Here is a 288,358-nt window from a genome sequence, read left to right as displayed (position 1 = left end):
TCGGATAGAGTCACACTTGACGTTCGAAAATAATGTTGAGGCAAGGCCTTTGAATAATGATAATATTGAAACAAATCTGGCCTTAAGGGATGATGATTTTAATGACCTCAATGATATTACTCATTTGGAGGTTGAAGATTTTTTTAAGGATCTTAATTGATGTGTAATTTCATGTTTTTCAATATGTTATCATGTACTTCGAATTATTGTGTTTTTACGTTTATGTATTTGAAGAAAAAAAATAATAATCAAGGTCACATTGTTATGATAATTGTATATTGTTTATTACATTGTGCTATTTTACAATGTTGTAATTAATTACTATTAGTGTGCTATTATTTAATCTTAATATCATATTGTTACTAAAAATAATATTCGCCTTATTTAATGTCATTATACTAACTGTTTATTCTTGTTAATGTTTTAGACATTAATAATATATAATGATTGTATTATTTTTGTCAATAAACAAATTATCTATACATGATGAATAATATTATATTAATGTTTTATAATATTTTATATTTGTTTTTAATACTTGTGTATAATATTTATTTAAGGTTAATAAGTATATAATTCCATAAACTAAATTATTGTAACATTCATCATAATTGAATCATATAATTTTTTAAATTGTAAATTACCATAATTTAACTTTTAAAAAAAAAGGACTTATGTTTTTCTAGCAAAATTGTTACTTATTTTATTTCTTACAATGCATTTTTATTTTATGAAGATAAATAAATTTATCAGTCTTCAATTGGATTCAAGATGAATAATGGAGATATGTGCATTTTGGATAGTGCCACAACTCATACGATATTAAAAAAAAAGAAATATTTTTGTCATTTGATTATGAAAAAGGCCTATGTCAATACAATATCTGGTAGTACAAAATTAATTGAAGGCTCTGGAAAAGCAGTCTTATTACTACCTGGAGGAACGATATTGGTAATTGATAATGCATTATATTGTAGTAAGTCTCAAAGAAACTTGTTAAGTTTCAAGGTTATTCGCCAAAATGGCTATCATATTGAGACTGCAAATGAAGGAAAGGTTGAATACCTTTATATTACTACAATAAATATGGAGAAAAAAATTGTGCACGAAAAATCACCTGCACTTTCTTCTGGGTTGTATCATACAAATATTGGTACTGTTGAATCACATGCCATTGTAAACAAAAGGTTTACTGATTCTAATGATTTTATCATTTGGCATGACCGGTTGGGCCATCCCGGTTATAATATGATGCGCAGAATTATTGAGAATTCACATGGACACACTTTGAAGAATCAGAAAATTCTTCAATCTAAGGAATTCTCTTGTGTTGCTTGTTCCCAAGGAAAACTGATTATCAAACCATCAGCAACTAAGGTTGGGATTGAATCCCCTGCGTTTCTGGAACGTATACAGGGTGATATATGTGGGCCAATTCACCCTTCATGTGGACCATTTAAATATTATATGGTCTTGATAGATGCATCTACAAGATGGTCACATGTGTGCTTATTATCAACTCGCAACATGGCTTTTGCGAGATTGTTAGCTCAAATTATAAGGTTAAGAGCACAATTTCCAGATTATGCAATAAAGATAATTCGTCTTGATAATGCTGGTGAATTCACATCTCAATCATTTAATGATTATTGTATGTCGATTGGAATAAAAGTTGAGCATCCGGTCGCTCATGTACATACTCAAAATGGTCTAGCAGAATCATTGATTAAACGCCTCCAATGGATAGCTAGACCATTGCTAATGAGGACAAAACTTCCTATTTCAGTATGGGGGCATGCTATTTTGCATGCAGCAGCACTTGTGCGCGTAAGGCCAACAAATTATCATGAATTTTCCCCATTACAGTTGGCGTTTGGAAGGGAGCCAAATATATCCCATCTTAGAATATTTGGGTGTGCGGTATATGTCCCAATTACTCCACCGCACCGCACAAAGATGGGTCCCCAAAGAAGGTTGGGAATATATGTTGGGTATGAATCTCCTTCTATTATAAAATATCTGGAACCTATGACTGGAGATTTATTTACGGCAAGATTCGCTGATTGTCATTTTGATGAATCAGTATACCCAACATTAGGGGGAGAACATAAGCAATTGAAAAATGAGATAGATTGGAATTCATTGTCACTATCTCATTTAGATCCTCGAACAAATCAATGTGAGCAAGAAGTTCAAAAGATGATTTATTTGCAGAATATTGCAAATCAACTGCCGGATGCATTTACTAACCTTCCACGGGTTACTAAATCGCATATCCCAGCTGCTAATGCTCAAGTTCGAGTTGATGTCCCGGTAGGACAACTTATTCAGGCAAATGAGTCTAGACCACGCTTAAAACGTGGAAGACCATTTGGTTCCAAAGATAAAAATCCTCGAAAAAGGAAAGGAATAAATGATCAAGATGATCATAATTTGGAGGCGAGTGCTCAAGAAGAGCCCAGAGACACAACAAATGGTGATACCACCGAGGAGGTCCAAGTACCTGAAAATAATGAGAATGAAGAAATCTCAATAAGTTATGTCTCGACAGGAAAACGGTGGAACCGAAATGATATTGTGGTCGATAATATTTTTGCTTATAATGTTGCCATTGAAATAATGCAACAAGATAAGGATCTTGAACCAAAATCTGTCGATGAATGCAGACAGAGAAATGATTGGCCAAGATGGAAGGATGCAATTCAAGCAGAGTTAACTTCACTTGAAAAACGTGAGGTTTTCGGATCAATAGTTCGAACACCTGAAGGTGTCAAGCCAGTAGGGCACAAATGGGTTTTTGTGCGTAAACGAAATGAAAAGGGTGAAGTCGTAAGATATAAAGCACGACTTGTAGCCCAAGGTTTTTCGCAAAGACCTGGCATTGACTATATGGAAACATATTCCCCTATGGTGGATGCAATTACTTTCAGGTATCTAATGAATTTGGCAGTTCATGAAAAGCTTGAAATACCCTTAATGGACGTGGTCACTGCCTATTTATATGGCTCATTAGACCACGACATTTTTATGAAAATTCCCGAAGGGTTCAAAGTGCCTGAAGCATACAAGGATTCTCGAGAAAATTATTCAATAAAGCTTCAAAAATCCTTGTACGGGTTGAAACAATCAGGGCGAATGTGGTACAATCGTCTTAGCGAATATTTGCTAAAAGAAGGATATAAAAATGATCCAATTTGCCCTTGTGTCTTTATGAGAAGGTCTGAATCTGAGTTTGTCATAATAGCAGTATATGTTGATGATTTGAATATTATTGGAACTCCGGAAGAACTTTCAAAGGCAGTAAAATGCCTGAAAAAGGAGTTTGAAATGAAAGACCTTGGAAAGACAAAATTTTGTCTTGGTCTACAAATTGAACATTTTACAAATGAGATATTTGTCCATCAGTCAATATATACTGAAAATATTTTAAAGAGATTTTATATGGATAAAGCACACCCATTGAGTACTCCAATGGTTGTGAGATCTCTTGATATTAATACAGATCCGTTTCGGCCTTATGAAAATGATGAAGAACTTATTGGTGCTGAAATACCATACCTTAGTGCAATTGGTGCATTAATGTGTCTTGCCAACAATTCTAGACCGGATATAGCTTTCTCAGTAAACTTGTTAGCAAGATTTAGTTCTTCACCAACACGCAGACACTGGAATGGAATTAAGCATATATTCAGATACCTTCGAGGTACCATTGATATGGGATTATTTTACTCAAATGATTCCATGTCACAATTGATCGGTTATGCAGATGCGGGATATTTATCTGATCCCCATAAAGGTCAATCGCAAACAGGCTATTTATTTACATGTGGTGGTACAGCTATATCATGACGTTAAACAAAGCAAACTATGGTTGCCACTTCCTCAAATCATGCAGAGATAATAGCCATTCATGAAGCAAGTCGAGAATGTGTTTGGTTAAGATCAATAACTGAACACATTCAAGAAACATGTGGTCTTTCTTTGACAAAAGACGCTCCAACAATATTGTATGAAGACAATGCTGCATGTATAGCTCAACTGAAGGGAGGATACATCAAAGGAGACAGAACAAAACATATTTCACCAAAATTCTTTTTCACTCATGATCTTCAAAAGAAGGGTGAAATAGATGTCCAACAAATTCGTTCAAGTGACAATTTGGCGGATATGTTCACCAAAGCATTGCCAACTTCAACCTTTGAGAAAATGAGATACAAAATTGGAATGCGTCGTCTTCTCAAATTTGTATCTCAATGCGTCGTCTTCTCCCCCTGACAATTTGGCGGACAAAACTTTGACTAAGGGAAAAAGAGTACAGCGCGTCTTCGAGATATTAAGTGATGTTTTCATCAGGGGGAGAAAAATACGCGCTGTACTCTTTTTCCCTTAGTCAAAGTTTTGTCCCATTGGGTTTTCCTGATAAGGTTTTTAATGAGGCAACACTCAAGGCGTATTATCAGATATGTGTACTCTTTTTCCTTCATTAGGCTTTTTCCCACTGGGTTTTTCCTAATAAGGCTTTAACGAGGCACATTTCTCATGGACATCCAAGGGGGAGTATTATGAAGTGGATTGTCCACTTAATCTTATTGGATTGTCCACATAATCTTATTATATACACGTGGGGCCCACTGAAAGTGGGCAACCCACTTGTTTTCTTCTTCCTTTAGCCATCTATATGTGTATAAATATCCTTAGCATCGAAAGGATGAATACACACAGATATATAAAAACTTTCTCTCATCTGTTTTGTTTTCCTTTCAATTACTCTCTCCTCCTTACATTGTTAAATTAGTGTATTTTACAACAAATATGCCCTTCCCATTGAGCTATTCTCTTGAACAGCCAAACAGTACCCCACTTCCGGTTTATTGGAGGAATTTACTAGCTATTCTTTTGGTTTTCTCTAAAGCCAGAAAATTACGCCCTTCCCCATTTATAGAAAGCTACTCCCTCCGCACTTTTATTTGTCCATTTAATTAGCACTCCCTCTGTCCCATTTTAGTTGTCATAATTTCTTTTTTAGAGTTAAATTATATGAACTTGACTAACATTTTACGATATATTTTTTTATCATTTTAATATGAAAAAAATTGTAACTTATAGTACTTTTCGTATAGTTTTTGAATATCTAATTTTTTACTTTATATTATTGAGTTAAAGTTATATAATTTAACTTTAAAAAGTAGTTAAATTGACTTTCGAAAAACGCAACATGACAACTAAAATGAGACAGATAGAGTATTAAATCTTGAAAAATATGTAATCAATGCTATAGGAAAAACATACATAAAAATATTTTTTCAAAATAGGCGACAAGGAAAAGTGACGGGTTTCAAAAATATGCCTGCGCATTTGGAGAAATAACTTGTCCACTTAATTAATACTCTCTTTATTTCATATTAGTCGAATTTCTAAGATAATACACACATATTAAGAAAAGCATTTAAGGACAAAATTGAAATTATATTTTCCTCTATTATCCTTTGTTTAATCATCATCATAAAGATGATTTAATGTGAAATCATAAATACAAGTAGTCCTTTATTGGAGTATAACTTTGTAAGTAGGGTAGTTTACTCTAAAAAAATTACAAAGCTTCATTAATGGAAAGGGTAAACATGAAAAAAGTTTCAAACATTTCTCTTGAACTTTAAAGAAAAAAGATCTAAAAATTCAGTTAATATGGAATAAAGGGAGTATTAAATCTTGTAAATTATGTAATTAATGCTATAGGAAAAACATAAACAAAAATATCTTTTTAAAATAGGGGGCAAGTAAAAGTATGCCTGCTCATTTGGAGAAATAACAAGTTGTTCTGGCGTAGAAAGAATCTTGAAGGTACACATTATGTCGCCCCATTTCGTGCAAAGGGGGAACACTGACTTCTTGAGAAAGTGCATTCTCTTCAACACTTGGCTGACAATGCACTGAAAAAAAGGAGTCTGTGTTACAGTTCGAATGGTTACACTTTGCATCTCTTCACAAATTATTCACCAAGGAGAGTATTCGCACTCGTAGTCATTTGAGAGTAGAAACATACTTTCCTTTTATTAGCTTTCAGGAAGTATAGTACAAGGACTAGCTGGCCATGAGAAGCGTAAACAGTGATATTAAACAGGAACACAAGGCAGCATCAACTCAAGCCAAAAGTATATTAAGGAGTTACGAATTAGGAGACTTGATATAACTGCTGCAATGGAAAAGGAGATGTTTACCAAGAAAACATTTCCTTGATAGAACAATCTATATGATCTTTCCTGAGAAAACTAAAATATCTTTCACTAGATTTAAAAAAAAAAAAAGGAGAAGAAAGTGAAACACTCTTTTCGCTCTTTTGGTATTCACAATAATCGCCAAAAACCTCTCCATACTCGCTACTACTATTCACATGCACATCATTTTTGAACATAAATGTAAAAAGTACCCTCACAAAACCATCAACAGAATCAACACTTTCAGCAAAAAGATACTCCAACTCCTCTCCCTGCTGGGATGGTGCAGGCTTAGGTGGTAGACGGAGATTATTACACTTTATTCCATCTAAAAACAACATTTACAACACTTGATATACTCTACTAGTCAATACAACAACATATCTGATCCTCAGCTTTAGATAGAACAGATAGGTTCTGCTTTAGAAAGAACAGATATGGCTTTATGAAGGAAAAACTGTCTATCTAGATATAGACATAATAACCTTTCAGTCATAGCGTATTAAATGCTTCGATCAGTAATGCAAAAGGTAACCAAATACCATACTAATAAAGGCTACAGTAACCACATAGAGGAGAGGAAATCCGACCCGGACTTTTCTTCCGCCTTTCTTACTTGTCAACATGACCTGCAAAAGCACATCACCACAAAAAGAACACCGAAAAACAGAAAGGGTTAATTAGGGACACTTTTTATTGAGCACAAGATTATGCCACAGGAGCGTCGTGACTGAAATAGAGACTTTTTTTATCAGGTAAAATTTAGGGTGAGAGACTGAAACACAATTTCTCCCTCACTCACTTCCACGGGTGCACATTTTGTAAGATTTAATGGATCTGACCAACCAAGGTAAGAACACAATTTGCTTGAGGTAAAGCTAGACTAACATGGACTCAGAACAGACGCATCATTCTGGCTATCATTAACCCAATAGAGATTTAGTTGATAGCATCCTAAACTTTTGAGGACTTATTCTAATGTCATGATCTTAAATTAATAATATTAACAAAATCTTGTTTCAATCATATAGGAACAAACGAAAATACCAATTCTCTTTGTAGGCTCTCTCTTTCTTGAGCAGTAAATTTCTTCTCCTCTGTTAGCCTTGAGATGGTGTCTTTGGCCTGCAAGAGGGTAAGAAAGAGTGAGAAACAGCATTTATCCAAGTCAAAGGGGCACTTAAGCCCCGAAATGAGGCTCAAAACATGTTGAGCGCTTCGCCACTTCATCTCATTTAATGTGCGCCTTCAGTCTTGTCATCAAGGTTCTAAGGCATACTTTTCCTTGCCAATGAGCCTAAGAGGCGACACACCAAACAATTGATATTTCACTTCATTGTAATCTTCTTTCAATTTCTTAGTTCGCATATTAGTCATTCATGCTTATAATTATGAGTCTTGGACTAAACATACATATATATTTGTATTTATTCTGCTTTACCCTTTTTCTTAAAGCCCACTCTTTATTTGCGCTTAAAGCCCCAACGTACCTTAGAGCTTTTTTGCATTTGATAACACTGCTCTGCTATCACAATTACGTTTAACTAGCTCAGGGCTCTAATCCTAATAGACAATTCTGAGCAGAGGGCATTAGTCAATAATATTGCTGACTGCTAATCTCATGTGTCCAGGTCTGACAATTCCCAGCTGCTAAACTGCTAAAGAACATATTTGAAAAAGCAGGGACAAAACCTCACTAAGAGATAAAATGTCTAAGGTGCCTTGTAATACATAGCATGATAGCTCAAAAGCAAAGAATTCCCAGGCATATTGTCATTCATTACTTGGTCAGCTTATAGACTCATAATAATAAAGGGACTGAATGCTCGAAGAATGTCCAAGATGATCGTCTGGTTTTTGTCACAAGATTTCACTGGTCCACTCTTGTCGAATGGAATGAAGTTCTGGGCCATTGGGATCCTCTAGAAAGTGATGAACATTGACAAAAAATTAAGAAAAAAACAGAAGCTACTAGGGAACTGTGACAAAGTTAAAGTGTTTGTTAACTGCTTTTGCTGCTATCTATTTTGTGCAGATCACAAGGAATTAGACAATATCCTGACATGAAGAAGTGAGTGTGACCCCGAATATTTTGTACAATCCTTTCATCCCTAGCTTGATTGATGGAAGGTACGCCTTCCAATTTCTACATGGGTTGGTTTTTACCCCTAGATTGCACAAAATTGATTCTTATCATCAACAACGAGTGGCATCTTTTCAAGAAGTAAAAGAATATTACTTAAAAAATAAAACCAGGCAACTCCTCAGCAAAGTTATATCCAGGTAAAAACTGATAACCACAAAGGACACTGACTACATATGTTTTTTGCAAATGTCATAACAAAAGTTGTTCCAGACTCGATTGAAATAAAAAAATAAAATGAGAAGGGAAGGTAAAAAATTCTAACCTCACTTAATTTTCGTTCAAGTTCACTTATTTTGGACTTCATGCTCGCAACATCCTCGACTAATTCCACCTCTTCATCATGCTTCCTCGTCTCCAACTGCGCATACTTTCCCTCCATTTGCATGTTGGCATTTTCCTTTCTAAGCTCCTTTACATTCTCATCCAGCTGGAGAATTTTATTAACAGATAGATAAAATACATTACCAAAGAGCTAACTCAATGTTGATAATAGTGTAAAACACTGGAAACTCAATCACTATCAACTTATCAAGCTACTGTTGAAATAACTGAAAATTTATTTAGTCATATGCTAGTATAGTATGTTCTAGATTTTTTTCTGTGTGGTTAGGTTAATAATACAGAATACTCTTCATAGTTCCGTCATTTTTTTTTATGACAATGGAAATCCGCAGCCGCTACCTTTTGGGTGCGCACAAGGTAAAACCCCGCTCCTATGCACTAGCTCGCAAACCACAGGTAACCCACACTAGGCAAGCCTGGTGTGACGAGCTCGACCCAGAAGGTAAACCCCTTGCTATCGCTGGCAAGGGGTTTCGAACTTGACACCTCCAACATGGAAGTCCCAAGCCCAAAGCACTGGGCCACCCCGAAGGGTAGTTCTGTCATAATTAGAAATATCAAGATTTAGAAAAAAAATCCTTATTTGATAACCTCCCTTATTTTTTGTAGTTGAACTCGTTTTGAACTCCTATGTAAGGAGCCTTTTTATATTGCTGAACAACTAATTCAAGACCAATTCTCTATCTTTATTTTCCATATCTTTCATATGCTTCAGAGCCTCTACAATCATGATACTTGGTTGCATTTTTACAACCAAACCACATTGCCATCTCCTGAACATACTTAACATTACTCCATGTTTTTTTTCATTTATGCCAGTTTCTAAATTCTGGTTCAGAAGAACAACTTACTTCTTTCGGTGTATTTTGATCGAGGGGGTTTACTTGATCTCTAGTCAACGATTCTTCGTATCTTCCATTGTGGTCATGTACACCATTGACATCTCCCTGGAGAATATTACCATTATTTAGATTGTTGGCATAACCATATCAAACCACATGGTCAACAAATTCTGGTTTCCGAAGAATATTACTTACTTCTAGCTGTGAACTGATATTTTCATAACCATTTACTTGATCTTCTCGTGGTGAATCTTTGTAACTTGGAAGATCACTGTGTACTACATTGATTGGTGATAAAACAGGTGAACTGGGTGGACTGACAAGGATCACTCTCATCTTATTTTCTTGAACATATTTGCCATCATCTTTCGAAAACTGCAGTTAAAGCAGTCAGAAATTGTGTCAGAGGAGTTCCCTTTGAGAAATCATATAATCCACTGAGAATATACCATGGCTGATGTAATATCCTCCTCAACAGTCTCCTCTGCCACGACTGTGCATTGAACTAAGAACTTATCCTTGCATGCCATATCAGGAGGAGGTGCCTTTTGTGCCTGCATGGTCACTGCATAAACAAATGTTAAAAACCCTATATATTGCCTACGATAAATTGATCATTATTGCTAACAGAAACAGTATATTTAGTCGGAGGATTATTTGTAATAAAATTTTCTCCACTAGGGAGAATTGTTGCGTCACAATATCTGTAATCTATATTGTATATCAGCTCTTAAACAGGAATTTTTTTTGCAGCACCACAGTCTGTATTAAAGACGGACAATCGAAGCAGGTACAACATGAGTTAGAGGTCCAATTAAAATTGAACAGAGAGGCTATTCCATTCCAGATATTATGTTCATTCATCATTAAATTAACACACAACATGAGATACAAAGGAAGGGAATGTCCCAAATACTAGCATGGTGTTACATAACCCATACCGTCATTGGAAGTGTTAAAACAAGAAACTTAATAGTGTCTCAAAGACATACAATCAATCAAAATCCATGCTGAGAAGAAAGTAAAAACACCTTGGATTTTCAAAGCAAGAAGAGAGAAGTGCATGCTTCTTTGAACTAAAGCGCATATTCTTTTAATCAGTAAGAAAAAGCATATCAATATACCAACAGAAGGAAGCAACAGTAGCAGAAGTCAGAGACAACCAAGGATGGAATCTAACTTTTAGGAGAATGTTGAATGACTGGGAAATAGACAAATTATCAGATTTCTACAAATCTTTGGAGTGGGCGGGCAAACAACCTTAACACAAATGAGGACAGTTAACAATGGTTGAGGGTCAACAATGGGAAGTTCACAGTAAAATCAGCTTATAGACATCTTGACAGGCCAGCTGAAATGCTTCTACCATGGCCTTGGAAGATGATTCGGAAAATTAATGTACCTTACAAGGTGGCTTGTTTCACCTGGTTGGTAGCCAGGGAAGCAATACTAACTCAAGACAATCTAATGAAAAGGGGGAAGGCAGTTATGCTCCAGGTGCTTTTTTGTGAAATAGAAACAGAGACAACAAACCATCTCTTCCTCCATTGCAGAGTGACAGAGAAATTGTGGCAGGTCTTTTTGAATTTGAGGGGCATCAGCTGGTCCATGCCGAAACACACCTCAGATTTTCTAGCATGCTGGAATAGAGAGGGGAATATGTCAGGTCACAAGGAGAGATGGAAGGTTGTCCCTGCTTGCATCTAGTGGACAATTTGGAAGGGAAGGAACCAGAGATACTTTGAAAACAAGAGCATCCCTTTCCAGAGTTTGAAGTTGAACTGCCTTATAACCCTTTATTTTTGGTGTAACCATGTCCTCCCGAAAGAGGTGGAGGCTATTACTCACTTTTTAGATAGTTTAGGAGGGGTATAGATGATAGATCTTTTGGTTTTGCTTACTGTTTACTCCTGATGTAATTACTACTGAAATACACCATTGGTGTATTGCAGTCTATTAAATGTTAACTTTCTCAAATGAAGCATATCAATGTGGCTTATAACATCGGAATTATAATTAACAATACTAACAATAAAAAAGAATTTAATCCCAAAAAACCACAGAAAAATAGAAGAAGAGCAGCAGCAGCAAAGGGAAGAAGAATAAAGAGAACTGAAGCATCTCCGGAGAAAAATTCTAATACTCCGATAACCTAGTTAAATCCTCATTTGTTTTTTTTTCCATCTGTTAATGTCAAATTCAAATAAGCACGTTGCTTATGACTCAATTTTCTTTGCATTTTAAAATAAAGTAAGTGTGTTAAGTTGGCTGGGTTTTGTTGAGGAATACGACTTAGCCTTGGTACTTGCACTGAAGCTACCTAAGCAATGCAAAACGCCAAGCTTCACAGCAGTGCCTATTTCAGCGCTTAAGCATGCCTTTACCCATACAAAACATTGGTTTTTCTAATAACTAAGAATCCTCAAGGACCACTGGCGCACGGTTCAAAAATCAATAGACAATTGGTCTGTCCATGTCTACCCTTCCTCGCTTAAATACCAAGCTTTTGTCCGAGGAAGGGTTTCAACCCACGATGTACACCTCACCCACATATGTCAAATGTTGCACTCTTGCCACTAGAACAAAGCCCAAGCGCTGAGACCAGAACACTGGATGATTTGAACCCGTGATGTGCACCTAGCCCACACATCACAACATTGGTTGGTTATTCTTCTTGATTATATTTCTCATGTTCAGTCTATCTAGCAATTTCTTTCTATGTAGTGCATGAGCTTTCTCTAGTAAAGAAAAGGAAGCCCCCCCGTCAAAATTAATTCCGTGTAAATTCCCAAAGCTTATTTAGTTTAGGATGACATTAGCATCCATCCTTACCATCCTCCTCACTATTGACCCTAATTCATAACACTGAACATCCAATTCTAGCAGCTAAATCCCTCTCTTTCATATGAAAGAAACACTAGGATTCTCTATCCATTTGATTGCATAACGACAATAATTCAAAAATGCATTATGAATTGACTCTTGCAATACATAATTTATTCCAGACCATCATGCAGACAAGTGATCATATTGAAAAGGTTCAGCTATGCTGAAATGCTGGCTCATCTTCATTACAAGTAAAATCATACACCAGAACTACTACTTACACCAAGAATAATGCGACTTAAATAAGTTGCATTTACTACTACAAGAAGTTTAATGATTTGTCATAGATCAAATCCAAAACATAGATATGGATATGCATTTACCTGTAAAATCACAGGATGTTCTGGGCTTAATAATTCCTGTATTTGGTCTAACACAATATTTCTTTGGACTAGTAGTCTTGACCTATTAAAATAATTCCAACAACTGATCAACCTCTTATGAGTAAATATAATTCCAAAAAAACACTTGAATGAAACAACAAATACCTATACCTTAAAAGCAACATGATTTTGGGACTTATTAATTAGTCGAATAGTGCATGAGCTTTGTTTCTTCGGTTCAACTGCAAGGAAAAAGCAAATATAACTAAATACCAATTCAGTTATTACATCCTTCCCAGAATTTATATAACAAAACTTCAACATAAACATGTCCCCTCAAACACCCACCCCACCCATGCCAAAAAAATAACTAAAATGAAAAGAATAAAAGTGGATGCACATGAGAACCAGACCATCATGGATGGAGCCACCTTAGGTGAAGGTTGGTCTGGTGCACACACCCTACACCAGAAATTATATGGTGTAAGAGGTCAAATGTTAGCTATTATGAGTATATATTTAATTTTGCACACCCTTAACGCAACTAAGAAGAAAATGTGCACACCCTTGGCCAAATTCCTGACTCCGAGTCTCCAACACAATAGACCATAACAATAATAACAAATGTAAATCGAACCAAAAGTCTCCACCTCATTTATCAAAAGCTCTTGTTAGAATAATTAGATCTGTCTCTTATCCATACGAAGGTTTCAGTCTGATTAAGTTTTAGAATGGTTGCACAGCTCATAGTCACAGTTTTATAGTCATTTTTAAAAACTAACTTTCATGCATCTGGACACAAGTAAGCAGCAGATACTCGAATATAGAAAAGCTTACATATGAACTTGAGTTCCCTTGGTGCAATTTCCACCAGGTCGGAATACATGGCTATTTTGTTATCTTAAAATTCAATCCGAAATAACAGATATCACTTCCTGCAAGCACGAGAAAAAAAATAGCTAAAAAAAAACATCAATATTTAAATCCACAAAATGAACACTTCTTTATTCATCTAAAAGTAACATAGAACAAAAAGATACCCAATACAACTACTCTGTGTCCGTATAAAATCTCATAAAAATATATGCATGCCAGTAAGGAAAAGGAAATTTTAAGCTTGACTGAAGGTAAACGCATCAAATCCAAAAAAAAAAAACCTTAGATTGATCGGACGATTTGATCTGGGAAAGTGAAAGCATGATATTCGGTTACATCAGGCTGATGAGTCAGCGTCAATTAGAACAAACGACATCGTATAGAATCGGAATTGATATAGAGAGAGAACTCACCGGAGCTTCCAATGGCGAAGGAAATGAATGGTGAGAAGAAGAAGGAAGATAATGAAATTAAAATCTTGGAATTGAATATTAGCGTAAATATAACGTTACTTTCGGCCCTCCTCTGTTCGTTCCTGTGATCAATGGTGTCACCTCTCTCTCTCTCTATTAAAGATAAACAAAGGATGCAGAGAGAGAGAAAGCAACGTGCATTGTGTGCATAGATAAATCGATGAACCCTAGATTATGAAGAGGAGAGAGAGACGAAATTTTTGGTTTGTTCGGTGATCAGAAGCAGAGAGAGAGAGAGAGAGAGAGAGTATTGGGTTGGGGGGGAGTGTGAAACGAGTTGGGGGGTTCACGGAAAGGGTCCTAAGAGGGCCTAGGCTGCCGTGTAATTTTATAAGTAAGATTTGAAGAAAATGAAAAAATATTTTTGATATATTCGATTTAAGTAAAGCATATCAAATATAGGCGAGTATAAGGTAATTACAATAGCAAAAAATAATGAGAATATAAAAAGTAACAATAATAAATAATATGATAACTAAAACAAAAATAAGAAAAGATAACACTAACATCGAAGAATAAGCTAGTGTTATTTTTTTCAAAAAAAAGAAGAAGAAAAAACAAGCTAATGAGAGCTAGACAATGACCAACTAGCTACTAACATTTAATCTTAATCCTTATTCACTATATTTATTATATAAGGTCATATCTTTGATAAATTACAAATGAATCATGTCTAATTTAATAATCTCTCTTCAAGCGTACTTCGATTTACATTATCAGAATTTCTTATTTATTTATTTTTATAATTAATTTATGAATAACCTAAATAACATTAATAAAATTAGCTCATAAAAATGTGATCTCTCATACACTCTTTATTTTGTATAAGTCAATTATCTATTTATTTATTAACTCAATTTATTTCGACTTACCTAATTTAACATATCTAAAACTTAGAGCTAATATGTAATTGAAAGTGACCCTATCAAAAAATTTATCAAATTATCTTATTTTTTTTATCAAATATATATTATATACATTCATAATAGAAATTTCTGCTAAGTAATTAAATAAATTATAAGAAACAGACTAAAATATTAAATTGACAATAGTTGGGAGATGAATTATGGCCCATCACAGTCCAACATATTTTAGTCTAAATATTTTTAAATGATTAACAATTCGTCTATTTATTAATATATTTTAATCGATCTAAATTCAATTTAACCTACCATTTGACATCCTTAAACTTGATTATCACAAGGAAACACCTTGGTTTACTAACAAATATTTTTTTTCTCTCAAAATAAATATTTTTGTCCTTCTAACAACAATACCAACAAATTCTTAGTAATTAAATGATCTAAAGCAGCAGAATTATCAGTAGTGAAATTAATAATGGACAATTGAAGTCATATAGTACCTTATTTTAAATGTAAATGAGTGATATTCAATAAATATATCAGGTTAGATATTATTTTAAAAAAACTTTGTGGATGCATAAAGTTAGATACAAAATTTTTTAATGTAATTGACGAGTTTGATTTCAAGATTCTTACATTAAATTTTATGCGTCGCTTTAAAAATATAAAAAAAGTAGTCCGATGCACTTAAGCTCCCGCTATGCGCAGAGTCCGGGAAAGGGCCCAACCACAAAGGTCTGTTATATGCAGCCTTAACTTGCATTTCTGTAGGCTTTGAATTTGAATTAATCAAATATCAAAATATCAGACCCGTCCCCAGTCATACGTGCTTTCAGCTTAAAGGACCTTTTTGATACATAGGCGCATACCAATAACGACATAAAAGAAAAATAAAGCAAGAGTCTTTTCTTTTCTCACTATTTGATGACTTTATATTTAAATGTTGTGTCCCACTTTAATTTGTAGCATTCTAATAGTTCCTTCTTGATGAATGTCCTTTCAATATTTGTTTCTTTGACCATCTTTTTAAGTTGAGAAATCTTTTAAAAATAAACAAATATTAACAAAAGGTTGCCTTTGATTGAGAACGTTTTGTGTCATGGTGCTTCTATCAACCAAAAATTCCAAATGTTCCCACCAAAAAATATTCCAACTTTTCACCAAAAGAGAGGACAAAAGAAAAAGATTATAAAGCCTAATTATATGACCTTTTCCTAAGTTTGAAGTTTGCCTAAAAATTAAAGTACTTACTAAAAGTGATCACATATTTAATTCATTTAGTTCAAGGTGAAAAATGTAGATTAAGTGCATGAAAAAAGAAATTTCTATACTAATTTACTAATAACAACTCGAAATAAGTGAACTTTTTTTCTTATTTAAAAGAACTCGATGGTAAAGCAGATATAATTTCAATAAGTTTCAGTAGCAACCCAATAAATCAAGTAGACAAGATGAAAAAAAGAATTGATTTAATTTGCTCGTGAATTAATCAACCAAAGAAGTTATCGAAAAAAATCCTATTTACCCTATATGAAAATCAAGAGTATAAAAATTGAAGCACTTTTTCAATTTTATCTAGTTGATTTGCTTAATAATTTATTTTTAACCACTCATTCGACTCCTAAATATAAAAGGAGCAATTAAATAAAAACGTACGTAATTAAATGTTCCATACTTTTGAAACACACTTACAACAACAACAGCCCATTGAAATTCCACAACTTGGGGTCTGAGGAGGGTAAAGTGTACGCAGACCTTACTCCTACCAAGGTAGGACGACTGTTTTCGAGAGATCCTTGGCTCAAAAGAAGCATAAAAAGAGGTCAGATAAGGCTAAAAAGTTCAAAGCGATATGGGAAAGCAAATAACGAATAACGCAAATAACGAAAGCGACACAGATAAAATAGAGTAATCAAAGTACAAAAAGTAATAGAGAGATACTAACATAAGTTAGAGCACAAAAAATTATAGTGCGCTGATGCGCCTACTAATACTGAAGAATAACGAGAGAATACGGAAGAATAACGAGACTATGTACGAGCCTTCTACCCTAATATGGGTCCTCCACACCGTCCTATCTAAGGTCATGTCCTTGTTAAACTGTAACTGCGCCATGTCCTGTCTAATCACTTCTTCACAATATTTCTTCGGCCTATCTCTACCTCTTCTGAAACCATCCATGGCCAACCTCTCACACCTCCGCACTGGGGCATCTGTGTCTCTCCTCTTCACATGCCCAAACCATATCAGTCGCATTTCTCACATCTTGTCTTCCACCGAGGTTACTCCTACCTTGTCTCGAATAGCCTCATTTCTAATTCGGTCACTCCTGATATGCCCACACATCCATCTCAATATTCTCATCTCGATTACTTTTATCTTTTGAACGTGAGAGACTTTAACTGGTCAACACTCCTACCCATATAACATAGCCGGTCTAACCACCACTTTGTAGAATTTTTCCTTAAGTTGTGGTGGCACCTTCTTGTCACATAGCACACCGGAAGCGAGCCTCCATTTCATCCACCCTGCCCCAATACGATGTGTGACATCCTTGTTAATCTCCCCGCTGCCTTGCATGATAGACCCAAGGTACTTGAAACTACTTTTCTTTTGGATGACCTGGTCACCAAGCCTAACTTCCGCGCCAACCTCCTGAGGTGTCTCACTGAACTTGCACTCTAAGTACTTTGTCTTGGTCTTACTCAGCTTAAACCCTTTAGACTTCAAGGTATGTCTCCAATCCTCCAGCTTAGCGTTAACTCCGCTACGACTCTCATCGATCAGGATTATGTCATCCGCAAAAAGCATACACTATGGCATCTCACCTTGATTTTATCGCGTCAATCCATCCATCACCTAGGCAAATAAAAATAGACTAAGTGTTGATCCTTGATGCAACCCCATCACAACTAGGAAGTGCTCTAAGTCCCCTTTTACTGTCTTACCCTAGTTTTGGCACCCTCATACATGTCCTTGATCACCCTAATGTACGCCACAGGTATACCTTTAGCCTCCAAACATCTCCATAGTATCTCTCGTGGGACTTTATCGTAAGCCTTTTCTAGATCGATGAATACCATATGCAAGTCCTTTTTATTCTCCCTATACTACTCCACCAGTCTTCTCATAAGATGGATGACTTCTGTAGTTGAGCATTCCGGCATAAATCACAAATGATTCTCTGAAATAGACACACCTCTCCTAACCCTCATCTCCACTACTCTTTTCCATACTTTCATAGTATGACTTAGAAGCTTGATACCTCTATAAGTGCTACAGCTCTGGATATCCCCCTTGTTTTTGTATAGAGGGATCATTACGCTCGACCTTCATTTTTTGGGCATCGTTGCCGTTTTAAAGATGACATTAAATAACCTAGTCAGCCACTTCAAACCTACCGAGCTCGCGCTCTTCCAAAATTCCCAGGAATCTCGTCAGGTCCGATCGCTCTTTCCCAGCACATCCTACGCACAACACCCTTAACCTCTTCAATCGTAATACTCCTACAACATCCAAAATCGTGAAGCCTCCCTATATGTTCCAAATCTCCCAACACAATCTTTCTGTCCCCTTCTTTATTCAAGAGTTTATGGAAGTACGACTGTCATCTCTGTTTAATGAGGGTCTTCTCTACCAATACTTTTTCATGCTCGTCCTTAATGCACTTCACTTGATCCACATCGCATTCCCTTTTCTCCCGTGCCTTGGCTAGCTTAAACAATTTCCTATTCCTGTATTTCTCTTCTAGTTCAGCATAAAGTCGTTCAAAAACTGTCGTTTTTATCGTCGAAACCGCCGACTTCGCCTCCTTCCTCGCTATCTTATAAAATTCCCTATTCGTCCACTTCTCCACCTCATTCTTGCTTTCTATCAGCTTCGCATACGCTATCTTCTTTACTTCCACCTTCCCTCGCACTTCTCTATTCTACCACCAGTCCCCTCGATACCGGCCACGGCTACCTGTCGAGACTCTCAACATTTCCCTTGCTACAACCCTAATACAACTAGCTGTCTTATCCCACATAGTGTTTGCATCCCCACTACTATCCCAGGGCCCCATATCCTTCAATTTCTCTCTCATCTCGAGGGCACTAGCCATGGTCAAACTCCCCTATCTGATCCTAGGTCGGTTATCCCCGACCCTCTTCTCCCTCGTCATCTTGATCCCTAAATCCATCACCAAAAGCTTATGTCGGATCGTAAGATTGTCGATTGAAATGACCTTACAGTCTTTGTACAGGCCTTTATCATCCTTTCTAAGGAGTAAAAAAATATATCTGAGTCTTAGCCACCGCACTTCGGAAGGTTACCAAGTGGTCTTCCTTTTTGGAAAACTCGAATTGGCTATCACCAACCCGAAAGCTCTTGCAAAATCCAAAAGTGAAACTTCTCCTTCATTTCTGTCCCTGAAGCCAAAGCCTCCATGCACATCATCATACCCTCCCGAACTAGACCCAATGTGCCAATTGAAATCCCCTCCCACGAAAAGCTTCTCAGTAGGCGGTATGCCTCCCACTAACTCGTCCAAATCCTCCCAAAAGCGCCTCTTATCCTCTTCACTTAAGCCCGTTTGCGGCGCGTAAGCACTAATAATGTTCAACGTGATTTCTACATTGATAAACAAATTTATAAGGTATGTGTGTTGTGTCTATATTATGATGTTGATCTATGCAATGATCTTATCTATTAGAAATTAACTTACAAATTATACTGAGAGGAATATTTAAATTTTTTATTAGTCTAATATAAAAACAAAGGGAAAACATAATAGAGTGCACTTAAGAATATAACCTAATGATTAATGAAGTACGTAGAAAATTTTGAGATTTTGAAATCAAAAGTTTATGTAATTTTTTTTGTTATCCAAATTTTGATAAATAGAGTTAATTAGTATTTGTATCCCATAAAATTAATTTAGGGCGGAGAAAACAAAAGTCATGATCCAGAGGATGATTGCGTGGCCCTTGCTGAACCATTGATTAAGTATGAAAAATAAATGGACATCATTACTTCTTTAGTGTCTTATTCTTCATTTCTTTGGCAATCAAAGATTGGATTAATATTGATTAGGATTAATTTAAGAGACTCGCTATTTTTGTGGTTTACGATATTACGCATGTCTTCGTTTTGTAATTATTTTTTAAATCTATTTAAAATAAATATAAATTAATTATGTTTTAACAAATTTACGCTTCTTTATATTAATTTCTTCATATTAATACATATTATTAAAAAAATAACTTATTTAATAAATACTTTAAAAATGAATCAATATAAATTAAATATTACTATCATCCTTAAGAATGGAAAGTCCTCTTCACTCCAAATTAATTGATTGTTTTTTTTTCTCCTTCTTTTTCCTTAAGGTAGGCATTATTCATCTAAAATGATTCAATCATTTGATTGAACAATTAAGAAAGAAAAAAGAATTCAACAAGATGCAGAAGTATATTGATAATATAGGTTTAATGAAATTAGAACAATATTGAAATTATTCACTCCAAATAAATTAAAGATTCAGAAACAAATACTTTCTCTCTCCCTATGATTCACTAATAAAATAAAAAAATTAACGTACGAAAAAGAAAAGGAGCCAATGCATGATCACAATAATCACCAACTACTTTGTGGCGGTGTAGCAAATAAGTTTGTTCCTTAATTAAATGTCTTGAGTTTGAGTTTTGAGTATGATTTTTTTTTAATAGAAAGCGTTTCACCCTAACGGACCTTATGCAATGGATTAATCAAGCTTTAATACGCGTAGAATGAAAAAACAAAACAAAAAAGAAAGATCACCAACTACTTTGATGCAAATTAAATTATCCATTTGTTATATTTGTTTTTGATTGCTTTTGCATAAAAAGATGTTTTGACAAGAAAAGCAAAGATGCAAAAGTATATATTAATAATATATGTTTAATAAAATTAATGCAATGTTAAATTATTCACTCCAAATAAATTAAAGATTAAGAAATAATATTTTAATTTCTCTCCATATGATTCACTAATCAAAATAAAACCCTTTGAAAAGTAAAAAAAAGGCAATGTGTGATCATAATGATCACCAACTACTTTGATGCAAATTAAATTACTCTTTGTAAGTAATAAGTATTTGTTTTTTATTGCATTTGTATAAACACATGCAGTAAATGTAGGTGGGACGACTTTACTTTAATAATGAAAGTGAAATATCACCAGTGGAGTCGGTTGGAATTTATAAGAAGCAAAGGAAATTAAAAAAAACTTTTGCACACATAATACAAACAGAATTGATTCTTGAAGTTTCCTCCATCTCTTATCTTTTCAAGAGTATGCGCCACCAAACCTTGAGATGCTGCATTTTGTTTTGTCTTTTAATCGATTCGATATTAAAATTTACTGATTAATTTGAATTAAGGTTATTAAAAAATATATTATGAGGTATTCTACTGTTGATATGAACTTCATCCTTACACGATTAAAAATTAAAAAATCTTTAATCATTCCACCACATATATAGCTGACAGTTTTTATTTTGTTACAATTTGTAAATTCATGCTCAGGGAGGAATATGAAACCAATAAATTGAGAATATATATTGGAGATGCATATAAATTAATTCGAACGTCATCTTTTTTATTTTTTGTATGCTTCATGTCTTGGGGCTTTTTTTAGACATAGCTATAAATTTAGTAAACAAATGAAACGTTGGAGTACAGAAGTAATATTTCCTTTTGGGAGAAGTAGACTTTGGTGATTTCTTGTAAAGATGGTGATAAATGATTACTCGTAGCAGACTCCCTTATTGAGAAATTAATTCACAAGGAATATTAACAAAATTGGTTAAATGGATAATAACGAGGCCGGTTGTTGAAAAGGTTTATTTGTCTCCAAGTTATATAAAGAGGCAGTTGAGAAATATTTGAATAAAATGCAGACAATCGTTTCTTTTTTCAATTAACCCTTTAGAGTTGGCTTTTGATTGAAAATGACTAATAACATGTTGACATCATTTAATTTTTTTTTGTAATAAAGATATATATATTGCTGCAACTGCAGATACTAATAAAATTTTTCAGGGTATTAGTTCCTTAAAATACCGAAATAAACAATGAATACCATTCTACATATGTGTTAGTATCATTAGTTTAGGAACTTATTCCACATAAGCATAAAGTATGTTTTTGCATCAAATAGTGGTAAAGTTGTTGAGAAGTTATATATAACTAGAAGGGAAACTAATTTTTCATTTTCTGAATTCTCTAAACATGTTAATACATATTTACACATTTACAGCATCAAATTCACCTTTCATTATTTAGAAGCGCCTGGTGAATTACTCCCAATCGACATCAAAGAAGCCAGCATCTTTCATTTCTGAGTAGTATACATTCTCCAGATGCAAGTCATCCTCCTGCACACATGATTTAGAACAGAGCAGGCAAGCTTTTACAGATATCTTACAGTTCAAATATGTAAAGATTTTGGATAAATATGTTTAGGAGTTCTGTCTACGCTTTGCAGGTCAAGGATATACATGGGAGGGACATAAGCGAGAATGAATGATAAATTGATGATACCTGCAAAAAGTCCGCAAGGAAAGTAATATACAGAAGGGGAAGGTACATGGCATGGTAACAGATGACCGTGATATTGTACAACCTGTAACGAAAACGAGGATCTCTTAGTAAAACTAAAAGTAGCTGAAGCATACATAGGTTTATGTCAATTGGATACAACTGTTTGGATGTGATAGCAATGAATTTCTCCATTTACACTTCCTTTTCTGCTCTAAATCACAACTTTTGTCATACCCTTCCGGAAAGAGAGAAAAAAATCTATTGTTTTTGTGTGAAGAGATACATTAAGCTTAAAGATGCAGAGAAGTACCGTAAAAGCCACATCAGGTTTTTTAATCCACCCTCACCCCCCCCCCCCCAGTTTACTTGTCAAAATTGCATGTCATATCCCAGTTTCTGAATTCATACTATCATTAGTTCCAATATTAAAATATAAATGCCCTTAATAATCACACTAGAGAAGAAAGAACATCAAATGACAAAGACTATCATCTAAATTCACTGAAGACAGCATACCATAGTCCAAATCCAGTCCCATGTGCTGCAAGTGCACATGCAAGCAAGGCAGTTGCATTTACGTAAAACATGATGGAAATATAGTTCTGGAATGCAGGTCTTGCTGTAATGAGAGAAATATATCAATAGTAAGGATACAATAGTATAAGTTCATAAAAGACCCAACATAAATTCATAAGATGAAACTCACCTGGCAACCTTTCTCTCCATCTAGATCGATACATAAAAAAGATGAGGCCATATACTCCAGTCAACAGCAACTTGTGAAAAACCCATAAGGCCCATTGCGAGCCATTGTTGCTAACATCAAACAACTGAATACCAAATCCAAATAGGTAGATCCCCTGGGAGAATGAATAGCACACATCAATACCTAGTATAATAATATAATTCACAAAAATAAGGCGTACTACTCTTAATAAGGATGAGGCACATAAGAAGCATCACAGAGGTGCTGAATACTGACATGAGTCCCTGATCATCATGGGACATAAAATAACTCAAAAGCAACTGAAATAATTGGGAACTAGATCATTCATCTAAAAGTTCAATGAGGGATATAACCAGCAACATGACCTGCCACAGAAACTTCCAACTTTCAACCTCATTTTGTGCCAGATACCTCCTCTCTTTTTTTTAAGAGCTGTTACCAAAAAATTAATAATAATAATAATGCCTCCCCTCTATCAAATTAGGCTTTTGTATGAGGTGATCACAAACATGGTACCAAAGCATATAAAAATTCTGGTTTCAGATCTCACCGGCACCAAATGTAAAAAAGAAACAAAGGTGTTTCCATGGCTTTACCAAATAAAATAAAATTAAGGCCCACATGTGACTGAGCGTGTTAAGACATAATTACATAAATAAAATTTTCTCCTCTCAGACAACTAAACTATTAAATGAGGTGATCCAGAGAAATCTATCAAGCCCACAGCAGTAAAAGCTACACAGATTTGTTCAGAGAAGGAACAAGGTTTTACTTGAGCACATTATGATGCACGACATTGCATCTGCTGACAAATATAGGTGCAGATAACAAAGCATATTTTTATGCAAATAATAAGAAAGCATGAATATACGTTATTTAATTATGTTTCTGCTTGTTCTCATTAATATATACACCATCTTCAATTGAATATCTAGTTTTTAAGTTTCATGACATTTCCCAACAAATGCATAAAGAACATGAAGATAAAAATATGACTGTGTTTTTTCTTATAGATTTTTCGCCTGTCACTTATTGCCTCCATATACACATCCTCCTCAAGTTAAATCTCGCTCATGATTGAGTGTTTCTTTATCCTTGTTCGATTATCTTTGAATCCAAATTGCAACCTGAACTCCTTCTACTCAGACTGCAAATGTACATTCAACTCTGGCACACCACGACATTGCAAGTTGATCTTCCATCTTGACTAGGGGAATGGGAGATCTACAAGTTACTTACTTTTACGATTAAAGAAGAGAATAAGTTGTATTGATAAGATAAGTGACTATTAAATCAACATAATCTTTTCTATTATATGAAGTTCCACGACTTTCCTTCAGTGAAGTACACATTTCCTGACACAATCTAATATAGATAGTTTGAATTTCACTATTGAGCCACATGATATTTTATTATTTTATTTTTAGAATATTTTTATAATCGTGTTGTCCTGGCCAACTTGTGCGTAATTAGCTTCCAACAAAGGGGCATGCTTAATTAAAGTAACTTGTAGAAGAGAGGTTTTGACCTATGTAATAAATGATTCTACCTGTGCCGAGAAGATCAGGAAACAATTGAGCACCTATTTCTCCATGGCAGATTCTAGAGAATGTTTGAAGTTATTCCTAAACCTTTGTGGTATTACATGGGTGACGCTTCAGATTTTCCAGTTAAAGTAGCATGTTTGGAATGGGTTGCAACATTGGAGGGGGGGTGGGGGGCATGCTTTACTCAAAAAAATAACTTGCAGAAGAGAGGTTTTTCCTATGTAGTAGATGCTACCTGTGTCAAGAAGATCATTAAACAATTGAGCACCTATTTCTCCATCGCAGATTTTCTAGAGAATGTTGGGGTTATTCCTAAACCTTTGTGGTATTACATGGATGATGCCACAGAATGTGAAAGGTTTACTGGAAGGTTGGCAGCAACAGGTGATACCAAAAGAGATAAAGCAGATATAGAGAACTATTCTATTGTGCATCTTATGGATAATAGGGCTGGAGCAGAACAAGACTTGCTTTGAAGGGCAGAGAACTCACATTTCTATCATTAAGATAGATGTTTCCGAAATCTGTACTTCTGGTGTAAAAGTGGCTCACTAGATAGTTTGAACCAGTATATGGATTCCCAGATGAGTATATTCTCCTTCGTAGTGTTTACCTTTTCCCTCTTCCCTTTCCATTCAATATTCCTATATCATCAACACTGGACACATCGCTTTCCGCATCCCCTCTTCCCTTTCCCTAGCAACTTTTCTAGTTTCGCACACTGGACACATCCCTTCTCCTCATAACATAATAAGAGAATGAACATTTTAATTCTCTTTTTCTTAACCTTTTTACATTATCCTAGCATAAAAAACCATATAAGTGCCTCTAAGACGTATGAACTTGACCTTAAGCTATTGGACATGGTAACTGCAGCGTTAAGCAACAAAGAAGTGAAAGTTCAGTGGTTAAACAGAACAAGATCGCACCTTTAGAGATATATCTAAACCTACTACAATTGCTGAGATTAGGAATGTCTGTGTTAGCGCCTCACGTCCACTTGCATAGTTCCCTTGAAGTAGAAAGGCTATCAAACTTACTTCGAGAAATAGCATGCCAGATGTTGTGAACAAGGAGATGACACTCCACATGAATTGTTTCCCTGGAGCACACTCCCATGCCTGTGCGAAAAGTGGGTTAAAGAAGATAATCATAGACAGAAAAATCAATTTAGCTAAATGCATCCATACAATATCGAAATGATACATATTGTATTTAACTGGAGATATCCTCTTCGTGAGAACCAAAAGAACCATATTTTTAGAACATAAAATAGAAGCTTTAGAAAGCAAGAAAGAAGCTCTTTTACATGGCCAAGCCCATAAAGTGAAGCATATAATGCATTAGGCACCAAATACAACTCAAAAATTGTTGACACCATATATAATAGGACATCATATATGGCACCAGCATCCAATGAGTTTGGCATCATAATGTGTAGAAATTCTTTCGAAACAATTTGCAGCTCATACTGGAAACACGGTTGGACGATAATAGCCATCAATGTGAAGTCTTTTGCGGTAAAATAATTCTACAAGACCATGCCATAAGCAGGATTTACTAGCTTTTCTTTTCTTTCTTCATTTTTGTTTATTATTCCACAGGAAACACCACTATAAGGGTTGTGTTTTTCCAAGTTGAAGGAAGCATGAACAGACGTATCGACAAAGGAGGTTGCCATAAATAAGTCCAGCAAAAGCTGTAATATCCTTCTCCGACAGTTAGCAAGCAAGGATGATCATTAGCACATTTCAAAAAGGATCAATCACATGTTTGTGGACAATCACTAACAAATCATAGCTAGAAACAATTCACTAACCCCTAATTATAGCTAGAAACAAAAGTTCCATTTTGAGTAATGGTAAATGGCAATTGTAATTACTTTTCAAAGGAACATTGCTTTGCTGCAAATTTATCTGGGAAAAGTAAGAGCAATACCTTGGCGTACATAGGACCCTAGAAAGTTTTATATTTTCTTTTCCATTATAATCATTTGTGCTAATTTTCTAGTCTCGGGCCTAATTTAAAGATGTACGAACATTAATCCAGGAGGTAAAAATCCCAGAACCAAAAATTACAAAAAGTTAGTAATACTTAACAGATTAAAATGAGCATAGGAACCAACAAATAGGTACCTGAAGAGAGCACCAGGCCAAATTGAAGATGCTAACAAGCCAGAGAATGGCATAGAGAGCAGCTACTACATGCGATCTGCCATTATAAACCTTCGAGAAACTTCTCTTGGCTTGGGAAGCCAAGTATAGAACAAATAGTACTGAAGGCACTATCATCAACACATTATGCCATAAACCATGGCACTCCACGAACCAACCGTACAACCAACCACCGCCGCCTCTATCTCCTCCTGCTCCGACCACTGCTGTTGCGGAGGAAGACGGTGGTAGCTCCGACACTATGGATTCAACAGATCTCATTTTCCAGTCAATCATCAAAATCCCTAACTTTTAGCAAATTCCTGTAATTATCAGATGATAACTGATCGGGAGTTGGGACCGGGTTAGGTAGAAAATAGGATGGATTCTTTTTTGCTATTTTTTTTAATGAAAAAAAAAAATCTTTTTTTAATAAAAAAAAAGTAAAACTATTTATGTATTAATTTTTATATTATGCAATATATGCTTGGTATTTAATTAATAAATAAACTATTCATATAAAAAATTTAATATGAAGTTTGGTTTATATTTAGAAATTTGTATAATTAATATATGCATAAATTATGCTGGCAAAATATTGAAATAATGAATACCCACATAATTAATATTTGTATTACTAATAATACATGAATAAGTCGGTTGTTTACTAGCTGCCAAACGATCCCTTATTGCATCGCACGCGTCAAACACATTTCTAAAAAATGAGTTAAATTGTTATCGTTCCTATTTTCGTAATATATTATCTGTATAATTTTTAAAAATAATTGTCTAAAATATTATTTTATAAATCCAAAATAAAGTTACATATTTTTTCTAATTGTATCATTATTATAATTATTCTTCAAGTAGAAACACTTTTATAATAACTTATAAGGTGATCACACATAAATAAAGTAAATATTCAATAAAAAGAATTATGTTATGATATAAATAAGAGTAAAACAATCAAAATTATTTTTCATAAAAATAAATAAAAAAAGAAAATTGTAAAAAAGAAATCCAACAGATAATTTAAAAGGGAGTATTATCATTGAAAATGTCAATTTTGCAATCTCGTAAATATTCAGCCAACTACTTTACTACTTTAGCATAGATGGACTTCCTAAAGAACCAGTGATTGAATGTTGCCAAAACAAAATTGCACGTAAAAAAAACAAAAAAAAATTGGAAATCTTTTTTTGTTGTCCATCATTCGTTTGAAACATATCAAGATTCTTTCCAAATTCTAAAGCTCTTAAATCAAATAATTAACTATTAGTATACGATACTTAAATAACTAATACATATTTAAGTTGATACTTGTATATATTCAATTAATTGCGATTTGTGAGTAGCTTTTAACAAGTCTAATAATCCAATCAAAGTGACCACTCATCGTGAAATGCGAAGTAAGAGTCCAACCAAACTAATATTGACAAAACAAAATAATTTTAAAGTAGAAAAATTTACCTCAAATTCTAATTAAAGAAAAAAAATTCTTAAATTATTTTCTTCGTAAAATAGGTCTGGAAATTAATTTTTGTGAGTATTGTTTAGGTCCACAAATTTTAATTATACATTGAAAGTAACTGTAAGTGAGGGAGGAAAAGAAAAAGCAAAAAAATTTATGCGTTCGTGCTTCACATCCGTGAAGCACTTCACTCGCTCAAGAAGACACATAAAATTACTAGCTTTTCGGTGTTGAAGGAAAGAGGCTTTAAACCTTCATCGATGCCAACACACTAGCAGGGGGAGCAGCATGGAAAGAGAGGCTCCATACCCTTTTCCGTGGACTTTAGGAATCGAAATCGGACCAAGCTCGCACACAAGTCTGTTACCAAGCAGGAGCAAACAAAGGAAAGAAAAAACAAAAAGTTTTATGCATTCGTGCTCCACATCTGTGAAGCACTTTACTCGCTCAAGAAGACACATTAAATTACTAGCTTTCCGGTGTTAAAGGAAAGAGGCTTTAAACCTTCATCGACACCAACACACTAGCAGGGGGAGAAGCATGGAAAGCGAGGCTCCACACCCTTCTCCGTGGGCTTTAGGAATCGAAATCGGACCAACCTCGCACACAAGCCTATTACCAAGCAGGAGCAAAAAAAAGAATATGTTGAATTGGGATAGAAAACCATCATAAGCCAGCCAACAAGCAAAACGAGTTCTCTTTCACAAATAACTAAGCTTTGACAAGGGAGAGGGGGACCCTTTCATACCCGCCTTTACAGGAGACTAACGGTGAAAAGTCTATGCCCAATAGGGGAAGACTGCGGTAAAAGGATGTCCGTCTATTGATGGGTAGCTCGTAGACGCAAATATCGGACCTATTGTCCCAAGTAACTTTATGCTTTTCACTTATCGAACGTTGTTTAATTTGGTCATTCCACCATCACTCGATTATAGAGGGTTGGAGTCCTCTCTCTGAAAGCAGATGCTAATTAATTTAAATATAAAAAATAATTCTTAAACATAAACACAAAATGATAATAAAATAAATGTAAAAAGAAGTGGTAATCTTCCCATTTCAAAATGATAAGAGAATTTATTTTAAAAGATAGTCAAAGATTACCTTCATTTTCACTCTTAAAAAGCAAATATAGTTAACCATTTTGCGAGCAGAATTTTAAAATCATTAAACAAATATTCTGTCCTTTTAAAAGAAAAGGATGAAGAAAAAAAATTCCCACCCGCCAAGGGGGAAAAATAATTGTTTACCCCTAAACAGGCAATTTACTAACAGGGATGAGTGTGTATCTACTAGGGTACCCATATCTACTATTATTTGCAATTTTCATATTTTTTACACATAAATTTACATTCTACGCGTCGAAAGTTCTGAGTTCAGATGAATTTGATATTAATAATCAGTACCTTGCATTCGCCCCATAAATGTAAAAATTATTTAGACTAAAATTGTATACTATGGAAACTTGAAATTAGTATTAGTTAAGCAATGAGATACTATATATATTTAACTTTGTATTAACATATTTGGTAATTAAAACACACCTCAATTATTTGTTTAACAAGACTAATTATAAATAAAAGGTGTACATGTATAGTGTGATATTATTAATTACTTTATAGTGAATGAAACATGTGATTAGTAAAAGCAAGTGGATTATGGCTCTCTTCCTCCTCCTCCTCCTCGTCTTGGAGTTGATGAACTATTGGGTCAAAACTTGGAGAGTTATTAGCATTACAGGTAACTGATCCATGCAGTGGATGATGGTTAAAAACATTAGTTGTAGTAGTGGAGTTATTGAAATTGTTGATGAGGTTAATGTTGTTTGAAATAGAAGAATTGTTTGAGTAACTTGGCTGTACCATTCCAATGTGGTGTTGTTCTTCTTCTTGTGAAAATTGAAAGGCATTTGCCAATGCATATCTGCTGTTCATTACCTGTGTCTGCACTAATGCTAGCTCTGATTGTAAGGATGCCACCTACAAAATTTAGCATTTATAATATAATATCGGAAATGTTTTAAAAGCAGAGTCGCATTCATAATTTGAAATATAACAAATCGTTGAAAATGTCCATCAATTGAAACTCCATTCATATTTTATTATAATATGAATTAATAGTTTAAAATATTACTATTCCGATTAATATTCACCGTGGCAAAGCCAGAATTTAACTGAGGGTAAAGGTATTTAAGAATCAATATCATTTATGTATAAAAAAGATATACGTATATAATTTTTCAATGAAGAATATTTAATTTGACATTTTTTCACCTGTTGTTGCAAAGCAAGAATGGTTGAGATACAACCATAAACAGGATCCGAGAGCCTAGCCTGAGCCTCATAAGTTATCGTAACCACCGCGTCTTGCCGCCGGTTAGAGGGAATGTGCAACAATAGCTTAGACACATTGCTGGCTCCAAACACCTTGTGCACGGCTGCGAACCTAGCCGCGCCTTGGTCGGAGCCAAAGTAGGGAGCGAAAACGCACCCATTGATGCATTTCCTTCTCAAGAACTTGCATGCACCACAAGGGGCCGTGGAAGCCGGAAGAGCGCCAGAGGCTTGCATCGTCTCCACGGCCCCTGCAACACGCTTTCCAGGGCCCTTACGCCGGTCGCCATCACTTGGTGTCTCATCCATGTGGTAAAAGGAGAGTGAGAATTTACTAAATTAGTTAATTAGTAGAAGTAGTAATTAAATTAAAGGGAAAGGGTGTTTAAAATAGTTGTTTATAAGAAAAGGAATGATGAAAGGCACGTAACTCTCGTGAAGGGTTGGCAAAGGTAGAGACGTTAAGGTTGGTGAGAGTTGAGAACGCGGGGAGGGAAAAGGAGGAATAATGTACTTCTTGGGTATGAGGGGCACGTGCAAAGAGAGTGTTGTGCATGTTATTTTTACCATAAAAGGGTTTAAAATGTTCTTTAAAAATATATTTCGTTAATAGTTTGATCCAAAATACCTCTTAAGTTAATATTTAAGTCTAAAAATACCTCTCCGATCCATTAATTGTCGTGTTCACCTCGACGTGAAATCTATTATCTCTTATCCACCATCAAAACGTACTAGATCATGACTCCGTCCATCAAGATTTAATACTTGGAAAGTAAATAATCACCACTAGCTAATATTTTTACCTTTGTTGGAATTTGAATCTGAAATTAAACTTGATAATTCTCATCTCACTTCATTGATCACTAGATCATATTGCGCGTCATTGTTACGGTTGTTGTTAAGGAAAAAATAGCATGGGGGTGGTCTCTGTGGGAGGTTGGGGGGAGTTTTAAGTTTGTTATGATTGGAGGTGCTGTCTATGAAGGGAGGACACAAGATTTATGCTGCCCGTAGCCTGTGGGAATTTGGAAACCAGACGTATTTAGTTGTAATCATGGAAACAATACTTATACTAGTCTAACTATATCATGCTTTCGTTGCACTTCCTTCAAAGCTTTGCATAAAAAACTTGTATAATAAACTCCATGTTTTTTTCTTAAAGATTTCTTTCTATGGAAGTGTGTTTGGTCTGAAGGAAAATGTTTTTAAGAAAATAAATGAGTATGTATTTTTTTTCTTGAGTTTAATATGGAAAGTAAAAAATATTATCCTAATTTTTTTATATATAATTAATCTTAGACAAATAATATGAAAGGTGGGAGTAATTAGCTGGTGGTGGTTGGGCGGTGCGGTGAGAGAGATGGCGGCGGCTACGAGAGTGTGTTGAAATCCGGAAGATAGGGAGGATACAATCATTACAAAATGTCACTCGTAGAACTTATTTTCGCTATTTTTATTAGGAAAGTCATTTCATCATTTTAAGAAACTTATTTTCTTAGAAAAAATATTTTTCAAAACAATTTCTCCTCCATAATAATTGTCAAACACACCCTTAGAGTTTCAATTGTTTTTTAAGAATATGGTACAAATTCAAAAAAAAAAAAACTCTATAATTTCGTTTCAAATTTCATATATATGTTTGAGAAATATAAACATATTATACTATATAAACTATGAACCTAATATCATAAATAAGTTGCGAGTTAATTAAATGGCAAGCGATAAAATTATTAAAGATATATAAACTTTAAACTTTGAATAATCACAAAATCATTTATATATAATTGAATCATAGTGTTGTCCAAGTCCCATAATAGCTTATACCAACCCAAGGTGTTTAATCATTTTCTATAATCCTTACATTATCATTGGAATGTGGATAACTCTTATATTTTAATTGAATTTCAAAATTTGAAAAACACTTTTTTTCCACTTCAAATCACTTAAAAAATATAATTTTAATTTTATATTTTGATCTAAACACAATTTCAATTTATATATATATATTTTTTTATTCAATAATAATTTTTTTCAAATTTCACAATATTTATGATCAAACTAGCCTTATTTTATTTAACAAAAGGAAAGAGAATCTAAGTCGAAGGAAAAATCAAACTAGTAAAAATTGGGGTTTATCGTGCGGCCCAAACAAGTCCTCTAACATTAGGGCAGGAACGGAAGAAAGTGTCTATACAGACCTTCGTTTCCTTCTTCACCCGAAGAAGAAAATTTGTTCATTAAATCAGCAAAAAGGCTCCAAATGACCAGCAGAAAGATTGTGCGAGACTTGTTTATCTCCAAACAACCTGTTTTCCGCCGAATATTAGCACCACAACAGGTTCTTGTTATTTGCCTTCTCTATTGTGAAGCTATTGAATTTGTGCTTAAATAGGTTTTATAGCTCCTTCTGTATAATTCGTTAATTTTTAATGTTTGCATTAGGTGGTTTCTGGTAGAGTTGCAACAAATTTGAGGTTGATTGGAGCAGACAGGTATTTGGGTATTCGTCATTTCGGTGTATTCAATGAGTTCTCCGAGAAGGTTAAAGGCGAAGTAGACAGGTATTTTCTATTTGGTGTTGCTTTTCAATGCCGAACCTTTTTACTTAGTTATTTGCTTCCTTAAATAATGGTAGTAAAGAAGAAAAAGGAATTTTTTGTGAGCTGGGAAATTTTGTTTCTGAGAATTACAAGTTCCTTTTTTCTGATCAGATGTGGGCTTGCTATAAATCGGATAGATTATCATTTTTTAATTCGCTAAGATGCGTCATGAATATGTTTTCAGCCTGGGTATGTAGGCTACTTTTGATCTCCCTTAAAGTGTAAACAACTATTGATACAAAGGAAGTCTTTATGCCAAATTATATGTGAAATAAAAACGAGATATTTATGTATCTTAAGTATTTTCTCAGTGCTTTGAAAAATCCTTCAGTTCCAAATATTCTAGAAAAGAACATAGCAGGCACATGGTTGCAAGCTTCTTTAACCTTTATCTTTCCATTGCCTCTTAACACTATCTTTGGGATGCTCAATCAATGTCACATTGAGAGAATTCCACTATGAAGCTACTCTAAAGTGTAACAGCAAGTGATCAACATATGCCCGCGCCCTCTGCACTTAAATCTCCCACTTAATGTAATGCGTTTATTCTTTATCGGATTGTCTTGTAAGGGTTTCATTTAGAAACTTTCTTTGGTGCTTTAGTATTAGAATCTCCTTTTACAATGTCTTCTTTTCTCCTGAATTAATTAGACCGAATGAATAAGATTTTAATGAAAATATACACACACTGACCCTCTTTATACCATCCTATCCTTCCCACGTTCCGCCTCAACGTAATGGTAAAACTTTTACTGGGCACTTCCATTTCTCAGATACTCAATTTGAATAGCTCCTCAAGAGCTAAATTCTCATGATATTCCCTTGAACGATTTCTAACATAATGTCAGCCACAAGCCCATAATTGCATCTTCATGCCACATACCAGTCCCAACGACTATGGATGGCAACAGGGCGATTGCAGGGCAAACCCGCAAAGACTCCCAAGTCTCCAACCCACCCCGCCCCCGCCCACATAGTATTTTTTTTCGTTTTCAACCCCCCGCGGCCCCACATTTTTGTTATTACATAAAATGATATTGTTTATTGTTATGTAACAATGAATTCAACAATTTAATATCATTAAATTAAAATAACAATCTAAACAAACCTCATTATTAAGATGTCAATAGCATACAATACAATAACTAAAGTCTCTACAGTGGATGACTGAAGGATATAATGTTATGAGAATTCTAGCTATAGCACTTAAGAATAGTATAGCTACAGTAGTTTTGAAAATCTTTAAACTTAAATTCAAAGTTTCCACTTTTGAGTAATAACTGTGCGTTAATTACCACTATCTCCAAAAAAAATAAAATCGAACCCGCCCCATTCCCATTCCTATCAACGACTAAGCCAATGAATCTTGTTAAGTTGTCTTTTCGTTATAATACCTTTTCGCAGGCGTGCTCAGCAAATAGCTAGTCACTTTATCTGAAAATCATCCATTCATATCCCATATTTAGCAACTATCACCTACTTCATTATTCATCTCTTTTTGTGTTTATCTCTACCACCATTCCATTACATGGTCATATTAAATAAATTAGTCTCCTGAACCTGAAACCTCCCTCTCTAAAACGGATATTATTTCCTTTTGCTCCACGAAATGATATTTCTTGTGGCAATGTTTTTCTCTATGCAGAAGATTCCTAATCACTTTATCCAATGTCTGCACTATTGTCATACAAAACAAGGACACACATGCATTATGTGGAAATGCTAGACAATGTAGTTTTTTCAAATACGTTATTTTCCCTCTTAGGTGGGTTATGTATCCACTCAATTTAACTTGCATTCAAGATTTTTTATCATTGATTACTGCATCTTTATCTTTAAAATTCCCAACAGAAATGGCTACCTTACATTCATTAGTTGACAAGATCTGTCGAAATGCAGTATGGACAACCTGATTCTGAGCATTTCTTTTTTTTCCTTGGGGGTGGGTGGTATGGGGACATGTTGGTATCCTTTGAAGTGAGAAGGTAGAGAATGCACTAATTCTCAACTTTATGACGATCAAGTTTCTGGCTGTTTGTGTTGCCCTCTCCATCTATTTGTTTCTAAGGCTTTGTTGGGGGGGTCATTGGGTTTATTCCTCAACTCTTATGGCTGCAGAAATCAAGAATTCAAACAGTCAGTCAAGGTGCTGAAGGAGAAAGCAGAGGAGTTGAAAGGGGTGAAAGAAGATCTTAAAACAAGGTGACTTTTAGATTTCCTTCAAATGTACTTTTAAAGTGGTTTTAGCCTTTTCTTAAGGGGCTGAGACATACTGTTGTATGTCAAGGCTGGCAGAACTACCAATGGGGACCCTGAAATGGTGAACTGGCAAATGCAGAACGAAGCAGACAACTGAGCAGCTTTACAAGCATGTCGATGGTGTTTGGACTGAAGCTGAAGCTACAGCAAAAAAGGTTAAGCCATTAGAGATAGCTTGTTTTTGTTTAATTAATAGACGTGTGGGTTTGATTCTTTTTCATGGACTAAGCACGTGAAAATCCTTTTCGATATTGGATGGTGGTGAGACCCAAACCCACCTTTGCCTACTCTAATATCATTTTGAAGTGTGTGATCATCTCATCTAAAAGCTTAAGTTGTTAGAGAGAGCACACTCTTATTTGATTAATTATGTTTTCGACACCTATCACTTTTAATTAGCAAACTCCCTGTAGGCTAGATGTTTATTTTTGTTTTTTTGTATCTTTGGTTAGAACAACTTTCCTATGTAAATAATGTTGATGCATTTCTAGCCTTTGTTAGTTCCCTACTTCCCTAACCTTGACTCAGCCACATGTTTGTATGCCCCCCAAATATTCTGGGTTCTTTTGGTTAGCTTCCTGGCTCTTCATAACATCATGTAATGGAGCTAACATATGTATTCTTGTACTGAATAGTTTTCCTTGAATTCAGTAATAAAACACCTTCATAAAAAAATATTGATATTTCAATCTCCAAATTCTGGAAGTTCCTTGAAATGTTAAGTTTTGTCACTGCTTTTTGAGTTCATATAATTTGTCTTGTAGGTTTATGCCAATGTGGAGGAAAAAATATCTGCTACTAAAGAGGAGGTTGGTAATTTTTTACTGAGCTCTTTTTAGAACATAAACGGATTATGGTGAATTCTTTAAGGAAGTGACAGTCTACCTTGATTCGTATTTAGGTCAGAGGAAGTTTTCGGATGGGGAAGGAAGAAACTCCAGGATCAAGTGGTCATTCAGATACCTCTGGTTCAAATACCAATGAGAGTAGTGAGTCTGCATCAGCAAAAACTCAACAGGAGCAGCAGCAGCAGCAATCTTCTTCCAGTGATAATGCAGAAACAGTTTTTAGCAAGGTTAAGTATGCTGCCTCATCCTTATCATCGAAAGTCTCACCAGCCTTCCAGAAAATAAAAGAAGCAAAGCCTGTTGACTTAGCCAAGAAGGGATATGGCATCATATTGGATGAATTGAAAGGTACTCCAGGTAAGAGAAAGCGCCTCGAACATTCTGCTTCCACACAAGAAACTTCATCAAACTTTGAGAGGAGCACAAGGACTGATGTTGCTGTCTTGCCGTCAAAGCAATCAAAATGGAATAAGAAATGGGAGACATTCAAGGAAAAAGTAATTTTCTTTCTTATTAGTCCCTGTTGAGATGAGTGAACTTGTCTTTTTCCTCTCATAATCCTAAATCTTAATGCCCTGAGTTTTATTATTTCCAGATGCAAGGTCACCCTGTTTTTAAGCGCTTTACTGGCATGAGTGAACCTGTTGTAACAAAAAGCCAGGAGGTACTTACTGATTTTCAGTAGAATTTTAACTTTTGTGCTGGTAATATATTTTCTTTTCAAACTTTGTCATCTGCAATATTTAATCCAATGAGGATATACATTCCTTGATCCAGAAAGCATTCATAGGTGATGATTTTTAGCATACAATCGTTTAGCTGATAGCAGCAGCAGTGAATTTGGATTGAATTTGATATGAAGTTATCTGAAATATTTTTGTGGTAGGACAGATTGCAGAAGATATTCGTGAGAGATGGGAAACAAGTGATCATCCCGTTGTTCATAAAATCCAAGAGTATGGCTATACATTTCAATTTTAATGCTGTGTCCCGGATAGCGTTCAATTTAAAATGAACTTATAATTTCCATCTTAATGTTACAGTATAAATGAAACTGTGTTTGGAGAATCAACAGCTGCTTTGTCATTTAAAGAGATCCGCCGCAGAGATCCGTATGATTACAGCCTTCTTTTGCTTGATTCTTCATTATCATTTTTGGCTTGTTTAAGAAATTTGAAGTATGTCTTGTGAAGGTCATTTTCTTTACCTGAATTTGTTGCTGAGGTTCAAGAAGTGATTCGACCAGTTCTTGGAGCATTCTTCAAAGTAAGTATGCAGAAGTTCACTAAAGCTTATGAACACATGCACACTATTTCTCGTGTGGGGTGAAAATGGGAGAGGCAGAAGGAAGGGTATGGGTTTGTCATTTGCTTCGTTCACAATTAGGAGCGGGTGGTGCAACCTCTTTATGTCTAGTTTTCAACCCTTTCAAAGTTGGACAGAGAGGAGAATGTATGTGTCTTTACCTTTAACCCAAAGGGATGGATAAATACTTCAGAAGTCGATGAGTAGGTCCACCTTTACCTTACCCTTCCTTTTCCTGCCTTGAACCGTGCTTTAGTTTGTCTTTCACTGCTTATTGAATCTTCTCATGTTGATATACTTAAATATGTTATTTTTTTCATTGTCTTTCAATGACATTTTCCTTTTTGGGTCATAAGGGAGATTCAGAGGTGTTGAAGAAATATTGCAGCAAAGAGGTAATTGAGCGATGTAAAGCAGAGCATCAAGCTTTTGATAGCCAGGGTATCATTTTTGATAACAAGGTAAGAAAAATACAAGTTATGGCATTGCCTTCCAGTTTGAATATTTATTTACACTGTAGGGGAATAACAATAAATGAAGAGTGCTGCTTTGCTCAAACTTTCACTGTTACAATCTGTTCTTAATGATTTCTACTAGCATGTCAGACAAGGTCAAAGTAAAAATTGATCGAACTAAAATTGTTTCGTAATTTGAAATAGCCAAGACACTGTTCATACTACTGTAGATGATTACATTTTTATGCTGATCCATGGACTTATTCTGTTAATGTGAATACAATTTACGAGTTCTGTGCTTGTCAAGTCAAGGTCATTAATCCCTGAAACTTTGTGTTTAGATGCTGTTGTGGTGATAGAGATTTAGGACTGTTGTCCCTGACTAGAACTATCTGACTTCTGTCATGGAACCTGTTCAACAAATCTAATACCTTGTAGAGTGGTATTGTTTTTGTTCTTTTAAATGTTCTAGTTTTGTTTCTTTCGGAGTTGTAGGGCGTCAATAGTTAATGTTTTTGTTTCTCATTTGCCTTGATCGAAACATTGGATGCTGCATTTGCTATAGTTGTGGCCTTGATTTGAAATCATCCCAGATTTCCCACTTCTCTCTGTAGGAAAGACGCTCAAACTGAAAATTCGGCATGAAACTTGTGATCTCTCATTTTGCATAACACGGTATACTACATTAAAGGGATTGATTAGCTTGAGTTCAGTACTAATTGGTTTCTCTAGCATCAAACCTCCCTTTCCCTCTCCTGTGGTTTCTCCCCATTAAAGAGATTCATCGTTTCTGACCCTGCTTCACCTTAATTGTTATTTCCTTCCTCTCCTACCATTGGCCCAAAAGGGAAGAAAGTCACGATCAATTTCTTTTTCAAATCCTGCTGCAGCTGTACGAGGTATATGAAAGAGTGGAAAAATTGCTTTTGTTGTCTTGGAATAAGGAGCCTGCATATCTTAATGCACGCATTTAATTTATTCAGGGTTATTAAAGCGGAATCCACTTTTGGGGGAATATGAGTCGAAGCAATAACAAGAATATTTCTAGTAGAACATCTTTCACAATCCCTAGAGAGATGGTTCATCCCAGATTTCCCACTTCTCACTCTAGGAAAGTCGCTCAAACTGAAAATTCTGAATGAAACTTGTGATCTCTAATTTTGCATCACGTGGTAAACTACATTAAAGGGAACGATTAGTTGTGAGTTCAGGACTAATTGGTTTCTCTCACATCAAAGTTTCCTTTTCCTTTTCCTCTAATGTGGTTTCTCCCCATTGCTACTAGGAATCAAATAAGCCTACTGAAAATGTGTTCACCCCCCCCCCCCCGCCCCCCCGCCCCAAATCCCCAAAAAAGGGGTGCTGGCGGACAGATCCAACCTTTTAATTTCTGTGCACTTCTATATGCACGAATAAATGTCTAGACAATCTATATCGTTAACTACTCTCTCTCTCTCATTCTGCAGATTTTACATATTTCGGACGTCGAAGTACGGGAAACAAAAATGATGGGAGACAGTCCCATTATCATTTTGGCGGTAAGCATCTTTCCTCATTTTTTTGATGTCTGGACCAATGCACCTCTTGAAAGGGCTCTCTGTCTAACAAATACTTAAAAAATATTTGTATATAAATTACGGAGAAATCCTGATAGTAAACTTTCTTTGGTAATTTTTTAAAAACATATTGTATGTAAATGATGGAGAAAACCTGATAGTAATCTTTCTTTGGTAATTTTCACAGTTCCAGACGCAACAGGTTTACTGCATACGTGATAAACTTGGTTCAATTAAAGAAGGGGGACAGGTAAGTTTTATCCTCTGTTTTTATCTTTTATATCCTTCAATTGTCAAAAAAAATAAAATAGTTTTGTCCTCTGTTTTAGGTTGACGTTACTTAAAATGTCCTCCATTGTATATTCTATTTGTTGACCCTTCTGGTAAATTTGGTATTTTATATCGAATTTCATCTTGTACAAACTTCATCGTATCATCTGTAGTCAAATTGTCATTTTTCTATGTTACTAGCGTGATCGTCATACATAAAAGCGTGTTAACGAGCATCCGTTAAAAATTTCCGAATTCAATTGACTTTTAAAGCTCCTTAGAAAAAGCTTCTTTGTTGAGACGTCTTTGTTGTTCTATCGAATGATCTCAATCTACAGTAGCTCATCATCAAAGCTAAGACTTCTGAATTTGAATATGGCTAAATGTGGTTGCTGTATTTAGGATACGATACACACTGTATACTATGCTTGGGCTATGCAACTAGTAGAAGCAGAAGAACTCGGAGAAGGAGCGATCCACCCTATATGGAGGCTTAAAGAGATGCAGCAACTTGGTGTTGCAGCCCTTATCTAAATCAACTCATCATGGGGAGCGGATAATGTTGCTGCCCACGGATAATGTGTGCAGAAAAATTTTTGCAATAAATTTTTGCCTTTTCCTCCGTTGTAACGGGGGCATCATGTATTCAAATTATTGAGAGCAGTTAGGATATTTTTTCACTATTCTTGTGAATGTACTTGAGCAACCCTAGCACAATGCACGAAGATCCAACCATGAACACTGCATAAATAGAATATTCATGTTAGTTATGCAGAAGAACTATAGTGAATTACTTGCCATTTTCACGATGGGACAATTAATAGGTACCATATAGATGTATCCGTATATCCAGGAAGTTGAGATTAGTGCTAGGAGGTCAAATTACACCAAATTTCCGTTAGAAAGGAGTAGATCAAAGGGAAAATGGGATCCTTATTCATTCGATTTTTAATTACGAGATAAAATACTATGTCCAGATACTTGGTTATTGTTTGTTGTTTCTGCAAATAATACAACTTTAGAGGCCCTTTTGGTAAATTAACTTTTGCCTAGAAAGGTGAACTGTGTCAGTTTTCAGATTTTACTGCTGCCTTTATAGCTACTATAGCTGTCATTTTGCTTCTACTTGTGGTGGAAATCTAGCAATTTCACAGGCACTATCTTGAAGCTTTTGCAATTTTTTTATTTTTTTTCATAATATATAAATTGGCCTTAAATAGATTTTTTTATTTTTTATTTTTTATTTATAATGCATAAATAGATTTTTTTTAATTATTTATTTTTTAAATAAAAAAATATGCGAATTCAACCTGACATAGCGTGTGATCGGAACGCAATTCATACGTGTCAGGTGTAATTTTTGAGGTTCACAACAATTAAAAAAAAGCAAAAATAACAACTCTACTCTTAATGAATACCTTTATATATATATATATATATGTCTTAGGTGGTTATTTTGTTCTTTTTTGGGAGGAGGTGGGGTTGGGGCAGGGGTGGGTGGTGCAAAACATAAAAAAAAAAAAAATTAAAACTTTATTTTTTCAAAACAAAATTAATTTTGATGGGGGAGAGGGTGAGTGGGGTGGTCCAAAAAATTTTTTAAAAAAATCAAAACAAAATTAATTTTTTTGGAAGGCAGGTGAGGTGATGCAATAAAAACATATTCAATTTTTTTTTTTCAAAATAAGTTTTTTTCGGGGTGGGGGAGTGGGGGGCAGAGTGTGTGGGCTGAGCTGGGCTAGTGGTGAGGAAGTGGGGGCAAGATTTTCTTTTGTTTTCTTTATTTTTTTTATTTTATTTAATTATAAAATATGTTTAAAGGTTGTAATTACGTGACAGCTATTGAGTGACTAAAAGATCCATTTAAGAGCTTTTGTACATCACGTACTAAGTCTGTTGGTTTTGCGTGTTTTTTTGTTTAAGAAATAAATAGTTAAAATGTCTATTTATGCACTATAAAAGTTGGAGGTTATATTTAAAATTTAAAGTCAAATTTAAGGGTTAATTTATGTATTATGCCATATTTTTTGGGTGCTCTTAATTTTTTATTCTTAAATATTAATATTTTTAATTTGCTTTTATTATTTATATAACGAAAGTAATGGTTTAAAGTATATTTTTTATGATCTAAATTGTATCGTATTTAATTTACTTGGCATAAGCTTAGAATTTTTTTGTCTCACTCAACATAAACTTTGTCTTGATCAGTATTAGTTTTAGAGTAAGCACAAAAGCAGATCTATAAGTCCAACTGAGGGTACACGTGCACCCGTTATTAAACATTGTCTTGATTAGTATTAGTTTTAGAGTAAGCACAAAAGTGGATCTACGTGTTCATGTGCACTCGTTAATTTCGAAAAAAATAATGTATATATATTGAGATATGACATATATATTTTGTTTGGCATTCAAAAATATTGGATGAAAGGCTGGCTAATTTTGAACTTGTAACTTCATAGTGCAAAGTGAAATTCAAAATTATTATTCCACATAGTAAATTTTATCAAATTTATCTTTTAATTTATATTTATACGTTAGTACATAAATTTTATATTTCTATGTTTAATAAAATCATCACACGGCTCAATATTAGGTACCATGCTTTAATGAACGCACATTAGTCATTGATGATATATCTATCATTTTCAAATTTTGAATTCGCCTCTATTAAAGCGGCATAATTTGTTATGTTTATGCTTTTAAGTTATATTAGTTTATGACACAAAAATATGAATTTATGTTTAAAAAAAATTAATTGTTATTTTGATGTCGTGATATTTTCAGCCACTTATCCTTTATTTATAAATTGCTACACAATAATTACTAAAAATCATCAAATTTGAGGAAAAGTTGAAGACTATCCCAAAATAAGGGGTATTTGTGTGAACCACCCTTCAATTTATCTCAAAAATATGTATTTTATTTTATTTCAAATTAATAGTACATTTTATTGTGATAAAGTTGAAAATATATATTACATAATTAATTAATAAAACATATGTGAAATATGAATATTATATTGTTTTAATTTAATACTATAAATACTGAATCGTCCTACTAGGTGCGCAAGAGAATAAGAAGAAAAATCCTTCTGTCAGTGACGGAATGACAGTAAGGTGACATAAGAACTTAGAGACAACTGATAGATTGATAGCCATTGCGCATTTTAGAAGAAAAAAGACGGCGGACCCATGACTAGTCTCAAAAATTGACATCAACTTTTATTTAGATATTTTAACTAGGTTTTATTTATTTTAGAAACTTCAAGTAAAGTTTTGATGTGTCATTTTGACACTTTACACTGATTTAGCACATTGCGTGTGTTGCATCCATTTTGAGCGCGTGAAGAATGTTTTTTTTAAAAAAATATATTTTTAATTTTTTTTTCTTATTCATCTTCTTCTCCATTTTCTAGCTATCATTTTTCATCTATGGCGAAATAGATTTAATGATGTCAAATATAAAATGAATTCGAATGCCACGAGATTTCCTCTTTCTTATTTTGTTGCCTTTTTCCTCCTGGAAATAATTTGAAAAATATGGACAAAAAATTTTAATTTTTTTCAAATCATTTTAAAACCATCTTCATATAATAATTTCTTTTAGTAGATTTAGTAACTTATAGATCCATAAATCATTCTTCACGTATTCTGATTCCTTTGCACATACGAGAATTGATTTTTTTCTTCCACTATTTATTAATAACTATTTTTTAGAAGTAGAGAAGAAAAACTTGTGCTTTTATAAAATAAAATTTTCAAAATAGTTAAATTCTTTTTAAAGTATTTTTGAAGATAATATGGGTAGGATTGGGGTGGGTGGAGGTGGAAATGGAGATCTGGTGGGGTGGGGGATGGGTTGGGGTTGGGGTGGGTGGGGTTGGAGAAGGCGACGGGAGGGGTGAGTGGGGCTGGAGAGAAGGGAGGGTGGGTAAGTTAATAGAAGTTGTTAATTTTTATTTTTTTTAATTATTATTTAAATTAAAAAATATCACATGTCATCAAGTTATTGATCATTTTTTTCGACTCAAAAGTTATTATTTGAGAATTATTTTTGATATATATATGCCACGTGTATTCGTTTAATTCGCCACTTTGACACATCATCAGCGAGTGCATTACACATACTTTATATATTTGGGTGATTGTCAAAAAAAATGTCAAAATGATACATCGAGACCTTACTTGAGGTCTCTAAAATGAGCAAAACCTAGTTATGATGTCTAAGTGAAAATTGGTGCCAACTTTATGGGGTCACCGATGGATTCTGCTAAAAAAGAAACATATTTAAACGGTACACGAAATTATTTTTTCAGAAAATAAAAAAGAAATTGGAATATAAATCAAGCATAAGACACTTCTAATTATCTCATTAATAAAAATATTTTTTAATTAATTAGTTAAACATAAATTATTATTCTTTAAGAATATTTTCAAAACTTTTTAATTAACAACAACATATTCAATATAATTCTATATGTAGAGAATGATAGAGTGTATGCAGATTTTACATCTACCTCGTAAAAATAGAAAGATTGTTTTCGATAATTTTTTGGTTTGAAATAAAGCATTTTCAAATAGCTTGGAAAAAAATACAAAATTGAGAGCAGTAACACCAACAAAATAATGTGAAATGGGAGCAATATATACTCGCTCCGTCTCATTTTATGTGGTATTATTTGACTTGACACAATGTTTTTAAAAAAAGACTTTTGAAGTTGTGATCTAAAACAATTATTAGATAATTGTATGATTGAAAATCATTTCATTAACGAGAGAAATTTTAAAGTTAAATTGTTTCTCATTATAATAAGACGATATTCTTTTTGGGTGCCACATAAAATGGGACAAAAGAAATGGCATACAATTAAAAAAATAGTTATGTCAACAAAATAACGTGAAAATCGAAGCACACAAGCAGGTCATAATCGAAATTGAAGAACAAAAAACTACAAGAATAATGCTAATACCACTAGTAAGAAAGAAGCTCCAAGTACTACCACTAATCATATCGTGCATGAAATTGAGAGAACACTCGACTGTCAACCAACTTTCTACTTTAATTCACAATTTTCAGATCCTCCTATTTAAGGTCATATTTTCGATAAGCTCAATAAGTATTATATCTTGTCTAATTACCTCCATCCACTCATACTTTCTCACCGTAGCATCTACATTTTTCCACTAAAAAAAATTCAAACCATTTCATTCTCGCTTCTCGCTTCTCATCCACCATGTATGGAGGTCAATTCTATCTTGTTCCGGATATTTTTTATTCCTAATCTCATATTTCCTAGCTAGTGAATTGAAACACATGTCTCAACATGATTACTACGGGAAGGTTTCTCCAGCATACACATTTGTTAAAGGTAAAAAAAACTCTCATGTAGAAGAATTTTCAATTGAATGGATTTAATTGCAGTGCTAATCTAAGTCTTTATGTAAATGCATGTGGATGCTTTGATGATTATCTCAAGTCTGTAAAAATCATATGGAACAGTTCCGACTTATCTGGACGAACCAAAATAAGCTTCATAATATTATAAACTAAAGTATATCTAAGTAATTAGCTCCTAAACTATTGATATTTACGTAAGTTTCCCTATTTCTAATGCCTGTGTTTATTGTGACTAAAATATATAATATAGTTGAAGCAGGGACGAAGAATATGTTTGCAACTGAGAATGTCTTTAGATCATATAAATTATTTTTTTGTATAAACAAGTCACAACGAAAAATGAATAGAGCATAAAATTAACTTGTCCATGAGTACATTACATGTTGTCAAGGTTGAGATGGAATAATAAAATTTTCTGAGATATTATGTTTTCGATTATCAAGTGATGGAATCGTTGAGGGATGAGAGTATATGACTAGATACAATTATCAAGTGTTCATTTATTTTATTAAGTTTAAATACTTATTAAAATTGTACTTCTAATGCGGAAAACACATTAGATCATATGATGTAGTTTCTGAATTCTTTGGACTCTTTCTATGGACTCTTAAGAGTCAATGTCTATAAATGTTGCTCATAGTATATTTCATATCATCTTAAGTCTTGGTATTGCCAACAACAATATCATTATTTTATTAAGAAAAAGTATAAAACCAACCAATCTCTAATGCTTAACTATATTGGCACCATATGCTTTGTATCTCTTTGCTATCCTATCTTTATTAGTGTTTAAATGCCTTTATTTAGTCACCAACTTTTATTACTTAATTTTTTTTTGTGTGAGGTAAGAAGTAAAACATTTTAAAATAAAGAGGGAGAGAAAGTAAAAAGAGGAGGTATAATGGTATAGTTTCACCTGTACATGTTGCAATATAAAATGGTTCAACTATCTCCACAGGACAAAATAAGTGAATATAAAATTAAGATCCATCATAAATTAAAACATAAAACCTGTTATTAAATTTAGGGATAAAAATCTTTTCACAAGAATTAGCTTTTCATTATTTTAAAATGGATTATTAGTAAATTTAAAAATTCAATAATTATTGTGCGAAGCATGAACAATTTATCTAGTTTATCTATATATGAATAGTTGAATAATAAATCAGTCTTTTCCTCTAATATTTACTCTATAGTCTTTAATCTTTATTTTATAACAACATCCAATAAAAATGAAAGAAGATATGTTTTAAACGTTTTACTTTGGTAATATAAATATATGACGAAGTGATTGTTAAATTAACTTTTCTAATGTGGATGAAGATATAGGATGTGTTCACTACGGAATATTTCCAAATTTTCTTGTTTTAGTTAAAAATTGTAAAAAATATTAATTTTTAAATTTTAAATTTTTTTAAGAATGAAAAAAATATTTTTTTTATGAAATAAAAAAAATAACATTTTATATTATTTGTGTACTCGAATTCTCCAATACCTCATTTTCAACCCCGCCGTATCTCCAATCCCTGCCTTACCTCCACATCTCGTAATACTTTTGTTTAAATTATATACATAATTCATATTTATGTATCAAACATAGAAAAAATGGAAAATGGCCAAAAATATCTTTGAACTATAGAAAAAGTTTTAAAAATATCTTTCATTCATCTTTTGTACTAAAAATATCCTTATATTCATCTTTTTGATCTAAAATTACCCTTCGATCTAACTTTTTAGCTAAATATAACCTTTGAAACTAACAACCCTCTTTTTATTTTTTATTTTTTAAAAGTATTTATCATGTGTCATTTTTTTATTGAATGAAATAAAATTTTCACCTCCACTAAAAAAAAATTATAATTTATCTAAACCAAAAATAATATACCTCTTCAAGATGCCTCCCCCCATCTTCCCCCCTCCAATTTTTTTTTAAAAGCTACATTGATAAACAAGATTAGGATTTTTTTTATCCGATTAACCAAAAAAAAAGACTAGATTTTTTTTTTAGTTTTTGGCTTGATTTTTCTTTACTGTTTAATAATAATTATTTTTTTACAATACGTATAAATAAAATAACTAAAAAAAATTAGTTATACGTATAACTAAATTATTTTTTAGTTATTACAAGATAAAAAAAATATTTCAAACTAAATTAGTTATTACAAGATAGTTAAAAATAAATAAATAATTTTTTTCTATTACAAGACAGTTTTTAGATAATTATTGTAAAACTATCTTGTAATAATATCTATAACTAAAAAAAAATTAAATAAGTTTTTCAATTTTTTTTCATAATTTAGCCAAATCAAAATAATATCCCTCTTCATGATCTCAAAACAAACTGTATATATATATATTAAAAAAGTTATAGCAATATAAACCTATTAGATTTTTTTAAAAAATAATTGATGTCTTGAAGAGGTATATTTTTTTGGCTTAGATAAATTATTAAAAAAAGTTAGTGGAGGTAGGATTTTTATTTCATCCAATCAGAAAATGACATATGATAAATATTTTTAAAAAATAAAAAATAAAAAAGTGGATTGTTAGTTTCAAGGGTTAAATAATTAATAATAATGACGAATATAATAATAATAATAAGAATAATAAAAATGATAATAATAATAAATAAAATAATACTAATACTACTAATAATAATGATAATAATAACGATAAATAAAATACACTAATAATAATGATAATAACAACGAAAATAATAACAATAATAATAATAATAACAGTAAAATAAACATACTACTACTTCTATTAGTAATATTAATAACAAAATAGTAATAATAATAATAATAAAAATAAAAGTATCAACAATAAATAAAATATACTATTACTATCGCTACTATCACTACTACTAATAATAATTATAATAAACGGGAAAAAATAATAATGATAATAATAATAATAGACAATAAAATGCTGAAAATATAAGTAAGCGGAATTGAGTTCGAGTGAGATCATCTTGTTTCGTTTGCTATTCAATTGGTCTAAGACGAATTTCTTAAAGTCCCAAATAAAGACTCCATATTTTTTGCTCCCAAATTGTTCATGTAAATAAAAAAGGAGTGACGAAATTAGCAAGATAATATTTTTTAGAATAATATTTTATCACAATGACAACGTAAAAACAAAGGAACATGGAGTAAATATTATCTGTTGCGGGGTAGTGAACGGAGATGGCGTAGTCACGAATCTACTTTTGCTCTTTAAATAAAATCGGATATAGCAGAGAGAAAAAGTAGAAAAAATTCTTTAAAAAAAATGCAACTTTGTCTTTCAAAAAATTTGTCTGCGTCCTCCGTTCGTGTCTATGCCCGCCCCCTTTCTTAAAGTAAGTAATCGGATATATATAGGGAAATAAGAGGGAATGGTGGATGATTGTAATAATGTGGAGTGGATAAATTAATAAAATAATGCGGAACGACGGAAATATAAAATAATATGGAGTGGATAAATTAATAAAATAATACAGAACGGGGAAAAATATAAAATAATGCAGAACAACAAAAATATAAAATAATACGGAATGGATAAAAATATATCAAAAATTATTTATTTATTCATTTTATTGTTATGGGAAAAAGGGGCACGCGTGGGTTTATGGGGACAGGCGTGGATTTAATTATAAAATATGTTTTCTGAAAAAGAAAAGGCGATGGGATTTATATTTTTTTTATTATTATTATACATTTTATTTTAATAGGGTATGGGCGGGGTTTTTATTTATATATTTATTTTTGTTTGATAAAGAAATATATATTATTTTATTTATTTATTATTTTTATATTTTATTTTATTTATTTATTTTATATTTCTGAAGGGAGACAAATGGTAATGAGCGGTAGCATGCGTGAGTATTTTTTATTATGTAGAATAAAAGGGGTTATGGCGGGTATATTTTATTATTTTAAATTAATTTATTATATATATATATATTCGGATGAAATTAAATATATATTTTTTTATTTATAAATAGAAAATTAAAAAATAAAGTGAAATAAAAAGAGAAAAAGATTAAAATACTTTTAATAAGTAAAACATTATTCTTTTTTTAAAAAAATTTAGGTCTTTCACTCTCCTCCAAGAGAGTGAGTTACACTCATGATGTCAGATGACTATAAATGTTATGTTAATATCAAAAAAAAATTATTCAAGGGGTCATCGAACGCCCATAAAATTAAAGTGTCTTTTTTGAAAAAAGGGACAATTTCAGTAATGGCTTTATATCTTTTCTCAATATTCTTTAACCCAACATACATCATTCAAATTGTAAAAAAAATAAATTAAAAAAGAACTTAGTCAATAAATAGTTAATTTAAATAATACACGAAACTTAAGCTATAAAATAAATGATTAAAACAAACGAAAGTTTAAAAAATGGAAAAAGAATTACCTTTTTTAAAATGGCGAGTGAAACGACGAATTGAAAGGGGATGAACTGACACATCAAAAAATGAGCAAAAGAATTTAAAAAAAAATAAAAAACCTGAAGTTCAAATCTGTGATTTTGATTTCTAAGAAAACTATTTTTAATCTTCGAATTCAACTCTCTATCCTCTTTTTTCACTTATCCCCATTTTTATCTTTTCTTTCTTTTTTCCTCCCCTTTACAATGAAGACGATAGGAGAAGTCAAAATAGGAAAAAAAAAACGAGATGAAATTTTTAGATAGATGTTGAGGGATTGCTCATTCTTGTTTTATGCCTATGCTTTTTCTTTTTTTTCTTTTTCTGCTTTGGGTGTTCTTGCTTTGCTTTGGATGTTGTTAGTGTTTTTATATTAATATTGATATATCTCTTTTTGTTGTGTAGAAGATGAAGAGATATTTAAAAAGAGTGGGGTTGGTGAGAGTAATTATAAGTTTGGTGGGTGAAAAATGAAAAAAAAAAAGGGTGGGGTTAGGATGTTTGTGAATTTTTTTTTAAAAAAGTGATTTAAGTGGAATTGAGAGGTGGAAAAGGAAAAAGAAAAAGGGGTGTGGTTGAGATGTTTGTGGGAATTTTAAAAAAGAGAGGTTTGATGAAACTCCTAGGTGGAAAAGGAAAAAGGTGAGGTTAGAATAGTTGAATTATTTTTTTTTTAAAAAAGGGAGGAGTTTGGGTGAATTGGAGATAGATTTTTTATTTATGAAATGGCCAATTGATTGCAAGTTTAGTCAAATTAGGTTTATGAACTTTTGTTTATTTGATAAAATTGTATAAAGAATTTGTATAATTTTGATAGTTTTTACAATTTATAATTTTTTATATTTATAGGTAAAAATTATAACTTAAGAGATTTTGTTTAAACAAAACTTCAATTTCATTTTATATGATTTCAAATTATAATTTTATCTCATATAATCAAAGAAGCTCTTAAAATAACATATTTTTTTACTTACACACTAATACAAAAAAATAAAATAAGTAAAGCTTAAAAAATATTTTGCTTTATATCAAACCAACTCTGTAAGAACACTCTATCATCAGTCAAATTTAAGGTGCTATCCATAAGTCAAATTACTCTGTTGTACCTTTTTTGAATCCCACTTCTTTTTGACCTTTTTCCGGTTCCGGTTCCGGTTCCGGTTCCGGTTCGGTTTCCGTTTCCTTTTAGTATACTCCACAAAAGAACTTACTTTTATATCAAGCTCGCTCTAGTTTTTCTGGTTCCAAACTCTCTGTTTATCAAGCAAAATTTGTCTGCTTCATCATTCTCTTGTTTGTAACAGTTAAAAAATTCTGGGGTTTTGGTGGGTTCTTGTTTTTTGTATGTATGTTGGTGAAGAAATATGGGTGTACTGGAAAAGATATCGGAAGCATTGTATAACAACGAGGAGATACCAGTGGAGTTGAGGCGAAAAATACTCAAGTTAATTTTAGAATGGGGGAAGTTCGAGGAGGAATGTTTCACTAAGGAGGTGCATTTAGGGTCTGCTGTTGAAGAATCGGTAGCGGAGAGGTTGAAGGAAGTGAATGATGCTAGGGAATCATTAGAGAGGAAAGAGGAGGAGTTGGAGTTGAAGTGGAAGAATTTGAGTGCGGCGCGAAGAGGGTTTGCTGAGACTGTGAAGTTAAGGGAGGAGAAGTTGAATGATCAGGAGAAGATGGTGGAAAGACTCTGGGAGGAGGTTGAATTTGAGCGCAAACAAATTGGGGATGTGGAGGAAAAGTTAATGGGGATTCATGTTAAAGAGAAGGAGTTGAACAAGATTCAGACTTGGATTCGCCATGAAACACATGCCCTTGAGTTGAAAGATCAAGAATTGGCTGAAAAAATTGAAGAATTTCAAAATTTGCAGAGCATGAAGAAGGAATTTGAAGTTAAGTTAATGGGGTTGGAATCTGTAAAGAAAGTGCTTGTGATAAAGGAGGTTAAGTTGGATAATGCAAAGAATGAACTAAGGGTGACCGAGAATAACTTGGATAATGTGAAGAAAGAACTGACGGAGAATCAAGGTAACTTGGAATATGTGAAGAAGGATGTTATTTTCCAGGAAAGTAAGTTGGATAATGCAAAGAAAGAACTAAGGGTGGTCGAGAATAAGTTGGATTATGTGAAAATTGAACTAAAGGAGAATGAAAGTAACTTGCAATCTGTGAAGAAGGATGTTATTTTCCAGGAAAGTAAGTTGGATAGTATGACGAAAGAATTAAGAGCAAAGGAAAGTAAATTGGAGGTTTCGAATAAAGAAATTAGAGAAAAGGAAAATAACTTGGAATTTGTGAACAAGGCACTTGTTGTTAAGGAAAACAGGTTGGATGGTATGAAGAAAGTGTTGAGAGTGAAGGAAAGTAACCTACAGTATTTGGAGAAGGAACTTAGAGAAAAGGATAAAAAAATGGATTATGTGAAGAAAGAACTAAAGGAGAATGAAAATAACTTGGAATCTGTGAAGAAGAATCTCACTGTTAAGGAAAGTAAGTTGGAGAGTGTGAAGAAAGAAATTGGGGCAGAGGAAAGTAAATTGGGGATATTGAAGAAAGAAGTTGTAGAAAAGGAAAATAACCTGGAAGCTGTGAACAAGGCACTTGCTGTTAAGGAAAACAGGTTGGATGGTGTGAAGAAAGTATTAATAGTGAAGGAAGGTAACTTAGATTATCTGGAGAAGGAACTTAGAGTAAATGAAAAAAAAATGGATTACATGACAAAGGAACTAAGGGAGAAAGAAACTAACTTGGATTCTGTGAAGAAGGAACTTGAAGTTATAGAAAATATGTTGGATAGTATGAAGAAAGAACTGACATTGAAGGAAAGTAACTTAGATGGAGTGGTGAGGGAACTTAGAGAAAAGGAAGAAAAAATGGACTATGTGAACATGGAAATATGGGAGAAGGAAGCTAACTTGGATTCTATGAAAGAGGAATTTGCTGTTATGGAAAACATGTCGGATAGCATGAAGAAACAACTGACATTGAAGGAAAGTAACTTAGATTTTGTGACGAATGAACTTAAAGAAAAGGTAAAAAAGTTGAATTTTGTCGAAACTGAGCTGAAGTTGAAGGAGAACGAATTGGTGTTGGTGAAAAACAAATTCAAAGCTGAAGTAGATAACTTGAATGCTCTTGGAAGCCAAGTTGACTCTAATGAGGCGATCTTGTCCTCAATGAAGAAGGAAATTGAGCACAAGGAGAAATTTATGGGTGCAATGAAGAAGAAACTTGAACTCCAGGAGGAACACTTGAAGTCATTCAGTGAGAGACTCCATTTAAGGGAGATAGAGCTTGATTCTACTCAAGAAGCATATAAGCAGCGTGTTGAAGAGCTTAATTTAAAGGAGAAGAAGCTGGATTCAGCAGAGGAATTTACGGAAAAAAGCTATGAGGGGTTTCAATCTGAAAAGAGACAATTCCTGTTAGAGCAAGGACTTTTTGAGCAACGCATGAAAGATGTTATACTTAGAGAGGAGACGATTAAGGATAGATTAGAAGAGCTTGAAACAAGAGAGGAGCATTTTGAGGATCGGTGTAGAGAGTTCAGAGAGAAGGAGAAGCAGTTGAATGCTATTCCTAATGCACACTTAAAGACAGAAGCTACTGAAGATGTAGCAGCAGACAGGGTTGATACTATTGTAGGTAATTCTGCTGTTACAAGATTTGGTGTGATAATGGATGGGAAGGGTTTACAGATTTTCTTAAATGAGCATGAGAAGGAGCTGGATTTGATGTCTGATGACGTTTTTGAGGCTCTTCAGATGTCTGCTGACCCAGCAACATTGGTGCTTGATGCAATGGAAGGTTTCTATCCTCCCCATTTGAGAAAGGGAGAAGCAGAGTTTGAGGGTAGTGTTGTCCGACGGAGCTGCATTCTTCTGTTAGAGCAGTTAATTAGGGTTTCACCAGAGATTCTAGATTCTGTGAGGGGAATAGCAGGATACATTGCAAGGGATTGGAAGGTTAAAATGAAGGCTACAGAAGGCAACCAAGACGGGGTCTTGGGTTTCTTGTATCTTTTGGCTGCATACAATTTGGTTTCTTCCTTTGATGCTGATGAGCTTATGATCCTGCTGGAGATTGTTGCTAAGCATGACAAATTTGCAGAATTGTGTTGTTCTCTTGGTATGAAACAGAATTTACCTTGTAAGTATATTGGTATTTATTTTATTTTTTGATAAATTAAGGTAATGATTTCTTTTAACAAGCATCCATCTCCCACTGCAAAGACACATCAGAAATGATTCCTGCAGTAGTTTGCTTATATCCTTCCAGGCTCCAACACAATACTATGCTGAATTCACTTTAGTGCTCCAGTTGCATTACTCAGCATGCTTTGATAATTTCCTTCCTTGTTCACTGCCACATCTCCATAGCCATTTCATTAGGAGACTCTTATTTTTTCTTTGACAAGGGTTAAGAGTTTTATTGGAATCAAACGAGCACAAAGATTGTGCTTATGAAAGCTATACAATTCGTGCGTTCTGCTGACCAGGTTGATAATGTCATCTGCATCTTGTACAAGGACCTGATTACACGTAAAAATTCAGAAGCAAAAAGATCTATTCCTAGAGGCTAATTACATTTTCATTTTGCATATGGAGATTTTTATTATTTGTTGCTAAAATCTGATAATATCCTCCATGCTCCTTTGGTGGCATAACCCTTCCCATTTCACGATTCCCTTTCATAAAATTTTTCTTCTGATTTTGTGAATTGCTTAAGAACTTTACTAAGAGTTGGAAATATTGACATAAATAGTTGGGAATTCTATTCAAGACACTTAATAAGTTGGACCTTGATTGGACCAAGTTGGCTGTCCATTGGGAGATCATGTTGCAAAAGTAAGAAATTTCAGATTATATAACACAACACTCCATTTCTCTGTAGCTATTCAATTCTCCAATTAATAGTTTGTTTGTTATACAAATGAGAAGTGAGATGTCTTTATGGCAGTTAAGTGTGACATGTAGCTGAGATCTTTTCCTTAAATATTTTAAGTTCTTTGGTCACTGGTGTACTGGAATCTTGTTACATGTGCACATGGTTGTCTTATTATAAATTGTAATTGGGAATAGCACTACCCTTGCACATGGTTACAAACTAAAGCAACCTACTCATTATGATTTCAGGTTTTGTCCAGATTCTTCTTACCAAGCAGCAACATCTTGAAGCTATTAGATATGCTTATGCTTTTGAACTAGTGGACCATTTCCCACCCACAGCCATTCTGAAAGATTACTTGGAATGTGTTGAAAGTAATTATGTGAATGTCTTGGAGAAAGAGACCTGCCCCGTCGAAGAAAAGGTACTATGCCACTTCTGTTGCCAATATATTAACCTCCTCCCTTAAGATCAAAGATTCATTTTTAAAAAGAGATTCTATTTAAAATTTTGTCAATAGATTGACGCCATTGAACGAAGGGTTGCTTCTCTTAGAGCTGTTATCAGATGTATTCTGGATTACAAACTTCAGTCTCAATATCCGGTAGAACAACTTGAAGAGCAGATAGAATTGCTTACAAGGCAGAAGGAAGATCAAGCTGCACTATCCCTCCTTTTTGAGGCTAAAAGGCCAGAGCAAGCTAATATGAATCAGATGGGATCTACTAATCCATTTATTCCCACAGGCACCAAGGCCCTCAACTCTGTATCAGTCTCTGCCAAAGCCTGCGCTTGCACTTTCGGTCATTCCAATACTATGGCAATTATCCTTATGAACATGAGTGGAAAGAATTTGCAGAATTTTTTAAACAAGCATTCGAAGGAGCACAAGTTGTTGCGCAGTGAAGTCTTTAGTGCTCTTCGAATGTCACCGGACTCGGATATGCTTGTGTTGGAGGCACTGGAAGGGTTTTATCCTCCCAACCATCAGAAAGAAGAGATTGGATTCCATCGTAATATTATCAGGCAGAGTTGCATCTTTTTATTAGAACAATTGATGGAACTTTCACGGGGGATTATACCAGAGGCTAAATTAATAGCAAGCAAGCTTGCATTTGCCTGGAAAGCAAAGATGATGACTGAAATGGAAAACCATTTGGCAATCTTGGGTTTTCTGCTTCTTGTAGGTTGCTATAGATTGGCATCTGCCTTTGATAAAGATGAACTTGAGAGTTTGTATCACAAGGTAGCACATCATGTGAATACATCTAAAATTTGTCACGTCCTTGGTATTTCAGATAATACTTCAAGTAAGTAGTTAGATCTAAGAATTTTTTATATGGTATTGTCAAATTTTCTCCTAGACTTGGTGTTATTGTTGCCTTTTCAGGAAGTGATGATTTTCCTTCCATAGAAAAATCCAAGAAACATCAGGCTCAAGGCTGTACAGATGAATCTATTTGCAACAACATGGATACGAATGGCGAAGGACATGATGTAATCTGCAATTGTGCTTCAAGTTTACATTGTACATCAGATCCTGCTTTGCTTGTATTGGATGTTTTCCGGAACTGTCATCCCACACAAATAGTGAGGTGTGAAAACTTCTCATCAGTTATGAGGAGTTTCTCTGATCTGTTGGACCAGCTGAGAGGAGTTTCTCCACATATTGAACTTCATGTTAAAATGGAAGCTTTTGTGTTTGCATCTGACTGGTATTCTACATTGATCTGGTCCCAACAAAATCCTACCGAGGTCGTGGCATTTTTGCAGCTTTTAGCTATTTATAAAATAACAGATTCTTTAAATTCCGATAGACTTTTAGGTCTCCTGGAGAAAGTTCAGCCAACTGAAAGGGTTGTTGCTTTGGTCAAAATCCTTGGGCTGACAGAGGAGATCCCATGTATGTTTCCTTTCTCTTTCTAATGTTTGTTTCACTTTGAAATGTGCCTGTGTACACATAAAATCACCTCCCAATATGAATATGCAGGGTCACAAATTTCTGCTCTTCATATCTCTGATTATGAAATTTTGGTTCCAATTGCCTTTTTAATTGGTTAGATCCTGTTAATATCCTTTGTAGAGATAAATTTGTAGGATACATCTTGTTTTATATTATGTATGCTACAAAAGAGGGGTAATCTGATCAGACATGCTAGGACCAGCATTCATTTTGTATGATGATTTTTTCCCATTGAAGTTGGTTCAACTTTGTCCAAGGAAGGTGGAATTTCTCCTGGGCAGCCTTGATCTTGGCAATCAACAGTTTTATGTTATTTGCCGAAATATATGTGGGCTTTCTCACATTGTCAGTTTATAAAGGAGGAGAAGTGCGGCAGGCTTACTTTTACTGTAAAACTAAATAACTAATTAGTTTTTGATGAATCAGTAGTCATAGAAGGATGAACAACATTAGAAATGATCACATTTTACAAAAGTGAAAGTAGTAAACATTGGATAAATAAGAGAAGCTCGCTTGCGATGATTTAGTCTTGTCCTGATGTAGACCTTGAACTGTACCAGTGCAGGAGTTATCTAGAAAGGTGTATAATCTCTTCGGACCCATCTAGACTTGGGGGAGAACAGAGTATAATGAAAGAAAAATATCCATTTAAGCAATACCAACCAATTAGGTTGGATTTTTTTTGGATAACCTCCTTAGTTGGGAATTGGGATTGAGGCTTGGTTTTTTCATTACACTTGCTTTAGGTCCAATATTAGAAGTTTATGTTGTGTTAGGATTTTTATGCCAGTAGAAGAGATCAAGGGATAGAGAGTTTCTAGTGTCAAATAACTTCAATTATTAAATATTAGTTGGAGACGAACTTAAATAGAGTGACATGGATTAGTGAGGAGTTCTGGTCTCAATTCTCAGAATAAAGTTGGTGATAATCTTGGAGCTGATAAACCTTTGTTTACGTTTCTTTTATTCTTTGATTTATTTATTATCCAGATCTTTTGATGCCAATATAACTAGAAAATGCATTCAGTTCAGTTATTATGAGGGTGTGGTTTGGTGTTTGAAAACATTAGCATTGGAACTTCAGACGGGCAACATTTTTACAGTACTCTCCCTTCGTTCCTCTGAAGATAACCAAAGACTGAAAAACCTTTGGATTTATCTGACTGATCGTTTCTTTCCCCTTCTTTTTGTGTTCTTTTTTGAGTTGCAGGCTTCGTCCAAAATCTTAGAAATAAAAAGCAATGGCTGTTGGCATTTAATTATGTCTATGCATTTGAGCTTGTTAACTTGGTTTCACCAGTGTTGCTCCTGAAGGATTATGTAAGTCACTCAAAACAGATTGCCAAGCAAATACTTCATGCTGGGAATAGTTCTTATCAAGCCCAAGTATGTAGTCTTCTCTTCCCTTTTAGCAAATAGCATCATGAATTGATCACTTCTTCTGAAGTCCAAAATTAAGTTTAAAACTTGTCTTTTTCGCAGATTAAGGCTATAAACAGTGAAAAACATGCACTAAGAAATGCAGTTAGACATATTGTGGATCGTGGTCTTCAATCGGAATATTCACCTTTCTGTCTTCAACAACAGATCGAAAGACTTCAATATCAGATGTCAATCTTGAGGCAATCAAACTCAAATTTGGACTTGACTGCTAAGTTTCAACAAGATAAACCAAATAACAGAACTTGCAGATCTGCTCCATTTGCTCAAACGCGAAGAGAGCTTATGAAGAAACGTTCTGCCCCCGCTGGTGAAACTGAGTTTATCTACAGGGCTCAACAAAAACAGTACTTTAAGCGCCATTGTCATTTATCCATGAAGAGATGAGTTGTTTAAGTGTTTTATATTGACAATCCTTCACAGTTATGTTCTGTACAAGCATTGTGGGTGTGCTTTGTGGAGGAATATCTTAAAGGGCTAAGAAGAATTCAATGATGATGCGTCTTTTAGGGAGAAAGACAGGAGCCTTAGTTTTGTGGGGCACAGGTGGTGTGGGGATAAACATTTTGGTTAACAATTCAATGAATTGGTTTACAATCAAAGCACATTAAAGGACTACCATGATATTGAAGGCCGGGGTGGGGAATCATGCAGTGTTTTCTATTAACTCGTGTTATGAGAAGCTCTTGATTAGGGAGGAGGTAGCTTCTCTTTACATCTCAGCTTGGATCCCTAACATACCTAGAAGATGTGTTTTTTTTTTTTACCTGGTTAGCAGCAAGAGGGGTGGGTTTTGGTGGCTGAGAATTTGATCGAGATTACTTACATTGGTTTGTGGTGGCATGTATGAGGTCACGGGTGAAGACATGGATCATGTTCTTCTACATTGTAGGGTAGTCTTTCTTATAGTGGAAAATTCTGTAATGGTTTGGTCTGTACCTCGGGGTGATGGCAGGTATTGTGAAAGAAATGTCTTTCAACTGGGACTATGGAAGATGGAGGTGAAGACGCAAGGCGCAGAGAGGTGCTCCACTAGCACTCATGTAAGGTTGTTTTGAGGGAGAAAACATGAAAGTTTTTGAAGGGATTCTGCATTGTTGATATTTCTTTTTGGTGCATCCATGAGGTTCCTGGTTGTACAGATGATTGGGTGTGACTTGTGTAAAATCATTTATTTTTTTTGGTTTTCCACGTTTTTTAGTATATATGTCCTGTATATCTTACTGCACCTGTCCATTCAATAAAAGAAAAGAATCTTGTCTTGTGTGGAAAGAAATCAATCTGTTATGACAAGTCTATTGCTCAAGAAAAAGAGTGATGTCTCTAAACACAATCGTATTAGCACCTAATTCCTAAACACAAACATCTAGGCCTTTCAAAATACTAGTACAGCAAAACCTTTCTAAATAAATATTACCGGAATTATGAAATAGTATTATTTTATAAAGATATTATTTATTTGATAGATTAATATTTATTAATTTAAAGAGTGTTTTCGAGACTTAATAAAGGTTAATTTTGGTTACATTTCCTTGAGGAATTTAAATGAATTCTCTTGTAAAAACGACATTTATGAATTTGAGGTTATGATTAATAATTTCGGTTACCGCAATAAAATGAATGTCAATAGCCTATTAGATCACACATGAAAATTATACATGTTCGGAGGTCCAGAGCTTAGAAGAAATTGTGGATACCATCAAAGAAAACAATATTAAATTTGAATACGATACAATACATTTGGAACCAATTATGCATAGGGAAGTACTTATCTTGTCTAGAAATTTTCACAATTTTTTGGGCAGTTCGAAAATACAACACCGAAACTTTTGGATGCAATAAGAAAAGTTAGAGCCCGTTTGGATGGGCTTAAAAAAAGTAACTTTTATGTATGAAGTGCTTTTAGAACTTTGAAGTGCTGAAATTTATTTTTACAAATAAGCAGTTGAGTGTTTGGATAAAAGTGCTTAAATGAGAAAAATTATGTGAATTTTAGGGTTAAAAGAATAAAAATGGTAGTTTGGAAATTTAGTTAAAATATAAGGGATATAAAAGTAATTTCAATGGTCAAAGAAAATGACTTTGAGCACTTAGGAAAAAAAAAGGTCAGGAATCCTAACTTTTCATTTTTAACTGACTTTAAGAACTTTATGAGTTAAAGTTAGCATTAGACAAGCACGTCCAAAAGCTAAAAAGGGGCTTTAAGTTGATCCAAACGGGTTCTTAGACATGAACTTCAATTAGATTTAAACTTTAACAAAAAAAAATACTAGAATCATATTTTACTAAATTATCTTAGATATTTTTATAATTTTAAAGAATTATCAATTTATAATATTAATGAGACCATATATTTATAGAGTATTCTAAAAATATATTATTGTTAAAGAACAAATGGACAAGTGGATTGTCCACTTGAAATATTTGTTTTGTTTAATTTAAGTGGGGCCCATATTCCACTATTTTACTTCATCTTTTTGGCTATAAATAAGTCATCACCTACAATGTCAGATTAAGCACAGATACAGAAAATATACACAGATAAATTTCTCCTCTGTTCTCCTTTCTTTTCTCTTACTCTCTCATTCTTATTTTATTAAGTTAATATATATTATAACACGTTATCAGCACGAAGCTCTAATTTTCTTCAGACAAATTAACTTCTATATCAGGTATATCTATTGAAGAAATTTTATTTTAGTTGTCTTTGTTATTTCTAAATTAATTTCTATCTCAATTTTTATCATGTCAAATTTATCAAAACTTGAGTTTGTGGCACTTGACATTTCCGGAAAAAATTATTTATCATGGATTCTTGATGCTGAAATTCACCTTGACGCTAAACGTCTTAGTGATACTATTAAACAAGAAAATAAAGCATCAAACCAAGATAAAACAAAAGTCATGATTTTTCTCCGTCATAATATTTATAAAGGATTAAAAATTGAATATTTAACTATGAAAAACCCCCTTGAATTATGAACTAATTTGAAAGATCGATATCACCACCTAAAACTTATGGTGTTATCAAAAGCCCGATATGACTGGATACACTTTTGATTTCAAGAGTTTAAAACTGTGCCATAGTATAATTCTGACATCCACAAGGTAAGTTCCATGTTAAAATTATGTGGAGATAATATCACTGATGATGACTTACTTGAGAAAACTTTTTTCCACTTTTCACGCTTCAAATGTGTTACTACAACAACAATATCGTGAAAAGAGGTTTAAGAAGTATTCTGAATTAATTACTTGCTTACTTGTGGCTGAGCAAAATAATACTTTGCTAATAAAAAATCATAAAGTCTGTCACACTGGATCTGCTCCATTCGCTGAAGCGAATGTTGTAACAGCCAATAATCAGTCTGAATCAAGATAAAATAATTATTGCGGCCGCGACTGTGGTCGTGGTCGTGGACTTGGGCGAGGATGTGGAAGAGGACGAAACAATTATCGTCATCATGATGGAAATAAACATGACAACAATAAAGTTCCTCAAAATAATCTTTTCAGATGTAAATCCAATATTTGCCACCGGTGTGGTATGAAGGGTCATTGGGCACGTGAATGTCGTACGCCCGATCATTTTGTGAAATTTTATCAAGCCTCTCTCAAAAGAAGAGATAATAATGTAGATGCACACTTAAATTTTTGGAATGATGATAATGAAGCAACTCCTCAAATAAATATGAAGATATTGAGGCGAATTTTGCTTATCAAGATGATGCTTTCGAAGATCTACCAAATATTTCTCATTTGGAAGCTGAAGAATTTATGAATGTTGGTTGAAGAATTGATCATCTAATTGGGGATAAAAATAGTTATTTTTATTATGTTTGATATTATGTTGTCCTCGTAAAATATTTCTTAAGGCAGTACAATTTTATAAAGTTTCTTATGTTATTAATTTTTCACGTTGTTATCATGTATCTTTTTGTTTATGAAGAATATGGAAATTTCCAGTCATCAGTTGGATCCAACATCAATTATGATAATATGTGTATTATTTATAGTGTCACAACATACACTATTTTAAGAGATAAGAAATATTTCTCTTATTTAATTATGAAAGAAGCTAATGTTAATACAATATCTGGTAGTACAAGATTAATTGAAGGATCCGAAAAAGCTAAAGTTGTTATTGTCGGAGGAACAAATTTAACAATTAATGAAGCATTATATTGCAGTAAGTCTCAAAGAAACTTATTAAGTTTCAAAGACATTCTTCAAAATGGTTATCATATTGAGACCACAAATGATGAAAAAAATGAATATCTTTACATTACTACAATGATGTTGGGCAAAAAGTTTATACTTGAAAAGTTACCCGCTCTTTCATCCGACTTATACTTCACAAGTATTAGCATGGTTGAAACATATACCATAGTAAATCAAAGGTTTACTAACTCAAATGATTTTATTATTTGGCATGACCGATTGGGTCATCCCTATTCTAATATGATGCGCAAAATAATTGAGAGTTTACATGGACACTCTTTGAATAACCAAAAGATTCTGCAATTTAGAGAATTCTCTTGTGCTGCATATTCTCAAGGCAAATTGATTACTAGACCATAAGTAATCAAAGTGGGCATTGAAACCCCAACATTTCTTGAACGTATACATGGTGATATATGTGAGTACATTCACCCATCATGTGGACCATTTAAATATTATATAGTTTTAATAGATGCATCTACAAGATGATCACATGTGTGCTTATTATCAACTCGTAATATGACATTTGCAAGATTACTTGCTCAAATAATTAAATTAAGAGCACAATTTTCATATTATGCAATAAAGACAATTCGTTTTGATAATACTGGCGAGTTCACATCTCAATCATTTAATGATTATTGTTTGTCCATTAGGATAACAGTTGAGCATCCGGTTGCTCATGTTCATACTTAAAATGATCTAGCGGAATCATTAATTAAACATCTTCAATTAATTGTTAGACCAATGCTTATGAGAACAAAACTTCTCATTTCATTATAGGGTCATGCTATTTTGCATGCAACAAGTCTTGTGCGGATCAGACCCACAAGTTATCATAAAGTCTCCCCATTACAATTCGTTTTTGGTTAGGAGTTGAACATTTTCCATCTTAGAATATTTGGATGTGCAGTATATGTTCCAATTGCTCCACCACAACACACAAAGATGGGACCCCAAAGAAAAATAGAGTTATATGTTGGATATGAATCTCCTTCTATCATAAAATATTTGAAACCTATGACTAGAGATTTTATTTAATGCAAGATTTGTTGATTGTCATTTTGATGAATCAGTATACCCAACATTAGGGAAAAAAATAAGCGGCTGAAAAGAGAAATTGATTGGAATGCATTATCACTATCTCATTTAGATCATCGTACAAATAAATGTGATCAACTGCCAGATGCATTTACTGACCTATCAAGAGTTACTAAATCTCATAACCCAACTGCTAATGCTCCAATTCGAGTTGATGTCCAAGTAGGATAATTAATTAATGCAAATGAGTCTAAACCACATTTAAAATGTGGTAGACCGATCAGTTCCAAAGATAAAAATCCTCGAAAAAGAAAATGAGCAAATAATCAAGATGGTCATGATATGAAGGAACCTGCTTAAGAAGGGTGAGGATACATAACAATTGATAAAATCTTGAAAGAGGTTAAGTCACCTGAAAATGATAAAAGAAATTCCGATAAATTATGTCTCATCGAGAAAAATATGGAACCGAAATTGTCGACAATAGTTTTGCTTATAATGTTGCTATGAAAATAATGCAACACAATGAGGATATTGAACCAAAATCTGTCGATGAGTGTAGATAGAGGAATGATTGGCCAAAATGGAAAGATGCAATTCAAGTTGAATTAGCTTTACTTGAAAAACGCAAAGTTTTCAGATCGATAGTCCGAACACCTGAAGGTATAAAGCCAGTGGGGTACAAATGAGTTTTTGTGCGAAAAAAAATGAAAAAATTAAGTCGTAAGATATAAAGCACGACTGGTGGCCCAAGGATTTTCGCAAAGACCCGACATTGATTATATGGAAACATATTTTTCTGTGGTGGATGAAATTACTTTCAGGTATTTTATAAATCTGGCAGTTCATGAAAAACTTGGTATGCATCTGATGGATGTCGTTACAACCTATTTATATGATTCTCTAGATAACGATATTTTTATGAAAATTCCTGAAGGATTTTAAAATGCCTGAAATATGTAAAGATTCCCGGGAAACTTTTTCATTAAAACTTCAAAAATCTTTATACGGGCTGAAACAATCAGAATGAATGTGGTACAACCGTCTTAGCAAATATTTGCTAAAAGAAAGATATAAAAATGATTCAATTTTCCCTTGTGTCTTTATGAAAAGATCTGAATCTGAATTTGTCATAATAGCAGTATATGTTGATTATTTAAATATTATCGAAACTCCTGAAGAACTTTCAAAGGCAGTAAAATATCTGAAAAGGGAATTTGAAATGAAAGACCTTGGAAAGACAAAATTTTATCTTGATCTACAAATTTAATATTTTGCAAATGGGATATTTGTCCATCAATCAACATATATAAAAAATATTTTAAGGAGATTTTACATGGATAAAGCACACCTACTGAGTACCCCAATGATTGTGATATCTCTTGATATTAATAAAGATCCATTTCGACTTCATGAAAATAATGAAGAACTTGTTGGTGCTGAAATACCATACCTTAGTGCAATTGGTGCAGTAATGTATCTTGCCAACAATTCTAGACCAGATATAGCTTTTTCAGTAAACTTGTTAGCAAGATTTAGTTCTTCGCCAACCCGAAGACACTGGAATGGAATTAAGCATATATTCAGATACCTTCGAGGGACCACATATATGAGATTGTTTTACTCAAATGAATCCACGTAATAATTAATTGGTTATGCAAATGCAGGATATTTGTTTGATCCCCATAAAGGTCGATCGCAGACATGCTACTTATTTACATGTGGTGGTACATCTATATCATGACGTTTAACAAAGCAAACTATAGTTGCCACTTCTTCAAATCATGTAGATGCAGAGATAATAGCCATTTATGAAGCAAGTCGAGAATGTGTTTGGTTAAGATCAATAACTCAACACAATCAAGAAATATGTGGCCTTTTTTTAACAAAAGACGCTCTAACAATATTGTATGAAGACAATGTTGCATGTATAAATCAATTAAAGGGAAGATACATCAAAGGAGACAAAACAAAACACATTTCACCAAAATTCTTTTTTACTCATAATCTTCAAAAGAAAGGTGAAATAGATGTTCAACAAGTTTGTTCAAGTGATAATTTAGCAGACATGTTCACCAAGGCATTGCCAACTTCAACCTTTGAGAAAATGAGATACACAATTGGAATGCGTCGTTTTCGAGATATTAAGTGAAGTTTTCATCAAGGGAAATAAAATACACGTTGCACTCTTTTTCTCTTAGCCAAGATTTTATCCTACTGGAATTTCCTGGTAAGGTTTTTAATGAGGCAACACTCAAGACGTATTACTAGATGTGTGTACTCTTTTTCCTTCACTAGGCTTTTTCTCACTGGATTTTTTCTATTAACGTTTTAACAAGGCACAACATCTATGGGTGTTCAGAATAAATATATATATTATTTCTTGTAATTTTTTTTAATAAGACACATTTCACGTGGACATCCAAGAAGGAGTGTTAAAGAACAAATGGACAAATGGATTGTCCACTTGAATTTTGTTTAATTTAAGTGGGGCCTACATCCCATTATTTTACTTCATCTTTTTGGCTATAAATAAGCCATCACCTGCAATGTAAGATTAAGCACAGATACAGAAAATATACACAAATAAATTTCTCCTCTGTTCTCCTTTCTTTTCTCTTACTCTCTCTTTCTTATTTTGTTAAGTTAATATATATTATAACAATTATCCTATTATCTTATAAAAATTAATGACTTTTGTCACAGGCCAAGTCGAAAATAGAGAAAAACATATCATTTTAGAGAGTTTATTAATTTTTATCGAATATTAATTTAGAGAGTTTCTACTCTATATCAAAATCACACAAGATGAGGGGCTAAAGTGCAAATGTAAACTCTTTTATGTTGGTATGCTCTTTCTTCTATTTTTGTTCTATGTTCAGAATTTCCAAAATATTCCTTGTACTTATGGAAAGGGTTCACAAACTTTGTTATGAGTCCCATAAAAGTAACACACAAAATATTTCAAAAGTTTATATTCCCCCCTTGGCAAAGGAATTTTAATGAAATGCTAACCTTCCAAAATATCTTTAAGACTTCCCCAAATGTTGCAATTAAGGGTGTATATGAGTCGATTTGATTTGATTTTTCATCAAAAAATAATTAAATCAACTATATCAGTTTATTAAATTTATAAATCAAATCAAATCAATCTAACGTTGTTTTTTTCGATTTTGAGTTTAGTCAATTCTTTTGATTTTGTTTTACAATTATACCGTAATTGAAAAAAAGATTAAATTGAAGAAGTTGCTTCCTTGATTGTATAATTTAATGCCGTATTTGAAGCTCTTAATTGAAGGTTGTTCCCTTGATCGTGTGATTATATTTCTTAATGGCATCTCAAATACACTTGAGCAAATAAAATCGAAAAAGATAAGATGTACAATGAAATCTTCAAGATATTATCATTGGAAAACATATCAAAATTCATAAAAAGACATAACACATGTCAATAGTTTAGTCATATTACAAGTCTAAATATGAGATATTATATGTAAACAATGAAAGTTATAAACCAATTTAAAAAATACTTACAAAGCATATTATAATTATTATTTTTTATGTATAAAAAAATAAAATTATATTGTATTATGTAGGTTTGAGTTGGATTTGATTTGACTTTTTTTCTATTAATATCAAATCAAATCAATAATGATTGATTTATTTTTTTCCAATGCCAAACTAACCAAACCAAACCACAAGGCAGTTTTTTTTGTCGGTTTGACTTGGTTGATCGGTTCAGTTTGTCTTGACGGTTTGACTTGTACACCCCCTAGTTGCAATCAAATATGTAATGAGTTATGTTACAATAACACTTTCACCTAGTTTGGATGGTCGTTACCGTTTATTAGATTGTATTATTTGTTTACATGCAATATTTGTTTTAATCATTATATAAATTTTATTATATGATATTGTTTAAATCTATCGTTAGGTAATGACGAAAAGTTCCATTTTATGCAGCAATAAATTTGATGTGATCGCGTCATTACCTTAATATTTTCTTCTCATTTTATCTTTATTATTATTTAATAATTATATTATATCATTTACCCTACATTTTCATAATATCTCTATCTCATATCTTACTTCTCTTATAGGTTTACCATTCAAATTCATGATGTGTGACATTGTGTAACTACGGAGAACGATAATATCTATCAAAATGTTGTATTCATTAAAACAATACAATACAATACAATATAGTACAACATAATACAATGTAATACGATACATTATGAAATAATATTTAACAACTATCTAAATAGAGTGTTTGTGTTCCTCGTCAAAGTTGATCAGGATCTACTATTTGATCAACTCATTGTCTACCAACAATACAACACCCGTCGTTTTAATTTGTTTGACCTATTTTAACTTGACACAAAATTTTAAAAAATAAAAAAGACTTTTAAATTTCGTAATTTTAAATTAAAGATATATCAACAATAACAACATATCCAGTAAAATTCTACAAGTGGGATCAAAGAAGTCTAGTTGTACATAGACATTACCACTATCTCGTAGAGGTAGAGAGAACGTTTTTGAAAGTCCCTCGGCTCAAGTACAGTAAATTCAAGTACAAAGAAGAAGAAAACATAATAACTAGCAAGAGAAGTAGTGCAAAGCCTATAAGAAAGAAACATGAACAACAAAATAGTGCGATCAATCAAAATACAGTAAACAACACGCGATGATAGATATCAAAAATAAGAACTACAATAATACGACTAATACAATGAAACACCAACAAGACTAAACCCTTGAAAAGCAACACAACACTTCACTACCTACTAACTTTCTATACCCTAGTACGAGTCTTCCACACCCTTTTATCTATATGATCAAATTAAAGATATATCAAATGTACCAAAATGCCCTTTAATCTTATAGTTTTAAACATGCCACGTGAAAAGTTGAACTGAAGAGTTGCTAAAAAGAAAAATAGTCGGTCTTTTTGAAACAAACTTAAAAAGAAAAGTAGGTCAAACAAATTGAATCTCGATCAAGTTCAAGTAGGTCTTTTTAAAGCCCAAAATTTCTTAATGGGCCAAATTGAAAACCCCAAAACTTATGGGCCCAGCCCCAATCAAATTTCAATTCAAACAACCCTTCACTATTGTATCAATGGCAAGGAATAAGAAGAACCCTTGTTTTTAGGGAATGAAATTTCAGGAGTAGTCAGACTCTTTATCTTCCCCAATTTCCTGAATTTTTCACTCTCTTTCTCTCTCTCTCTCTGTATATATATATATCTGTGTGTCAACTGAGCTCTTTCTCTTAGACCCTTTTTCATATCAGGCGTGTGACTCTAATGGGTAAGCATATTTTATCATGTATTTTTTTGTTAGATAAGATATAGTCTTGTGTGTGTGTTGTTATTTGTTTTTTGGTGATTTGGGGTTTTGGATCACATCTGTGTTAGTTGTTTGAAGCATTTGGACTGACAGTGTTGACCCTTTTTTTTTCTTTCTCAATTTGGGGTTTTACAAATTGCAATTCGCGTAATTGATTTTTAGGGTTTTGAATGTTTGCTGATCTGTTTTCTGGTGTTTGAATTATGGGGTTTCTAACAAGTTTCTGATACTTTAGCTAAATGGGTATTAATAATTGTTTCTCTTGTTCATTTTTGGTAAAAAAAATGAGCTGTTTGAGTTTCTATCACTGTGCGATAACCTGTATTGTGCTTATTCCGCGACATTTTAAACATGTTAAGAATCATAGGACCGGCTATGCTCAGTAATCAGGATTACGTTAGTTGAAATGAGCTATTCTTTTGTGCAGATTCTGATATCTTCATATAAGCTTCCCCCCCTTTTTTTCTATTTTTATGAAATGGTAACAATTGTATTAAAAAAGCACAAAGGTCCTGCTGGGGTTCTGTTGAAGTTAGCAGAAAAGCCACAGTACATCCCCCTTCTAATCTGAGAGGGATTTTATGAGTTCTAGTATAAGTTTCTGCCTTGTTTGCATCTTTCTTGTTACACCTAAAGTGAAATAACACGACAATTCATATGAGCTTCTCGTTTTTATGTGGTTTTGATCTGCCACCATCAAAACCTAGCTGCTCCAAAAGTACATACCTTATAAATTAAGGTAAACTGGTAAAGTTTCTTACCAGAGCTGTTGCGATGCAACGTATTAATAATCAAAATGCATTTTTCCATATCTGTGTTGAGAATTGCATCGTTTTCTTTTTACTACCTTTTAGTACTCTTGCTTTGTTTTGTGAGTGTTATGTCATTGTATTAATACACTGCTTTTATTTCTGTTTATATGCACACTTTTTGCAAAATTGATATAATTTTCCTTTTCTCTTGTATGTGGTTATAGAATTGGGATGAAGAAGATAAGTTAGAAATGTATGTTTAACCTGGCTGGTTGATTTATTAAGTGCAATCTGCGATGGACTGCAACAAGGATGAGGCCATAAGGGCCAAAGAGGTTGCGGAGAAGAAAATGTTGAATAATGACTTTGAAGGGGCTAAAAAGGTTGCAATGAAAGCAGAACAACTTTACCCTCAACTAGAGAACATATCCCAGTTACTTGCCGTCTGTAATGTTCACTGTTCAGCTCAAAACAGCAGAGTAGGATCAGAAAGGGACTGGTACGGGATTCTTCAAATTGATAGGTTGTCCGATGAAGCAACTATCAAGAAACAATATCGGAGACTTGCACTCATGCTTCATCCTGACAAGAATAAGTTGCCTGGAGCAGAGGCAGCTTTCAAGCTAATTGTGGAAGCAAATATGGTTCTCTCAGACCAAGTCAAAAGGTCTTTATATGATAATAAGTACAGAGTTATATCCGGAGCTGGAGTAGCAAAGCAACCGCCTCATATGGTTAATCAAAATTCATTTCTCAGGAAAACCAACATTCAAAATGGTTTCAGTGCTCAGTTCAGTAATCTAAATCACCATAAATATACGCAACCAACTTCATCTGCAATGCAGGAAACGTTCTGGACGCAATGTCCCTCTTGCAAAATTAGATACCAGTATTACAGTACTTATGTGAACAGTACTCTACGTTGCCAGAAATGCACGAAATCTTTCACTGCATATAATTTAGGTTCTCAAGGTGCCCCTTGTGGACCCAAATGGAGTCAGCCTGGAGGTCAGAATGTGCCCCTTAAATCTAATCTTAACCAGCCTTCAGAGCAGAAAGAGCTTCCTAACCAAGGAACTTCGAAAATGACTGCAAGCAGTGCTGGGTTTCCACCCACCCAAACGGGATACCAGCCAGGTTATAGCAGTAGAACAGCAGGGTCTGAACCAGAAAAATGCAGAGGAAAGACTGCTCCAGTGTTTGAGGATATAAGGACCAAACAAAAAGATGAAAAACATGAAAAGCTAAAGAGAGGTATGAGAGAAGGACATTCAAGGCCAAAGGTGGATCTCAAAAGCCGGAAAAGGAGTCGGAAACAGACAGTTGAATCGAGTGAGAGCGATGATACTTCAACCAGTGTGGAGACAGAGGATGTGGACATTGATAATGGAAATGATCCACCTGCTGGACAAGGAAATGGAGTTGATGGCTATGGCACTAGGAGATCATCTCGGCGTAGGCAGCATATTTCATACAGTGAAGGTGTAAGTGATAATGAGAATGAGTTGGCAAGCCCTCTGAAGAAGGCACGGGCTAATCAGTCAGCTGGAGAAAGCAAAATTCAGCAGAAAGAAGCTGTTGGTGGTGATGATCAACATCGAGCTGATGTAACTATGCCGCACAGTAATTCTGTGGAAAGATTAAATCAAAATGGAGCAGGCCTTCCTGAAGGAGATGTGCAAAACAACAATTCCAAGTTTGAGACAGTTAAGGAACAGGCTTCTAGACCGCCCTCAAGTGGCTCAAAAAGAGTTGAACTTATTGTGGATTCTGATTCAGAACCAGATACAGTTCCTGAAAGTAATATTCCGGAGATGTATGATTATCCTGATCCTGAATTTAGTGATTTTGACAAGCTTAAAGCCCAAAATTGCTTTGCACTTGATCAGGTCTGGGCTTGCTATGATACAGCTGATGGCATGCCAAGATTCTATGCCCACATTAGGAAGGTATACAGTCCTGAATTTAAGGTGATGTTCAGTTGGCTTGAGGCTCACCCAGAAAATCAAAGGGGCAGAGCTTGGGTCAAGGCAGAGTTGCCTGTTGGCTGTGGGAAATTTAGAAGTGGGAGTACTGAATGCACTTCTGATCGACTTACATTTTCTCATCAAGTGCAGTGCGAAATGGGCAAGAAGGGTCTGTACATTGTATATCCTAGGAAAGGAGAAACGTGGGCCCTTTTCAAAGATTGGGATATAGGTTGGAGCTCTGATCCAGATAATCATAGGCAGTACAAGTATGAAATTGTGGAGATCCTGTCTGATTATGTTGTGGATGTTGGTGTCCAAGTTGGTTACTTGGATAAAGTGGCCAGATTTGTTAGCCTTTTCCAGCGAACAAGGCTGACTGAAGTTGGTACATTCTTTGTAAAGCCAAATGAACTTTTCAAGTTCTCTCATCGAATTCCTTCATCCAAAATGACTGGAACTGAACGAGATGGTGTACCTGCGGGATCCTTTGAACTTGATCCTGCTTCTTTACCTCTCAATCCAGATGATATTTGGTATCCTGAAAAGGTTATGGAAGGCAGTAAGCCTGCAAATTCTGAACCTGTAGAAAATGTTTCACCTGCAGTTCCATCTGGAACTAGAGATAAGTCCAGGATCTCTGAGAATGTGACGGTATCTCTGAAGTCTGGGGAGTTGAAAAGCATTGGTGCTGCTAATGGAGAATCTGCTAAGGTTCGAAGATCTCCTAGAGGAGTGAACCTATCCGAGGAAAAACAAAGTAAGATGAGCTCTCATTCTGCCAATGACAGTTCTTCCACTTATTTTGATGATAATTGTGTTAAAAGAGACCATCACTCAAGTCCCAGCGTACCAAGTCATGACACTGATGACGAGTTGCATTCATGCCCAAAGAGCTTTGATCTCAGCAACTCCTCTGGAAGCTCCAAGAATCCAATAACCTTGCCTGATGATAAAGGTTCTGAAGAAGTTTTTTGTGATTTTAGGATGGATATATCCTCGGGTAAGTTTCAAGTAGATCAGGTATGGGCTCTTTATGGTCAAAATAGCATGCCAAGGATTTATGCTCAGATTAAGAAAATTGTTCCTGCCCCATTCAAATTGCATGTAGTCCTTATTGAGGCATGTGCAGGACCTAAAAATGCTCAGTTGGTTTGTGGAACATTCAAAGTCCAGAGTGAAAAACGTAAAGTCTATGATCCTAGTTCCTTCTCCCATGTGGTGAAAGCAGTATCTATTAATAGGAACAGGTTTGAGATCTATCCACGAGAAGGCGATATTTGGGCACTGTACAAGAACTGGAAAAAATTGAGTTTGCATCCTGACACGTCTGCTTATGAGATAGTTGAGGTCGTTGAGAATTCGAAAGACCGGATAAAAGTTTCATCCATGGTGCGTGTGAATGGTTTCAAGTCAGTCTTTAGGTCTCCAAGAATACAAAGATCGAATTCTGCTATTCTAGAAATTCATAAAGATGAGTTTGGGAGATTTTCTCATCAGATCCCTGCATTTCAGCTGACTGGGGAAAAAGGAGGGGTTTTGAGAGGCTGCTGGGAGCTTGATCCTGCTTCAGCACCGTGTTCTTAGTAAAGTGAATGCACCAGTTGTAGTGTGATGGGACTCAAAAAATGTGAATTTGTTCTCCTGGATTCAGATAATATTGGAAATGAAATCTTCCTCCCTCAGTTGCTCTATTAACATACTGATGGCGTTTTGTTCTCATCAATTTCTTGCTCGATGATTAGATGACCTGTAGATATGACAGATTCTCCAGCCTTCTGTGTTACTTCAGTCAAGGGTCTGTTTTGTTAGAACTCACCGATGCTATCATTAGTATAATCTTAAGAGAGTACACACTACAATTAAGAGTATCATTGGCATTTGACATGAACACTTTTAAATGCTGTATGTTTGCAACTGTATTGCCAGATGGTCGCTGAAACATGTTAGGAGATATTAGACAGGCAACATTCTTGTTATTTAAAAGGCTTCGTGGTTTTTGTTTTCTATTGCCTTTTGTGGAAAGTTGAAATTTTCAGGTTTTACATGTTTTCAATAGGCTATTCCTTTGATACTTCTTGGGATCAGTTAACTTTAGCTTTGAATTGGATGACAAGGGTTATTTTAGAAACTAGTAGTAGTATTAGCTATTTTAAAAATAAGAATATGTATAGAGCTAAAAGTTCCAATAATTAGAATGGTATATATGTATAATGAGTAGCCTTTTCTAACTTGTTTCAAAATGTAAGCTAAGTTGGCAAAATTGTTTCGTATAAATAAATTAAAATATTCAATTTGCCAGAAGTGCTAGCAAGTAGGAACAATTTGGTGACATTTGAATTTGATTTTGGTTTGATTTTAGAGAGAACTTGTTATTGTTTGAAATATTACACGATAATTTGGGAAGGATTTTTTTTAGAAAAATTATATTGGAAAATTAGTTTTCTTTGAAAAAGTATCATTAATCTTAAGATCTTATGGGCTGATCTATTTATATCAGGATGAAATTAAGTGGAGGTTCGAATAGACTGATATTGAAGAATCAGCGGATGAGTTGTGGTTAGGGGGTGAAATGTCACTCAACCCAGAGCTAGCTGGTTCTCTCAAAATGCATCGAAGTGTAGTAGTTGACTGGACATCTAGGGGTAAAGCACTGTCGCGAGAGCGGTACAACTCTGAAAACTCGATATGATCTCAAAATAACAAGGGGTAAAGATCGGCTAGTGAGACGATGGAGGATAAGCTTCATCTTTGAGAGGGAAACAATCCAGACCACCAGCTAGGACCCCTAAATGACCGCTCAGTGATAAAGGAGGTAGAGGTGTAGAAACAGTCAGGAGGTTTGCCTAGAAGCAGCCACCCTTTAAAGAGAGCTAATAGCTCACTGATCAAGCACTTTTGTGCCGAAGATGAACGGGGCTAAGCGACTTGCCGAAGCTATGATAAATGTTTTTTCTCGATAAAAATTGAGAAATAACTAATTAAATATCTTTATTTTCTTACTCAATATTTCCAAACACAAGAAAAATGAAAAAGAATTCGTCTCCAAAACCAAATTTCAGATTAATATATTCTGAAAATTAGTTTTATGCTGCTTAGTTTTAATATCAACATAACTTTACAAAAGAGCGCTTCCTGCAAAGACTTTTTTTCCTTTTATGACATTTTAAAGGTCGAATTCAAGACCTTGATCTTATTTTTCCAATTCAATGGGTTAAAATTATTTCGAGGTAGTTTGTTTCAATTGATGATTTTTTTTCTCTCTAAATATGCTAATTTTCTATCAATAGTTTTCATTTTTTTTAGAGACTATAACAATGAACAACATGTTTAGTGTAGTTATTTTGTAATAGACCCTCAACTCAATTCAGTGACTTTATTGTTATAAAAAATAGTTTTGTGACTTTAACATCACATATATTTAGAGCATGTTTGGAAAGCCATAATGTAATTGAAATTTGGTGTAATTGGGTGTAATTACACTATTTGACATGTTTGGTAGATCAAGTAATTACTTAGTAAGAGAGGAATTTGGTGTAATTGAAAGGGAGTAATTACACTCTTCAATTCCCAAGGGAGGATAAGGAATTAGTGTAATTACATTATATAATTCATGAAACTTTTTAAAATTCTTCTTTTATTTATATTTATATTTTTTAATTTTAATTTATTTTTTATTTCTACTACCTTTTTAAAAATATATTTTTATTATTCTAATATTTTCTAAATATATATTTTTTATTTTTTTAATTTATATTTTATTTCATTCTCATTCTCAACCTTTACTTTTTCATTCCATGCAATTTTTCATATTATTTATGTATTTATTATTCTATTTCTTTTTAAAAATAATTTTGTTAGTATTCTAATTTTTGAATCATATTTATGTATGTTGTGTTAAACTTTGATATAAGAGCATTATGTTAAATTTTTTATTTTGAATTTAGGATTTTTGTCATATTTTCAATTTCATTTATTTTAGTACTATTGACTTGATATTTTACATTGCAAAATATTTATTTTTTAGTTAAACTTGATAGATTATTTTTTTGTCAAATGTTTTAATAATTTTATGACATTATATTTATAATATTAACATTTTTGTCAAACATACATTTCATGATGTTCATAAAAATCGTATACTTTTAGTTTATTTGATTAAATTATTTAAAATATAAAAAATATAAATAAATAACTTTTTTTATAGTATTAGTTAAGAACATATGTTTATTAATTAATTTTTAATTTAATATCATTTATAAAGATCCTTATTTGTCTAATATAAATTTTAAATTTAGAAAATTAACTTTTATTTTTAAAATTTAATATAACCTTGTAATTACACTTGTGCAACTAAACAGAATGAAATCATTGTCATTTTATATAAATATTTTGGATACAACCGTAAAAAAAATATTTTTAATATTTGAGTTTTTGAATTTTATAATATTCATATGCATGGTTTAATACTTTAAGTTTGGATTATTTTTAATATCTTATTTTATTTTATTTTTAATTATTTTTTATTTGACTCACGAGTTAGCCCAACCCACATTGCTTAAGCCTTACATGCTAGCGGGCTTATTCGGGCTAGGTTGAAAATCTTATTCTTAAAGAAAAAATTACCTAATTACACTCCTTTATTTATGATATTTTTCATTACTCTCATCCATTTCAAAAATCTCTTCTTTTCATCCTGATACATTAATTCACTAATCCGGATACATTAATTCAGTAATCCAGATATATTAATTCTAATTCATAAATTATGTCTATGTTTAATATATTATGCTTTAAATATTACCTGAAAAAGATAGAAAAAAATGAAAATTATGCCTTTCCCCTCAATCCCAATGATTGGGAAAGATAACGTAACTGCAAACTCCAAACCTGTAGAAAATGTTTTGTCAGCAGTTCCCCCTGGAACTAGAGATAAGCCCAGGTCATCTGAGCATGCTCTGAAGACTGGAAACTTGAAAGACGTCTATGCTGCTAATGGAGAGTTTCCTATGATCATTGATTTGGAACTGAAATTATGGTCTGGTGGGACTCAAAAATGATTTGATCCTCATCAGTTTCTTGCTTGATGAATGGGACTTGAAATACTGTAGGATAGTCTCTTAGCTTTTGTTAAGACTCCTATTTTATAAAGTAATTTAATTTTCCTTTTAACCAAAAAAACAAAGAATATGATGTGTAGCTAACTTGTTCACTTTATCCTGTTTCAAATTTTGTTTCATCGCGAAATGTTTTTTTGTAACGTAGTTTTTATATTTCCGCTATTCACCTTGGGTTATTTTAGTGATGGACGTAAGGAGAATCACTTTTGTAAGCTTGAAGTAGTATTAATGTTCAAGATAATATAACACAGACCTTACAAAAGATTGTTTTAGTGTTTACCTCCCCTCCTTTCAAATCCCAATCCCAAAAAAGATTTCTCATCCCAGAAAAATGTGGACAACATGACTAACTGTGTAGCGAAAATAAGAGGATAAAAAAAATAATCCTTTTGTCCTATTTTTACATTAGTCTCAATGCATTACCGTTGTCATAGAAATTGATAAAGTAATTCCAACTGTAAATTAATGTAATTAACAGTTAATGTAATTACCTTTTCAAGCCAATGAAAAGCTCAATAGAAGCACAAAAGAGAAACGATTCAAGCTTGTCCTAGAAGATACCAAGGGACAAATATCACACAAAAAAGAGGGGGATTTTAGCTTCAAAAGCATGGTAGAAAAACATCTTTGGTTAATATTTAAGCATCTGCAGCTTCAAGGTAACTTTTTTTGTTTTCCTTACTCCATTCTCTAATCACAGATATATGAGTATGCAGTGTTGTAGTTTGTTTTTTCACTGCAAACTTATTCTTTGTGCCCATTTTGAAAATTTCTAATTAATTAAAGTTTGAAACTTTTGCTTTCTTGGGGATTAACTTTTGATCCTTTTGCATTATATGAAATTCTAAGGCTTAGTATGCTTTCCTTCTTTTCTAATTTCATTTTCCTCAGCAAAAAGATATCTAATGTTCTCATGAAATTTTCTGATTCATGTGTAAAGTTTGAATCTTTTTGTTATGCTGGGGATTCCCTTTTGACACCCTATAGCATTTAATGATATCCTATGTTTAATTTTATGTATTATGATGATATGATGGACTCCCTTTAGATTTATTTTCTTGATCAGGTTTATGTTTTTGAGATTGTTACCTTTCTCAAGGAAAAAGGAAGAAAGGGTTTTGAAGATTGTTATCCTTTGAGCCAGTTCATGTACACTACTACTTGATGATGGGAACTGAAGAAAAAACACTGTTTTGTTTCTGTCATTGGGGTAGGAAAAATAAGGTGCTTTCAGATGGATCCACTTCATATGTGGGGGGGTATTACCCGTCAGGTTATTGCGAAAACAGGCATAAAGTATAATAATTTTGTGAATATTGTTTTTGAACGATTATGCATCGATCCTTTGGATAAGAACTTGCATTTTACTGTGAAGTTTGATAGGTCCCAATTGATACAGCTGAGCGATCAAGAAGATGTCAACACTCTATTGGAATTTAATGATGGTTTTGCGCATGTTTATGCATCAAGTTTAGAGATTGAGCCACTGGTGTCAGTAGGTGCAAAAAAAGTTGAACCTATTGTTGTTTCTGAATCAGAACCAGATACTAATCCTGTATGCGATGATGAGAATGATTTTGCAAGCCCTCTGAAGAAGGCTGCGTCTAACCAGTCAGTGGAAATGTTAAATCAATATGGAGCGGGCCTTCCTGAAGGGAATGAGCAAAATAATTGTACTTCTAAGGTTGGGACAGTTAATGAACGGACTTCTAGACCGCCATCAGGTGGTACGGTAAAAGTTGAACTTATTGTTGATTCTGATTCAGAATCATATACAAGTTCTGATAGTGATCCTCCTGAGATGTATTTTTATCCTAATACTGAATTCAGTGATTTTGACAAGCATAAAACTGAAAGTTGTTTTGCAGTTGATCAGATCTGGGCTGTGTATGATACACTTGATTTTATGCCAAGATTCTATGCCCACATTAGGAAGGTATCCGGTCCTGAATTTAAGATAAAGCTCAGATGGCTCAGGCCTCATCCAGAAGAAGATCAAAGGGAGGAGTGCGCATGGATCAGGGCAGAGTTGCCTGTTGGCTATGGGAAATTTAGAGTTGGGAATACTTATTATACGAATGGACTTATTTTTTCTCATCAAGTGCAGTGCGTAATGGGAGCGAGAGGAATGTACATTGTATATCCTAGGAAAGGCGAGACGTGGGCCCTTTTCAAAGATTGGGATATTCATTGGAGCTCTGATCCAGAAAATCATAGGATGTAAAAGTATGAAATTGTGGAGATTCTTTCTGATTATGTTGGGAATATTGGTGTTCAAGTTGGTTACCTAGATAAAGTGACCGAATTTCCTAGCCTTTTTCAGCGAACAAGGCGGACTGAAGTTGGTACAACATTCTTTGTAAAGCCAAAAGAAATCTACAAGTTCTATCATCAAATTCCCTCTTTCAAAATGATTGGAACTGAACGAGAGGGTGTACCTGCGGGATCCTTTGAACTTGATCCTGTTTCTTTACCCCTCAGTGCGGATGATATTTGGTACCAGGGGAACATTAAGGAAGATGGCAGGACTAAAAGCTCTGAACCTGTAGAAAATATTTTATCTGGAGTTTCCCCTGAAACTAGAGGTAAGTCTGAGAATGCAAAGATATCTCTGAAGTCAGGGGACTTGAAAAGCATCTATGACGAGTCTTCTATGTTCATTGACTTGGAACTGAAATTATGGTCTGATGGGACTCAAAAATGAGAAATTTTTACTTTGGTCAGTTTCTTGCTAGATGATTAAGATGGACGTTAACATAGGTATAGGGAGGGCAACAAGGCAGCAGACGCACGAGCATGCATGAATCTGTAGTTTTTGGAAGAAGTTGTGTATTATAATACCCCTCCCCCTTTTGTTATGGGTTTATACACCCAAGACTCTTATCATATACATAATTATCCTTTAAAGTGAAACAAAGAAAAACAGACTAGATGATCTGTAGACAATGACAGATTCTCTGTCTTCTGCGTTATTCATATGGAAAAGGTTTTTCGCCATAGTTCAAGAATGGTGTCATTATAAATCTCTAATAGGATCAACAGCATTGGGGCTGAACACTTTTGGCTGCTGTATGTTTGTACCAGCAGCTTTTATCATAAATTTGCCCTGTGGTGCAAGTCTAGTGAATGAATTGTTTCTCCAGATGGTTACTTCAACATGTAGTGAAGATATTAATGGACAACATTGTTCTTTAAGAAGGCATCTGTCTTTGCTGTCTATGGTATTTTGTCAGGGAAAAGGAAAACTTGAAAGTTAAAGAAATCTTGTTTTTCAGTTGAGCTATTACTCTCTCTTTGCTTCCTCCCCCACCTCTCAACCATAACATATCAGTGCATCTGAAGTATGGTGGAATTTGAAGTATTGATATTCCAGTAAGGTGATTCTGTTTCATCCCGGGAAGAAATAATTTAATACCTCATGTACTATGAAGAGATTAAATTCTTTAAGAATATACGGAATAGTAAAAGTAAATTATGTGAACTCAGAATATTTTTCTTTATATATTATTGGTTACGTTTTTAGTTAGAACACAAGTTCTGTTAACATATTACTAGTTCATTGTACTAGTGTGGATACGGCATACGGCCCAACTAGACCTTAGGGACTGTCATTAGTAGAGTGGCAATGATGTTATTAATTGTATTCTGCTCATTTTATCTTTTCCCTCCACTTTAAATAATAGAGTACTAGTTATTGGTAAGATCACTTGTCGTAATTTACAAACTGTTCAATCATCCTATATTATTACTATAACTTATTTCTTAGTTGGCTTTTGCTTCAAAAATTTTCACAGAAGTTTTAACACACCCTTTTTTATGTGTGTGTTTGGTTAAAACATAGTTTTGAAAAAAATCAAAATAATTTTTGGGTTGTTGCAGTCATTTTTGCGTTTTGCATTGGTCTCAGTGCCCTCTGCTTGCAACAGTGTTTTGCCTTTTCAAGAAACTGGTAAAAGTAAAAATTTACTGAATATGCTTCGTCGGCTCTGACCATTAATCAATACAAAATGAGGCTATACGTCTAACAATGCTGCTGGAAAGGATAAAACTGCAACTTGTCTAAATTTATTACACCAGCAGTAATACTGACAAGTCTTTTAAGCCAATAAAAAGCATAATAGAACCACAGTGAAGAAATTAAATAAATTAAAAATATTTGGAAAGAAAGAAAGATTTTTCTCTAGATGGGATATCAGGGGTCATAAAGAAAAGTGGACTTTAGTTTCAAAAGCACGGTAGAAAGACATCTTGGGGCAACTTTTTTTCCCCTTGCTCCAGTCTCTACTCACAAATACTCTCTGAGTATGTAGAGTTGTAGATGAATAATGTATCATGTAGTTTATTAGATGATGAAATCATAAGGAAAATGAGTATGCAATATATTGATCCAACTGTTTGTCTTCTTTACTTGTATGATGAGATGTTTTTGAAGCATTGAGTTAGAATGTGAAAAGGGTACTCAAAACCTGTTTTTTTTTTCTCTTGTAAATTTTGTGTGAAAAAGGTGTTTGGACTTTATTGGAAAGATTGGGATCCTTGCTTCAAGTTTGAAACTTTTTGCTTTTCTAGGGTTTCTGTTTTGATCCTTTTGCATTTCATGAATGATATTATAATATGCTTGTCTTCTTTGCCAATTTCATGTTTAACAAACAAAAATAACCATTTAGTTAAAGTTTGGAACATTTGCTTTCTTGTGGATTACCTTTTCATCCTTTTGCATTATATGAAACTCTATAACTTAAGATGTATTTGCTTAAAGGAAACAAATGCTATAATTAAGATGCTTGGTTAATCCTCATACTTATGAGTCCTTTCTTATGGATCATAATTTAGTACATTGAGCCTTGATAAGCAACACCGTTTTAATCTATTTTATTTCTTGATCAGGTTTTTAGTTTTCAAGATTGTTACCCTTCTCAGGGTAAAAAGAAGAGAAGCCGTGAACATTGTTACTGTCTGAACCTCTGTGGTCATATACACTACTTCATGATGGGAATTGAAGATACAACACTGTTTTGTTTCTGTCACTGGGGCAGGATGAATAAGGTTCTACCCGATGGATCCATTTTGTATGGGGGAGGTATTACTGATCAGGTTATTGCAAAGACGGGCATAAAGTACAATGATTTTGTGAATGCAGTTTTTGACCGATTAGGCATTGATCCTTCAGATAAGATGCTACATTTTACCGTGAAGTTTGATAGGTTGGAATTGATACGTCTGAGGGACCAAGAAGGTGTCAATACTCTGTTCCAATTTAATGATGGTTATGCTCATGTTTATGCATCAAGTCTGGAGAAGGAGCCTTATTCTAGACCTCAATCAGGTGGCACGAAAAAAGCTGAACATATTATTGTTTCTGATACAAAACCAGATACTACTCTGGTAGGTGATGATCAGAATGATAATGAGTGTGGAGTTTTATCCAAAGCTGCTGTAGGAAAGCTACCACCTCATCAGTTTAATCAAGAACCATTTGTCAGGCAAAACAATATTCCAAATGATTTCATTGCTCAGTTCAGTAATCTAACTCACCATCAATTTAAACGTCCAACTTCATCTGCAATCCAGAAAACGTTCTGGACAAAGTGTCCCACTTGCAAAATTAGGTACATGCATTACAGTAAATATGTCAACCTTACTCTACGCTGCCAGAAATGCTTGATGCCGTTTATTGCGTATGATTTAGGTTCTCGAGGTGCTGCTTGTAGACCCAAACAGAATCAGCCTGTAGGTCAGGATATGTCCCTTAAATCTAATCTCAACAAGCCTTTTGAGCAGAGAGAGCTTCCTAACCAAGGAACCTCGAAAATGACTGCAGTCAGTGCTGGGTTTCCACCTACCCAAACTGGATCTCGACAGGGTCCAGAGATACCCAGAGGAAAGACTGCACCAGTGTTTGAGGATATAAGGACCAAACAGAAGGATGAAAAGCTAACGATTAGTATGAAAGAAGGAGCTGCAATGTCAAAGGTGTATTGCAGGAAAAGGTTTCGGAAGCAGATAGTTGAATTGAGTGAAAGTGATGATACTTCAATTGGTGTGGAGACAGAAGATGTGGAAATTGAGAATGGAAACAATCCACCTGCTGGACAAGGAACTCGACTTGATGGCTATGACTCTAGGAGATCATCTCAGCATGTTTCAAACAATGAGGGTGTTCGTGTTGATAAGAATGATTTGGCAATCCCTCTGAAGAAGGCACGGTCTAACCATGTAGGTGTAACTAGGTGAATTTGGGATTCACCAATGATTTGTTCCTCAGTTTCTTGCCTGATGACTAAGGCTGAACACAACTATAGGGAGGGACACAAGAATTTGGAAGATGTTGGTAGTACACTACTTCATACTGCATGATACTCCCTCCCACTTTTGTAATGGGACTTGAAATAGTAAGACAAGTCTATTAGTTTTTGTAAAGACTCCTATTAAATAGGAGCAAGAACCTCAACATATGCTTTTTTTTCTCCAATTTATATGATTGAAGAATTAATCAAATTTTTAATATGATTTTTTAGATATTTTAAGTTGTTAATTATTGTGATTTATAATATTTTTTACATAATTTTTATATAATATATGTTACTTCCTTTGTTCTAATTTATGTGACAGTGATAAAATTTCGAAAGTCAATCAAATTTTTATATGCCTTTTTAAGTTGTTAATTATTGTAATTTTTATGTCATCTTTAAATATGTGTTGCTTATCCTAATTTATGTGCCATCGATAGAATTTCGAGAGTCAACTCAAATTTTTACGTCATTTAAATATTACTTAAGTTGCTAGTTATTGTGATTTATTCAAGTTTTTTATGTAATTTTTAAATATATAGCATATTAAAAAAAATAAGACAGACAAGTTAAAAATTACAAAAATACCCTCGTTCAACAGGCATGTTGACGGACAACTACCTGCTTCGTACTACTGCTGCTACTAATAATAATAATATAATTATCCTTTTGACAAAAAGAAAAAACAAAGAATATGATATGTAGCTTGCAAGGAGACTCACTCACTTTGTTCTATTTTTACCTTAGTCTCAATGCCTTGCCTTTTTCAAGAAATTGATGAAGTAATTCTAATTGTCAATGAATGCAATTGAGGCTATTACCCTTTAACAAGGCTAAAAAGGATAAAACGGTCAACTTGACAAAATGAAGAGCACATTAAAAAAACACATAATACATAAATGTGCCTTTGACTTGGTTTTAGAAATATGTTATTTAACATGGTTTCAACTGATATTTATGTATTTTAATTTTGAATGTGCATAAATAGATATTGAAATTTATATAAAATTGAATAAATAGACATATTTGTCTTACGTGGTGTTCTATATGACAATTTTCTATCTATATGACGTCCTATGTGTATTATGCCACGTAGAACATATATGTCTACTTGATTAATTTTATATAAATTTAAATGTCTACGAATATACATTCAAAATTGAAGGCATAGATTATAACTGAAACAAAATTAAATAACATATTTATGGATTATGCCAAAATAAATAAATTCAACAACCTATCTTGTGCTAGACTGCAAAAAAAAAAAACCTGTTGTGCTAGACTAGATATCAAGGGACAAGCTTCACATAAAGAAAAAGAGATTTTAGTTTGAAAAGCATGGAAGAAACAACCTCTGTTGGTTAAAATCTAACTATCAAAGCTTCAAGGTAACCTTTTTTTTCCTTGCTCCAATATTTGACTATGTAGAAAGGTGGGGTTTCTGTTTAGACCCTTAGCATTTGATGAAATTTTATGACTTCTTGCTTTCCGAGATCCTATAGGGTTTCTGAAGTTTTCTTTTTTGAGAAAATTCTGTATAAAGTTATCTTTTTTTGGAGGAAGAATTTTGTATAAAGTTTTCTCTGAACCCATGTTGAAAATTTTCTGATTATTGGTTCAAAGTTTGCAACTTTTTGATTTGTTGGGGATTTCGTTTGACACCCTATTGCATTTGATGAAATCCTTCGTCTATTAAGTTCATCATATTTTTAATTTTTATCTTTCATAGGTATTCTCCTCGAGATAACCTGCATAAGTGGTTTACCTTTTTTTTAAAAAAAAATAAAAAAATCCTATCTTGTATATAGAATTTGGTTGTTTTCCATGATCATGAAGCTTGAGACGTATTTAATTAAAGGGAAAAAAATGTTTATCTTGTATTTGAAGACGCTTGGTTAGTGGTCATGCTTTTGTGTTCCCTTCATATGGATTACTACTATTTAAGTGTATTCAGCCTTGGTAAATAACTCATTTTAAATTCATTTTATTTCTTCATCAGGTTTTTAATTTCCGAGATTGTTACCCTTCTCAGGAAAAGAAAAAGAAAAGTTTTGGTGATTGTTACTGTTTGAACCTCTGTGGTCATTTGCACTACTTCATGATGGGAACTGAAGATAAGAAATTGCTTTGTTTCTGTCATTGGGGGAGGAAGAATAAGGCTCTACTAGATGGATTCACTTCATTTGTGAGAGGTACTCATGAGCAGATTATCGTGAAGGCAGGCATAAAGTACAATGATTTTGTGAATGAAGTTTTTGGTCGATTAGGCGTTGATCCTTCAGATAAGATGCTGCATTTTACAGTGAAGTTTGATAGGTCTGAATTGATACGTCTGAGAGACCAAGAAGGTGTCAATGCCCTGTTACAATTTAATGATGGTTCTGCTCATGTTTATGCATCAGGTTTGGAGGAGGAGCCTTATTCTAGACCGTCATCAGTTGGTGTGAAAAAAGTTGAAAGTATTGTTGATTCGGATTCAGAGTTGGATAGAATTTCTGATAGTGATCATCCTGAGATGAATGACTATCCTGATCCTGAATTCAGTGATTTTGACAAGCATAGAGCACAAATTTGTGTAGCTGTTGACAAGATCTGGGCTTACTATGATAAATCTGATGGTATGCCAAGACATTATGCCCTCATCAGGAAGGTACTCTATCCTGGATTTAAAATAAAGTTGAGAATGCTCGTTCCTTATCCAGAAGATCAAAGGGAGGGCACTTGGGTCGGTGGATGCTTGCCTGTTGGGTGTGGGAAATTTAGTCGTGGGACTACTGCATATACTTATGATCTCTTTGCATTTTCTCATCAAGTGCAGTGCGTAAAGGGCGAGAGAGTTCAATACATTGTATATCCCATGAAAGGAGAAACGTGGGCCGTGTTCAAATTTTCAGATATTCATTGGAGCTCTAGTCCAGAGAATCAGAAGAAATACAAGTATGAAGTTGTGGAGATTCTTTCTGATTATGTCAAGAATGTTGGTATCGAAGTATGTTACTTAGATAAAGTGATCAGATTTGTTAGCCTTTTCCAGCGGGCAGTGGTTGGTACATTTTTTATAAAGCCAAATGAACTATACAAGTTCTCTCATAGAATTCCCTCTTTCAAAATGACTGGAAATGAAGGAGAGGGTGTACCTGCAGGATCGTTTGAACTTGATCCTTATGCTCTTCCTCTCAATCCCGATGATAGTTGGTACCCTCGCAAAGTTAAGGCATGAAGTAGAGATAAGTCCACTACATCTGAGAATTACATGTTATGATCCTAATGCCAAACTCCCACGTCGGTTAAATGGGGAACTGATGTGGGCTTATATAACCTTGGGTTCTCCCACCTTAATAGCTAGTTCTCCTTCTGTCCTCGCTTCACCTTTACCAATTTTACGGTAATCATTGTATTTTTGTATTTCGCTTTCATTGTAAAATGTATTTTTTTAAAAAAATTATATCCTTATATAAACCCTTGTATTTTACAGAAATCATTGTATTTTAGTTATATTTTTGGGGTATATTTTATATATCTTTAGTTTAAAGTTATAAGATTCAATTTTTTTTCTAAACTTCATATGAAGAAATTAATGACGAAAAGTTTCAAGTATAACTTATTACCCAATCTTTAGTTATATTTTTTGGGTACATATCATATATCTTTAATTTAAAATCATAAAATTTATAATTATTTTTTTAGACTTCATATTAAGTCAAAATTAGGCGAACAAATTGTGATGAAGAAAATAATAAATTAACGCGAAAAACAAAAAATGATTAACATTAAACATAAAAAAAATTATTAATTTTAATATTTAAGCGATGTACAATTATCTTGCGAACAATTAGCAACTGAATGACGAAACGTGTTATGTCATGTAGCTCAACACGAAAAAAGTGTGGCTTTTAAATGGCTAATGAATAATGAGGAATGACTTAAATAAAATGGCAAGAGACACTTTAAATTTATATTGCAACTATAGTAGTATTCATTTTCAGCCAATCATGCTGCTTTGATTCAACTGCATGATCAAAATGCCCCCTCAATGTTAAAGGAGGTGTGTTGATTTGTTGCCTGCTTTGCATATGAACTCTCTTGTTGTATCTTAAACTTTAATTAGTATTTCCTCTATTTTATTTTATGTGGCATCATTTTTTTTTTGAGTTTATATAAAAAAGAATGATATTTTATTATAATTAAAAATATTTAACTTTAAAAATTTCTCTTTTATCCTTAATGAAAGGTTTTCAGTCGTATAAATATCTAAGAGTTATTTTAAATCATAAATTTCAAATCTTTTTTTTAAAAATATTATGCCAAATCAAACTATAACACTAAGGAAATAGTAACTATTTTTAATGTTTCCAGAACTTGTAAGCAGGAAATTTTAAATTAAGAGCCTTTTCTTTTCTCTTTTAAAAAAGAGTTTAGAGGAAGTAGAGTAATAAAAAGAAACTTTACTCCCCAATTATTCATTTTAAAAGATATAGTGCTGTTTGGGTAATTATAACAATCTTCACTTGAACTTTCTGCTATAAATTGACACGCAGAACTTTCATTTCCTCGGTCAGTTAGTTGTAGCAAAACCCGAAAAACCCTGGAACCTACTTGTTGTCAATTCCAAAGAAAATCAAACAAGAAGAGCAGAAATGGATGTTAATGGGTCGGCGATGGATGTTGATTTTGACAATGTTGGCACTTGTTTAACCAGCTTTGTTGATGATGGTACTGTTGAGAGTCACAGGTACTTTCTTGCACGCAGAACTGTGCTCGAAATGCTGAAAGATCGTGGTTTTGCAATACCCAATTCAGAAATTGACGCAACGCTTCAAGAATTCAGAGAGAAATATGGTCAAAGACCTGATGTTGACCGCCTCAGAATCTCCGCCATGCACAGGACTGACCTTACCAATAAGGTTAGTTACCCCTCTTTCCTTTCTTGAATCGCCTGATTTTAGCTTCTTGTAGTGATAATTTCTCTAAAGTTCTTTCCTTTTGTTAGTGAGCGAAATTTGGGGAATGATTAAGCTTGATATGTTTGGTTTATAACGTGAAAACTAGTTCCTCTTACTCCCACCTGCACAAGCCTTGGTAGGCAAAATTACTACTCGAGTTAATATTGGAGGTTCAGAAAACTGTACCTTGGTGGGCAAAATTACTGTTTAATAGTCGAGGTTAAGAAAAGCCCACCTAAGGTCTAAGCCTTGGTGGGCGAAATTACTCGGTACCTATGGTGGGAGGTACCCAGTACTTGTTCAAGAAAGCTGGCTCGGGATACCACTACATCGAAAAAGATAGTAATAATAGTAATAACTTGAAAGCAAGCTGCATTTGTGATGGGGTGGTTAGGTTGGGTAAACATCCTTTCTGTTCTTGGTTGTATGGAGGATAACAGATGATATTGGGAGAAACCGCTTTTAGGTTGTACTTCCCCTTCACATTTTTAGTAGGCGTTTGGACATGCGATTTCATCTTGTGATTTGAAATCATGAGATGAAATCAAAGTTTGGACATGCGATTTCATCTCGTGATTTGAAATCATGAGATGAAATCAAAGTTTGGACATGCGATTTCATATTCTCCAAAAAGCTTGATTTGGGAATTTCATATCTTGATTTCACATTTCTCAAATACAAAAACTGACCCATAAGTTTATATGTTGTAAAAAAACCACAATTTTATATCTACATAATTTTTTGCAAGAATACTAAAGAAGTGATGAAATATTCACAGAATATGAACATGATAATATAGTTACTAATGATATTGACCAATAAACGACCTATATTAAAGAGTAGTACACTACATCTCATGTTCAATTTTACTTTTTTATTGAACTAAAGTTTGATCAATAAATGTTGTATTTTTTTAGAATAGCTTTGTGATAGTGTATTACACGGATTCCATTGGGTATGTTGTTGTTAATAATAAAATTATTTACCTTACAAAAAAAAAGTTCATCTCTGAGCTCCATATCCGAATTTCTCCCTTTGGGGTTCATATATCTTCAAATTTCTTGTTGATTATGCTAGAAAAGTGCATCAATCCTGTTATGTCTAATGGAAATGTGCTCTATGCTCCATAAGTCTTCTTATGGAAATTGGAGGCTCGGCTGAGTTCAATAAAACAAAATTTAAGAAGCCAAGAAAGTCGTTGCATTAACTGGGTAGAATCCTCAGCATATTGTAAGATGATGAAGGGACTATCAACATTACATGCATGTGATTCATAGATTTATTAACCATATTTGAACTTGTCGCAGGTTTTGGTCATCTTCTGTGGGCCAAATTCCGTGAAAATGAATGTCATCCGCAGTATTTTATCTCAAATAATGAACAAAGAATCCTTGAGTCGGCTGATATTAATCATTGAAAATCCAATGACTAATCCAGCTATGAAGGTTGTGGAGGACTCCCCATTCAAAACTGAAATTTTCCAGGTAAAGTATGTGTTCTTGTTGGTGTTTTTGGTGTGAACAGTTCTATTGCGGGGAATAAACATGGTACTTATTAGGCTATTAATTAAGATGTGTTCTGCATTTTCTTTAGATATGCTTGGCAAGTGAGTTAGATCTCAGAATGAATAAGGATTTGATATTATTGGCATTTACCTAAGACTGTACAAATAGGTGTATGTTCAAATATGGCTTTCCCTATTTGAAGTTTCTTTTAGTTGCTTGATCATTCAAAAGTTTCTCTTTAACGAATAAAACATACAACACATAAAACGTTTTTGGTTTTCTATGAACCTCCAGATCTTTCTACTGTTACTTGTGAAATAAGGAAAAAAACTGAAATATTCTTCCCAGTCTGGCTTAAAAGGAGCTACATTTACTTGGTTATTAGCTCCCCCTTGACTAATCTTTTGCCAAGACAAGTCCCAAGCTCCCTTTTTTTTTATCAAGAAGTCCCAAGCTCCATTTTTTCCATTTGATGAAGGTTTTGTGGTATTTGGCCAAATTTTATTTTCCATTTGCACCCAATAACCGTTATGTCTCAGCAATATGCTAAGTGTCTGGCTCCCATTTGCAAACTCTTTCAGATCACAGACTTGCTTGTCAACATCACAAAACATGTTTCAAAGCCAAAGCATGAATTGTTGACCAACACAGAGAAGGAGCAGCTATTGAAGAAGTACAACTTGGAAGAGAAGCAGGTTTGCCTTTGACAACCTTTGAATTTTCAGAAACACGCCTGTATATCTGTACAACTGTGCATGTCCTTAGTCTAGCTGTACAACAGCAAGTCTTTTATGAGAAAACTCATCAGAAACAACGATTGATTAATTTTTATCTGGCTAAACTTGACTGTCTTGGAATCAAGCTTTAGTACTTGTTGCCATCTAGGCTTCACAGTTAATAAAAGTTTGTCATTTTTGTCCCAAGTGGGATGGTTGAGATGTCAAGTGATTGTCACAGTTAGGCAGGATCCCAGATACTATGGCATTTTGAGCCAAGATCTAGGATTCTTTTGCATCTCCTTTTTCATACAGTGTTGTCTTAAAGGAGGTTAATAATAGGAACCTTCTAATACTTATCTTTTCATGAAAAGATTGTTAGTTTAATGTAGTAGACCAGTATTAGTGACTTCTCTGCATTTCTTTTAAAAGGAGCTTTATGTTCGTCATTATCCCTTTACTGTGAGGGAGAAATGACTCAAATACTGTTCTAAAGCTTTTAGTTTAGGTACTTATAGACAGCTGCCTTTTTTAATGAATGGGAGGCGGTACTTGCCCTGTCTCTCACACACTACTTATCAGATATTAATATCTAGGACCTTAGGTGTAGAGACATAATTCTGCCTTCATCTTATGCAGACGAATGGTATTGTTGCTGTGCATTCTCTCTAATGATCTCAGCAGAAATTCGTAGTTCATATGGCTATATATGCACATCAATCTACCATTCTTTCTTCGAACATTATCAATACAGTTTCATTTATCTAAGTTTTTATGAGTATTGTTCTTGTATTGATGTTTTCCAGCTACCACGGATGTCTCAGAAGGATGCAATTGCTCGGTACTATGGACTGGAGAAGGGGCAAGTTGTGAAGGTCACTTACAGCAATGAGATTATTGAGACACATGTTACTTATCGCTGTGTCTGGTGATGCAACTATGTAAATCCTATGTAGCAGTGTTGTTCTGTCGTACGTTGAGTGTCTGAAGCATCCTAACTGAAGAGCTTGTAGTAGTAATATGTGTTAAGTACACTTTATCACTGTTGCTATGTTTTTTGTTGTATAATCAGATTGCCTTAACTTCATACTTTTGTGCTAGTAGGGGTGATGGTGGCTATTCTAATTTGCAAAATATGACCATGTTTCTATGTTAATTGGAGTTTAATAGCTATTCTTAACTTTTGCATTTATGTATCTTCGCTAACTTATGGATTAGGGAAGAGTTTAACTTCGATACACTCCTAGAGTAAAATAATTTACACAGATCATTGAATAGGTAATTATGGATAACTTGGACTAGATTTTTGTCTCAACTTAGGACAGGAAATTAAAGTTCTGCATGCCATATCAAGCAAAACGGAAAAGGGCCAAAACTATTCTTCAACTATTTGAAATAGAGCACATATATCCTTAAACTATATTTTGGCTCAAAAATATCCTTCACGCCATACTATTGGCTCAAAAATATCTCTCACGCTATACTATTGGCTCACTTCTACCCTTTTGTTTGATGGAATGAAATGTGACATCTATATTAATTTACGCCATATAGGATCTCCACATAAGCATCCCACCACACCCCATCAATTAAAAGACCCAAACTCACCCATTAAAAGATCCAAACCCATCCTTGACTCCCGGAGTTATGGTTTCCTTAACTCCTGTAGTTATGACTGCTACAATTAATTTGCAACCGTTTTTAAGCAACTCCCATAACAATTTGCGGCAATCAAACACCCCTGCTTGTTGGCCTGCCTTTAGGAAGAACACTTCAGCTACTTCCCAAGCATCTATTGATCATGTTGAACGTAAGATTATGTTGCTACGCTGCTCACTCCAGGCCTAACTGCACCCATCTTCTTCCTAGAAAAACACCTGCTTGATCAGGTAACTCATTTGTTTAATTGTCATTTTGAAAAATTAAACCTATCACCCTTTGTTAGCTATGTCTACTGGATGAAAACTATAGTTTAGCAAATTAAATAGCCAATTAATAATTTGCTGAAAAACTGTTGCAAATTAATTGTGATAGTCATAACTACAAGAGTCAAGAAAACCATAATTACGAGAGTCAAGGATGAATTTGGGTCTTTTAATGGGTGGATTTGGATCTTTTAATTGATGGGGTGGGGTGGGATGCTTATGTGGAGATCTTACATGACGTAAATTAATACACATGAGATTTCACATTTCATTCCGTCAAATGGAGGGGTAGAAATGAGCCAATAGTATGATGTGAAGGATATTTTTGAGCCAGAATATAATTTAAAGATATATGTGCTTTATTTCAAATAATTGAAGGGTAATTTTGGCCCTTTTCCACAAGCAAAATTTCATAATTAAAATTTATATAAAGGTTATTATAAATCATAACATTTATATAGTAGTAAAGGGAAAAAAGTGTAACTCTTTTAAATATAATACTTCTTCTTTTTCAACTTATATGATGTAGTTTGACTTGACACATAGAAAAAAGAAACAAAAGTTTTGAAATTTGTAATTTAAGATAATTCATAGATGTTTATGCGACTATAAAACATTTCATTAAGGGTAAAATGAATATTTTATAGCTAAACCATTACCAAATATAGAAATGTATCATTAATTTTAGAACAAATTAAAACAAAAATTGAGTCATATAAATTAGGACAAAGAATAATAATAATAATAATGCCATACTCCCTCAGTATTAATATGCGACACTCTTTCTTTTTATCTGAACTTGTGGGTATTTTCCCAACCTTAGTAAAATAAGAGGATGGTTTTTTGCTCGAACATAAGCTTAAACTGAATTTGAAGGGCTAACTATCTCATGCGTTCAATACAAAATGTGAAAAAATGCATGATTGCCAAAAAAAAAAAAAAAGACGCTATTTTGTATTGCACTGAAAAATAGAACCTAAAAATCAAGCTCCTCTTGGATTTCATTCTCCCCCACCTGTCGTCGACTCGTGTTAAAGGGAAAGATTAGCAAATTGAAAAAAGAAAGAGGAAGAATGTCTCGTGCCAAAAAAATGTCATATTGACTTAACATTAAAATAGTTTCTTCTCTTTAGTATGGTAGCTAAACCGTTACCGCCAATGAGAAATCGTAATAAAAGAATTTGGAAGAACGATTCAGCTCTTGTCATAGTTTCATCATATAAATAAAAGGTTTCAGCATTTAAATTGGGAGAGACTTTTCCATTTTCCCAGTAAATGGTGAAGCCCTAGCTGAGAAATTCACCACTGCCACCTTTGGTTTTTTAGTAGAGAAAGCAGAAGAAATGGACAAAATCTTATTTGTGGACGGCTATTCTTGAAAAGAATAGGTATGTTCGGATAGGCAATTGAGAGAGAATAGGGCGATAGCGACAGACACAGGAACCCATTTTGTTTAAACTCAAACATCTGCAGTTCCAAGGTAACTTACAAAGTAACAAAGGCATCATGCAGGTCTATTGAGATGTTTCTGGAGTAATAAATTAGAAAGTGAAAAGGGTGGAGCTTGGTACTCTTTTTCTCCTGCATATTTTGTTGGAAGAAGTTAATTCAACTTTTATTTAGAAATATTCTGATGTTTGCTTCAAGTTTCAAACTTTTTGCTTTTCTGGGGTTTCTGTTTTGAGGCTGTATGCTTTCCATCTTTGTTAATTTCATGTTTCACAGCAAAATATCTTATATTCTCATGAAAATTTTGTATACTTTTCTTTGAACCCGTTTTGAAATTTTCATATTCGTGTGTAGAGTTTGATACTTTTGGTTTCCTTTGATGAAATTCTATGTCTTATACAGTCTGTTTAGCTTTATGATGACATGATGGGGATCAGAGACGATTCTGCTTGAGATAACCGGCATAGTCACACGTAGATAATGTTTTTTTCTTCCTAAAGCAGAGACAGAGTCACGATTTGAAGCTCATGACTCATGAGTTCGAGATTCTAGTTCTTTTAAGTTAAGTTAATGGGTTTTAAACTAATCCTTCTGTCCCAATCTAGTGAAGGTGTTTGACTGGCATGAAGTTTAAGATTGAAAGAAAGAATTTTGGAACTTGTAGTCCAAAGTAAGTCATAATATTTATATGACTATAAATTATTGTGTTTATAAATTATCGTGTTTAAAGTTAATATAAATGTGTCATTCTTTTTGGCCAGGAAACATTGTCACATTAAGTAGGATGGAGGGAGTAATAATTCATAATATTCATCAAGCAAAGCTTTTGGGTTACTCTAGCTCTCCCTACAACCAAAATATCGACTGGCTGGTTTTTTATTTCTATCCTGTAGTTACAATTTGGTTATATTCCAAGATCATGAAGCTTGAGATGTTTTAGATTTAAAAGGAAAAAAAAATGCTTTTAATGAGATGCTTCTTATATGTATTATTATTTTAGTACATTCAGCTAATAACTTTTTTTTTCTTGATTAGGTTTTTAAATTTCAAGATTGTTACCCTTCTCAGGAAAAAAGGAAGAAAAGTTTTGAAGATTGTTGTTATTTGAACCTCCGTGGTAACTTACACTACTTTATGATGGGAGCTGAAGGTTGAAGATAAAACTCTGGTTTGTTTCTGTCACTGGGGCAGGAAGAATAAGATGTTACCAGATGGATCCATTTCGTATGGGGGAAGTATTACTGATCAGTTTATTGCAAAGACAGGCATAAAGTAAAATGATTTTGTGAATACAGTTTTTGACCGATTAGGCATTGATCCTTCAGGCAGGATCTTGCATTATATAGCGAAGTTTGATAGGTCGGAATTGATACAGCTGAGGGACCAAAAAGGCATTGATACCCTGTTACAATTTAATGACGATTTTGCTCATGTTTATGCATCAAGTTTGGAGGAGGAACCTAATTCTAGACAGCCATCAGGTCATGCGGAAAAAGCTTTACTTGTTGATTATTCTGATTCAGAACCAGATACAAATCCGGTAGGTGATGATGAGAATGATTTTGCAAGCCCTCTGAAGAAGGCACGGTTCCAGACAGCTGGAGATAGTAAGCCTATGAAGAAAGCAACGGCTAACCAGTCAGCCGGAGACTGTAAACCTCAGCAGAATGAAGTTGTTGGTGGTGATAATCAAAAGCATGCCGGTGTAACTAGGTCATGCAGTAAATCCATGGATATATTAAATCAAAATGGAGTGGGACTTCCTGAAGGGAATGTGCAAAACAACAATTCCAAGATTGGGACAATTAATGAACAGGCTTCTATACCGACATCAGGCGGCACAAAAAGTGTTGAACTCAGTGTTAATTGTGATTCAAAACCAGATACAATTTCTGATGGTAATCCTCCTGAGGTGTATGATTATCCTGATCCTGAATTCCGTGATTTTGACAAGCATAAATCAGAAATTTACTTTGCAGTTGATCAGATCTGGTCTTGCCATGATGCTGATTTCATGCCAAGATTCTATGCCCACATTAGAAAGGTATCTAGTCCTGAATTTAAGATAAAGCTGAGAAGGCTTGAGGCTCATCCCGAAGATCAAAGGGACCGTGCATGGGTCAGGGCAGACTTGCCTGTTGGCTGTGGGAAATTTAGACGTGGGAGCTCCAAATGTACTTCTGATCAACTTATTTTTTCTCATCAAGTGCAGTGTGAAAAGGACGAGAGAGGTCTGTACATTGTATATCCCAGGAAAGGGGAAACATGGGCCCTTTTCAAGGATTGGGATATTCATTGGAGCTCTGATTCAAAGAGTTATAGGAAGTACAAGTATAAAATTGTGGAGGTTCTTTCTGATTTTGTTGGGGATGCTGGAATCAAAGTTGGTTACTTGGAAAGAGTGACCGGATTTATTAGCATATTTCAGCGAACAAGGCTGACTGTAGTTGGTGCATTCTTTGTAAAGCCAAAAGAACTTTACAAGTTCTCTCATCTAATTCCCTCCAAAATGTCTGGAACTGAACGAGAGGATGTACCCGTGGAATCTTTTGAACTTGATCCTGCTTCTTTACCCTTCAATCCAAATGATATTTGGTGCCCGGGGAAATTTGAGGAAGAGCACAAGACTGCAAAATCTGCACTAGTAGAAAATGTTCTGCCGGCAGCTCCTGTTGGAACTAGAGATAAGTCGAGGAATGCAAGGACATCTTTGAAGTTTGCTGACTTGAATGGCATCCGTGCTACTGATGGAGAGTCTGCTACGGTATAAACCCTTCTGTAATGGGTTTATACATCTAAGACTATTACGGGACTAAAATATAGTATGATAGTCCCTAAGTTTTTGTAAAGACTACTATTATGTATAGTATATAATTATCCTTTTAAGCTTTAAAAAAAAAAAGATTATATTATCTGTAGACATACAGATGATTCTTTGTCTTCTGCTTTTGATGCAGTGGAAAGTGCTTTCTCCATGTTAATGAAAGCTTGAGTTGTATTTACTTAAAAAAAGAGACAAATGCTATAATTAAGATACTTTTGTGTCCTTTCTTATGGATTACTCCCTTTGGTCCATCTTACTCCCCTTGAAAAAACATTAACTAAGAGGATAATCGATTTATTCTTATTAAAATAAAAGCTAAAAGAAAGAAATTAAAAATAATTTTGTAATTACATCGTATAATTACTAGCAATTCTCCCTCTTCCTTGAAGATTAGAGTGTAATTACTCCCCTCAACTATACCTTACAATCAAGTAATTATTTGACCAAATAAGCAGAACAAACTGTATAGTTACATACTACTCTACCCAAATTCAATTCTCATGTGCATCTTCAAGCAGACCCAAGTCGTTTGATGGAGTTTATTAAAGAAAATAAGGTATGTATTAGTTTTGTGTATTATCAGTATCTTAGTTGGTAACTTTTTTAGCCTATGTATAACTAATGTTTGCATTACTACTACATTCTATTGTGCATTGAGGTAAGTATTACTAATATCATGAATTTCTATATATTAATAATGTAATAGGTTCTAATACATGCATTAACATGATTACAAATACAATTTTCCGTCAAAATTTTTTCTACCATATCTGTGGAAGAAATTTTTGTAAAGATATTTTTAAAAAAGATTAAGCAATGAATATTATTTTTAATACATCAAATTAAGCACTGCATAAAAAAGGGACAATTTCAAATATATACAATAAACTAATTAGTTTACAACAAATATAGTTATGTTTTATCTACATAAAAAATAGTCAAAATCATAGGAAATATACAGTGACTATACAATATAACTTGCCAAAAGTCATAGAAAGTATACATTGACTATACAATATAGATTACTTATACATGAACTATACACTAAATATACATTATGATACACTCAAAAACTGAATATAGCTTGATTACATATGAAATATACACTGATTATACATGCTTATACAGCAAATGATATTTTTTTGATAATTACTTTTGACGAAAAGCTAGATGGCATAATTATCCCTAGAAAAAATTTCATCATAACTAATATTATATTGTTAATAGAAGCATTATTAATATACTATATTCTGCATCATTCTTATACACTTTACTGACGGAAAAACTGTAATTAATTAATCAATGCAATTGACACAATTACGTTTGACAAAGCTGAAAAGGATAAAACGGTCAACTTGACTAAATCTTATATTCTTACCAACAACAAAAAGAGAAGACAAAATCTTATATACTACACGTGTCCATTCATCTCCTACTAATCAATGATCTTCTCACCCTAAAATCCATTGTTTTAGTCTCAAAAAAGCATGGTAGGAACCACCTCTTTAGGTCAAAATTTAACTATCAGCAGCTTCAAGGTAATCTTGTTTCCCTAGCTCCAGTGTCTACTCACAAATATATGACTATGTAGACTTGTAGTGAAACAAGGTACCATCTGGTTGTTTGATGATAGTACCATAATGAGATGTTTATGAAGCATTGACTTAGAATGTGAAAAGAGTGAATCTTTGGTACTCAAAATCAGTTTGCAATAACTTGTTTGAACTTTAATTAGAAAGATTGTGATTCTTGCTTCAAGTTTGAAACTTTTTGCATTCCTGGGTATTTCTGCTTTGATCTTTTTTGCATTTGATGAAATTTTATGGTTTAGTATGAATATCTTCTTTGCTAATTTCATGCTTAACAAACAAAAATAGCTAATCTAACCATGAAATTTGTCATGTTATGACTTATTCTTGGATCCCATTTTGGAATTTTCTGATTAATTAAAGTTTGAAACTTTTGCTTTCTTGGGGATTACCTTTTCATCCTTTTGCATTATATGAAATTCTATAGAAGTAGTATGCTTTCCTTGTTTACTAATTTCAAGTTTCACTGCAAAAATATTTAATAATATCTAGTAGTCTCATTCAATTTTTTGCATAGAGAATTCTCTGAACCCATTTTGTAATTTCCTCATTCTTGGTTAGAGTTTGAAACTTTCTGATTTACTGGGTATTCGCTTATTTTAAGTGTTTTGGGCTTTTAAGCACTTTTTTTTTTTTTTGATGTTTGGAAAAGATAAGCACTTACTTTTAGGCTAAGAAAGTACAAAAATAAGCTAAAAGCTAAAAGTTGGTATTCACAACTTATGACTTTAAACTTTTAGCTTATAAACTATTGACAATCCGATATCTTATAAGGTCGTCAAATGTTTAATTTTATGTTTTATGATGATATGACAGGGATCAGGGATTATTCTGGTTGAGATAAAATGTATAGATGGGTTACTTTTTTGTTTTGCTGACTTACATTTAGATAATGTTTTTCTTCCTACAGCCAAAAATTTTGTTGATTGGCTGGTTTTAGATACCTATCTTTATTTGGCTATGTTCCAAGATCATGAAGGTTGAGATATATAATGGAAAAAAGTGCTTTTAATCTTGTATTTGGGGATGCTTGTTTAATGCTCATGATTTGTGTCTTTCTTATGGATTATTATTTTAGTACATTTGGCCTTTATAGTAACTCCCCTTAGATTTATTGTTTTTCTTGATCAGCTTTTTAGTTTTCGAGATTGTTACCCTTCTCAGAAGAAAAGAAGAAGAAAGATTTTGAGGATTGTTACTGTTTGAACATGTATACTAGTTCATGATGGAAACTGAAGATAAAACACTGTTTTGTTTCTGTCATTGGGGTAAGAAGAATAAGGTGCTTCCAGATGGATCCACTTCGTATGTGGGAGGTATTACCCGTCAGGTTATTGCAAAAACAGGCATAAAGTATAATGATTTTGTGAGTGCGGTTTTTGACCGATTAGGCATTGATCCTTCGGATAAGATCTTGCATTTTACTGTGAAGTTTGATAGATCCCAATTGATACAGCTGAGCGACCAAGAAGATGTCAATACTCTCTTACAATTTAATGATGATTTTGCACATGTTTATGTATCAAGTTTGGAGATGGAGCCTTTTTCTGGACTCCCGTCAGTTGGCGCGAAAAAAATTGAACCTGTTGTTTCTGATTCAGAACCAGATACTAATCCTGTAAGCAATGATGAGAATGATTTGGCAAGCCCTCTGAAAAAAGCATGGGCTCACCAGTCAGCTGGAGACAGTAAACCTCAGCAGAAAGAAGCTGTTGGCAGTGATAATCAAAAGCATGCCGGTGTAACCAGGTCATGCTGTAATTCCGTTCAAAAATCAAATCAAAATGGAGCAGGCCTCCCTGAAAGGGGTCTGCAAAACAACAATTCCAAGGTTGAAACAGCTAATGAACAGGCTTCTAGACTGCCATTAGGTGGTGCGGAAAAAGTTGAGCTTACAGTTGATTCAGATTCTGATTCTGATTCTGATTCTGATTCTGAATCAGATACTGTTCCTGATAGTAATCTTCCAGAGGTGTATGATTATCCTGACCCTGAATTTAGTGTTTTTGACAAGCATAAAGTACAAAATTGCTTTGCAATTGATCAGATCTGGGCTTGCTATGATACGGCTGATGGTATGCCAAGATTCTATGCCCACATTAGGAAGCTATACAGTCCTGAATTTAAGGTGATGTTCAGTTGGCTTGATGCTCATCCAGAAGATCAAAGGGGCAGAGCTTGGGTCAGGGAAGAGTTGCCTGTTGGCTGTGGGAAATTTAGACGTGGGAGCACTGAATTCACTTCTGATCGACTTACATTTTCTCATCAAGTGCAGTGCGAAATGGGCAAGAAAGGTCTGTACATTGTATATCCAAGGAAAGGAGAAACATGGGCCCTTTTCAAAGATTGGGATATTAGTTGGAGCTCTGATCCAGATAATCATAGGAAGTACAAGTATGAAATCGTGGAGATACTTTCTGATTATGTTGTGGATGTTGGTGTCCTAGTTGGTTATTTAGATAAAGTTTCCAGATTTGTTAGTCTTTTCCAACGAACAAGGGCGACTGAAGTTGGTACATTCTTTGTAAAGCCAAATGAACTTTACAAGTTCTCTCATCAAATTCCTTCTTTTAAAATGACTGGAACTGAACAAGCGGGTGTACCTGCGGGATCCTTTGAACTTGATCCTGCTTCTTTACCCCTCAATCCTGATGATATTTGGTATCCTGGAAAAGTTATGGAAGACAGCAGGGCTGCTAATTCTGAACCTGTAGAAAATGATCTACCTGCAGTTCCACTTGGAGCTAAAGATAAATCAAGGAAAGCAACATCTCTGAAGTCTGGGGATGGCATCCATGCTACTGATGGAGAGTCCTCTAAGGTTCGAATACCTCCTAAAAAAATGAACATCTCTGAGAAAAAGCGAACTCAGATGAGCTCTTGTTCTGCCAATGACGGTCCTTCCACTGACTTTGACGATAATTGTGTTAAAAAAAGCCGTCACTCAAATCCCCGCATGCCAATTCATTTGTCATGTCAAGCTGATAGAGAGTTGCATTCACGCACGAAGAGTTTTGGTCTCAGCAACTCCATTGGAAGCTCCAAAAAACGATCAACTTTTTCAGATGATAAAGGTTTTGAAGAATTTTTTTGTGATTTTGAGATGGACAGATCTACAGGGAAGTTTCAAGTAAATCAGGTATGGGCTATTTATGGTCAAAATAGTACATTGCCAAAGACATATGCTCTGGTTAAGAAGATAGTTCCTGCCCCATTCAAATTGCATGTAGTCCTCCTTGAATCATGTGCTGGGCCTAAAAATGCTGCTCAGTCGGTTTGTGGAACATTCAAAGTCCAGAATGAAAAACATCAAGTCTATGATCCTAGCTCATTCTCCCATGTGGTGAAAGCAGTCTCTATTTATAGGAACAGGTTTGAAATCTATCCAAGAGGAGGAGAGATTTGGGCACTGTACAAGAGCTTGAAAAAATCAGGTTTGGATTCAGACAAGTTTGAGTACGAGATAGTGGAGGTCATCGAGTATTCAAAAGACCAGATAAAAGTTTCATCCGTGGTTCGTGTGAATGGTTTCAAGTCAGTATTTAAAAAGCAAACATTGGATTCTGTTATTTTAGAAATACAAAAAGATGAGTTTTGGAGATTCTCTCATCAGATCCCTGCATTTCAGCTGACTGGGGAAAAAGGAGGGGTTTTGAGAGGTTGCTGGGAGCTTGATCCTGCTTCAGTACCGTGTTCTCTGTAAAGTGAAACACCAGTTTATAGTGTGTGATGGGATTGATTATCCTGGATTAACTCACTGATGGGCTATTGTTCTCATCAGTTTCTTGCTAGATGATTAAGACCAGAATGTAGCTCTATAGGGAGGGCAACAAGGTAGCAGATGCACTAGCGCATGGGTAATGTAGTTTTTGCAATAGGTTTATAAACCCAACAAAGGACAAAATATGGTAGGAGAGTCTTTAAGTTCTTGTAAAGACTAATTATATATATGCAGAAAACTAAAATAAAGTTTTTGTAGTCGTGATAGACTCTGTCTTCTGCTTTACTCCAGTGAAAGGTGTTTTTTGCCAGAACTCACTGATGGTGTCAGTGTAGTCAAGATAAACGCTGGCCTTGGGGCTGATCTTGGCTGCTGTATGTTTGCACCCGCAGCAATTACTATAAGTTCGCATTTTGCTGTAGTCTCGTGAATGAATTGTATTCCCAAATGGCTGCCGAAAGTTTCAGACCGGTCTTGTTTTTCAGTTTTTCTATTAATATGTTCAACTTGATTTGGAAATGAGCGGACTTAGTGACTTTGGTGAAATTGAAGGTTGATGTCATTTACGTGATTTGGGAATGAATGACTTCGTGACTTGGGTGAAATTGACGGTTGATATCCATATAATTTCATTGATTGCGTAACACCACCCTTCCGAGAGCCCTCTCTGGGATTTCACTAGGTTAGGTATGTTGTTAATTTCATTCACAGGCATGGGGATGATCTTGGAATTAAAGATTAGAACCCAAAGAACTAAGTGTCTCTTGGTTTGCACTGTGAAGCCAAAAATTGTGACTCTTCAAGTTTTTTTTTAAAAGGGTTGGAAGAGACCAAGAACACAAATCGAACACATTTTGCCAGTGTCTCTGTGACCTCTATAATTATATCAATCAAGTCTCATGGTAAAATTTTCAAGTTTCTGGAAGAATTTTGAAGTCTTAAAAGATCCATTTGACTTAAAAATTGTTCAGAAGAAAACATTAATCTGATATCAATATTAGATAGCAATATTTCATGTCAATGAGTGCTAAACTACATATAAATGACTGTAATTTCAGTTACGTAAGTCTAAGACTGTTGTGCAGAAAGTTAACAATCCCTGCTTTAGTCTACAAGCAATTTGAACAACAAAGGTATGTCAATTGTTCATGAGAACTAAACGAAAATAGTTAAAACCAATGTGTCGATTACAACAGCCCTTAGTTAATATATAAAGGTGTGATACAGTTTCGCCAAGGCGGTACTCTCAGTTATATGCAAAGAACTGCAGCTATGTTCCAGAAAAACGACAAACATATTTGGCATGGTAACCTGCAACATCAAGCCAGAAACATACTTTTAGGTGGCTCAAGCAGGAGAATGATGAGTCCAATTCCAACAGGTGGATATACCATTTCCTCCAATTAAATAAACTCTCCATATGCAGATTAATGAAATCCGTGAAGTATAATGTAAAAGATGCTTTAATGCAGCAAGTAACAACTTTAAGTGATTGAGAGTACATTTTGCCAGGTCGTTCCAAGCTAATGGTGTCTACGACGATCCTTCTCCCGTGATGAATAAGACTGGTAATCACGATCTGCATACACAGGAAGTTGCCAAATACAGTCAATCAGGAGTCAAGACTAAAGATCAGACAAAAGTATAGTGTTGTTTACCTCGAGAAGAGTGATGTTTAGGTTTCTCTGAGTGACCTGCAATATTTAGATCAGCTAGAGTAAGGTAAAAGCAGAAAAACTAGCCAATCAGACATAGAAGAGACTGGACATTAAACATTCACGAGCCTACATGAATGTTGAGAAGTCTGGAAATTAGACAATCACTAGTCAACCAGAGCTTACTTTTGTCTCTCGAACGATGACTCCTTTCCTTGGATTTTTCTCTGTCCCTTTCAAAGTCGTCTCGCTCCCTTTCCCTGTCAGATTCCCTCCCCCTATCACGTTCACGAGACTTTAGTCTTTCCTTATCCCTCTCTCTCTCCCTGTCCCTGCCCCTGTCCCTCTCTCTCTCCTTGTTCTTTTCTCCACCAGCATCTGTTCTATGGTCAGCTCTTCCAGGTTCTTCTTTTGACTCCCCTTCTGAAGGCATGCTTTTAGAGTCATCATCGCTCTTCTTTGAGTCCTTTAACTTATCAAGGGCAGCTTTTGTTACTGCATCCTTAGCAACTTCCTCAGTATCTTCATTCACTGGTGGAACATCCACCAAACCTTCCTACGAAAAAAAGGAGGGGGTTTAATATCAAATTGGACATGCTCTATAGCAGATGGCTATCTTATTGAAAGACAGGTAAATGCTCTACCTTAGATACAGGAAGCAATGGTGAGTCCCTTGATCTGTTTGATGTAGCAAAGGAGCCTCCTTCCTTGCACACAGGAATGTATTGTGCTTTTGGAAGGCTGTAAAGATGAGCGAGAACCCTGCAAACTTCATCTATACCAGCCTTGTCTGCATCAAATGCTTTCCACCAAGGAGGATTCTCTGGGAGGGGCACTTGAAATCTACGGGCTGCAGCATATACAACTCCACAAGCCACAACCTCACTCTTGAATCTTACACAGAGTGTTGTGCGCAAACTGCTCACAAACAAAAGCACCCCAAAGGTTTTGTAGGGGTTAGAAACATTACAAATCTCTGGGCAATGAACTAAATAAATTTTTCAGGCCAATATATTATTGATCACTTCCCAATTAGTTAGCTTCATCAAAGAGTACCATGACACTAGTTATGAGAAAAAATATAGATGCCAAAAGAAACAAGATACCTTGATGAAAGAACTTCCCACTACATCCCATTAAAGGTTTGAAAAAAACAATAGTGATACCATGGGCCGAGCATTAGCTTGGACAACTTAGATAATAATGATGTGGTGGGGGGGTTGATTTTTCTTCTTGATTTGGTATGCAATGCCTCTATTGTCACCAAACAAATACTGTATAGCGGATGCCATCTTATTTATATTCTTCAACTATTTGTTAATAACACAAGGAAAAGGATGTAAGCAGCACCTGGTTTAATTTAAAACCAGCTATGACATAATAAAACGAAAGAGATGGCTATATTTCCTTTACTTGGAAAAACGAATAGAGTGCAAGATGGGATTCCTCACAACATAGAAATTGGGAATGGACAAGGAGAAGAAATTTCAAAAGAAAAACAACCACCATAAAGCTTTTCCCACTTACAGTTTTTTGATTTGAGTAGATACCTTAAGAACTCAACATCTTTCTTCAACATCAGTTACATGACTATTTCATTTTAAAGGACAGATATGGATCTTGAAAACTGTTATTATTTATCATGCCACACCTAAGGTATGAACTAAAAGATTTAACTAATTTTCAAGCTATTATAAGAGTTTATGCTTCCAAAAAAAAAATGGTACACCTTTTAAGTGTTTGAAGTTGACAACACAACATAATATAGTTAGAAAGATGGCCAAAACACAAATATATCCTTAATCAATTTTAAAGTACTGAGGTATTAAATGTCGACATTATTCATGAAGGTAATCAAGTGCTATTACAACTTTTAGCAAGTCAAAAAATACTCTCTGTTGTCAACACCAACATAAAGTCTGTAGTCAACACCAACATAAAAAACATATTCAGATAAACATAACAACACCTAAACAATACTCACCTGTCATTTGCAAGATTCCAAGCCTCTTGTCTCAATTCTGCGGGTGTTTCAAGAGTTGCAAGGTAGTTTGATATAAATTTATGAGGATGCTCGACGTGGCAGATGAAACCCATCTCTTTTAAAAGATGCCTCTCCGTTCTGATCAGGTCTGCTTTCAAATCAATATATTTCTGCAAAAGAGACCATAAATATTTGAAATGGGAACACCAACAAAATGTATCAACTTTATGTCGTTACAATACGTAGAAACTCCCAAACACCAATGAAATGTAAGAAAATGCAAACTTGATGAGCACAAATGCATTTGAAGGAACCACCCCTAAAAAAATAAGGGTAAAAAGGGAAGCTGCAGGTAGATGATTTTACTCATGAATTAATACTTAAAAGGTTGGCAGCGACACTATCAGCCTCTATTGAGGTCTGGTGACTTCTTTTTTTTTTTTGAAACTGAGGTCTGGTGACTTGTAATGTATCAAAACTTTGATCTTACCATACTAAAAATATTATTGTAGACAAAAAGGATTTGTAGAATTTACCGAAATTGCATTTGCAGACCCTTCCAATTGGGTATTTCAAGAACAAAAAGAAAATAATACTGATATAGAACACACGAAAAAAGTAAATTTCCCCAATATATAATGAGTAAAGCAAATTAGCATGTAGAGAGAATTAAACTATTTCTCAAGTAAATGAGATATCAAACCTTCGAAGATGTATCCAGATGTTCTACAGGTAAGTTTTCTCTCCTACATTCCATTCTGTGGAAAACAACAAGCACCTGCCTTGCTTTTCTCGGGCTTTCTTCGAGTTTTGATGCAAGCCAAACACAACTAGCAGCAACCCTCTGCAAGTTAACACAAAAGAACCACACATTAGCACGAATAACACACAAAACTTTAGAAGGAAGTTGGAGTTGGGACAGAGGGGAAAAGAAAGAAACCTTCACATTAAAACGGGCAAATGATTTCTTGCTGTAGAAGCGATGAAATAATACTTGACCAGTGGCCATTACAGCTTGGGGTCTGCAGATTATAGTGTTAAGGAGACACCCAAAGCCAAATACGGGGAATTTTATATCGCAAAAGTAACAGCAAAAATCAACCCAGTCGTTATGATTCATATACCTTCACATTAACTCACATAAAAAAAAGGATACAATCTGAGCAAAATCCCACTTTCTTGGATGAGATCACAACCATAGATTCGAAGTGCTGTTTCAGTCACTTCATCAATTTCATCTTTCCTAGAAGGCGAGTTTATAAGCTGCTCCTCTGCTAGATAGAATGTGTCTATTGCCGTGTAAATCATAGTTGAACTTCAAGAATCCCCTAAAACTGCAACAAGAAACGAAAATTCGGTAACCCCACATCACCCATCTGTGTAAACAAACTTTCCAGAACATATTTGGATCATAATCAAATAAACCTACACGTATTAACAATTCAGGTTAAAAAATCCCAAGCCAAAAACAAGAAAAAAACATACCTTTTTTTATCGACCCATGAATGAATAACTATACGATTTGTAACGGAAAAGGAAAATACCAAGATACCCACAAACCCTAGAATCCTAATTGAAAAGCAGTATAGTAGAGTTTCAAAGATTCACCTGGGGTTCGATGACGACTGTAGAGAAAGAAGAAAAAGCAATCGTTGTTGAAGCGCTGATTTCAACTATTAAAAAACAAAGGTTTTATATACAGATTTTATAATTTAGAACCTTTGCAAATTAGGATTCTCCTTCCGTGACTTTTTAATTTTTTAGAACTCATCACTTAGGATTCGTTCCTTTAAAATATTATAAATATAATTAAATAATAAATTATTTCAAACTGGGCATCTATTTTTAGGAAATGCTCTTACTTTCGTTGATTCATTTATTTATTTTTAATAAAAAAAAATTGTGTTAAGTTGTATCATGGATGTGTTTTTTAGAACTCATCACTTAGGATTCGTTCCTTTAAAATATTATAAACATAATTAAATAATAAATTATTTCAAACTGGGCATCTATTTTTAGGAAATGCTCTTACTTTCGTTGATTCATTTATTTATTTTTAATAATTTTTTTTTGTGTTAAGTTGTATCATGGATGTGCCTAGAGAAACAACCATTTGAGGTGTAGATGATGAAGCATCTTCAGATCTGTTGTACATACTTTTTGTCTCTCAACAAACAAGATGAAATCACTATTCTCTCAAATAATAGATTTTATTTATTTCGTAACGTCATCTTTATATCTCCTTTCTTAAATTGTTAAACTTTCGAGATGAACAGAATGATCAATATCAAGTGTTGAGTTTCCACGCTACCCTTGATTCAATTTTGAATTCTCAATAAAAACTTAGTAATAGATGGTACGCTACTAGTTATTAACATGATGATAATGACAATCTTCATTCCCAAGCAATAATAAACAATAGATATGAGATACAGTATGGCAAATCCAAAAGTCAAGCCACAACCATAACCTATTAGGACAGACTGCCAAGTCATTTCACTAAGAAAACTCTGATCATCTTCTTCTTGTTCAACCGAAGATACTGGTACAGATGCACTCTTATGCTTCCCACATTCATTTGACAGTGGAAATCCACACAAATTAGAATTTCCAAAATACGAGTCATTTGGAAATGTATTGAACTGATTGCTATTAGGAATAGGTCCAACAAGATGGTTGTGTGATAGATTTAGGACTGCAAGAAATGTGAGACTTGCCAATTCCTCTGGAATTTTGCCGGTAAGATGGTTAAATGAAAGGTCCAAGCTTCAAGAGTGCTCATGTTCCTCATTTCAACAGGAATGTGTCCTGTGACGTTGTTATGAGATAAATTCAGCAGCAGAAGTGAATTCAAGTTCCCTATGAATATAGGGATTTCTCCTTCAAACTTGTTCCTTGACAAATCAATTGTTGTGAAGATCTTGTTGAATTTAGTGTCTTGATTTTTCATCACTAATATCATCGATTCTGCATAATCATCTCTATAAAGAATACCATGTGTAGGACTTTGGAAATCAAAAGTTTCCTCAAGATACTCCAATCCTGATTTGTGTGCATCTATGTTCATCATAGCTTTGAAACCTTGTACAACCTCCATAGGTAAAAAGCCGGTAAATGAATTGTTGGAGAGGTCAAAGATTCTCATATTTGGAAATGGCGATTCTGTTTTAAGAGCAACGATGGGTCCATAAAATCTATTAGATTTCAGTATGAGAAGCTCCAAGTCTTGCAATGTTTCCAGCCAGGTGGGAAATGTGGAATAGATTTTGTTGTTTCCCAAATCAAGGACTTGTAAGGATGTACAATTGAGTAGTGATGTTGGGATGGGACCTTCCAATTGATTTTTGCTCAAATTAATATGAACTAGTGTAACATTCTTTGGGATTTTGTTTGGGATGGGTCCATGGAAGTTACTAGCTCGTAAGTCTAAGACCTTGGCAGCAGTAAACAAGCAATTGGGAATTTCAGCACTCAAATTATTGTAAGACAAATTTATGATATAAAGTGAAGTTGATGTGCAAAAGGGAGATGGCAAAGGTCCTCTGAGTGAATTTGATTGAAGATCAAGTACTAACATTGTCTCCCAAGGTAGATGGTCTAAGCCTGTAAGGTAGTTGTGAGAGACATTAAGGAATTGCAATGCACTCAAACCCCCAAACCATTTAGGGAACTGGCCTTGAATTTCATTCTCCGAGAGATCCAAAATCCACAACTCCTTAGTGTTCAATATGAAATCTGGGAAATCTTTCACACGACAAGAGCCTAAACCTAAAAAATAAAGAAGTGGAAAAGCGGTGTTGATATTGCTACTCCATGATAAAAAATTAAAATAAAAAATATTTATTTATTCTTCATTTTCTTTGGTATGCTATTTGATTCTATGCAAAAGACTAATTACATCTAATTACAATCACTGAACCAGATCAAACCTATTCAATGTAAATGGTCATGTAATAATCTCAACAGAAAAATAGTCAAAACTCGAATATTGTACTTGTCAAGAACATCGGAAACCTCCTATAAGATTCGTTGTTTTCTGGTAGTATAAATGAAAAGGGAAGAAAAAGCATACAACAAGAGAAGTACACCTAATGCTTGCATGGAGGCTGGAGCTAAACCTACTAGTCATATTGTTTGGATTGCTGCATCTTAAGAATCATTCAACTACGGATCCTAAAGCATCAAGAACCACTGGAAGGACAAAACCAAGAAAATTGAACCCACCATTCGCTTCTCTCCACCGACAGGTCTAAATGTTATACATCCTACTACTCCAGCACATATAACTCAACTGTTATCGCATGTTCCCCTCCCGCAGCACATCGATCATGTCGAATATCCGCTTCTCTTCTTTCAACTTCACCTATATTCAGAACCATCCATTGTTATTTTGTTTTATTTTGTAAACACAGCAAGGTTAGATAAACCCCTGTGCAAAAACAAAAGGAGGTGCTCCTATCTATACAGAAATACATCCACTGATATTCTTTGGTGAAAGTAGAATAAAAAGCTAGTCACAATAGCCAGAGCAAAATAGTTGGAGGGATTTCAACTATATTTGAAACTTCTACTTTTAACTGCATGTGTTTCTTGAGATACAGTGAAAAAGCGCATGAAATAGAAGTTGTAATAACAAATTTAGACATTTTAAAGTTTGGATTACCTTCTTAGCAAGGAAAAGTATAGCATCAACTGTCCCCTCTGCATAGATTGATCTACCACAAACATTGTGTTGAAATTCAAAAGAAACCCTGAAAAAGAGAAACCAAATTAATGCTTGTTCAATTTAAAGATATTGGCAAAAAAAAAAAAAAAAAGGATAGACAGTATTACGTTCCGTCTGGTGAGGTCAGATGGTACATGTGGAAAGCATGGCCTAACAAGTATTCTTCTGGGACACCAACCATCTCAACTTGTTGCACGGGATCTCGTATTAGTTGTACCTGATAGAATATTCATGAGGATAACTAGAATATTCTGCTAGGGATCTGAGAATATATACTCCTAACTTTTAAAATGCAAATTATAGAAGAAAACATTCAAGGCTTGACAGCAAATTAAATTTCTCTCTACGATACAACTCCAATTTAATTTTAATCTTTATATCATTCATTTTCATTCTCGTTTCCTCCCAAAAACTAGAAAATGGCTGAAAATATAGTAGACCTTTTATCTCTCATTTCATTCTCTTTTCCTTCCAAACTTGAAACATAGTTTGGAAATATTCGATAACTGAATTGGCAGTCTGTACCACCACTCAGAGCTGAAAAAAACACTCAGACAAGGCTAATAGAACATTTAAGCCATACAGGATGTTCTATAATTTAGTCTAGACTTTTTGCTGGTATTGAAATAGTGCAATGGATTTAAGAGAACGTGGTGAGTTCTGCTAGATGAATGTCCATGAGAGAAGGAGAAACATAAATCTGCAAGTTACCTAGACGAATGTGTGTCCCAAGAAACGGGTTGCAGCAGGGATCGGGAAACCCCAAAGCCAATTGGCACTATGGGAAGATATTGGAACTAGATGGAAGAAGATATGATATAGGAACTAGATGGAAGAAGATATGATATAGGAGAAAGAAGTATCACAATAAAGTGCCAGGGACGATGATAGCTTTGGGAGAAAATATAGTGGATGTACTCCGTACTCTTTATCTAACAGAACTAGTCACCATTTCAGAAATTTGATTCAGTATACAGAAAAGTTGTAGAGTGAAAAGCGCCATTTTGAAGCAATACACAGGAGTGGAGAGAGGTGATACATATATTGTACTAGTCTGATGATTTTACCATCAAATCCTTTCATGAAGCCCATTGCAGCTATCTAAAACATAGTTTAAGTCAAAACACCAAATAACTTGTTTATGGCAGTTATTGCCACTCAACTTGAGCTCCAGCCTAGACCTGAATCTCCATCAATGACTATGAATTTAGATGCTTATAGTCAAGCTTTTTTCTATGCTATCAGATTCTTTCCCGGACAACTTATTTATACAGGACACTAAAGTTGGGGGCATTAGAAATTAGTCAAATCATACAAAGATGAACTCCTGTTCATAAAAGCATGGAAGACCGTGATCAAATGAGTAGAGTAGCATTATTTCATAAGAGAGTTCTATTTAGTGAAAAGGATAAAGTCCAGACGAACTAAAACAGTAAACTCGAAAGAGGAATGGAAATTTGAGACAGGAGGATATGGAAGAGCCATGATAGGACAATGTTTTGTCGTTATTGGATAAGCAAAGCAGTAGACGCACCTCATCCAAATCAAAAGAAACTCCTAGTTTCTCAAAGCAAGAGATAACAGCCTTCGCAGTTCCAGAAGTGTCCAGTTTACTTGCTTGATGAGACTCCATCACCTTATAATTTGATAAAGAGGTCAAAATTCAAACTAAAATCACAGGATACTATAAATCAAACTGAATGTACCGCTAACACATTGAGATGAATAAGACAACAAGAGGATCAGTAAATAAGGAAATAACAACGGGTAAGCAAAGAAGAAAACAAGATGCACTATGAATGCACAGATATATAGACATGGAAATAAGCATACTTCACATATGTGGTTGGATACCCAGATTTACCTCAAACAGATAAAATATCTTACTGTTAAACAGCACAATCAGAAAGAGTCAGAACTCCAATAATTCTTCACAGACCAGTTCCTTCATATTTCAGTGATATAAGCATGAGGTTTGTCCACTGTATCTCAAATCAGAAGCAGAAAATAATAAATGAACCAATCCTAAGAAGACAGTCTTTGAATTGCTATGTTTAATCCAAGAGCACACAAACAGCCAAAGCGTAACCTAAAACACAGGCACAATACCTTGTGGATACTGAATGATCTAGTGCGTTTGGACAATATTTGGTTGAAGTTGAACAAAAAAAAATTGAAGATGAAGTTGAAAAGGAGTATTTTGATGTTCAGATATCCTAACAAAGATTCCGTTTGACTTGACCAACGTTTATTGGAAAAAGCAACCCCAAAGATGTGGGACCAAAAGCGGTTAGCGGTCGTAGGACATCACCTTCCTCAATGCAATGGAAAACGAGGAGCACGGAAGCGATGAAATTGCAAGTCATTTCAGAGCCCTTAATGCTCTGCCTATCTCTCTCCATCCATGAACTGTAAGAGACAAACCAAAACCCGGTTGTAAAAGCAACAGCTGCTAAAGAGCTCTTCATTGAGTGAGAACAGCCATTTTAATCGGGCAGCAGCCAAGATTAAAAATCGCCATCCAGTGGCCCACTGGACCAATCACACATGAAGCAAACAGCTGGTGGTTTAATTTGTCCCTTTCTGCTGTCCAATTTGCCCAATCACACAAAAAGTCCAATTCTGTTGTCTGCCTCACAACTTATTTTGTAGAGCACTTCAAAGAAACAATCAACGTGTTCCAGTTCTTAATGGTACAGTGACCTTCAGAAAGTAATTCCCAATAGCTTTAAAATCTTCTATAGCAACATTAAATTTTAAAAGCCATTTGGGTCTCAATATGCAAATCTCCGGATGAAAAGACTTTGTGTTAACCTCGTATACATGTCAAGGAAAACAGAAACTGAGATATCAATGCAAGTAATGCAACTAAGAGCATTTTAGGGAAAGAATGAAAGCATGGAAAAAATATAGTCAGCATCTCAAATCAGTATGAAATATGCAAGAGTTTGATAACCAACGGTCAACTAACATGGCAAAGGAGACAAACCTGTAAACTGTACCCAGAGAAAGCTCCGGGGAATTGTTCTGCCATGATTTCCATGGCTGCGAGAAAAGCTACCACCTGAATAGATACAATCATACAGGTATACCTCCTGTTAAACTACATTCTGGCATACTATTGAAAGAAAAAAGAAGAGCAAAATGTATAAACCTGCTTTCCCATTTGTGGGGAGATCACAGCATAAACTTTTGAGTCTGCCACTGTTTTGTACAGCTTCTCCCTATCTCCGCCAGTTGTTCCCATTACAAAAGGCACTCCAACTTTGCTGTATAATTCAGCATTATCTGCAGGTTCATGGTGGAAGCAAGAACATTACAATGGCTATGTCAATGGCATCTCCAGCAAAGAATGCAATAGATATCACTTTGGTGCTTTTGTATTTTATATCTCATCCCACACCCTTTTCTGACCTCCACTAAAGACATGCATAAAAGATATCACAGGAACCTACCTATGCTGGTAAATTTTATTTAAGAATCTCAGCATCAAGATGATTGTATCTATTGACAAACTTTAAACTTTAGCATTTTATCAACAAAAAAAAATTATAAAACTTCCCCAGATACCAAAATTTTAAGTTGCAAGGAAATCTACATTTTACAAGAATAAAATTTTATGTTTTCCTCTCAACACAACTGTGGTTTCATTCTACTAAAATTATCCAAAATATCACAAAGGAATGGTTCTCCATGTCTGCCTATAATACTTGGCTTCTGTTGGTTCCAGCTAGTCACTGCATTCTCCCAAGTATCATTCAATGAATACCATAAAGGTTCCAAGATATACACACAATTTGCTAAGTTACAATGTAGCAAGATATATCATACAGACCCAACAGAAGCTTCACAAAGAGTAAAAAAACAAAAACGATCTTCTGTGCAAATTGTTTTGTATTAGTAACCATGCCTCATGCAAAAGCTAGCCATTAAAAACATCATCTCTGTTAGGACTTTGGCTCTCCAAAGCATTCTCCATAGCCGCTGAGTAGATACACTAATTTCTAGTTTCTGCTCTTGTCCACATCATTCTGCCCTCCGTTTCACCTATTCTTGTGCAACCATCGTTCTTGCATATGAATTTGTCTACTTCTTCCATTCCCAAGACTAGATATCTCTTCAAAAGAATACTCTAAGGCTGCACTTGCTTCTTGTGATAAGGTCAACCAATGTTGCTAACCTTTTTTTTTCTTTTTTTCTTTTTTGATAACCGAGAAATCCCCAAGGCTAGTAGCAGATGGTTCAAAACTTGGTGGATAATGGACCCACCCCTCTACCTTTCTCCACTTAAATATCATGCTTTTGGCTGAGGGGGGGTTCAAAGATGTGCTGTGTATCTAACCCACATTCACGTGATGAATGCTTGCCACTAGATCAAAGCCCAGAGGCAATGTTAGCACCTATTGTTTATGATAACATGTGGATATGCTTCATTCAAGATTGTGATCCCACACCATTAATAATGAAACAACATTTATAAGTAATAAAACCCCATAAATTTCACATATGACTTACTACATGTAGGACATGTTCATTTTTCTTCAATAGGACTACGGAATTGTTTGATCTTTATTTTCATTATCAGTGATTCGGAGCGTCTAAAGTAGTTCATAGAGAATACTTGACCTTATTTTCATATGAAGATAACCAAAAGTATATGAACATTGACACCAAACACGAAATATCAGAACAATAAGAGCGTATTGGAACAGCCTAAAGCTATTGGAAGTGACATAATTCAGCAGATTCAAACTGAATTGATGTATCACAGTAAACTTTTGAATCTTCGTCTTACCATTCACTGCAGCAGGCACGGTGTAGTCCACTACAATTAGATTGGGATGTTCCTCAAATACAGAGGACAGCACGTTTTCTCTATCTGAAGGACCATGCACAGTTATCTCTTTTCCACCCGCCTCCACAGTTTTTCCTTCATCTTCTGGACCACCAAAACATATAGATACAGGTTGAAGTCCCGCAGAGATTGATGCTTCAAGAACTGCCCTCCCCATTTTGCCAGTACAACCATTTACCTTTACATCAAAATAAAACCCCCCAAAAAAACCTTAACTTTTGCTTAACCGATCTAAATTAAACAGTATTCACATATAACATTGCTAATACCACAAATTCATTGTCAATTCAAAATCATTAAAACGACATAAAAGCCTACCATTATAGGGAGTGGCTCGATTTTTGACTTAACGGAAACCTGAACATTTTGTCCTGAAGTAGAACACATCTTCACCGAATATTTCCGACCTCGAACAAAACTATTACAGTCATTTTTGCTGTTTGAACTGTAACGAAATCCTCCTCCATTAATGTAATCTGGAACTTTGATGACAGCCAACATTGTTTCACCAAAGAGAATTGATGACTATGGAAGGGATGTGGCCGCTCAGAAACCTACTAACTTTAGGTTATTTGGGAGTTGGATACTTTTTATAATTATCACGGTCATGGCCAATTAGTGGCATAAAACTTTAGTTGCTTGTGGAATGTATTGGCCGGATAATTTTACTTAATGGTTTGAATTATTGGATATTAATTTTTAAATTAAATAATTTACTAGCTAACCTATAAGATATTTTTTGGTTTGGTAACAAATTATCAATTATCGGATGATTATTGAGCAGTGTATCGGATAACTTATAAGAAGTTCGTAGACTATTTGACAACGAGAAAGAATTTAAGTTGACATTAAAAAGGTGGAGCTGATTGAAGAGAAGATATAGCATACAAGTAAAAGTCAAGGATATGTTGACTTCAAATTGGTTACTCATATTTTTATAAAATTGCACAAAACCAGAGCAAAAAACTCATGTCAATTGGCTATAGATTGAAAAAGAAGCGTAAGTATATGGTAATTCTTAATGGGTTAACAGTTTATCCAATAAGAAAATTTAATAATACGCTCCTACACCAATAAGCCATTAATTATAAAATTTTAATTTGTTCTCCAACAGTTTATTCGATAATTCAATACCAATAAGCCAATTTTGCGGTTAGCTTATCGTTACGGTTTGGTTTTGAACACCCCTATAAAACTTAGATTAATGACACATTTTAATATTCAAAAAAGAGTTAAAACTACCCTTCAATTGTTCGAAATAGAGCGCATACCCTTAAATTATAATCTGACTCAAAAATACCCTTCACATCATGGTATTGACTCAAAAATACCCTTCACATCATACTATTGACTAACTTTTATCCCTCTGTTTGATGGAATGAAATGTGGCATCCCATGTGTATTAATTTACGCCACATATAATCTACACACAAGCACCCCACCACACTCCATCAATTAAAAGACCCAAACCTACTCATTAAAAGACTAGAACCATCCTTAACTCCCGTAGTTATGATTTCCTTGATTCTCATTGTTACAGCTGCCACATTTAATTTGCAACAGTTTTTAAGCAACTCCCCTAACAATTTACGACAGTCAGACACCCCTGCTTGTAGGTCTGGCTTTAGGAAGAACACTTCAGCTAGTTTCTAAGCATCTATTTATCACATTGAACGTGCGATTAGGTTGCTCTGCAGCTCACTCCAAGCCTGATCGTATCCATTTTCTTCCTAACAGCTCACTCCAAGCCTGATCGTATCCATTTTCTTCCTAAAAAAGCACCTGCTTGATCAGGTAGCACATTTGCCTAATTGTCATTTTGAAAAATTAAACATAGCACCCTTTGTTAGCTATGTCTACCAGATGAAAACTATAGTTTAACAAATTAAATAGTCAATTAGAGCCCGTTTGGATTGGCTTAAAAAAAGTAACTTTTATGTATGAAGTGCTTTTAGAACTTTGAAGTGCTTAAAATTATTTTTATAAATAAGCAGTTGAGTGTTTGGATAAAAATGTTTATGATGTGAATTTTAGGGTTAAAAGAATAAAAAAAAGATAGTTTGAAAATTTAGTTAAAATATAAGGGATATAAAAGTAATTTTCATGGTCAAAGAAAATGACTTTAAGCACTTTGGAAAAAAAAGTTAGGAATCCTAACTTTTCATTTTTGACTTACTTTAAGAATTTTATGGCTTAAAGTCAGCATTAGGCAAACACGTCCAAAAGTTAAAAAGGGGCTTTAAGTTGGTTTTGACCAACTTAAAGCCAATCCAAACGGGCTCTTAATAGTTTTCTTAAAAATTGTTGCAAATTAATTGTGGCAGTCATAATTACGGGAGTCAAGGAAATCATAACTACGAGAGTCAAAGAAATCATAACTACGAGAGTCAATGATGGATTTGGGTCTTTTAATGAGTGGATTTGGGTCTTTTAATTGATGGGGTGGGGTGGAGTGGGTGGGTGTTTATGTGGAGATCTTACATGGCGTAAATTAATACACATGGGATATTATATTTTATTCCGTCATACGAAAGGGTAGAAGTGAGCCAATAGCATGACGTGAAGGGTATTTTTTAGTCAATAGTATGAAGGAAAACATATTTTTGAGCTAGAATATAGTTTAAGGGTATATGTGCTTTATTTTAAATAGTTGAAGGGTAATTTTGACGCTTTACTCTTTAATATTTAATGAAATTCAGATATGCTATCGTTAAAGTTTTTTATATATATATATATATATACAAAGTCATTAATTATTTTAAAATTTCTTTTCAATTTCAATATATTGATATACTCGAGATATTATTGATATTAGTTAGGACTTCATTAATTTTAATTTTAAAATATGGTTTCTATTTGAGTTGATATTATGGAAATTGTGAACGTTGTGTCATTAGCAAAATATTTCACTAACATTATTCAATTTCAGAATTGTGTGAATCAAGTACTGTTATTAGTAGTAGATTTATTGGAGAAAAGTTATATTGATTTTCAAAATAATAGAACAACTCTTTTGATGCTTTAATTCATTGAGATTACAAAAATAAGTACATTGATTTTATAATCTCAAAGACTTACTCTTGATTCATGAATCAATCCGATGTTACAAAGATAAAATAGTTAATTAGAAGAAAGAAAATGAAAAAGAGAATCTCGAATTGAAAAGGTAAATTATTGTTCTTCGAAATGAAATAAAAACCTAAATTTGTTTAAAGGGAATGAGAATAAATATATGTTGAAAGTGAGAACAATAATAAAAGAGGTAAATGTGTTAATTAATAAAAAAGGAAAATTTGTCTTAATTTGCTTATTCACTCAGAAAATAAACTAAATTCAATAACACAAAAAAGGGAAATTTACATAAATGTACTACATTAAGAAAATATTTACTATTTATAGCAATAATATTTTTTTTCACTGAACACTTATAATACAATTTTAATACATATTAGCGAAAATAATTTATAAAACTCATATAAGACAAGTTTTATTCATGGATACTTTATTTATCACATACTTTAATACACTTATAATACATTGTGTCAATTTCTTACCAAACAAGTATAATATATTTTAAAACACTTATAATACATTTATATTGCATGCATAATTCACTTTTAATACATAATAGATATATCATAATATTGCTATATATTGTTATAAATAATAATAAATAAAAAGTATCGTTAAAATCAGTAATTATTTATTAAAAAATATTTGTTTTAGTAAATTTTCCCAAAAAAAAACCCATAAAATTCAAAACTTTTAATAGTGAATTAGATTTTGGGGCCTTAATAATGTTGGGGCCTTAAGCCAAGGCTTTAGCAGCCTTATGGTCTGGCTGACCCGGTATATTGATAACTTATAAATATTTTATCTCTGTAAGATTGTAAGCTAATTTATAAAAATTGAGAAAATGTCTTCTTTTAATCGACGATTATCAAAATATTTTATTATATTAACCGCATTCAATATAAGTTCAAGAAACATAAGGGCTCTAATTATATTTTGACTTGTGATCAATTCATATATATTGATAGAAAAAAATAGGCACTCAAAACACGTAAATATTCGATCGAAATTTCAATTATTTTTTAATTATATTCTTTTTGTCACGATCCAAAATGGGTCGTGAGTGGCACCCACATTTAACCTCCTAAGTGGGAGAACCAACGATACAAACTCCTACTAATAAATGTGACAATAATGCGGAAGCTCAAATAAATGCGTTTTTCCCAAAACCTGAAAGTCATCACTTCAAGGACATCTAAATTCTAAAAATAAGTCTCGAAATATCAAACACCAGAATAAATAAATAACATAGCGTGTCCGAAAACTAAGGATACCATGCTATGACAAGAGATTCCATTGCCAGCTAGAAGGATAGCTCACCCTGCAATCCGATGAACTGGAGACCGACTAGAGCTGAGGTCGAGTCGAAGTCGGTGGAACATTCGCTGCACTTCACAAAATAAAATAAGAAAAGATACAAGTAGGAGTCAGTACAGGATAACATGTACTGAGTAAGTATCATCGGCCGACTCAAAATAAAAATCAACATACATAAAGTAATAACGAAAAATCAACCATAACACTTAACATGTGACAACTAATGAACAATTACATAACCAGTCAACAATATCAAGATCACACATGAGGACTCAAGCCTCCACTTCACACTCCTTTGGAAAATGAGTTATTGAAGATTGGGTAATATTAAGTCATTTTAATTTGTTTTCCTTTAATATTACCGTGCTGGAATTGACACCCGATCCAAATATACCATGTCGGAACGTGACATCCGATCCAAATATATCGTGTCGGAATGTGACACCCGATCCAAATATACCGTGTCGAAATGTGACACCCGATCCAAATATAATTAATTTATCATTCTTCATGATTACATTTCACTTCATTAACAATATTTCATCAAGCCTTCTTTATTCAAGGCACCATTTTTTATTCTTCTCCCTTGTCACGTTCTAGGGCAATTTTTTATTTTGTACCAATACTAATTTCACCAACTTATCTAATATATGGGCTAAGTGGTATAAGTTATTAAATATATTACCACTTTAGCCCATTAATTAATTAAATTATCTAAATTCATCCCTCAATTAAATAACTATAGTTATAGAATAGTCCAAAGTACCCATTAAAAATTTACGGAATGAGTCTTTTATGAAATAAAAAGTCATAATACTCAAAACGACCTAACGAGTCGTTACAGATCAATTCATATATATCGATAGAAAAAAATAGGCACTCAAAACACATAAATATTCGATTGAAATTTCAATTATTTTTTAATTATATTCTTTTTATTCAAGAAGGTAGACCCCCTCTAATTTTTTTCTTCTTTATTGCATTTGCATTTTCTTTTGGGAACATAGATTCAAATTTAATTTGTTTCACGATCGAGAAAAATTAGACCAAATACAATATTTGAAATGTTGAATTTCTATTTAAAATAGGAATAATTATTGTTATGCCCAAAAAAGAAAATTATTTATTATTGGATACCTCATTAATTTCATACCTCTTATTTTTAACTATCTCGCCCATTTGATACCATGAGAGTATATAATATACTCTGGATACCCCAATATTTTCACACCTCTTGTTTTTAACTATCTCGCGCATTTGATACCATGAGAGTATATAATATACTCTGGATACCCCATTATTTTCACACCTCTTGTTTTTAACTATCTCGCGTATTTAATATCATGAGAGTATATAATATACTCTGATGGTATCAAGCAGTTTCGCTGAAGACTGTCTCTTCCCTTTTGATGGTATCAAGAAGAAATTGTTTGATAAATTGCTTGATACCATCAGAGTATAATATACTCTGATGGTATCAAAGAGAACAAGGGAATGTACGAAATTAAAAGGGAGAAAGTACGTTAAGAGAGTAAATAGTTTGGGCTATGAGTCTATTAAAAATAAATAATTTGAATTGGGTCTAATTTGGATAAATAGTTTCACAATTAATCTGTTTTGTGTAGTTTTCCCTTTAAAATAACTAAATAGCTATTAGATTTTCTTCATAATTCACAACCAACAGACCCATGAATGGTTGTTTAATAGTGATTATTGACATTTTGCAAACAAAAATATAGAATAAATAAATGGTCGACTAACAATTGTAAGAAGATTTAATCCCTAATTTATCTATCAAAAACACTAGAGGAGTAGAGGGTCTTTCACTATTGGATGTGATCATTGTGATCAAGCACTGTTATAAGTTGGAAAAGGGAAAGTGACAACAAGAAGGGTTAGTTAAAATATTACTATCAAAAATACATTGATATAACAAAAAGACACAACTACCCAGCTCTATAGTATACAAAAAATTGATGGGAGATAGTTTGGATTGGTTTATTTTATGTGTTTTTGAGTTAAATTAATTTTTAAGCAGTTTTGTAGTATTTGCGTAAAATAAAAAATTTATAAGTACTTAATTTTAAGTTAAAATATCAAAAATAAGTCAAAAGTCATAAGTAAGAATTTCTAACTTATATAACTTATGATTTTTGGCTTATAAATCAAAAATCAAAAGCTACGGGCTCTTATCCCTTTAATGGCTCCTTAAAATAAAGATATAAACCTTAAAATGACTTTTATTAAAAAGTGTTTCTTATATACATAATAATATATACTAAATTCAGAAGTCCGTGTTAACACGAGCTCAATATGTGACACAGATAGAATTTAAAGAGTCAATCAAAATTTTAAATAATTTAGATATATTAAGTTGTTATTTGTTGTGATTTGTAATATTTTTTTATGTCATTTTCAAATAATATATGTTACTCCATCAGTTCCAAAGTATATGACACATATAGAATTTAGAGAGTAATCAATTTTTTTTATATCTTTTAAAATTTTAAGTAATTAATTATTATTGCTTCTTACATAAGAATATACACATACCCCTATGCAAATACTAGACATTGGGCTTCGTGCCAGCACTACCCAATACATGTTACTCACTTTATCTTAATTTATATGATACAAATAGAATTTTGAAAGTTAAACAATTTTGTCAATTTTAAATATTTAAGTTATTGATTATTGTGATTTATAGTATTTTTTATATAATTTTTAGATAATATATATTATTCGTTCTGTCTCAAAACAACTATTAAAAAAATAATAAAAATAATGTGATAACCTGAATACAATCAACAAGTGAAATTTATGTTCATTTGTGCATGTTTAATTTTGTCTGGTATGAAGTAGCCTAATTCAAGCAGCTCTAAGAAAAGGACAACATTTGATTTATGCACCGAGTGCTAGTAATTATTTAGCGTATTGTGATGACCCGCCACATTACCACGCCACATAAGCGCCAGTAAGTGCCACATGTCACAAAGTTGTCCATGTGGAAGCCTAAATAGGAAAAATGCTAGTCCATAGTGGAAGGTTCTAGAGACATGTGGAGAATTTCCTTAGAAGACTTTAGAATTCCATGGATTTGCATGGAAAGTCCTTAGAATCTTCTAATTGTGTAGAGAAATCAAGAAGAGGGATTAGTTTGTAAATATAGAAGGACTTGTGTAGTAATTTTTATTTACACTTAAGCCCCTTAGGGGTGGTATAAATAGAAGGTGTCATTCATTTGTAAACTATCAAGCAATCAAACATTCTTCCAAAAACAATTCAAAAGCTTTCTTCATAAAAACTCTCTTGTCTTTCTTACAATCTAGCGTTTCCTTAGCGACCTAGTCTTAAAGGCTTACTTGAGCTTACAAGATCGTGAAAGATTCGTGAGTAAGTTGTCAAGTGCCGCACTGAAGTCTTAGTTGAAGTCTAAGTCCGTGAGAGTATGGTAAAGATTACTTCATTTGACCGTTAATATGTCTGAACACATCCAAATTTTCTCTCTCTATCATGAAATGATGGCACGGTGATTAAAATAGACATACCTTTGATATTTTCTTTTCTCTCATCAATTCTAAATGAATCTGCTTACATTCTATCATTTCCAAATAATTATTTATGTAAAATATAGAAGACAAATAAATTGAAACAAAAAAATACTAAATATAAATGGAGAGGGAAAGGAATTAAATATGTAAAAATATAGAAGGAAAATGCCATAAACTTTGGAAAACTTAATAAATGAAAACACATAGAAGCAAAATAGGCAGCAAAATTAAATTATGTTGTTACATGGGTTCAAATTGAGAACCTTTGACATGTAACATTAGGCTTCAACCATCACGCTAAGTTGCTCATGTATGAGGGAAGCACACAGTTGAAGCACACATGTTGACCTCCAGCTGTGTGCTTCTTCACACTTCTATATAGAAGTAATGTATGATGAATGCACAGGGTTGACATCAGTAAAGATTGTGGTAGAGTGATAATTTTTCTTTCATCCTTATTCAGAGGTTTCAATTTCGAGTCTCCCTAGATATGAAGTTGTTTTTGTTAGGGTGCACTTCACCCCCTAATGTGAGATTTTTTGACGATTTAGTTGGGCTTCACACATGTACTAGACATTGAGTGGAAGATTAAATTTTTTTTTAGAAAGAGTTAGCTACAAATTTCCGTGTAAAAGCAGAGTGAAGATTTGAAGCAAGTGTTCAAAATTTTAATCAATTTATATTTCTGAATTTTAAATTAATAATTGTATATATTCAATATATTTTGTATGAACAAATATATAATTTGAATTAAAATTACATAATTCGACCGAATTCGTAATCTGGTTACCATTGATCTCAAATCAAACCAAAAAAAATATTAAGTATCAAGGGGATTCAAAGGCAAGTTAGGAGGGGCAACTTAGCTCTAGTTGTTTCAATTTCTGCTACTAGATCAAAGACTCACTTGTTAATGAATTCTCAATAAATATTTTTATATATTTAATGAATTTTTCAATATAAATACAGTTGGCTGCACAAAAAGGGATTGAATTCCTGAAAATTCCCATCCTTAACTTATAATCGTATTTAATAAAAAATTATAAATTTCAAATTGTCAATCTTTGGTAAATCACATGTTAGGTTTGAGATTATAAAGGAGGAAACTTGGTGAGGAGACTAATGATGCAGAAGAAGCCAAGATTTGTTGGAATGAATGAAGTAAAAAAAAGATTAGGTGTTTAGTTTTTGTCCACAACATGAAAGACCAATGTGTACAGAGAGGTGCAATGCCACAAAACAAATTGGAGTACTCACTTATTTTCAAGATTTGACCCCTCAAATTTCCAGCTGGGAGCTTTAATACCAATTGTACTTATATTCCATCAATCATTTCTACCCACTTCATTACTTATGTTTTTTTGTTTTTTTTTTACATCTCCAACTCAACACCAGTTTTATACTATTTTAGTGTGTGAATAGTAATATTAAATTTGATATAATATTATTCATCACACAAATTTACTTTATTTAATATTTTAATATTATTTCATTATACAAGATTTTTAACTAAACATTATATAAATTGTATGTTTTAATTAAATCTCTTGTATATTTAATTATTTATAAATTAATTTTTTTATATATGACTTTGTTAAAATTAAATTTATATTAATTCTACTATAAATTATAATTGAATATAACTACAATTAACCTTCACAAAAATAAAAAATGCAAACATATAAAGTATTAAACAAATAATACAATATACTAAAAAATAAAATGAATTATATATGGTGAATGTTTTAGAAAGAATTTGATTTAATAAGAATATATATATAAAATAAAAAAATAATAATATAATAATGAAGAGAGAGAAAAATATTTCTTTTTTGTGTAAAAAATTGTGCGAGTTATTTTGTGGGTGAAGAATCCAATTCTTTATCACATTTTAGATAGTAGCTAAAATAACAAGATATTTCCCTATTTGTTGAATGATTTTATCTTCATTTCATATTTATATTATACTACCTAAATGTTTCTCCCACAAATTATTATTCAGCTACTCCATACAACTAAACCTTAATTTAAAAAGACGAAAAGGTCCAAATATTTAAATAACTCTTCCACTTAATTACGAAATTAATTAGCATCAAATCTTGCCACACGACATAAATCTTAAAAGACCTATACTTGCGCGGCCCCATATGAGGACACATTTAATCCCACACGCATACTCACCCTCCAATTCTAGTTTGCAAATATTTTTGGCAAAAAATGTAACCATATTTCTCCCTTTCTTTATCCAATTTTAGAGACGCACATCCACATTTGAGAAAACTCCATACCCTAGTTGGGTATCTTTTCTACATTTTCTTTTTCCACAAAGGGTATGTGTACAATCTCTCTCTCTTTATATGTATATAAGGATCATAAATAAGATGATGTGACATCTTTTTATGACCTTCGTTCATGTTTTTTTTTTTGTTTTTTTTCTTATTTTTTTTCTTATTTTATTTTATAAAGTCATCTCCTTAATACATGAATTATACTCTTAATTAATATTAGTAATGTCCATAACTCCTACCCTTTCATATTCATAACCCTCAAATAATTTAATATATAAATTGATGACACCTTAAAATCACTCTTATAAAAACTTATTTTGAGACTTATGTGATGATTATTTTATTTTCATTTCTTCTTGTGCTTCATCTTTTGTTTTTGTGATTGGTCATTTTTTATTTTTTTATTTGATTTTGCAGAAGAGAGATCTACAATGAAAATTGTTAAATCATACATGCATTGTTCAATTTCATGAAATAAATTGATTTGATATGTCTAATATAATTATCTTTTTTTCTCTATGAGATCTATAATGAAGATTGCTAGATCATACATGCATAGTTCAATTTCATAAGGTAAAGTGATTTGATATGTCTAATAATAATTATCCCCTGTTCTCTATTGCAATTATACATTTAGTATTATTATTTTTATAACTTTAAATTCTTATTGAAATTATAGTACGTAATGCCAAATTTTTTTTTTCATTTACATGCTTTAATTTAAAAAGACAAAAAGTAATTTCACATCAATTTTTTTTTTATTAGTAATTGAATATGATTTAATTTGATGATGTTGAAGTGACTTCATTATATGTGATAAATATATAAATTTAATTTTCAATGAGAAAATGAAATAAAAATGATAAAGAAATAAGAAACAAAGTCATGTATAAAATTGAACTACTATCGTATTAACAAAATTGCATTTATATATATATATATCTCGTGTTTTATGTTACTATCATTTGATAATTTATTTTATTTATTTATAATTATATTTTAAAAAATCTTTAAATAATAGCGTACGTTGAAGATTTTGACATAATTTTAAGGAGCAGAACATGGTGATGGATCTAAATTCATTTGGATTGGCTGTTTTTAATTTTTTTTGAGTGTTTGACTGGCCAACTTAAAATCATTTTGTGTTTAAAAAAAGCCTCAATAAATAGTTGAGTTTATTTGGATGAACTTATTTTAAACAGTTTATAAGTTGAAAACAGCTTATAAGTCAAAAAAAAGTAGGTGAGTTGGCCTGCACCTATATTTTTTTCCCCAACTTATAAGCTACTTAAAAATAAGTCAATTAAAAAAGGCGACTACTTGTAAAGGAAAGCCTAGAAGAAAACTTTTTGATGCATAATTAGAAATTATTTTGGCTAGAGATTTTTTTTACTTTGGTTTGTAATGGTAATTTAGCTACACTAATTGACAACGCTACTCATTTAGCCTACTACAATCCTATTATATTATTATTGTAAAATGAAATAATTTATTCTATATTATCATTCTTTATTCTTTTATGTATGTAACAGTTTATTTTTGTAACTATTCTTTTGTTGGTTGAAATGTATTTATAATTTTTTTTATTATATTTTGAATATACTAGTATAGGTTATTTTTTTTTTGTATGTCTTAACTACATAACTATAAAAATTTATGTCTATGTATTATTTAATTGTAATTTTTGAAATAGTCACGTAACACATCTCTTATGCAGACAAATCATTTACCTATTTTTTATTTTGCTTTATTTAATTTCCTCCCTTACTTTATGTTCTTTTATTTGTTTTTACAAATGAAATCAATACATAATGATTAATGTATTTAATGTCTAATTATATTATATATTTAAGTTGTTAATAACTCATATCTCTATCTTTATAATTTTTATTCTTAAATATTATTCATAACTCTTTTTTTTTCATTTTCATAAATTTTAAAAATATTTATTTAATGTGTAAAAAAATATAGTAAGCACGTGTAATAATAAAGTCACAATATAAAAGTTCAAAAGTCTTTTTCTTAACAAATCAGTGATTGATTGGAAGATTTTACCCCTATAAAAGATAAAAATTTAAAATAAAAAATAATATTTTCAACAGTAGATTATTGTTTCAAAATATAACCTCTAGCTTATTTTATTTACTTCACCACTTATATATATATATTATTATTATGTACATATGAATGGTTTGTACTTTAAAAAAAAAGAGCAAAGTATTTCTATTTTACATATTGAAGAAAAATGAATGAACTATTATGTCCATGATGAAGGCAAATATCTATATTGTATTCTCTAACACTAATCTAAATATAAATATTACATAATACTTCATTTAAAATAAGAAACTATCAATATATAGAATTTATATATATAAACAATACAATATAGTAATTTATTATTATTTTTTATAACCACGCAAAACGCGAATAATTTCACTAGTAATAACAATAATCTATTCCAGGAGTCCATAAAATAAAATTTAAAGATAAAGCGCACAAAATTTTTATCTCTATTTTAAATGTGAAATAAATAAACTATTTTCAATAGATTCTTGACTTAAGATAAAAATATAATAAAAATATAAAAGAACATAAATAATAATAAAAATAATAAATAGTGACAAAACAATACTACATCAAAATAATACTATTACAATAAAGCTACACTAAACAATAAACAGCGACAACAATAAAAAAATCGTAAACTAGAATAATAGTATTACAACAATTTGAAAAAACAAACAAACAATGTACTTTTATCACCGCACTCTTAATTAAAAATTTTGAATTTGAGCCTCAGTAAAGAAAATCGTGTTGTAAAAAAAAAGATGGGAGAATATAAAGACAAATATTTTTTCACACGTGTCACATCAGTGAAGTCGTAGGCCCTGACGGACTCCGTTTGTTGTCATGTGCCTTATGGCGTTCCCCCCCACGCTCGTTAGCTTTTGTCCCTCAAAGGACGCCGTTCACTACGTTTTGTCTTTTTCCCAACAAATTTGGCAATAAATCAACACTTTCGGGGCCATCTCATAAATACCCCATACTTTAAAGGATCATTTGATTGCTGGATAAGCATTCAATTATTTAGGTATAAAATATTGTATAAGCTATATCATATTTAGTAATATTTTTGTACAAAATATAAAATTCAACACACAATATAATGTTTAGTTAAAAAATTAGAAAATCACTAACTAATACATGTATAAGAGCCCATTTGGATGACCAACTTAAAGCCCCTTTTTAGCTTTTGAACGTGTTTGTCTAATACTAACTTTAAGCCATAAAGTTTTTAAAGTCAGTCAAAAATAAAAAGTTAGGATTTCTAACTTTTTTTTTCTAAGTGTTTAAAGTCATTTTCTTTGACTATAGAAATTACTTTTATATCACTTATATTTTAACTAAATTCCTAAACTACCCTTTTTATTCTTTTAATCATAAAATTCACATCATTTTCCTCATTTAAACATTTTTATCCAAACACTCATATTTATGAAAATAACTTTTAGCACTTCAAAGTTCTAAAAATATTTCATACATAAAAATTACTTTTTTAAGCCTATCCAAATAGGCTCTAAGTTATAAGTTAATTTATGTATTATTTTATGCAACATAAAAAATAAAATAAATTATATCTGAATAACTAATATCTGAATAAAAATATAAATTAACAACTTTATCCTTCACTTTCAATTAAATTATATCTTAATAACTAATACCGAATAAAAATACAAATTGACAACTTTATCATTCACTCTCAATCATATGTGAAAAAGTAGCGGAAGAAAATGTCTTGTATCGGCTTCCCTTCGTTGCAAAGTTTTCAGTTCTTCTTCATCTTCTTCACCTAAAACCCTTACCCTAACCCTAACCCACTCTCCTTCAAAGACCTCATCTTCTCCTTCTACTCCGTCATCATTGTTACGGATTCTTCGTCTTCAGAAACCTCCATTGAGTAACCTTATTAGAGCTTCTAATACTGATTGTTCTACTTCTACGGTTTTGAAGAGGAAGAGACCGACCAGGTTGGATCTTCCGGTGGCTTCGATGAGTTTCGGGAATTTTCCGGTGACTCCGGCTAGAAATGTAAAATTTTAAAATTATCTCAAATTCTCCAGACTTTTAGCATCAAATTGAGTATCTTTGCTACTGTTTTATGTATGAAATGTTTTTAGAACTTTGAAGTGCTAAAAGTTTTTTTTATAAATAAGCAGTTGAGTGTTTGAATAAAAGTGTTTATGATGTGAATTTTAGGATTAAAAGAATAAAAAAAAGTAATTTGAGAATTTAGTTAAAATATAAGAGATATAAAAGTAATTTCTATGGTCAAAGAAAATGACTTTAAGCATTTTGGAAAAAAAAGTTAGGAATTTTAATTTTTTATTTTTGACTGACTTTAAAAACTTTATGGCTTAAAGTCAGCATTAGACAAACACATTTAAAAATTAAAAATGAGTTTAAATTGGTTTTGATCAATTTAAAGTCAATCCAAACGGGCTCATAGAGTATATAGTTGGAATGTAACTTTCAAATTATTGTTTTATGTCTAGTCTGAGAAAATTAACTAATACAAATAATAACATACCTATATGTAATTTCATAAAAATAAAATTTGTATATAATCATTTAAAAATATATTAAATTCTACCTAACTTAATCCTATATTATTAATATCTATATAACTAAACTCTATATTAATAATATCCTTAAAGAGCGTTCTTTTTTGCCTCACACTATTGGGAAGAGAAAGCCGCTGTCATTCTTATTCTAGAATCAACTGTAACTAATACATATTAACTCAACGAAACGGCTCCTCACCCCGAAACCTAGCAATTTGATAAATTTTAGTATGCGGGTCCCACTTATGACCCAAAAGCTTATTACTCCTTTAGCCCTCTCAATTTGTCGTCTATCTATTCGGAGTCCTCTACATCCCCGCGCACTTTAGCATGTGCCCGTCTGTCTTTGCTACTTTGCGCTGGAATCCTTATCCTTCACCACCTTCATTTTCTTGCTGATAATAAGCTACCTATTTCTCTTGTTGTTGTTTGGCGTGCATTAATATGCTGAGGGAACAGTTTGTGGAGAGGGAGATGAAATTACTACTGCCAAAGATTGAAGCTTTATTGTTGGGGTTTTTCATGGAAATGTAATCTGTTTGTTTTTTCTTGGTTTTGTTTAATCGCTTGATTTTGCTTTCCACCAAATCAAGAAAAAGGAGAAGCGGCTGTCTATGGCAAGAAATAATGAAGCTGTTGCCAACGAGTCCAAGAGTGAATCAAAGGTACTCCCCCTTTTTCGTGTTTTCTTTCTCTGATCATCAAATCAATTGCTGTCGATTCATGGGTTGGCTTCAAGATTTTGGGTTTTACCGTTTGACTATGGTTTGAATTTAACTTTGTATAGGTTTTGTCATGAAGATTTGGAGGGGTAGGGTTGTGTTTACTCCAAGTTTCGAAATTTGGTAATTTTGAAAGGGTGTTTTTATTTTGCTTCTATATTTGGTGTATCAGTGCCCTGTACCCCACAAATTTACTTGTTTTTTTACAGGAAAATGAGTGCCCATTTGTGTAGATTTTGAATATGTATACCTTGGTAGTGTGGGTCTGGAGTTGCTCTAATTGTTCCCCCCCCCCTAAAATTAAAAACTTGCCCTTTTGTATGATGGGTCTGAATCATATTTAGCTATTCCTCATTTAGTATGCTGCACTGTTTTGTGTATCATGGCATATGTATAATAATTTGGCTCATAGCAGCACGTTCTAGTGTTATTTAAAGTAGTTCTGCTGTATGTGTTAGATGTAAATTAAGAATATTGTTATGCATAGTGCAGGTTATAGGCTAGTTTGTACAATTTCTCAATTTTTACCTCTGTTTTCTTATAGAGAGTGGTTCCGCTCAATACATGGATCCTAATTTCCAACTTCAAGTTGTCTTACAAATTTCTCCGTCGCTCTGATGGGACTTTCAATCGTCACTTGGCAGAGTACCTTGACCGTAAGGTTCCAGCCAATGCAAATCCAGTTGACGGAGTTTTCTCTTTTGATGTTGTTATTAATCGTGAAATAGGCCTACTTAGCCGCGTCTATCGCCCTTCTTTTGAGGATGGAGCTTCACCGAGCATAATTGAACTTGAAAAGCCTGTGACTGCTGATGTTGTACCTGTCATAATTTTCTTCCATGGTGGAAGTTTTGCACACTCTTCCTTCAATACTGCCATCTATGACACACTTTGTCGCCGCCTTGTTGGCATTTGCAAGGCAGTTGTTGTGTCAGTTAATTACAGGCGAGCGCCCGAAAATCGTTATCCTTGTGCGTATGATGATGGATGGACTGCTCTTGAGTGGGTTGATTCAAGGCAATGGTTACAGAGCAAAAAGGACTCGAAGGTTCACATATACTTAGCTGGAGATAGCTCTGGTGGTAATATTGTTCATAATGTGGCTTTCAGGGCAGTAGAATCCGACGTAGAAGTGTTGGGAAATATACTGTTGAACCCTATGTTTGGTGGACAAGAGAGAACAGAATCGGAGAAACGATTGGATGGCAAATATTTCGTTACACTTCAAGACCGAGACTGGTATTGGAGAGCTTATCTTCCTGAAGATTCAGACAGGGACCATCCTGCATGCAACCCATTTGGTCCAAATGGTATAGACCTTAAAGGAGTTAGGTTCCCAAAGAATCTTGTTGTTGTAGCAGGATTGGACCTTGTTCAGGATTGGCAGTTGGCCTATGCTGATGGGCTTAAGAAGGCTGGACAAGAGGTTAAACTGATATATTTGGAGAAGGCAACAATAGGGTTCTACTTGTTGCCAAATAATGAACACTTCTACACTGTCATGGATGAGATAAGTAGCTTCGTGAGTTCTGACTCTTAGTAGATTTAACCTTGTCAAAAGTAGGATGCTTGAAGATGCTTGAAGTTTTGTTTAAGTTAGTTCCTAGCCTATCAACCGTTTGAAAGATTGTATAGCATTATCAATTACTGCCTTATTGGTCATGCTATTGCTTGGATTCTGCTCCAGTGGCTGGGTTGGTTGTTGGAAGCAGAAAACCTCAATCATGTAGCTGGAACTGTGTTATATTTATTCCAGGTACAAGGAGTGTCTGGATATTGGTCGTATATTTTGGTAGCTGTGCCAAAGGTTATAGTCATCTTGTCTTCGTCTAGCAGATACGCTGATTTACAGCTAACCTTTCCCGCTTTAGTTAGCCTCCGTAGTAGAGGGGGCAAGTCTGGTGCTGATCTATCAGGGGACCGGTGCCTTGCTAATGTTATATAGCTGATCATACTATTGTGCTTCACGGATGAACATCCTAAATTGTGAAGTTGTATAATATGTCTAGAATTATATTGAACTATGTTTGCGTCAACGCGCGTCATCTGTTGGTTTGTTTTCTTTTTTATGTTCTTTGTCACTTCCTCGACCTTCAATATGTACATCCTTAGATCACTTCCTACATTAGGAGATATGTTTGCAAGTACTGTTTCTTTTCTTCAGGATGCACAATATGAACATTTTGAACATGCCTCAATTGTTATAAGTGGAATGGTTCTCAAGTGTTTGTAGTTCTCTTGCATATGAACTGATGTCCTATGAGGTCTTTCTATATTTCGCAATAATGCAATTTTGGCACTGTTGAAGCTGTGGCAGAGAATAACAGTCTAATACATGAGGTGATTTTTTTGTTTTTCAATTTATATAACGTAGTTTAATTGGACACAAAGTTCAAGAAAAAGAACAAGAAAAGGCTTTCAAATTTTGTGGTTTAAAATAAGTCATAATATGTTTGTGTGAATATAAATTACCTCATTAAGCCTAAAATATGCATTTTGTTACTAAATATAAAAAACATGTCCTTTTTGGGACGATTAAAAAAGTTCTCCTTTTCGTTTTATTTTATGTGTCACTCTTTTCTTTTTATTCATCCCCAAAAGAACTTCCTCTGATTTATTTTATGTGGCATCTTATGACTTAACACAATGTTTATGAAAAAAAATAAAATTTTGAAATTTGTGGTTTAAAATAATTTTTAGATATCTGTGCGGCTGATAATCATTTCATGAATGATAAAAGAGAAATTTTAAAAGTTAAATTGTTTTTAATTATAAGAAGGTGACATTTTTTTTGGGACAAACTAAAAAGAAAAGTGTGTCACATAAAATGCGGCTGAGGGAGTATCATCTTTAATTTAACTTTATAATTTATGTTTTAGCCTTAATAAAATAATTTATAATTACATAAATAAAAAGTTATTTTAATACCAGATCAAGTTAAATGTTTCCATATAAAATGAGATAGGTTGTGTCATTGGGACAGAGGGAGTACTTATTATAGTATTTTGAATGTGGATTGTTCAAAGTTTGTGTAATGTGACTCATACACTAAAGAAGCTTAAATACAGATGTAGAGACAGTGGTAATTTCAGAATAGAGACAAAAGAACCAGTCTGTCTTTGGTGGCCTTTATGAATCTAGTCTTATAGTGTCAAACTGGTGAAAAACTCACTGGCAAAATTGCTTCTTTGCTCCCCTTCCCCTTTCCAATCTAAATATGACTCATGATGTGGCATTTTTTATAATCTGAGTAAAATAAGAAGATTTCGTAAATACTTTTTTGTTTTCAAATCATTTACGTGTAAAAACCAAAAAAAATAAAAAAATACTTGAGAGATTTAACAAAAAAGTAATCAACAAAAATTGACCGGTCATACACAGATTAGATTTTGGAAATAGGGATGCTTGCAAATATAGACATCGATTTGTTGGGGGAAAAAGTGGAGTTGGCGGTGATTGCTATATTTAGATGTATTGAAGGGGACCAATTATGATATCCAAGAAAATCAATCAGGTGAATTTTTGGTTTTTATTTTCTTTATTTAGAGAGGTAAGTGGGTGAGCTGTGTATTTTTTAGCCAACAAGGATGTGACATCTGTTAAGATTTATTATCTCTATTTTACTTTATATGATACATTTTTTGTTTACACATTTCTATATTTAAAAACTGTTTTAGAATTACTTTCGGTGACAAACTTGTTTGGATATATGTAATTTCACTAGTGTGAGTCTGGAGGTAGAGCGTGAGATGTACAAGGATCTCACTTCTATTTTTGTGAGGTAGATAGGTTGTTTCCAATCTAACTTAATTTAATGTATAATTTCTTAGAAAAATATTATGTTTAGTCAAACAATTTCATATATAATGGGAGGAACATAGTATTTTTATTTATGTTCTGTTTCCTATCCGATGCCCAAAATCTGTATTAAAGCTCCGATTAAATTTAAATCACGTAGTATAAAACCTATTCATGGCAGCGCTCCAACATGATTTTTTCTGAATGATTTAATCTATTCTTGTGGGGTCATGTCATGAGGTAATGTAAATCAATGAAAATTACAGTTTGCAAGAATGGAAGTCATAATCATATGGAACAGAGAAGGTGTCTAATCATAGATAGGAAATTCGAGTGCTTTTGTGTTGGAAAAAAAGAGAGTAAAGGGAATAAATAATATTCAGAGAGTAGAAAAATGTTTCACCAAGTTTGAAATTGGAAAGTGAAAAACAAAATTCTTTACCCCTGCAATAGTACTCCTGTTGGTATACAACAATGATATTGATTTGTTGCTTATTACTTTTTTAAAAAAAACATGGACAATTATATGTAATATAATAATATATAGTATCAATTTTATTTCATTGAATTGTACAGTTTGCCTTTTAAATAGGTTGATGTTTAATTGTTGCCCATGCCTCTAGATCTGTTTGACTTTAACTTATTTTAAATTTAAGCTTATAAGCTAAAAAAAAATTAAGTTGAGGTAGCTCAACTTATTTTTTTTTTGGTTTATATGCTGTTTCAGCTTATAAGTTGTTTTAGATAAGCTAAGTTAAACAGATCTAATTATTTTTTGGACTTATTTTAAGTACAAAATAACTTTAAACTGGTTATCCAAACACTCAAAAAAGCTGAAAACAGCTTATAAGCAACTTATAAGTCAATCCAAATTGATTAATAATTCTTTAAAAGCACGACATTTTTACCCTTTTCTAGAATCTGAGATATTGGGCTGCGAGGACGAGGCCCAGTTGTTCTCCGCTACATGGTCCAAAATAGATCTAAGCCCAATTCAAAACGCATGGTTCAAAACGCATGGATCAAGATTCGGGAAAATTACATGAGATAACAAATAGGAAAAATTACTTAATTGAGTGCTTTTTAAAAATTAATTACTGATTTTAGCGATACTTTTTATTTATTACAATTTATAGAAATACATAGCAATATTATGATAAATATACAATTGTATTAAAAGTGAATTATGCATACAATATAAATATATTATAAGAGTTTTAAAATATATATTATGTTTGTGTATTAAGAAACTGACATAATGTATTATAAATCTATTAAAGTATGTGATAAATGTATTATCCATCTATAAAACTTGTATTATATATGTTTTATAAATAGTTCTCTGCAATATGTATTAAAACTGTATTATAAATGTATTATAAGTGTTCAGTGAATTTTTTTTTTCTATTGCTATAGATGGTAAATATTTTCTTAATATTGTATATTTATGTAAGTTTCCCTAACAAATATTACTAGTTTATTATTCTATATAGGTATAGTTTTATTTTATTACCATTCGTGGGTATATTTTGCTGAGCGTTGCTATAATTTCTCTATACAATTAGTGTATTGCGTTTGTATAATTCGCTATACAATGACGTTTGTATAATTCGCCATACAATTCGTAGTTTTTGTATAACGTTTGTATAATTTGCTATACAATTTATAATTTTTGTATAACGTTTATATATTTTGCTATACAATTCGTGTACATTATTTGTATAATTCGCTATATAATTCGTAGTGTTTGCATATTTCGCCATACAAATAATTTGTGGTTACCATATTTGTATAATTCGCTACAATATTTGTATAATAACAAATTTATGCTTGCTATTATAAATAATTAAAAAAAACTATACCATATGGAGTAATTATACTTAAAAGATTTGCCATATATGAATTTTTCCCTCAAGATTCAAGTCTGGTTCAGAAACCAAGCATTGGTGATTGGTGAAGTTAAAGTAGAACTAATTTGTGTGTCAACAATTGTTTATTATGAAATGTGATTAAGAATGTATAACATACACTTCAAACATTGGATAAAATTTATGTAACCTGTTTAAGATGAAAACTAAAATAATTTTACATGTACATGTGTAATTTATTAACTGTTCAGCATAAAATAGATTTGTCCGTGTTAGATTGCTTCTATTATTGATCTCAAGTATGAACAAAATTAAAGGAGAAAGATTGCGCGCACACACATACATTGCTCATATCAACACACATGAATGTATGATGAAAAAGGGGCAAAAGGTTTCGTCAACGTTCTCACTCGCATCAACGTTCAGATGAATGCAATTTTATTTTTTATTTTTAAAAAAAGCCAACAAAGTCATCATTATTTTATCATTATTATTGTTGTTATCGTTCTCAAGAAAATTTTAATATAGAACAGGTAATGGATCACATCCAATTATATAATATTAGAAAACATATTGTTTGGCTGTACTTTGCACGCATACCCAGTAGAGTAAGAAGTTATCAATAGCCAAATCATAACCAACTTGACCTTCAAATTAAAACCACATAGGTTCAATGAACCCATAAATAAATAAAGGGAATATTATATCAATTTTATTACTTAAATAATTTGGAGGAGCAAAATTCAAAGAGAGAGAAAAAGAAATGATGCTTCCATGAGTACATGCGGTCCTGAGAAAAGACAAAATATAATCATAAGCAGAAGAAATTTATTTTATAGCAATGCCAAGGAGCAAAGGGAGGGTGCATCAAATCAAGAATATATGGAATTTATCAGTGTTTTAAAAGACTATATTGAGATTTGCCTTGGGGGCTCGTTCTGGAGCGAGATTCTAGCAAAATGCTTCGAGATTCAAGTGTACACGAGATTTAATTTTATAAAATTTACATCTTAAGTGTCCGACTGTAGGTTTTAAACATGCTCAATATTTAATTTTCGGGGCTCGGCTAATAGATCTTATATAAATTATGTGTTAAAATCTTTAGTTAACATTATTGACTCTCATAATTTTTGAATAAATGAATAATACTTAATAATTTTTAATCGATAGAGATAAGAAGATTGAGAGTAACTTAAATAACAAGTAATATCACATCTTTATTATTTGGTAATACTGTGAAAGTGATTATTATAAGGTAACATTTCTTTTAAAAATACGTAGAAAATTTTTACTTTTTCACTTATAATTAGTCTTCATGATTTTGTCATATGTTTCAAAATTATCATATTTTATTTAGCTATTTGAAAATAATTTTATTTTTATTAATGATGGAGTGGTGTTTTTGTTATAATACTAGTAAGTTTTATTGATTATTTTCTTTTAGGGGGGTAAATTGTATAGTATGATATAAAATATTTTTAGAAATAATGATTCTTTTATTATTAGAAAGTTAAGATATTAGACTATTTATACTTGTATAGTCATGTTAGAAGTGTTATTTTCCATGAGTTCCCTTAATCATGTTTGTAATTATTTCAAACTATTGATGTAATTTTATAATTGTGTTATTATTTTATCATATCATATTATAAATTAAAAATTTAAAGATTCATAGAATTTACACTCATGTCTCAAGACCTCGCCCTATACTAAGTAAAACGCCTCCCCTCACGCCCCTGTCTTTTAAAACACTAGTATTTACTACCCGTTCCTCCCTCCCACTTTAAATCTAGTTTTAGCTCAAAAAAATTATCTCTAAATAATTATTATTTTAAAATATTAAATTTAACATTGAAATTATTTATAATTATAAGCTTGACATTAAAGATATATACATAATATTTAAAAAGGAAAAAATAATCTATATTTAGTGAATAAGATAACATAATCTATTTTTTTGTTTAGGACAAAAATTTTAAAGTAGCTTGATAAAGCATAGAATCAAGCTTTTATTAAATGGAGATTTGACTTATTTACAATAATCCTAATAAAACTGAAGAAGATAGCTATAAACTACATTAATCAAGTCCTTCTCATCTCCACTTTCATTGCTTATACATTTGAAGCCAAAGGAGTGAAGCTCGAAATATATATCATGAAGACAATCTAATTAACATATCCAAAGAACTTCTAATTAAACTTGCAATTAATTAAGCATATTTGAATTCCACATAACTCATCAATCAATATTCACACCACTGGAAATGATCCTCCAGCATCCACGAATTGTTTCTCCAGCTACAAAACCCAAACACCTCTTTCTCAATAAAGGTAAATTATTATTATACAATTAATGAAAGCATATATAGTTGAAAAATGAAAATCACCTTAAATAATGTTTCAAGCTTGTTCTTGACAAGGGTGTACTCATTCTTTACTTGTTGCAAACATTTTAAGCAACTGCATTTAGTGATATATTTTGCTTTAGCAATTTCAATTACTAACATATCTAAAGGGGAAGAGTGATATACTCAGACCTTACCTTTACCTTGTCACGGTAGATAAACTGTTTTTTCGATAGATACTGGACAATAATTTCTATTGACGTGTCAAGAAAAAATAAAATTCAAACGAAAGCACCAACAAGAAAGTTAAATTAACTTACCCTTCAACATTGCGCTCATCACAATAATTACGGAATGCAATGCACACTCTTTGAACTCTTTGTGCACCAATGCTGTAAAGTAAAAATAAGAGTTTAAATTACCTACACAACTAATTAATATATATAGTATTTTATATCATCAGATTGTCCAAAAGCTTAATTACAGATACTATCAATAAAAGTGGGATTAACAAAGTTAAAAATCTACAAGAAAAAATATGGTTGGAAATATTTACCTTGAGCTGCTACCTTTCAGTTGATGAACATGTGCATCCAGCTTCTTGTAGTCTACATTAGTCTGATTTCTAATTTTACAAACCAAAATTGATAATTATGTGAGCTTGCTTATAAGAGTCTGTTTGGATGGACTTAGTTTAAGCCGCTTATAAGTTGAAAACTGGTTATAAGTTAAAAATAAATACATAGGCGCAGTCCAACTTTTTTTTTTTGATTTATAAGTTGTTTTCAACTTATAAGCTGCTTAAAATAAGTCCATCCAAACAAACTCAATTATTTATTGAAGTTTATTTTAAACACAAAATGACTTTAAATTGATCAGCCAAACACTCAAAAAAATTAAAAACAACTTATAAGCAACTTATAAGTCAATCCAAACGGCTCTAATAAAGGAGCGAGGTTCTGACAGCCAAGGTAAAACTTGTCAATTCATGATGTTACAGAGATAATAAGTTCATAATTTTGTTTAATTTTTCTACCTAGCTGATCTCTTCCAGATTTGTATGTCAAACAAGAAAAATAAACAAATTAATTTAAGAAGTTGTTAATAACTCACAGAGCTTTGGCAAGTTCATTAAGAAGCCTTTCAGAATCTTCAAAGAAAAGGGACACAACTTCCACCACAAAGTCCGGATTGCTCTCATCTTGCAGTTGCTGCAGTTGTATATACTGCTCATCCAGAATTTTCTTCTCATACCCAAAACATAATTTTTTTTTAAAAAAACCATCAAGAAATCATAATAAAAGAATAATCCAATGCACAAAGCATTCCGCGAACTCAAGCCCTCACGAGGTGTGACGCACAGTCTACTTAATTCAATCATTAATTATTGTTTCTTTCGAACTCATAAATTACAGTTCACACGAAAATAATTTTACCCCTGCTCCAAGACTCTCTTCCATCAAGAAACGATATAATAATAAAAAGAAAAAAGAGAGGTTAAGATTTTACCTCATTGTATAAGGAAGCAGTGTACTCAGCTAGTTTTCTTTGGAGTTGTTCCATGATTTTGCTATATCCACAATGAATTTCACAAATTAACAGCTTGCTGTATATGCTATTAATGAGATCAATCGAAGTTTAAGTACTAGTGCATGGAGTTATTTTTATTTTAGTTTTTCTTGGAAAAGCTCCTACAGGGCACTCTTTCCTATAACAGAGAAGACTAATGTTCAATGAACTTTGCACATTTATTCACTGTATTTATATTGTCACACATACACATATTTTATTTTTATTTTCTTTTTTTCCCTCACTTTCTGCAATTATGTTTTTGTTGCTTGTGCATCCCTAATGTCTCCCCTAGTTGTTGTTATTGCAACTATCTAGTTCATAAAATGGTAAAGCTGTCACAAGATCCAAGATATTTTTCACCATATCCTATTTAGAGTATTTAATGTTTTTTTTTAAAAAATTATTTATAATTTTCTTATTTCCTTTTTAATTTGTTGTATAGTAATTCGATCTCTTATTTCAACTTAACTTGAAATAAGGAATTTGAAGTTGAATAAAAGAATTCCAATTTCAGACATAACTTTATCAACTTTTTGAACTGATCTCTTTCTACTTCAATTTCAATTACATCGGGCTTGTTTGATAGCTGGTTAAAAACTAAGTTATTCATATATTAAATTTTGTATAAGTAATATTTCATCCGTTTCAATTTATGTGTCATCTTTTGGATTTCGAGATTCAAATAAGTTTATCTTTGATCATAATTTTTTTTTTTATATTTTTAAAATATTTTGAATTGTCAATTGTTGTGACTTATAGTACTTTTTACATAGTTTACAAATATATAAATTTCATTTAATTTTTTTTAAAGATTCCATCTGCAAATTTTCGGTCAAGTTTAAATTGTTTGACTCTTGAAAAACGAAAAGTGTCACATAAATTAGGATAGAGGAAGTACAATTTTGGTAGCATTATTTTACTGTGTATAAAAATAATACGATATTGTTTGCAATTTATAAATTCGCATAACTGATTCACGTTTAAGTTATGAGGCGTTCTTTATATTATTTTATGCATGCATGATAAAAAATAAAATATTTATGATACTTGTATAACTCTAAGCAGCTAGCAGGCGACCTCTGTGTATCAGGTGTACTACTTATAAACATTTACCTCATTAGTAAAAACGTCTCTTAGAAGTATACTTATACTTAAATTGGTCATTGTTCTGGCTACTGTACGTATACTCTGTTTTAGGATATTATGTGTTTAGTATTGCTCGATTGAGGCTATGGAGAACGTCCACCCAGAATTATAGTGGAAATAGGTAGGATTCCTCCGTCTTTAACCTTTCAGAATCGAACGCTAAGGAAAATTCTATTCAGAACTTTTCTTTTAATGAATCTTACACTACGTCAATGGAAACAATCAGAAATTCATTTTTTTTCAAAAGATAGTATAATCTATGCATAAATTCATTTTTTTTTTTTAAAAAAACGAAATAACACATTACATATGATAGTGTAGCAGCAGTAATGGAATCCAATGTTGCAGCAAAATTCCAATATTTTTTCTTCTTAAGATGGAAAGGTTCTCATGGGATGGCATGGGCAGGTCAGTAAGTAGTGAACATTAAAAAGGGTTGGGAACAGATGGGTGAAGCTGACCAGCCATGTTACATCAATATCTCCAAGATTTAGTTGGTAGATTCTGTCTGCATATTCATATTCATATTCAACAACTATCTCATATTTACCAATGGTGCTCATATTCAATTTTTTGGGGGGAATTTAATTCTTCTCTATTTAAAGTTTGATCTGACTAATAAAATTGTTTGGTAGGTCCATTAAAGAGTAAAACGCTTAAAAAAATCATTTTCAAATTCGAATAAAAATCTGTAATTAAGAATAAAAATATTCTAATTAGCACTCTACATCATTAATTAGGTGGAATGAAATAAGAGATATTCATTTTTATACATAAGAGATATAAAGAAAAAAAATTCTTCCGTTCAAATTATAAGAGGAGAAAATATATTATTTCCTCTGCTCAACTTAATTCTTGTTTCACCACATGTTTCGACCCCATATTATCTTGTTCATGCAATAATTAACAGGTTTGGGCGTGCAAAGGTGTTGAATTGTCTCATATATGTGGTTGGAGTGAAAAATTATCTTCTTATATGATGATTTTGAATAATTATCACCTCAATATTAGTTTTTGATTTTTAAATTTAGACCCAACAATCAAGATCCAAATTTATGTGGTACATTTCGAATTTGAAAGTTGAATATAAAAATTCTATGATCATGATTTTTTTTCATGTGTGTTATCAATCTTTATACTTATTTTTATATAGTTTTCAACTATGTAGATTTTATTTTAATTTTTTAAAAATTTCATATCCGAATTTATAGTCAAAGTGAAAGAGTTTGACTCTTGAAATTCAAAGATACCATATAAATTGAGAAATAAAATATTCTCTCCATTTTAAAATAGTTGTCACATTTTGCGAGTTTGATTAATTTTTAAAGCTAAATTAAATTAAATTAATTTATTTTTTTAAAATTAAAATTAAAATATTTAAAAATTATACAAAAAGTACTATAAATTATAGTTTGTCTCATATTAATATGATAAAATATATAAATTTTAAAAATGTAGATCATATTTCATTAATTTAACTCTCGAAATTTTTTAATAAAAAATATTTTAAAGAGAATTATTTAATTGCGATAATATTGAAAGTTAAGTAAGCGTGAAATAGCGTACTGTCACAACAAATCTGTCTTGTTGATATCCTTGATATGTGAAAGTGAAAGCCAAAGCCAAATCAAACCATCTTATCTTGGGATCAGCTTGTTTCTACGTAAAGTTGAGAACGATCTTATCTAAATCGAAATGAAATATCCCTTACCTACTCTTTCTTTTTTTATTCCTTTTTAATCAATACAATTATTTATTACAATTCTTTTTTATTTAATACTGACTTGATGTATTTTGTAAAAAAAAATAAAAAAAAAAATGACAACTGAACTATATTATTCTTTGAATATATTTCTGTCACGCAATTTTACTTATTTAATATTAACCTAACACAGCTCTTAACAAGTAATAAATAGAATGACAATTGTGTTATATCAATGTCTAAAAAAAAATGTATTAAGAAATTAGTATAACAACTATATAAGGAGGGAATCTCTTTCTGGTCTGTTTGTTTTGTTATGTTGTTGATATTTAGTTGGTTGGATCATTGTGGATTAACTTATTGGCTTAAATTATCTTCGAAAGGGATAATTATTGGTCCCATATAAGTATATGGTTGTTGTCCCACAACAATAACAATAAGTTAAAATAATTACCTTTCTTTTTAGTATATCACTCCTGACATTTTTCATATTTATACAAATTTTAATCCCAAGTATAGCAAAAGAAATAAAGAAACACAACATTAAAAAAACACATTTACAATTTATAGAACATGAATGCATGGCTGAAGAAAGGAGAAAAAAATGAGTGGAGAAATTGAGATTTCATATCTCTACCCGTTTAAGATTTTGAATAGAAGAAAACGATTTTTTAAAAATCTTTTTGTGTAAAAACATGATTTTCTTAAATAAAAATAATATAAAACTAAAAATAAATTTGTAAAGGCTAGATAATCATAAGAAAGAATTAGATTTAATTTCTCTAGATAAAAAACTCATCATTTAATCAAGTGCAATATTCAACCTTATTGTAATATGCATGATATATAGCCAACAAATAATATTCAACCTTATTGTAATATGCATGATATATAGCCAACAAATAATATTAAATTAATTTTAGAAAATATCTGCATAAAATATCTCATTCACTATAATTTGAACAATTGATTCGCCCTTGAGCACATGAAGTAAAAATCAACCTACATTTTTCCATAATTACTCATGACTTAATTTTTTTTTATACCATTAAGTTGTTGTATTTGTTTGAATAAAGAAGAAAAATGTTAAAACTGTGGGTATTTGGTTGATGGAAGTCAAGAAAGAAGGTAATAATTGTTTTCACACATTTATCAAATATGATGACATAAATGTGTTCATAATCATCAACCATGACTCTAAATTGCCTATAAATAAACATCTCTATCATAAACACATATCACCAAAAATCTAGAGAAATACATGTGAGATTTAGAGAATTTTCTTTTGAAGATCTCCTTGAGAATGATATTTTAGAAATTGGGGTGTGTAAGAAAAATATTGTGTATTGTATGGTGTAATAATTTCCATATAGTCAATATTTTTCTGCGTGATCCGTGATTTTTTCCGCATTAGATTTCCACGTTATATCTTGTGTTGTTTCATAATTCTCTTTAATTTCTATGTTATTATTTTCTGCTTTAAGACGATAAAAAAAAACCGAAAATTAATTGTCTGTGCTTTTTCCTAATATAAGTAGCCAAAATTTTGGTTTTTCATACTTTTGAAATGGAGAAATGACATGGATTTTCTTCAAAGAGAATCATTATTTGTTATTCGATTCCTTTTTTGATTTTATGCTATTGTGATGTGGATATTTCTTTGTATACATTTGTTTGTGAGGAATAAAAACAAAACTTTTGTCATAAATGTTGATTTTTCTTCAGAATGATGGAAGTTGGAAAAAGGAGACAGGTGTCGCTACACAGTAATACACATGCTTGGGACACTACATTCTTTCTGGCTCTTAACATTATAATTATATTGCATCTAAATTCAAGAGTTTAGTAGTAATATATATTTAAATAATATTTACACCATTAGACTATCACATGTTGTAAGATTATCTTTTACCTGTTAAAATAAATAATACATCTTATTTTCATTAATTTCAAATCTCATATTTTAAGAAAACTTACTCATCGATATCATTTAGATGACTTAGTTATCTAAAAAATTATTTGCACTATAATATATAAAATTTAGTAAGCATATTGGTTATACATTTCAAAGATTTTTTCTTCCTCGAGAATTTATGGAGTTGGAGTTTAAGATAAAATTGTGTTTAATTATACTTTCCACAAAGAATATTTAAAATGATGCAATTGCGACTTATTGAAGACATGACCTTAGATGAGTTGGTGTGGATATCGCGAATTAGGATAGATGGTTAGTTGGTAGGAGTGTGTCCTTGCTAGTAGGTAGGAGTTCATTATCTTGGTGCCCTTACTAGTAGTCATAGTGCTATGCTTGTAGTTTCTAGTTCTTTAATTTTGTTGATATCTCTTGTTTCGTATAGTTCGATGGTAATATTATTTGATTGAAGTATTCTTCTCCTACTATCTATTGTTTTGTGTACTATCTATTGTCTCTTGCACTTTTATTACATCTTTTTAGTTTGTTTTGTCTTGAGCCGAGAGTCTATCGGAAATAATCTTTTCAACTTATCTCTAAAGAGAGACGAGGTCTGCGTACACTCTACCCGCTCCTGACCTCACTATGTGGGAATACATTGAATATGTTGTTGTTGCAAAAAAATATTTGAAATGATATTCATATTTAAATGTACTTAGATACATCATTAAAAAAATTAAAAATGAGTTGAAAAACAAGTTATAAATTGCTTAATTTTGAAATATAAGTATAAATTAAATATATAATTTATTCGTGGTCAAACATTAATTTTCAAAGAAAATTATCCCAAAGATGGCTAATTTTTACAGGCAAACGAGTCGTTAAAACTCTATATTCAAAGTTTTGAAAATATATGCCAGGAAATTGATTGTCTTTTCCTATAAGGTTCCAAATTGTGCCCGTACTGTAAGTGAATAATAATAATAATAGAACTTAACAAATAATTGGGAGCACTTGCATTGTGTCCAGATCATCTATGAAAGCTATATAGCATATTACATGGAGACAATTTTTTGTTTTCATTCACCCCTAATTTGGCCCTGTTTTTTCCTTTGACAAGACTCTCATTTTTTTTTGTGCAACTGCATTTTCCTTTGACTTGTTCTTTGGATTTTTTAATGAGCTAACTTGGTTTCCGTTAATTACCCTACTAGATAAATAATACTGCAAATTACAGAAAAAACTAATGACATGAATTCAATCTTGAAGGAAAGTCTTTTAAAATTGGAAAAATTACGCGGATAAGCAAGCATATACTAGTTAATTAGCTAACATATATATAGTTTGAATTAATTATGGCTCGTGACAAACATTTAGCTGTAATTACAATTTGAGTTTTTGTATAATTTTCGCGATTATATAGTTGAGTTTTGTATAATTCGCGCGATTTATACAAACGTTGTGTGCGAATCAAATTGTATAGCGAGATATACAAACACTACAAATTATATAACGAATTATACAAATGTTGTGCATGAATTGTATAGTGAAATATACAAACGTTATACGAAAACTGCGAATTGTATAGCGAATTATACAAACGTATACAAATGCTGTGCTAATTATACAAACGTTGCTATAATTGTAGCTACGAATTGTAATTAGCAAACTATAGCTATGAAGCATAATCAAGGTATTTTTGAGTGGCTATATACGAAAATCCCCCTTTAAAATTTACCTTATAAGTACATTTAATGAGTTTAAGTGATACACGTGTAAAAAATATTTGTATATAAACATTCTTAAAAAAGGACATATTATCCGCTGCAATAAATAAAAATAACCTAACAATGAACAAAATTTCTTAGACCTATAATATATATAACTTAATCTCATATTTGATTCCTAAAAAATGGAATTGATGTCCTAATTCCTAGTTCACACAGAAAATTGGACACATTATATTGATCCTCATGATGTAAAATGGTTTGCCAATTACCCGTTGGAGTGGCCCAGTGGTTTGAGCTTGAGACTTTTACGTTGGAGGTGTTAAGTTTGAAACCCCTTGCCAGCGAAAGCAAGAGGTTTGTCTTTTGAGTCGAGCTCGTTGTATCGGACTTGTCTAGTGCGGGTTACCTCTCTTGTGTGCCATGCGAGTTATCGCATAGAAGCGGGAGCGCACTCAAAAGATAACGGCCGTGAATTTTACCTTGTCATAAAAAAAAATTATATTTTGCCAATTCTTATTTATTGACCTTTTGATTTGTTATATATTAACATGATCTATTACTCCAACCACAGAATATCACGAATTAATTAATAGAGTATACCAAAAAAAGGAAGAATTGATTAATAGATATTGGTGGTTAGTTTGTAAGTGGTTGTGTACTTCATAAGTAGATAGAAGTTGATGACATGATCAATTTGGGTATCATTATTGAATATACTTTTTTTAGTATCTCTTTCAAATATTTGAATTAGTAGGATAAATGAGTTCAGGATATCAGACCATATAAAAAAAATCTCCCAAAACAAATTGAGTGAGAGAAAGAAGAGTTGAGACAAAATCTTATTTCCTTTTTAGACTATAAAGAATGATTAATTAGTACTCCCTCCGATCATGTTTATTTGTTCGTACTTGACAAATCTCTTAAGAAATAATAAATTAAATAGTAATTTTATTATATTGCTACTAATTATATGTTAGGAAATGAATTGGAAACGTGAATAAGGGAAATCCGCATGTACAATCTTTTTACCAATCAAATATGCTACATAATGAAAAGAGAATATTCCATTGCGAAATCTATATATAATAGTAATTTTATTTTTACGAAAACTACTAAATTCACCTTAGAAAAGCAGGATCTGGATTGAGAGATGGACCAGAATAATTTGTCAGTTGGAAGTAGCACAAATTAAGTAGACATGCAGGAGAAGGACAACATCATATAATGTACAATTTGACCTATTTCTTGGAAGACATGCAATATATATACCCTTAGGGTCCGTTTGATTATTAGTTAGAGTTATATACGTATTTTATTTGCAGTGGGATATTAAATTAAGGGACCACTTGGTCGTGGCACTTGCCAATTTGATCTCAGAGATACTTACTGTAATATGATAGCTAACTTTTATTCAATATCAATCACAAATATGGAGTTCTTACAAATTCACTCAAAAAGTAGCAACATTGAGCAGCTAAAGATCAATTGTGAGATAGTAGAGATCGAGTGTAAATGGAGTTTTCTTTATTAATCTCTACCTATATTTTCTATACATATAAATTAAACACACTTCAATATTTTTTTTAATATGAAACGACAAAAATGAGTTGTTTTGAACTTTTAACCCCTCACATGCCTTATAAGCAGATCTTTAAGATGGAAAGTCAAATCTCATTGAACTACATTTTTTACCCATAAAGTAAGCGAAGTCAAAACTTTCAAGACGAGCTACTTCTTGTTGGTGGGGCTTTAATTTGGCGGATTGAGAAGTGTTGTTATATATGTATATTAGTAAGCAGAATGAGGACAGAAGTTTGGGGTTACTGTTGAATTGGCACGCGAGACAAAAAATATGGGCTATATGAGGCATATGTCGGTCGTACTAATTAACCACTATTGATATTGGACCTGTGCCTCAGCATGCATGCTGTATAAAATTCACTAGGCCCCCCTTGATATAGGGACCTCCTTAATTGTTCTTGTGAAATGATAGAATTGAGAGAAATGTAATGTGTTATGTGAAATGATACAACCCAACTGTTACCGTATACCAGTACTACTTCAGTGAGATAGCTAGGTGTGTTTATCGGAAATATCGTCTTTTTGATTTAACAGTAAAGTTTGTAAAAGAAAAAAAAAAAGGTTAAAAACAAATAATTATGATCGATCAAGTTTATTTCTTTTTGGCCAAACCTCGAAAGAAGAAATCGAATACAAGAATATAATTTGCACAAAAGAGGAGAAGGTCGAGAGTCTTTTCCCTTCGAAATTCGTAAGGAAAAGGAGATGAGACGTTCAAATAGAGAGTTTCGAATTTTTCTGATGCATGCTATTCTGCTGAAAGGGCTCTTTTTAAGGCCATAAAGCCCATCCTTCGCCCAGGTGTGAAATGACTCTACAATATCTCCAAAAAAGGCTATTAGTAGCACATGTATGGCTCTAACATTGGGATCGAGTGCATGTTACTGCTGAGTTTGAGACTGACTGTTGATCCACCTAAAGGTCTTTATAAGGGTGATACAACTGTAAAGCAGTTCGTCTATGGGGATGAGTCCTGCGGGCTACGCGGTTATGGAGCAGCCTTGGTTATGTCGAGGCAAAATTGAACCTAGTCATGTTGGGGTCCTTGGGGATGCCACCCCCAGAATTTTCTCGAGCTGGAGTAAGCATGTCTGAAGGAAAATATTTTATGTATAAATTCAAGAATTCTTGAATCTTTCTATTTTGTATTTCTATATATTCTTTGTGTGTTTCGGTGTATAGAAAATAATATAGCAACATCTCTATTTATAAGAAATCAAATTAAACTAAGACTAGAAAGGCTATTCCTATATGAATTAGGACAAACAAATCTTAACTAAACATGAATTAAATAAATAACAAACAAAAAATCCTAAACAACTTAGGATTCCTACTCCAACTTTAAATTATTATTCCAACATTCTTCCGTAATTCAAAGTTGTATACTCCTGTCTTTTTCTTCTTGTCATTGTTGTTGCATTGGAAAGCCTTTTTCTTCAATCTTCAATTTCATTCTTGTCGTTTGTTTTTGTTTTGGAGAACTTCTCTTCGACAAAGAAATATATAGATCTTGAAGTAAGTGCTGTAACACTAGACCGTACCTACGGGCCGAGTAGACCGAACCTTTGGGCCAGGTTGATTGAACATACAGTTCGGATAGACCAAGTCTTTGGGCTGGGTACACCGAGACTTCGGGCCAGGTAGACCGTGCCTTTAGGCCAAGTAGACCTAGCCTACAAGCCGGTAGACCGTACCTCTGGAATGGGCAGGCTGTACCTACGGGGCAGCACATATATGAATGGCATCAACGAGAGTTGGAGACAAAGTGCTTTAACACTAGTGTTAGAGCACGTTGTCTTTTTTCTTTTTTTTTACTTTCTCCAACTTTTAATTAGAGAAAAGTTTTTCCTCTTGTACCATGTTTGCTTGTACTTCTTTAATTATGCAATATTTTTGTAGGTCCTTCCTCCTAGCATGATGTTTTCATGCATATATCATTCAACCGGTGCTTGTCATTATGATCATTGGCCAGACGGATGACTTATATGGGTCATAGCCGTCCGCCGACAACAAAAACTCTTTGATTCTCTACCAGGATTGTAAATACTCTGATACCAATTTGAAGGAAAATATTTTATTTATAAACTCAAGAATTTTAGAATCTTACTACAACATCTCTCTTGATCTTTCAAAAATTTTAGAATCTTACTACAATATCTCTGTTGATCTTTCTATTCTTTTTTTCTGTATATTCTTGTGTGTTTCGGTGTATAGAAAATAACCTAACAACATTTCTATTTATAATAATAAGAAATCAAATTAAACTAGGACTAGAAAACTTATTCTTATATGAACTAGGACAAACAAATCCTAACTAGACATGAATTAAATAAATAACAAATAATAAAGATCTAAACAATTTAGGATTCCTACTCCAACTTTGAATTATTATTCCCATAATGTTCCGTATGTCGTTGGTTCTGATTCAACTACATGTCATGATCTAATTCGTCCTTTCGCCAAACACGGTTTTTCCCATACAATCTGGAACCTTTTCTTCTTTAAATACATTTTAAAGATTTCAAATTTAAGTCTCGAAGAAATAAACTCCTATCGAGTGCTTCCCTTTCAATATGTTTTATGCATAGGAAATGAATCTAAATTAGCCTGCTTAACGGTTTCGAATTAAAGAAATCTTCCAAGTTGCACTTGCTTTGCGAACAGTCTTAGATATAGCTCTATTTTATTTCATTTTTCCGTAGTGCGTGTTGTGTTGGATTTTCACTCCACTGACCCAAAAGAGTTTATGGATCTAGTTTTTGCATAAATAGCAGAATTTATTATATTGTTAATATATTATTTTGTTTACTTATGTAAAGTTCTCTTGGTTGGAGGTGGTATACGTAGTTTAGGAATGCGAGATGTCGGCCCATTAATTGCCTGTAAAACAGCGTGGGTTCCTTTAGCCGGTTTAGATTGACTTATTTTTAAGAGAAAAATGCTTATAAGTTAAAAAAATAAATAGGTGTAGGTCAATTTTTTTTTGACTTATTAGCTATTTTCAACTTATAAACTGTTTAAAATAAGTTCATCCAAATAAACCCAACTATTTATTAGGGCTTATTTTAAGCACAAAATGATTTTAAGTTGGCCAGTCAAACACTCAAAAAAGCTGAAAATAGCTTATAAACCAATCCAAACGGCCTCCTTGGAAGGAACCAAAAATGATTTGGAAGTTACATTTACGTAAGGTCTTAGCCAATTTGATGCCATTTTTTTTATAGATAATTTACATAAATTTCATAGTGTTAAGAGCTAATTACATTATTTTTTCTACCTTTTTTTTAAAATTACAAAATTCATTAATAATTATGAATTTCGAATATATCATTAGACTTTTGAATACATCAGCAGACATCTTGATACATATGGAAGTAATGTATCCGAGAGGAGAGGGAATAAAAATGTATTAGAGAGGGCCGGAGGAGATAATGCATCCAGATACATAAGGAAAATATTTATCCGAGCGGAAAGGAATGTATTTGAGAGGTGGATTGAGATGTATGAACGAGAGGGGAGTGATGTATCCGAGATGATTTTTTTGATTTTTTTTAAATAGTACTCTCCCTGTTCCTTTTTACTTGTCAAATTTTGACTTGACACACCTATTAAGAAAATGATGATTGGTGTAGTGTGTTTACCATTTTACCTTTATTACTTGATAGAGTTTTAAACATATTTACTCACTATATTTTTTTCAAAGATATTAATTCAATGTTAATAAATTGAGGGTATAATAGGAAGAAAAAAATTATTCTTTTTTGATTTGTCAAAATTGACAAGTAAAAAAAAAATTAAATTAGAAAATATTTGACAAGTAAATAGAAACAAAGGGAGTAGAAAATTTTAGATATTATGCTTTGTATTTGAGCAATGTTTTGTGAATTTGATTGCAAGCTTATCATTGTAGTTAATGCTACCAGAGGCCGCTTGCATCTACTCCTACAATTTCACATTAAATTCCCCTTCATTATTCTTTGTTGACTTTCAAAATCTAGAGTGTTCCAACTTTGATAAGGGCTATATCATCAGTGAGACTTTTTTTTTTCTTCACGAATTCAATTAGTGATAATTTAATTGCATCAAAAAAAAGTCAAAACATTACACCTCTAAAACTAAATTAAGATAGATAAATAGTTTGATCTCCCGTCTGAAAATAAAGATTTTGTTCGTTGTAACAAGAATTTCAATAAGTTCAGATTATCAAAGTTAATTTATTATATTTATACCTCTCTACTTATATTGTATATAATTGTGGTCTGCAAGAAGATGACATAATTTTTTAGCCAAAGATTTATTCTTTACGTTTCTTTTCTTATTTTCATTTTACTTTGGATGATATGACATATCTCTTAACGTAGTCACGTCTGCTGGCATTTAATTTGGCCACCCAACAAGTAATTTAATTTAGCCTTCCCAACAGTCACGTCTAATTGCATTTAATTCAGCCTTTCCAAAAATAAATGTCACGTGCATATTTGGTTCAGTACTCCCTCCATTTCTATTTACTTGTCAAATGATACATTTATTAAAAAAATAATGATTGATATTAGTGAATTTATTATTTTATCCTTATTAATTGATAGATTTTAAAACATATTTACTCATTATATTTTTCGAAGACATTAACTTAATGTTAATAAGTTGAGGATATAATAGAAGAAAAAAATTGTCCTTTCTTGATTCGTCAAAATTGACACGTATAAAGGGAAATCAAATTATGAAATATTTGACAAGTAAATAAGAACGAGGAAGTATTTTGCAATTTTCTCTCTTTCCTTTCATTCACTATATATACTCCGACAAATCAAAATGGATATACGGGTCTATTTTTTTGGAGATATTAATTGTTAATGATTCTTGAACATTAATGTTAATATTTGTATAAATGATATCGTAACGTCGTACCTGGAAAATGAAGTACATGTATAAGAGGATAAAACATGTTTTTAGTCGGGAACTTTTGTTTAATTTTCCGTTATAATTTGATTATTGTGAAAGTTTTTTTTAATATATCAAATGGTTTTGACTTTTTTTTTCTGTAAGCTTTCACTATTGTTTTGCTGAGGTAACTTTTTTAATTTTTTAATTGTGAGATTATGTTTTGATTTGTCTTTTTTGTTTAGTTTTTGAAACTTAGGTTTTGCTGATAACCTTTGACATGAACTTACTTAAAATCAACGTTCTTAATATCAAAGAGTCGATAAACTCGCGTACTAAGTCCATCTTTCTTCTAAAATAAATTCAGATTTTTTATTTTTTATTTTAATTAAAATCAATCATTTTAGGATTCAAGTATTAAAAGACGACTTTTCATCGTACCATAAAATAAGTAAGAAGATACTATGACGGCGCCGGTTAAATTCACTAAACTATAGTTTTTTAAGGAAAGATAAAAACCTTGACAAATGATTAATAATGGCAACTGTTTTTTCCTGTCAACGTATTGACACTTGAATTTCATTTTATTAATTTGTCCAATTATATATTCTATCTACATATTGAACTAGTTCAACTGCAATCAGTTGAAAAAATTACAACTTTTTATTTTTTCTCAATGATGATATTCCTTAATTTGCAAAGAAGAAGATCAATAATTATCCTAGTCCTGATTTACTTTTTCTCAAATTTCACATCATCTTACTCCAGTAGTTGCAAGAATGGCTGTGATTTAGCTCTAGCTTCCTTGTTCATCTGGCCCGAAACGAATCTCCCTATAATATCCCAACTATTTGACAACGTCTCATACAATGATATCCTTGACTGGAATATAAATCATATCACAAGCACGTTTATCCTAACCGAATCCAAAGTTAACGTACCCTTTCGTTGTGATTGCCTTAATAATGGCGAGTTTCTGGGACATGTATTTCCATATAATGTTAGTGCCAATGACACTTATGATCTCATCGCCACAAGGCGCTATTCAAGTTTGACGAATAAGGAGTTGTTGATGAGGGATAATAGGTATCCGGATAGTAATATCCCGGATCATGTGACCTTGAACGTGACGGTGAATTGCTCCTGTGGGAATAAAGATGTGTCCAACGATTACGGATTGTTTATCACGTATCCGATGAGGCCAGGGGAAAATTTGAGTTCTATCGCGTTGGCGACTAATACTAGCTCAAGGCTCATAGAAATGTACAATCCGATGGTGAATTTCAGTGCTGGCAGCGGGTTGTTGTACATTCCTGGCAGAGGTTAGTTCAAATTAAAGAGGGAAAAAAAGAGACTACTTAATTTGTACAATGTGGCTGTTGTTGTGATGGCTTTTCAATTTGTAAATCCTGTTTTATTTATGGATATAGTACTTGTTTTATGCAGATAAACTCGGGAATTATCCACCTATACTGACCAGGTACAATTTTCAGATTTGAAGTAGTTATACATTGAGCACCTTATCTTTAAGACATGCTAATTGCATATTGTTTAACGTATTTTGGTCATCCATGTTTCCCCTGGCTTGCAGAAAAGGTAGACTACACTTTCCTTCTCTTTCTTTTGTGTTGGTTCCTCTTCTAATTACTTCCAAATCAAGTTGTTGATGGAAGTATCGTACAACGTAAGCGTACTGATTATTCTGTATGGGTGTCTCATCAGGCTCATCAGGTAAAACAATAGCTGCAATAGTAGTAGCTGCAATAGCTGGAGTTTCATTATTGGTAGGCATCATTTATGTGGGAGCTTATAGAAAGAAGGAACAAAGGGTTGCAGCAAACATCCCGGCATCTTCTGGTCAATCCCATCCACCTGGTCCTGGTAATTGTAAATCTCATTTCTTTTTTCTTCTTCTACTTCTTTGGTCTTTCTTTTTGCCTACTTCTTCGCTCTTCCCAAATTTCCAGTTTAAATCTCCTTCTGAATAAAGCCTCCAGTTGAAAATGTCTATCTTGGTTTAACAATTAAGCATTTTCGCAATTCACAACAAAAATTCTTTCAACTCTGCCCTTAAGGATATACAATTATTCTAATCCATTATCAAACTTTAACTTCATGGCTGTTTCTAATGGTTTTTCACGAGAATCAAACATATTGCAAGCACATTGGGAGTAATAAAATCAATGTCAAAGGGATTTTTGTGTTGTTCATCAAACTGCTACACCGCTTTGTACTTATGCCATATCTTAGGTTTTTTTTATCCTTTATGAATGAATCAAATAAACCTAGAGATTTCCGAAAGCTATTAACTGTCCCTTTATTCTTTAATTAACAAATCAATATATGGGAGAGTGATTTCTCTTTCCACATGTTTATTACCAATCTTTCTTCTGAGCAAGGCCTAAGGCTCTGACCTTGTTGATGGTGCTTCAGCAGACCTTTCGGGCATACATGTGGACAAATCAGTGGACTTTTCGTATGAAGAACTTGCTGAGTCGACTGATAACTTTAGCATTTCGAATAAGATTGGAGAAGGTGGCTTTGGAGCCGTCTATTATGCCGAGCTGAGAGGCAAGGTCTGCAGTTCAAGTTTTTGTCTACCCATGACTGCAAGATTTTGTCTCTCTATTGTTAGATATATATTACGAATTCAGTAAGGAGAACAAAAATCTTGCACTTTGTATTATTCCTTGATTATAAAAATGAATTATGGGGGAATTAACAAGGAAAACTTTGATCTAGCTATAATTGCTTGTTAATAACTTTATGATTTTTAGGACAATTGTTAGTCAAAACTCATTAAAACAAATTTTGATGTATTGATGAGAATTGATCCAACACTAATCTCCGATTAGATAAGGTGAAGTAAAATTGCAAGACGTAATGGTTAGATTCTTCTAACTAGTATACCATGAGACATTTTGCACGTTGACAAGTTAGATGTCTGAGTGGTGTCAACTAAAATAAACTGATAAAACCTGTTAAAACATTTCTATTAAAGGCAGGAATATCTCTGCTAATTCTACATTGAAAACTCTGATACAGAAAGCAGCAATAAAGAGAATGAATAGGGAAGGAAGAACAGAATTTCTTGCTGAACTGAAAATTTTGACGTGTGTTCATCACCTAAACCTGGTATGATCAATATCTTCTGTCAGTTGATGCATTCTTCTTATAAATCAGTTTTGTTTCTTTTGACGAGTACAATATTGAAAACTAGATCTTGTAAGTTGTAGCAATATCTTTTAGAACTTCATTAGCATCCCCATGCCTGGAATAGTTGATTGGTTTGAAGGAAATGTAAAGAGAGTGCTTTTCTCACTCAAAGCATGTTGTTTTACTGATTTTCACCCCTTTCATTTTAATCATTCTACTCTGTATACATTGAGCTCGTAAAGCTGCAAGTTTAGTTTATCGTTTGAAGGTATAAACAGATCCTGTAGGAGTTTATTTTAAATTTACAATGGGAACCGAATTTGAAAATATGTCCATGAAGAGAGAGCATACCTAAGAATGTGAAGGATTTCTGTATATCATTTTATTGATCTTGTGCGGAACTGATATGTGGTATTATGCTTAATTTGTTTTCTCATTTGATTATTTTATCTGATTCTGAATGCATGCAGGTGTCCTTGATAGGGTATTGTGTTGAGAGGTCCCTCTTCCTTGTATATGAATTCATTGAGAATGGTAATCTAAGCCAACATCTTCGTGGTATGAGAATTCTTTTTGATGGAATAGTTCATTCTTTTGATTTTCTTCTTAATTGTATTTTTGATGTTTATGTGCTTACAAATCTACTAATTGTTTGGTAAATCTATTTCCAGGGGAAGAAGTATTGACATGGTCAACACGGGTGCAAATTGCAATGGATTCAGCCAGAGGTCTTGAGTATATACACGAGCACACCGTCCCCTTTTACATCCATCGTGATGTTAAATCAGCAAATATACTGATAAACAAGAACTTTCATGCAAAGGTATCTTTAAGGTCCCTATTAATTTCTTTGCATTTCAACAACTTCTGTAGTCTCCTAACTGGTAAATCACTCACAGATTGGAGATTTTGGCTTAGCAAAACTTGTTGAAAGTGGAAATCCAACTTTGAATACACGTTTTATGGGTACATTTGGATACATGCCACCAGAGTAAGTTTTTTCACTGTATAAAGCGTGTCTAAAAGTAGGTGTAGCTTCAGCTGTCCCAACTTTTTTACTTGAATAGAGAATCTAGCAATAAGTGGTCTTCACAGCAACCGAGAGTTGGCCTTTAAGATTAGTACTATATCCTAGACAAAATCTCTTTCAGGAATTGATTTATCAATATGTAAGCAAAGTAATTGCTTCGAGTATTTATTCATGTGTATATGGTATCATTGACTTGTTTATGATCACCCCTCATATTTACAAGATAGACAGCATTTCGTCCTTTAAAGATTTCCTGCTATAACACGCTAAGAGAGCATATCTAATGTGTCATAAAAGTGTAGTAGCAAAGTACAACATAGTAATGAATGTTAAAATGTGCAGGTATGGTCATTCAGGAGTTGTCTCTCGTAAAGTAGATGTCTACGCTTTTGGCGTTGTCCTTTATGAATTGATTTCGTCCAAGGAAGCAATAGTCAAGGAAGATGGTGTTGATGAAGCAAGAAGCCTTGTTGCTTTGGTAACTTTATCTTCAAATTTCTTCACTGAATGTTATTCATTATCATTGAGAAGACCTTGACATAAACTTTATTGTAGTAATTGTTTATACTCCTCTGTATTTTAAAATCTGACACTCGGCTCTTACATTTCTAGCTAGTGTTATGTTGCCTACTTTATGACAATGTTACAAATTTTGAACCGTGATTGTTCCATGATAATTGTAGTTTCATGAAGCTCATAGTCATCCAAATCAAATTGAAGCCATTTCCAGATTGATAGACCCTAAACTCCGCGATGACTACCCCCTTGATTCAGTCTACAAGGTACAATTATATCTCTTTAATTACGGCACTAGCTATTTACCCCCTTTTCTTTCTCTGCTACCAATTGAAGCAACAAATCGCTTGCCTATTGCAGATGGCTCAACTCGCTAAAGCTTGTACCGTGATAAAACCTGAAATGAGACCGACCATGAAATCAGTAGTAGTTGCTCTTATGGCGCTCTCATCGTCCACATGATTGACAATTTGATGTGCTGGCTTTCACTCTATGGAAATTAAGATCAACAAGCACAAAAAAAGATCATGTTGCATATCTAAAGGTGTTAGGCACAACAGGGCCTTCTCAAGTTATAGCACTTGTTTGAATTGGAGTATCATGATTTCAATGTATTTCTTTTTGTATGCTAAGAATGCGGTATTGTTGAATCTTGATTGTGGTACATGACCCAATGTAATGTGCATAGCTTGCATGAGTTTTAAAAAGAATTGTTGTCCACAACCAGTGAAGTGGTGGTCTATAATATATCATGGCAAAAATAGTCTCTGTAAATGTTAGTTACGTAGATATGTCAAGGTAAAAATTGAGTCATAGGTTTAACTTTTCAACAAAAAAACTTAAAAATAAATAAATTTACTGTTTTTCTCCTTTTGTTAAATTTGGATTTTCAAACTATATAGTAAGAGTCCCTATGGAGGATTTTTCTTCTTTTTGTCAAATTTCAAATTGTTGACTGTGAGCAGCATCCACTGGTCAGTCAAAAGTTGACTTGGACTGATTAATGTTCATTTCAAAATTGAATTTACACCGAGGGTTTGTTATCGAGTTGATGGTAAACTTCACCTCCCCATTCCAACGAAAAATTTTAAGATGGGTGAGGCACAACCTAACAATAATTGTGTGAGAGTCCATTTGCATATTTTTACCTGCCCAGCCTCTCTTCTTTTTCATATTCTTCATCGTAAAATTTTTCGTTGACAACTAGTCAACCTCTAACTTTTCGTTATCCACTTCGTCCTAGCCTAATAACTCCCACATAGTGTTATGTTTCCCCTTTGATATTTGATTTTGGAAGTTGAAAATTAAAACAAGAGGGAGGAATGTATATTTTCCCAAGGATAAGGACAGTCGTATTAGTGATGTTCTTATTTTCAGTTGATTATGCTGATTCCAGGTGCACAGAGGGCTGTGCCTTAGCTTTAGCTTCATATAATGCTGAGATACCTGATCCGAACCTTAGTTTCATAACCGAGCTCTTCTCAAACATATCTATCCCTGAAATCCTTCGCCATAACCCTGATCGCAAGCTTGAAGGCGAATACCGGATTAACGTACCCTTCTCCTGTGACTGCCTTAATAATGGCGACTACTTGGGCCATGTCTTTACATACCCTGTTTACTCTGAGTGCAGTTATGATTCTGTAGCGTCCGACTATGCCAATTTGGTAACTGGAGAGTGGTTGATGAGGGTTAACAATTACCCGGAAATGACAACCTTGAACGTCATAGTGAATTGCTCCTGTGGGAACGAACTTGTGTCCAGGGATTATAGTTTGTTCCTCACGTATCCAATGTTTCCAGGGGAAAATTTGACGTCAATCGCCAAAGCGACAAAAACAACTTCCCAATTGATCCAAATGTACAATCCAGGCGTGAATTTCAGTGCTGGCACTGGCCTGCTCTACATTCCAGCCAGGGGTGAATAGTTTGAGCTATCTATTTGAATAGTCCTATTTATTTTGTTCCGCCACATTTTAATACTAGTAAGTTCGTTTTAAGTTTCAATTAAGGGTTCTGAAGCCGACTAATTTGATTCTCTAAAGCCAAGGAAAATGCTTTCGGTAAGTAGGAATATATGACCTTTGAAGAAAATATATGGATAACTTATTAGTTAGCTTAATTCTTTCTACTTCCCCTTCCTCTGATTTGAACCATTGATTCATTTTCTCATCTCCCGAAAGGTTGTAGTATTTTGGGGTCGATTGTCAAACTTTATGTTGTGGATTTTAATCTGGACATGGGGTTAAGTTTTGTACCTAAATTTGGGGTTTGGTAAAATGTTTACTACTGTTGACATCCTTTTTTTCAATTGGTGGATAATATTCTGACCATGGTTCCTTGTTTTATGCAGATAAACTTGGGAACTATCCACCTATGCCAACCAGGTATCTTTTTCAGACTTGAGATTGCTATAAATTGAACATATAATCTTGGCGCATATTATTAACATATATTTGCTCGTTCATGTTCCCCTGACTTTGCAGCAAAGGTGACTGCTCTCTTCTTTCACCCAAATCTAGTTAGTCATGGAATTGTGCGGTCTTATTAACTATTCTGTACGAGTGTATGATCAGGCTCATCAGGTAAATCATTTGCTGGAGTGGCAGTAGCATCACTAGTTGTACTAGCTGGAGTTACATTACTCATATGCATCATTTACGTGGGATTTTATAGAAAGAAGGTACAAAAGGCTATGCCACACATCTCAGCATCTGCTGATCAATCGCAACTATCTGGTCAGGGTAATTCTCTAGATTAAAAAAAAAACACTTTGTGCAACATAAATTCTTCCATAATTTTTTTCATTCTTTATCAAGTTTTGAATTGATAGCTGGTGTTGTCTTTCTTCCTCTAGTGTCTGTCTACTGTTTTTTCACAGGGATCAATAAATCAAATAGTAAATTGGAAGTGTTAAAATCAGTGTCACCTTTGGTAGATTGAGATTTTGTTACTATCAGCAAAACACTTCATGGCTTTGTACTTATTCCATATCTTGGGTTGTTATTATATAAAACAAATTTTCTAATTCAAGTGAGGTTGATATCAACATTTCTTCTGAGCAAGGCCTGAGGGGACTAAGGCCGTGACCTTTCTGATGGTGCCTTGGCAGGCCTTTTGGGCATAGCTGTGGACAAATCTGCGGAGTTCTCATACAAAGAACTTGCTGAATCGACTAATGGCTTTTGCATTTCTAATAAGATTGGAGAAGGTGGCTTTGGAACTGTTTATTACGCTGAGCTGAGAGGAAAGGTCTGCAGTTCAATTTTTTATCTTCAAATAACTGTACAAATGTCTGCCTGTCTCTTTTGGAGGTTGAAATCTTTCTACTCCCTACATTTTTTTTTCCTAAGCTATTTCTCATAAATTAAAAAAGGGTAAAGTCTTGGAACACCTGTCAATATTTTCATCGCATTAGCTAAAACTTATTTCTTTTTGTTCATTCCAATTTTAATAAGATGGATTTTACTGAGGCTGTGAATGGACCCTAGCTTTCCTTTATAGATAGCAAGTCAGCTGCTACTCTACTCTGTCCCTTGTTCCATGTGTTTTAGAAGACTTGTATTATGAATTCAATAAGTAGAACACAAAATCTGAGTCCTGGATTATAGAATAACGTTGGAGGAATAATATGAGAAGTGTGATAAGCCTAGAGAATCACAGTTTATAAAAAGCTATGATTATTATGAAGAATTTATTAGTTATAGCTTAAAAGGGCAGCCCGGTGCACTAAGGCTCCCGCTATGCGCAGGGTCCGGGGAAGGGCTGTTATTCTGCAACTGGATGTGTTGGGGGATTTCTAATTACATAAACAGATACGAACTTACTTACAAATGGACTTGTGCTTAAAACGATAACTTGAAAGGGGGTAACTCACCGTTCAATGGGACATTTCTACATTTTTTCTTTTTACACTGTGAATCTCTGCTAACTTTTACAGGCAACAGCAATAAAGCAAATGAATAAGCAAGCAAAAACTGAATTTCTTGCTGAACTGAAAATTTTGACGCGTGTTCATCACCTGAACCTGGTAATTATCAATATCTTCTCTGTCAATTAAGATTGCCTTAAGAAGCACTTCTATTTCTCTTGATGACCACAAGTATAATGCTAATCAGGTTAAATGATTCAACATCTTGACATCATGGCATTCATGTTTGATATTTGAAAGAAAAACTAGTTTATAATCCACTTCATTAACATTCATGGATGGCAATTCACATGTTCTCATGTCACCGCCACAAATAAATTACAAACAGAGAATCTTTTCTTATACAGTTGATCAATTTTAATCAATCTAGCCCTTAGTATAAACGAACTTTAAAACTGATGGTATGTCATATGACAGTAAAAATAGAACCTTGTAAGAGATGATTCATGATTTATTGGCCACATGCCCACATTTGCACTCGAAGTTTGAAGTCTGGAATTGTATGTATGTCATATACTGATCTGGTAGGGAAGTTTAATGAGGTATTATGCTTATTAGTTTGCTTGTTTGATTTTTTGCTGTCACTGAATGCATGCAGGTGTGCTTGATAGGATATTGTGTTGACAGGTATCTCTTCCTTGTATATGAGTTCATTGACAATGGTAATCTAAGCCAACATCTACGTGGTATGAGAACTTAATGAGCTATAGCAAATTAGCAATGTGATGGATTAGTTAATTCCTTGTATTTTTCTTCTTATTTGCATTGGAGATGTTTATATGCTTAAACATTTGTTAGTTACTTGATAAATCCATTTCCAGGGAGGGACACGCTACCATGGTCAACGAGGGTGCAAATTGCACTAGATTCTGCCAGAGGTCTCGAATATATACATGAACACACAGTTCCTGTCTATATCCATCGTGATATTAAATCAGCAAATATCCTGATAGACAAAAACTTCCATGCAAAGGTCTTATTGAGGCCCCATATCTTTCTTTCTTTTGACAAATATATATATATATGTGTGCTCTCCTAATTGGTAAATTACTTGCGTACAGGTTGGAGATTTTGGCTTAACGAAACTGGTTGAAAATGGAAATTCAACTATACCTACACGTTTTATGGGCACATTTGGGTATATGCCACCTGAGTAAGTTTCTTCATTGTACTACTATAGGAAACAGCTGCTGCTGAATAAGCCTACTTAATAAGGAACCTGACAATAGGTGGTCTTATGGAAATAGAATTAGCATTTAAGATTTGTAATTCAAACTTTTCCTCTTTCTGGAAGTGGCTTAGCTAAAACGTTAGCAAGCTGATGTACCGGTACAGGGCAGACTGGTGCTACTGGAGTTTAAACCCCATACAGATCTTCAACTTACTTGACCATTGTTCTAGAGACATTTTTATGTCAATGGAATTCAACAACTTTTATTTACACATTCAACTTTTTCAAAAATATAATGTACATATACAAGCTGGAAACTTATGTTGGCTATACCTACTGCTGTATCACAGATGAATAGTACCAATAACCATTGCTAAAATATGCAGGTATGGTCATTCAGGAATTATCTCACCTAAAATAGATGTCTATGCTTTTGGCGTTGTCCTGTATGAATTAATTTCGTCCAAGGAAGCGGTAGTCAAGGAAGATGGTGTAGATGAAGCAAGAAGCCTTGTGGCTTTGGTAATTTGCTTCAGCATATTTCTTAACAGAATGTTATCTTTTGCCACTTACATGACCTGCTCATGGATTTTACCCTTCTTGCTAGTGTTACTTTGTCTATTGCACCAAATTTACGAGCTAATGGTGATTGTTCCGTGATAATCATAGTTTGGAGAAGCTCATAATCACCCAAATCCAATTGAAGGCATTTCCAGATTAATAGACCCGAAACTAGAGGATAACTACCCCTTTGATTCAGTCCACAAGGTACAATTTACATCTCTTTGCTGCACCATGTACCACTTTTTGTTTGTTTGCTTGTTTGAAGTATTAAATACTTGTCTATCACAGATGGTACAGATTGCTAAAGCTTGTACAGAGAAAGATCATGCAATGCGGCCGACTATGAGATCAGTAGTGGTTGCACTTATGGCACTCTCATCATCAACAGAAGATTGATAATTTGATGTTCTTGTTTGGTCCTTGAGTGTTTCATCGATAATTTTTTCTTGAAATCAAGAGCTTAGTTCCAACTTCTGTAAAATTACTTTTCCTATTCAGATCACTTTCCAGTGGGTATTCATAAAGAGTCACGGACTCGTTTCAGAAAGTTGTTAACACTACTGATATTTTTTTTGATTTTTGAACTGCTACTCTCATGGTCATAACATGAAGATAAAGATCTTCAAGGTATTGAAATTTCTCTTCCATGTGCTAATGTTGTTTTGTTTGCTAAAAGGAAGACATATTCTCGATTTCTATTCCATGTAATGACAGTTCCTGTGGAGGCCTCTGGAGTCTGGAAAAAGAAGAAGATAACCCAGTAGTATTTTTTGGCATAGAAATGGAGTGTTATACTTCCTCCTCTGTAATTTAGCCAATCAAATAATAAATATCTATCATACATTACACGAACACTTCAGTAGAGGGACGCAATATTCAGGTTAATGCAACGGTATCATCTAAAAGGGAGAAATAGCATTATACTTTTATCATACAATTACCAAGCAGCATTGCATTACTACCAGATGCTATAACGCCAATGCACTCCGTAGATCGAAAAATACTTTTTTGGGTCAATAATAAGCAACTTCACAACCCATTCAATATCAAGCAATTGATTCCGTTATCATTCAGCATCATGTTTATACATCCGCCAACTTTGCCAAAATAACCCTGATACAAATAAACATCAAGCAACAAAGTCTAGTGTTCCAATCAAACACGGTCAATGAAACAGAAACATAACTGTACAATAAATGGTGATTTTCTTTTCTTTTTGATTTTTTTATTTTCTTTTCTTTTTTTAAATAAATAAAATAGTTTTACACAGCATAGACTGTCATGTCCACACCAATCATTTGCATCATGAATTTTACTATACAACATATACAGGAGAATCGGACAGGAGAAACCAGGCATCTTCACTCCGGCAAAAGAAAGAACTTAAGTCATATTTCACATATCAGTCAGTAGATTTCTTCTGAAATGTTCAGCTCTATTCAATGGTATATATGATATGTTCCACTGAATTGGCCAATTCCTACTACCAGCAATACTAAATATTATTGAAATAAGATTAGGCTGGTATGCTGCGGGAATCAGAGTCAGGCATCAACCTGCAACAACCAAAGGTAATTGCATTACATACAGAAGATATAATGACCCTTGCACCTAAAAGTTCAGATGATGTTCAATAATGTCCAGTCTAGGTGTATCCGTTCTACTGTAATAGGTCATTTTTTTAACAAGTTCTATCCGTTTTATTGCAATAGACTAAATCTATTATACAATTTTTTTGGCCTAAACGGTAAAAGGCATTGCATGAAACAAATCCACGGGTTCATGAAAGTCTATGTTAAGTCAAAAAAAGGAAAAGGAAGGAAGGACGAAGAAATAAGCAACTCTACAAGAAAAAACCCACTTAATCACACACCTTCTTCGGAGAAGTCAAACACACCTCCCAGCATATCATCACTTTCCCCATCATCATCAGGTTTCTCTTTGTTGCAAGGACTACTACTGCTATCCATATCAGCGACCAGTTCAGTTACCTCATTTAATTCATTGTTAGTTGAAGCCTTACAGTAGCCTTCTTGAAAAAATTGCCCAAAATCTACAGTGTCGCATATATCTTCATTAACAGTTTGTTCATCAATTATGTTCATGCTCATGTCGGAACGATTGGAACTTGAATTTGAAGCTTCACTGGTAATGACACTATTTGAAGACTGAACCTCTCTTGCACTTGTTCCTCCAGTGGAGAAGGATTCAATTTTGGGAGGAGATGGACTATTTACAACATAGCTTTCCTCAACGGCGCACAAGATATTTGGGGATGATTCTAGAGCAGCCTGCACGTTCTTACTCACTTGTGGGGCTACATTATAATTAGAGCTTCTCAACCTATCACTTTCTTCCATAGATAGTTCAATACATGGATACGAAATTGGCCCCATGTCCACTTCATGTAAACCAGGAACTTGTGACGACCCTGAAAGCATATATGTTAGACAAAGAAGAGAAAGTTTTAACCACAAAACAATTATTAATGCTTAAAAGAAAAGTCGAACAGTCTAACCAGAAGGAAAGCTTTTCTCAGAGAGAGAGTCTGCCCTGGAAATACTAGTTGTGCTGTCCCCCGACTTCTCTTTACCAATGGAAGAGCTAAAGAATGGAAGAAAACAACCAATATTATTTTGACTTCAAGCACTAGTATTGACTGCATTAAGATGTACCCACTATTAAGAGCAATACTTAATAGAATAATGATCTTTAGGTCCTTTATAGAAAATAATAGAAGTAACTATAATGATCTATATGTCAAGAGATCCTAAGCAAATCCTGTATCGTTTGTGTATCAGAATCTAAATGCATCCAAAACGTTACTCAATATCAACAAAACGTGTGATGATCAGACTGCACAGAAGGTGCAGGTTGCAACAACCAAGACAAACGAGTGAATCAGAGTTGTCAAATGTGGGGACGCGCAAAAAGGCACCAAGAAAGAGCAGATGAAGAAAAATGTGTGATCCAGAGAGAGAGAACTACAAGAAAGTAACTATAGAATCATCACAATCATATGAACAAATAAATTGAAAACCTGAAGATTAAGCGAAATACATTAAGTAAAACCATGTCAATCAAGTTCCTAAATCATAACAAGTGTAATTCAAGTTCAATGACAAATTATAATATATATTTTGAACTTTTTATCCTCAATGAATAACATATTCATCTATAATGATTTCCTCAACAATTAATATATCTACTATGTTTATCGTTTAATGACGTCACTTCGAAACAGAGTCCATGGATGTTGGGTGGCATGCCTTGGTACAATTGTGCCTGCACTAACATATTGTTTAAAGCAAAGCGGAAAACTATCATTTTTATCTAGTTTTAGGGTTTACACAAGCCGCAAACTATTGTTCAGCACCACTGAAGTAGAGGCCCAGATTACTGATCTAAGTCAAATCACAAAGTTCTTCTCTTCCAATCTTTCAGAATAAAATATTCAGCATACTGCAATTGCATGAAAAAGGTTAAATTGAGAATCAGGAGACTAATAAAAAGCAGAATGCGGATCTTGCTTATGAACCAGTTGGCCTCACGAGCAAGAATACACGGGGCATTTTGTGGACATGAACAGCCATTCAGATGTTTCTCATCAATCTATGTCGATAACACTGTCTTTTTAACTTCAATTTTGTTTAAAGGTCTAGACAATTTTGTTTAGATGAGAATTAAAAAAGGGGTTTACATTTTTTCGAGAACACAGAAAGAGTGGTTGTAACTTCCATTTTCTTCAAATATGGGGCAGTATTATACATTTATACTAGCGTGAGAAAGTATTAAACTGCCCCATAAAGCTTCCATAATTTAACTAATCAAAAAAAGAAACCAAGGGCAACCAGAAGCCCCAAGTTTGGTGTGAAGTGAGGACTAAAAACAAAAGAAAGCTGTATAATGCAAGAGATATGGCAACTTATCTCTATACGATATAAATTCTGTAGATTCACTTAAATCACTTCAATATCTATACAACTCTCGATGATGAATCAGAGGATGACAGAATCTAAACCAATTCACTGCATGCCTGCTGATGCCAGATAGACACTAGAATTCTTCAAAAGCACACATGCTACAAAATCTCACCCGCTTATTCCCCTATTTTAAACTTTGTTCGTCCAATTCATGGTGTCACTATAACTTGTCTCATGGATCAGCCAGCAATCAAGTTATAAACAAAATCAATCAGAAATAGTTATTACAGGGACACATTCACAGCCACAGTTACGTCAAAATCAATCAGGAATAGTTATTACAGGGACACATTCACAGCCACAGTTAAGTACAATGACCACCAATATGGCTGAACCTTAAGGGATAAAGAAAAGAACAATCTCATACACATTTGTAGACAGAACTCTTCAGTCAAGGCATAATTCCTCGTAATTATGCTACTATGCTAAGGTAGAAACAAATTCATTATGCCACCTAATTGTTGGACCCTATCCAGTAAATCACTTTTTTTGCTCAGGTTTTGTTGGGTCTTAGTTCATCGGATACCAAAACATAACTGCAACATTGCCATATTATGAAAGTCTACTTGCCAAAGAACCAAGCTTTTAAGACTATAGAATAACCAGGAAACCCAGATGATCATCATTAAAACTAGTTTCAAGATCAAGATGGTGGAAATCCATTCCAGCTTGTATGGACTATATGGAAAGAGAGAAATGCAAGGGGGGACATTACATTCCAAAGAACTCATACAATGCCATAGAAACTGAAAACAGTATCTACTCAATCCTAAAACAGTAGGCCTCAACTCTGCATCAAGCAGAAAATGCAAGGTAAAACCCAATTTTCAGACACCTTTCTCATTTGGTCAGGATCAGAAAAAACCTTGACAAATATAAAAGTGCAAGTGTTACAAAATGAACAAAGGATCCAGAATAGCTATTGCATTACCTATCATCTGACCACTTTGACGGAAGCCTGTGAAAATGGTCAAACACAGGCAGCAGATCTTTACGCCTTATTTCGACCTCATTGACAGGAATCTTCTCAATCTCAATCTCCCCAGCAGCAGAAGTTCTGGAGATATCCTGCTCTTCATATCCAGAAAGACTCATGGTACAGAAGTATATCTAGAACAGATACAAATGACATCAGTACATATTCAGAAGTACAGAGGAACCAGACACAATTTCTACAAGTGATGATAATAACCTTGGACTTTTGCCAAATAGGTATCCTCCCAGACTTCAACTGCACCTCAGCATTGGAAAGGTACCAATGAGACCGATCACATAGTTTAGCCAAATCCTTTTCTCCTGTATCATCATCTTCAGAAAGAGAATCTCCCATGACTATGTCTGTAGCTTCACGGCCACCTAGAGTAATGCCATGAATACATTCCTCTCTTTCAGGCCAATCAGCTCTTCGACAGACATCCCACCATTGAATGGGGTCAACTTTCACCCCAGTGTCATCCTCTTGCATTTGAACTACTGAAACAGTCCCTATTCTCACATAAGTGTCACCCTGATCTCCACCAAATGAGGGCATCAACTCATATTGAATTAAGTGACCAGATGGAGTATAAGCCAAAAGATGCTCCAAGGCATTGAAATTTTGGGGAGCAGGTTGCTCCCGGCGTACGGAACTGTGAAAATCAGCAGCAAGAACACCCGAAGGCACAGAAACCTTTCCTGCTACAGAAGATGCAGCATTGCTCACTGTATTTAGCCAACCTGAATTCACATTCTTTATCCTGTTGACCACAGAGAGCGTGATAGGAGCTGGCGCTGGTGGTGGCGCAAAAGACTGCTGATTGACCAGGAAAGATGATGTGGACCACCATGGTCCTGAAAGAATAGGTCGAAGGATGGGTCCATCAACATAAGAATTTTGTAGTTGAAGACCAGTCTCACCGCCAAAAGGGGATAGGACAAAAAGATGGCAAGTTCCCCTGGATGAAATAATAGCTACCCACTGACTGTAGTGACTAAAACAAATGTCTTGTATCACCTATCAAATTCAGCATTTAGAGAAAAAGTTTAATCAGAATCATTATAGTGACTGAAACCTCAATGTTGAACTTGAGAAGAAAAAATACAACAAAAAGATACGCACAGCTGGAGTCACACCCCGATGAAGCTTGTAGAGGTGGACATGTGAAGCTTTCCAGTCGCTGCTTTGGTTTCCTGCTCCATTTGAGCAAGAAGGTACAATACGAAATAGGTTTATATTATTCCCACAAGTAGAGGCAGTAACAAGAAGAGTGCCACTAGGGTCAAAACACAGAGCAGATATAGGACTGGTATGTGCCCTGAATTGTGATATAACTGCTCGAGAAACAAAATCTTTAATAACAACCTGCAGCAGAAAAGTTAGCAGGAAAACTCAGCTCTAATCACCACCATACTGTAAACAAAGCCGAAGAAGTTACTCTCTTCCTCAAGATTACACAGAGCACAATCATCAATTTAGGGGCTAGAGAGAAATAGGAAAACATTAGAAGCGGTTGAACAAGATTTAGTAAAATCACAAAGTAGCCTTTTGTTTCTAGTTCCCTTTTGGAGTGCCTATGAGGTCCCCATTTATACAGAAGATTGGGTTTCTTTTCTTGAGAACCATACTTGGTTGTAGGTTCTCTTCTTTTTGTTATACGGCTTGTATAAGTTTTACCCCAACTGTTAATAATATTCATCTTATCAAAAAATCAATTTAGCTAAAAACAGTTTCTTAAAGCTTAGTAGGGAACATCTGGAGAACAAAGTACTCTCCTTTAGAGAGAGAAAAATATCTTGCTTTTGGATGTCATCTGATAACAGGTAGTATATGCTTCTTAGGATTATAGAGCTTAATTTTGAATAGTCGAAAAGCCAAAAATCAACGTTCCACTTGGGAAGGACAAAGAACAAACTTTTCTTTTTATAAATGAGAAGTCCGTTGTTTACAGCTCTGGAACTAGTATATAATGGACTGACCCCACTACCCTTCTCCACTTTCAGACTTTATTCAGCAGTTAGGAATCGAACTCGTTGCACTAACCACACATCTCTTGTATAACTTCTACATTGAACCAAAGCCTGAGGGTTAGGAGAGGACAAAGTACACACAATCGAAGCTTCTTTTGATTTATTGAGTTTACAGAGAGGATCCCTCGGGTTCAAGAGCTCAACTACAAATCAAGGAATAATCCACTGAATATTTATGTCCCTGGCATGAACTTGGAACATCTGACGCCTCAGCAAAAAAAAGAAATCACACAGTGTGAAACAGAACCAACAAATAAAAATTGCAGATATCTTGTCCTCAAATATACACAATTTTATCTTTTCTGAGATACGGCCATCAAAAATGTCAAAATCAGCAAAATACTCAAAACACGAAGCTCTTACTTTCCTTTCCTTATTAACCCTGGTTTCAATTCTAACAGAATTTCTCAATAAAGTTTATTTTCATAAGCATCTTGATAATAGAAACAAGCTTTAAATAGAATATACCATGCCCGCGGCATCTGTCTCAGTCGAATGTGCTGGAACTCTCCCAACTTTCCAGCTAGCACTCGTTGACACTGGCGAATTACTACCGTCAGGAAGAAGTTCATGACAGTATTTTGACAAAGTTTTGTAGCCCATGTCTCCAAGATTGATCAACCCGGCAGCTAAATGTTTGCTCGACTCCATGGCATACCTAGCTACCAGATTTCCATTACCAGGTGATGTAGAAGGGCTAACACCTGGAGAAGGACTAAGACTTTGGGGACTCAAGCGCCCAGTGTTTGACAACAGTGGATTATTTGAAGCATATGCTAACCATCTCGGTCCTACAGCCATGGGGCCATAGCCAATGTTGACCCCAGTCACACCTTGGCCACCCAACTGAGGCACGGGATATGTGAGCACGCTAAACTTGTTCTCTAAGGTAAGAGCATCAAAACAGTAGATCTGCCCAATACATCAAATATACAAGGGAGCATAAGATTTTCAGCGTAATTTTCAGATTTATGGACAAAGGCATAATCCATCACTATAAAAATTACAAGATGTTTACCTGTGCTGCAAGACCAACAGCCACTACCTTTGGACTGCATCTAACCATATACACAGTAGAGCGGAATCGCAAAACATGCACATAGTTGTGAGACCTTAAGGAGTAAAAACGCACTACTGTAGGTGAGTGTGTGATGCTTCCTCCCTGAGGCTCAATGAAGCCATCCCTCCCAGTTTGACCTGGAGCAGAATCTTTGGTGTCATCACATGCCACAACCAAGAGCAGTGGATGTGATTTCTTATATCCTTCATGACCACCAGATTTTATGGGGATGGGCTGCATCTGTAGAAAAGTTACTGGATCATCACGCCTCGAAACTAGTTCACAAACGTTTGAAGCATCTTCAACATCAAGAACTTGAAATCCATCTGAGTAACCAATAAGGAGAACTCGTTTGAATGAAGACAAACCAAGCTCTAGTCTGTCAAAGCAAGCCCATAAAACCTGTTTGGACAAAAAGAATAAATAACCGGGCCAATTACATCTAGTCAGATCATGTACAGCTTATCGACAAAGTAGAAAAGTTGTGATGCTGTGAAAGCAGAAAAGACTACAATATTCCATATCAGAACACTGTTAGAATATCTTACTTCACTTGAGTATCTAAAATTTGTCCTGAATCAAAGCACTTTGCCAACAAACATAGCAGTCAACAACAAACCTTATCCAAATTCCTGCTGCGTACCCTTCATCTATTTTTTTTCTCTTTTTTTTTTCTGTTGAACAGATATTTAAGACAGTGAGGGAAAGGTCACCCAGAGAAGAGACAAGGACCAAATTAATTAGATGAAAATTTCTCAAGCAAGTAAACATGCTAAGAGAAATGGTACACACTGATACTTATCAAGCTAACATACCCATTGCGAAATTCCTTGGCTGATGAGAACCAAAGATAAATAGTAATGGTGACATTTTCCCTTCTAGGAGACCAATATCTCTCCTATATGTGGGATTCCTGTGCTGGTCTCTTCCTTACAAAAAAGAGACGGAAGCTGAGACGGGGAGCTTCAAGAAGGAGATCTTTATTGATCCCATAAACAGTCAGAGATTTAAATATCCAGAAGGAAAAGAACATGAACAGCTTCAACTTACAAAGGCCAAAGCAAGACAACTGTTTATATAGAACCTAAATGCATATAGATTAATTTACAATCTGTTACATAGTTCCTTAATTAACAAAATTAGAACATTAATATCGCTGATTACTTGGAGATTTACACGAAAAGTAGTTACGGGAGAACTAAAACTTTCGCTGTTCATCCTATCAAATTCCACCACACTCTCCTCCTTAAAAAAACAACTAAAAAGAAGCATAAGCATTCTACAGTGAAGAGATGTCCAAAGCTAATAAAATATGATACATTTCTATCTTTCTTTTTTAAAAACTGAATTGCCATTTGCCACCTTTTTATTTGAAAACCAAATTGAGTAAAAAGATGGCACTCAATAAAGATGCAAAGGTTTTCTTTTGAAATAGTGGCTTATATACCATTTGTAGTTTGAAATTTGAGCCCAAAATTGTATTTGCATTCCATAGTTCCAGATTGCAACAGCTTAACCGCACATGGTCCCTAGGAAATCTTATGAGAGGCATACTTGTGATAGTTACGTATCATTTACCGTACTGAAAAATTAGTAATCACATTGGCATCCATTCCATCAAGAATTGAATAGCATTCTATTAGTTTGTGATAACATTTCCAGGTAATGAATTATAAGTTTATAACTCAGAATCATGTCTATATTTGTTGCATTTTCCTTTCCACGAATGAAGCAGGATAAAGAAAGCATTGGATCTACCCTAAGTGAAATGTCATTTCTAAAAGGGATTTAGTTATAAACGGGTCTATAAGAATGTGAGGATGGCTCTCAAAGCACACCAGAACTTTTAATTTTTTTAAAAAAGGAGGATTTGCATGCCCCATAACATTGAGCATATGGAGGATGTAAGGAAGAAGCTTAAACTGAAACACAAGGTGCCTACTAGATCTTCTACATAATCAAAAGATTAGGCACTGTCCTGTCTACCCAAAAAAATTTGAACAGCCATTATGATTTGACCCTAGGAACAACTGAAATGTATAAACTCTTCGGGTTGAATTATCTCCGTGCCAACTTAGATAGCATATATCAAGTCCAAATGAAGAATATGAAGTGGAAAACTGAACATCTAATCATGTTGCACATTTAAATTCTTTGGTTGAATTATAAACTCTTGATTTGATCCTAGGAACAACAGAAATGTATACACTCTTTGGGTTAAATTATAAACTCTTGTGACCCTAGGAACAACTGAAATGTATAAACTCTTTGGGTTGAATTATCTCCGTGCCAACTTCGATAGCATATATCAAATCCAAATGAAGAATAGGAAGTAGAAAACTGAACATCTAATCATGTTGCACATTTTAAAGGCACTCATAACCATTAAGTCTCACTTCCCCTAGTAATGTAACACACTCTTCGAGCAAACAAAATTAGAAGAGTAGAACACCAAAATATGCAGTACCACAGCCGATTCAAGCTCCCGTCCTTAGACCGCGATGCCACATAACCTTGGTGGTAGAGTTCGAGTGCAACATCCATTTTTCTTCTTTCGTAAAAATATATATTTCTAGCTACATAATATTGTCCAACATATTCAATTGAGCTCTCAGAGTAAATGATCTCAATTATGAATGCCAAATGTAGCCCCCAGCCAGTTCCGTTTCACACAATGCTATATTCAAATCGCTAATCAGTAGATAAATAAACAAAGTACAGACTGAGAATAATAATTTTGAATCCTCATCCTAACTCTCTCTATAAAAAGAACAAGTTCAACCCCATTATACTCAATCCACCAAGCAAATCCTAACTACCAAAACCTTTTTGGAAGCCAACAAATCCAATTGCGCCATGCTAAGAATCAACTAACTAACAACTATTATCTATAAGAATGAGATGATCAACACTAAAAAGCATAAAATGGAACAAAAACCCGAACCAGACCTGGTCTTTGCGGTGATCGTCGGAGGAGGAACCAGCGACGGAGGCACCAGCGGTGCGGACATTGGACGACACCGTTTTGATGCAAGATGAGATGAACTTGAGAGAATTGGGGAGAAATCCATTGGTATTGGTCCCATTCTTCACCTTATTTTTGTTATTACTGTTGCTATTGCTGCTGCTGTTTTGGCTTTTCTTCATAATATATAATCAAATACGAAGTTTCTAGAATCTCACCGGTAACCAGCAAGTAACGACCCGGAAAAAGGATCAATATGCACTTCAACAACTTCCTTAAGTACTCCACCGCTTACTCTGCCGCCGCCGCCAGTCTCCACCTCCGCCACTGCCGCCGAGCGCTGACGTAATTTGACGATCAGATGAAGCATGAATATCGGAAACACTTCACCGGCAAACAGGAGGAGTAACACCGGCGAGAACTTTTTTTTGGTATTGATGTTGGTGTTTTGGGTTTGACTCTCAGACGGTTACCTTTCCTCTCTCTCTTCCCCTTTGTGTTCTTTTGTATTTTCTCTATTTTCTACTGCTGTTTCTGTTCTATCTCTCTCTTCATTGTTAACTGCGGTGTAAGCCAATCCTATTTTTGCAAATTTTTGCAAGTGACCAACGACTTTTGGAAAAATGTTACTTGCATCCCACTAACTTTTGTAGTAGGGAAAAAAAACTCCAATTAGAAGAGAACTACAGATGCTATTTTGAAATAGAAATTGTTGGGAGATTAGTAGCTTAAAAGATTGGGATGTTACCAACAAGCGAAGACTTTCACTCGATAGGAGGTCTTATAGGTGAGGTATGAGATAAGAGGTGTAGGATTTTTTAATGGTGAGAGATTTTTTTGGGAGAAATCATGAGAATTTGATTCAATTCAAAAAAGATAATATCATATCATATTAAGAATATCTTTGAGTTGATTTAGCCCCAACAACTGGTAGAGGTTGAGTTCATTCAGATGAGTATGGGATGTGGCATGAGTATGGAAAGTGGCAAAATAATAGGATGCAAGGCTTGATTTGCTTACCGTAACAAGCTTAGAGATACATACACAATAAAAAGCTAGTTGTGGCTTTGGTTACCATTAAAATTATGAGCTTAGATCAGATACGCACGCAAGAAGAAGCTAGTTGCGATTTCGGTTGTCATAAAAATACTAAAATGATATGGGTGACACACTGTGAATCTCAAAAATTGACTCATGGATCGTGGTGATGGGTCAGGGGGAACTTACTTTGAGGGGGGAAATTGTTGAGTGTGTGAACAAAAGCCACATATTGATAGCCGAAAAGATTGAGAAGTCATACATAAGGTGTAAGATCTCTTAGTGGGGTGAGACCTTTTAAAAAAAATTGTGCAGACTTAACCCAAAATAAATAATATCACACCATAATGCCAGTATTTTTATGTCGATTTAATTTAGCCCAACATAGACGATAACATGGTCAATTGTTTTTGCTTTTAAAAGAAAAAAATATATAATTTTTACATACGAAAGATCTGTAATAGTTTGCATAAGTTAGAATGACAAAAATAAAGGATATATACTCCTAGTAAATTTGAAAGAATTTAATTTGTGTCAATCTCAATTATAGTAGACATTCAATCATTAGATATACATATAAAGTAATGTGATGAAAAGTAAGTATGTGTTATGGAATAAGATGTATACTTAAAAGGGTATTTCTTGATTACAATGTCCACATATTACTGAAAAAGCAAATTACAATGATTTTTTATATAGGTATTAATTATAGAAAAGTAATGGAGCAATATGTATTGTTATTATAGTAGAATCATTTTGACTACATATATACTTATATGTAAATATAATTGAATATTTATTTTTACTAATATAATTTCGGAGCAATTTGATTTAAATTAAAAAAAAATAATCGTGTATCATGTTAATATGATGATAATTACAACTTTACTTTCAATTAAAGGAGAAAATATCAAATAGATAAAAGCAGCACTAATAGGCTGTCAAACTTCACACTACACAAATTAAATATGATCAAAGAATCAATTTGGTTACAAACATTGAAGTCGAGAAAATACTAGTAATAAAGTTTTTATATAGAAATGTATTTGTATACCTTGAACCTATATATTTATACAAATGAAAGAGGGTCCGGGAGAGCAAATAAATGACACTTGTATACCTAAATAAATATCAAATCTAAGTTCAGTATTTGTCTAAAAATATATTTTAATAACCGTACAAGATATTACAGCTCATAATTAAAATATGTTTTTTTAAATTTCTAAGTAGCTCAAAAATATGTTTTTCATCTCAAATGGCCATCGCTAATATTTTGTCCATATAATACTATAACTATTTGTAGTATTTCAAACATCATGTGAACATATTTACACATATAAATACACTCATTAGTCATTCAAGAAGTTGATGTGGGTGGATATAGCATTAGTAAGAAGAATTGGGGAGGTAAATAGAATTGAACCAAAGTATGTATAGCCGACAAAATAAAAGAATGAGAAAATGAGTTTACGTCACGACACTCGGATGAGAATATCTTAAATGAGATGCGGAAGCAAACATGTGATTTACGGCGAGTTTTTAGTTTATGCTCTTCTATGAGATCATGACTTCATAACTCACCAAAAATCTTAATAATTTAGTTGATTATTTAAGTTTTTATTTATTGATAAAAGTTTAATTTTTTGCATTGTAATTTTCACCTATAGCAAAAAAAAAAAAAATCGTAAAGCTCCCGTTCCCCCCCCCCCCTCCCCACAATCCTTGAGAATGAGGGATAATAATAATAATTTTGAGATAAAATAAAATATTATTTAATTTCATATTTAATTAGGAGTATTGATTAATTTCGAGATTGTTTTATTCCACTATTTATACTAAAATGTAAAATTAATTATTTCATTTAAAATGTGAGATGGTTAATTTTAGGAAAAAATACTTAACTGCACATTCTTTTTTATCATATTTTCTTATTTTTTTCTACCGTTTCAAAAAATATCAAAACTTCCTTCTTTTGCTCCCATGATCCCCTTTTTCGGATACATCAATTCAAATTATCATATTCATAATTTTTTTTTCTTTTTCACTCCACAAATCTCTCCACAGTTACATACATTAATCTATTTTTGAATTTCAAATATTTTCTCTTTCCAATTAATGATTTCAAATTATTCAAGAGGTAAATTTCTTTTCATCACTTAAGTTTTTTTTTAAAAAAAGTTTTTTCATCTTTAAAAACTGTTGATACATATGGATGAAGGTCGATTTTTGTTGTTCATCTTTTAGTGATACATATAGGTTCACATTTTTAATGTATCTAATTATTTTTGTTTCTTAAATTAATGTATAATGCCTTTGTTTCAACATTTTGATACATTACATTTCAATTGTATTTTCGAGATGGGTAGATTTATCATGATACATTACTATTTATGTACCTTGTTTGAATTGTTAAGTATAGTATTTCTATTAGATACATTAAATAGGTAATTGTTGCCCATAAGATGTTATATTTGTGATAGATACATTACTGGTAATCGTTATATATCACATATATTTATTATAAATTCAAATTTATGTATCATGTCCAGAACTCATATGTATCAAAAAGAGATTAACAAAAAGAAAAAATCAACCAGTTATTCTATCAATGTTGTGTCATATACATAACTATGAATATGATACAAACTGATATTGTTATAAAAATATTAGTGTTTATAGATCACCAATTATATTTGATAATGTCTATAGATACATAACTTTCTAGTTGAATAAGTTAAGATGTATGTATCTGATAGTAAAAAATAATGAATTTTGTAACAGTTATGTATCAAATAAATAACAATGAACATGATACATATTAGTTTGTGTTTTAATAAATTAAGGTTATGTATCAAAATTAATATTTGAATACAATATATTGTGCATGATAAAAATGTAATGTATCATAATATTGAAACGAAGGCGTGACACATTAATTTAAAAAAGAAAAATAACTAAATACATTAAAAATTTGAATTCATATGTATCACAAAAAGATGAACAACAGAAAATCTTAAAAAAATAATTAACAATCTGATTTGTTGAAAACAAAAAAACGTGATGACGAAATTCTTCAACACATTCTTGTTTGCTCTATACCAACTCCTGTAACTTTTTTTCACTTTCAACAATGGCGCCATTCATGGATCTTAACTCAAAGCCTTTATCGGAGCCACCACCAACTCCCGTATTTTGACCAACAACAATTCCATCACTTTTGTATGGTTCATACCTCACCTTACTTTTTCAGATTTTGAAATGTCTCAACAAGATCGACAGGTTCATGTTGTATCAGTACAATCTGTCGACACTTTTGATTCAAAAACTAAGAGTTTTTTTTTGGAAGAATGAAAAGAAGAATTTTGAATTTTGAATTATACTAGCATATTTCAATTTGTCAGGAATTGAATCTCATTGCCAAATAAGTTTTTCCATAATTTATGCTTTCTTTATTTATATTTTTCCTTTTTAAACGTAATAAAATATTCAATTAACAGATTTTTCATTAATTTTTCTTTTTTATCGCAACAGCATTAAAGACATCACTATGTATCAGATAAGATGACTTATGTATTCTATTTGCTCAAAAAATAAGAAATTTTTATAATTAAAAAAAGAATAGAAATATAATGTAATTAACTCTTAACATTAGGTAATTTATGTAAGTTATACTTAATTTCATGGATATCCAAATCCACGTCTCAGCTAATTTCATGGATATCCAAATCCATGAATATTTTTATTATCTATCTCACCTAGCATATCAATCATCCTTACGATTGAGATCAAATGAAAATTATCACTTCTTCATAATTGATTAAACGATTTAAATTTCAGCTTGTCCGTTATTTACATCAATTTAATAAATACATTACATGAAATAATAAAATAAAATACATTATATGTATTTCCACGTATATTGTTCTCATTTAACTATTTTGTTAACTAATGATATTTATTTCTTACCTCAATTTTAAACTTAACTATAATAAATTAATTTGGAATAATTTCTTTCTTCAAAACATGTTTTACTTTGAAAAATAAATTTCTAAATAAGGAGCTTAAATGATCTTATCAGTGTGAATACAAATCAATATGCATCATATATCAAATGCTAGAGTAGAGGAAAGGAAAGGAGAGGAAAAGAAACAAATAAGAAAATAAATCGGAGTATGTTTGATATGTAAAATTCACATATATAGTAAAAATTACTCATAACATTAAAATTATGACGAAAAATCTTTAAAATTTTAATTCTAACTTTGTTTCATTGCCAAACACAATTGTTTTGAATTCAATAAAAAAATATTACTAATACGTAGTAAATGCTAACTTAATAGGTCCATTTCCCCACTTTTTTAAAGATCACGATCATAACTCACCCATGTCTCTTCTTGTTCTTTAAAGTTTGTTTTGTATATATAATTTTATATTAAAAAACTTCAACCAAGTAAATTAAACTTTAACACAAATTATCAGATTTTCTTTCAAGGAATCCAAATTATGATTCTACACACATTAGATTGGAATCCAATTAATAATACATATTTTGAAACCGCAACTCATCTGTTCATGAAAAGTTGGTTATTAATTAAGATGTTATCTGTAAATTAATTTGAAAATCGAATAATTATAATTGTTCGTTTTCTCGGCATTTAAATATTAAAAAACTGGTGAAATTCTTAAGTATTACTCCCTCCGTCCCATTTTAGTTATCATATTGCGCTTTTCGAGAGTTAAATTATCTGAACTTTGATCAATATTTTAAGATATATTTTTTTATCATATTAATATAAAAAATTTTTGTAACTTATAGTACTTTTCGTATAGTTTTTGAATATATAATTTTTTATATTATAATATTGAGTTAAAATAATATAATTTAACATTAAAAATTAGTCAAATTGACTTTTGAAAAATACAATATGACAACTAAAATAGGACGGAATGAGTAGCTCGCAATTTGTAAAATACAAAAGGAATTCTCATGTTTTAGAAGAGATAAAACTATAAAATATTTTATAGAAATTCTGATATTGAAGGAGGTGGGTGACGGTTGAAGAGAAGCAAGGCCAGTTCCCACTAATTGCCTCGTCATCATTTTTGGGTATATTTGGTACCTGGTAGGGAGGAAAATAATTTTCAGAAAATTGTTTCGTAATTTTTCATGTTTATTTTCAAAATTTTAAAAAATATTTTCTCTAACAAAATGAATTTCTTAAAAACGAGGTAAAATGGAAGTATAAAGAAACAAATTTAACTTAGTGAAATTTCATATTTATTGTATTCTCTCCACCTTTCAATATGGAGTTCGGAGCCAAAAAAACTACTTTTTTCTATAAAATGCATAAAGAGTCACTCATATTTTAAAATAACCAAAAGGGACAAATCGCTGACACTATAGCGATTTAGTTTACAGTTGCAGCGATTTTTTTTTATAAAATAACGATGTTAAATTTTTTGAACTAAATCACTACAGTGTCAATAATTTGTCCCTTTTGATTATTTCAAAATATGAGTAGCCCTTTATCCATTTTTGTAGAAAAAAATAGCCTTTTTTAGCTATGAACTCTTTTAATATGTCTACCTCCGTTACCTCCCTCACCCACTCTTACACTCATTACTCCATAACATTTGCATAAATTATATAAAATATTTTTGAAATAATATTTTTTTCTTATATATAAAATAATAATAAAAATGTATTTATTAAAGATAAATGTGACTCATAAATTTGACTACCATTAATTTTTCAATTTGGCTTGCATTTATGGATTAACAAATACATAACTCAAATATAAAACACTTGCTTGCTTTTAAACACCTACTATTCAATTTCAAGAAATATGTTGCGTCCAAGTTCAAAAGTAGAAAAACGAATTGTAACGTTAATATCATAATATAATTTCTAGTATGAATAAATATGAAAATAGAATAGAATAAGAAGAAGAAAGAAAACAAACCATGTACTATATAGTCTGTATGGACACAAGTACAACTGACGTGTAAAAAACATATTCAGTTTTGTGGACAAGCTTATAGTAATGAAATCTACAAACATTGACAGCTTGTGGCCTATATAATTTTTGGGCCATACAAATCCAAACCAGACATTTTTGCTTTCTTTTTTTGGCACATATGTACTCCATATCAAACATGTTATAATTAAAACATTATAAGTAATACTATAATGAGATGAATATTTAGAAGAATTGGAATATATGTTTGGTCTCTCCTCTACGGAAGATTTTTATTTTAAAAAGAAACAAACTTTTTTATCCTAGAATTTTGATTTATGTTTACATTTGCGAAATGCATTTATTATCATCTTTCTTCGTTGATATATATATATATAGTACATGTGGAACTCTATGTGCAATCATTAAAAGATAAATGATAAATAGCTCCTTATTTTTTTGAAGGACATTAAAAAATAGCTTTTGATAGAGAGAAACAACACATTCACCTTGTATCATACGCATACGATTTTATTTTTTAAAAGGAAGACATGTGGTCTAGTAGTTTTTTCAGATTATAGAGTAGGAATATTAAATGTGTCAAGGCTGGTAGAGACGTAGAGTGTGTATTGGTCAAAAAAGTTTTCTTGCTGCTGCAAGCTAAGGAATATTAATGTTATGACTTGTGAATTTCAAACCTAACTTTAGGTTATAAAGCTTCGTTTAATTAAGTAACAATATTTGAATCTAATAGGAATTTCAGGATTATGGGAGTTGATCCAATCTTATTTTCCTTGACAAATTTAAATTAAGTTTTGTCCACGTACGTTATTTTAAATCCATATTTAGCTAATATGTCCTGTAAAGAATATTTAATTACTTCAACAATCAATATCAATGAGGCATGTACAATCTCGTGGGTTACGAGGAAATGATTTGTTATGATATATCGTGTACAAATTAAATTTTAAAAAAATGTCATTTTCAGATCTCTTACGTAGAAAAATGAAGAATACTTTCTCTGTGTAAAAATAAAATCTATTTTGTTAAAAATAAATTTGTAAAGAATATTTCTTATTTTCGTGTTAACATTCTTCTGTTTCACGTTTGTATTTGCTTTGTCTTGTTTTGACATGTTATACAAGGGTTTTCATCGTCCTTCTTTTATGGACGGAATTTTTTATAGGATATCATCTTTTGTTTATTGTCTCTTCTAAAATACAAACGGCACCCAAGGTGTGACTAATTAACTTTTTCCTAGTGGTAATATCAGGACAAATTCCAATCAGTAAATTAAACTTTGATATTTTGCTTTGTGGCCCTTGGAGATTTGGTTGCTATCATTTTCAGCACAGAGATGCGTGCAAAAATATCATTAAAAGAGCACCTTGAAAATGACATAAAGTATTGGTAATCAATTAACACGCACATACTTATGAAACAACATTAAGAAAACACAAAAGTGAAGTACCCATTCGTTGGTGTCACTGTTCAACTAATTTTACATACACTACTTGTTTGACATAAATTCTTGGAAATTTGATATCATTAATTGGCATGCACAAATATTCAAACTAAATTTTTTCTTTTAACTTATCAAATTTTGACTTGACACATTTATTAAAAAAACAATAATAGATATAGTGAGTTTATCATTCTATCCCTATTAATTGATAGAGTTTTAAATATATTTACTCACTATATTTTTCAAAGACATTAACTCAATGTTAATAATTTGAGGGTATAATAGGAAGAAAAAAAATTGTCATTTCTTGATTTGTCAAAATTGACAAGTAAAAAAGAAAATCAAATTAAAAAATATTTGACAAGTAAATAGAAACGGAGGGATTATATTTTTACTTGTACGCTTTTCATATATACACTTCATTATTTACTTTTCATACAATATATGTACACATTATATACATTTTTATCAGTATACTTTTTAATTTTACTCAAATATTAAGTATGTACAATTTTTGTAAATAATAGTGAATATTTCTCCATGGAGACAAATCTAGCTTTAAAATTGGTAGGATTAACTTTGAGCTTAAGATTATAGGATTAGGTATATAATCCGGCCATTTAAATTTGTAACACACCATGTCATTTTTCCTTTTATTTTTGTACTTCTGATTACAATAGTGGCCTTCTCACAGATCTTTAGGAGTTTGACAACAGTTCTTTTTGGGCCTAAGATATTGGACTTCATTACAAAACCCTTATAAAAGGGGATAAATTTAACAAATAGCGACTTTTTTTAGTCCAATTGAAAGTCTTAAATAGCACTCTGAAATATCAGAACATTATCACACAATTTCACAAGTAATAACTCCGATAATAGCTATTTTTTAAAGACAATATCAATCTCAAAAGTGACCAGGTGCACTATTTCTGCTGTAATAAAATGAAGCATTGTCCAGTCAAAAATACAACAGAACCATTGATTTCCACACTAGATGATCATGCAATATAATCGCACTCCATCTACAAAGATATTGTTTGAGTTTATAGATAAAGTCCTCTAAATTTGACATACTTTATTAAATGCACACTTAAACCATGAAAAGTCATAATTATCTCCTTAAATATGTGATTTATAGCAACACAAATATTTATGACTTATTTTAGAGTATATATTTTTTAACTTGTGTCAAGTCAAACTATATCATATAAATAGGAACAAAGATTATATCGTTTTACTTTATTACGTGTCCACGTAAAATAACCATAGGCGGTGAAGACAAATAATAAAGTAAAACGATATAATTTTTCTTCCTATTTATATGATTTAGTTTGACTTGACACAAAGTTTAATAAAGATATGGTCTAAAATAAGACAATTTGTGTGGCGATAAATCATTTTGTTAAGGGTGATGTGGAAATTTTAAAGTTAATTTTTACTACATATAGAAATGTATCATTCCTTTTGGGATTGACTAAAAAGAAAAATGAGTCATATAAATTTAGACAAAATAATTTTTTTGTGCAATGTGGCATAATAGGGGGTAAATAATTCCAAAAAATTATGTTTAAAGGGGTAATTAATATTTCTCATAGTTTAGGAGGTAAATAATTCTAAAAATCCATGTTTGAAGAGGTAATTAAAACTTCTCATAGTTTAGATTTGCATTTAATAAAGTGTGTCAAATTTACAGAGGCTTTTAACTATCAACTCAATTCTTCTATCTTTTTTTTGGGTTAAATTTTGATATTTTATTAATAAATTAATGAATATAAACACCACCTTATACCACCTCGAGCAAAACTCATTCCCTACCTGGCTCAATCGACTAGGAAAGAAATAAACAAACAACCAAAAATAAAACATCTAACTGTCACGATCCAAATTCGGGTGTGATGCCACTCATCTCAACCCACCGAGATAAGTCAGCCTAATACCCAACGGAAAGTAGATGCGGAAGAAAAAAAAAGGAATCAAAATTTAACTTAACCGAAAATACGTAAAATAAACTCAAAATCCCCAAGATTGGTTGTCAAGTGTACAAGCCACTAATACAATACCGAAGTACGAAAGAAAATACAATCACAATGTCTTTGTCTCTAGAATAGGACTAAAACACATTAAAAAGTAAGAGGTGTCTGCTAGATGGATATAACAGCTACCTCAACACTAGAGATGATAGCCTCAAACGTGGTAGAGAACACTAAGAGATCAAGCAGGTCCGGGCTCACAACCTACACAAGTGTAGAAGCAAGGGGTGAGTACCAAACAACACGGTACTCAACAAGTGGACAACTAAAACTAAGCAAAGCTCAATAGATACAAGTACTCTTGTCCTCCCACCGAACCTCCTTAACTACAACCTGCATAAAATCAGCCCAACTCTACACTTGTACAATAATAACAGTAATACAGTCCACGAATACTCATTAATAGTCTCATCAATGAATCATATCAAGTCAAGTTCAGCATATACAGAGTCATAAGTGGTAAACACGAATTCACAAATATCAACAAAATGCGATGCAATGCAATGAGATGATGCATGTCTGTCCTATCGGTACACATCCGCTGAATTACAATTCGGAACCCATGGAGGACATTTCTGTCCATGTAACCTGCCACGGAGCGTGAGGCCCGTCCCCTCAATATACATATTCTGCTACGGAGCGTGTAACCCATCCCCTTTATTTCATAATACCTGCCACAGAGCGTGTGGCCCGACCTATTTATTTCATAATACCTGCCACGGAGCGTGTGGCCCGACCTTGTTTCATATCATTTTCAGTCTCAACATAATATGTCAGAATCAATGCAATCAATTCATGTTCATCTAATGCACGATAATAACATGACAACAACAATAATTTTTCCTATCTCAATCAACATAGTCATTTCACATGTCCAAAATAAATTCATAATCACAACGTATCAATTCCACCAATATATGTCATTAGATCACCATTTTATACCCCTCATCTCCATTTTTAAGGCCAATCATACAGTCAATAACCCAGTCCAATTCTCATTACTCCCTAGTACACATAACACGAAAATACAAGCATCTACAAGTTTAAATTGAGGTTTAGAAATTCACTTGCCTTAATTAATCAAGCAATCACTCTGGGACTTGAGCCTTTCCTTTTCGTTGGGCCTCCAAATCAACGTAATCTAGTCAAATAAATAATCACAATAAGATTTCGAAACTAACAACACCCTTATTACCATATGTCTAGCCTAGACCCAAAAATTTAAGCAAATCTATAAACACGTTCCTAATCTTGATGCCACTTAACATGTCAACTCCCATATTTTTTGAATTTCAAAACTAGGGTTAAACCTCAATTAAATGAAATAATCACTTTAAAATTTAAGCCTTTCGTAACGCTTTCGAATGATCAAAATCTGTTCAAATACATAATCTTCATAAGAATACGAATCCAATGACACCCATATTGCTATATTTATTTTCGGATAAAAAATTGGGTCAAAAAATCATCCCGAGTCATTGAAGTCAAATCTGAAATTTTCTTCTCGATTATGTTCACTCATGATAAAATAAACTCACATGTCAAATTTCAGCTAAAACGGATCGTTATCAAGATTTTATGTAAAGAACCCTAGGGTCATATTTTCTTATTTCAGCGTTATTTCTCCACCAATATACCCTAAAAATATGTTCATAATCATATAAAAATTTAATGGAAAGAATGAGAATAATTACCTTGACGCTTTGGAATGAAAATTCTTATTTTTCTCTTCTTTTTTTTTTCCCTTTTCTTTTCTTTCTTCCTCCGTATTTTTTTTCCAGTTTCTGGTTCGTTTTCTTGTTTACGCTTTCTCGCTTACATCTGATGCCATCAGATTTTATATATATATATATATATATATATATTTATTTATTTTTAATTTTTTATTTTTTTTATTTTCTTCTTTTTCTTTTCTAAATTAATCATGTACTAAAAATGACAAACTCTACTAACCTATTTTATTAAATATAAGAAAAGTGGTATAAGTATTAAATAAGTTTAGTCCATCAATTAAATTAATTATTTAAAATTACCCATCAATTAATTAACTGAAGTTATGGAATAGTCCAAAATTCCCAATTTAAATATACGGAAAGAGTCTTTTATGAAGGAAAAAAGACTCGTTCTCAAAATGTCCTAACGGGTCATTACACTAACACTTTGAACCTCCTGTTCCCTCTATCCATTTGCTGGAGTTACTTTCAAATAGGGACATTTTAGTTTATCACTGTTAATGATCTTTCTTCCCACTCCTTCCAAACTGCTGAAATCTTGATAGTTGCACCCTACTTCTTTATCGATTGCAATATTTACCAAGTAGTCTGGTAGTTGATTTTCTTTTCTGTGAATGTGCTGGAGTGTATGTTATTTTGTTCTGTAAGAATGTTTTGATTTCTGTCCATGATCCTTTTTCTTCTAGAATCTTATACAATAGCATAGAGTCTGTTTGAATGTGCTGTTCTGCCTGCTATGTTTACATGCTAGTAAAATCGCCTTCGCCTCTACTATAATATTAATGGTGTTTTCAATAATTTTCAATTCTTCTATCTTCTGATCTATACAATGATCGTTATTATAACGGTCTTAAGATAGCGAGTCTGATATTCCTTGTTGGGTAATTAGTTCTTACCCACACGAAAGGCGTTTCCACTTCTCTATTTCGCTATTCAGCAATTTGGAAAGAAATTTAGACAGTAGCTCTTTAGTTACTTTTATTTTTGCTATCCGTTGAAATGAAAAAAGAGAAGTACTTTTTTCTTTTTGGCTCCTCTCCCTAATTTCAGTCACTTTCAAAAATTAGAAAACTAAAAAAGCTAGTCAGAGGAGGCAGATACCAATGGAATAGTCCAAGTGAGCAGAAGTTGGCCCAAAAAGCAAAGAAAGAAGCACTTTGAACCATTTAACTTACAAGTATAGTAGTTTCCGTATGTCTAATATATACATGGGTTACCTAATGAGAGCTTACTCACTTCACTATGTTTCCCATGACATTTGAAAGGGTGATGTAAAACACCCAATTATCAGCAGAAACTCATAAATGCCTTCCAATTACAGAATAGGGATACAATAGAAATTCTAGGAAATAACAATAGGTAGCAACTGAATTGAAGGATAGTAAGAGCTAGTCGTGTGGCAGCAATATAGGCATTAACATTGGGCCGAGGCTGGTTCATAACAGGTGAAGGCCTTGTTGGGGAGGAAGCACCACAACTAAAGTTTGATATGATGAAAATAATAAATATAAATTGGACACGAGAATTTTACGTGGAAACCCCTCTAAATGATAGAAGGGAAAAATCACGGGGTAGAAGGAACTCACTATAAAATATGGAGTACACAGCTCGCAAATACAAGGAGAAAACAACAATTAACACTTCTCTCTTGTAAAAGGAACAACTACTAAAGAGGACACTCAAGACTACAATATTTATCTTGGTGTAAAACTCTCTTTGTATTCTTACTCTCTCTTTCTAGGATGGGATAAATGAGGGCAAGAGGTCTTCTATTTATAGGAAACTAGAAACGCGTAAAATCCGCGTATTGAACCTCCTTTTTTGACTACGCGTTCAAAACGCGTTTTGTTCCTTTTTTGACTACGCGTTCAAAGCGCGTTTTGTTGACTACGCGTTCAAAACGCGTTTTGACTATTTTGCATTCTCCCACTTGAAGATTTAATTGAGAATCAATTAAGTCTTCACACCATCCTTTCTACCCAACTACTGCAATGTTACGTTTCTGCTAGGCCAATAGAAGATCGACACCATATGAACTTATTACTGTTGATCGGCTTCGTAAACATATCTGCTAGGTTGTCATTAGTGTGAATTTTCTGAATATCCACACTGCCTTCTTCCACCTTCTCACGAACAAAGTGATACTGAACTCGTATGTGCTTTGTCCTTGAATGAAATGCCGGATTCTTTGCAAGATGCAAAGCGCTCTGACTGTCACAAAATAGAGCAATCTTCTCTTGTTTGTGCCCGAGCTCCTCCAGTAATATCTGCATCCATATTGCCTCTTTGCTAGCTTGTGTAGCTGCTACATATTCTGCTTCCGTCGTAGATGTAGCCACGATAGACTGCAGTTTTGAAACCCAGCTTACAGCTCCTCCAGCAAGAGTAAACACATAACCTGTGGTGGACTTGCTTTTATCAAGATCACCTGCATAATCTGAATCAACATAACCTTTAACAGTAAAGTCTGATCCTCCATAACACATTGTAGCATCTGAGGTACCCTTGATGTATCTTAGGATCCTCTTAACAGTATTCCAATGCTCTCTACCAGGATTAGCCATGTATCGACTAACCACTCCCACTGCTTGTGCAATGTCAGGTCTTGTACATACCATGGCAAACATTAAACTTCCCACTGCTGATGCATACGGTACTCGAGACATCTCCATCCTCTCTGCTTCATTGCTAGGACACATACTTGAGGATAACTTGAAATTAATAGGAAGTGGGGTAGAAATTGACTTACAGTCTTGCATCTTGAAACGTCTCAAGATTTTCTTCAAGTAGTTCTTTTGAGAAAGCCAAATCTTCCTATTATTTCTGTCTCGGTGAATTTGCATCCCTAGAATCTTGTTTGCTGGTCCCAAGTCCTTCATTTCAAACTCCCTAGCCAGCTGTGCCTTTAAATTTGTGAGACGATCTTTGTTGGGGCCTGCTACCAACATGTCGTCAACATACAACAACAAAATAACAAAGTCTTCATCACCAAATCTCTTGTAATAAACACAAGGATCTGAACTATGTCTGTTGTATCCAAGGCTTATAATGAAGGAATCAAATCTCTTATACCAACATCTCGGCGCTTGTTTGAGACCGTATAGAGATTTGTTCAACCTGCAAACCAAGTTCTTTTTTCCCTGTTCTTCAAAACCTTCTGGTTGGAGCATATAAATTTCTTCTTCAAGTTCTCCATGAAGAAATGCAGTTTTGACATCTAACTGCTCCAAGTACAAGTCAAATGTAGCACACATCGCCAGGACCACTCGAATTGTTGTGAGTCGAACCACTGGAGAAAATATCTCATTGAAGTCGATACCTTCTTTCTGAGCGAATCCTTTCACCACCAATCTTGCACGATACCTCTCCACTTGATCATTACCATTGCGTTTGATCTTGTAGACCCATTTGTTTCCAATAGCCTTCCTTCCTTGTGGTAATTGAACAAGATCCCATGTTTTATTTTTATGAAGAGCTTCAATTTCTTCTTGCATTGCTGCCACCCACAGAGATGATTCTTGGCCTTTTATAGCTTCTTGAAAAGTTGAAGGCTCTCCATCTTCTGTTAATAGACAGTATGCAATATTACTCTCCATAGAATAATCTGAGTGCCAAGATGGTTCTCTTCTCTCCCTAGTTGACCGTCGAACTCCTAGAGTTTCGATCTCAGCTTGCTCTTGTTCTTCTTGCTCTGGTGCTACTTCAGAAGAAACTGGAACTTCTTCTATTTCTTCAACTTCAACTGTAGTAGTCTCTGATTTTTCTTTTGAAGTGCTACCTTCTTTTGCTTGTATCTTGTTTTCAATAAATACAACATCCCTGCTGATTACCACCTTGCGGGCTGTGGGATCCCACAAGCGATACCCCTTGACTCCATCAGCATACCCTAAGAAAATGCATTCCCTGGATTTTGGATCCAACTTCGATTTTTCTTGGGTGTTGTACATAACATAAGCAGGACTTCCGAATATATGTAAGCGAGAATAATCAGCTGGTTTTCCTGTCCACATCTCCATTAGCGTTTTCAGATCAATTGTGGTTGATGGTGACCGATTGATCACATAACAGGCGGTTTTGACTGCTTCTGCCCAGAATGGTTTTTCCAACCCTGCAGTTGCCAACATAGCTCTTGTCCGTTCCAACAAGGTTCTGTTCATCCGCTCTGCTACTCCATTTTGTTGTGGAGTATATGCCACCGTGAACTGCCGTTTAATACCTTCTTGTTTACAGAAGTTATTAAATTCATCACCAGTGTATTCTCCTCCATTATCTGTCCTCAAACACTTGATCTTTTTCTCAGATTCAAGTTCCACCCGCGCTTTGAATTCTTTGAAAACTAAAAAAGCATCTGCCTTCCTCTTGATTGGATACACCCAACTTCTCCTGGAGTAATTGTCGATAAATGACACGAAATATTTCGCTCCTCCTAGAGACTCCACCGGTGCTTGCCAGACATCAGAGTGAACCAGATCTAGTATTTCCTTGCTTTTAGCAGAGGAACTGCTAAACTTCAGTCTATTTTGCTTACTGGTAACACAATGCTCACAAAAGGGTAGTGAAACGTTTTTGAGCCCTGGAAGAAGTTTTTGCTCAGCAAGAATCTTCAAACCTCGTTCCGACATATGGCCAAGTTTACGATGCCACATCATCGTTGATTCTTCAAATGAACTTGCTGACGCGGTTGATGCTTCTCCTTCTTGGTGTGTTTCACCTTTAAGCACATATAGATTTGCCGCAAGTTTTTCCGCTTTCATTACTACAAGCGCTCCTTTGGATATTCTCATGACTCCACCATGAGTCTTATATGAACATCCATTTTCATCTAGTTGTCCTAAAGACAATAGATTCTTCTTCAAGTCTTTTACATGTCGTACCTCCTGGATGGTGCGAACTGTGCCATCATACATCTTTATTTTGATGGACCCAATACCAATAACATCCAAAGCATGATCGTTTCCCATGAACACAGACCCTCTTGAGATAGGATTATATTGATGGAACCATTCTCTCCTGGAAGTCATGTGCCATGTTGCTCCTGTGTCCATGATCCAGACATCAGCGAAACGTTTTCTGCCTTCATTATTTGATATTGCCTCACTACATAAAATATCGCCATCATCCGAGGTACATGCAACATTCCCTTGAGCATTTGATGACTCAGGGTTTTCACTCTTCTTCTTGAACCGACAATCTTTCTTGAAGTGCCCTTTCTTGCCACAGTTGTAGCACTTGATATTCTTCTTACTTCTTGATTGAGATCTGCCATGATTGTGACTCCCACTGGGGCCACGTTCCGTTGGTCTTCCTCTCACCATCATCAAAGCTTCAGCTTGCTGCGAACTTGCTTGTCTGTCTTCCTTATTTTTGCGCCGATTTTCTTCTTCCAAGACAGCGGCTGCAATTTCATCGAAAACTAGACTGTCAGTATTGTTCGTCAGGTTGATGATGAGTTGATCATACGAGTCAGGTAGACTTTGAAGTAGAAGCTCCGCACGTTCAGTCCCCTCTATTTTGCAACCCATTGTTGTAAGTTGCGAAAACAGAGTATTCAAAGTATTGATATGTTCAGTAACTGACATGGACTCTGCCATTCGAAGAGTATACAATCTTCTTTTTAAGAAGATTTTATTATGCAAAGACTTGGCCTCATACAACCCTGTAAGAGTATCCCATATTTCCTTCGCCGTCCGCTTTTCCGCCACACTAGACAACACTTGATCAGCTAGTGCCAAGTGTAGATCGGCAACTGCGTTGCTGTCTATGTCGTTCCACTTGCTGTCATCAACAAAGTCTGTGGGCCTGCCTTCAATTGCAGCTAAGCAATTGTCTTTTCTCAATATCGCTTTTATTTTCATTTTCCACAATGAGAAATTAGTCCCATTGAACTTTTCAACGTCAAACTTTGTTGTACTCGACATTGTTATTTGCTTCACACCCTTCTACATCGTTTCTGAATATTTTTGCGAACAATCGTGACAAACTGTACCGTCACCAAAATTTACTATTCACGTGAATAGTACTATTCACCGAATTTTACTATTCACGAAAATTTATTATTCACGAATAGTATCTTCGCATAAAACAGACAGAATAAACGAGGGCTCTGATACCACTGTTGGGGGGAGGAAGCACCACAACTAAAGTTTGATATGATGAAAATAATAAATATAAATTGGACACGAGAATTTTACGTGGAAACCCCTCTAAATGATAGAAGAGAAAAATCACGGGGTAGAAGGAACTCACTATAAAATATGGAGTACACAGCTCGCAAATACAAGGAGAAAACAACAATTAACACTTCTCTCTTGTAAAAGGAACAACTACTAAAGAGGACACTCAAGACTACAATATTTATCTTGGTGTAAAACTCTCTTTGTATTCTTACTCTCTCTTTCTAGGATGGGATAAATGAGGGCAAGAGGTCTTCTATTTATAGGAAACTAGAAACGCGTAAAATCCGCGTATTGAACCTCCTTTTTTGACTACGCGTTCAAAACGCGTTTTGTTCCTTTTTTGACTACGCGTTCAAAGCGCGTTTTGTTGACTACGCGTTCAAAACGCGTTTTGACTATCTTGCAGGCCTTTCTACCTATTTCTCAAAATTCCATACAAAACAGAGATGATTATTTGAAAGTACATATATATATGAGGGTTAAAAAACACCCCAAAAACTTTAATTTTCCTTTAAGCTGAGACTAAACTACCAATTCTAGATGTGTGTGGTAATATGTATTATGAACGTTATAATTTACCTTTCTCTTAAATGGTAATACTTGTTTTCATAAATGACACAGTAGTAGACGTGGAATTTTCTGTACAAGTAAGTAAAACAACAGGTTTTGACCACTATACATGTGAAATATCACATGTATTTGATTTTTTCTTGACCGGTAATATGATTATATTCGTAAACGACAAAAACTTCTTGTGGAATTTTATGTGAGATATCACATGAATTTGCCTTTTTCTTAAATGATAATAATTATTTTCATAAACGACACAATAGTAGTCGTGGAATTTTTTGTACAATTAAGCAAAATGTTTTTTTTGACCATTATACATGTGAAATATCACATATATTTGATTTTTTCTTGGCCGGTATTATGTTTATATTTGTAAACGACAAAAATGTTGGTTTGGAATTTTATATGATATCACATGAATTTGCCTTTTTCTTAAATGGTAATAATATTTTCATAAACGACACAATAGTAGTCATGGAATTTTCTGTACAAGTGAGAAAATCAGCGTGTTTTGACCATTATACACGTTAAATATCACATGTATTTGATTTTTTCTTGACCGATTATATGATTATATTCGTAAACGACAAAAGAGAAGTCTTCTTCTCGTCTTAGAGAAACTCTATAAATTCTAATGAGTTTCTCACTTATTTGCATATTCCTTCTTACACAAAAAGGTAAAATACAGTCTTAATTCTCTTGTCTGAATTGTGCTTGTCTTCAAAATATCTTGAGTTCCTTCCTCTTCGGATCACTTACCACATACAAGGAAGAATTGTATGCTACACTTTGTTCCAACTCTTGCCTACACCAACAACTCCTAAAATCCTATTTATTCCCAGGCATGAAGCCTTTGATTCCGGGAAAGTTGAGAAATAACTAACATAGGTGGTCAGTAAAAGGTCAGTGCAAAAAAAAAAGGATGTTTATTGGTTTCCGTTTGAAAACCTTATAAATAGCATATGTGATGTATACACAATGTATCTCACATGTGGCGTTTCATTTCTAACTCTTTCTATCTTGTTCTTTTTAGTTTCCCTTTTCATGTATCTCTTTTTGTTGCCTCTCCTGCTGGTCTCCATCAAAAAACATGTTTCAAGTAGTAAATAGATCGCACAAAACTATCCAATTTGTATCCATCCATGTTTTAACTATTGCCATATTTGTTCTTCTCTATTCTCTTTTCCCACTACTATACCTCTACCTCTCTCTGTTGCATCTCTTGTTGGTCTGCATTGAAGGAATCTCTTTTATGAAAGGTTGTCTTTTCGTCAAAAGAACGTTGAAACATAAGATTGAATGTTATATATGATGTATCTCACATGATATACACCCATCTAGTATTAACTCTTGTTATCTTTGTTTTTTTCTATTTCCCTTTTACCAAGGATACACTACTCCGCTCTCCGGTATCTCCTGCTAGTCTCTGTTAGAAAACATGTTTTCCACTGTACATAGGATGTACCGCACATAAATATGTACTCATCCATTTTCTACCTCAATTTCTATTTGCTCCTGTTTATATTCGCTTGCTCACTTAATTGTCTATCTTAAATGTAGGTGCTTTGTCCATATACAAGCAGAGAATATATTCTTCCAAGAGGGGTTATTGAAGAGTGCATAAGAAGCTCGACAATGACTTTAATCCTCCTAAACCAAACCCTCGGATTCTCAAATCTGCTTGTGGAATTCATGGATTCCCTCAATAGGCATAATTTCTTCAAAATGTTGAAGGGAGTTCCATCAAGAGGCTGCTTTCCTTTCAATCTTTTGCTGTGCTAAGGATATCAAGAAGGGAAGGCAGAAGCGTGAGGGAAATGTAGCAACGTGTTTCTATCCCTTCAGATCATCCTAGAAGAAATTCACCCTATTTGGCCCGAAGAATGGTGCCAGCAATTTTAGCTTAAAGGTATGTGATGTGTTTTAACGTCTCTATTCACAGCATTCAGGCTTCAATGGTAAAACGTATATATGCATAGCAACTATGGCAATTATGTAACGCGCCTGATCTCAGCGTATATGTTAGATATAATCTTTTCTTCCCTTAATACTCAATCTTAAATGCAAATGCTTTTAACCATGTTAAGAGATTGATAAAAGAGATGTATTAGCCTGAATGCTAGAAAGAGAGACGTCAAACCAGACTGCATACATTTGCTAAAATTGTTGGTAGAATTGTTCGGTTCAGATATGCTGAAGTTTTTCCAGGAAGATGTGAAGCGGTAGATTCCCGCTGCTACATTCTCCCTCGCACTTCTGTTTTTCCTTGTCGACATCCTTGGCACAGCTGAAGGTGGAAAAGAAGGTAGTACATAATCTCTTTGGAATACAACTGATGTCAATTTGAGCAGAAGCCGAGGAAGAGAGATTGTTCGGTCCATTAACAACAGCTTTGTTTTCTGAGGTATGTACTGCATCCATACTGATTCCCTTAGCAGATTTACTGTCAAATATCATCCAATTGTTCTAAATTATCCAAATCATATCAAATCACAAAGTAAACCGATAACTCATTTCTCTTATGCTTTCCTTTATCTTACATCAAGGAAAGTATAGCTAATCCCAAAACCAAGTATTCAACATGATTGCAGGCAAGTGGCCAGTGCTTGACGCAGGAGGTCCAGATTTATATAATGAAGGAAGGCGATTACAAGGTAGCGGATGACTAGCAAGGCATGGAAGTAATTGGAAGTTTTCGTAAATCGTAATGTTCTATGATGTACCCCGGTTTGAACCATTTAACTTACAAGTATCGTTTCCATATGTCTAATATATACATGGACATCATTACCTAATGAGAGTTTACTCTCTTCACTATATTTCCCATGGCATTTGAAAGGGTGAAGGCCTTTCTACCTATTTCATAAAATTCAATACAAAGCAATATTTATAAGTACATATATATGAGGGTTAAAAAACACCCCCCCCAAAAAATAATTTTTCTTTAAGCTGTGACTAAATTACCAATTCTAGCTAAGCTGCTGAGGTCTTTATGTTGTTTTCAGAAACTGAACTTCTTAGATTAAGCTTTTTAAAATCATTCAGGCATTTCGTCGAGTTGTACTCCGATGCATCCAAGAGTTCTTCTGAATATGTCCTCTTTCGCAGGAAGTTCTGCTTGTAGCAGTCGTCTTCAGTCTTCATTAGGACAAGAGCCTGCAATAAGAAAACAATCATTCTTTCAATCTTCATATAGAACCAGAAGAACAGGCACGATACAAAAACTACTTGAATTGCCAAACCACAGGAAATCAAGGTGATAGAAACTAAGTACTTGCCTGATTCATTCGAGGCCGCATAAGTGGATTCTGTTCTACACATAAGCCAGCAGTTATAATAACTCGCTCCATCTCTTTTGGATTGTAATTATCACCAAGAACAGGATCAATTAGTCCTTTCACGTCGTGCTTATGGAGCAGAGGTTTTGCCTACAGTTGAACACGTGTATGCTCGATGTATTCGTGAATTAGATAATAAGGAATATATGATGGAAGAGAGACTTGACACGAAGAAAGTACCCAAATCACAAGGCTCTGCTGTGAATCATCTAATGCTTGCCTTCCAGTTATTATCTCCAATAGCAGCACACCAAATGAAAATACATCTGTTTTCTCATCCACAGTGCCATGCATAAAGTACTCCGGAGCGAAATAACTGACAAAATCAAGAAAAAATGCATTAGATCTTCTTGCAAAGTAGATGAAATATATCAGAGACGTTTTCTAAGCTTTTAATTTAAGATTTCAGGACTGACAGACCCAAATGTGCCTTCAAACTTGCCGACATTATGATGTGTCCACTCTTTGGGAAGCCACTTTGCGAGGCCAAAGTCACAAATCTGCATCCACAATACACATGCTCAGAAAAAGCGATAATCAAGGGTAAATTTGCAGCAAACACACGAATCAGCGTGTCTACTAAGTATTAAATAACATGGAACTCAAAGAATACTTTCGCTGACTAAAAAGAGAAGTAGAACCTCTTTGCCTGTAATTTCCCTCTCATGATTCTTGAAACCATTCAAACTTAATCCACCAGTAATACAACTATGATTAGATATCCGGAATACCAAATGATATGATACACCTATGGATATTATATCCTAACAATAATGAAGATGCATGTTCTTGGAAAATGGACAAACACTACATTCACAAAGGATGTAACATCTGGTACGTTGCCAGTCCACCGATAGCAATTAGAAAAGCAATCACTACAAAAATTCCACACTTAGAAATGCCAAGCTAGAAAAAAAAGATTGTAACATGGAGGACAAACAACCTATGTTGCTCAGACTCTTCAAAAATGTCAATGGGTGCGTGTTGGGTACTCCAAAAGTAGTGCATTTTGAAGAATGTGACACGGGTGCGACAACAATTTTCGAGAGTCCGAGCAACATAGCAAACAACAAACCAAACTAAAGAAGATGGTTTCAGTGTGTATATTAATTACAACTATAAATTAATTAGTAAATGTTTACAATCATCATTCATTCAAGAAACCACAAATTCACGTATTAAAATTCTTATGTCAAAGAAAATTCCTTCTAAAACTAGTCTAGATGGTAAACTACTACGTCAGTTGGGGAAAATCACCTTAAATTTAATATAAGTAATTCAAATCACAAACACTAGACTACACTGAATTTTAAAGATCTTTCACACACGTGCATCTGTGAAGGCAGGTTCCTGATCGAATAAAAGGATATTTTCATGGTCCATTATTAGTCAAATGAATGACCTTAATAGATGAACAGTCAGAAGGCACTGACTCACAGATAACAATCCTCGTCATGCTTTGTTTTTAACTTTCTATATTAGAAATATTTCTAAAATGACAACATATTATACACAGACAACATTAATTTCTAGAGGCTATCATATTGTCAAGGGGACCCACAAGTGTGAATACTGAACTAAGAGAACGGCGACAACCAAAATTTTACGAAAACTCAATGTCATCATAAGAGCTGAAGCCCTGAAATTAAGTGCAGCGGAATAGGCATTTCGCATCCCTTAAAAAGCACTTAGGGGCAAGCACCCAGGTCCTTAAGCATGCACTTGAACACCCGTAAGTTCGTACTATATTGATAAGTTCAGTACTAAACAAAATTTAGCTGGCAAACCATTATAATAGTTGTTAAAGCAACATTATGAACTATATCGGGGCGATCAAAAAGAGAAAATTTGAAACTTTGTATATTAAAACTAGTCATTATAGTTGAATTATAAACTCAAAAACTGTATCGATGGATAGAAAGAAATTTAAACTGATTTTTGGACTTGGTTGACATGATATTACTTCCTATGTTTTGCTGATTGCAGTTTTCTATAATTCAGTTGCTTATATAATTATTTATTGTCTTTACATATGTATTTTCTTACATTACATAAATACTCCTTACCTCAGTAGTTCAATAGAGCTTGTGTTACAATTGCACTCTATACTGGGGCGCATTTCTACACGCCTCTATTTTGACATCACTACAAAGACTACCATATTCTGATTTTGTAAATAAGTCTCATCAACAAAACAACCAACTTGGTTAGCAACAGTTTCACAGCTATGTTCTAAAACCTTGCCAGAACAGTCATCTACTTTAAGTTTTAATTACTAAAGGAAACTCTTTTATTAAGCTTGTTTTTCATTCAAAAAGATGTTTTGAAACATGTATTTTGAATTTTATACATGATATATCTCACATGAATGTTACCCATCCATCTCTAGAAACTCTTGCTATCTGTTGAGCCCCACATCAGTGGGCTTAGGAAAATTTGGTCTCCTAATATGGTCTCGGAGAATCGTCCTTTCATGAGCTAACTTTTGAGTTTTAGTTAGTTTTAAGGTCCATTTCTTTATCATGGTATTAGAGTCAGCCCAACCCAATTCATTATTTCATCTGATGATGGACCTCCCGTGTTATATTGTTCACTCTTCATATGCTCAGTCCTGGGTGTGAGGGGGTGTTGAATCCCATATCGGTGGGCTTAAGGAAATTTGGTCTCCTTACATGGTCTTGGACAATCCTTCCCTCGTGAGCTATCTTTTGGGGTTGAGTTACGTCCAGGATCCATTTCTGTTTCCTATATTTTCCTTTCCCTCTTTTGTCACCCTCTCATTTCCATTAGATGAATCTCTTTTATGGAAGCTTGTCATACATTCAACAAGATGCTTTTGAAACACATGTTTTGAGCATTATCCCAGTAATCTCGGACAAGATCCTGTATATATATGTGTATATACCTTGAGATAGAATATATAATTAAGCACTAGAAAACACAAAGGATGGTTAGGGGCATTGGTCAAGTCTGCTGCTTAGATTCTGCTCATGTTAGATGGCCCGGTTCGATACCTAATTCTAGCCATCCTTTAATTTTTTTGTCGGCCCCGACCACCTTCAAATCCTGGGTCCACCTTTGCTAATGTACTACTAATCTCTATTAAGGGAATCTCTTTTATGAAAACTAGTTTTCATCCAAAGGATGCTTTCAAAGCAGATGATTTGAACATTATACACAATGTATATCACATGAATTTGTACTCATCTAAATCTAATTCATGTCATCTTTGTTCTTCTCTATTTCCCTTTACTCACGAATGCAGTCTCTTTGTTTTTAACATTCTAATTCCCCTGAACCCTGCTAACGTGAAATGCTTTGTGCACTGTGCTGCCCTTTTTTTTGGCTATCTATGTAGTTCTTCATTTCCTTTTCCCACTGAGATACTACCTCTTTATCTTTGTTTGGCCCCATTTGTTTGCACTATGATTAAGGCATCTGAATATGAATGTACATCTCTACATCTGAACACTGAAATAATTAAGACTAATTGTTTCAACATCTGGATGTACATTATTTATTTATTTATTTATTTATTTATTTAAAATATAATATAATATGTGCAATTATACTAGGTATGTTGTTGTTGTAAATATACAATTAAAATTTTTAAAAATAATTAAATATTAGAAAATATAAAAATTTAATAAAATTAAATTATTATTTAATAAAAATAAAATATTTATGTTCGCTAGAGATGATGGGGATGGTTTGTAGTGGTGGTGGTGGTGATGGTTAGTGCTAGTGGCTAGTAATGGTGGTGGTGATAATTGTGATGGTGGAGGTGGTTGGTGTTGTAGTGATGGACTGATAGTGCAAAGGCAAGGTAGTGGTGTCGGTTAGTGTTAGTGGTTGTTGATGTGGTGGTTGACAATGGTGTTGGCGGTAGTTGGCGGCGATACTAGTTGCGATGGTGGAGATGGTTGGTAGTAAGGATTGACCGCAGTGGTGATAATGACTGATAATGGTGGAAGATAAGGTGATGGTGGTGGTGATAACAGTGTATAAAATTATCATGATGGAGGTGGTAAGTGTGATAGTGACTAACAATAATGGTTGATCACAATGATAGTCGTAAGGTGATTGGTTGTGGTGGCTGGTGGTTGGTAACGATAGTGGTGGTGGTGGTGGTTTGTTGTTAAGGACGAAGTGACGGTGAAAATTATCTACACAAAAATAAGTGTTTAAATCTTAATGTAAACAAGTGCAGTTAATGCTTTAAGGTTTGAACTCTGAACCATTCACATTCAGATCTCTATTAAGTGCAAACAAACTTCAATAAAAAAATTTGTTTTATGAAAGTTTGATATTCAAAACGATGCTCTTGAAATGCATGTTATGAACGTTATACATGTGAGATCACATAAATTTGCCTTTTTCTTAAATGGCAATAATTAGTTTCATAAACGACAAAATAGTAGTCCTAGAATTTTCTATAGAAGTGAGCAGAACAAAGTGTTTTGACCATTATACATGTATTTGATTTTTTCTTGGCCGGTAATATGTTTATATTCGTAAACGACAAAAACATTGGTGTGGAATTTTATGTGATATCACATGAATTTGCCTTTTTCTTAAATGGTAATAATATTTTCATAAACGACACAATAGTAGTCTTGGAATTTTATGTACAAGTGAGAAAATCAACGTGTTTTGACCATTATACATGTAAAATATCGTATGTATTTGATTTTTTCTTGACTAGATGTGAAATATCACATGTATTTGATTTTTTCTTGACCGGTAATATGATTATATTCGTAAACGACAAAAGAGAAGTCTTCTTCTCATCTTACAGAAACTCTATAAATTCTAATGAGTTTCTCACTTATTTGCATATTCCTTCTTACACCAAAAAGTGAAATACAGTCTGACTCCTCTGGACTGAATTTTTCTTGTCTTTCAAATATCTTGAGTTCCTTCCTCTTCAGATCACCCACCACATACGAGGAAGAATTGTATGCTACACTTTGTTCCAACTCTTGTCTAAACTAACAACTCCTAAAATCCTCTTTATTCCCAGTCATGAAGCCTTTGATTCCGACAAAGTTGAGAAATAATTGACATAGGTGGTCAGTAAAAGGTCAGTGCAAAAAAAAGGGTGTTTAATGGTTTCCGTTTGAAAACCACATAAATAGCATATGTTATGTATACACAATGTATCTCAAATGATGCTTACCCATCCATTTCTAACTCTTTCTATCTTGTTCTTTTTAATTTCCCTTTTCATGTATCTCTTTTTGTTGCCTCTCCTGCTAGTCTCCATCAAAAAACATGTTTCAAGTAGTAAATAGATCGCACAAAACTATCCAATTTGTATCCTTCCATGTTTTAACTATTGCCATCTTTGTTCTTCTCTATTATCTTTTCCCACTACCACTACCTCTACCTCTCTCTATTGCATCTCTTGTTGGTCTGCATTGAAGGAATCTCTTTTATGATAGGTTGTCTTTTCTTCAAAAGGATGTTGAAACATGTGATTGAATGTTATACATGATGTATCTCAGTTTGATACATAACTATATTTTTGCATAATCTGGCACATGATATAGTCATGAGGCTTGGTCTGAAAAGATAGTTTCTTTTCAATAGTCCTAAGATAAGATGCTCGTCCAAAAAGACACTGTTTTTTATAGTTTCAATATATATCTCAGATGATATACACCCATCTAGTATTAACTCTTCTTATCTTTGTGTTTCTCTATTTCCCTTTAACCAAGGATACACTAACTCTCTCTCTGGTATCTCCTACTAGTCTCCGTTAGAAAACATGTTTTCCGCTGTACATAGGATGTATCGCACATAAATATGTACTCATTCATTTTCTACCTCAATTTCTATTTGCTCCTCTTTATATTCGGTTGCTCACTTAATTGTCAATCTTAAATGTAGGTGCTTTGTCCATATGCAAGCAGAGAATATATTCTTCCAGGAGGTGTTATTGAAGTGTGCATAAGAAGCTGGGTAATGACTCTAATCCTCCTAAACTGAACCCTCGGATTCTCAAATCTGTTTGTTGAATTCACGGATTCCCTCAGAGACATAAGTTCTTCAAAATGTTGAAGGGATCTTCCATCAAGAGACTGCCTTCCTTTCAATCTTTAGCTGTTCTGAGGATATCAAGAAGGAAAGGCAGAAAGGTGAGGGAAATGTAGCAACGTGTTTCTATCCCTTCAGATCATCCTGGAAGAAATTCACCCTATTTGGCCTGAAGAATGGTGCCAGCAATTTTAGCTAAAGGTACGTGATCTGTTTTAACATCTCTATTCACAGCATTCAGGCTTCTATGGTAAAATATACATATGCCCAACAACTAATGTAACACACTGATCTCAGCGTATATGTTAGATATGATCTTTTCTTCCCTTAATAGTCAATCTTAAATGCAAGTGCTTTTAACCATGTTAAGAGAGACGTTAATGTAGACATGACCCTTACAAATTTGTATTTATTTGATCAAGGACCAGAGCTTAGACAACTATAGATACTGCTCTAGCGCCTATCTTACTGAAGCAAGGGATATTGACAAAAAAATACACTCAGAGAAGACCAGGTTGTTTTACCAAAATTGTATAGATTATGGAAGATTTAAAATGCCAGCTAGTATAGTACCTGAGGCACAAAATCTTCCGTAAGTAGAATATTATCAGCTTTAATATCTCTGTGTATAATCCGCCTTTGGCAATTCTCATGAAGGTACATTAGGCCATTTGCTATTCCAAATATTATTTTGTACCTGGCGGCCCAATCTAGTTTTTCCCTTGAGCCTGTGAAAATAGAAAACAACAAAGTACCTTGTGTTATAGAAGAAAAGGGCGGTTCATCAATTACAAACAGAAATTGTCTTGTAACTAGAAATTTTGAGACAAACCACGAAGAAATGATCCTAAGCTCCCTTGAGAAGATAACTGAAGAACTAGGTATGTCCCTCCTTCCACTCCATAACCAACCATCCTTGCAGTATTAGGATGGTCTACGTGTGCTATAGTACCTATTTCACATAGGAAGCTTTGTTCCTGCTGCTCTGCTGTACCCTTATTGAGGCGCTTAACCGCGATAAGCTGACCATCAGGCAAACAACCCTTGTAAACTTCAGCGTACCCTCCTTTGCCAATCAAGTTTTCTGTCAAAAAAGGAGATCAACTCTATAATACACATTTATGCTCTAAAACTTTTCAAAAGTTAAAATAGAATCTTGGTAGCACCATCAAAGAGTAGTAATTGTAGAAATGTATTAGCCTGAATGCAAGAAAGAGAGATGTCAAACAAGAATACATACCTTTGCTAAAATTGTTGGTTGCATTGTTTAGTTCAGATAGGCTGAAGTTTTTCCAGGAAGATCTGAAGTGGTAAATTCCCGCTGCTACATTCTCCCTCGCACTTCTGCTTTTCCTTGTTGACATCCTTGGCACAGCTAAGGGTGGAAAAGAAGGCAGTCTTTTGACGGAACTTCTTTTCCACATCTTGAAGAACTTATGCCAGCGAGAGGACGTCCGTGGATTTGACAAACCGACTTGAGAACCTGAGGGTTTGTCTTTAGGAGAAATGGAGCCATTCTCTGGGTTTCTGATGCTCACTTCCATAACTCCTCTAGAATAAGAATCATCGTGTTTCTCCTTTTCCATCTCAAACATTCTGAGGTCTACAACAAGAAGATCATCCATCAGAGGCAAAACATATGAAAGAACAAGCCATAGTACACAATCTCTTTGGAATACAACTGATCTCACCTTGAGCAGAAGCCGAGAAAGAGAGATTCTTGGGTCCAGCAACAACAGCTTTGGCTTCTGAGGTATGTACTGCATCCATACTGATTCCCTTAGCAGATTTACTGTAAAATATCAACCAATAGTTCTAAAGTATTCAAATCATATTAAATCACAAAGTAACAGACTTAACTCTTTCCTCTTATGCTTTCCTTGATCTTGCATCAAGGAAAGTATAACTAATCCCTAAAACAAGAATTCAAAATGATTGCAGACAGGTGGTGAATGCTTGACACAAGACGCAGGAAGTATGGATTTAAAGCATATATTCAAGGAAGGTGATTACAGGGTAGCGAATGACTAGCAAAGCATGGACGTAATTTGGAAGTTTTCGAAAGCTTAATAATTATATGATGTACCCCCTTTTTTTGTTCTATCATCTTATGAAAATGATCAGCCAGATACTTCTATCCCATACAAATCAAGCTATGTAATAAACCTTAGCAATAATAATATTCAGTTTCTTTTGAAAAACAGAACTCCTTATTTCACAGAAACAAACACAAATTAAGATGAAAATTTGTATTAGCAATGCTGCATAGATACTAAATGAAACTTACATATTACAAGCACCGCAAAAGATGTTTTTTACAACCATCCCCTGTGAAACGTGGATAAGTTATCCAATCTGTTCTGGTGTGATGTAGCAGGTACCCGATAGAATAGTAAAGTCGCATGCAATTTGGTCGAACCACCACCTTTATCAGAAAAATCCCTATAGAACACAAATGCAAAGCCAATTTCTCTACACAAGTGCAATAAACTTACTGCTCTATCCTTGTCTGCATCATAAAACAAAATAAATTGATCTTACAATCATCTGATGAAACCAGAAAACAAAAATTAAAAAAACACAAGCGACTCTCAAAATATTCTAAGTGTTGAAACAGAGAGTCCAAGGGAATTGATGACTAATGTGGGTCGATTCTGCATAGAATAAAGCCACAAGTAGCAAAAAAAAAAAAAAACAGTTTTTGTTTGTTTGTTATGTTCATTCATCCAAAATTCAAGAAAAGATTGTTATAAAGACCCATTTACCCAAATCATAAATTGTAACTTATGAAACTTTTTTTTTTCACAACACCATTACCCACCCACCCTACCATCATGAGAGGGGTTGGTGTTTTCTTTAAATTTTGACAAGTGGAGGGAATTTGAGGAACAAATGAAATTGCTTATATTAAGGTCCTAAGATTAATCGCTGCCTTAATTTTTGACACTCAAACCGTAGAAAAAATAGTGAATTTTCCCCTTTTGCTTGTAAGACAAACAAAAGAGAGTGGCGGGGTGTGGGGGTAGAGAGGGAAGTTAGTTTGGATTTTGGGAATTCAAATGTCAGTTTATGGTAATAACCAAGATTTTTGTGAAATGTGTTTGGGATATTTTAGATTTGCTTAGGAGTTTTTTTCTTTTTTGGGTTCCATCCAGTGTCCTTTCAGAAGAGCACGGGAAAAACCTATGGAATTCATTTTATTATAATAGTAATACATATTATAATATTACTATATATTATTATAAATGATAATAAATAAAAAATATTGCTAAAATCAGTAATTATTTATTAAAAAATATTTTTTCTCATAATTTTTTCTTAATTGAATATATATTAATGATAGTTGGACTACTTACTACATATAGTTCGTTTTGTCCTTTCAAAAGACAAGTCGAATATTAAAGGAAAAAGGGCTGAATTTCATTAAATCACCGACAAATGTGGCAATTTTTAAGTCCATTATATTAAAAATAGATTATATTTACTTATTTTTTAATTTTAACAAATCACGAGAAATTGTTATTTAAATACTAGTAGTTAAATTTAGATTTTTAAAATATAATTAACAAAGGTAATTTAGTAAAAGAAACTCTTTTAATTAATAGTTTGGTAAGGAAACTGTCAAGTCAACAAGAGACAGATAAAAAAGTTAATATCTAAATTTTAATTATAAAATATTAAAAATTCATTAGAAAATTACTAGATTACATTTTAAGTTGTACTCTCTTGTCTCAAAATACTTATCATTTGTCATTTTTCAAGAGTCAATTTGATTGATCTTCAAAATTAATTGAATTAAATTAATTTTCCAACTAAAATTTAGATATTCAAAATGATACGAAAAGTACTATAAATTACAATGTTCTCATGTCAATATGGAGAAAAATCTACATCTTAAAATGGTGAGCAAAATTAAAATAATGTAATTTGACTTTCGATAAGTGAAACGTGATAAATATTTTGAGACAAAGAGGATAATGGAAAGGAAAAATGTTATAAAAGTATTATCTTCAGTTTGGAAGTACCAAACTAATTTTGTTTTGCTAAACGGAAAAAAGAAAGGTCGTATACTTCAACAATATCCATTTTATTTCCAAATATATAAGAGGAAATTTTACAAATAGTTACTATAAGTATCTTAATTATGATCATTAACTATAATTTGCCTAATTACGCTTCACAGCTATAATTTCATTTGCTATGAGTATTTTTATTTGTATAATTTGCTGTCAATATATAAACAGAGTAAATATATACAAATTTTGTATTTATACTTTTAAAAAAATTTCAGAACTTATACAAATCAAATGTATCAACATGATAATCATAAACAAGCTAGGATAAGCATATATAAATTTTAGATTTTTACAATTAGGAAAATTTTGGATTTATACAATTAGAAATCGAATTATACAGATTCTAAATTTATACAATTGGGAGTTGAATTATACAAATTCTGAACGTGGGCCACGTAAGTATACTTGTAAGTTAGTGGCGAATGGTAACTTAATTAAACTGTAGCTATTTTAACTAATTAACTAATATATGTTTGCTTATTCGCGAAATTTCTAGTATATAATCATCTTAAAGTAGCCCATTGTTGTCAAAGTCCTTTTTCCCAAAAATATCTTGAGAAGCAAGGAGAACAAATTTGAGATTCTCAATTCTAAAATTTCCTTTTGATTCAACAATAATTTCTTATAATACAAAATTGTCCGAGTTTAATTCAATGTGCACATTGCTTTAAAATTTTAAAATTACTTTATCTTAGTGCTTGTTTTTTTAGTTAGTTTAAAATTAGTCATAGTCGAAAATTCATCGAAGGGCAAAAACAAACAGAAGGTCCTACACAAAGTACATTTTATATGCTTAATTATTTCGATGGTGGAATATTACTATATTAGGGGAAGAATGTTGGATCTCATAGTAAAGACTAAAGAGTACATATTGGTTAAATCCCACTTGCTATTTTTATAATCAAATGACTTGTGTTTTATATTACGTCGAAAACAACCTTATTCTTCTTCTTCATGAGATTGAAAAATTGTTTTCGTACTAATATTCAGTAGCAAATTGTCATTACTTAATTATAAATATCAGATTGGCTAGTAAGTGAGATTTTGTGGACATAATGACTATACTTTTTCTAATTAATGCAATTAACAAGGAACCCTTGTTTTATGGACAATGTTCCTTGGTCTTTCTTAATCTAATAATAAGCTTAATATGTCGATTTATTTGTTTAATTGCCACTAGTACCATTTGAACAGTTGAACATATATATAACACTCAAATAGCTAGGATCTTGTCACAACAAATTATTAGTCTCATCAACGATTAAGAAAATAAAGTGAGTCAAATTATGGACATGAATATAAGATGCTAGCTAGAAATAGCAAAGGTTTGTCGATGGAAAAGCATTTTCTTTGTTTGAATTTATAATAGTAAAAATTACTTGGGTAGTAATTCTTAATAAATAATTATAAATTTTAGTGATGCTTTTTATTTATTACCATTTATAATAATACTTAGTAATACTATAATAGATTTGCAGTTGTAATTAAAAGTGAACTATGCGTGTAATATAAATGTATTATAAGTATTTTAAAATATTTTATGCTTGTCTAGTAAGAAATTGACACAATGTATTAAAGTGTGTGATAAATATATTATCCATCAATAAAACTTGTATTATATGTGTTTTTATAAATTGTTCTCTTTAATATGTATTAAAATTGTATTATAAATATATTATAAGTATTCAGTGAAAAAAATTATTGCTATAAATAATAAATATTTTCTTACTAAAGCATATTTATGTAAGTTTCTCTTTATAATATTACACAGAGTGTCTAATTGCCTTTTTATTCCCAACAGAAGTAAGTGCAAACAAGGGATTAGTATAAACAAAGGAGAAAACTTTTAAAATATTTTTCTTGGTTGAAAAGATATATTTATATTATATAGACATACTTAGGGTGTTCATGATTTTGGTAAAATCTGAACCAAATTCAAAATCAAATTAAATTAATTAGATAAATCAATTTTATTTTGATTTGAATTTGATTTAATTTAATATTTTAAAAATTAATTTGATTTTGATTTTGTTCAAAAAATTTAAAGAAATTATCGAACATACAATTATATATATATATATATATATATATATATATATATATATATATATATATATTCATCAAAATTTATTTATAATTTATTCATGAAAGTAAAAACACCTAAGAGGGAGGAGAGCATTTATCTTGTTAGTTTCATGAATGAATGTCTATGACAATTATTGGTAGAACTCAAAACTGCTCTTTTTGTCTAGGGCAAAAGTGGTATATTTTGCAGCTTTATTCACAATAAATTCAGTGATCAGAAATTTTGTAATGCTAGTCGTTCTAACTATTTATCTTTTTGAATGAATTGTTGTCTTTTTTTTTGAATGAATCATTTCTTTTATTTTTATGTATAATTAATATAATAACCGAACAATCAAATCAAATCGAACCAAAATCGATAACAATCAAAATTGATAAATATATATTCTATTTGATTTGATTTAATTTTAATAATTTAATTAGATTAAATTAAATTAATTTTAATTTTAATTTTAACTGAAAACCGACCCAAATCGGAAAAAACAAAAAGTAATGCCAGTAGAAGCACATCCCACAGTGGTTATCCAAATAAAAAGTTCGTAATTTGTCTGCTTCAAAAGTCGGCAAAGTAAATGGAAGTGGAACTAGAAAGGGGAGAGTTATTAGATAAATCATGTTAGGTGTTATTTATTTTCATATATAGTCTTGTTAATGTCACTCAGAGATACATAAATATTGGGTCCTTTCTTTGCCGGTTGTTGCCCATGCAACTTCATACTGTCTTTCCTATTCGTTACACTATGACTTATCCCTTTTTTATTTATTTAATCATTTCATATATATTTGAAATTCAGTGACTCGATTAATTCAAAGTTAGCATTAGGTAGATTAGTCACTTAAAGAGAGATTAAATTGCTTTCTGTTGAGAAGTTTTATATTTTTAGAGATTGAACTCGAGAGTGAGGAGTTTCTGGCCATTGCACTGCACCCTTCAATGCTACACCAAGATTTAACTTAGTTGGAAGTAGGGGTTGAGTCATGGTGCATTTTATGGGTGCAGCAAAACCCAATAGCTTTGATTTCGATTTTGTATTTGTACAAAAAAAATTGCTTGATCATATGTATAAATAACATATATTCATAATCCACTAAGCTGTTTTTTTAAAAAAATTCATAACTCATAATAAATTTAAAATCATAACTTCGTCTAGATAGAAAATTACAACTTTTGAAGTTCCAAAATAATCCTAGTTGAAATATGATGGTGATTTCACATTCTCGGTTGAACCTTTCAACCTTTTAATTTTGTCTCAATTATTATGTCGTGACACCCCCAAAAACGTGTTTTGGATCTTGTTAGAGATTTGAATATCCTTTTAATCCTCTTTATAAGTATATTTGTTCAACAATACCTAAATTGTAACTACTTAATTATCGATCAATAATATAACTTCTCAATGCCTAAATCTTACTTTTAGTATATTCCCCTTTAGTCCCTTTAATGAATAACTATATGAAAACCTCAATGCTCATAAAAGGTTGTTCCAATTAAAGGTAAATGAGCTCCAACTTGTGAAATAAAATTACCAAATGCATGATATATTTCATTAGTTAGGGCTATTGCTTAGGTGTTATTTAATATATCATTAGCAAGTGTTTAAGTTATGCCCCTTGCCATACCATAGAAATGCTTCTGGTCACCAAAAAATGGAACATACATACATACATGACTCCAAGGAAATTAATTTCATAGTTCTGAATTAGACACTTCAAAAAAGTGGTACCTATCAATAGGGGAGGCCAGATTTAGCCCATAAGTAACCAACTGGACTAAATTTTGGCCCATAGCAACATTTGGTTATTTCTTGTCATTTTCATTTTCTTCTTTCTTAAATTATTGAACATATAGCCATATAAGCAATTCCAAAAGTGTTCTTGTCTCAAAACTATTTGGTACCCTTACCGAAATTCACTGACTCAACTAATGTGAATTTGCGTTCAAGGGATAAATTTTTTTTAAAAAAAAAACGCTTTGAAAAGACTTGGAGTTGTCATATAATAAGGGTATTCCTCTGTACTAGTGACGAGCATTCATTGTTCATCACTAGTAGGAATATCCGGTACTTCATCTTTTTAGGACTTGCAACTTTAGATGGCATGTATTCTTCAGGTCAGATAGGATGAAGTACGTCCAAGAAGATTTGAAGTGATGGAAATCTATTGCTACCTTTTCCCTCACAGTTCTGCGTTTCCTTCTTGATATCCTTGGAAACAGCTAAAGGTAGAATGAAAGGTAGTCTTGTGAGGGGTTTAGCCTTAGGAGAATTGGATTCATTGTCCTAGTTTCTAAGCCTTATATCAAGCTGGTAACCAAAAATATAAGCGTACAATAGTATTTTGGTAACATCTCATGATCTAGTTGTTAGTTGTTATCTTGCTTTGTAGATCCATAGACAACATCAAGTAGCTATGGATAGTAGAAATTTTGTGTTTAATTAACCTGATTCTAATGAAATCAACTAGAATTGTAGATAGAAATACGTAGATTGTCACACTGCTAATGCTGTCTTAGTTTTCACATGTATGTCGTCTGCATCTTTTTCTCTGCTGGAAAAATGTGCAGTATACCATAGGTTCTTATCGTGCCAGAGTTAGTTTTGTGCAATCATTCATATGGATTTTGTGCAATCATTCATATGGAGTTATAATTAGGAGTATCATAATCACAAAATGCTAGGAGAATTTTTGTAAGCTGGGGATAGGTGCAAGACATTAGGCAACAATTTAAATAGATCCTGATATGTTTTTAACTTGTTTTAATTGAGCCTCAAACAAGTAGTTTTATGTTTCACTCTTGCTCTGCTATTTGTCATGTCTTCGAAGGAATATGTCGATCATATTTTGAAGCATATTTGAAGGAGTTGGTTATGTTAAATTGGTAATAGCTGATAGTATTTTCTATAATAGTAAGAAGTAAAACCTACTTCTATGTGTTCGACTATGAATGTAAAGTAGAAATGTAAGATAACTTGTCTATTTTATAAGTTTATTGAGGTAAGTTTTCAATAGATAACAGAAAAAACATATCAATTGAATAAAAGAACTGCAATAGACTATCTTTACAATTATGTAAAATTGAAGGTTCTCTATAACATGTGTTCCTATAAAGGCAAAACTGAAGACCTACAAATTGGACAAGATATCTTCCCCTTCAGCATCCATTCCTTTATGCAGCCTGAGTGATATTCATGTTGACATTCAAGAGTGCCAATTGTCTCATCACTCTCATATTCGCATTGGCAAATAACACATATATCTCCTCCATCGTTAGTACCACAATGAGTTCTTATTTTCATCATATTTGCTATGATCTCCTCTTTGACCTCCTCCTCATCCTTGTCACCTTCCAAAGTCGACATAAGATTTTCCAATAAGCCTCTCAGATAAGCTATGTCATCGGCATCATCATCAGATCCACTTTCTGTTGTGTCAGAGCCATCGTCAGTGGATCCACTTTCAGTTGTGTCATACTCATCGTCAATGAATTCAGTTGTGACATAGAAACCATTAATAAATTCACCTGTCGGCTGATTATAGAAGTCATCCCACAAGTTTGGATAGTCAATGTGATCAAACGAACTCTGTCCATTATATGTATGATCAGAACCCGTAAAACCTGAGTTGTGTGGAGCAAAGTAGTGATGATGATCAATGAATTCACTTTCATTTATGACATAGACACCATCCATGAATTCACCTGTTGGGTGATTATAGACGTCATCCCATAAGTATGGATAGTCAATGTATTCAAACGAACTCTGTCCAATATATGTATGACAACTTTGGGAATTTGTACTCACCATAAAAGGAAACTGATTATCAATGTATTCACTTGTTAGCTGATAATAATAATAATACCCCGTGTTATAATAATTCGTCGCTGTATCATAGAAATCCCTCAAGTATGGATCCTCAATGTTATCATACCAATGTGGATCAGCCATATTTCTTGAAACTTAGTTATTTGGCTGAGCTTGATAATAGCCACAATTATTATTCGTGGTTAGTTGTCAAAAGTGATGCAAATTTGAACTCATGACCGATAACACTAAAGAGAGGAAGAAGTATAAATCGAAGTTGGAAGTTCCCCTAAGAACAGAGAAAGTGATTAGTAATGATTAATAGAAGTGAGTTAACTTTTGTTGAGAGCAAATTTGATAATGATGAATTCAACATTATAAGCAATGTACATTTATATAGATTGCGAAAGAGGGCTAACTGGCTAAGCAACGGACAGATATAGGAGTATTTGGACGGTTTCCTTTACTTACTAGGACTAGGAATAATGACTTGTGCTCGGTGAACGTATATCTTTTATTTTATGCTCCTATTTGGACTTTTTTTTCTTTTTTTCTTTTTTCCTATTTGGACTCAAACTTGTATTAGGAGAAGTCTTGGGGGCAAATATAGAATTTTCATTTTTCCAGTACTCCCTTCTTTCGTTCTTCCGCCTCGACGCCACAAGCTTCTCGTCGCCGTTCACTTACCGGCAAGAGAAAGAACGATGGATTTTTCCGACGAGTGGAAGTCTCTATGGCCAATATGTTCATCATATTCCCCACCACTTCTCCTCTCAAATTCACACGAAGAATCCTCTTCGAAACGGCGCCGTATTGATTGTCCAATTGGACCTTTGATTTTCAGACCATGTGAAGAAACGCTGAAACTAATCCTTCGCTCGCCATTGCTATCAAATCGGCTTCCTCCCCCGGTTCCTGACCTCTCTCTACCAAGATTCCTTCAAACTTCAAGTGGTGTGCTTTTTTCTACAGCTTCTTCAATTGCTACACAGTTTACTCCACAGGTTTCTGACTCAATTCACAACTTTAATGCAATCCAATTTCTTCCTCTTCCTAATGTTGGTGAAAATAGTAAACCCAATTCAATTATAGGAATTTCTCCAACTGGGGAGAATTATGACCAAGTTGGGTTTTTTATGCTCTGTTCTGAAGATACCCAATTTGTGGCTAAGAAATTCAAGAGCCGGACATCCTTTTTAGTGCATAATCACAAGCTGAATTTTAGAATTTTGAGGTTATTAGTCAACCCAGTTGGTGAAATTGATGATACTTGTTCATCTGGTTATATTACTTTTGGGTACTTATTGGTTTGTACTTTGTATTCTGTTCATTGGTATAGCGTGAAGATAGGGTTTAAAGGAGATGAAAATGTTATGTTAGATTATGTGGGTAGTGCTGATAGAAACTTGCTCAAGGGTGGGACTGTTTCTCATGCTTGTTGGAGTCCACATTTGAGAGAAGAGTGTGTGGTGGTGTTGGAAAATGGGGATTTGTTTTTGTTTGATATGGGTTCTTGCAGAAAGAGTCGGGCTTTCTGTGCTTCTGATGTATTGCAAGGGAAGAAATTGCAGGTTTTGTGGGATAAGTTGGATAGAGATGAACAGTGGGTAAGCTGTGAATTTAGCTGGCATCCAAGGATTTTGATTGTTGCAAATTCAAGGGCTGTGTTTTCAGTGGATTTGAGGTCAGACAAGTGCAAAGTCTGCACCTTGCTAAATATTGAGGCAGTGTCGTTGGGTAGAACTGATAGATTTCTAGCACTTTCTAGAGTAGAGTCTGACCCCTTCTGTTTTACTGCTGTTTCTGGATGCTTCCTTCTTCTTTGTGATGTGCGGAAGCCATTGATGCCATTGTTGCGGTGGGTACATGGTCTGAATAATCCGTCTTATGTGACTGTTTTGAGATTGTCTGACCTGAGGCAGCGTAATAGAGATGATAAATGGGCATGGGCTACTGAATCAGGGCGTTGCATTTTGGTAGGATCATTCTGGGACTGTGAATTTGCTCTATTCTGCTATGGACCAGGTAGCAATCACAGCCAGAAATTACCAGAAATTTCGAGGCTCAGTAAATCAGTCTATGCTTGGGGACAACCTTCAAGCCTCTCACTGTCTGGTCGTGATTGTTGTTGTGAAAGTTGTCTTATGAGAGCATATTTCTCTGAAGACATTCTTCCTGATTGGATTGATTGGAGGCAAAAGAAAGTCATTGTCTTGGGGTTTGGTATTCTCAACAATGGCATTTCTATCCAATCAGATGATGCTGATAGCTCTGCTGGCTTTTTCCTTGTAAGGTTAATGTCCTGTGGCAGTTTGGAAGCTCAGAGATACACTGCATCATGGGACTCTGAGGAAAAGTCAGAGGCACCTTATGGAGGAAATTTTCTGTGTTCTGGAAATAACCTTCTATATGATATGAGTGTTGGAAAATTGAAACTGAAAAAGAGCCACATCTACGTGGGCCTTGACTTTCTTAAAGAGTATCTGAATGGAAAACTAACTAAACTCCTTAGTAGGAAATACATAGAGAATCAAAAGGATTCTGAAGAAAACCGGTCAGAGTTCCACCAGCAAATATGTCAGAAACTTAAAGAATGTGGCGTCACAAGACTGGGATCATCTCTAACCGTTTTTGATGTTATCAAAGATATCAGCTTGCCAGCAAGCATTTATGAGATTGCGCTAGAAAGCATTAGCACCAGTTTGCCTAATAATCTTCTGGGATTCACTTTCTCTGCCTTGTTGAGATTCCCTGAATTTCCCCTGAAACCAAAGAAACGTTCTCTAGAATATACTGACATTGTTGACAAACTATATCCACTGCCTTTTCCCTTGCATAAATGTTGTATTGATGAGACACCAGAAAAAGTTCAGTCTTGTAGTTCTTCTGCTCCCGTTCTTCCTCCTCCTTTTCTGGTAGCTCTTAATGACCTTCGAATTGCAGAAAGAGATATATTGCCACTTGATGCTGAACTGAGGCTTCAGAGTGATAAAGTTATGAAGGTGGCCCATGAAATAGGTCTGTCACACTTTGGTAGTGAGCCTGGTGATGGCTATTCGGTTTCCCTTGATGCAGATACTGAATGCCCTAGCGATTGGCAAAATATGATGCCTCTCTGTTTACATGAACCTTTGGCATTCTCTGACTGTTATATGTCAAAAATGGATTTGGGAGTAGAACCTGATAAAAGATTTACAACCTTCATCTATAAAAAACACAAAGAACCTATCTCAAATGCTAGCAAAGAGATGACAGGAGTGGAGTTGTTCGATGAGGGGTGTCCAGTAGAGCTCAAATTCAATGATAGTCTCACAATGCGGGGGGCAAATGAGCTGGAAACTTTTAAATTGTTGAAACAAAAGGATTTAGGTTTTCAGAAAAAATTTCAGCTGTATCAAGAGTATTTAACTGGATGTCATAAGTAGAGACAAGGTCCCTAATTTTCCTATTTACTTTCTCTTAATTGCTTTGCTATTTTATTTGGAAGGGGATTGTTTCAGTAAAGTACTGTTAAGGGTTTTCAGTGTTCATCAAGAAATACTACTTTCAAGGAGGGAACCACGCATGACAGATTGAAATGGAAGAAGCTGAATTGTACACACTCAAGAATTCAAGACAGAATGGGTCCACGACAGTCACCATTTCATTTCAAGTAAGAACTTTGTTAAATCTGTAATAAATTTTTCTGCCATTAACTTGATTGTATAACAGAGACAATTCGGCTAAGGAAAATCCAAACATTTGCTTTTTCGTTTATATTGTGCAGAGATAATGGAACTCTATGGGGGTTGATGGGAAGACCAAATCAATAGCAAGACAAATTGTCATCAACTAAACAAGTTCACCCATACCTGGAGCTGCTTTTGCATTCTGGTGTGTAGCTTATGCTCCCCCTCCCCAGAACTTCTCTGTGTCGTTTTAAATTTAATGTTTATTCTTTTGTGGCATCAGTAAGGTGCTAGTTAACTCATATTAGTATCAAACCAGGCCCTCATACTTACGGTTTATACAATTTTCAAATCCAGTTACCTGTTACGGTTATGTCTTGAGGACTGGTAAATATTAGTAACAGAAATGATTAACTTATCCGCGTCATCTATGGCAGCATCACCATTTGTCACTGCCCAACTGAACAATAACCTACTGCCTGAACGCCTTGAAAATCATCACAGTACATCCCTTTTTAGTTCCAATTCTCCTGACTCCCTGCCAAATTTATAGAGAGTCGAGCATTTGGTAAAACACAGGAAGACAGACAGATCTCTAAAACCATAAGCGTGCATATATACATTTGTTTTTTACTTGAAAAATAAGCATTCTCTAGTTTATGATCTATTAAGATAGGCGTAACTGTCCACTAACTTGCTTGCTGTTTTCTTCAGAAACAATCTGATCATTATGTACTGGATTGGCCATGGAAAATGCTATGGAGAACCAAGCACACCCATTAAGATGGCTTGTTTTGGATGGGTTGTTATCAGAGAAGCTTGTTTAACTCGAGATAATCTACAGAGATGAGGTTGTCTTAAGCCACAGGTGTTATCGATGTGAAGAAGGTCTATAGTCAGTAAATCATCTTTTATTCACTGTAAAGTTGCTAAACAGTGTTGGGAATTCTTCCTGAATCTTTTTGGTGTCACTTGGGCTATGTTTCCAGATATTAAGAGCCTAATGGATAGCTGTCAAGGACAATATTGTATGACCAGTGTATATAAATCTCTGATACATAAGTTATACAATATTGATACCCTACATATACATGCAGTCATTTTAGTTAGAAAAGAATTTTGGCCAACGTCTTACATTTATGTGAAAAGCCCAAATTTAAAAAGTCAAAAGCCGAACTCTTATATTGGTGGGCTGCAGAAATGTAGTCACAAGTTGGCTCGAGAAAATTGCAGAAATAGGATATCATAAGAGAGTTAGTCTTGTGAGTTAAAATCTATTGGGTAAAATTATTGTTGTCCAGCAAGCCTAAGTTTTTATTGTAATGTGCATGTAAGTTATTGTAAAATGGGTTAAAGATTTGGTATCATGGAGACATAAATTTTGTTAATATTAAAGATTAAATTCTATAAATGTATAGTTAAAAAATTATTTTAGATCTATTCTAATAGTTCGGGACCATTTATGACATTTTCTCTTAATTTTCTTATTAAAGTGAGGCCAAAAATTCAAGTAAATCACCCGATCACTGTGTAGCTGGTCCATAACAACACCCGGGTGACCCGACTTTGATCAATTATTCAAAACAAAAATATTCGCAGAGAAGGAGAGATTGGTTGCAATGGGGAGCAAGAAGAGGAGGAGAGGAGAGAGACCCACTGCCCACCCTCGTAACAAGTACTCTGATAACCCGCCAGATTTCTCCTTATTGGCCTCTAAATACTCTACCTTTGCACCCTTCGTTTTCTATTCTGGAGATGGTCGACCAAGAATTGATTGGACCGATTTCAATGCCACACGTGAACTAACCAGAGTTTTGCTCCACCATGATCATGGCCTCAATTGGTAAACTCCCATTTATCTTCTTTTTTTTCAGGTTACTCTTATGTAAAAAGGGTATCCTAGTTCTATGTTTTCTTGAATACAGAGCATATAAACCTTACGGTACTTTTGTGTTAAATAAATTGAGATTTTTGTTGTGCCATTTTGGGATGGACCAAAAGGGGAAATAACGTATTTTTCAAGATTTATGATTCTGTAGTAACTGTGTTACTGCTAAGTTTACTATTCAGTGGGTTAACAAGCTGATTGACAATCAATTAGCTTTCTGTTACGCACCCCTTCCCTTTTTCTGGAAAAAAGGTGTTTGCTTCACTGTATAGTATCCTAAGGTTCCATCTTGTGTGAGACGTTCTATTTTATTATGCACAATTTGATTGGTCTCGGAGTTTTGAGATATTAATTTACTTCATTATATTGTTACTGATGAAAGAAAATATCAAAATTTTGAATAATGGTTTAAAAGATGAAACATCATATGAAATTGAAATTTGAATAGTGAAGTTAAAGTTATGTTCATCAAGTTTGTGAAAATGGTACTAAATAAATAGTACTCCATTACTAATGATTTATAAGTTTTGAATAGTGAAGTTAAACTTATATTCTTCAAGTTTGTGAAAGTGGTATTAAATAGTATTACTAATTGTATAGTCTCAAACATTTCGGCTTGGTACTGTCATGTATGAGGAATAAGGGAATACTAATAATTTTCAAGATTTTGGTCACTGTGTTTGCTGCTAAGTTTATCGTTCAAAATATTAGCAACCTGAGCATTTCTAAGTTAAGGTAGTTTTTTCCTTTACAGTTTTAAGTTGTTGCTTTAACTTTACCTTCATTTTAATAGTTTTTTCCTTTACAGTTCTAAGCTGTTTCTTTTTTAACTTCACCTTGCTTGTCACTTTCATTCTATGGTGGCCTGGGAGAATTGAAGTGCCAAGCAGACAATAGATGCTGCTTAGATGCAAGTGTATATTTGTCTGTAGTGATCATTTACATTCTAAATGATGTCATTCTCCCATCCGCATATACCTGAATGTGTTCTTTATGTAGGTGGATTCCCGATGGGCAGCTCTGTCCCACAGTCCCCAACAGATCAAACTATATTCATTGGATTGAAGATCTTTTGTCATCAGACATCATTCCTAAAGTTCAAGCTGAACGAAACACTGCTAATGGTTTTGATATCGGAACTGGGGCCAATTGCATTTACCCTCTTCTTGGTGCATCTCTTCTGGGTTGGAAGTTTGTTGGCTCTGGTAGCCCCCTCTAATTTGTAATTTTCTCCCTTAACTTGCATCGTTGCTGGTGTTTCGCTAATAGAACTGTGCTACATATTTGCAAAACTTTGATTCCTTCAAATTTTGCTTTATACAGATGTTACTGATGTAGCTTTGGAGTGGGCAGAGAAAAATGTCAAAAGTAATCCACATATTTCTGAATTGATTGAGATCAGAAGAGTTAACATGGAAAACCCAGCATCTTCCAGTGAGGAGTTGAATGATGAACCAGGAAAATATGGCCAATGTACAGACGTAGACTTTGACAATGAAAAGGCTGTTGTCATTGGGCCTTCACCTCCTGCTCATCTCCAAATGCACTCAGGTATAGGAAAAGGTTATGGTGGACCACCTATACTTGTTGGTGTAGTCAAGGATGGGGAGAAATTCGATTTTTGCATGTGCAACCCTCCATTTTTTGAGACGATAGAGGAAGCTGGATTAAATCCAAAGACTTCTTGTGGTGGGACTGTGCAGGAGATGGTTTGTCCCGGAGGAGAGAGTGCTTTTATCACTCGTATTATTGAGGATAGTGTTCAACTAAGGCAATCATTTCGGTATGGAATCATTCTTAGAATCTGGTTTATTACATTATGTGTTAGAGAAGTTTATCATGAAAGCTCAATTGTCGAGTCCTTATATTTCCTGACCCCATGTTTGCCAGGTGGTACACCTCAATGGTTGGAAGAAAAACTAACCTAAAGGTACTGATATCAAAGGTTTGGGAGGTTGGAGCAACAATAGTAAAGACAACTGAATTTGTGCAAGGCCAAACATGCCGATGGGGGCTTGCCTGGTCCTTTCTCCCTGCTTCCAAGAAGATTGTACCATCCCATGTGGCTGAAAAGAATAACATGTCATTCATGCTTGAGGTCTGATATTACTAGCCTTTTATTCGGTCATCTGGGCAATCATGGGGAAATTGATAATTCTGATAAAACAGAGCTCAAATATCATAAATTTTTCAGTGAAAATTAGAAGTAGACTTTATGTTCCAGGACACGAGTAATTTCATTTCACTTGATACTGTCTCTTTTTTCATGTGCAAGTTTTGTGTCTTTTGTTAGAGATGTTGCTGAGGACGATGCAACCAGGTTGAAGTTTTTAAGGGTCTATCTGGCCATATGGCCCATGACTTCACTTGCAAGTATAATTATTTGCAAATCGAAGTTTGACCAATGAAGTCTTGGGTTTCTTAAACTGAAATATTTTTTCAAGTTGAAACAGTTGGTTTAAAGTGTATTTCAAGTGAGGTTTTTCAAAGCTTCAACTATTTATGAACTCTTTTTGCAAGTGAAGTTCATGCCCAAACGCCCAAACACAATTCAACTTCCACAAACATTTTTCCAACTTCAATTGATCTTTTTTATCCAACTTCAACTCAAACATTGTGCACGGGCATATTAAGTTATGGGGGTTGAGTTAATCTTTTGAAGGTTTTGACTATTGTAGATTTGGAACTGGTTCTTCTTTAGTAATGTGTAAGAGGTCATTGTGCTGCCAGGGAAGAATTCACATGGGAGTAGAATCTATTTAAAATAGTCCCTTCATCGTAGAAAGAAGAAAATTTGTTTTGACCCCATCATGATTCTCAATCAGTTCGGCTCAACAGGCGTGGCTGAAAAGCATGGCTTCAATTTGTTCTTTATAAGTCAATAATAGACTCCGCTATATTAAAGATCAACTTCCAATCACACATAAATCCTTAATTTTCTCTGTGCTTCAGTGGTTTAGCATGTAAAATAGAGCATAAGATCATGGTTATAGCCATTTACTGTGAGATATTAAACAAAATTTATCTGACCACTATTGCTATTAGTTGAAATCTTTTTGTTTTGTAATCTAATTATTTTCATGTATAAAAAGAATGATATCTACCATATACGTGCAAGTAATACATTTGAATTCGGATGGGTAGGAAACATTGGTTTATTCTTCTAACCATTTTAAACTTTGCCTCTAATAGATACCAAATTGAAGGTTAAAAAACAGTGGTTGTCTAATAGTGTCCTTTCCTCCCTCAATCACCTTAACTACACGAAAATTTTGGTGACACAAACAAGCTCTATGCTCTGCCCTTGCCCTCCGCCCACCTGAATGCAGGAAAAAAGTCCACAGGCACGTGTATTGGCATTGTTATCCTTCCGCTTTGAAAATTTATTGTTAACACAGTATACATTCACCAAGGTTTTGAACTTCTATCATACATATGAGGTCATGTGTTTCTTTGGCAGATTACCTAGTTTTGGTACGAAGTGGTTGGACAAATTCATTGCTGGTAGGTCCAAGATTTCTTATTGATTTCCAATGTTTGTTTAGGGTCTGCAGCGCCATCATAGTGCCTTTGATGTATTGCAATCAGTGGAATCCTACTTCTGCAGTATTGGTGCATCCTCTAAATTAGACTCTGCCTCATTTAAAGTTGATGTACGCTCCATTTGTTCCTCTCTGATTATTACTGCACCTGTTATATGTTTTTCCTGAATCTAAATGTTTTCTTATAGGTAACTTTGTCAACTGAGCAATGTAATTCTATCCTGAAGACCCAAACCCAGAATGGGAACGAACAGGATATATTGATATCTGCAAATTGTCCCTCTGACCAACTGAATGACATGTGTCTGCGCGTTTCTGTAATTCTCTTATTATAGTGATTTGCCTTTCGAACTAATGCCTCTATATTCATAGGGCTTGTTAGTCTCCTTATTATTTAGCATGATGTGGTCTAATGCCTGATTATATCTATAGGTCTTCCAGCAGATACCAGGGACACTTTTGGTGAAAGGATTATTGCTCCAGAAAGAGATCCCTGTACCAGGTTTGTCCAAAACCATTTGCTCAGATCCAATCGGTGCAGTAATATTTCATTTTCCTCTTTTCCCTGCTTCCTGAACTATTTGGTCAGATCTGGTAGTGTCCCATTCCCCTTCAACAGATTCTTTGATAAGGTAATTAGGTAAACAATTTAATTGATTAAGAAAACTCCTGTATATAAGCAGTACGTAAAAAAATAGAGAGCCTACACGAAAACGTGTTTTCTATAGATGACAACCAATTTTCTATACAAATGGGAATATCATGGGTACACCAAAAGCTATAACTAGAAATAACATGTTATTCCTTGCGTATACGAAGTCATAATCTATTCCCTCAAAAAACTCTCCTATTTCTCTACTTCCACTAGACCCACATGATAGGCTAAAGGGACAATACTGTCCTACGTCTTCTCTTCTTCAAAAAGTCCCAGCTATGTAGGGCATCGTCTCCTAAACGCACCTCATCGGCTACACTCCAGACCAGTTTGATCCCCTATGATTGATACCATCAGTTAATGAAAGGAAAGCTTCTTTCAAAGACAGCTTATTGAGGCCTTCCTTCAATTACTAATTTCTAATCTTCCACCTAGCCCAAGTATGAGGTGTTAACTTGTGTACTTGTGTTCGCTTTAACTTGGAACTCTAGTCCCTTTTCGTCTACTAATTCTTCTACGATGTGATTACCTTGGCAACTGGAATATTTCATATTGCTTTTCCAGCTCTCTAGAAGATAATATTTTACTGCAGTGTTCTGAAAGACTGAAACAGCTACTCTTTGTACTTTTCTCGGTCTCTAATCATTTAATTTATTTGTACTTATCTGTTTACGCAGTAGGTTCTATGCCAAATTAGTCTGCCTGGTTTTTAGACACTTGCATCAACATTCTCTTAGCCATCCTTGATATTTCGTTCTTTTTTGCAGGGGTATTTTCTGTTATATTCCAGCAATTACAGGAAGTCCTGAAGAGCAAATTCAGTAAAGGCATCAGATAATGGCTTCTTCTCTAGGCGCAGAAGATAACCTGCGTATGATCTGCAAAACTACTAGTGAGATGATAGAAGCGTGACTCATATGTAACCTTTGCTTTTTCAATAAAAAGTTTTTGACTTTGCTCTTCTGTTTTATGATAGAATTTCCTGTTCAAGATTTGGCTCAAAACAACTTTACTTAGTATTGTGTAGAAAATCATAACCTTGAATGTTATCAAAATACTCAATGATTACCGGCTTAATCTATCGGTGGCCTCCTAAAGTTGACACCAACTTTCACTTAGACACGTCAACTGGGCTTTGTTCATTTTAGACACCTCAAGTAAGGCTCCGATGTGTCATTTTGACACTTTTTTGACAATCACCAAAATATATTAAGTGTGTGTAATGCACTCGCCTGACGTGTTAAAATCAGCGAATTAAATAAAGACATGTGGCATTTTTTTCTTTTTTCTTCCCCCCCCCCCCCCAAATTTAAACCCATAATCAGATAAAAATCAAGCTACAATTTAGTAAAAATCACTTCTCATAACAACAAAAACGAACATTTAAGTAAAAAACATGAACAAATCCATCTCAGTACCGTCGCCGAATCCACCACGGCCGTCGCCAAATCCACCAAAAGGTGCAGCTATAGCCACTGTCTGCTCTTCCTTGAGTACAACACCAGGTAGTTCACTCATACCCATTGAAGCAAGTAAGTCAATAGTCCCTATAGCCACTGTTTGGGTAATTTTGACTTTTGAATAGAGGCATTTCTCTTAAGCTACAAGAGGAAGAAAGAGAACGCCGTATGGATTTTATTCCTGATGAATCTGTTATCTGTTGACGCCCTTGGCATAGGAACTAACTTCAACCAGTCATTTAAGTCACTAAACAAATCACAGGTGATAATTGTGAAGCCAATGACAGCCAAAAGAGCAAACAAGGGGCTTATTTTCTGGTATGCTCCAGTTGAAAGGGTGGCCCTTGTACTTCAGCAAAGGTTGCTACCTGTAGCATCACCCCCATCATGTATGAATGTATCGACAAAATTTGGATGAAAAATCAGTCTGGCTCAATGCAGCAGGAGGAAGAGAAAGATGCAGGACCAGAAAATATTATGATGTGGTCACTTAGCTAACAGGGTTGGAAGGGGACGAGCTGTGAGATAAACAAAAAGAAGAAATCAAACACGAAGTACTATTAGTGGCAAGAGTTTGTTCATTTCCAACTTAATATTTCCAAACCTCAATTTAATCTTTCAATCAAGGCATCTTTGCAATCAAATGATCCTCACTAAAAATGTATTATTATTCTTGAATGCATCCCAAGTAGGGACTGATTCAACAATATTTAGAGTTGAACATTTTCATGGTTTGATGATTTAGCAAAACAGTTTTTTTTTCCAACTTTGCAGGTAACATAACAAAAATCAACCATGAGTTTTCAGTGATACTTTTGCAAAAAAAAGAAAAAGAAAAAGAAAAAAAGAGATGTCTAAGAACATATACTCTAGTATGAAAACAGAGACATGAAATAAAGATGACTGGTTTTGATTTTAGAAGTTTCTGTGATGTAATGTATATGGCCTGGAGAGGACAGTAAAGGAAGAGATTTTGCTTGCAAAGGTTGAGAGTGGAGGACAAGCAGTGGCTCAAATCTGTAATCATGCATTATCTTGAAACAAGAAAAAAATGAAATATACAGGTAAACTGAAAATACAAAACAGACAGTTAATATAATTCTAATTGCAGATATTCAAAAGAAACTAGAACATTCAACAAAATTTTGTAAGTGCAGCTAGATACTGTTAACTATTTTATATGAGTGGTTCGAACAGGCCAAAGAAAATAATTGTCTGCATTAATTTTCACCAAAAATTTAGGTAAATGCTATTAATACCATAAGTGTGTTTAACACATTTATTTTGCAAAACATTTCAGTGACAGAAGAAAAAATGGAATAAAGTTTACCTTTTACTATCATGTAATAGATCATCATCATTTGTCTGATCAGCTAGCAGTTGCAAAATAGTGTGTCCATCTTTCTCTAAAGTATTCAACTTATTGCACCCAAAATAGGGAAGCAATTTATGTTCAATCTCTAACCAACTAACAGCCTGTTCTTTCCTAACATGTCTCTCCTTCATAAGATGTCTCACTTTCTCTACATTTTCCCACATCCCAAGTACACCATAAATACTTGACAACAGCAAATATGCGGCAGGAGACTGTGGATCCAGCTCTATTAGCAGTTCTGCAGCCATTCTACCCAACTCCACATTTCCATGTATCCTACAAACACCAAGTAAGGCATTCCAAATATGATCATCAGGTTCACAAGGCATCTTCTTTATCAGAGCTAGCACTTCACTAAAACGTCCTGCCCTACCCAAGAGGTCAATTATACATGCATAGTGTTCTTGATCGGGAAGAACATCATAATTAGAGGTCATTGTCTCGAAAAAGGAAAGCCCTTCTTGCACTAGCCCTGAATGACTACAAGCATTGAGAAGGACAACAAAAGTGACACGGTTCGGTTTCACTCCAAACTTCACCATCTTAAAAAACATTTCAATTGCCTCTTCACCCATGCCATGTTGTGCTAATGCAGACAACATAGTACTCCATAATACTGCATCATGCTTGTTATATGCCATGTCAAATACCCTCATTGCAACTTCCAAACTTCCACATTTGGAATACATATCAATGAGAGAACTCACAACAATTGAATTAGGTCTAAAACCAGCATTCACCAGAAATGCATGTATTTGCTTACCGTGCTTGAGTGATGCTATACAAGCACAAGCAGATAGGCAACTACTAAATGTAAACTGATCAGGTTGGACCTGAAGCTTCATCATCTTTGCAAATAAATCAAGGGCCTGAATGCTCATGCCACTGTGGGAATAACCAGCAACCAAAGCTGTCCAAGAAACAGGATTCTTCTCAGGCATTGCTTCAAAAAGCTCCCTTGCTGACACCATATCGCCACACCTTGAATAGCCTGAAACCAAAGTGGTCCAGGCAAGAACATCTCTTACTCGCATTGCATCAAACAACCTCCTAGCATCGCTCATCTTCCCACATTTTGCATAAGCATCAACAATTGAACTAGAAAGAACTATATTGGATAAAAACCCGACGACGAATACTTGGCAATGAACCTGCCCTGTGAGAGAAAAATCCCTGGACTTAACACAAGCAGTGATAACCCCAGCAAAGCTATACTCATTGAACCCAATACTTAACCTCCTAAATTCTCTATACATCTTGAGAGCCTCGTTGAAGTAGCCAATCTGAGCGTATCCAATCACCATAGTATTCCAAGAAACGATGTCTTTCGCGTGCATTTTGTCAAACAGCCTTTTAGCAGCCTTAATCATGCCTAACTTAGTATACCCAGAGAGCATATTATTCCAGGAATACAAATTTCTCGTAGTCATTTTATCGAACACCTTACGTGCTTCAATATGATCACCACATTTACCATACATATTAATCAAATGATTGGCTAGAAATGTTGTGGGGTGTTTCCACCCAGTAGTCTTGAGATGCAAATGTATCCATTTTCCTTCTTCACGTGACCTGGAATTGGCACATTGTTGAATGATAGAAGCTAAAGTTTTACTGTCTAAGCGAATGCCTTTACGGGTTAGGATGTTAAGGTAATTGAAGGCTTGTTTAAGATAGCCTTGCGAAGAAAGATTGAGAATCTTTTGTACTAAGCATGAATTATTGAGCTTCTTGTTTGTACGAAGAGTGACAGCTTTAAAAGGTAGAGATGAAGTGGGCATTGCAGAAGGGAAACATGTCAGAATGGGTTGCTTTTATCTAGCGAAATTGACAGTTCAAATTGGAGGTGGAGATGGAAGTTCCGGCGGAATCAGCTCGTCGTTGTGACGCATCGACCCGTCGTTATGTGGTGGACCAACGGGAGGGAATACACAAGGTTATGACTTATGGCGAGTAATTAACTTATTTGTTTAATTAATACTCATAATTAAATTAATAAAAAATCCACATTTAATTTTTTTTTATCATCTTTTATCTGATCCATCAAATAATCTCTAAATAATCATTTTGTTCATGGGAGGAAATAAAAAAAGGATATTTTATTAGTTAGAATATCGATGTGTGATAAGGCTACCACGATATTTGTATGCTTCAATTACATAAATATATCATTTAAATGGCATCTGAAATTCACAAATAAGTTATGATTATTGCTGTTTAGCCTCGCATTTGAAGGAGTTCTTCGGTGCTTGACTTTGATGATAAATAATGAAGTACCAAAACATTTATGGATTAAAGCATTCACTAATATCGTGTATTTAATTAATGAATTGTCTTTTTTTGTTATCAATACACAATCTTCTTTTTAATTTAATTAAAAAATTACATAGTTTGACGTCAATTGACATTTTAAAGTATTCTTATATATTGAAAATCTAAACCTACTGTTATGAAATAATTATCATATAATTCAATAATTAATATGAAAAAAACAATCCAAGAACAATATAAGTAAATATGATCCAGAAAAAAAAAATACCTTAGATAGTTATATTTTGGTAGGACTAAAGAAATATTTGAAATACAAGTTAATTATATGTTTGTACCAATACTTTATCGGAAAAATTTGAAAATCCAAAAAAAGTCCGAAAGAACCTGATGTTGAAAAAAACGAATTTTATTAATTTGATTTGATTTATAAATTTAAAAATTCAATACAAATAATTTGATTTGATAGTTAAATAATTCAATCCATGTACACCCCTACTCCACGATATATAAGAAGATAACGTCAAATGATAAAACATTACAACCGTGATGAAATGTAATGAATTCTCGCTGATCTGTCGAAAATTTCTGATCGATTAGTTAGGCTTATTGCCCCTTTCTGCCAAACTCTTGAAAAATGTCTAAGTCAAAGTTAGGATCATTAATTCCCCCTTAACCAAAAATTTTCCTCATTCATTAGTTGTTAATTGGCGTGATGTATGCATTTGATGGGCATTGGTTCTCGTGGTATATCAATTACGTATTCCTACAACAAATAAATAATTCTCAAAGTCATGATTTTGATTCCAACAATGTTGAGGGAAAAAATGACCGGCTGTTTCCTGCCAAGAATCACCCATATTTAATACTGTGAAATTGGATGTTTGTTTGAACTTTTGCAAAGTCTGAGTCTGCTAACTTTTACTTTTTGAAGTTTTTGAAAAAATGGTTCCAAAAACTAAACTAAAATTCAAACTTTAGTAACTCATATATTATCTTATCAAAGTATGATTCCTATCACCATCAATAAAGGCAGGTTAATTATTTATCAGTTACCATTTACTATCAAAGATTGTGGTGGAGTAGATGCTCTTTTATTCTTAATCACATACGAAGTCATCTTTGTTAGAGAGCAAATTATCCCAAAATGAGAACTTGGATTCCAATTCAAATATGGAACATGGTAGAAGACCAAAAAAAAAAGGAGTTAAAAACATGAAAGAGAGAATTGCATCTCCTACCCGAAGTTATATACTGTCTAGTTATCCTATCATAAAATATACTAGTATTCAATGAATAAATAATGAACAAGCTGAAAAAAGGTCAAAACTAGAGGATGGGTGGGTTTTAGACTTTGGACTTTGGAGAGTAACAGGAGAAAGATTCTGATGGATGGTCATCTTAAACTATTAATATATTATCTTCAATGACTCCATCAAATCCAAAGAGCTGAATTTTAGGTGCTCATGATTTACATTTTGCTGAAATATCATGATTTTTGGGTATGGTTATAATAGTTTTCAATTTTTTGGGGTTGGGTAGACTAGCAGTTTTTACTAGTTAGTATGATGTCGCAGGTGTCAAATAAGCGGGTTAGAATGAAATTTGATCAGGTTTAATTAGTTGAGTTAATGAATATGAGAAGCCATTGTTTTCTGTGACTCAGAAGTGTCAAATCTTGCATATCTAAAACTGCTATGTTTTTGCAGTTCATGGCATATTTTGGTTTTTCACTGATGTTTCTGATTGGTAATATCCTGACTTGGCGCACTTTGGCTATAGTAGGTAGAGTGCTTCCTATATTGTATTTACTTCTTTATAATCATGTATGCACAGCTAGGCACAGAGAGAGATGGAGCTGCAGAGAAGAACTGATTTACTGTTTTTGGATTTCTTTGTTTCAGGAATTATACCCTCTTTGGTGCAGTTACTAGGCATATTCTTCATACCAGAATCTCCAAGATGGTTGGTGAGTGGAGTATAAGCTTCTAACAATTATATGTAGTGGCATTTTCCCTGTCCAAAGACAAACAAACAGCTTTGGACATTAAAATAAGCAAAAGTTTCCTAGACTGACTAATATCAGTACTTCCTGCTTGGTATATTATAGTCCCTGTCATCTCTTGATGCTATATTCTCAAATTATACCGTTACAGCATTTTAATAGGAGGTACAGTTGGGGACACTTAAAAAAAGAAAGGAGTCATAGTACTATAATTAACAAACTAATGCTTGATGCCTTAGCAATGTTGTTTGCTCTCATGTTTTTGGTCTGTTGTTCACTTTCATATTTCTTTTCCATATTCCCCTTTCATTTGAAGAAAGGGACTGGACTGTGTTTTGTTTTCTATACTGATGTTTCTGGAGTAGTTGGATTCCTATTTACTTATTGAATTGTTTGCAGGCCAAAATTGGTCTGGACAAAGAAGTACAAGCATCTCTACAATATCTGAGAGGAAAAAATGTTGATATTTCTTTAGAGACAGCTGAAACTAGGGTAACTTGCTTCTAAATGTCTTACTACTAGCTTAATGTGTACAATGAACTTATTATCTTTCCTGATTAAACCATCTTCTATCCATATTACACCGTGTAATTGAAATGAAACCTCTTCACAGGAAAATGTGGAGTCACTTACGCAGCTTTCAGGATCGAGATATCTGGATATGTTTGACCGTAGATATGCTCATTCACTCATTGTAAGTCTTATCACATATGGAGTATATAAATACATAAGTGAATAGATATGCATCTTGCTTATAAACACTATGTTTTTCCATTTTCATCACTTATTGATCTTCCTCTTGCTATGTTAATTATTACTAGGTAGGATTGGGAATAATGATTTTGTTGCAATCTGGAGGAACTGATGCAATTTCATCTTTCGCTAGTTCCATTTTCATAAAAGCTGGTTAGCACCTCATAGACTGTTTGTAAAATGAATTATACTTCAACAGCATTTGACAGAAATAAAGAGATTATTGCTTTTGTAAAGGTTGCTCGGCTAGTTTTGCAACTACAACAATGGGATCCATCCAGGTTTTGCTTCCTGAAACTACAATGTGACAGAGCTACTGTTGCTAAAGCAGCATCTCAAACTATATATTACCTATTTCTTACTTCTCTTTCAGCTTCCTTTTGCTGCTATGGGCATATTTTTACTGGATGCTGCTGGAAGACGGCCTGTTCTGATGGTTAGAAATTAGCATCTCTACTGATGTGTTTAATTTAGCGATCAATAGTTAGATATATACTTGAAGCAAAACGAAATGGTTTCAGGTCGCGTCTGCTGGGACATGCTTAGGAAACTTTCTTGTAGGTATAGGCTTTTTGTGTAAGGTACTCACCACACCCTTCCCCCCAACCTTTTCATAAATGACAAACTTTCACTTGCTAGACTTATCGATCACTTCCAATGTTATTCCAAACAGGATTATGATCTAATGAGTCAGCTCTCTGCCACATTGGTGTTAGTTGGCATACTGGTTTGTTCTTCACCCTCTGTTCCATAAAAACTGAACTCAACATTTTACTTATTCCTTCATCATTTTGCCTATTTTGTAGCTCAAACTGTTAGAGTAAATCTCGATTACAACTATAAATGGCTATAGAAATGATTCGTGTATTTCTAATACATTCGTTAACAGGTATTTGGTATATTTTACTCAATGGGTGTAGGTGGTGCCGTGGTGCAGCTGCGACAATCGTTTCAGAGGTCAGCTATTAGCCCTCGATCTCCGTATACACACACATTACACAACTCGAACCTTTTTCCAGTACTATAGGTACTGACTATTACTTATTGCCATATCAGATATTTCCTATGAACATAGAAGGATCAGCTAGAAGTCTAGCAATTGTATGCAACTGGTTTACTTCTTGGATTGTCACATATGCTTTTAACTTCTTATTTGAATGGAGCCCTTCAGGTATGCATCATCTCTAGAATTGCTCGAATCGTCGCGTTTGTTTGTTGTTCAAGGTTTAAAAGTTTTTACATTTTATTTACCAGGTGTGTTCATGTTCACATTTTTTTCCGGGTTGATGATCCCATTTGTTGCAAAGATAGTACCAGAGACGAAAGGTCGGACACTAGAAGAAATCCAGGCATCCTTGACACTGTTTAACTGATATTGATTTTCTTTTCAAGAAAAAAAAAGTTAAAATCTTGCACATTTTATGATTTATTGTAAAGGTCATTGGATTTCTAATTTAAAGAGGTGGGCAAAGAGGCCGTTTGGATTGACTTAAAAACTGTTTTTAGCTCTCTCTTTTTTGAGTGTTTGGCTGACCAACTTAAAGTCATTTTGTATTTAAAATAAGCCCCAATAAATAGTTGGGTTTATTTGGATGAATAAGCAGTTTATAAGTTGAAAACAGCTTATAAGTCAAAAAAAATTTGGCCTGCACCTACTTTTTTTTTTTAGATGGGATGTCACAGTTGAAATAAAATAATTTATACAATAATAATTTTAATGTTTAATTTAATATTAATTTATTTAAATTTGTCACAATAAAATTATTTTTCCACATATAGTGTCATATAGATTAAAGACAACTTATCGTGAACAGATTCTTCCATACTCCTTAACCCAATTTATCATAATTACTATCTACAACTCAATTCTATTGGTTCAAATATTGACATAACTAATGAAAAAGTCATCGTGAACGGATTCTTCCATACTCCTTAACCCAATTTATCATAATTACTATCTACAACTCAATTCTATTGGTTCAAATATTGACATAACTAATTTATCATAATTACTATCTACAACTCAATTCTATTGGTTCAAATATTGACATAACTAATGAAAAAGTCATCGTGAACACATTCTTCTATACATCTTAACTCAATTTATTTTAATTCGATCAAATTTTTATGACTCGTTTATTAACTGAAGATGCCAGTTAGCTTAATAAGAGTACTTTCTTATTAATAAGAGTACTTTCTTATTAATTATTCGACAAAATATATAACATATACTAGTAATTAATATGGAATAATTCCTGTTTAGGAATCAACAGAAGTCTCTTTCAATGAATTAGGATTGCAGTTTTGTGATGACAATTTTTATGAAATATGCTCTTATTAAATTTGCGGAGAAAAAGAAGAAGCTATTCATTTCATAAAATATGACTGAAAGAGGAAAAGTCAATATTGAAAATAATTATTTTTGGGTTTTAGTTTAAAACCTTAAAAAAAAAAAACGTTCCTCCTTCTAATACGTTACGTCGTTTACCTATTTGGTAGGGTATAAATTCAGAAGCAAACATCAGATACCAAACTTTTATGCTACGTCTAAGTATCCATCAACAAAAAAAACAAGGAAAAAGACAAAGAGTGAGTCACCAGAGCAAGAATGAAATTCTGACTAAAAATAAAATTTATTTTAGTATGGGTGATTCTCAATAATTATTATTATTATTGAAAAATTGAGTGAACGAAAAATGGAAGATGAGATTATAAGATGGGGAACTGAACTTTCATTAATAAGGTGTGAAAGTTTAGGTAATTTGCTATTAAGATGTGAGTTAAAATTATACGTGTCTTTTTATATTCGAAAACAACAACTCTACTTTCGTAAGATAAGGATAAGGTCAACTTAGAGGTGGAGCTAGGAAGGGAGTGAAGGAGTTCTTTAGTTAAAAATTATATTGTAAATATATAATTAAAATTATTTTATATATATATGAATAAATAGATTCAGATTTAATGTTATTCATATATTATACGATGAAATTCTTAGTAGACGTTTGACTGTATGATTGATGGCTCAAATTAAAGTCTTAATTTAAAATCGGTGTATGTTCATGAAACTTCAACTTCAATTTATATCCTAAATTTGAAATTTCAAATTCTTCAAAAAAAGTAAAATTTCTGTGATTTCAATTGTTTTTATAAAGTTAAAACTTAACCATAAATTTATATTTTACAAAAAAAAAGACCTATTATATACAGTATTAAAAAAGTAATTATCCAACCTACTTTACTTTCTATTTTATCCAACATTTTTTTGGAGTTTAAAAAAGTAGATTTTGAATACTGAGATAAGACATGAACCATCTGTGAGAATATCAAAAAAGTGACGAAATATTTACGAAATATAAACATTATAGTATATTTGCTAAAAGTAACAATGTTTATTTGATCAAGAAATACATGTTTGACATGAACAAAAATTTCCTGTATCAAATTCATATGAGAGAATTATATTAAAGAATAGTTACATTATAATTCATGTTTAATTTTTTTTATTGAGATAAAAAAATATTTTTTTTGAAAAGACTATCTGATATATTTTGTTATGAACTATGATTTGTTGATTTGATAAAAATAATTTTTTTAATGAAATTGATAATCTTCAAAAAATGTGGAACTTTTATATTTATATAAAAAGAAAATAAAGTTAAAGAGTAAAAAATATACTTAAACTATCACAATTTTTTAAACTTTATACCTAAACTATTGAGAGTCTAAGTTTTTTACCTGAACTATCATTCAATAATTAGCAAAATATACCTCAACTAATTCTGATGATGTGTGTACATTCTCTCTTCTCTTAAAAAATTCTGCCACGTGGAAAAATAATCCAAAGTGGCAAATCTAAGTAAATTTTGGCATTTATACTATGATAAAAGTAAAGGTTAAATGTTAAATTATCACCATATAAATTACTTTATTTCAGCTGTGACATTCACCTTCTTAGATGTAGTTTTGTCTCTGTCGTGATATCTATGTCTCCGGATGTAGTTTTGTCTCTGTCGTGATATCTATGTCTCCGATTTAAAAAGGGAGTTTAAAATTTTTAAAAAAGTCAATTAAAAATATATTTAAAAAATTAGTATAACAGCTAATAGAGCCGTGAAAATAGATTTTATGGAGAAACACACTTAAAAAATATTTCTCGACGAATATTTGATCTTATCAAAAGCTAAGTGTATTTCGCTAACTATTAAATTTGATGGTACTCTCAATAACTCAGTTATGAAATTCAATAAAATAAAATGGGAAGTAGTCAACATCTAGGTGCTTAGACTCTTTAACTCAAAGAAAAATAAAATTACTAAACCTTTTAGATCCAAATTAGGCGTGGAAAGCAAATAGGGTATGTCAAGAAAGGTAAAGAAGAAGCAGGTTGCTAATTGCTATCGTTGACACAGAGAAGAAAGAAATTGCTTTGTATACTTGTGCAGAATTTCAGTGCCAATGTAGACATCGAAATTTCGCAGGAGTCTATAAGTTAAGACGAGTCCTATTTTAATTAGAATTTTTTGAATGCTAGTCTATTCTAAATTCTAATTCATATCTATATAAAATGTATTATATTTCTTTGAAAAGACATCTTAAAAATAATACAAATTCATGAAATATTAATAAAGAGGTAAAAATATATCTATTTATCAATAAAAATTTTATTCTTGTTTCTTTGTATTTGCAAGAATATGTACGCGGTCATTTTCAAGTATGAAGTGGTCCAAAATACAAGGATAGTTTTTTTAGGGAAACTTACGTAAATATACAATATTAAGAAAATATTTATCATTTATAGCAATAAAAAAATAATTTCACTGAACACTTATAATACATTTATAATACAATTTTAATACATATTGCAGAGAACTATTTATAAAACATATATAATACAAATTTTATAGATGGATAATACATTTATCACATATTTTAATAGACTTATAATACATTATGTTAGTTTTTTACTACACAAACATAATATATATTTTAAAACACTTATAATACATTTATATTGTATGCATGATTCACTTTTAATACAAATATAGATTTATCATAATATTACTATATATTTCTATAAATGGTAATAAATAAAAAATATTACTAAAATCAGTAATTAATTTTTAAAAAACACTAATTTTTCCAATTTTTTTTATGAGGGGGCTATTTGTTTATCTCCATGATGATTATTTCATTTGTGGGTGGGCCTGAGGCACCAATTATTCCTTAATATTTCTCACTCTCTCTCTCTCTGTGCAAATGCTGTACTCCACTTAACACTCCCTTTCCCCTGCTTTTGGTGCTGGACTATTGGCAACAAGGTTTCCTCTAACTTACCTACTCTTCAAAATTTCCCCAGCTTTTGGTGCTGTTTTGTGATCCAGACTTGAATGCAACTGGGTTTTGTTGTTCTCATTTTCATTATGAGGACTGAAGCTAAGAAGCTACCAACAAGACCCACTATTATGGAACTACCTGTTTGAATAACAGCTCCATTACTACTCCTTTTACTTGTCTTTAATTTTATTGGTCTCTCAAGTTATTGTGTTTTTCCTTATTTTGTCTTCTTTAGTAAATGTTCAACAACTATAACGTCTCAATTCAAACAAGTCGGGTTCGACTATATAAATCATCCTATTTACCATTTCATACCCCACTAATGATTACTTGGAGTTTGTTAACCACTCTTACAATTCCTATTGATATATATATAACACATCTCTAAACAAATTAAAGAGCCTCCTGGAAAACATTGAACCTAATGTAAGCGTACCGTCATGATTAAGCTTAATCCCAACTAGTTAATATCATCTATGTTGATCTTTTTCTGAGAGGTTGTAGGCCTAGCCTGGATTCCGAGAGGTTCCTATCTGTGACCACTGGCCAGCAACTTACTGCATTTGTGCTTTAGCATTGTACATATTCTCGTTCTTTTAAACTTCTAGTTTCATTCTTAACGGTCTCTTCCATTTTTCTCCAGGTAGCAACATACTATGACTGGAAGCATGGAAGAAGGTTTGTTAGATGGGAGTAGTCTCAGAAAAGCAAGTTGGCGATTCCATGTTACTGCAAATATTGTTTTGAGTTCCTTAGTTGCTGCCTGTGGTCACTTTGCCTATGGATTTGCTGTAAGTATTACTTGTCAAGGTAGGAGGAATACGTGAGATATTGTTAATTCATATTATGGGGATAATGAAGGCACATAGTTTTTCAACTTTGGATAAGACTTAATTAAGCATCCATTTTGTCCATCATATTCTTATAAACATATATCTGTTGGTCTTCCTTCTGTGTCCTAGCGCCAGAGGAGTGACAAATGCATAAAATTTGGTTCCTCATTGAATCTAGAGTCTTCAGGACATGTTTTTATTTCCACATATCTATGCGAACAAATCTCTTTCCTCTTGAATGTATTTAAAATTTAATGGTAGGACACATGCATATGCTCTTAAGCACTCTTAACAATTAATATATTTCTCAAATGAGCATACTTGAGATTTCACTGTAGTGTAATGTCTAATGAGTAATGACCTCAGGAGATTAGGCTAAAGGGCTGCCACTGATTGCTTGCCGGCCGTGTGTCCTTTTCAGGCTGGATATGCATCTCCTGCTCAATCAGGGATCATGGATGACCTGGGACTCTCTATAGCAGAAGTAAGCATTTTACAACCTTTTTTCGTGTGTACGGAAGTGGCAGAACAGCTCTCTCACACTGACCTGATCAGTTTTTCTCATCCTGTTCTGAGATCTTAAAAATTGAAAATCCAATAATTCAACTGCAAAATAGGGAAAAGTTGAAGTACTAGAACATAATGAATTTATATGATTAGTAGCCTAATCCAGGAGTCTTTAAAATATTTGCATGGTCCCGGCTTAATCTCACAGCCTGTTACATGTAATGTGAACATATTGAATCTATTTAGGGTTTAAAGAGGTTCACATTCTTTTTTTCCTTTTTGATAAATTAAAGAATTCCTTATTCTAGTTGCTTGATATGTAGACAAGTGGTAGTGATGCATGTATATTGCTGTATACTTTCATATCATCTGCCATGGCCTCAAAAATATACTGGCAGTGCATCAGTATTCACACATAAATTGCGTGGTTCTCTTATAAAGCAAATGATGAAAATTTGTTTGTTAAAAGCTTCCATTATTTTAATTGAAGAGGATAGGATATGTTTGTTGTTCGCAAAACGTACCAATTTAGTTCTTAATAAGCTTGAAATGGGAAAATAGTGAATGCAAGAGCAAGGACAAAACTTCCTTGGAGGAACATTACATGTCTTTGGGAGCTATGCCATGTTAGACTCTGCTGTCAGTATCGATATTAACATGATCTCTCTCAGTTAATCCAGTTTCTTTATCTAGGTGTTCCTTTTTCATTTATGTGAATGTACATTTTGTAAGTGAGCTCATCATCCTCACAAAGTTCCCTTTAGCTGCTAGCCAAACAAAATGCATTTTCATCTAGAGAAACTTTTTCTACAAAATAATATCGAAATAAATGTATATACAAAATAACTAATATTTCTCTTTACATGGTCTGATTTGTTCTTTTTGTGTAGTACTCAGTTTTTGCGTCAATCATGACATTTGGAGGAATGATTGGTGCTCTGATAAGTGGAAAGGTGGCTGATATTTTTGGCAGGAGAGTTGTATGTCTCTTTTCCATTTACTAAGTTTATTGAACTTTCACTTATTAAAAAAGTTCTTGAACCTGAATCAACTTTCTGAGTTTCTAATTTGGTTTATGTTTAAAACAGACAATGTGGCTTTTGGATTTATTTTTTATCTTGGGCTGGTGTTCAATAACCTTTGGCAAGGTACAAAGAATGTCTTTTACCTCAAACACACAGGGAAATAGCTTTTCTCCTCTCTTTCTGTGTGCGTGCTCTGTCTCCCCCCTCCCTTTATTGTTTCCAGTCAGGCCATATAACATGCGTTAAGCAAAGAGCCCTACAGCATATTGATTATCTGATTAACTCAGCCAAGTTGCAGCAGAAGCTGTTGGTAAAATACCATCAATGGCTGTAACATGTGCTTAAGACTATCGCATATCGATTATCTGATTAGCTCAGTCATATTGCAATAGAAGCTTTTGGGAAAATATAAAAGACACCAGGAACTCATTCCACGTTTACATGGCATTGATTGAAGTTCTTAAAATGGAGGTTTCACATTTTCTTCTTCATCTAGAGATGGATTCAGAATTTGAAGGCAGCAGCTGCCTGCCTCTTAAAGTATACATTCACAAGAAGAAAGAACACACACACAAAAAAAAATTAAGGCAGCTTCCGCTTACACTTTCCACATACATGGGTAAAGTTCAAGTATGTGCGCCCACTGCTTATATATTGGATTCGCCGTTGTCTTCATCTACAGCATAAAAATACATCATCATTTATGAGGTCTTTCTTTCTCTAACTTCCTAATAGCCTTTTCCTTATTCTGGTTCAACTTATATATTTGTGCTTGTTCAAAGAGAGCTTGGTGGCTTGAGGCTGGAAGGTTGCTGATGGGAGTTGGTGCAGGAATTCATTTATATGTGGTAATTTCTTAAACTTTTTTTGGATAACGTTTTCCGTCCCTTAGAGCAAAAAAAAAGTCTGATGCATAATATGACCTGAATTAAATTTCAAACAGGCACCTATATACATTTCAGAGGTCACACCGAAAAATATCAGAGGGAGCTGTGTAGCAGCTGCTTCAGTAAATGAACAACTTTGTTGATTTTGATTGGTGGGTACCACTCATTTTCTATCTGTATAAGACTTGATGTTTTGCAGTTTGCGCTGACTCTTGGCTTTTCACTGGCGTATTACATTGGGAATAACATGAGTTGGCGCACTTTAGCTCTTGTAGGTAAATGCATACAACAGTTATCACAAAAGAGAATTTCAAAAGGAAGATGCCTGATTATATAGAGGTTTCCATTCTAATTTCTTGAAATTGGTTGAACTTCCAGGTGCTACCCCTTGCTTTATACAGGTGCTAGGTGTATTCTTCATACCAGAGTCTCCTCGGTGGTTGGTGAGTTATTAATTTACAAAGAACAAACAGATGGCATTAACTGATCGCTGTGCTACAACTATTTCAAAAAGAATTATAAAGGTAATATGCTCTTCTATTGACAGTCGAAAATTGGTTTGGAGAAGGAGGTAGAAGCATCACTAAAACGTCTGAGGGGAGAAAATGCAGATATTTCCACTGAAGCAGCTGAAATAAAAGTAACAGTTTGATCTAAAATGTCTAATCGAGCAGTGTTGTTTACATGTTTGTCCCTTTCATATTTTTCTATTGAAGTCTAGTTCCAGAAGAGAAGATATGACTGAAATGTCTCCACAATTTAACAGGATTTCACTGAAACAGTTCAGCAACACTCAGGATCCACATTTATGGATTTGTTCAGCAGGAAATATGCTCGTCCACTGATTGTAAGCTATATGTATAACCTAGAGTTGGAATACTTTAAGACTTTAGATAATACGTCTGATACTTCTGCCGATATTCAATATCATTAGATTGGAACCGGGTTAATGGCTCTCGTGCAGTTCGGAGGAAGCAATGCAGTAACTTCTTTTGCCAGTTCAATTTTTAGAGCAGCTGGTAAGAACACTCAGGAATAAACGTCTATTTTAAATCAACAGCCTTTTGTTTATAGGCATACATCTAAAAGTCGAGATCATTTTACAAGGTTGTTCGGCAGACTCAGCATCTCGAGCCATGGCTGTTCTTCAGGTTCTCAAGTCTTGATACTCCAGTTTAATGAAAGACTGTTAAAAAGCACACTCAAACAATCGTTCTTCATTTCAGCTTCCATTTGCTGCCATGAGTATTATCCTTACAGAAAAAGCTGGACGACGACTTCTTATGATGGTTTGGTCAATGACTGTAGGTTCATGTCTCTTTGCCAATAAAGTACAATTTTAATAAGCCTCAACACTTTGTTTGCAGGTTACTTCGGCTGGGGCTTGCTTAGGATGCTTGCTTGTAGCATTAGGGTTTCTTTTCGAGGTGCTAAACTTGATGATATATATATATATATATATATATATGAACAACTTCTGCAGTTTCTCGTCTGTTAGGGGGAGGAAGCACCACAACTAAAGTTTGATATGATAATAAATAATGAAAATAAATTGGACACGAGAATTTTACGTGGAAACTCCTCAAACAGATAAAGGGAAAAAACCACTGGGTAGAAGGATTTTACTACGAAAAAACCACTGGGTAGAAGTACACTGCTCTCAAATACAAGGAGAAAACAAAAATAAACACTTCTCTCTTGTAAAAAGGGATAACTCACTAAAGAGGACACTCAAGACTACAACAATATTTATCTTGGTGTATAACTCTTTTTGTGTTCTTACTCTTTTGAATTGTATTTTTATGGGATGATCTAAATGAGGCCTCTATTTATAGGAAACTGAAATACACATTTTCGTGTAAAATATGCATTTTCCTAAAGGAGGCAACAACTTTTGAAACACGTAAAATACGCGTTTTCTTCTTGGACGATGCATGTGCAACTCCTTTTTTGACTTTCTTGCACCATCTACTTTTGCCACACATTACTGTCGTTCTGATGCTTCTTATATGGATGATTCTGCTTTACCATGAACAGTATAATCATCCATCAACAGAGCTAACCTCTTCAATGGTGTTGACTGGCATACTGGTTTGTGAAAACAACATCCTTTATTCTTTAATCTTCTCCTTACTTTTTCGAACACCTGCAGCTTGGCAAAGTCCTTACATTCTCATTCCACCTATGACTTCCATATTCTGTCATCATTTTGTTGATTTTTCATTCTATAAACAGCTCTTCTCTGTATTTTTCACAATGGGAATGGGTGGTACGCCCTGGATTATCATGTCGGAGGTACGTCTTTAAGATGTCAAATTCAAATATATATGTTAATACAGATTCAGCCAAACCAAAAAAGTCAATCTCCAATATTTCAGATACTTCCTATAAACATCAAGGGTTCTGCTGGAAGTCTTACAACATTGGTCAACTGTTTTACTTCTTGGATAGTTTCTTATGCTTTTAATTTCCTATTCGAATGGAATGCAGCAGGTAATGACACTCTCCATCTCTTCTTAAAGCTTTTTTGGTGGGTCAGTGGTTTACTAAATCATGTGTGGAAACTTGCAGGAACATTCTTCTTGTTTGCATTCTTTTGTGGTTCAGTCGTTATATTCGTTGCAATGCTGGTACCAGAGACGAAGGGACGGACACTTGAAGAAATCCAGGCATCCATGACATTGCTCCAATGAAATCATATGTTCTTCAAACTTCATTCATGACTGCCCATCTTGAACTTCCTTCTTCAGACTACTTTATCATTCAGAATTGAAACTCATGTGTATTGAGACTGATGTTTGTTATGTTCATATGTAAATCTTATCCAATATATCATAAAAATATGAATGTGTTATGTTTCCTATAAATTATAATAATCATATTAACTGTTGTTAAGTCTTGTTTCTTGAAAATTAATTGGGGAATAAGTTATTCCTCCGTTCACTTTTGCTTGTTCACTTTGAACTTTACACGTTTCTTAAAAAATAATGATTCATATGTATTTAGTATTAGATCATGAAAAATAATTTCGGATATAGATGGTTAATGTTCAAGGCAAAATATGAAAAATATATATTATTTTTTCAACAAGTGGCAACCAAAATCAAACAAGTCAAACCACGGCATCTTAAGTTCAACCATCTAGAAGCAAGTTCTAAGGATTCTAAACGATGCAAACAAGTCAAGATATCGCCTAGACTAAGGCTTCAACAACTAAAACCCCAAACTAGTAACTAACGATGATCATCGACTCCAAATGCTCAATAGGATACCAACACCTAAATCACCATCCTAATCACACGTTACAATCTAAAATATATCAATTTCAACCGCACCCGAACCGCTAAACTTGAGCTTTTCCTTTGCGGGACGCCTCCAAACGATGACACTCTATCAAATTATTGAAGAACACATCAAAACAAAGCCAACGATACCCATATTACTATAATTAAAAACGGAACTAAAATCGGGTCAAAATTTGATATTGGGACCCGCACACGAAATCGAAAAATCAACTCCGTCTCAAGGTCCCAAATAACACAAGAAACTTGTGCCCCAAAAATGGGCACATTCCGAGCACCGGACGAGCTCAAATAACCCCAACAAATTCAATCCCTAGAATAGTTCAAAAATTGCAAGAAACAATGAAATTATGCGAAACTTACGAGTTTTTTAGGACGATAAAAGGTTTTAGAACGTTCCGAAGGAGAATATCCAACGCACCGGAGCAAGGATGATCGAAAATGGCGAAGAGGAGCTCTCAAAATCCAAAAATTACTAAGTCCCGAAATGGGACTTAGCTGGTGGAAACGGGCATTTAATTTCACTGAAGTCAGTGAAATTATCCTTCGCGATAACGAGGTCCGACTCAGCTAACCCATCACGATTGCGATGGTCAATTACGCGATCATGATGTCCAGGGTCCTAGGCTTTCGCAATCGCAAACCCTTGGGTCGCGAATGCGAAGATCAAAAGCTCCTGCACCGGCAGTTCAACTTGTGCTGAACTTTGGAGAATTGTGTTTCCCTCCGATGGGGGTCCGGTATTCATTTGGAACCCCATAAACGCAAAAGGACTATGCTAACCAACCAGAAACGACATTTCAGACTCAATGGAATCGATAAATTTTTCAACGGAGGTCATTTCATTGAAATGTTGACCAAAGTCAACACTTTCCAAAGAAAGCATTCAAAACACACAAACAACTTAAAACTCATTCTGAGGACCTTGGGAATTGAACCAAAGGTTGTTCTAGGCCAAACTCGGCATTCCAGAGCTAAACGTGCTGACGGAATTTTTATCCAAGCTCGTTTGCTTGAAATGTTGACCGAAGTCAAATTTGGCCAACACTTTAAAGCTAAAACGACAAATCGCACAAACTCAAAACGAAGACTCCAAAACTCAAACCAACATTTCTCCTAGACCAAAATGGACCTTCCAAAGCTGATGGAACCGTCAGAATTCTCATACAACGCCCGAATCTTCGGATGTTGACTAAAGTCAACTTTTTCAAACCTTAAGCCTCAAAAATGGCCAAATCACCTCAAAACTCAATCGAGCACTTTGAAAAGTGTGCCACCCATCCCAACATCACATAAGAACTATAAAGAAGCTAGGGGAAGGGGTAAAATGGTAAAAATATGCAAAAGCGCGAAAATGACGTTGGAGGTCATTACAAGTTGACTAAGACTTCCGCTTTTATATACTTATCTATCTATTTAAACTGCATCCGCATTATTTTTCGCATTTGTTTGGATTTAGGCTTACTTGTCCAGTGGGAAAGAATAAGGGTCATCTCACCCGGACTCGGATCGTGACTATACGTATTCCTATTTATGGCTTTTAGCTTTTACTTATAAGTTACTTTTATAAGCTTATCTAAACAGGCACTTAATCAATCTATAAATAACACATTTTTCCACTTATTCGAGGAATCTCTTTCTTGTCATTTGTATTTGAAAGAGAAAGTTGTGCAATCACATATGAAGTTGTTGAATATGCTCAATTCTCTGTTTTCCTTCATTATTTTTCACCTCAGTTGAAAATTTGTTTGAGGCTTTTCTTAAAGTCTAAACAAAATGAATAATTTTTTATTCTTAGATCCAATTTTTATAGCAACACTTTTGGAAGTTACAGATTACACTACTTAATAAGTTGTTTCCTTTTCACTTTTTTTTTAATCATCCTCAGTTTACTTTTGTTTCATAACTTGTTAACAATTCTTAAAGTTCTGTCCCATTTAAGTTATGAATTATGATTCTTAAATCATGGCGTATTTTTCTTTTCAGAACATTAAGGATCTCAATAATCATTTCTCTTGTCAAGGTGACTAGAAATAGATAGTCACGTAGGAAAGAATATTACAGTTACCTGAAAACTATTGCAATTTTCAATTATCATAACAATTCCACATTCAAAGGTTATTATTATATTTTGTATCCAAAAAATTATTTTAAATTTAAATTGACCTAGAATTGAAGTTTCAGAGAGCAAATTTCCCTATGTTTATACTCCCCAAGTTAGAATTTCTCGTTTTCTTTGACGTCATAGCATAAATAAATAAATAAAAAGGCAGTCCGGTGCACTAAAGCTCCCGCTATGCGCGGGGTCCGGGAAAGGGCTTGATCACAAGGGTCTATTGTACGCAGCCTTACCTTGCATAAGTGAATTTTGAATTCCTAAATCACTAAGAACATGTTTGGAAAACCACAATGTAATTGAGATTTGGTGTAATTGAGTGTAATTACACTCTTTGATATGTTTGGTAAATCAAGTAATTACTTAGTAAGAAAGGAATTAATGTAATTGAAGGAGAGTAATTACACTCTTCAATTCCCAAAAAAGGATAAGGAATTGTGTAATTACATCATGTAATTATATGAAGCTTTTCAAAATTCTTCTTTTATTTATATTTATATTTTTTCATTTTAATTTATTTTTTATTTCTACTATTTTTTTATTATTAGAATATTTTCTAAATATATATTTTTTTATGTTTTATTTATATTTCATTTCATTCTCATTCTCAACCTTTACTTTTTCATTCCATGCAATTTTTTATATTATTTATTTAAAATCATATTTATGTACGCTGTATTAAAATTTGATATAAGAGCATTATGTTAAATTTTGTTTAGAATTTAGGATTTATTTCATATTTTCAATTTCATTTGTTTTAGTACTATCGACTTGATATTTCACATTGCAAAATATTTATTTTTTAGTTAAACTCGATAGATTATTTTTTTGTCAAATGTTTTAATAATTTTATGGCATTATATTTATAATATTAACATTTTTTTCAAACATAAATTTCATGATGTTCATAAAAATCTTATACTTTTAGTTTATTTGATTAAATTATTTAAAATATACTAATTTAAAAATATAAATAAATTATTTTTTATAATATTTGTTAAGAACATATGTTTACTCATTAATATTTAATTAAATATCATTTATAAAGATCCTTATTTGTTTAATATAGATTTTAAATTTAGAAAACTAACTTTTATTTTTTAAATTTAATATAACCTTGTAATTACACTTGTGCAACCAAACAGAACAATTATAATTACACTGAAATTACACTGTGGAAAACAAACAAGTCATCATAATTACTAGATTTTGTAATTACTAGGCTAGAAATTGCTACCCTAGTAATTACACCAATTCCAATTACCAGATGACTTTTCAAACAGACCCTAAGTCAATTTCCTAATTTTGTGTTCAAGTGATTCAAAATCTATATACATGCATAAAAATAAAAAAATTATCCTATATATACTGTGTAAATTTTTGCCGAAGGAATTTGGGTGAACACCGTACATCCTTCTCCACGAGGCTTATATTCCGCTTTTTAAGGCATCTCCAACCCAAACACTAAATTTTACACCAAATTTGATGTCAACGCTATTTTAGTGTAAATCAACTTCAACCCACTGCATCAAATTTTACACCAAAAAAGAATATTAAAGATAAAATATATAAAAAAACATATCTCTTTTTATGTGCTAAAAATAACAATTAAAAAAAATATCAACATAAGGAACATGTAAATAACAAGTAAAAATGAAAAAAATATTCAACAAACATGTAAAAGTGAACGGTTGGAATAATTATGATTAGTGTTACACTTGCCTATTACAAATATATATGGCTCTTTGTATGAGTACAATGTAAATTAATGAAATGTCACTACAAAATCTTTAAAATTCTGGAAAGTTGATCCCTTTCAATTTCCTTCTTCTTCCCAGATACGCATCGAAATCCCATATCAGACTACTTCTCCGATCAAATTTCCGACAAGGGTCATTGATTTGCAATCTTTTATCTCCGGTGCTCTTCAAACATATGACAGAAACAAAGTGAAAAAGTAAAGAAAGAAGAGATGCTAGGAATTTCATATGGAGAACTTTTTCTCTTGCTTGGCGCTACTGCTGCTCTTATTGGTACTTTTTCCGTGTTTTTTCCCATTTGGGTACAATACGTGATTCCAGAATATTATTCTGCGACTTACTCTCTTCTTCCCAATTTGCAATTTAGGTATCCAAAATATAATTTAGACGTCAATTTGACTATATTAGGGTGATGTTTCACGTAATTTCTTTAAATTTTTTTAAAACAATGGTAGGTGATGATTAAAATAGGTTAAGTTTTGATTGCTAGAGTATGCAGACTATCAATATGCTTCAATTTCAAACTAGTTGTGCTCCGCTATATAAGTGTCCTGTATCAGTTTACTTTATTCAGACCCGTTTCATTTGATGTGCACTATGAATAATTTGATGGTAGAGTCTCATAATTTTGGCCTTAGAATTGTCAATTTTAGAAGTTACTGGTGGTTATTGCTGTATTATGGAATCAATCACTTTGTTCATTGCAATTGCTACCGGGGATTGTTGATTTCTGCAAATGTTATTGGGAAGTATCTTGTTTGTTATGGGTTGACCTTTTCTTAAAAAAATACATTGTGCTTTTAGGACCTAAAGATTTGCCAATCATAGCAAGAACAGCAGGCAGATTTGCTGGGCGCGCAATTGGTTATGTTCAATTAGCCCGTGGTCAGTTTGAAAGTGTCATGCAGCAGTCGCAAGCTCGTCAGGTTTCTTTCTTACTGCATAAATCTGCCCAACTTTCTTTTTTGTTTTTAAGCTTTCCCATTCTTATAATGCATTGGTATGACTAGATCAAACTTCTATGCTGCTTTATAAATTACAATTTGCAATAATGAAAGTTGTTTTGTGTCTATGTAGAAGTTTTCCCTTTCTCTTTTAAAGATGAGCTTTTGAATCATGACTAGGACCGAGACAGACTTTGTTGTTGCTCTTAAGCTTATTGGCTAAATTATGCTTTGTATCATAATAACTTGAAAAGAAATGTTACCACTTATTATTTTGTCCTTCATCTCAAGTTGTTTATCAGGTTCATAAGGAACTGCAAGATACCATGGCTCAACTGGAAGCCATACGTCATGAAATTCGGACAATCTCTTTTATGAATCCTGGTCCATTGACATCGAGGCTTGTAGACAACATCAGCACAACATCTGCAAATAGTGCTGGTATTTCTTTGTTTTTTTACTTACATGGTTGACTTTAAGCCTTTTTTTTATTAGTCTCCCATGTGTTCTTCTGTGTGACAGTTGGAAATGAACCTCAAAAATCTGATAAAGAGAGTATCATTGTTGAAAGGGGACCTCAAATATCGGCGAAGGAGAGTACAGTAGCAACTGTCACACCTGAGGTTTTGTAGTTTCTCTGACTATTATTTTCAATTTCTTTTCCTTTCTTTTCAAATGAAAATAGTTATATGATTAATAATTATCAGGATTTTAGTTCAAGGAAAGCTTTGACCGACATGCACAGCCAAGCCGCTGCTTATGCTAGATTGGCTGAAACGACACCTTTGAAATCCATTTCTATAGATAATGAAGGTCTGAGCGAGCTGACTGATGAATCTGGCAGTATTATTGTGCTCCCTGTCTCAGCCGAGAGTGCAGGGTTGTTGCCAAAATGTAAAGGTAAGGAACCATTTCGAGATTCTGATTGCCTAATGCTTCATTTTAGTATGGCCAGTTGGTCCTATTTTCCTGCATACAGAATAGTTTTCTGCTTATTGGTAGTTATGTACTTACTTAGACCGGCTATGTTGTATGGGGCAGAGTGTTGGCCAGTTAAGATCTCTCACATTCAAAAGATGAAAGTTGCCGAGATGAGAATGTTGAGATGGATGTGTGGTCACACCAGGAGCGACAGGATTAGAAATGAGGCTATTCGGGACAAGGTAGGAGTGACCTCGGTGGAAGACAAGATGCGGGAAATGCGACTGAGATGGTTTGGGCATGTGAAGAGGAGAGACACAGATGACCCAGTGAGGAGGTGTGAGAGGTTGGCCATGGATGGTTACAGAAGAGGTAGGGGTAGGCCGAAGAAGTATTGGGGAGAGGTGATTAGACAGGACATGACTCAGTTACAGCTTACCGAGGACATGACCTTAGATAGGAGGGTGTGGAGGACCCACATTAGGGTAGAAGACTAGTACATAGTCTCGTTATTCTTCCCTATTCATAGGCGCATTAGCACATTACAATTCCTTGTGCTCTCATTTCTGCTATTTCTGTTACTATTTATTACTTTCAGTACTTGTGATTACTCTATTTTATCTGTGATGCCTTCGTTATTTATTTTCCTATAGCGTTTTGAGTTTCTTAACCTTATCTGACCCCCTTTTTATGTCTTTTTTGAGCCGAGGGTCTCTCGGAAACAGCCGTCCTACCTTGGTAGGAGTAAGGTCTGCGTACACTCTACCCTCCCCAGACCCCACGTTATGGGATTTCACTGGGCTGTTGTTGTATGTACTTACTACTTACCATTCGACTTGCAAAATTCTGTGCATTTGTAAAGGTTCTGGGCAGGATCTTTGCAGAAATTCTACTTTTGTGAGTTATCTTCCCATTGCTGGTTTTGTCTACTGTTGCCATTTGTTGTCAACTGATTAGATAGGTTTAAAGATGCTGTAAAATTAAACATTCTCTAAGAAATGAAGTCTGGTGTATAATGATGGTAATGCCCCAAACTCTGATATTTGGTCTTGTACCCGCAAAATCACAGCCCAAATTGACAAATTTACAATATCCATTTCAATATCATCTGATTCTAGTGGAACTTGCTGCTAATTTTGCTAGACATGGAGATAGTGACAAGGAGCTGCCTCCTCCTTGCAGAAGCTAAGGTTCAGATTTGGAACTTTAGGATCAGGGATCACATCAGATCCATTCTTTTTTCATGTGTCTAGTTTGAGATTGACCTAAATATAGTTCAATCCAATGAAAGGTTGGTTGGTAAACCTAAGGGAAAAGATGCAAGGGTGAGGGGGAGACACTTGTCAAGGATGGTTTTCTTCTTTTAAATCAGTGAGACACTTGCAATGAATAGTTTCTGAAGTTCTAGAAAAGAAAAAATTGGAAAGGGGGATGACAGCTGCAAACGATAGTTTTTGTGGTTCTACAACAGCAGCAGCATACCCAGTGTAATCCCATCGGCATAAGTCGAGTATGGAGAGGATAGTGTGTACCAGACCTTACTCCTACCTTAAGAGGTGGAGAGGTTGTTTCCATAGACCCTCGCTGAAGTAAAAGCATTACAAAGCAGCTCGATAAAAGGAAACAACGGGAGTGAAGAAGCCAAGATAAAATACTAAAGAAAACATGATAGCAAATACTAAAAAGGAACAATAACTACACAAAATAATACGATAATTGAAGTACAAGAAACATTAAATAGTAACAGAAATGGAATAACAAGAAATTACAAGAGTAATACTAAAACTACTAGTATGGAAGGATATGAGAGATAACACTAAACTATCTAACTAACCCTCTACCCTAATCTGTGTCTTCCATAACCTCTTATCTAAGTCATGTCCTTAGTAAGTTGAATTTGCATCATGTCTTGTCTAATCACCTCCCCAATTTTTCTTCGGCCTATCTCTACCTCTCTTGAAACCATCCATAGTCAACCTCTCACACCTCCACATTGGGGCATCAGTGCATCTCCTCTTCACATGTTCAAACCATCTCAGTCTCGCTTTCCGCATCTTGTCCTCCATCGAGGCCACTCCTACCTTGTCTCAAATATCTTCATTTCTAATCTTATCTTTCCCAGTAGTTGTTTGAAATAATTGAACTTAGTCCTTCCAAAGGTTCAGGTGAAATTGAATGAGATCAGTATTGCGGTCTTTGCTTTCATTGAACCTCCGTTCTCTACTTTTCCGACAAATCCTTTGTCAAGTCTTGTAAGCTTACTTTGAACTGTTCAGCCTACAAAGGGTAGGATAGAACTTGATGTTGCTGAAGTGAGGATGTCTTAGAAGAAGGAGATTAGGTGTGGTTCAAGCTAGAAGATTAAGTCACTTCCAAAAAGTTCAAGTTATTGTGATTAGAATTAGAATTAGCAGGAAGTACATATAATTCTTTTTTAGTGGCCATTTCTGCATCAAGAATCATGTTATCTTATATGTGATGGGTGATAGGGTGGCATCTGTCATTTGTATGCCAATCTGATCCCTTATTGTTTGAATAATGGTGGTGTAAATACAAGCTTGCGAGCACCCTGAGTATTCCACTGGGTACCTACTATCTTCCAACAGCATAGATACACTAGGTAACTCTACCTACCAAGGATTAGACAGAGACAGATGGAAAGAAATCACCTAGTATTTTTTTCCTATGCTGGTTATGGCAATCTTATCTTGCAAAACTAGATATTGACTTTCCTAGAAAGAAAAAGAATCAGGCTTGCAATTTCCCACCTAAGACTCACTATAGCAAGAAGCCCATCGATCCAGATGGCATTAAAAATATTTACATGCGTTGTAGCTGCAAAATGAAGAGTGAAATTTTCTTGAGAATCAACTCCAATCTCCCACCCACGCCCTGTGCGTATACAACAGTTCGTTTAATAGTTTGTTGAGATTTTTCTTCCTTTGTTGGGTTAATAGTTTTTTTCTTCTAGATGAAGCAAAGGGGTCTGACATTGTGTTAGAAGCAATACTGGAGGCAGAAGTGGCAAATAATGCCAAAGAGTTCTTCTCGCAGCCACCAAACCAATTAAAAAGTGAATGAAGAGGTAACATGTATTCCCTTTCCTCTGCATAATTATTGATTGCTTTTTATTCATGAGTACACACATATAGGTCAGTTTATTTGTTCGGCTAAACATGGCAGCCGCCATTGTCTAATAACTAACCTAATTGTAGGTGCATTATGTCTTTGCAGTTATGTGAAAATAAAACTTAAAGCTATGATTTTATGATATGTATATGCTCTTATTCCAGGTACATTTAAAGAAGATTTGTGTCATTAGAGGGCAGAGATCAACTTCAAGCCAAGGGGCCTGATGAAAGATTGCTAAAGACTGAATGATTATAGCCCAGTTCGAGTCTCTTGTTGTGGCTTTTGAGCCATGATACCTCGGTTGGTCAGATATCATGGGCATCTAAATTCTAAAGAACATAAGACCCGTGTTGCAACAAGGGAAACTAGTCATATTGTTTGACAGATGGTTTTCTGCAACCAGTTTTACCTATTTATTAACCTTCTAATCGATCCATGTTGACAGATGCTTGGATTTTGGAGTTCTGCATGTTTGCAATAGTTTCTTAATTTTACTTCTTATCCGGCAAAGCCATATATGTATAGTTGCAGATGAACTTCTTTGCAGTAGAATTGGCATAAAACTGTTGAACTAGTATAGAAGTGTCATCCCTTAATGCTAGAATCAGGTATCACGATTTGGTGGTGTAATAATCAAAGGACCAAAACTGAAAAAAAATGGCTAAAAGTACTGTTTGGAAAAATAAAGATGTTTGTTAGTTAATGGGGAAGGAAGGGGAGCCTTGGAGTAACTGGTAAAGTTGCTGCCATATGATCAGGAGTTCACGGGTTCAAGCCTTGGAAACAGCCTCTGGCAGAAATGCAAGGCAAGACTGCGTACAATATACCCTTGTGGTCAGGCCCTTCCCTGGATCCCGCGCATAGCGGGAGCTTTAGTGCACCGGGCTGCCCTTTGTTAGTTAATGGGGAAGTTCCGTTTCAAAGTGGGGAGTGTTCAATGGGACCTATGATTGAAGTGTTTATAGAGTTGCTTTTATTTCATGTTCACTTATTTATCACTTTACAACCAAACCATGGCAGAACATAATTTTCAGCTATAATATATATATAATTTTAATTATATATAAATAATATAATTTTTCATCGATTATACAAAATTTTTAATCAATCAATTGATTGTTCAACATCTCCGTCAAATCAAATGGACACAAGACTATGCACTAAACAGTCACTGTACTGACTTTCAAAGATGGGTCAAAATGATCATAAAGAGACAGGTACATGCGAAGTCACTACATTTTCACTTTCCAATGACCATGATAAATTTACTCTACACAATTTTCTCAATATGAAAGACAATATTTCTCACAAAAACATGTGAGCTTTTTTATTTATTTTGTTGTTTCGGTATATAAATAAATACAATATAGGGGTGAAGATATAATGTGTTTGAAAGTGGAGAAGACAAAATAAATGTGGAATATTATTTATAAAGGTTGTTTCCTACTTTAAATAGAAAAGTTATTTAACTCATTTGTGAGAAATTTTTTTTTTTCTAAAAAAAAATCCTTTTAATTTTTTTTTCTAAAAAAAAATCCTTTTAATTTTTTTTTGACCAACCCCAATGCAATTACACTGAAAATGAATACTCAATTTTGCCTTTGCCTATCTGTGTCTTTTCCTAAATCTAGCCTTGTCATTCTTACAGTTGGGCCTCCATTATCTTACACTCAGTCCCAGTGCGTCGCCGCTTTTTCTCCATTTTCAAGTCGAAAGAAAGAAGGGAAGGTGCGGTGATGGTATGGCATCTTTTCTGAAAGCAACCCACTTAATTCACTCCAATAACAAGCTTCAAAATCATCCGTTTTCTCCGTCCTATACCCAAACACTCAAGATTTCAACTTCCCGTAAACCTCTAATGGCTGCCCTCAGCACCACAGCAACAGTTGGACTTTCTCAGACTTTCACTCGATTGAAGGAACAAGGCAAGGTATCACATTCCACTCCTCATTCTTCTTCTCTCCCCCCCCCCCCCCAAAAAAAAAAGTTTTTTTTCTTTATTTTTGTATAACTTTAGCCGATTTAGTTCTCAATGATTAATTAGTGTCGGTATTGGTCAGAATTTAGTAAAATGATTGGATAATGATGGAACAAGTGTATAGTCATGCAGAATCTTCTTCTTGTTGTGTGTGATGTAGTTTACTTTGGGAAAGATTTTATCTGTAGCTCCTATGCAACTATGAAATATAGTGATTAGGGCAGCTTATCCCCCCAAAAATCTGACACTTGTTTTTTTGGAGAATTTTCACCTGCTTTAGTTGAATTTCTATTTTGAACATTGATTTAATGGAAAGGAAACAATCACGTGGAAAATTTTCATGTTTTTTCCACAATGATCTTGTGCTAGATAGTCAAAATGGTTTGTTTAAACTTTGGCATCGAGCTGTATTATCTCTGATTTTGAATTGTAACTCACATTTTTGTTGCAAAGGTGGCATTTATACCATACATCACTGCTGGGGATCCTGACCTGGCAACAACTGCAGAAGCACTGAAAGTGCTGGATAGATGTGGTTCAGATATCATAGAATTAGGAGTACCTTACTCTGATCCTTTGGCTGATGGGCCAGTAATCCAGGTTTTGATAAAGGAATTACTGGATTAGTCCTAAATTTTGTCCTTTAGTTCTTGTATTCTCATTCTTCTTTACTTAAACTGTCTTCTCAGGCTGCTGCTTCACGATCACTGAGTAAAGGAACCAACTTCGCCAAGGTTATATCAATGTTAGAAGATGTAAATCCATATCCCCTGTTAACTTTCTAGTGCAGTTGTAGGGTCTAAAATGCTGTATTGAACTCACTTTATTAATGAGCCCATATGACCAACTATTATGAAGCTTTTGATTTGCGTGACATCTGTTTTTGCTCCAGTTTCTTTGTTTATTTTGGCCTATGTTGTCAAATGTCCTATATGAAATTTTAACCTTTTTTTCGCAACATTTGACAGGTTGTTCCTCAGTTGTCCTGCCCTGTTGCCCTCTTCACATATTATAATCCAATACTTAAGCGCGGTATTGAAAAGTTCATGGCTACTGTAAGAGATACTGGTGTACACGGTAAATTTTTAGTTCAATGTTAAATTATTAGTGCTACAATGTTTCTTACTAGAAGATATCCATTGCCCAAATAACATGAAACATTTAATGACTCTTCATGTATACCTTTTTTTTCCATTGTGAATTTAAACTTCTACTGGTATGGAGTTGCCCTTGGGATAATATAGTGTTATGTTGGCTCTTTACCATTTAATATTTCAACTTAGTGCATGAAGGCCGTATTAATCTTCTGTCACAAAGAAGCATAACCCGCATTAGTTTCAGGGGAATACTCAACATAAACGGAGATGGATGGTACTAGATTTTCTAGCATATGAAGGAGCTGCGAACGACTGACCATTACTTTATAATTCTCTTCTGCAGTGGAGTAGTTTTTTTGTGCTTTTGACCAGTGTTGTCAAAGGTGCACTTAAGTGCTGAAGCGAGGCGCAAAATATGTTGAGTGTTCCACATCGCTTAATGGGTGCTTCAGTGTCATCATAAAGGATCTGAGGCTACATTTCCTTGCCAATGAGTGTATTCCTAGTGAGGCAGCTCTAAACAATTGATATTTCACTTTATAAACAATTTTTTTTTTCAATTTCTTTGTCTGTGTATTTGTTATTCACGGTTAAAATTATTAGTCTTGAGCTACACATACATATTTGTGGTTTTTCTCTGCTTGTGTCTTTCTTCTTTAAAAAGCTCACGCTTTATTTGCACTTTGCGCTTAAATTCCCAACAAACCTTAGAGCATTTTTGCTCTTTTTGCCTTTGATAATACTGCTTCTGACTTAGTTTTCCTGTCTCGGCTGTGCTACCGGAAGCTCTGGGGAAGCCGGAATAGGAGAGCACTCGTTAAATTCTGATAGTTGTTCGAAAAAAGAGATCATTTGGATGCACTGTTGACTAAACCATTTAGCACCTTATACTAGGTTAACACTAACTCCGTCCATCCCAAATTTATGGGAATTTGTTTGATTGAGTGCAAAGTTTAAGAGAAAAAGAAAGACTTTTGAAATTTGTAGTATAAACTAAGTCGTAGAAATTCCTGTGGCTATATATCATCTCATTAAGTGTAAAATGAAAAGTTAAATTAAATTGTTAGTAAAATTTGAAAGATGACATTCTTTTTGGATTGACTAAAAAGGAAAGAATGTCACACGAACTGGGACAAAGGAAGTATATATTTGCAATTTAAGGCTATTCTTCTATTTTTATTGTTGATATGGTAAGATAAATTTCATTAAATAAGTACCAAGAAGGTACTGAAAGCATACAACCTATGGCATATCTGTTTTAATTACAATCTCAAAACTTGTATAATATCGATAAACTGTCCCAAATTCTCTATCATATTACCCTACACCAGAAATAAATTTTTTGAAGACAACTAGTTTAACCAATAGCTAAATGACTTTATTGATTCTCAAAACATCTCTGATTTCTTTCCTATCAAATGGTCCAAATAAATGCAAAGAGGTATAGTCTTCTAGATTCTTAACTTTCTGATTCCGCCAGCAAACCAAAGGATCTTTGAACTTTTGAGTTTCATTCTTACCAGGGAGTGGCTGGTTTTATAACATTTGGATGCATGTCTTATCCCAGGCTTTGTTCTTCTTTTTTTTTTGTTCTTTGTTATATATCTCTACTAAATGACTGAATTTTTGTTGCAACCATGAGGTCCCAATTAGCATAGTGATTGGGTGAGATTGGCAGAGAAGCATATTTTTGTGCAGATTTTCTACTTTTGATATACTACTAGTTTCCTCACAAATAAAAAAGAACTATTTTATCTAAAAGATATATGCACTATATGATTTTACTATTTGAAAATCTTCTTTCAAGATCCTAAGAGAAAAAGGATTTTCTTCATCCAACTTAGTAGATCTGATAACAATCTGGTGGTGCTCCTGTCTTACTGCGGTAAAGATGCATCATGGCTTAAACGCGCTTTTGATAACACTGGTGTGTATCAATGTATATTAATTTTACCTGGAAACAATTGCAGATCAGTGATGATTGAGTTTTCCTTATATTTGTAGTTGCATTTCCAATATGGTGCTGATATTGCAGTCTTCTTTCATACCATTGACCTACCCTAATTTGTACATCATTCTGAGTTGTCATGTCTCATGGTAGAGGATAATTCTGTGTTTTTTTCAGGACTTGTTGTTCCAGATGTTCCTCTAGAGGAAACTGAAATGTTGAGAAAGGAAGCTGCTAGGCATAATATTGAATTGGTTAGTTTTTGTGCGAAAATATTTTAATTTTCAACTCACCTGATATGGCCCAAGGTTTTTACTCATCGTTTTCTTCATTAATCTGTTTAAAGAAGCAAATCATTTACCTCAGATATGCAGTTAGTTTCATCCTGCTATATCTCCTTCATGATAAGGTAGCAATTTGCGTACTCTGTAATCCACTCCGAGACACGAGTAAGTGCTTGTCTGCGATCTGCTTATGCACATCCTTACATGTGTTAGGACAACAGCATGCAATGATTTACTTGAAAGGAACATTCACAACCCGAGTCAATGTATCATGTGTCTTTGGAATTTAGAAGCATTGGCATTTTCAATCAAATTATGGGACTCTTCTATGTTTAATGTTGCATGATTCTTGTAGTGCATGGGATTATGGACTTGTAATTTCTTTGCCATAGAGAGTGGACTTTTATATCTATATTGATGATATATAAAAAGGAATGATCCACATTTCTACGGGTCCATCCAAACTTGCAAGAAATTTCAACTTTGTTTCACTGATTGCTCCTCTTGTTTTTATCATCATGTCTTTTTGTGTGCTTATGTATAGTGACCTCTATGTGAATGCTTGGTGATATTTCTGGACTTATTTCTTGTTTGGCTTGACCGTATAATAAGATCATTCACTTGCTTAATTTGCCTTCTGGTTTAGGTATTGCTTACAACACCAACAACTCCAAAAACTCGCATGAAAGCCATTACTGAAGCTTCAGAAGGATTCGTGTATCTTGTAAGATATTCTCCTTCTTTTTAAAATGAAAGCATCTTTTGACCATTACTACTTTTGCTTATGGAAAGGAGTTGCAACATTTTGAGATTTTGTTATATACCCTATCCTTCCTTTTTGTTTCCTGGGTTTCAAGTGTAATTTATTTCACTTACATTTATACACATGTGGTAGTAATAGTCCAGATTCTCCTTAGCTGGTGAATGCTTTCTGAACTTCTCTTTGCATAGCAAACCTCCTCGATTTGTATCCCTATACCATGTGTTACTATTATTATGATTTTTTGCTCCAGTGTTAGTAAAAATAATCTGTAGTAAGAGAACATAAGGTACATATGAATTTAGCTAGTCAATTACAAACAGCAGATTGAATAGCATGATATATGTACTTTTAGCAGGAGAATGATTGGTCAGCAGAGCTTTAGATCAATTTTCTTGATCTTTATAGTTCCAGCTTCAAAAATTTACCAGGGAGCTAAGATCCACATGTACATATGAGAACGTGAAGGATTAAACTTCTGCTTATGGATCTTTTAAATGAATCTTTTTCCTTGTTCACTTGTGAATTGTGATACACTGGTGTAGATGCTAATTTCTTAATTTCATTTCTTACAAGTAAAAGTTTATTATTTAGTCTTTAACTTGCAGGTAAGCGCAGTCGGAGTTACTGGAGCTCGTGCATCTGTGAGTTCTAAGGTTCAGGCTCTCCTGAAAGACATTAAAGAGGTGTGCTTTAAGCTTCTTATATTTCCCTCATTGATCCTTCATATCCTTTAATGCCTAAGCTGATATATCTTAAACTCTAATGTACTCTGTGATGGCCTTCAAAGTTGGTGTGATATTTTGTGCAAAGATACAACTCTCAGCATGCTAGACTTTTCCTCAAATTATGCCAAGAACAATGATGAAAATTCAAACTCTTAATTGTCCCGTCCATTGAGCTTCACTAGTTTTTCTGAACTTCAGATACTTGCCTCTCTTTTCTTTGTTCCGTTTTTCCATCCAAATGATCAGGATTAGCTTATATTCAATTAGAATTCAAAAATCCTTGGACTTTTGAAGTGTCAGTTGAAGCGCTACATAGAACCTCCCGTCAGGTTTCACTTTGCTACACTAACTCCCTCGTGGTTTGGGATATTATGTGTGCCTCCCTTTTTTTGTAATTATTATTGATATCCATTATTACTAACATAAAAAGTTACATTATGGAAAAGTTAACCTTACTAATATTAATCTCTTTTATTTGATAAAATAAATAATATTTCATAGGTCAATAAATTAAAATTGGACACATGGTCACCTTCTACCAAACTGCCTGCAAATACCATAACACCTTCCATCTTGATATTTTATGCCACTTTTATCACCTCAAATAGCCCCTCCCAATTTTCACTCATTTTCACAAACAAAAGCACACATACTTCATACGCTCACACCAACTCTGTTTTCTGAAACCAACACCTTCTTTGTTATTTAACTATTTGTACCCAAACAAACGATTACACAAAGAAAGAACGAAAGAGAGAAGGATAAATCATTACTTCTTTGATTTGCTTGTTTATCTTCCACCTTTTTGATTGACAAAGGACAAAGTATTAAAGGAGTTCTCCATTGCCTCTTCCTCATAACCCATGATCTCATTTTCATCTAATCCGCTCCATCATGCCTCGACTTACTGCACCATACGAATCCCCTCTCCGTCAATTAATTTACTAACCGTATGAATATTAAAAAAGAATTGTCAAAAAAAAGGTTTAATATTAAGGGTAAAATTGTCATTTTTTTTATATTAGTACTAAATAGTTAAAAAGTAAATTGTTACAAAGAAATCAAAATAAGGAAGGTAGGTGTAATATGCCTAAACCACAAGGGAGGTTAGTGTTACGAAACGTAACCTAGGGGGAGGTCTCTAAAATTATCCTTTTACTTAATTACACGACTTCATACCATCTTATGTTGGCAACATATGAGAAAACAAATTTAAGTTCTCAAGGCTAAGTGGATTTATAGAAGAACAACACATGTTTTTGTCTGCTGTTTCGCTCAGTGGCATATTCACGATCACGGGATTCCATAATTTGGGTCAGGCCACTTGGTAAGTAAATTGATCAGCTATAGTTGCTTTGATTATCATTTACACGGGTTACACCTTGATGGACTTGCACGCGTGTAATTGTAAAATGGTGCTTTGATCTCGTATGAATATCTTGCTCTTATTTGTACTCCCAATTTTCAAGTACTAAATTATTAAACCTGTGGGAAATTTCTCCTATGCTAAACCAATTTTTAACAGGCAACACCTAAACCAGTGGCAGTCGGATTTGGGATTTCAAAACCGGAACATGTTAAGCAGGTCAGTTTCTCAATGCCTTGAGCGAGGCGGCAGAGAGGTGAGAAATGTTTTTTTTTTTTTTTTTACAGTTAACTGATTTGCATTAAACTTGTATTGCAGGTGGCAGAATGGGGAGCTGATGGTGTCATTGTTGGCAGTGCAATGGTAAGAATATTAGGTGAAGCAAAATCGCCCGAAGAAGGCTTGAAGGAATTAGAGGTCTTCACCACATCTTTAAAGTCTGCACTCTCTTGATCAGTGGTAGAATTGATGATTTTGTTTTCTCAAGCTTGGGCAACCTCAATTTTTAAACCTCAGCTCTTAGAAACAAGTGGATCTTGAAAGAGATTGTCTGATTTAAGCTTAAAGAGTTTTGAAATTCATACTCTAGCTTGTATTAGATGCAAAATTGTTTTCTATGGTAATTCACACCTTATTGAGCAAAGGCATATTCCCCCTTCCCCCCCCCCAACAAAGGAAAACTTGACAGCTCAAAGGAGTGAATACCAACTACTTTTGGCAATTCATATGTCACACTCCCCTTCTTGAGCATCTTAAAGTTCTTATAGGATATCAAGTTCGTGCAATATGAAGAAATTGATATAATACCCTAAAATTGAAACAAAACTGTGCGCATGAACAGGTTTGTTTGAAATATGATTGTTGTTTTGGGAATGCCAGCTTCTTTCTAAATAAACTAGACAGAGACTAGAAAAATAAATTTCAGATTCACATGGTGTCATTTCATTGATTAAGAACATGCTTGGAAGTCATCTAATAATTTTGACCTCCGGAAGTCGGAGTCTCGAGAAATAAAAAAGAACAAAATAAAAATATATTGACTTATGGAAGTTGGAATCTTAAAAAATAAAATAAAAATTCAAATTCATAATTTTTCAACTTAAAATTAAAATTGACCTTGTTCATCCTCGGGGAACTGAACTCCCTTGAGTTGGTAAATATCGATCTCTGGAAGTCGATATTGAAAAGCGATCAAGCTTATTCCGACCTAAGCTTGGAAGTTGGTATTGGGTTAGTATTTCAGGGAATATCGCCATCTGAAAGTCGGTATTTTGAGGTTAGTTTTCCCTATTTTTTTAATAGTGGTAACTGCTACGATTTTCACATTCATAGCTTAGATTTTATAGCTATAAATACAATATGTTGTAGTGTGTGGTGGGAAGGATGCAATTTTTTCTCCTTTTATCAACGATTTCGATATTGAACTTCTAAAAATAATTTTTTCTTTTTGTTGTTGAAAACGCCCCCTCTGAAAATAGGCTCTACAATACGCTAATTTGAATTTAATCAGATTTAAATGTGAATAAAGAAATCTGTTTAGTTTTGAATCATCATTCTTTATTAGGTTGAGTTTCATACTTCATGGATGAAGATGCAAAGCTTCTCTCCTTCCAATGAAAAGTATAGAATTTGAGCACCTCAGAGGAAAGCTCCATTTCATGACCAAAGATTAATGGGACTAATTAGTTGATTAGTAAACAACTAGACAGTTTAATAAAGCATGATGGACCATATATAGTACGATTTCTATACTATTCTCACCTTAAAAATTCAATTATAACTTTAATATGTTCATAAGACAATTAATAGCATCCGTTTCTTACCAAAATTTAACCGAAAAAAAAACATCCGTTTCTTCTATTAGTAGACAGACACAACTGCACTTAAATTGGAACTCATTTTGTTACCGGATTTGAACAAATGCAATAATAACCTTTAGAACTTAAAAAGAACATTAATGAAGAGTATGAATGGATGATTAGTCCATGCACAAAAGAGAATGAAGAGAGGGATTTTTATATTGTAAAGTAATCTCTTCGTAACAATTTTTATATATTTTTCACTGCATAACAATGTTTGTATTATAATCTGTGCATGATTAGACCACGAAAAAAAATCATATTTTCAAATAACAAGCTTTGTTGACTTTTTCGAACAGCGCATTTCATCCACAATCTTCTTTCTCTAAAAAGTACAATTCTTTTTCCAACGTGATCGAAATTATTATCTACCTCAAAAAGAGATATCACAAACCTGACATAATAATAGTTTCATAAAAGGCATTCTCTCTTTACAGTTTAGGGCAAATATGATTTGCATGTTAACACATCCAGACAACCTGGTAGTAACAAGTATTTTTTGAATATCATGTTAATTCATTCATTCAATAAACTTTTTCGTAAAAAAAGCAGTAACATATAAAGGGCAGACCGTGCACTAAAACTCCCGCTATGCACAGGATTCGAAGAAGGACCTCGACCACAAGGGTCTATTGTACGCAGCCTTACCGTTTCTAAAGCAGTAACATATATTTTTGTTATAACAAAATTTTCAAACTTGAGAATTTCAAAAGAAAGAAAAAGTACGTAATAATTGTTTTTAAAAAGATATATTTAAAATGTTGAGCATTTTCCACAACAAAACCGCGTACGAAGGGAAACTGCTAACATCTACAAGCATTCCGAGTAAATATTGTGGCTTTGATTTACAAGCCTATTGTCACGGATTAGGACTTCACACTAAGACTTTCGTGCGGCACTTGACAACTTACTCACGAATCTTTCACGATCTTGTAAGCTCAAGTAAGCCTTTAAGACTAGGTCGCTAAGGGAACACTAGATTGTAAGAAAGACAAGAGAGTTTTTATGAAGAAGGCTTTTGTATTGCTTTTGGAAGAATAGTTGATTGCTTGATGATTTGCTACAAATGAATGCCCATCTATTTATACTACTCGTTAGGGGCTTAAGTATAAATAAAAATTATTACACAAGTCCTTTCATATTTACAAACTAATTCCTTTTCTAGATTTCTCTACACAACTAGAAAATTCTAAGGACTTTCCATGCAAATCCATAGAATTCTAAAGTCTTCCAAGGAAATTCTCCACATGTCTCTAGAACCTTCCACTATGGACTAGTATTTTTCCTATGTAAGGCTTTCACATGGTCAACTTTGTGACATGTGGCACTTACGTGACGCTTATATGGCGTGATAATGCGGCGGGTTATGATCAGCTACTTGATTTGATTCCCTGAAGCAATGGATTAGGCTGAAACATGACAATACATTGAGCTTGCATGCGCACAGATACATACACATTATTATACTAATATCATGATACGCCCCTGGCTACAATAAATATTTTCTGATTAAAGATCGATCAACTTTAATATTCTAATATTTTAGGGCAAAATGAAAAAAACAAACATTTAACATAAGTTAAACACAAAATGCTACATATATAAGTGATAAGTGAAAATATTTTTTCTAAAAATCAATTTGATGATAGAGATAAAAGTTTATATGAGAGAGGCATATAGTAACAACAATATGATAGATTTCATACAAAAGTGGATCTGCACTTGAAGTCATGAGTTTATCATACCCAAACAATTAGTTTTAATTCAACTTTTATATTTGTATTGAAAAATTCACTTAATATATATATATAAATAATTAGTTCAAAATAATCCAAAAAAAATAAAACAATTCATAAATATTAAATTCTTAAATCCAACGAGATTTTTAAAATCCCATAAAAGATATAAAACTGAAAAACAACAATAACCCTTTGCCAAAACAAGTAACAATTTCTTCAAAAATTCATTAAGAGTCTGTAACAAAACTATAGCTCATCTATCCAGGGAATTAATTTAGGAATTCATGGATTAGCTTTCTTCCTTTTGGGCGATACAGGCCGTTTTTGATGATCTCTTCCTCTTTTTCTTCGATCCTTCGTTACCATCCTCAACTCTTTTTACTTCAATTGTTCTATAATAAATTAAAGTACTAAAATAATTAACAATAACACACACACAAAAAATCAAATTCAAAATGTGATAATTAATTAAGACAAATTATTTATAAAAATATAAGATGCAATTACTTTGGTGGCTTTTCGGGTCAGGACAACAAATAGCTTGCTGCCCAAGTCTACCTCCCAAAAGCGAGCCAATACAGATTGCGAATCTTCAATTGAATGGCTTGTTATTTCCTGGTCAAGCTCGGGATTTTCCTTGGTCATGGACAGCGATATGACCAATCCACAGGATGAACAAGTTAAAATTGTCTGCATTGAGGCAAAAAAATCATGTGAATTTAATTTAATATAAGTAAATTCTAAATGTCAACTCTTATCTCTTTTGAATATATTCCTATGAACTATTCTCATCTTGTTTGCGATTATTTGAGATTTACAAAAGCTTAGATCTAAGTTTGGACACAAGGAGGGGAGCCTTTAACCTCTATAGGTCCTCTTTCTTGTGTTTGTTTGTTTTTCTACGAAGGTTTAGATTTGTAAGAACGAGAGGGAAATGCCTGCACATTTTTTTTTTTAATGCTGGATATATTTGTTTTAAAACACAAAATTGAGGAATATATTTATCCCTTTCAATACAATATTCTTTTATTGACAATTTTAGATCCAAGGATCGATCCATTCAAATTCAAATGTAAAAAGAGGATTATTTCCCGGATCTAAAGGTCGGGTTAAAGGGTTATGTAAAATTTACTTTTTAAATTATTTTATTTCTCCTCGCAACCACCAAACAACAAATCGTTTCATCAATAAAGTGTAAATTCTTAGAATCACGGTCTCACTCACATATATAGTTAACCAAAATTTATTAGACATTTAATTATATATATATATATATATATATATATATTATTTATATATATAATAAAAAAACCTAACTAATTTGCAAGATTAAAATAAATATATGTGAATACAAAGAATAGAATGAAATCACAATATTAATTCTACAACTCATCAAAAAATTATATATAGAAAATGAATCCAACATTGTTTTAAAGATTAAGGTTGATAAATTACCTGAAACAAACTCCAAGATAAATTCATTTTCAAATGAATTTTTTGGCCTGGTAAAATAATCGCAAAGACTTAATTAAACTTGATATTGAGAAAAAATAACAGTATGAATACACATATATTTAATTAATTTCATGTTAAAGTTCATAAAGAGAGAGAGAGAGAGAGAGGAGGAGGAAATGTAAATGAAATTGTTGCATACCTTTCACAAAGTTTATTGAATGAAAGAAAAGTGAAATGAGTTACACCTTCACAAGTTTTATAGTGAACACTATGTATTTAGTTAAGATTATAAAGATTTTAATTAAATTTATTTATAATTTTGATTATTACTAGTGAAATACAATAAAAGGCATAGTCATTAATAAATGTCTTAAATTGAAAATATAAGAAGATTTCATCTAAATATAAATTTGAACACACTAAAAGGCATGTATGAATTATGATAGATATGATAAATTAATTTATGTTCTTACCAGTTATGACATTGTGCTGTGAACATGTTACATCAAGACAAAACTTAATTAATGGATTAGAGAATTTTGATATCTATATATGATGTTTGACTGATTTTTTTTTAAAAGTTGACCAATATATTCGACATTTATATGTAATTTGTTAGTATGCCACAATATATTGGAGGGTGGAGGTAGTTAAAACAATGAATTATTACAAAATTTTACTTCACTATTCACCTGTTTATAGAAGCCCATCTTAAAAAATTTCATGGTGATTGCTTTGTTGTATAAGAAAAAACATCTAGCAAAAAGCTCCACTACTATATGACATTTGCTTTCTGTTATAAAACCTAGCACTAATTACTAATACAACATTTGATTCATTTTATTAGAAATCTATAAAATTAGTACTTTGCATTACTTATATGATACTATATGTATATTTTAACATAGTAATGGAGTTAGGATTTTTACTAAGAAAATTTAAAATATGTATATTTTAACATAGTAGCGAAATTAAAAGTTTTACTAAAAAAAATTAAAATATCAAGAAATTAGCATGGTTTACCTTTTATCATTTTTACTCCATATCAATGTATCTATGCTCCTTTGCAATTAGACCCTACCTATTAAGACACTTGCTCATCGAAGCAAAAAAAATGAAAACACAGAAGAAAAAATATAAAATAAAGACGCTCAATAAATTATAAAAAAACGTTAATTTTTTATGGAGAGAATACTTGTTTGTCCTATCTAGTTCTGAAAGCATAAAACATGGTAAACCATCCAAAAGCAAGTGACATTATATATAGTTTTCTTTTCAAATACAGTGTACCAGCTTCTCTCTGTCTCCTCTTTTTTTTTCTTCATTTTTTAGTGATTGTAATGTTCGATTTAGCTCGTGTCGAAAACTTTATAAGATATTTATCATAACTAACAATAGGTATCAGGCCCCTAGGGCATGGTTGAGTGATTGGGAGGTGGATCTCCTATGTGGGAGACCTGAGATCAAGTCTAGCTTCCGCCTGCTACTTAGCCATGATTTCGTTTCATGGAATTTGCTTAATGCGATTTACATCTTTGCGTGATTTACAAGTTATTGCATTGTGAACAGGTTATCATAGAGTGCTCACAAAATAAGGTGGCAGAGGTTTGTGGTTCCAAAAAGAAAATAATAGGTAATTTCGATTTACCAAGGCAGGGATATAGAGAAAAAAATCACCTAATATTTTTATCTATACTAAAATTTAAATCTGAGATCTTATGATTTCTGTGTCTCGTTTTACCGAAGCATTTGATTTTGATTGGTTACCAAATTTGATAAAATGAGAAGACTTTGACGTATTAATCTAGTATATACAAAACATCGAAATTCATTTTTGAAACGAATGGTGATAGTGGTGGTTACACACGTATTTTTTCTCTCCTAATAAAAAGAATAAACTATTATATTGTGTGGATGGCTACAAATTATGGCATTAACATAATAAGAATAACATTAAAATTAAATAAATTATAGGATAGTAAGAAAATTATGTTCATTTTCAAATGAATTAAAATAAAAAATGTATCATATATATGAATCAAATAAATAGTAGTAATACTTTCTTCATTTTAACTTATTTGTCTTAAATACTAGTATTAGACAATTAAAGAATAATTTCATTGATCATAACTTTAATTTTTAAATTATTAATTACTATAATTTATATTATTTTTTAAATAAAATTTCTAAATGTGTAAAATTTCGAATCAAGTCAAATACAATAAGAAATAAGAAAAGAGTATCGCAGCCTATTGCTGACTACGCAAATCTTGGACAATAAATGACGTTGATATTTTTTTGTTTAATATATTTTCTTTTTTTAAAATTATCCTCTCTGCAGTACTTATATATACGAGTATGATGATTCGACTAACCAACTAAAATAAAAACATATATTTTTGAGAAATTAAACTTAGTAAGGTTAATTTTATAGATGGAGAGGTCGGAAAGAATAGAAGATGGATTTACAACCACCGATCCTTTGCTTTCTACCGGTGGAGATACTCCGGCGCCGGCCACACTCGCCGTCGTATTCAGCACCATTGTTGCCGTCTCCGGCTCCTTTGTTTTTGGTTCTGCTGTAAGTGCATTTTTTGCTTTGGGGTTTAATTTGGATTAAAGCCATTTAAGTGGAAGAAAGTGGATTATTATCGAATTTGCTTTAGTATCAATTTTTAATTGCAAGTGTCATGGCTGCTAAAAGAAACACACTTAAAATGATTGATGGAGGTTTAATTGAATAATAGAAAGACCAAAATGGAATTAACATCTCTCTGTTTTTTCTCCTTTTGGAAATTTCAATTTAAGTTTTATACATAAGTTTGTGCGAAAAATATTTTTAGAATTTGTGATTTAGACTATAAAAGTGCGGCTTGCTCAAAAGGTTGAACAACTCTACTATCAATTGATAGATTGATAGGTTGATGATTTAAATTACGTTGAAGAATAACAGAGAACATGACTAATCTTTCCCTCATGTGGGAAAAAGAAAAAAAGTTTATTAAGATTTAAGAATACAATAAAGAAGTTAAAAGTAAATAAGTTTAGGAAATATTTTTAAAATTATATTTTTAACAAATTAAAAAGTTAACCAGGAAGTAACACACTTGAGTGTAATAAAATTTATCAAATGTAACACTGTCTTGGATGGAAGGGTCCACTCTCCACTGGTTCTACATATAAATTGGCTCTACTTATTGTCGTCCCGTGGCGTCGTAGATACCTTCTTTTTTTTTTGTTTTTGTACCCCTAGATTTTCTTATGGTATAATTATGAACCCCTGAAGTTTTTGACTATCACACCATGCCCGTGAAGTTTTAAATATGCAAGATGCTACCTTGATTAAGATTTTATAATTGTCTGTTTTTTGTTTGTTCATATGCAGGTGGGATTTTCTTCACCCGCTCAGAATGGGATAATACAGGATCTCGGCCTCTCTGTGGCAGAGGTCAGTTCTAATATTATCCAAAAAGAAAATTATACATATATCATATAATATATGAGCTTACGAGACTATTTTTTGCTTGCGAGACTATATATCATATAATATACGAGCTTTCAAAAATTATACCCATAAATTATACATATACCACACAATGAAACTATATATGGTCTTGTCAAATTCATTATTCACTGTGATATGAATGCTTCTTGACTGAAAGCAAGTTGTATGTACTCCTTTACAATACCAGTACTCTGTATTTGGTTCAATATGGACGATTGGAGCGATGATAGGTGCTGTAATGAGTGGGAAACTAGCAGATCTTTTCGCCCGGAGAGGTGTAAGTTTTCAATTTGTTGGCTAAACATCTTCGCTAAGTTTAGTATACATTCAAATTATTCATGTCTAATCATGCAGGCAATGGGCTTCTCTCAGCTGTTTTGTCTTTGGGGATGGCTTGCAATAATTTTTGGCAAGGTATATATTCATCTTAACCTTCGTTTCCACCTTTATGATATCGCTGTTTCGCCTGGATCAATTTTATTTTATATTGTTTTGTCATCATCAACAGAATGCTTTGTGGCTTGACATTGGGAGGTTGTTAATGGGATATGGAGTTGGCATTATTTCTTATGTGGTAAATATTTGCAGTGAACGTTTATTGAACAGGTTTAATCTATTTTACATTATAAATGACTCTGCTGTTGTTTTCCACACATAGGTACCTGTATATATAGCGGAAATAACACCTAAGAATCTCCGAGGCGCATTCACAACTGCTAATCAGGTAATCCAACAATTCTGGTTTTCATTTTTCATGTTATGCTGTCAGCTGATCGTCTTTGTATGCTTTTGATGCTTCAGCTAATGATATGCTGTGGAGCATCACTAATGTATGTAGTTGGAGTAATCATCAACTGGCGCCTATTGGCTGTGATTGGTAAATTTCTTTTCTTTCCTTTTCCCTTTGAAAACCTCTTACTTTGGAAATGTTTATTGATCTAAAGCAAAAAATATAATTCCAGGAGCTATTCCCTGTATAATACAGATTTTGGGCCTGTTTTTCATACCAGAGTCTCCGAGATGGCTGGTAAGATTGTACAACTTGATCAAAGTATTTTCAAGACTAGGTTCTGCTGTATTCAGATTAATAAAAATTTCATTTCATTTACAAGAAACTGAAATTGAAGCCTGTTGGCGATGTTTTCGTTGCCAGGCTAAGGCTGACCAGTGGAAAGAGTGTGAAGCTTCTCTTCAGCGCCTTAGGGGGAAGGACGCCAATATATCAGATGAAGCTGCTGAAATAAAAGTAAATTCCTGACTTTCCATGAGTGAAAGCGTTTTTATTATCTCTTTTATTTTGATTTCCATTACGATATTTGTATGACTGGAATGGTAAATAATGCTTAATATGTATCATTCTCTTGACTTGCAGGAGTACACAGAAACACTTCAGAGACTTTCTGAGGCTAAGATAATTGATTTGTTCCACAAGAAATATGCACATTCTCTTATAGTAAGACAACCTTTCGTTTTCTCTTACTGAACAACTCATCTTTTATCCTCTGTGATTAATAATAGTAGTGTTATGCTTGTCTATCAATTCGTCCAGGTTGGGGTGGGATTAATGGTATTGCAACAATTTGGAGGGGTCAATGCTATTGCATACTATGCAAGTTCTATTTTTGAGTCAGCTGGTATGTAATTTTCGTATACATTTGGTGTTCCATTAGTTGCTTGTTAATAAAAGATAAAAATGAAATCTTATTATATGAATCGCAAAATATATCAGGTTTCTCTGGTAGGATTGGTTCAATTGCAATGGTAGTTGTACAGGTAAATAATCTTGACGCACTAAATCAATTGAGTTTGCTCCATCAGATTTTGAGTGTTTTTGTGATCTGCAGATTCCGATGCAAGTTTTAGGAGTACTATTGATGGATAAAGCAGGAAGGCGTCCACTACTTATGGTAAACATTAATTACTAGAAATCCTTTTCATTGATGTTAATTTTTTTCCTAGTAAAGAATAAATGTTATGATGGTTTTCTTCAGGTGTCTGCTGCAGGGACATGCTTGGGCTGTTTACTTGTAGGATCGTCATTCTTTCTACAGGTCTTATATTTGAAATCCATATCTTACAAGTGTTTTGTGTCCGATTCATCTTCTGATGAAATGTAGTTCTTCACAGGATCTTCAACTTTGGAAGTCTAGCCCCTTTTTGGCACTTGTTGGTATACTGGTAATGCGATTTCATCCTTTCATGCAATATTTACCCTGGATGATTCTTTATGTAACACTATTTGCATCTGCCAGAAAATTACTCTGCTACTTTCGATTATCTTCACTATTCCAAAATCATTCAATTCACTATGCCTCTATTGCAAAGTAGTTGAGGTTGACTACGAAATATACTGGTATACAATTTTCGTTCTTTTATGCGATCATGGTGGATCCTTCGTTACGTAACATCATTACATCTGCTGGGAAATAAGTCAACTTCACCTCAATCCTAACATGTTCTGGCCAGCTATATGAACCTCTATGTCCACTCTGCATTATCCAGGCTCATTTCATTTGAATACAGAATGATTAGTTCTTGACATTTTTTGCTTATATAGTGATAGACAAGTCTCTAACTAGACAAAACCGTAATTCCATTGGGTTCTGCTCTTGGCTAATTATTGATTCCGGGGAGATTATAGGTCTTTTGTGACAACTCTCCATTTAGTTTTAGTTCTGGGTCTTCGATATTTAAGTAGTAAAGTGATTCTCAAAGTCTACTTTGATCTACAGAGGAAATTAATTCCAAAAGATTGATGTTTGTGAATCAAATATGTTTGGTAACTGCTGCCAGGTCTTTACTGGATCTTTCTCACTAGGCATGGGAGGCATACCGTGGGTTATTATGTCTGAGGTTTGTAGCTCTCAAATTTACCTAATTAATTATGAATGCTACAAAAATCAACACTTACTTAAGCTTACTGTTCGTATCTCAGATATTCCCCATAAATGTCAAAGGTTTAGCTGGAAGCCTAGTGACAGTAGTCAACTGGTTCGGTTCTTGGATCGTCTCATATTCATTCAATTTTCTTATGCTATGGAGCTCTGAAGGTACTGCCTTGTCCATCAATATCCATTAGCACCAACTCCCTCAAAAGAAATAGCAAGACACAAAATTGCATAATTTTATTGCTGAAAGTGTTATCTTTATTGGTGTGTCAGGAACATTCTTCATATTTTCAGCAGTTTGTGGATTGACTGTTATGTTTGTGGCAAAGCTGGTTCCAGAGACCAAAGGGCGTACCTTGGAAGAAATACAATCCTCCATGAATTCCTTTACATGACCAATGAATTCCATGTCCTAGGTGATTCAAACACTACTAGAAAACCTGGTATTAGCTATGGAATATTCAAAATATCAAGAAGTGAATGAGAAAGAAGTCAGAGACAATTTACCTTTTATTATTTTTACTCCAAATCAATGGATCTATGATCCTTTGCAATTAGACCCTACCTATTAAGACACTTGCTCATTCCAGCAGAAAAATGACAACACAGAAGAGAAAATGTAAAATAAAGAAGCTCAATAGAAAATTTAAAGAAAAACGTTAATCTTTTTATGGAGAGAATATTTGTTTGTCCTATCTAGATCTGAAAGCATAAAACATGATAAACCATCCAAAAGCAAGTGATATTTTATGTAGTATTCTTTCAAACAGTGTACCAGCTTCTAACTGTCTCCTTTTTTCCCCCTAATTATAGTAATGTCCGATTCAACTTGTGCATATCTCAAAAAAATTATAAAATTTTTATCACAACAATAGGTATCAGAGCTGCAAGGGCATGATTAAGTGGTTAGCAAGTGAGACACCTATAGAGGAGGCCTGAGATTGAATTCAACCTCCGTCAAAAAATAAAAATAAAAATATTAAAATTAAATTAAATTCTAAGAAAATAAAAAAATTATGTTCATTTTCAAATAAATTAAAAAAAAATGCATCAAGTAAATGAATAAAATAAACCATAGAAGTCTATTTCAATTTGTGTGTCTTAAAGTACTAGTATTAGACAGTCACATGATCAAGCCTATATATATATATATATATATATATATATATATATATATATAATTAGGGAATTCACCGCGCATTTGCGTGGTTATTTAAAATAAAATTTGTATTAAAACCGCACCTTTTCACATGATTAGTATAAATATATTAGGCATAATACATAAATATGATCCTTAACTTGACTTTAGCTGGCAACTATGACCTCTAACTTTACTAATGCACAAGTAGGTATTTTAATTATCCAAAACTTGAACAAATAGACACATTCGTCCTACATAGCATCCTACATGACGATTTTGTGTCCTACTTGGTGTCCTACGTGTATTGTGCCACATAGGACATGTGTGTCTATTTGTTCAATTTTATACAAGTTTAAGTGCCTATTTGTGCGCACTTAAAGTTGGATGGCATAAATGTGAAATGAGACCAAGTTAAAGGATTTATGTATTATGCCAATATATTACTTTTCCATCAATATCGCTTTTTGTCAATTTTCAAAAATATCAAAAGTGGATCTTTCTCAACTTAGATATTCAGAAAAAAATTTAAATTATCGTTTTTCTTATAATATATACGTAATCATAACAAAGTATGATGACGCATTTCACGAAAGGAGGTTTGTTCTGTTTAAAACTCAAACAAATCAAAATACTAAAATTTTAAATATAATAATTGATATATAATCATGGTCAATAACTTGTACGAAGGTCAACTTACATAGAAACATAAATGATCCATAATTTACATACAGTGCTATCTTTGTTGCACTTACAGCCACAGACCATAGAGAACAATTTTTGTTTGCAACATTTGTTTTAAAAAAAATTCTACTGAGTTCCAAAGTAACGTAAAAAAAACGTAGCAAAAATGTTCCAAAGCAAAGTACAATATTATTCGATGATTGTTTCTCAATCTCCAATGGACTTGCAACCCAAATTAACAAACAACAACGCAAAAACAAAACATATTAACAATAAATTCCAAACTTTAGAACAATAAGCAACATTTATAAAGCTGTAGTTTTTTTTCCCTTCATCTTTCATAGATCACCAAAATGGGATTGTACAAATAGCAAACAACATTACTGTAAAAAAAATTAAATCCTTGTGACAGTCTTCCGAGAATATTACTCAGGAAAATGCTAATGGGTGGCCACAAAAACAATAATTCTAAATAAGAAGAGAAAAGACTGTCACGTGAGGAACTCGCAAGAAAATAGTTAAAATAGCTTCCTAAACAATAAACATATAGCTACTCGAATCATCTTAAGAAGGAAAGAATGTGTTATATCATCATACAATTATAGTCAAGTATACACTATTTTTGAGATTATCTTTCCATAGCCTTGTCTTCAGTTGAATAAGAATCCTTAAGAGTGAAAAAAACATGAAATCTTAGTATCTGAATCATAAAATATATCAGGTTTCTCTGGTAGGATTGGTTCAATTGCAATGGTAGTTGTACAGGTAAATAATCTTGACGCGCTAAATCAACTATGAGTTTGCTCCATCAGATTTTGAGTGTTTTGGTGATCTGCAGATCCCAATGCAAGTTTTAGGAGTTCTCTTGATGGATAAATCAGGAAGGCGTCCACTACTTATGGTAAATATTTATTACTAGAAATCCTTTACATTGAGGTTTGATTTTTTTTTTCATATAACGATTAAATGTTATTATGGTTTTCTTAAGGTATCTGCTGCAGGGACATGCTTGGGCTGTTTCCTTGTAGGATCATCATTCTTACTACAGGTTTTACATTTGAAATCCATATCTTAAAAGCGTTTTATGTCCGACTTGTCTTCTGATAAAATGTAGTTCTTCACAGGATCATCAACTTTTGAAGTCTAGCCCCTTTTTAGCACTTCTTGGTATACTGGTAATGCAATTTCATCCTTTCATGCGTTAACCCTGGATGATTCTTTAAGAAACACTATTTGCATCTGCCAGAAAATGACTCTGCTACTTCCGGTTATCTTCGTTATTCCAAATCATTCAATCAAGGAAGTAATCTTTGTTATTCCAAATCATTCAATCAACTATGCCTCTATTGCAAAGTAGTTGAGGTTGGCTATGAAATATACTGGTATGCAATTTTCATTCTTTTATGCGAACACGCTGGATCCTTCTTTACGTAACATCATTACATCTGCTGGGAAATAAGTCTAACTTTACCTCAATCCTAACATGTTCTAGCCAGTTAATATGAACCTCTATGTCCAGGCTTAATACTGAACGATTAGTTCCTTAAATTTTTTGCTTACATAGTGATAGACAAGTCTCTAACTAGACTAAACTCTAGTTCCAACTAGATGGTGTCGTTTATATGGATACAGCTGAAAATATGAAGAATTGATTCCAAGAAATGATAGCTCTTTTGTGACAACACTCCATTTAATTTTAGTTCTACGTCTTTGAGATTTAAGTAGTAAAGTGCTTCCCAAAGTCTACTTTGATCCATTGAGGAAGTTAATTAACAGAGTATTGATGTTCTGAATCAAATATGTTTGGTAACTGGTGCCAGTCTTTACTGGATCTTTCTCATTAGGCATGGGAGGTATACCATGGCTAATTATGTCTGAGGTTTGTAGCTCTCAAATGTACCTAATTAATTATGAATGCTGCTACTACAAAAATCAACACTAACTTAAGCTTACTGTTTGCATCTCAGATAAAAGGGCAGCCCGGTGCACTAAAGCTCCCGCTATACGCAGGGTTCAGGGAAGGGCCCGACCACAAGGGTCTATTGTACGCAGCCTTACCATGCATCTCAGATATTCCCCATAAATATCCAAGGTTTAGCTGGAAGGCTAGTGACAGTAGTCAACTGGTTCGGTTCTTGGATCGTCTCATATTCATTCAATTTTCTTATGCTATGGAGCTCTGAAGGTACTGCCTTGTCCATCAATATCCATTAGCACCAACTCCCTCAAAAGAAATAGCAAGGCACAAAGTTGCATAATTTTATTTCTGAAAGTGTTATCTTTATTGGTGTGTCAGGAACATTCTTCATATTTTCAGCAGTTTGTGGATTGACTGTTATGTTTGTGGCAAAGCTGGTTCCAGAGACCAAAGGGCGTACCTTGGAAGAAATACAATCTTCCATGGGCACAGTTTTTTGATAATTAGATTAAGTCCCTTGATAATGCTGCAGAATTTTCATGAATTCTGTGTCCCAGCTAGTAGATCAAAAGTCTTGGTATATTTCTCTCTATCTTGGGAATTTGTTCACAAGTACTATTAGTGTTAATGGAAGTAGTGATTGAAATTCATTAGTTTTGAGCACAAGCTACACTAATAAATTCAAGTTTATGTTGGTATTTCATAAAATTGAATAATGTAGATATTGATGTAGACGGTTGAAAATAGTAAACTTAAATGTTGAAGTGTCTAGATTCATATGTTTTCTTAGTTATCCTGCATTATTATTTTTTTAGTTTTATCTAGGTGACTTTGGTAATACAAATGTGGTTAGATTCAAGCGTGTGTGTGAACGTTGTCAATAGGTGTGAGTTTAGAAGACACTATTAGCACCGATAAGTCCCCCTTTGTAAGGATTTTATGTAAGAGTAGAGTATTTCTAATGATATGGTTGATTTTAATGTTTGTATCCGAGAGAAATTACCTAATTAGATAAATATTCTTCTCATATTTATTAAATTTCACCCTATTTTAAAATAACTAGATAACTTGATACATCAATGCATATTTAATATTGGATATACATATACATCAAATTGTGAAACGCAAATATAGGGACGAGGGCCGAAGAGAGGCGAGAGAGAACAAAAGAGGCGAGATACATTTGCTAGTGTATCTAGAGGCAAATACACTATATCTGGAGAAAAATACAGTGTATCTAAAGGCAACTTGGACAAAATACATATTATTGAAACTATTGATGCATTGAGTAATTAGCACCTATACCACTGTGCTTTGTTAAAATTGTTCTATTTTATTTCCATCTTCTTTGTGCCATGTGATATTATCAAGGGTCTGCCTAAGTTTTTCAACAAGTAGTATTGGAGTATGTCGATTCGAAAGAAAGTACAAGCAACTTTCTTCATTAATCAATTACACAAAAAATACATTTCAATCAAGATAGAATAGTTAAAGTTTCACTGACTAAATAATTAATTTTGTACTAATACTATTTTATATTTTTGCCAGTATATATATTATAATAATAATAATATGTGTATAACTATATCCTTCAGTAGTATCAAATATCAAAAACATTTAAAATATATATCAAATACCACAAAACCTATTTGTATCGCTCAAAATTGACAATTAATCATACAAATTTTTATCAAGAAATTTTATCTATTGGGTTAAACTCATTTAAATCGCAGTATAATTCAATTTTAGTGGCTATCGTACCATGTCCATCCCTAAAACTCTATTAGCACCTAGCTATAAGTGTCCTTTGTATGGACACTGTGTAAGAGTAGAGTATGTCTAATGATATGATTAAGCTTAATGTTTATTTATCTCTCTCTTTTGTCCTCGTTGTGCCTATATCGCTACAGTGACAACTCTTTTACGATATTAAAAAAAATATTCCACCAAACAATTAAGATGTGTTCGTACATTTAATTAATTTATAAATAACTCTATTTAATTAATTTACGTTAACAGAAATAGTAAGGGTTCAAGTTAACTCAAAAGAAAGATCTTAAGTTTCTTTTAAGGTTCACAAATGCGGATTTCTGTCAAATTCATTTATTACGTGAAAAATTATGTGATAAGACAAAAGAAAGCTGATTTTTTATTAAATAAGAAATGACTAAGTGATTAACATCAAATATTAATTCAGAAAAATTTATAAGCCGTGATCGCTTAACCGCATGCAAAAAATTTAAAAGACTTTTAAATCAAAATGCAACAAAAATTACAAGCTCTATTTTGTACCTTAATGTGAAGAAGATCAGTACTCCCTATGAATGTTGTTCTTGCTATCGATGTGATATTAGCTCTGATATTGGCTCTAAATATAAGAAGGGGAAGATAGAGACATTGAGGCAAGAGAATTAAAGATGAAAAATATCAATCTTGGAAATAGATATTTGTATGAATTTTGTGTAGGATCATGTGGGAGAAAAGGAAAAAGGTAAGAAAATTAACGGACTAAGAAAAGAATTGGAAAAGAATCAATTTTGGAGAGGGATATTTATAAGAATTTTTTGTAGGATTTTGTGAGATTGAAAAGAAAAAAGGCAAAAAGATTAAATGACTAAGAAAAAAGTGGAAAAGGATTAATTTTGGAGAATGATATTTGTAAAAAAAAATTGTAGGATTGAAAAAGGTGAGAAAATCAAATGACTAAGAAAAGAGTTGAAAATGAGATGCTGAAATCGTCAAGTATGTGAATTTTTCAAAAAAGGTAAGAAAATTTAATTATTTGTATGAATTTTGTCATGGTTAGGGATATTGTGTGTTGAATTCTTGAGTAAGTATGCATATAGTGATGAGTTGAAGTCGAGTTTGATTTGTGAAGAAGTGTGGGGTGAAGTTTATTTTATTTCAAATCATGGATTGAAAACATGTCTGCAGTAAAGATGAAATTATATGTCTATTTATGCTTAATTTTTAATAAAATGTTGGGTTGATTTTAAGAGTATTTATGAGTTTAGTTAGGGTGATATAGTAGTGTTGTGAAGTTTGCGTTGAAATAGTTGTAGTATTAAACTATGTAGGTTAATTGTTTCTATTTTAGAGATATGCTAGATTAAGGGGACTGTTCTGGAACTCATATAGAATGGGAGTCACCATGTTGATTGTTGTGTAAGTGTGGGGTACGGTCCCTAAGTTTTAATGCTCAGTCTGGTTCTTATATGTTGTTGTTGGTTGGGTTATTTGCAGTAAAAATGCTGACCAACAGAAGGCCAGGAAAAGAACCGGCAGGTCTAGGAAACAGAAAAAGAAATAGAGGGGCACCCTCTATACCACCAGCCCCACCCATGCCTCGGGGTCAATCCCGATGATATGACATAAAAGTGGTACACCCAAGTGGAAAGAACTGGTACAAGCGACACCCTTAGTGGCGATATCTCTCCGACATGCCAACTGACGAGGAGAAATTAGCTAGAGACTACCCTCATATCATGCGGAGGGTTAAGGAACTCAACATGCATTTCCTGTTTGCCGACCCAAAGCCGTGCAATTTGCACATAGTACGTGAATTCTATGCCAATTATCAATCGGATCAGCGGACGCATTACATAACAGTCCGAGGGGTTGATGTGCCTCTATCCCCCATGGAAATCAATGAAATATTAGGTACCTCAGAGATGTCGACCACAACTTTGACGGATTTAAACATTCAACCGTCGTACAGAGATGTCCAACATACTTTGTATGGTCCTAGATCTACTGCATAGTAGGTACGTCACGGTCTTCATGGCTACCACAGCACGTTCCCATATGTGTATTTTAACAAAGAGACGCGTGTATGGGTGAAGATTGTAATGCACAGTTTGATTCCAGGACTTTACTATACAGATTTGACACGGGACAGAGTATGCTTGGTCTATCCCCTTATGAAAGGGTTAGACGTGAATGTTGGTGCTATAATCAAAGGGGATTTGCATTTGGAGGCCTCATCATAGAAATATGCTGGAGGGTCGGGGTCCTTGTAGAACAGTATGATTATATGCCCCCCCTCAGACTCGTATGATGTCACGAGCATAAAGGAGCCTGACTACACTCATGGCCAAATTCTCACTACACAGGAACGCGCAAGGCACGATGACATAATCACGGCCTGCATGTTCGGCCTGCAAAATGCTTCGACACCACACCAGAGGGCACACTTCAACTGAGGAGGAGCTTCAAGAGGTTGAGAGGCGATACCCGTTGAATGAGCACGCCATGGCTGTCCTCGAACTTAACCAAATTACTATGAACCTACCGAGGACGACATCCACACAGATAAGGACAAAAAGAGGACCGGCTCAATTGTCGAGTCAGATCTGGAGGCCACGGAGTTCGACCCTTTAGCGGTGGAAGATACTGATGTTGGTGGTCAGATGGATGAGTAGACAGGGAAATCTACTACTTTGTGCTCTGAGGACAGTGCCCAACTATAAGTTGTGGGTTGGAAGTCTGTTTAATTCTGTTAATTAAACTATCTCTGTTTATTTTATTCTGTTTATTTTGCTAATAGTTTGATGATTTATTTAGATAGATTGACAAAGTGTGGTTGTTTTTGTTAGATTTATGTGTGAGTTATCTAGAGTTATAGTTGTTTATTTTTGTCCTTACTGATATTTTATTTTGCTAACTTTGGGTTTTATGGCATTTGTTTTCTGTTTTTTGGCCATGGATAGTCCCTTTGAACTGTACAAAAAAATAGATAGTTGGGATCTATATAAAGTGTTTTGCCAAACTTTTAGATTGCATAGGTAGTAGAAACATGAAAAAATGACTAACTGAGGCAACTAAAACTCTATTGTTAGCTTTTGAATGATGTTGAGTTCATGTGACTGTGGTTAGAATTTCTGAAAAATAGTCATCTTGAAATTAAACATGTACAATGTGTGTTAGGTTTATTGTGTAATCCTGGTTGCTTTTGATTGCTAGAACTTGCCCTGCGTGTATGAGTAGTGAAAATAAAGAAAGTTTAGACTTTAGGGAAAGGATCTGGGCAGTTCTTTAGTAACCTCATTTTAAAACCACTTGTGTACCTACCTGAATATAAACCCTTAGTTAGCCCTTTTGAGACGTTAACTTGATTCTTTGGTAGCCTAGTCTGAAAGCTTATTCCCAATTTTTTTGCTAAGATCATAATTGTGATCCAAGAAGCCAAGCGCTTTGAAAAAGATGAAGTGGAGAAATGGAAAGTTAACAAACTTGGATCACTAAGAATAAAACCAAGGTGCTATTAATTGAAATAACATCTTGTGTTAGAGAAGATAAACTTGTGAAAACTGAAAAGAATGTCAAATCACATTATGATTGAAGTTAGTAAAGAAAACAAGAATTCCTCTGCACAAGATAAATGAAGTGAAAAGTTAAGCTACCAAAAGAACCCAGTGGTTAGGATAAGGTTATGAAATGCTTGAATGGAATTAAAGAATGTAATGTGTTGAAAGCGCTTGGGAACCAAGTCACTATACATGTCCAGATTTTTACCTACCCATCTCCTAGCCCACATTACAACCTGAAAAGTCCTAAGTGATTCTTAAGTCTTAGTTGCCTTAATAGAGCTTCTTAATAAACTAAGGGCAAGCCTATGATTCATCTTAAGCAACTTGTGATTTCATTTGAGAGAGTGACCGAATTGTTGTCTAAATACCCATGAATGTAACTGTGAGAGTATAGGTAATTCCTTCTCGGCGAGGGCACATGTTTAATAAAGAAATGACAATTCGGAGAAAATTTTAATTTAACAAACCATGTGAGTTGCTTCATTACAAAGTTAACTTTTGAGTTTATGAGATGTTGAATTAGTCAAGTGCTTAGACAAAAAGCAGATGTGTGTGTGAAATGAGCTACTTGTGCAATCATGATGGTTTGATAGGAATTGCTTTGTATATCATGTATTTGATTATTTTAAAAATAAAACTGGAGTTTGTTCAAGGACTAACAAAGCTATAAGTGTGGGGTGGTGATCTTGGGTACATTTATGTGCCCAATAGCACTTAAAACTCATAAATCATTGGTTGATTTGAGAAAAAATTCTAGAGTTTAGTTCATATTTTTCATATTTTGTATTGTTGTAACCAAGTCCGCGACGGATAGAACAAAATCAAAGTTTGGAATTTATCTCGCGAGGCAATATGGTCCGCGCTAGGTCCGCGATGCGCACTTGGCCCTGGATGAAGGAAATTTACGCTGAAGCGGGAAAATGAAATATTTTATTGAAATGAACCGAGTTTGCGTCGCGGACTTCAGTGCGTTTGTTTTAATAACGTATTTTTTGGTGCTATAAATAGCACATTTACATATTTTACAGGGAGCACTTCAAATTGTCGGAGGATAGCTGGAGAAGACGAAGAAAACCCTATCTTTGGTGATATTTTCTCCTTTATTTTCATTTTGAATTCAAGTTTTATGTAACAAATGATTCATGTAAGTATGTCACAAACTATGAGTGGCTAAATTACCTTGCTCTTAGGTTGTAGCCATAAGATGAAGGTTTAAATCTTACGTGCTTTGGTTGAAAATGGTTTTTGTATTTGATTACTCTGATGCTCTTGTTTTGATTGTTTTAATGCTTGATCACCATAGAACAATTTTTTTGTCCACCTAGAACTAAAAAGACGGAAAGGGGATAGAACATTAGAATATAAGAAACATGTTTGTTCTAGAATTGTCTAGAATAATTTGTGTATAGAAAGATGTGACGCATATCTATACACCTTGTTTGATTACTAAACAGGATGATGGTGTTAATGTATTTTTTTTGGTTTACGCTTATCCCCGCACAACGATGTAGTTAAGTAGTCAACAAGAGTAGACAATTAAAGGTTGGAAGACCATAATTATAAAATCAACCCTGTAAATCAGTCATCAAAAACCCATTGAAGACCAAAGTCAAGGATATAAACTGGAAATCTATAAATGCTACAACCCAAGGACTCCTTTCTAAATTGATAATTATTTTCTAATACCATTAAATCAAGTCTCACATCGTTTTGAAATAATTATTTTGTAAACATAAATGAACTCAACTCTTTGAAACATACACACATAATTTGATTCTTTTAAAAGTTGACTATGCCTGATTCAATTTCTCTGTGGGTTCGACATCTGGTTCTTATTAAGGGCTACTGTATTACTTTTGAGACCATGTACACTTGCGTGTGCATTTGGACGAAATACCCCACCCCTCTTATACTTAACCCACGTTGTTTTGAGGCCATTTTTGACCTCATATCAGTTCTTAGAAGTAATTTTTCTATCATTTATGCTCTTAAACTTTGAGAATTAGGGCTAAGGAGAAAAGAGAAAGCTAAGGTTCAAAGGTTTCAAGCCAAATCTTTATAGTTTGATTGTCCAACCTTTTTTTCAGGTATGTAAGGCTAAACTAAAGCATGGAGCTTGTTCTTACATGTGCTTCATGATTGTGATAGGTCGATTTATGAATGAATTGAGTCCCCATGATTGTGTTTCTTAAGAATTTTCTTAAATTTAACATATTTTAAATAATATTGCCTATTTGATATTTTCTATGAACTTGTTTCTTAAATAAATGATTTAAACTACTTATTTCATAAATCCTAATAATATTTTGACTAATATTGAATGTATATGCATTGGGATTGAGTCTAGAGCTTTGAAATTGTGAATGCATGATTGTGGTTGGGATATAAGCATGATGATAGTCTTGAAGAAACTTGATAGTCCTATCTATCTTCATAATTGAATGGTCTCAACTGAATATTGTCATAAATGATTGAAATGATTGGATAATTGATTGGTTGAAAGGATTGATCGGATAGAACTGATGAACTAATTAGAGTCCATATGAGACTTGTTGATTGGTTTGATTGGGATTGATTGTCTTATGAGCATTGAGTCTTGGAAGGAGTATCAAGCATGAATTGGGTAAGAGTAAGTAACAACTCAAACCTAATAACTACATCGCCAAAGAAGGAGAGCATTGAACTATTAAGTCAGATATTTCCCTATTTTATTGTCCTAACATGATAGAACTTAATTGATTGTTGGATCCATGATTGGTTGATACGTTCTTTACCCTGACAAGGTATTGAACGGTTGTGGCAACAGCGATGAGCTTGTTGTACGATCACTGCTCATAAGTGATTGTTGTCGGATAAGAAAAACTCTCATATAAGTTTTGATAGTACTCTGATTGCATTGGATTGGATTGAATTATATATGATTGATCTCTATCTAAACCTTACTCTTGCTTTAGACTTATGACATCCTAATTGAGTTCCTTACTTTTGATTGAGTTACTTGAGTTGATGTTATTCTACCTTGATGCATGTTTCATTCTATCATATTACATACTCGTACATCCGCATACTGACGTCTATTTGAGCCTCTATCCTTTAATGATACGGGACAGGTATTAGTGATCATCAATGGGTGCACCGTTGCAGATCTTTTCCACATTCGAACTGATAGGTGAGTCCTCCCTACTTTCGAAGGATACAACTCTTTTATCATCTAGATTTAGAGTTTAGACTTTTACTTTTATTTTGATTAAAGTAGTCATGAACCTGTCATTGGCACCACTTAGACAGTTTATAGAGGTTTTATAGACTAGATTGTTGATGTGCTAATTGGATATTGTCTTTTGGCTAGTTTTATTCATACTAGTCTTGCTGATTGGATTAGATAGATTGTTAGGCCTTATTCTATAAGTCATCTATTTGATTATCATATTGAGTTATTTTCTCGATGAGTTAAGTCTTCCACTGATAGAGTGATAATTGAATGAATGTACGAACAGGCCAAGTGGTTCGCTTGGGGACTAGCAATAGTCTCTGGGTGCCGGCCACGCCTAGGTGCTCAGATATGTATTGAGTTCCATATATATAAATGTTAATTCATATCTTAATATTGAGATGTGCATTCAAATTTATACGTCTTAATTTTAAAACAAACAAATGAGGCTTAAATTACTAAGGGAAGAATCGGAAAAGAACCAATTTTGAATAGGTTATTTGTATAAATTTTTTTTAGAATTATGTGAGATTGAAAAAAAAAGGTTGAAAAGATTAAATGACTAAGGAATAAATTTTGAAGAGGTATATTTGTACGATTTTTTTGTAGGACTATATGGGATTGAAAAGAATAAAAGTAAGAAGATTGATTGAGGGAAAGAATTGGAAAAGAATCAATGTTGGAGTGGAATATTTTTAGGATTTTTTTTTTAGGATTATGTGGTATTGAAAAGATAAAGTAAGAAGATTAAATGACTAAGTAAAGAATTGGAAACGAATCAATATTGGAGAGGGATATTTATACAATTTCTTTGTAGGATTAAGTGGGATTGAAAAAGAAAAAAGGTAAGAAGATTAAACGACTAAGGAAAGAATTATTTTGAAAGAGAATCAATTTAAGAGAGTGATATTATAATGTGGGATTAGAAAGAAAAAAGGTAAGAATATTAACAAGTCATTTGGTTGGTGGTTAGAGTTATGCAGGTATAATGTAATGTAGAGATTTGTTATGAGTAATCTATGTATTATCTTATGCAGGTATTAATTATCCAGAGATTAATTATTCATATACTAGTTATTCCACCTTCTATTCTACATAAAATAATATATAAATTTTCCCATAATTAATACATGTATTAATTATGTGGATTTCTAAATTAACAATCAATATTAATTTAATGCATGAATAAAGTATTTCCTATCTTCGATCCTACCAAACACCATATAAGTTATATACAAAAAATATTATATGAAAATAATATGTAAATAGATGTTGAAGTCTCTAAGTATAATGGATGGATTCTCGAGTGCTTTAATTGGCAAGGGGATGGATTCTTCAATTTACATCTACAACAATTAATCTAATTTAAATAGCCACAAAATAATAAAATAAAACATGTCAATGAAGAGTAACATTGTGTATCGGTTGGTTTGTTTCGATTTTGAAGTTTACCAGTTCGACTTATCGGTTATCAATTTGTAGCTATGCTAAATCGTTATAAAATCATTATGATATTGACTTATCGGTTATAGATTTATTGGTTATTACTCGTTATCGATTTGATTATCAGTTTAACCGTTAAGATTAGACACAAAAATAATCATTGAAAATCACTTTAGAAATAAGGTAACAAACCAAATGAACCATGCACATGAGTTGACAAATTGCATCTTGCTCACAAGTAAATACTGTCACATTGTAGAACAACTTAGAGTTTGAGACAACCATAAATAAAAGTATGAAACTAAACATTAAGTCAAAAACTTTACATACCAAATGGTATAAATATAATTTATTAATTTACTATCGAGTTATCAATTAACCCGTTAAAAAAAACTCAAATCGTTAAGAACCGCTAATACGATAATAAAAAAATCAAAACCATTATCGGATCCATTAAATCAATAATTCATCACCGATACATCAATACCTTTTTTACAATTCAGATTATCGATTTTGGTTTAGTGTTGAACAACCCTAATGAAGGGTCAAATTTATAAAATAAATATACATTATGAAATGTTTGAGCATGAAAGTATTAGACCAATATTTAATGAGCTTTTTTTAAAAAATAAAATTATTATAGATAAATTAGGGTGAATAAATGCATAAGAAGTAATAAAATGCCTTTGCAAGTAATGAATGATACAATGATAATTATGAATCTAATCATATAACATATGTTTTGTAGCATGGAATTTGGTAATCAATGACTAAAAATAGTATTTGGGTTAAAAATATAAATAGAAGCTTAAAAGAATAATTTTAAAAAAGGATAAATAAAATAAGGTGTGAATATAATTAACCTATGATATTATCAAGAGTCCGCCTAATATTTTCAACAGATACATATATTAATCAATAATACATTTCGTCGTACCAGACAAGTTATGTACATGAACAGATAGCGCATAGATTTTTCATGTCATTATATCAAGTTATATCGACCTATGTTATGAATATCTCCTCATACAAATCCTAATTTGTTACGTTAAAAAGGTACTTATAATAACTCGTTATAATCAATTAAATTGCAATAATAAGGTAAATTCCATATATTACTAAAAAAAACGTCGTTTAATTGCATCATAGTTTTGGCGTGTGCATGCTTACGTACTCAAATCACACCGAATAGAATCACTTTTTTAGATTCTACAATAGTGTTGATAGGATATAAAAAGACTACCATACAATTATAGAGGACCACTTCAATCATATATAGCTAGAAACAAAAAAGTGACAATTAAACCAATTTAAAAAGACGTAACGAAACAAACATCCCACATTAATTATATACCATATGGCATCGCTTTCGGGTGTAAAACTTAGCTTTACTAATATAATATTTGATTTTTTAAATTAAAACTCTCTGTAAAAGATAATATTTTGCATTACTTATGCGAATATATGCATATTTTAACGTGATAGCTATAATGAGAAATAAAATATATGTACAAGCAATTTCAGGATAAATTGATTCGTTATTTTTGTAATGTAATCTTTCCGTAGCAATTTTTCTTTATTATTTATTATGTAACAATCCTCATAGTATAATCTGAATATAATTATATCAGACCATAAAAAAACATTGTCAATTTTCAAGTAGCATGTTTTATTGACTTTTTCAATAGCACGTTTCATCCACAATTTTCTTTCTCCAAAAAGTAGAAGAAAAAAAAAACTTGTATGACCGAAATAATTATCTACCTCAGAATTGGATACATTATAAGGTTGATTTGATTAACAATAAGTAATTTTTTCAGTACTAGCTAGTCATACATAAGGGGATAGATATTAAGAAAGGATACTAGAAGTTATTGAAACATTTAGATATTATTCTGTGAAAGGCGGCCACATTATATTTTAGGGCAAAGATGATTTGCAGGTTAACAAATCTTGATACACGACCTGGTAACATGTATTTTTTGCTTATTATAAAGTGGAGAGTAAAGTATATTGATCTATTGGAAGCAAACTAATAAATTGAAAGAAAAAAAAGGCTTATAAAAAGTGTGTGTTGTGCGTTTTGCTCAATCAATTTACGTGCATTTTGATTAATCTATTGGACATGCTTGAGTAGGGTGGCTAAAACTATTTCCTTCTCATGTGTTCCCTATTCCAAGTTTGGTAGAGATAAAGTTTAACTAAGAGGTAGTAATTACAATATATATATGATCCCATGCAGAGGCGGATTTGCACTTGAAGTTACGAGTTTGAGCTTAAAGAAATTCACTTAAACATATATAAATAATTTGTCCAAACAAAATCAATCAGTACAAATCGTAAATTTAAAATCTTGAACTCAAAACTTCTAAAATCACACAAAGGAGATAGTCAAGCACTAAGAAGAAGAAAAAAAACAATTCATCACAATAAATCAACAAATTCTTCAGAAATTTAACTAAGAGCCTTGAAAAGGGACCTTGTTGAAGAAGGGTTGATAAGGTTTGGTGTCCGGAGCCGGTAGAGTTTCGACTAAATTTGGATCGCGCACTGCAGGATCCATTCGGGAGTGGCGCTCCCAACAGGATTTTTTCCATTTCCAGGGCTCGAACCCGAGACCTCTGATTAAGGGTGAAGCAGTTCCACTGCTGTACCATAACTCATGTTGGTACATATGTACCTTTCATCGGTGTTGTTGAGGATATTTTCTTGTAGTCATTATTCGTATAATTTGCAACAACACACAAAGAAAAAGGTTGATATTTAAATAATGACAATTATTTTTATATATATAAATGTAACGGTTGGTGGAGACGCAAGCCATGATTGAATAATTTGTCTGGTCAACTTCTTGGCTAAACTCAATAGATTGAAGAAATGATTGTCAAAGTAAATAGATCATATTTTTAGTTATTTGCAAACTAAAGTTGAGGTTCCTTAACACAATAATTATATTTATGAGTTTTTAATGAATCGCCTCGATCAGAGTTTTCAGTGGAATCTAGCAATCACCAATATAAAGTCATAAAGATACAAAGCAGTCGGAATTTTAAAAGCATCACGACATTATTTCTTATTAAAAATATGTTAAACTCCTTATTTGATTGTAAAATATAAACTGAAACCTTATGTTATTTAAAACTACAGGCATGTTTATGGTCAAATGGAGAATGGGAAACATAATTGCTAAAATTAACTGAACTGTTTTAATTTATTGTATAGTCATGAATATAATCAATTTCATTTCTAAAGTCACAAAAATGAGGAAATATTTGTAAATGAAAACGATGCATATCTTTCACAAAAAAGCTCTAGTGAATGGAGAAAAATAAAAGACAATTTAACAGATTTTATAGCGAATATTTTGTGTCTAGCTAAGATTACAAAATTAGACTCATCTATAGCTTTAACTGTTAATGAAGTACAAAAAAGGTATAGTCATCAGTATCTCATCTTAACAATCGCAATGCTTGTATGGGACAGATGTAATAAATTAATTATGATTTTGCTAGTTATCGCGTTTTGGTGTGATGATAAAACAAAACTTGGTTGATAGAACATTCAATTTGGATATCTTTGATATAAAAAATATATGTAATTATTGTAATTAAGAGACAAAAATTGTCTGCGGAATACGTAGCGACGGAATTCGTATCTAGTTGTAATTGTTTTTATTTTTATTTTTATAGTGGATATAAAGAAATTAAGAGACAAAGATTGTCTAAGAAGACATATTTTTGTTGTTATAAATGTTTGTTTGCGGGTTCAGGTACATTCTTCATATTTTCAGTAGTATGTGGTTATATTGTTTCCTTTGTGGCAAAGCTGATTTCAGAGACAAAGGACCGTACCCCGGAAGAAATACAATCCTCCATGTAAAATTAGGTCATCAAAAGCTAGCTCAAATGAGGAGAATTGTTCAAGCCTTATAAGGAGTCCACCGTCTCATTAACCATCAATGTAAGACTTTTGTTATCCTTTAAACCCCACCTCACACTCAGTGATACCATGTAAAATTAGGTCTTGGACATAACTCACACCCCAAAAGCTAACTCAAAAGAAAAAGGATTGTTCAAGCCT

The 288,358-nt window shown here is 33.4% G+C and overlaps 23 protein-coding genes, 1 long non-coding RNA gene and 3 pseudogenes across 42 annotated transcripts; 17 read left to right on the top strand and 10 right to left on the bottom strand.

Annotated features, from left to right (window-relative positions):
• Positions 1-6,456: 6,456 nt before the first annotated feature.
• Positions 6,457-14,371, bottom strand: LOC129886264 (vesicle-associated protein 1-2-like). 2 transcript variants are annotated; one of them, XM_055960866.1, is made up of 11 exons: positions 14,044-14,371; positions 13,912-13,972; positions 13,592-13,689; positions 12,926-12,996; positions 12,755-12,836; positions 9,995-10,110; positions 9,741-9,920; positions 9,555-9,650; positions 8,624-8,788; positions 7,263-7,340; positions 6,457-6,844 (listed from the first exon to the last, which is right to left on the bottom strand). In XM_055960866.1, exons 3-11 carry the CDS (start codon positions 13,638-13,640, stop codon positions 6,731-6,733), a joined length of 951 nt encoding a protein of 316 aa, XP_055816841.1. In that variant the 5' UTR covers positions 13,641-13,689; positions 13,912-13,972; positions 14,044-14,371; the 3' UTR covers positions 6,457-6,730. The 2 variants fall into 2 exon arrangements, with proteins under 2 accessions (XP_055816841.1, XP_055816839.1); XM_055960864.1 differs by lacking the exon at positions 13,912-13,972.
• A 7,724-nt stretch (positions 14,372-22,095) lies between these two features.
• On the bottom strand, positions 22,096-27,350 carry LOC129886263 (protein CANDIDATE G-PROTEIN COUPLED RECEPTOR 2). Its single transcript, XM_055960863.1, has 6 exons — positions 26,938-27,350; positions 25,732-25,923; positions 23,235-23,388; positions 23,045-23,147; positions 22,529-22,610; positions 22,096-22,362 (listed from the first exon to the last, which is right to left on the bottom strand). Exons 1-6 carry the CDS (start codon positions 27,250-27,252, stop codon positions 22,285-22,287), a joined length of 924 nt encoding a protein of 307 aa, XP_055816838.1. The 5' UTR covers positions 27,253-27,350; the 3' UTR covers positions 22,096-22,284.
• Positions 27,351-29,917: 2,567 nt separating this feature from the next.
• Positions 29,918-31,101, bottom strand: LOC129884686 (LOB domain-containing protein 20). Its single transcript, XM_055958970.1, has 2 exons — positions 30,697-31,101; positions 29,918-30,402 (listed from the first exon to the last, which is right to left on the bottom strand). Exons 1-2 carry the CDS (start codon positions 31,063-31,065, stop codon positions 30,040-30,042), a joined length of 732 nt encoding a protein of 243 aa, XP_055814945.1. The 5' UTR covers positions 31,066-31,101; the 3' UTR covers positions 29,918-30,039.
• A 1,760-nt stretch (positions 31,102-32,861) lies between these two features.
• On the top strand, positions 32,862-40,819 carry LOC129886262 (mitochondrial import inner membrane translocase subunit TIM44-2). The gene is made up of 14 exons (XM_055960862.1): positions 32,862-33,094; positions 33,199-33,317; positions 35,475-35,558; positions 35,695-35,770; positions 36,380-36,424; positions 36,517-36,960; positions 37,059-37,127; positions 37,355-37,419; positions 37,507-37,575; positions 37,657-37,729; positions 38,125-38,229; positions 39,690-39,761; positions 39,967-40,029; positions 40,452-40,819. The coding sequence occupies exons 1-14, from the start codon at positions 33,017-33,019 to the stop codon at positions 40,581-40,583; spliced, it is 1,494 nt and encodes a 497-aa protein (XP_055816837.1). The 5' UTR covers positions 32,862-33,016; the 3' UTR covers positions 40,584-40,819.
• A 10,105-nt stretch (positions 40,820-50,924) lies between these two features.
• Positions 50,925-59,433, top strand: LOC129886260 (uncharacterized). 3 transcript variants are annotated; one of them, XM_055960860.1, is made up of 6 exons: positions 50,925-53,995; positions 55,003-55,178; positions 55,275-56,064; positions 56,145-56,657; positions 57,928-58,103; positions 58,200-59,433. In XM_055960860.1, the coding sequence occupies exons 1-6, from the start codon at positions 51,229-51,231 to the stop codon at positions 58,542-58,544; spliced, it is 4,767 nt and encodes a 1,588-aa protein (XP_055816835.1). In that variant the 5' UTR covers positions 50,925-51,228; the 3' UTR covers positions 58,545-59,433. The 3 variants fall into 3 exon arrangements, with proteins under 3 accessions (XP_055816835.1, XP_055816836.1, XP_055816834.1); XM_055960861.1 differs by having other exon boundaries at positions 50,925-54,016; positions 56,169-56,657; XM_055960859.1 differs by having other exon boundaries at positions 50,925-54,016.
• A 9,132-nt stretch (positions 59,434-68,565) lies between these two features.
• Positions 68,566-73,566, top strand: LOC129886259 (uncharacterized). Its single transcript, XM_055960858.1, has 2 exons — positions 68,566-68,734; positions 69,750-73,566. Exon 2 carries the CDS (start codon positions 69,822-69,824, stop codon positions 73,077-73,079), a length of 3,258 nt encoding a protein of 1,085 aa, XP_055816833.1. The 5' UTR covers positions 68,566-68,734; positions 69,750-69,821; the 3' UTR covers positions 73,080-73,566.
• A 4,210-nt stretch (positions 73,567-77,776) lies between these two features.
• LOC129884000 (uncharacterized) lies at positions 77,777-86,399 on the top strand (annotated as a pseudogene).
• Positions 86,400-87,431: 1,032 nt separating this feature from the next.
• On the top strand, positions 87,432-91,246 carry LOC129886258 (DNA-directed RNA polymerase V subunit 5A-like). Its single transcript, XM_055960857.1, has 4 exons — positions 87,432-87,806; positions 89,153-89,329; positions 89,932-90,045; positions 90,873-91,246. Exons 1-4 carry the CDS (start codon positions 87,540-87,542, stop codon positions 90,996-90,998), a joined length of 684 nt encoding a protein of 227 aa, XP_055816832.1. The 5' UTR covers positions 87,432-87,539; the 3' UTR covers positions 90,999-91,246.
• Positions 91,247-91,737: 491 nt separating this feature from the next.
• Positions 91,738-96,421, top strand: LOC129883999 (uncharacterized; annotated as a pseudogene).
• Positions 96,422-97,694: 1,273 nt separating this feature from the next.
• LOC129886257 (uncharacterized) lies at positions 97,695-101,838 on the top strand. The gene is made up of 2 exons (XM_055960856.1): positions 97,695-97,802; positions 98,985-101,838. The coding sequence occupies exon 2, from the start codon at positions 99,076-99,078 to the stop codon at positions 101,554-101,556; it is 2,481 nt and encodes an 826-aa protein (XP_055816831.1). The 5' UTR covers positions 97,695-97,802; positions 98,985-99,075; the 3' UTR covers positions 101,557-101,838.
• Positions 101,839-102,595: 757 nt separating this feature from the next.
• LOC129886256 (cyclin-L1-1) lies at positions 102,596-106,985 on the bottom strand. Its single transcript, XM_055960855.1, has 10 exons — positions 106,822-106,985; positions 106,370-106,547; positions 106,154-106,235; positions 105,917-106,057; positions 105,214-105,383; positions 103,874-104,147; positions 103,416-103,785; positions 103,233-103,268; positions 103,077-103,153; positions 102,596-102,885 (listed from the first exon to the last, which is right to left on the bottom strand). The coding sequence occupies exons 2-9, from the start codon at positions 106,519-106,521 to the stop codon at positions 103,098-103,100; spliced, it is 1,281 nt and encodes a 426-aa protein (XP_055816830.1). The 5' UTR covers positions 106,522-106,547; positions 106,822-106,985; the 3' UTR covers positions 102,596-102,885; positions 103,077-103,097.
• A 917-nt stretch (positions 106,986-107,902) lies between these two features.
• Positions 107,903-108,790, bottom strand: LOC129883998 (receptor-like protein 12). The gene has a single exon (XM_055958387.1). It carries the CDS (start codon positions 108,788-108,790, stop codon positions 107,903-107,905), a length of 888 nt encoding a protein of 295 aa, XP_055814362.1.
• Positions 108,791-109,030: 240 nt separating this feature from the next.
• LOC129886255 (4-hydroxy-tetrahydrodipicolinate reductase 1, chloroplastic-like) lies at positions 109,031-115,374 on the bottom strand. Its single transcript, XM_055960854.1, has 8 exons — positions 115,113-115,374; positions 114,735-114,972; positions 113,094-113,227; positions 112,929-113,003; positions 111,474-111,575; positions 110,047-110,156; positions 109,877-109,964; positions 109,031-109,576 (listed from the first exon to the last, which is right to left on the bottom strand). The coding sequence occupies exons 1-8, from the start codon at positions 115,293-115,295 to the stop codon at positions 109,508-109,510; spliced, it is 999 nt and encodes a 332-aa protein (XP_055816829.1). The 5' UTR covers positions 115,296-115,374; the 3' UTR covers positions 109,031-109,507.
• Positions 115,375-129,774: 14,400 nt separating this feature from the next.
• LOC129886254 (gibberellin receptor GID1C-like) lies at positions 129,775-132,612 on the top strand. Its single transcript, XM_055960852.1, has 2 exons — positions 129,775-130,312; positions 130,914-132,612. The coding sequence occupies exons 1-2, from the start codon at positions 130,262-130,264 to the stop codon at positions 131,907-131,909; spliced, it is 1,047 nt and encodes a 348-aa protein (XP_055816827.1). The 5' UTR covers positions 129,775-130,261; the 3' UTR covers positions 131,910-132,612.
• Positions 132,613-138,008: 5,396 nt separating this feature from the next.
• On the bottom strand, positions 138,009-140,210 carry LOC129886253 (histidine-containing phosphotransfer protein 1-like). Of its 3 annotated transcripts, none has more exons than XM_055960850.1 (6): positions 139,890-140,210; positions 139,494-139,606; positions 138,937-139,005; positions 138,701-138,772; positions 138,423-138,495; positions 138,009-138,333 (listed from the first exon to the last, which is right to left on the bottom strand). In XM_055960850.1, the coding sequence occupies exons 1-6, from the start codon at positions 139,941-139,943 to the stop codon at positions 138,286-138,288; spliced, it is 429 nt and encodes a 142-aa protein (XP_055816825.1). In that variant the 5' UTR covers positions 139,944-140,210; the 3' UTR covers positions 138,009-138,285. The 3 variants fall into 3 exon arrangements, with proteins under 3 accessions (XP_055816825.1, XP_055816826.1, XP_055816824.1); XM_055960851.1 differs by having other exon boundaries at positions 139,494-139,591; XM_055960849.1 differs by having other exon boundaries at positions 139,494-139,624; positions 139,890-140,202.
• Positions 140,211-153,544: 13,334 nt separating this feature from the next.
• Positions 153,545-158,351, top strand: LOC129886251 (lysM domain receptor-like kinase 3). The gene is made up of 12 exons (XM_055960848.1): positions 153,545-154,226; positions 154,351-154,384; positions 154,496-154,500; positions 154,627-154,785; positions 155,338-155,480; positions 155,950-156,039; positions 156,531-156,618; positions 156,732-156,883; positions 156,960-157,051; positions 157,433-157,568; positions 157,774-157,872; positions 157,967-158,351. The coding sequence occupies exons 1-12, from the start codon at positions 153,581-153,583 to the stop codon at positions 158,066-158,068; spliced, it is 1,746 nt and encodes a 581-aa protein (XP_055816823.1). The 5' UTR covers positions 153,545-153,580; the 3' UTR covers positions 158,069-158,351.
• Positions 158,352-158,654: 303 nt separating this feature from the next.
• On the top strand, positions 158,655-163,902 carry LOC129886250 (lysM domain receptor-like kinase 3). The gene is made up of 12 exons (XM_055960847.1): positions 158,655-159,526; positions 159,960-159,993; positions 160,093-160,097; positions 160,183-160,350; positions 160,719-160,858; positions 161,547-161,636; positions 162,136-162,223; positions 162,359-162,510; positions 162,599-162,690; positions 163,095-163,230; positions 163,378-163,476; positions 163,561-163,902. Exons 1-12 carry the CDS (start codon positions 158,929-158,931, stop codon positions 163,666-163,668), a joined length of 1,710 nt encoding a protein of 569 aa, XP_055816822.1. The 5' UTR covers positions 158,655-158,928; the 3' UTR covers positions 163,669-163,902.
• Positions 163,903-164,311: 409 nt separating this feature from the next.
• On the bottom strand, positions 164,312-174,941 carry LOC129886249 (autophagy-related protein 18h). Its single transcript, XM_055960846.1, has 9 exons — positions 174,271-174,941; positions 171,280-171,723; positions 170,730-171,173; positions 169,354-169,596; positions 168,448-169,248; positions 168,187-168,365; positions 165,791-165,876; positions 165,146-165,703; positions 164,312-164,828 (listed from the first exon to the last, which is right to left on the bottom strand). Exons 1-9 carry the CDS (start codon positions 174,466-174,468, stop codon positions 164,824-164,826), a joined length of 2,958 nt encoding a protein of 985 aa, XP_055816821.1. The 5' UTR covers positions 174,469-174,941; the 3' UTR covers positions 164,312-164,823.
• An 18,983-nt stretch (positions 174,942-193,924) lies between these two features.
• Positions 193,925-196,075, top strand: LOC129886248 (uncharacterized). Of its 3 annotated transcripts, XR_008766188.1 has the most exons (3): positions 193,925-194,157; positions 194,816-195,659; positions 195,847-196,075. It is a non-coding gene; the product is annotated as an uncharacterized LOC129886248 (long non-coding RNA). The 3 variants fall into 3 exon arrangements; XR_008766187.1 differs by having other exon boundaries at positions 194,816-196,075; XR_008766189.1 differs by lacking the exon at positions 193,925-194,157 and adding an exon at positions 194,172-194,733 and having other exon boundaries at positions 194,816-196,075.
• Positions 196,076-196,213: 138 nt separating this feature from the next.
• On the bottom strand, positions 196,214-212,737 carry LOC129883997 (receptor-like cytosolic serine/threonine-protein kinase RBK2). The gene is made up of 10 exons (XM_055958386.1): positions 211,921-212,737; positions 204,955-205,141; positions 204,324-204,424; positions 203,873-204,235; positions 203,465-203,716; positions 203,206-203,360; positions 197,014-197,093; positions 196,774-196,909; positions 196,534-196,683; positions 196,214-196,411 (listed from the first exon to the last, which is right to left on the bottom strand). The coding sequence occupies exons 1-10, from the start codon at positions 212,735-212,737 to the stop codon at positions 196,229-196,231; spliced, it is 2,424 nt and encodes an 807-aa protein (XP_055814361.1). The 3' UTR covers positions 196,214-196,228.
• A 274-nt stretch (positions 212,738-213,011) lies between these two features.
• On the top strand, positions 213,012-223,316 carry LOC129886246 (uncharacterized). 2 transcript variants are annotated; one of them, XM_055960843.1, is made up of 11 exons: positions 216,061-216,245; positions 216,360-216,466; positions 216,976-217,149; positions 217,755-218,104; positions 219,149-219,354; positions 219,473-219,932; positions 220,040-220,247; positions 221,695-221,802; positions 221,880-222,008; positions 222,124-222,193; positions 223,114-223,316. In XM_055960843.1, exons 4-11 carry the CDS (start codon positions 217,881-217,883, stop codon positions 223,182-223,184), a joined length of 1,476 nt encoding a protein of 491 aa, XP_055816818.1. In that variant the 5' UTR covers positions 216,061-216,245; positions 216,360-216,466; positions 216,976-217,149; positions 217,755-217,880; the 3' UTR covers positions 223,185-223,316. The 2 variants fall into 2 exon arrangements, 1 of the variants encoding a protein (XP_055816818.1); XR_008766186.1 differs by lacking the exons at positions 216,976-217,149; positions 217,755-218,104; positions 219,149-219,354; ... (4 more) ...; positions 222,124-222,193; positions 223,114-223,316 and adding an exon at positions 213,012-216,025 and having other exon boundaries at positions 216,118-216,245.
• Positions 223,317-223,494: 178 nt separating this feature from the next.
• On the bottom strand, positions 223,495-227,150 carry LOC129886247 (pentatricopeptide repeat-containing protein At2g21090). Of its 2 annotated transcripts, none has more exons than XM_055960844.1 (2): positions 225,137-227,150; positions 223,495-224,324 (listed from the first exon to the last, which is right to left on the bottom strand). In XM_055960844.1, the coding sequence occupies exons 1-2, from the start codon at positions 226,960-226,962 to the stop codon at positions 224,297-224,299; spliced, it is 1,854 nt and encodes a 617-aa protein (XP_055816819.1). In that variant the 5' UTR covers positions 226,963-227,150; the 3' UTR covers positions 223,495-224,296. The 2 variants fall into 2 exon arrangements, with proteins under 2 accessions (XP_055816819.1, XP_055816820.1); XM_055960845.1 differs by having other exon boundaries at positions 223,495-224,174.
• Positions 227,034-231,707, top strand: LOC129883996 (sugar transporter ERD6-like 5; annotated as a pseudogene).
• Positions 231,708-235,419: 3,712 nt separating this feature from the next.
• On the top strand, positions 235,420-241,736 carry LOC129886241 (sugar transporter ERD6-like 5). 8 transcript variants are annotated; one of them, XM_055960833.1, is made up of 19 exons: positions 235,420-235,525; positions 236,185-236,332; positions 236,796-236,858; positions 237,772-237,861; positions 237,970-238,029; positions 238,689-238,754; positions 238,850-238,915; positions 238,993-239,068; positions 239,172-239,236; positions 239,341-239,433; positions 239,560-239,640; positions 239,728-239,812; positions 239,901-239,944; positions 240,020-240,082; positions 240,161-240,220; positions 240,831-240,884; positions 241,029-241,088; positions 241,172-241,286; positions 241,365-241,736. In XM_055960833.1, the coding sequence occupies exons 2-19, from the start codon at positions 236,198-236,200 to the stop codon at positions 241,484-241,486; spliced, it is 1,398 nt and encodes a 465-aa protein (XP_055816808.1). In that variant the 5' UTR covers positions 235,420-235,525; positions 236,185-236,197; the 3' UTR covers positions 241,487-241,736. The 8 variants fall into 8 exon arrangements, with proteins under 8 accessions (XP_055816808.1, XP_055816811.1, XP_055816802.1 ...); XM_055960836.1 differs by lacking the exon at positions 240,831-240,884; XM_055960827.1 differs by having other exon boundaries at positions 240,831-241,088.
• A 4,229-nt stretch (positions 241,737-245,965) lies between these two features.
• On the top strand, positions 245,966-251,542 carry LOC129886245 (uncharacterized). The gene is made up of 7 exons (XM_055960841.1): positions 245,966-246,244; positions 246,776-246,897; positions 247,218-247,356; positions 247,438-247,538; positions 247,623-247,815; positions 250,808-250,921; positions 251,130-251,542. Exons 1-6 carry the CDS (start codon positions 246,184-246,186, stop codon positions 250,915-250,917), a joined length of 726 nt encoding a protein of 241 aa, XP_055816816.1. The 5' UTR covers positions 245,966-246,183; the 3' UTR covers positions 250,918-250,921; positions 251,130-251,542.
• A 1,021-nt stretch (positions 251,543-252,563) lies between these two features.
• Positions 252,564-259,768, top strand: LOC129886244 (tryptophan synthase alpha chain). Of its 2 annotated transcripts, none has more exons than XM_055960840.1 (9): positions 252,564-252,898; positions 253,400-253,546; positions 253,636-253,701; positions 253,915-254,023; positions 256,169-256,245; positions 256,922-256,999; positions 257,644-257,721; positions 259,289-259,348; positions 259,448-259,768. In XM_055960840.1, exons 1-9 carry the CDS (start codon positions 252,710-252,712, stop codon positions 259,580-259,582), a joined length of 939 nt encoding a protein of 312 aa, XP_055816815.1. In that variant the 5' UTR covers positions 252,564-252,709; the 3' UTR covers positions 259,583-259,768. The 2 variants fall into 2 exon arrangements, with proteins under 2 accessions (XP_055816815.1, XP_055816814.1); XM_055960839.1 differs by having other exon boundaries at positions 252,588-252,898; positions 259,289-259,385; positions 259,448-259,537.
• Positions 259,769-266,524: 6,756 nt separating this feature from the next.
• LOC129886242 (sugar transporter ERD6-like 5) lies at positions 266,525-274,830 on the top strand. Of its 2 annotated transcripts, none has more exons than XM_055960838.1 (18): positions 266,525-266,763; positions 267,568-267,630; positions 267,875-267,964; positions 268,042-268,101; positions 268,196-268,261; positions 268,346-268,411; positions 268,489-268,564; positions 268,650-268,714; positions 268,841-268,933; positions 269,060-269,140; positions 269,237-269,321; positions 269,417-269,460; positions 269,532-269,594; positions 269,679-269,738; positions 269,815-269,865; positions 270,481-270,540; positions 270,623-270,737; positions 274,694-274,830. In XM_055960838.1, the coding sequence occupies exons 1-18, from the start codon at positions 266,617-266,619 to the stop codon at positions 274,813-274,815; spliced, it is 1,407 nt and encodes a 468-aa protein (XP_055816813.1). In that variant the 5' UTR covers positions 266,525-266,616; the 3' UTR covers positions 274,816-274,830. The 2 variants fall into 2 exon arrangements, with proteins under 2 accessions (XP_055816813.1, XP_055816812.1); XM_055960837.1 differs by lacking the exon at positions 274,694-274,830 and adding an exon at positions 270,849-271,066 and having other exon boundaries at positions 266,531-266,763.
• Positions 274,831-288,358: the final 13,528 nt, after the last annotated feature.

Source organism: Solanum dulcamara, chromosome 4 (genome assembly GCF_947179165.1).
Source record: "Solanum dulcamara chromosome 4, daSolDulc1.2, whole genome shotgun sequence".
Classification (NCBI taxonomy): Eukaryota; Viridiplantae; Streptophyta; class Magnoliopsida; order Solanales; family Solanaceae; genus Solanum; species Solanum dulcamara.
The sequence above is the reverse complement of the archived record's forward strand: the minus strand, read 5'-3'. Positions and strand labels throughout refer to the sequence as shown.

Coding starts and splice junctions, on each gene's coding strand:
- LOC129886255 (XM_055960854.1), bottom strand. CDS start 115,295: ATGTTGGCTGTCATCAAAGTTCCAGATTACATTAATGGAGGAGGATTT. Junction 113,228..114,734: donor CGTGCCTGCTGCAGTGAATG/GTAAGACGAAGA, acceptor ATGAACCTGCAG/ATAATGCTGAATTATACAGC. Junction 111,576..112,928: donor TCTCTGGGTACAGTTTACAG/GTTTGTCTCCTT, acceptor TCAAATTATAAG/GTGATGGAGTCTCATCAAGC.
- LOC129886262 (XM_055960862.1), top strand. CDS start 33,017: ATGACCAGCAGAAAGATTGTGCGAGACTTGTTTATCTCCAAACAACCT. Junction 35,559..35,694: donor AAAGAAGATCTTAAAACAAG/GTGACTTTTAGA, acceptor TGGCAAATGCAG/AACGAAGCAGACAACTGAGC. Junction 38,230..39,689: donor GTATCATTTTTGATAACAAG/GTAAGAAAAATA, acceptor CTCATTCTGCAG/ATTTTACATATTTCGGACGT.
- LOC129886253 (XM_055960849.1), bottom strand. CDS start 139,943: ATGGAACAACTCCAAAGAAAACTAGCTGAGTACACTGCTTCCTTATAC. Junction 138,773..138,936: donor CTGAAAGGTAGCAGCTCAAG/GTAAATATTTCC, acceptor TTTACTTTACAG/CATTGGTGCACAAAGAGTTC. Junction 138,334..138,422: donor AGCTTGAAACATTATTTAAG/GTGATTTTCATT, acceptor TGGGTTTTGTAG/CTGGAGAAACAATTCGTGGA.
- LOC129886256 (XM_055960855.1), bottom strand. CDS start 106,521: ATGATTTACACGGCAATAGACACATTCTATCTAGCAGAGGAGCAGCTT. Junction 103,786..103,873: donor CATTGCTTCCTGTATCTAAG/GTAGAGCATTTA, acceptor TTTTTTTCGTAG/GAAGGTTTGGTGGATGTTCC. Junction 103,154..103,232: donor TAAACATCACTCTTCTCGAG/GTAAACAACACT, acceptor CTGTGTATGCAG/ATCGTGATTACCAGTCTTAT.
- LOC129884686 (XM_055958970.1), bottom strand. CDS start 31,065: ATGGATGAGACACCAAGTGATGGCGACCGGCGTAAGGGCCCTGGAAAG. Junction 30,403..30,696: donor TTCTTGCTTTGCAACAACAG/GTGAAAAAATGT, acceptor TAAATTTTGTAG/GTGGCATCCTTACAATCAGA.
- LOC129886244 (XM_055960840.1), top strand. CDS start 252,710: ATGGCATCTTTTCTGAAAGCAACCCACTTAATTCACTCCAATAACAAG. Junction 256,246..256,921: donor CTAGGCATAATATTGAATTG/GTTAGTTTTTGT, acceptor CTTCTGGTTTAG/GTATTGCTTACAACACCAAC. Junction 259,349..259,447: donor AACCGGAACATGTTAAGCAG/GTCAGTTTCTCA, acceptor CTTGTATTGCAG/GTGGCAGAATGGGGAGCTGA.
- LOC129886259 (XM_055960858.1), top strand. CDS start 69,822: ATGGACTGCAACAAGGATGAGGCCATAAGGGCCAAAGAGGTTGCGGAG.
- LOC129886258 (XM_055960857.1), top strand. CDS start 87,540: ATGGATGTTAATGGGTCGGCGATGGATGTTGATTTTGACAATGTTGGC. Junction 89,330..89,931: donor TCAAAACTGAAATTTTCCAG/GTAAAGTATGTG, acceptor AAACTCTTTCAG/ATCACAGACTTGCTTGTCAA. Junction 90,046..90,872: donor ACAACTTGGAAGAGAAGCAG/GTTTGCCTTTGA, acceptor GATGTTTTCCAG/CTACCACGGATGTCTCAGAA.
- LOC129886263 (XM_055960863.1), bottom strand. CDS start 27,252: ATGATTGACTGGAAAATGAGATCTGTTGAATCCATAGTGTCGGAGCTA. Junction 23,389..25,731: donor GTTTAGATATATCTCTAAAG/GTGCGATCTTGT, acceptor TCATTCTCCCAG/GGGATCTACCTATTTGGATT. Junction 23,148..23,234: donor ATGGAGAGAAAGGTTGCCAG/GTGAGTTTCATC, acceptor CTCTCATTACAG/CAAGACCTGCATTCCAGAAC.
- LOC129886242 (XM_055960838.1), top strand. CDS start 266,617: ATGGAGAGGTCGGAAAGAATAGAAGATGGATTTACAACCACCGATCCT. Junction 269,595..269,678: donor GAAGGCGTCCACTACTTATG/GTAAACATTAAT, acceptor GGTTTTCTTCAG/GTGTCTGCTGCAGGGACATG. Junction 269,866..270,480: donor TGGCACTTGTTGGTATACTG/GTAATGCGATTT, acceptor AACTGCTGCCAG/GTCTTTACTGGATCTTTCTC.
- LOC129886249 (XM_055960846.1), bottom strand. CDS start 174,468: ATGAAGAAAAGCCAAAACAGCAGCAGCAATAGCAACAGTAATAACAAA. Junction 169,249..169,353: donor ATCGGGGTGTGACTCCAGCT/GTGCGTATCTTT, acceptor TGAATTTGATAG/GTGATACAAGACATTTGTTT. Junction 168,366..168,447: donor CTATTTGGCAAAAGTCCAAG/GTTATTATCATC, acceptor TATCTGTTCTAG/ATATACTTCTGTACCATGAG.
- LOC129886245 (XM_055960841.1), top strand. CDS start 246,184: ATGCTAGGAATTTCATATGGAGAACTTTTTCTCTTGCTTGGCGCTACT. Junction 246,245..246,775: donor CGCTACTGCTGCTCTTATTG/GTACTTTTTCCG, acceptor TTGTGCTTTTAG/GACCTAAAGATTTGCCAATC. Junction 246,898..247,217: donor AGCAGTCGCAAGCTCGTCAG/GTTTCTTTCTTA, acceptor GTTGTTTATCAG/GTTCATAAGGAACTGCAAGA.
- LOC129886247 (XM_055960844.1), bottom strand. CDS start 226,962: ATGCCCACTTCATCTCTACCTTTTAAAGCTGTCACTCTTCGTACAAAC. Junction 224,325..225,136: donor CTATTACATGATAGTAAAAG/GTAAACTTTATT, acceptor TTTATCTCACAG/CTCGTCCCCTTCCAACCCTG.
- LOC129886257 (XM_055960856.1), top strand. CDS start 99,076: ATGATGGAAACTGAAGATAAAACACTGTTTTGTTTCTGTCATTGGGGT.
- LOC129886260 (XM_055960859.1), top strand. CDS start 51,229: ATGGGTGTACTGGAAAAGATATCGGAAGCATTGTATAACAACGAGGAG. Junction 56,065..56,144: donor TATTTCAGATAATACTTCAA/GTAAGTAGTTAG, acceptor TTGCCTTTTCAG/GAAGTGATGATTTTCCTTCC. Junction 58,104..58,199: donor ATAGTTCTTATCAAGCCCAA/GTATGTAGTCTT, acceptor TCTTTTTCGCAG/ATTAAGGCTATAAACAGTGA.
- LOC129886241 (XM_055960827.1), top strand. CDS start 236,198: ATGACTGGAAGCATGGAAGAAGGTTTGTTAGATGGGAGTAGTCTCAGA. Junction 239,641..239,727: donor AATATGCTCGTCCACTGATT/GTAAGCTATATG, acceptor CAATATCATTAG/ATTGGAACCGGGTTAATGGC. Junction 239,945..240,019: donor GAGCCATGGCTGTTCTTCAG/GTTCTCAAGTCT, acceptor TCTTCATTTCAG/CTTCCATTTGCTGCCATGAG.
- LOC129886254 (XM_055960852.1), top strand. CDS start 130,262: ATGGCAAGAAATAATGAAGCTGTTGCCAACGAGTCCAAGAGTGAATCA. Junction 130,313..130,913: donor AGTCCAAGAGTGAATCAAAG/GTACTCCCCCTT, acceptor GTTTTCTTATAG/AGAGTGGTTCCGCTCAATAC.
- LOC129886264 (XM_055960866.1), bottom strand. CDS start 13,640: ATGTATTCCGACCTGGTGGAAATTGCACCAAGGGAACTCAAGTTCATA. Junction 12,997..13,591: donor AAGGGAACTCAAGTTCATAT/GTAAGCTTTTCT, acceptor TTTTCCTTGCAG/TTGAACCGAAGAAACAAAGC. Junction 8,789..9,554: donor ATCAAAATACACCGAAAGAA/GTAAGTTGTTCT, acceptor AAAATTCTCCAG/CTGGATGAGAATGTAAAGGA.
- LOC129883997 (XM_055958386.1), bottom strand. CDS start 212,737: ATGGCTGATCCACATTGGTATGATAACATTGAGGATCCATACTTGAGG. Junction 205,142..211,920: donor GAAGATATCTTGTCCAATTT/GTAGGTCTTCAG, acceptor TTTATGATGCAG/ACAAGGATAGAGCAGTAAGT. Junction 204,236..204,323: donor TTTCTCGGCTTCTGCTCAAG/GTGAGATCAGTT, acceptor TTCTTGTTGTAG/ACCTCAGAATGTTTGAGATG.
- LOC129886246 (XM_055960843.1), top strand. CDS start 217,881: ATGGGGAGCAAGAAGAGGAGGAGAGGAGAGAGACCCACTGCCCACCCT. Junction 219,355..219,472: donor TTGGAAGTTTGTTGGCTCTG/GTAGCCCCCTCT, acceptor TGCTTTATACAG/ATGTTACTGATGTAGCTTTG. Junction 220,248..221,694: donor ACATGTCATTCATGCTTGAG/GTCTGATATTAC, acceptor ATGTTTGTTTAG/GGTCTGCAGCGCCATCATAG.
- LOC129886250 (XM_055960847.1), top strand. CDS start 158,929: ATGTATATTTTCCCAAGGATAAGGACAGTCGTATTAGTGATGTTCTTA. Junction 160,351..160,718: donor ATCGCAACTATCTGGTCAGG/GTAATTCTCTAG, acceptor GTGCCTTGGCAG/GCCTTTTGGGCATAGCTGTG. Junction 163,231..163,377: donor CAAGAAGCCTTGTGGCTTTG/GTAATTTGCTTC, acceptor TGATAATCATAG/TTTGGAGAAGCTCATAATCA.
- LOC129886251 (XM_055960848.1), top strand. CDS start 153,581: ATGATGATATTCCTTAATTTGCAAAGAAGAAGATCAATAATTATCCTA. Junction 154,227..154,350: donor GTTGTACATTCCTGGCAGAG/GTTAGTTCAAAT, acceptor TGTTTTATGCAG/ATAAACTCGGGAATTATCCA. Junction 157,052..157,432: donor TTTGGATACATGCCACCAGA/GTAAGTTTTTTC, acceptor TAAAATGTGCAG/GTATGGTCATTCAGGAGTTG.
- LOC129883998 (XM_055958387.1), bottom strand. CDS start 108,790: ATGTTAGTACTTGATCTTCAATCAAATTCACTCAGAGGACCTTTGCCA.